Source organism: Anabrus simplex, chromosome 1, assembly GCF_040414725.1.
Source record: "Anabrus simplex isolate iqAnaSimp1 chromosome 1, ASM4041472v1, whole genome shotgun sequence".
Classification (NCBI taxonomy): domain Eukaryota; kingdom Metazoa; phylum Arthropoda; class Insecta; order Orthoptera; family Tettigoniidae; genus Anabrus; species Anabrus simplex.
In genome coordinates this window covers 1,491,503,271-1,491,791,628 of record NC_090265.1, presented here as the reverse complement: position 1 = coordinate 1,491,791,628, position 288,358 = coordinate 1,491,503,271, and the positions used below count along the sequence as shown (strand labels likewise).

Genomic DNA, 288,358 nt, shown 5'->3' with positions numbered 1-288,358 from the left:
GCATTCAGTGTGATTGTTTTTTATTTGTTCCAAATGCCAGCGCTTAGGGTGCTATAAATGATGTCCTCATATGTTCAGATGGCAATTAAAACATACGATTACTTGTTTGCAATTAACTGCTTTATTATATTGGTGCTACTGGCTATTGTCCTCACATGAAGAGCGCGGACGAATAATTTCGCGAGCGGCTGTATATTGCAGGTCAAAGCGTCCAGGTGCAAAGCAGTTCCGGGTACCTTACTCGATTTCACTGTCAGGTATGAGGGATTTCACAAATCACGACAGGCATACATTTTCAGGAATACTTTATGCATTGGGCCGTTTACTTGTTGATAATTATAAATGATATATTTTTTGTAGTCCACCTCTGTCGTGGAATGGTTAGTGTGATTGGCTGCCACCCCCAGATGCCCGGGTTTGATTACCGGCTCTGCCACGAAATTTGAAAAGTGGTACAAGGGCAGGAACGGGGTCCACTCAGCCTCGGGAGGTCAACTGAGTAGATGGGGTTCGATTCCCTCCTCAGCCATCCTCGAAGTGGTTTTCCGTAGATTCCCATTTCTTTCTCCTCCGGGTAAATGCCGGAATGTAGGCCCCTACCCAAGGTAAGGCCACGGCTACTTCCTTCCCTCTTCCTCGCCTATCTCTTCCAATCTTCCCATCTCTCCACAATGCTCCTGTTCAGCATAGCAGGTGAGGTCACCTGGGCGAGGTACTGGTCATCCTACCCAGTTGTATATCCGACCCAAAATCTCGCGCTCCCGGACACCGCCCTTGAGGCGGTAGAGATGAGATTCTTCGCTGAGTCTGAGGGAAAAACCGACCTTGGAGGGTAAAATGATTAAGATTTTTTTGTAATGATAAACATTAGTAAAGAGTCAAATAACATTGGAAATCCAATAAAAGTTCATGCAAATATACCTTTTTTAAGTGTATACCTTTGAATTTAATGTATATGAAAGAATTTGCCCAGCGTTGAAAACCAAAACGACAAGCGGGACTCGAACCAGCGAGCCAGCGATTATGGAGCTTGAACGCTACCCACTCGACCACCACCGTTTCACGCTCATGATCGCAACGCACCGGTACATATTAGACGCGAAAACTTCTCTTGAGATTTTCTCGAGAACGCCTTAGTAGTACACCTTACTACTTGCACATTATCTTGTCCTAACGGTTTACTAAAGGTGTACAAAGTTTCAAGATACTCTGTGTCCCGAACGTCGTGCCCAACCCTTATAAGAGTATTATGCCTGTATTCAGTCTGTGTTTCTTAATTTGCGTCTATATTTCCTCCGCTTGTTATGTTTTGTAGATAATGCAAAGCATAGTAGATAATAATTGTGGCATTAGTTTGATATCTAATCCCATTTTGAGATGGTATTCATGTTTTACCGCCTCTGTGGTGTAGTGGTTAGCGTGATTAGCTGCCACCCCCGGAGGCCCGGGTTCGATTCCCGGCTCTGCCACGAAATTTGAAAAGTGGTATGAGGGCTGGAACGGGGTCCACTCAGCCTCGGGAGGTCAACTGAGTAGAGGTGGGTTCGATTCCCACCTCAGCCATCCTGGAAGTGGTTTTCCGTGGTTTCCCACTTCTCCTCCAGGCGAATGCCGGGATGGTACCTAACATAAGGCCACGGCCGCTTCCTTCCCTCTTCCTTGCCTATCCCTTCCAATCTTCCCATCCCTCCACAAGGCCCCTGTTCAGCATAGCAGGTGAGGCCGCCTGGGCGAGTTACTGGTCATTCTCTCCAGTTGTATCCCCGACCAAGAGTCTGAAGCTCCAGGACACTGCCCTTGAGGCGGTAGAGGTGGGATCCCTCGCTGTGTCCGAGGGAAAAGCCGACCCTGGAGGGTAAACAGATGATGATGATGATGATTCATGTTTTAGAAAATATAAGGAATTACATAAATTTCTACAGAAATTTGTACCACAAATGCCACGAAAACCGTCTGATGCATGGCAGTTCTTTGAAATTACTGGTGATAAAACTAAGCAAAATGCAAATTTTGCGGCCGCATTTACACGACGGGTGGTGGCGTATCAAATTTGTGGGATTTTATCAAGAGGCATCACAAGCAGGTCGGCTTCTCCAGCAGAAAGCAACATTGCTGTATTCAGCAAAATGGTTATGTTGTGAGAAAAGGGCATTGAATTTACTTTGCCATACCAATAACGTATTTAAACGAGCCGCCACATTACATTCGCACGGTAGTTTACTCGGTACTACCGGGTGATGACGTCACAACAACTGCTCCGCTCCACTCCGTCCCCACCACTAAACAACACCAACAACAACAAAGAGAAGCAAGCGTCTACCACTCGAAAGAAAAACAATTTCTCAAAGTATTGTATAAAAGTATAAAGTTTTACTAAGGCAGTACATATGACAAGACGATGCTACATAACCGTCACCCGTAATAAAGAAGGGGAATATGTGAACAATTACAGAAGGCGGAAGTATTCAGTCAACCGTATGCAGAAATTGTTTGTTCCAAGGATAGATAGAGATGATACAAAGGCCGTCCACACAAGGAGCTACTCGTACCAAACTGGGTGGTAACTGGAGCAAATAAACTATACGCCAAAAGAATGCTATAGACTATACTGGACACTTCCTCATTCTCGCATACTAAACTGCGAGGCATGTTAACAGTGGCGCACCTGGCGTCCCGACCTTAAACGTCAGGTAGTATAATTGAAACTACACAAGTAGCATGGTAAAATTGATAGAACATATTATACTAAATAAATATGTTTCGTGTTTTAACTGTCTGGCCATGCTTGCCATGCTACGGTAACCGAGTAGACCGGCGGCGGAAAATAACCTGACTCCCCACAAGAGCCAACGGCATCGGGCGGATGAGCTCTTGTAGGAGGGTAATGGGCCCTCAGCAGAGGAAATGCTGCTGAAATACCATTGAGCTGCAGCGTCTGTGCCCCAGAGGGGCGCCTGCAAAAGGCGTCTGTTCTCCAGGTTAGGGGCGGCCTAATTATATGCTGGCAGCAGCTATAAAATGCCCTCAACGACAGACGAAGCGACCCGTCGGTTGAGGAATCATTTGTCGCATCTATGGCTACGTCTCTTCTAAATTCGGAACATACTAGGGCGTCCCCTCAAAGCGACGCGCGCCACTTACGCCCGAGTGACGTGATAAATGAGCAAGGGTTACCTACTCATGGACGGGGTAGGCTAAAGAAGCTAGTTCAACCCAAACAACTACTGAGATTTGCTACTCTCAATATTGGTAAGTTGACAGGCCGACATCGTGAACTAGCACAAATGCTTAAAAACAGACGTGTCAACATTACCTGCATCCAGGAAACCAAGTGGAAAGGTTCAAAGGCAAAAGAAATCGGAGATGGTTACAAACTCATCTATCATGGTACCAGTACACGAAATGGTGTAGCAATAGTCGTCGACCAGAACTACCGCAACAATGTCACCAGTGTCAACAGGGTGTCAGATAGGCTTATGTCTATCAAGATTGACTCAACTTCCATCACTGCTCACAATGTATCTTGCTATGCACCTCAAACTGGATGCACTGAGGATGAGAAGGATGAATTTTGGAACAGTCTGGATGCCCTCCTTCGAGCAATTCCCCAGGATGAGTCCATTATTCTTGGAGGAGATTTAAATGGACATGTCGGGTCTCACAAAGAAGGATATATGCGATGCCATGGAGGACATGGGTTTGGTGTGCGAAACGATGGCGGATGTCGGATACTCGATTGCGCAGAGGCTCATGATCTGATCTGATCATATTTTAAAAAGAGGTGTCCGCCTCTGTGTTCTAGTGGTTAGCGTGATTAGCTGCCACCCCCGGAGGTCCGGGTTCGATTCCCGGCTCTGCCACGACATTTGAAAAGTGGTACGAGGGCTGGAACGGGGTCCACTCAGCCTCGGAAGGTCAACTGAGTAGAGGTGGGTTCGATTCCACCTCAGCCATCCTGGAATTGGTTTTCTGTGGTTTTCCACTTCTCCTCCAGGCAAATGCCGGGATGGTACCTAACTTAAGGCCACGGCCGCTTCCTTCCCTATTCCTTGCCTATCCCTTCCAATCTTCCCATCCTCCTACAAGGACCCTGTTCACCATAACAGGTGAGGCCGCCTGGGCGAGGTACTGGTCATACTCCCCAGTTGTATCCCCCTACCAAGAGTCTGAAGCTCCAGGACACTGCCCTTGAGGCGGTAGAGGTGGGATCCCTCGCTGAGTCCGAGGGAAAAGCCGAACCTGGAGGGTAAACAGATGATGATGATGATGATGCTGACAAAGACTTTTAACCTGATTTTCTGTGACACTGTGAAATGTGAATGGTGGATTGGCTGGAGCGGAGGGCGGTGAGTCGGTGCAGTTAATTGGGGTAGGTTGAATATTTATTCTACTAAAATAATCGTTCAGTTCGTCAAGTGGATTGTCAGGAGTTGTCTGTCTCTGTTGATGTTTTCCTATCCCCAGAGTTCTATGTTGGTCCCATGCGCGATTAGAGTTTAAGTTGTTAGCTAAATTCCAGAATTATATGTATTTTTTATTTCTGATTAACTGCTTTGTGCGATTTCTTAAGATGCGGTAAGATTCGAAGTCCGTGTCATCTAGGGTTTGTTTATAATGTCGAAATAACGAGTCACGGTGGACTATCATTCTCTTGGCTTCATCATCTAGCCATGGACAAAAAGGGCGAGAAACCTGTATTCGACGCGTGTGTGTGTATTTCGTTTCCGCATTATTTGTATAAAATGCCACTTCTTTTTTAATTATCACAGACCATTATTGTAATCACATTACTGTATTTATTCTAAACCGGAATATTGCACTTTTACTCAAACTGTTTACTCTTGCATTAATTTCACTTGTACTCGGAATATATGAAATGCTGCAGTTATGTTGGGATGGGAGTGCAGGGGAAGTCGGGTGGGGGGGGGTGGGGGGGAGGGAATCGTTCGAGGAGCCCAGACACTCCAGGAGTTTTAACGAATGTACTTTTATTAAGCAATTTATATATAATGTATATTCATATTAGCTCCCGGAGTCCGACTCATTGGCTGAATGATCAGTGTCGAGGCCTTCGGGTCAGAGGGGCCCGTGTTCGATTCCCGGCCGGGTCGGGTATTTTAATCGCTTCTGATTAATTCTTCTGGCTCTGAGACTGGGTGTTTGTCCCTCCATATAGGGTTGGCGTCGGGAAGGACATCCGGCCGTAAAACAGGGCCAAATCCACATGCGCGACACAGTTTGCACCCGCGACCATACAGATGTGGGAAAATTGGGGAAAGAAGAAGATTACTATTAGCTTCCTGAATCCGCACGAATCCGCCACTCTGACTTGAATCCATGAACACTCACTTCCTGTTTAGGTATTCTACACCACGTAAATTCTGGAAGTTTGGACACCTATCAAAATAAAATTCTGAATGAATGCTCCCTCGCCCCCAAACTGGAATCCTAGGTACGCTACTGGATAGATAAATGGGTATGAAACTTATTAAATATAAATGTACAGAGGAGACTAAAGTAAGACTTGTTAAGTAATTACAAAATAAGTTCGAAAGTATTAATGTAGGGTGCGAAGTAGCATTGAGATGTAGTAATGTGGATAGGGCCTTAGAGCTATTAGAATACCCCATAAAGAGGGTAGCAGAGGTTACACGTCACAGAGGGAAAAGGATTGAAGAGACTGAAGGGTGATACAATAGTGAGTGTAAGGGATTGAGGAGAGTAGTTTTAAGGGCGCTGAAAGACTTTAGGAAGCACGGAGGGGGAGAAGAGAGGGAAAGGTTTTGTAGACTGAGGAGGGAATACAAGGCAAAGATAATAGAAACGAAAAAGTTATGGAAGAAGAAACAAGTGGAGGCGATAAAAAGGGAATGCGCAAGCAAGGAAGGTGAAAAGGTATGGGAGAGAATAAAAAAAAGTAATAGGAGAGAGAAGAGGTGCATTAAACCTGAAATTGATCATGAAACATGGATGGAATATTTCCGTAAGCTGTTCGGAGGGAATGATAATTTGAAGGGAACAGAGGGGCGGAGGTGATTGGGAGGGATTTGACAGTAGTAGGGCTATGTGCGTCCTACAGCGGCCTAATCAGAGAACGCTGTGGCGGGTCACGTGATGCTGACGTCATAGCGCAGGAAATATAAATGTTGGTGGAAAATTTGAATGTTGGCGGGATATTTGTATTTTGGCGCAAAATTTGAATTTTGTAACAAATGCACGTGCTATTTTGCCAGCCACGTACTTTTTTGACAGCTGTCATCCGCCATCTTCAAACAACAGCCATCGAGAACCTCAGTGCTGTCATCTTGACGGCTCTAAACCTCATGGCTGCGACCTTAACTACGTAGTGGCGGGTAATTTGAAATTCCACGTGCTTTTTGACAGCTGTAAACGGCCATCTTTAAACCAAACCACGTGATCTTGTTTGTAAACAAGGGCATGCGCTTTTTTGACAGTAAACAAGAACACATCGCTAACTTCAGTGCTGCCATCTTAGCGGCAATAAACCAGATAGTTGCCACGTTATGCACGTGGGGGCGGGCAATTTAAAAAATTTTACCTTCTTTTTGACAGGACAGCTGTCAAGCTGACACCTGCCATCTTTAAACAACAAAGCATCGCGCTGCCATCTTTAAGGCACTAAACCTTATATGCACTTAGTAGCAGGTAATTTGAAATTTCACGTGCTTTTCTGACAGCTATCAGCGACAATCTTTAAACAACAGACGATCGCCAACGTTAGTGCTACCATCTTTTCGGCACTAAACTTTACGGCTACTCCGTTTGGCATGTGGTGGCGGGCAATTTTAAATTCCACGTGCTCTTGTTTGTAAGCAAAGCCATGTGCTTTTTGACAGATAACAACCTCACAGCTGCCATCTTTAATCAACAGAGCACAGTGCTGCCATCTTTACGGCACTAAAATTTATAGCTACTACCATAGGCACGTGGTCGCTATCATCGGCTAGCTGCCCTTCCCGACGCCTAGGAGAGTGTGCCTAACCTCACATCCACCATCTCGAAGCGGACTATCGTTAATTTTACGGGAAGATGCTCTTCTCGACGGCAATTGCATAAGATGGCGGCTATACACAGGATCTTATAAGACTAACTCCTAGAACCTAGGTCAGAGGTTACTATGCAAGATAGTAGCTGCTCTTATAAGACGGCTTAGGGGCTCTTGTGCAAGATGGTGGCTATACACAGGCTTACATGGAGAAAGCTAGCCTAGAGGATAAAATTTTTTGACTTAACTGCTAACGTGATTATAGAGTAAGTTTAACCTTTTAGGTACCGATTCGACTTCAGGTTTAACTTAACGGACCCCGGGTTCGACCCTAGTCCTAAGGGTCTAAGTCCTAAATTCGACAACAAAAATTCTTGACTCAACTGCTAACGTGATTATAGTGTAATCTTATCCTATCAGGTACAGATTCGATTCCAGGCTTAACCTGACAGACTCCGGGTTCAACCCCAGGCTTAAGGGCCTAAGTCTTAAATTCGATACTAAACAATCTTTACTCAACTGCTAACGTGATTATAGTGTAAGCATAACCTATGAGGTACGGATTTGGCTCCAAGCATAACCTCACAGGTCCTGGATTCGAGCCTTGACTTAAGGGTGTCAGCATTACATGCCTAAGAATGCTAGCTTAACACAACTACCAACGTGATTATCGTTAAGAGTGCTAGGTTAACCCACGCATTTGTCGCCAAAGGGCGTTACAGTCTCAACTTTGAGCTTCATCCTAACTAGACACAAACCAGGGACTTTTGTGTCGAGATTGGTAGAAGCTAACGGATAGATTGAGTCTGAACTACTGAGGGGCTAAATTCTGACTCTAGAAACGTATTCAGTATGACGTATACAGAGATTAGATCGGGTTTCGGTAGTGAAAACCACTTTTTAGCTGCTAAAGTCAAGTTGTAACAGATAAAGTACTTGTTAGGAATTTTTTTGTGGAGACATGAAATAGCGAGTTCATTTTATTTTACTTTTTAGCCTAGCATGCACATATCAGCAAGACTGCACACGCCAGTTGGAAGTATTTGCTGTCACAGGGAATACAAAGTATATTGTGTACAAGTTCGCGACTTGGGTCATACATGCGGGAAATTATCTTCATACTTAATACTGTACCGCGAAATAGTTGTTGGGCAAGAGCATGGGTTGGATCTGAGGTTGGGTACGTTTGATATGGGAGCAGGTACAGAGAAGGATGATTTCGCAGGGCCAATAATAAATAATAAAATTTTGATAAGATTTTACTAATAATTTCTAGATAATAGCCCTGCTTCTCACTCATCAACAATTAAATCTTCCATTGATCTCTTCAAAATGAAATTAAATGACTGAATTGTATACGTTGTTACGATTGAACAAAATAGAGTCTTTGTCCTACACATCCACTTGATGTTCTTATGATGTTCGGAATGAATACCAGCCTTCAATAATTTCAGCACATCCTACAGTTCTTCTAAGATTTCGCACATAGATTCAAATTCAAAAATAAAATCTGTGATCATAAACCTTCATTCAATCACTTTGCCAATTGACCAAGATTTTTAGAATTCAAAGAAAATTAAATCAATCACTTTTGGTGCAAGCCTAAAGTCTGTTTAAAATCATTAAATATCAAATTGCACATGCTTTCTGAATCCTACAGTCCAGTCAATGATCTTCAATCACTTGTTTCAGACATCCTACAGTCCATATAAATGAATTAAACATAATCTTTAAATTGTGCACTTGACGTAGATCAAGCCCTACAGTTCAATTAGGTTGTTATGACATGACTTCAGATAACATTGACTTCAAAGGGACATTCTAAAGTTCATTTTAAAATTCATATTCAGTTATACTTGTTTTGGAGAGAAACGTAACGTTCATTTAAATATGACCAAAAGTTTTGTTAAATGACCTCCTACAATTTCTACAAGTAGTAGGAGTGGAATTCACACGATCAAAAATTGTTTAGTTAGACCAGGTACTTTTAACTTAATATGCGTAGCATTGTTGAATATTGAGTATGACTGAGTGCCTAATTAATAAATCAGTGAACGTTTAAGTGTAATTACTCACTCAAGAAAATGTAAAATACACATATATCACCTGAGTTCTGCTTATAAGAGTAGTTAAAGTACGGCTCTGCAGCTTGATGACTGGAACTTCTGCAGCGAACAGCCTGGAGTCGAATTTAGCACCAGCAGTGAACCATGTTCTATCCCACGAAGTTATCACGTCTTAATCCCACGAAGTTATCACGAATAACCCCTCGAAGATACCACCAATAATCCCTCGTAGTCGCTTGTCCTACGCTGGATACGACGTTCAAAGTAGTGTGAGATTACGATACTTCACCAAGATTTCTGGTGTTTTAAAACGAAATGTAGAAAACGCGAACGTTCAATTGGCACTATACTGCACGACGTAGCATTTTCAGTTCTTAATAATGAGTTGCATTCCACACAGAGATAAGTTTAAATGCACAATTTGTACTTGCACTTTTATAATTTGGCAGTGAATATGTGACTAGAAATAGCACAGTCTATGTCACAGTTCTAACTACACGTCAAGTTTCTGTGGTAATGAAATGAGATCACTTCGGAAGTCGAAGCCACAGTCCTTCACTACACGGCTGGTTTGATATGAAATTAGACATCAACACAGTTCATAATATCCACAAATTATATCGTAAAATCAGCATTAGAACGAGTGCCGTCCATAAAAGTCACTAGTAAATGCAATTAACACAACTTCTACTGTACAACAGTCTCTAGAATTTTGGCATTCACTGCTTAAGTGGATTTTATTTGTGAGTTTTCATGATAAGGGTTCGTATTACCCAATATCACCATAAAATATCCTTAATACTCAGTCCTTTTCTCACGACACTGGTCGAGTGTTCATGAAAATACGTGAAAATTGACTACACTCAGTCCTATCAATCACTGAATATTCGATTGGAATAATACTTAAAATAGTTCATAATCATAATAATAGTCGAGAATCATGTCTCAGAACTCATGAAATTGTCACTAGTTGAAAGTTTAATTTATCACGCACATTTTCGTAATATGCTTATTACTGTACGTGATCGCAACAGAGTTCAAATATACGTTGAACTAACAAAGTCCATAAGGCTGTCAACATTGCAAATTTAACACTTGTATTCTAAGTTCTACTTAAATACACAGTTAATATCACGAGATCACTATTTATTTAAGAAATTCGTAAGTCTTATACGACGAAACTCAATTTTATAACACTTTGTAATATTCCACACGTTCACGACGCGGTTGAATTTTTCCACTGATTACGATCTCGCACAATGCAATTAAAAGTCTTGCAATACGACTTACTCGTATCTCGAGCAACGCGACGAAACAGTATGACCTTCAGTCATGATTGAGTTGGACGTTTCAACTGAGTATCCCTCTCAAGTCGTTGACCTATATATACCCCCTGGAGGTGAGTTCACTGTGTCAAATGACAGATGAGTGGTTACGTGGGTTAAACTTCTACTTCTCATATCTTCTAAACGAATGGATGGATTGATCTCAAATTTTTGCTATTGTGCATTTGTAATATGGGCTTCACGTTGGTGTATGTCTCATTTTTTATGTGTTAAGCCGTTTAGAAGTTACAAAATAATATCTGGATTTTTCCACAGGGGAGGTGAAAAACATGTGGCGCTGACACCACTTGACCTTGTTCCCCTCTATCGCTGTCTCCCTCACACTTGCACGGAGCAGTAGAGACTAGAACATTCCTTCGTATAGCTGTTTCCGACGTTACAACCCAGCCGTTCTTTAATGATTGAAGATATATAACAATAATGTGCCAGGGCTTATGCGTTATTGGTACAATACCTAATGTGATCCCGGAATTTAGCCCTGCATGATTTTCGCGTATTCTCTACTTACACTTCACGTTCGATACCCCTGCAAGAATAACGTTGCGCTGAGCACGCATTAATCCCCCAGGACTTGACATGGCACTAGGAAGATGGTGTTAAAGATGAGCTTAGTTCTTAGGGGTTAAGTGATCGCGCAAGTTATTAGCTAAAAAAGACAAGGGCTACGGAAGGCGTAAATTAATTAAAAACTTCTTAGCCCCTGGTAAACCTTTAAATTCTCACAGTCTTCCTTTCGTTTAGTCGAGTACCACTTCGTCGACGCCGCGGCGCGCTTATTAACTGCAAGATCACATTCAGTATTCCACTATCTATATCGTCGCAGGCCCCATGGTGCTGGAGTAGGCTATGTGCCGGCACCGGGTTTTACTCTCTCCGAGATGCGTATTACGCTGTTGATCCGTCGGATGGAGACGTTAACCAGAACTTTTAGTGCTATTCGACAGGCGTAGGCTATGTGCCGGCACCGAGTTTTTACCCTCACCGAGATGCGTGAGTCTCGGCCAAGAGATACTGTGGGTGTTATTCTACACCTCCTACTTACAGGGGATTTGTTTGTAATCTCTTACCTAGTTCTACAAAAACGTTGTTGTTCGATTCGATGGGGGACGACGTTTGTAAATAATATTTTAGAGTGTGTTTCAAGCAAACACAAGCTGCTGGAGTTGAGCGTGTATACTATAGCGAGGCTACACCCGCTTATCAATTGGAATATCGCCATCAGCAACTATCGCCGCCGGAAGAGAACGAAGTGCATTTGCAAACTGTATCATAAGAAATTACTCAACAGTAGCTCAGTCAGTTGTAACAAGTTCAGTCTAGTAATTCGTCAGTCGCTAACTAACACAGAGGCCTAGAGATTAAAACTAAGCGCCTAACTCAGAGCCCGAGCGTCGCACCCCAAGTTAACATGCAGGAGATACCGTCGGCCGCCTCTAAGCGTCCAGCTCAGAGCCCGAGAGTCGCTCCCCAAGTTAACATGCAGGAGATACCGTCGGCCGCCTCTAAGCGTCCAGCTCAGAGCCCGAGAGTCGCACCCCGAGTTAACAGGCAGGAGATACCGTCGGCCGCCTCTAAGCGTCCAGCTCAGAGCCCGAGAGTCGCACCCCGAGTTAACAGGCAGGAGATACCGTCGGCCGCCTCTAAGCGTCCAGCTCAGAGCCCGAGAGTCGCACCCCGAGTTAACAGGCAGGAGATACCGTCAGCCGCCTCTAAGCGTCCAGCTCAGAGCCCGAGAGTCGCACCCCGAGTTAACAGGCAGGAGATACCGTCGGCCGCCTCTAAGCGTCCAGCTCAGAGCCCGAGAGTCGCACCCCAAGTTAACATGCAGGAGATACCGTCGGCCGCCTCTAAGCGTCCAGCTCAGAGCCCGAGAGTCGCACCCCAAGTTAACATGCAGGAGATACCGTCGGCCGCCTCTAAGCGTCCAGCTCAGAGCCCGAGAGTCGCTCCCCAAGTTAACATGCAGGAGATACCGTCGGCCGCCTCTAAGCGTCCAGCTCAGAGCCCGAGAGTCGCTCCCCAAGTTAACATGCAGGAGATACCGTCGGCCGCCTCTAAGCGTCCAGCTCAGAGCCCGAGAGTCGCTCCCCAAGTTAACAGGCAGGGGATACAGTCAGACACCCGCAGCTCAGGGTCCGTGGATCACTCCCCAACTTACACACTACAGCTCGACACAAGCAATGCTTAGACTCAGCTCACGGATCCGTACACTCTCAGTCGCTCTCATGTTAACAGTCAGGTGTAGGCGTTGTTGAGAGCCCTTCTCTTAGACCAGTCAGGGGATACCGACACGGGAAGGAAGAGCTATTAAAAGGGCCTTAGTCTACTGCTTACGCTGAAAGCCTGTGCTTTTGTAACTTTTAACTATACCGACCGCTTCTTTGAGGAAGGAAGTCAGTGCGTAAATTTTGTTACAACTGTTCTGCAGACGTACGTACTTTTTGTTTTGCTGCCTAGTAGTAAGTCGCAGTCCACCGAATGTAGTCTGTGTATAAGACGCATAACAGTTGCAGTGCCCGTGTGTGTAAAGTGCTGATAATATCAAATCGTTTGTGCATATAAACGAATAGGCAATTTACTGTATTCTCTCATTTCAACGAAGCTGAACATCGTGATTGATATCTGATAAATAATTCTTTGATTATTATTATTATTGTTACGGAGCTTTCCGTGGTAGGTAGAGGTGAAAGAAGGTGCGGGTGTGAACGGGTCTCAAGCTACGAAAGTAAAATTAATTTAAAATTTAACAAGGTTATATTTTCTTTTCAAAATAAGGAAATAACAAGCATGGCAGGTACAAAGTAGCAAGTCAAAAGGGTAGTTACAATATTTACAGGATTTGGGCTTCGCGCCCTGACTTCACAATGCTTGGGCAATCAGCTCAGTTTTACCCCAAACACAAGTTTCAACAGAGGGGCAGAAAACCCCATTCATGCCTAGGAGCCCTTGCTCCAAATTACACTGAAAAGCCTCCACGAGGCATACAACACTCAATTTTCAAAAAGAGCCACTCGCTCTCAACTTTAAGCCTCTCAAAGGCCACACCAAACTCCACCTTCGAGTTGTCCTCACTGGACATAGACACAGGGGTAAAATACCCAACCTACTGAGGTCTATTAAATGAAAAGAAGGTTGATTACATGACCTCCAAAATAACAATTTGAGAGGAGGCGATCGGCACTCCTAATACACTTTGTTTTTAAAACCTAATTTGGCTCTTAGGCCACTGATGCAAGGGCTAATCCCATACTACGGAGGTGACTTTAGAAAAGAAACAAATTTACATAATGTTAAGGAAGAATAGGTTGAGAAAAAAGTTCACCTCAAAACAATATGAGTGGGAGATCGAGAGGGTTAAGCACTCTCTATCCCAATACGTAGTTTAAAAGGTAAAATAGATACCAGATTCTTTACATTTTTTTAAAGGAAGGTTACATAACGGAAAAACTTCGGACCCGCCCCGAGAGTTAAACTGCTGAGCTAGTAAAGAAAGAAGTTATTAATTGGCCATTACCTTGTTGTTGACCGCTGCCGAAGAAAGAGGCGCTTCCCGCCCCCTGCTATGTACTTTACACACTGAAAGATGGAACAGAAGTGGCGCAGAGACCCTAAAATCAGCAGTTTATATACTCTCGCGGAAGGTTCTAGACGTTTAGGGGAATGAGAACACCCGCCCACAATCACTTTATTGGAGAATAAAGAGAAACCCCTACACAAGATGAAGAAGAAACACATTATTGGTGGAAAATTAAGTTAAGAAATTCGGGATTGGTTGAATACAAAACAAGGAGAAAGAGAGGGGTATACAGCCAACTTAAACCATAACAGAAGGAAATTTAACAAGAAACAAACTTTTGAAATAAAAATTTCTCCAAGGAACAGTTCTTTTTCTTCGCACTAGGGTGCACTATTGTAGTTCTTCAGTAGTGTCCTCTAGAAGAGAAAATTCACACTTCTTACTTCAAGCAAAACAAAAACACATCAAAAATGACACAGTTCTAAAACTCCGAAATTTACAGGTAGTGACATCTTCTGAGAAAGTAGAAAATTAATACCGTCAATAAAGTTCAGGTTTCCTCCAGCAGAGGAGTTTCAACTGGCGCACCTTTTGAATTAGCGGCGTGGAGGTGTACCGCCCGGTACAATTATTATTATTATTATTATTATTATTATTATTATTATTATTATTATTATTATTATTATTATTATTATTATTATTACAGGTTTTTCCTAATTTTCGATTCATTTTTCTTTGTTTTTCAGAAAATCGCCGTCTGCTTTCAACATTATTCCAGTGAGATCTGCTAAAGCATTCTTCAGTTTTGCAAACTTTCACGTGCACATCTTAATGTAAGCCTAGTGTAAAATTGTTCGTTAGTGCTTGCATTTTTTTAGTAAGCAACTTCACTTCTACGCCAGCTGATGAAGATCTGACTAACCTTCGAGCTGCATGTAGTTTAACTCAGTAAAGAAGGCTAGGCTAGCTGTTCCCCTACTCGTAGCCCTTTCCTATCCTATCATCACAATGTGCGACACAAGTGGTTCTACGCTAGCTGTTGAAGGTTTGACTAACCTTCGGGCTGCATGTATTTTAGCTCAGTAAAGAAGGCGAGGCTAGGTGTTGACGATCCGATTAACTTTCGAACCCTAATCGTAGCCCTTTCCTATCCCATGATCACAGTGTCCGACAAAAGTGCTCCTACGCTAGCTGTTGATGATTTGACTAACCTTCGAGTTGCATGTATTTTAGCACAGTGAAGAAAGCTAGGCTAGCTGTTAACAAACCGACTAACCTTCGAGCCCCACTCGTAGCCCTTTTCTATCCTATCGTCACAATGTCACAATGTGTGACACTAATGCTTCTACGCTAGCTGATGAAGATCCGACTAACCTTCGAGTTCCATGTATTTTAGCTCAGTAAAGAAGGCTAGGCTAGCTGTTGACGATCCGACTAACTTTCGAACCCAACTCGTAGTCCTTTTCTATCCTATCATCACAATGTGCGACACAAGTGCTCCGACGCTAACTGTTGATGATTTGACTAACCTTCGAGCTGCATGTATTTTAGCTCAGTAAAGAAGGCTAGTCTAGCTGTTGCCCCACTCGTAGCCTTTTCCTATCCTATCATCACAATGTGCGACACAAGTGTTTCTAGGCTAGCTGTTGAAGATCTGACTAACCTTTGGGCTGCATGTATTTTAGCTCAGTAAAGAAGGCTAGGCTAGCTGTAGAAGACCGGACTAACTTTCGAGCCTCATTCGTAGCCCTTTCCTATCATATCATCACAATGTGTGACATAAGTGCTTCTACGCTAGCTGATGAAGATCTGACTGACCTTCGAGCTGCATGTTTTTTAGCTAAGTAAAGAAGGCTAGTCTAGCTGTTGCCCCACTCGTAGCCTTTTCCTATCCTATCATCATAATGTGCGACACAAGTGTATCTACGCTAGCTGCTGAAGATCTGACTAACCTTCGAGCTAAATGTATTTTAGCTCAGTAAAGAAGGCTAGGCTAGCTGTTGACGATCCGACTAACTTTCGAACCCAACTCGTAGCCCTTTCCTATCCTATCATCACAATGTGCGACACAAGTGCTCCTACGCTAGCTGTTGATGATTTGACCAACCTTCGAGTTGCATGTATTTTAGCTCAGTGAAGAAAGCTAGGCTAGCTGTTAACAAACCAACTATCCTTCGAGCCCCACTCGTAGCCCTTGCCTATTCCATCATCAATATGTGCGACGCAAACGCTTCAAAAAGCAACTTGTACCTGGCTGCTTCACCTTTCTTTGTGTGCCTAGGCTATCCTTCAAGCTACAGACAAACATTAATTTTTTTCTAGGTACATCAAGAATTATTATCGTCGTCATCGTCATTCATCCGAGTCGCAGATTGCAGTCTTCATCAACATTGAACCTGCACATCTTAAAGTATGTTACGACCTTTTTATCTATCTCATATATTAAATATTTATTCAAAAATCCAAAAAATGGTATTTCGATTTTTTGTCGAAAAATCGAAAGGATTAACCAGACGGATCAGCAATCTTCTACTAAATCAGCGATTTAAAGATTGAAAATTTGGTGAATGAATTATGCGTGTCTGTGACGACTTCCAAGTATTTCTACCCAGTGTGCTAACCGAGTTGGTGTATAATTACGATAAGCGGCATTATAAGAAATTCATCAAATGTGTTAGAACCAAATTCTTTCTTCCTCTCTTGCTATAATGTTTTCGAAGAAAAAGTCACCTCTTTGATGTCTAAACATACGGCGCATAAACTAAATGCTAGTCTTGCTTGTTCTTTTATTGTTTTCAAAGATAATCTGGAAATTCATTAAACGTTTTACATTTCTTCTAAAATGACGAGATTCTTATGTTCAGATAATATTTCGGTATGGTTTCGCAAACACATCGTCGACACATTGCTGGCTAAATTTCAAAAGTTTGAAGAAGGAGCAAGTAATAAGGCACTTGAAAGTATTTTGCATCTTCAAATTAATGTGTGCAAATTCGACCTCTTCAATTCAGGTAGGCGACACATTTAACTTCCTCAAGCAATTATAAATAAGAAAGCAGTGATTAATATTGAGAATAACGATGACTATTGCTTTCTATGGTGCATCGCAATGGCGTAGAAACCAGCAACAAGTAATAGACCATCAAGAACATTTCAGCATAAGGATATTATTTTTCAGTTGCAACAGTCAGTAAATTTTGAACTTGTTTCTTTTCCTATGGACTTAGCAAACATTTCTATGTTTGAAAAAACAACCCGAATTTTTCCTTTTCTGTATACGACGTTGTCGGAAACCGGAAACTTCTTCTCCTCCAAAACAACACCATCTTCATCTTTTATATGTTTGCAATGAAGACAGGAGCCACTACTGCTTAATATCTAATCTTTCGCGTTTGTTAAACTCACAACTTTCAATACACAATGGGAAAAATATATATACGACCGACTCTTGCAGTATTTTTTTTTTTACAGAAAGCATGTTAGCTGCACATGTCAATGATTGTGCAACACATCCTGCCGTAAATCTTGTTCTGCCAACCACGGAAACTGCAGAAAGGAATTTTGAGAGTTATTATCATCAGGAACCTGCTCCCTTCACGGTTTATGCGGATATTGAAATTTTTTACTATACCTTTTGATCGTTGCTAACCTGACTTGAGCGAACCCAACACGGATTACGTGCAATAGCACACTCCGTTTTCAGTAGCTCACAAAGTCCCTTGTTCGTACGATATATCACTATTATTTTTCAGGATGTATCGAGGCGAAAACTGCGCAGCATGGTTGTTGAATGAATTAGAACAGTTGGCACAACGCGTTCATACTCTTATTTCACAACCAATCCCATTCAAATGACATTGGACGAGATGATTTTGCATGATGAAACTGATGAATGACACATCTGTAAACATCCGATTATCTTCCCACAGATTAAGTTTAGAGATCACTCTCATTTTACCGGGAAATATCACGGACCTGCACATGATTCGCGCAATCTTTCATATCGTGTACGTAAATTTATTCCATGCGTTTTCCTTAACTTGTCACTTCATTTTTCGAGAATTTGCACAATTAAATTGTATAAAGTTCACTGTGATTGCGCAAAATCATGAACGCTTTATTTAATTCAGTTATTGTGTAGGCGATAATAACATTCGCTCTTTAGATTCGTATAAATTTATGAACTTTCAATTAATATACACTTGTAAATGGGCTTTCCACCGACGACTTGAAATATATTCGAGAGTATTTTTCAGATCCTGAACAATTTAAACTTTGTATAAGGAAAGGTGTTCTGCCCTATGACTATATTCAGAGCCTTCAAACATTAGAAGAAAGGAAATTACCTCCTCAGTCTGCATTTACAAGTGTATTAAGTGAATGTAGCACACCGTCACTCAGCTTACCGTCATACAATAAGCATACGGTATCCATGTCTGATGACTATTATTGCATGCCTGCCAGGTGTGCTCAACGTTTCATCTACAGACCTTAGGTGAATATGCTGACTTGTATTTGAAGGTAGATACACTTTTACTCTGTGATGTGTTTGAGAAGATTCGTAAAACGTGTTTATCTATTTACGGATTAGACCCTTGCTATTACTACACAACACCTGATCTGTCATGGGACGCAATGCTCAAGTATTCCGGTGTTCAACTTGACCTTCTAACGGATGCCGACATGCTTTTGTGTTTTGAACGCGGCATTCGCGGCGGACTAGTTTCGCTTGTCAACGGGCATGCCATCGCAAATACTCCCTACCTCGACAACTATAATTCAGAGAAATAAAATTCCCATCTGATGTATTTTGATGTCAATAATCTGTATTGTGGGCCATGTCACAGCCATTACCGTGTAAAGATTTTGTATGGCTACCAGAAACTGAAATTCAACATTTTAATGTTTTTGAGGCTCATCGCGGCTGCGTGCTGAAATCTTCTCTTCCATACCCTTCTCATCTGCACGATTCACATTCTGACCTTCCTTTTTGCGTTGAAAGAATGATTCCATCTAATGATACATCGAAACATACTAAACTGCTAGACACCCGTTTTCCGAAAAAGCGCCACGTTATCCACACGCAATGTCTTGTTCAATGTCTCGAATACGGCTTACAGTTAGAGTGTATTCATCGTATCGATGCGTTTAAGTAGGAAGCATGGCTTAAACCGTACATGGATTTAAATACTGAACATCGTCAACGTGCTACAACAACATTTGAGAGTACGTTTTTCAAACTGATGAATAACTCGATCTACAGGAAAAGCATGGAAAATGTACCCAAACACCGTGACATTCATTTAATTAATCATTGGGATGGGCGGGAAGGCGCGTGCAAGGACATCTCGAAACCAAATTTCAAAGCCTATCATGCTATTGATCGTGACCTTATTTCTGTTGAAATGAAAAAGCAGAGATCGTCTATGCGAAGCCAATTTATTTGGGAATGGCCATAGTTGATTTTTCTAAATTAAAAAAGTATGATTTTAATTATTGATTTGCAAAGTAACAGTTTTCTGATCTTACAGATTTATATATAGATATAGATAGTTTAATTTATCATATTCGAAAGACGGACGTCTACGATATGATGCGAAACCATTCGCAATATTTTGACACTTCTTCCTTTTCACCTAGTAATCCATTCAACATTCGACCACAGAACAAGAAAGTCATAGGGCTTATGAAAGTTGAATGCGGCATGAATATCATGACTGAGTTTATTGGTTTAGCACCAAAAATGTATCCCTATGATACTCAAATTTCACAATCTGTTAAAAAAGCAAAAGGCGTACGTTCAAGCGTCGTTAGCCGTTTACACCTTCAATACTGTCGGGATGTACACACCTCTAGAAATGACGCTTTCGGTATGCAAAAACGGATTTAATCACGTAATCATCACGTGTATGCGATCGAACAAAATAAATGTCCATTGCTTCCTTTCGATGACAAACGTGAATTGGATAGTGATTCCCTTACCAATTTTCTATGGGGGTACAGCATCAACTAAAACTTGTACATACAAGAATTGATTTATTAAGAAGGGAAAAGGTACACGAACATTGTAAGATAAAACTTGTACATACAAGAATTGCAGTATCATTTAAGAAGGGGAGAAGTAAATGAACATCAAGCAGAAATCACTACGGCAAACGATTCAAGATAAAACTTATACATACAAGATGCAATAAATAATGTAGTATTGGCTTATTCTTTTATTTTACATTAGGTATGTCTTTGAAATGTATCACCTTCTCCTTCTCCCGCTCTCACTTCTTCTTTGCGAGATAAAGTTTGGTTAAATACTACATAAATCGAGGAGGAAGAGTAAGAATGTCAAGAAAGAAGGTGTTCAAAACAGCAGATTCGTAAGTATGTTATCGTCTCAGCTTGCTTTAAAAACTAAGAGAAGAGCAGCTCAGTAAGTATGTTGTGAAGGGAATTTTTTTAATCCATCTACAAAAGGTATCTCTCTAAACAGTGTTTTGTTGTTCGATTCTAGTTTCGTTTTTCTAAAAAAGTATATCTTGCAATGCAATAAACATGTTCCAAACACCTGTTGTATGTAACGACATGGTCTATAGCATGCGATTCAAGTCTTGATCTGTTATTTAGTGTTATTTAGTGTTATTTAGTGTTATTTAGTGTTCTCAACACTTGTTGTAGGTAACGACATCAAACTATGATATGTGATTCTAGTCTTAATCACTTATTTAGTGTTCTCAACACTTGTTTTAGGTAATGGCATGCGATTCTATTTATGATACGTTCTAAACACAGCAATAGATGTTCTTAACAGCAGCTGAACAAGTCTAAACATGCACAAGTATGTTGATGTCATCGCTGCAGGTTAAAACAGAATAATAGCACGTGCACACTCTTGCCTTCGCGATGCATGTTAAAACTTGTTCGATAGAGATATGCCTTGACAGAGCAGGAGGAGGAGGCGGAGGAGGAGAAGGAGGTGGAGGTCATAACAGCCTATGTATAGCCACCATCTTGTGTAGTAGCCTCTAAGCTAGCTTTCTTCATAACAGCCTATGTATAGCCGCCATCTTGTGCAGTAGCCTCTAAGCTACCAGCTGCCATCTTGTGTAATTAGTGTCGGAAAGGGCATCTTGTCGTAAAACTCAGGATAGCCCCTTCAAGATGGCGTATGTAAGGTTAGGCTCGCTATCTTAAGCGTCGGGAAAGCACTGAAGTTAAAGATGGCCTCTGACAGCTGTCAAAAAAGCACGTGGCTTGACAAAAAATCACATGAAATATTTCAAATTGCCCGCTACCACGTGCCTAAGGTAGTAGCCATGTAGATTTTGCCCCCGCCAGCACTGAAGTTTGCAATCGTCACTTGTTTAAAGATGGCTGCTGTCAAAAAAGCACGTGGCTTTGTTTACAAACAAGAGCACGTGGAATTTCCAATTGCCCGCCACCACATCCCTAGGGTGGCAAAAAGGTATTATATGCACTATTTACAAAAATAAAGGAGCGAGGAGCAACCCTAGCAACTGGAGTGCTTTTAGACGCACCGAGAAAGGTGTACACGGGAATTTTAGCGAATAGGCTGAGCAAATGGGCGAAAGGGTTTTCTATATTATCGATCTATCAGAGCGGATTAGGATGGATAACGTGATGATAGTGAAGACAATAATTGATAAGTATGTGAGGAAGGAAGGAAATAAGGTGTGTATATAGCAGCGGTCGATTTTGAAAAGGCCTTTGATACAGTGAGTAGGAAGGCGCTGCTTGAGAGATTGGGTAGGGTGGGAATTTGCAAAAATATGAGACGTGCGATTGAGACTATATATGAATAAGTGTATTGTAGTATTAGATTAGAGAAAGGGGTGGTATGTGGTCTAATTAATCAAATATATTTTTAAAACAGGGTTGCAAATTATCTTCTATTCTTTTTTTATTTTTATCAATGACATATTAGAAGGGCATGGGTACTAGTGGGCGAGTCCTTTATTAGGTGATCTAGAAATCCCAGGTCTGATATTTGCAGACGATTTATTATTGATGACACTGACGGGAAGAGGATTACAGAAAAGTTGAAATAAGGTTTCGGAGTATGCTAGGAAATGGTCGCTGAGAGTAAATAGTAGGAAGACAAAGGTAATGGTATGTAGGAAAGTAGGAAACGGAAGACAAAGAAGCATTAGGTGATAAATGGGGAGGTAATAGAGGAGACAGATAAGCTAGAGTATTTGGCTGTTTGTATAAGTAGGAATGGTAAATGGTCCGACAAAATTAATCAAGCTAAGTGGAAGGGACTAGCAGCACCTTCAGTTATAACAATACTGGAAAATAAATTCCCAGGAATTGATTTCAAAATACAGAGAATGGTATTAAAACAGTGGTTTTAAGTAGGGTGTTATATGGAGCAGAAATGTTGGGCGTTGAAAAGGATCGTATTATATTAAATCAGATTGTTAGCAGATTTGTCAAAACTGTAATGGACCTCCCAAATTGCACGGCAAATGCAGCGACTAGAGTTATGTGTAATGAATATATAGAGGTTGATATCATGAAAAGAGTGTTGGGGTACTGGAGAAGGTTGTTATCGGGTGGGGGCGGCTTGCTCCTACAAACGGTTTACCAGCACCAAAAGAGATGTTCTTTTTTGGAGATTGTTGAATTGACAAGGTGAAAAATATTATTGAGAGATTGGGTTTGGGAAATTATTGGGGAGGGATTGGTAAAGTAGGAATGTATTTTGTTGGAGGAATACTTTAAAAAGGATCAAAGATATCCAATCACAGGAGCTGGAGGCTGAATATGGGAGAAAGAAGTCCCTAAACACTTTTATCAGAATTAAACAAGTAGTAAGTATAAGAATAGATTATGTGAACAGATTAGAAAAAAGAGGAATAATTTGGTGGATGATGGGTATTTATAGGAATAAATGTTGCACAAGAATGAACGACAACTCGTTATGTTTATTGTGTGGGGAGACAAGGGATGGGTTCCACTTGTTAATAGCATGTAAGGGAACTCGTGTGGGGAGAGATAAATTCATGAGTGAGGGGCACCTGGAAGCCATTGAAAAAGTCGGCCAATGAACAGAAGATCGTTAACTGGATTGCGAGAGAGTGGAAAAAACATGGGAACTTAAACAAGATTTTAGAGGCTGTCAGAAAACGCTATATAAAGCGGTTAAAGAAAGCAGAAGTTAGGAGATAGCAGTGTGGCAGATATATATATATAGTTTTTCCTCGTAGTGATTGTTGTTTGCTGATGATAGAGGAGAGCAGTGAGTGATATGTACAGTAGATAAGCTGCAGAGAATCAGGTCTACTCACACTGCTGTCAGGAGAGTGGGGGGAGGAAACGGGTATGTACGAGCGGTGTCCTAGGACAGGTCTCAGCTGTGTGACCCGGCTGGATGAGTCGATCAGCTGACTGTGTGCACACCTGCTCTGACATACGCCCATTGTAAGTAGACGGTTATAGTTAGGCCATTGCTTTTGTTTGTTTTTTGTGTGCTTTTTTCTTGTTTTGATGTCAGGCTTTATTCAGTAGGATTGTCCATTATTTCTATCTCATAGCGTTTATGTATTTCTGAGTTCGGCTTGCCTTGCTTGTATTTGTTTTGCGTTGTATTTGTTTTTGTTTGTTCTTTCTTTTCTATTTTGTCCTCAGTGATTAATTAGGTTGAAAAACTGTAAAATCTGGAGGAAATAAATCATAGTATTGAACAAAGATTTTGCTAGGTTAGTCAACCTTACTGCTTCACATAACTCCTAGCTACGTGTCCAGGCTTAAAGCCTGGCAAAGTACAACCGTATGCATATTTTTCCACACGAAGACCGACAAGTGACGCGTACGAGCGCCTGGCTAAATGCACTAAAAGCTACATTCGCAAGTTTTTGCTAGGTTAGTAACCCTTGCTGTGTCACATAACAGCTAGTTACGTAGGAGGAGAGACATCCTAATTCGTACACAAGTTCACGTGAATTAAACTCAAGCTTTCAATGCGCAGTCATTTACTTAACACGGTAATCAGCATCTAAAGGTAAGAGTCCTGGCATATGCAACGCGAACATATTTTTTGATTCTGAACACAAAGTGTTAATCTCTAAGCGATGTAAACAATATTATAAGCTACATTAAGTATATAAACTCAAAATGTTAAAAAATTAAGTGTTCCAAACACTAAAAACCAACAGCGGGTTCATTTACTTAACACGGTAATCAGCATCTAAAGGTAAGAGCCCTGGCTTATGCAGCGCGAACGTATTTTTTGATTCTGAACACAAAGTGTTAATCTCTAAGTGATCTAAACAATATTATAAGCTATCTTAAGTATATAAACTCAAAATGTTAAAAAATTAAGTGTTCCAAACACTAAAGACCAACAGCGGGTTACGCATGAGCTCAGGTGATAGCAGTAGCGTAGCCAGGATTTCAGTTTGGGGGGGGGGCATTTATTTTGATAGGTGACCAAACTTCCAGAGTTTAGGTGGTATAGAATACCTAAAAAGGAAATGAGTGTCCTTGGATCCAAGTAAGAGTGGCGGATTCGTGCGGATTCCGGAAGCTAATAGTAATCATCATCATCATCATCATCATCATCATCATCATCATCATCATCATCATCATCATCTTCTTCTTCTTCTTCTTCTTCTTCTTCCGTTTTCCTACATATGTGGGGTCACGGGTGCGAACTGTGTCGCACATGTTAACTTGGCCCTGTTTTACGGCCGGATGCTCTTCCCGACGCCAACCCTATATGGGGATGTAATCACTGTTGTGTGTTTCTTTGAGACTTGGTAGTGTAGTATGTTGTCTGAATATGAAGAGGAAAATGTTGGGACGAAACCAAGTCCCCAAGCCAGAATATAAATACGGTAATTTTATTATAATAATGGTCATGTGATAAGCTATAAAGAAGTGACATTTTATACGATTAATGCGGAAACACACACACACATGTCGAATAAAGGTTTCTCGCCCTTCTCCATGGCTAGATGTTGAAACTAAGAGAATGATGGCCCACCGTGACACGTTATTTCGACATTATAAACAAATCTTAGATGACACGGACTTCGAATCTTACCGCATCTTAAGAAATCGCACAAAGCAGTTAATCAGAAATTAAAAATGTGCATATTTCCGGAATTTAGCTAACAACTTTAATTCCAATCGAGCATGGGACCAATTTAGAGCTCTGGGAATAGGAAAACATCAACAGAGCCAGACAACTCCTGACATTCTACTTGACGAACTGAACGATTACTCTAGTAGAATAAATATTCAACCTACCAAAATTAACTGCACCGAATCACCGCCCTCCCCTCCAGCCAATCCACCATTCACATATCACAGTGTCACAGAAAATCAGGTTAAAAAGGTTTTGTACTGGATTAAATCAAAGGCCACGCGTGTAGATTATATTCCTGTTACTTTTATACATAACATTATTGGTGCTGTCCTGCCTATACTGACGCACATACTGAACTACTGTTTACTAAACGGAATTTTCCCTACTGTCTGGAAAACAGAAAATATTGAATATTATACTGGTACCTAACAGTTTAGACCCACAATCTCTCCTGTGTTCATACTCCCTGCGCTTTCTAAAGCCTTTGAACGTTTAGTATATGAGCAAGTTCTGGAATACCTAAATAAAAATGCTCCTTGGACCCTTTGCAATCTGGATTTAAGAAGGGTCACAGTACCGCGACAGCACTTTTGAAGGTAAGAAGAAACGCTATAGACAAACGACTGCTCACTAAAATCATTCTTGACTTCAGTAGCACCTTTGACAGTAGAGAAATTCCGACTGTGATAAAGTAAATGGAACTGCTAAATTTCGACCTGGCTGCGCTTAAGTTTTTTAGTTATTATTTGAGTAACCATCAACAGCGTGTAACAGTAAACGACAAGACCTCTAGGAAAATGAAACTTAGTGGTGCCCCGCAGGGCAGTATTCTAGGGCCCTTACTTTTCTGTATTTATATCAATGACATATCATCCGTGACAGGAAATAACATATCGACACTGCAAGACAAGATATTAACAATGACCTCTGATGACTCAGTATATATGCACAACGAAATTTTCTTATACTAAACTCCACAAAATCTCAGGCAATCATAATTGGACCACGAAAATTACTGAGCTGCTCAAACAATGTCGCAATCCCGCCTATCCTACTGAATGGGAAAATTATTCCCCACAGTAAAACGGTTAAAAATGTCGGCGTAATAAGAATGAAATACTTGATTGTTCTGGTCACACGAAAGAAATACGTAAAAAGACTTTTGGAGTGCTTCACCCTCTTAAACGGCAGAGGGATATATTTCCATTTGAGCTAAAGGCAAATCTATCACATACACTCATTCTCCCTATTCTTGACTATTGTGACGTTGTTTTAGTTGACATGATGAGAGAAGAAACACTTAAACTTCAACGAGCACTGAATTCCTGCCTGCGATTTATTTGCAACATCGGGTACGATGTTCATACCACCCCATACTATCAGGTTGTCTCATGGCTGAAGCCTGATAAACGTCGGCAGCTACACACTTTAACGATGGTGTTTAGGAGTGTTAGCTGAAAGTCAGCCACTGTATATTTCTTCTCAATTCACCTTTTTATCATTTCACAGCTTAAATACACGTTCTAGATCCTTTCTTTCTAATCCACTGCACCGCACAAATAAAATTAATAGATTATTTGTGGTGATCGGTGCCACATTATGGAATTCCCTGTCAGCTCAGGTCAGAGAAACTAGCTCTTTATTAAGATTTAAGGTCACCTGCCGAGACTACCTGCTGAGGACAGCTGACTGAACGGTTGAAGTGTGAATGTGTGCGTGCCTGAGGATGTCATTTTTAAGAGTTTTTAATGTTGAAATGAAATGGCGTATGGCTTTTAGTGCCGGGAGTGTCCGAGGACATGTTAGGCTCGCCAGGTGCAGGTATTTTTATTTGACTCCTGTAAGCGACCTGCGCGTCGGGATGAGAATGAAATGATGATGATGATGACGACACATACACCCAGCCCCCGTGCCAGCGAAATTAATCAATGATGGTTCAAATTTCCGACCCTGCTGGGAATCGAACCCAAGACCCCTGTGACCAAAGGCCAACTCGCTAACCATTTAGCCATGCAGCCGCACCTTTCAATATTAATTAGTTTTAATATTAATTTAGTTAGTAATGTATTTAAATTTATTTTTAATTCTATTAATTTATGTAGTTTTAACTGTTTTTCGTATCTCAGTATTTTATTTAAGATTTTGATTAGTATGTGGTTAAGTATACGAGAGGGCCTCGAGCCCTAACTTCGCCACTGCAAAAAAGGCACTAATAAATAAATAAATATAGAATGTAAGGGGTATGGGTATAGATATTTTGTTAGTTGGTAAAGAAAAATATATGTCACAGCATATGCTGGGGTGTTTACCTTGTCCTAGTAGTTTCCTTAGCGGCTAGGGCAGCGCAGTTGTGAGATTGCATCCGGGAGCCAGTGGATTCGAATCCTTCTGTCGGCAGCCCTGAAAATAGTTTCCCGTGGTTTACCATTTTCACACCAGGTAAATGCTGGGGCTGTACCTTAATTAAGGCCACGGCCGCTTCATTTCCACTCCTACGCCTTTCCTATCTCACCGTCACCATAAGGCCTATCAGTGTCGTTGCGACGTAAAGCAAATTTTTAATTCGTTTCCCTCGCAAGCCCGGGGTGCAGAATATAGTAGCATAAAATTACAGTTTTATGACGCTAATATTCGTATGTATAATTTTTATTAACGTGCCAGCGAAGTCGGCCGGGGGGTGTAATGGTATAAATAATAAGTTTTGGAAGGAAATTAGTAAAAATGAGATAATGATAGAGGGCATGGTGAAACTATTCAATAGGATATTCGAGGGAGGAAATTACCCTAGGGAATGGGAAACAGGAATTATATGCCCTATATACAAGGGAAAGGGTAGTACGAACGATGTGAACAGTTATAGGGGTATATCTCTGTTGGATTCTCTGAGTAAAATATATACGGGGGTGCTAGCGAACAGAATAAGTGGGTGGGCGGAAGAAAATGGAATTTTGACAGATTACCAAGGGGGATTTAGGAAAAAGAAAAGAACAGTGGATAATATAATGATAGTAAAGACTATTTTAGAAAAGTATAAGAATATGAATAGAAGTACGGTTTATGTAGCAGCAATAGATTTTGAGAAAGCTTTTGATAAGGTAAATAGAGAGGCCCTACGAGAGAAATTAGGTAGGCTAGGGATTTCAGAGAAGATGTTGAGGGCAGTGGAAGGAATATACAGGGACGTCAGGTTTTGTGTAAAATTGGGAGAAGAGAGAATGAGTGGACCATTGGAGTCCAAGGTGGGTTTAAAACAAGGTTGCAAGTTATCGCCCATACTGTTTATTTTATTTATAAACGATATTTTAGAGGGGTTTGGGGCAGGAAATTGGGCTGTACCGGTAATTAATGGTTTGGAAGTGCCAGGACTGATATTTGCGGATGATGTGTTATTGATGACGTTAACTTCAGGGGCGATGAATAGGGCCTTAGAGTCAGTGATGCTATTTGCGAGGAAATGGGGATTGAAAATTAATGGAAATAAGTCTAAAATATTGATAGTACAGGTGAACAAAAGAAGAAAGATGGAAGGGAATTGGGTAATTCAGGGAGAAAGATTGGAACAGGTAAGGAAGCTGGAATATCTAGGAGTTATTTTTAATGATAAAGGAACTTGGAGTGACCAGATCAAAAGAATGAAATATAGAGGCTTGGCAGCCTTAGCCTCAGTCAGAAATTTGCTACTCAAGTTCCCGGGGATCAGTTATAAAGCACTGAGACTCGTGTTCAGGTCGGTAATAGTGGGGAGGGTATTATACGGAGCAGAAGTTTGGGGGCTGGATGAAAAAAGAGAGGAACTAAGAAAGATTGTTAGTAGTTTTGCTAAGTTAGTGATGGGCTTACCGAGGTGTACAGCAAATGTAGGGGCGGAATTAATGTGTGGGGAGGATTTGGAATCAGAGGGTGTGAAAAGAATAGTTAGATATTGGATGAATTTAAAAAGACAGGAAGGTGGGAGAGTTTTACAGGCTGCATATGTACAGCAATTTAAGAGCATGTATAAGGGTGGATGGTTAGAAAAATTAAAAGGATATTTAGAGAGGATAGGATTAGGGCACCTGTGGGGGGAGGTTTGGTCAAAGACAGAAGTGAGAGGGATGAAAATACTAGAAAGGAGAATTAGGGATATCCATAGGCAGAAATTATTGGGGGAAAGCAGACTAAGAAATTCGCTGATTGTTTTGACGAAAATAGAGGAGATAGCAGGGTTGAATATTAGATACGTTGATAGGTCAAATCGATATGGGATGATGTGGTGGCTTTTAGGTCTGCCAAGGAATAAGGGCTGGTTACAGGGCAGGGATAAGACAAGGTGTGTACTTTGTGGAGATGTGAATGATGAGTTTCATTTGCTAAGAGACTGTGAGGGAACGAGGGGGTTAAGACATAGATTATTGAGTGCCGAGAATCGGGAAGTACTGGGGAGAGGGGATGAGAACGCAATACTGAGATGGATTCTTAAACAATGGGAAAAAGGGGGTGAATTGAACAGGTATTTTTGTGCGACAAAAAAGGCCTGCGAGAGTAAAATGAAGGAGAGTGAGTTAGAGGGTGGGCAGGGGAATAGGGGGGTAGAATAGTTATCTGTATAAGGGAAGGAGATAGTAGGTTAAAATTTTAATGGTTTAGTGTATATAGGGACTGAGTATTTAATTAGGGGAGTTGGGTAAGAGGACAGGATGGCATGGTCTGTTTGTTTTATGATATGTCAGTAATTGTTATTCATTGTAATTTTATTAGGCTAGGATGGTAACTATTTGTGAAGACTGAAATATGGTAAATAATTTGTGAAGGCTGAGACGTGGTAAGGGTGAAGTGATATATTTATTGTGATATTTGGAGTTGACGCTGATTGGTAAGTCTTACGATATGTCAGTAATTGTTATTCACTGTAAATTTATTAGGTTATGATGGTAATTATTTGTGAAGGCCGAAATGTGGCAATGGTGAAGTGGTATATTTATTGTTGATGTATATAAGAGAGAGGATAGCATGATAGTGTGGTATGAGATTGAGAGGTGGTATATGAAGCGATGTGTTGGTATTGAAGGGTAGCTGTATTAGCTTTTGGTTGGGTAGGAGGTTTATTTAATGCTAACTAAGTGAGTGTTAAGAGGGACAAGAGTTTTGGATGGTAGAGATTGGAATGTGCTGTTGGTGAAGAGATGGTATATGAGTGTTTGGTATTTTAAGGTGAAGATGGCCTGGTATCTAGATACGATTAAGGTAAGATGTGTCATATTGCTGAAATGAGGTGTTGGAGAAGTGGTGGTATAAAATGGTCGCAGTTATTGAGGACTATGGTTGAAATATGGTGAGAAGCGGTGTTAAGCGGTGTTATTTTGTAAATCTGAGATGTTGTAAATTTAGATTTAGTGGTGTATTGTGGAAGGTATATGAGGTGGATCTGGAATGGAAATTGTGGATAAGAGGTGGTATCTGAATCCGGGAGTTGGTATGTAGATGGTTTATTTATGGCTGAATTAGTTTAGATTTATCAAAAAAAATGTGGTGTGGGAGAAGTGTTGGTATAGGCGAAGATGGTTTGGTAATGAGATGGTTTAATTTATTGCTGAAACTTTTGGAGTTGGAGAGATGATTGTATTAAGTGCGGGTTGGTAAATGTAGTGTATGATGGATTGAAGGGCAATTGCGGAATGTTGGTTGTTATGGTTTGGACAGAGAGTAAGTTAGAGGACAATGAAGATGACGTATGTGCTGAATCCACAAGGACACGGAATGAGTGGTGGTTGCGATAGCAAATGTAATGCTGAGCATGGCTTGGGTTTTAAAATGAGATCAAGCATGGCTAAATAATGGTCAAGTTGCAACATGAGAGGTAGTAATGCATTGAAATAAAAGTGGTATTTAAGGTAAGTGTGGAGGGAGACCAGTGTTGAAATTTGATTGTAAGTTATTATGATTTTCTGCTGGGTTAGGATTGTGTTATTTATTGTTGTGAACGTGGAGGACTTTTGTTTGTGTTATGGCTGGTTAGAATGTAAGTGCTGACTGTCGATGTTTTGGTATTGATCGGGAGTAGGTCAGGGAAAAGGAATGTGACGAAAGTTGCTGTAGACATAAGGACAAGTGATGAGTTTGCTGGATCCTCGAGCCGAGGACTGCTACAGAATTGTTATCATTTTTGTTATTATTTATTCCTATTATCTCTATTATCATTATTTTATTTTTATGTATTATATTATTATTATCATTATTTTATTATTATTTTTATTATTATTATTATTTTTTTTTTTTTAATTATTAATATTGTGTCTTATTGCTTTGTGAACATGTAATGGGGCGGAAAGCCTGTTTGTTCATAAATAAATACTAATACTAAATAAATACTAATACTATTAACGTGCCAGAAACCAACGACATGGAGCTGTTGCCATTTCAACACCGTTTTGAGGGCCACCGACCAAAGTCGGGATTTGAACCTGCGAACTCGGACTCAGAAGGACAGCGACTCAACCAACTGAACCACATGAAAAGGAGGCGTTTGTGATTATTGTTATAAATAGATTCAGTTAGTATGTTTACACAAGTTTTATGAAGAGCATTTATTAAGGCGTACGTTTTCCAACTGTCCTAAATGCACGAGACCGGACGGAAGAACTAGATGGAAGCTAAAGAGCCTTGCAGGGGTGTCGCTTCCTTCTCTGTACACTTTTCCAAACCAAACTCCATGGCGTAACAGCCCCGAAGGGCCATCGCCTACCAAGCGACCGCTGTTCAGCCCGAAGTCCTGCAAATTACGAGGTGTCCTGTTGTTAGCACGACGAATCCTCTCCGCCGTTATTCTAGGTTTTCTGGACCGGGGCCGCCATATCACCGTCAGATAGCTCTCAATTATAAGCTCGTGGGCTGAGTGTACCAGGAACCAGTCCTCAGATCCAGGTAAAAATCCCTGACGTCGCCGGGAATCGAACCCGGGGCCTCCGGTAAGAGGCAGGCAAGCTACCCCTACACCGCTGGTTCGGCTTGTTACTTTAGGTCTCCTTATTTTAGAATTAGACTTAAGGCATCCTGAATTCGATGCCCGCCACTGACAGAGTTAAGAAAGGCATGGGATCGGGAAGATACAGCCTTGTTTGTGGGTGCAATAGAGTTGGCCATGAGTCTCCCGTGATCCCCTTCACGGGGCGTAGTACCAAAGTGGGTTTTTTTAGAAAAAAATTAAATGAAGATTCTACTTCCTCACAAACGAAGAACGATATTATCAATTTTACGAATAGTTTCAATAATGCAGCCGGTTTAGAGTACAGAAGCTATGATTTCGATTGTTGGATATAATTACATGGTAACAATCAAAACCATCAATATCTACAGAAGATCCTTCACCGCACTCGGTAGGACCGGCTTTCTTTTCATATCCACCGGGCGAGTTGGACGTGCGGTTAAGGGCGCGTGCTTGCATCCGCTTCGAACCCCACTGTCGGCAGCCCTAAAGATGGTTTTTCCGTGGTTTCCCATTTTCACACCTTAATGACAGCTGATGGCGGAGCTGTTGAGGATCCAACCAGCCTTAGGGCTGAAGACTGAACATACAACATACAATTAAGCCTACGGCCGCTTCCTTCCCACTCCTAACCCTTTACTTTCCCATCGTTGCCATAAGACCTACGGTGCGACGTAAAGCAAATTCTAAATATAAAATAAAACATCTTTTCACAACCCTTTCCATAGGAAAGTTGTATCCACGCTACTGGCCTAGATTTGGCCATTGAAATTATTTCGTGGCTACGCCACTGCATCCACTCACCATTTAAGGTACAAGGTAAGCCCGAAGAATGGTTGATACTCAAAATACACCATCATAAATGATGCGGTTATTACTCAAAAGTACTAAAGAAAGGTAAGGCACGCGACCTAGTGTTTTAAGTAGAATCTGTATCAATAGGACGTGACTTCCCATTTTAAAAATGTTTCATGCACCGACTGCGACTCAAGCCTCGGCCGTCTTGATGAGAAGATAGAACCATTGGAACTGAATTATCACGTCCGCTAATTACAAGATAGTTGCATGCACTTTTTATGGTGCCATTTGAAGTTCCAATCAGTCCCCGGGCATTTGACAAAATAAATAGACCTACCTATAGAACTAAGGTACGCATCTGCGATCTGTCTTGCTACTGTTAGAATTTTAAAAAAATCATAACTTACCGAGGATGCACATTATTTTGCCCTTAGTGACAAATGAAGTTATTATATGGCACAAAATGAGAAAGTAACGTGCAGCTCACAATCCTGCCACAGTCTTCCGAACGCTGCAACTTAAACACAGCACATCTTTCAACCACGGTACAACCCCAGTTTCCTGGAACTGATCTGCAAAAGCTGACACGATGTTGTTCAACTGTTTCTGGCTGTGTACCCCGTTATCTAGGTGGTCACGTTCCGGCCCCCTACTGAGTAATCCCTAGCTAATTGCCCCTTTCCTCATCTTTTGGCATTTGTCACCATATTCCCAATACTGAGGCCTCTACAATGAAATATCCCCGCGCATCACAATCCTAAGTGTCTTCCTTTCATTCAAGCAGTACAAATATGGAGAATTATGAATGGCCGTATTGAGCCCAGCTGGTAGATTCTTTGTCGCTACGTTAATTCGTCATTTCGGCGTAAGTTTTAAGTTGTTCTTATCGTACGTAAATCAACGGCTGATCCTCGCTCTAGTTTCAGGAAACATTTTTTTTTGGGGGGGGCCCCATTGGGCCCCCCCTTGGCTACGCCAGTGGGTGATAGCGCCTTTGACTCTGCAGCCGCTCAACTTCAAGACCTTGAAGAAGCTTTGCTTTCTAAAGTTATGTCCCTATGAATAAAGCAGATTTATTAAACCTTACACAATCTTCCTAGTCCCGTGTCACCATTTGTTCCAAGTTCAGATCTAAGGCCTAGACCATAGTTCATTACCATTTTCCCTTTTTCCCTTTTACACTTTAGTCCTTTTTCCATTTACCCCGTTCGACCTTTTGTCCTTTAGCTATTTACCCGTCTTTTCCCTTTCGACATTTAGCTCTTTTTGCCCTTTTGTCATTTATGCTGTCGCTCAACACCAATACTTAAGGTCGTCTTTCAGCGTTATGCCCCTATGAATAAAGCATATGTATTAGGTCTTACACTAACTCCCTAGTCCTATTAGTACAACGTGTAGCCGCTAAGCACATGTAGGAATGAGCAATCGTTAGGTTACCGAATGGTCAGCGATCGGTTGAACTTGAAGTCTAAAATCATACGTATTAAGACGTATAGCCACCATTTTGTTCCAAGTTAGGCTCCAAGTCCTGGAAGGTTAAGTAAGGTTAACGCGTGGTCAGTGTAACGTTAGGCCTGAGGTTAGCCCGGGTATCGTACTTAAAGTCTAAAAGCATACGCATTAAGCCTTATAGCCGCCATATTGTTCCAAGTTAAACTCCGAGCCCTGGAAAGTTAAATTAGGTTAACGCGTGGTCAGCGTAACTTTCGCCTGCAGGGTGCGTTGGGGATTTTAGTCTTCATTGGGGAATTCTTATAATACGCGAAATCCTGCGGAGCTAAATTCCGACACCACATTACTTCTTATTGTGCATATATATGTCTTTTCACGAGAGTTTAATCCTGATGTAAACAAATAGGCGGAGCACTTTGCCTTTACACGTGGACATACACGTAGTTGATTGGAGAAACAACCGTGGCACTCACTCGACTTTATGTAAGCTCGAAGGAAAGTAGTACGTGGCATAAATTTTTTAAAATTTAATTTTAGTTTAGTTAATTACATTTACAGTGTTTGGAAGAGCACGTGATCAAATGGTTGTCATATATACCTCTATATATAAGTTTTTTATATACAAAATAGTGATTAAATAATGAGAAATGAAGGCACAAGGCGTGGTGTAATACAGGAAGACTTCTCGTAGTGAGGGAAAGTCCCAAGCTGCACAGCGTGGAGAGAAGGTCTTGCATCTTGCAGCACCAGTCAGTTTCAGTATTCATAGTGAGAGAAATGGAGTAAGAGGTGGGACCATCGCGTGTAGTTAAGCACAAAAGAGGAAAACAGCTCAGAAGTGACCATAGGCAGTGCATTGTGAATGTGTTCAAGAAACTAAGTCAACAGAATCCAGGTTTAGTCGTTTATTCAGAAGTTCAGATCTTCGCACTGTTATCGTATGCGATGCGCAGCCCTGTACGTCCGAACACGAGACGTTGACTGGGTGGAGGTCGGTACTACACGCTCAGATAATTACAACTATTTCTTTGGCAGAGGCGTGGACATACTATGTTTACATCAAGATTAAACTCTCGCGAAAACATTTATATATATTTATTGAGTATTCAGTACAAAGATAGGTTGGATCCTCCTGCGTGATTGTACCTAAGTCGCGAACTTGTGGAAACAATGAACTTTGTATTACCTCTTTCAGCAAATAAATTACTTCCAAGGCTAGTCAACGTGCTCGTGCAGTCAGTTTTACTGATGTGGACATGTTCGGCTAAATGCAAAAAACAATGAACTTTGTATTTCATGTCTCAGCAAATACTTCCAAGTTTAATCAACGTACACGTACAGTAAATGGTTTGCTGATTTGTGCATAATATGCTAACTGCTAAAACAATGAACTTGTTATTTCATGTCTCAGCAAGTACTTCCAAGAATGATTACCTTGCTCATGCAGTCATTTTTTGCTGAAATGCATTTCCTGTTACCATCTCACTCCGTACTAACAGTCCACAATTCGTTTTCTGCGGGAAAGAAAAAGCACAACGAGTGGAAGAGAAAATGTGAGCACTTCAGTTGTTCCCTGTTGGCTAGTATAGGGACTGTGGTGAATCGTCCGCTAGGGGCAGCACCGTTACTATCTGAGGGCTGGTATCTGTAGTTATAATATGTTTAGGTTCGGTACTGTTGTTTTTTGAAGGCAAAAACTGAAGTGTCGTGCATTATTGTTAAGTAAAAGTGAAGAGCGTTTGAGTTGGTAATGGCATTCATTTATTTAGCGTAAACATAGTGCTGGGCTTATAAAACTTACAAACATACCGAAGAGGAAAAAGTGCCTACTTGCTTCGATCCAGGCTGTAAGTCTGGCTATAAAACTACGAAAGGTAAACACTCCTTCAAACCACCTAATAATGAAGCAGAATTTTCAAAATGAGAAAAGATGATTCGCAGAAAAGACAAGAAGCTTTCTGATAAGTGTTATGTATGCGATTCACATTTTTCTTATGAATGCATAGTTAAATCAGATTCATTTCTAATACAAGGCGAACAGGTAGATATTTCTAGAGATAGATGGAAATGGAAACTGAAAACTGGCACTGTCCAACATATATTCCCCAATTTGCTACAATACCTCACGAAACAATATTAAACAAACGAAAATCACCCCATAAAAGACAGCCTCCGACGGGGGAGAGTTCAAGAAACAAATCACACAGGTCTCACCGCGAATTAAATTCTGATGCTTTATCTGAGAGTGCTCAAAGAAATGAAATAGGTTCAGACACTGCTAAAGGACAATAAGTTCACTTGCAAACAAACTAAAGAGACAGGGACGTAATATAATGATCATCCCTAATAAATTGGAAAAAGCTAATACTAATATTTTGTTGCTAGAAAAACAACTAAGAGATTTCAAATTGCAGCCAAATTATTTAAGTGAGCAGACATTAAACAGAAATTAAAAGGTGATTATTGACACCATGCAAAAAAAAAAAAAAAAGTCAGCTGAGAAATAAGAGAGGGATGAGATAATATGGCAATGAATTCCTTTTAGATAGTCTCTTATTTAAAAGTAAATCAACTAAGGACTGTAGATACTGTTAAAGGCAAGAAATGCTTCCCCTTCCTTTGGAGGCCCGTCTGCAAAAATTAGTTCAAGATCTTAAGTGCCCTTACGCGGTGAACACCCATGCATTAATGCTACTGTGATCTATTTCTGCGTTGAGAAGAGTGAAAACTATCGCACGGGAATTCCCATATTTGACGAAGTATAACACTAAGTGAAGAGATTCATTCCAATACCAACTCATTCAAGTTGATGGATTCGTAAATTTAGGAGAACACGCCCAAGAACACGGCGAAAATAAACTCTCAAATAATGCGTTAATGTTCATTTCTGTGTCCCTATTGCGTAATTGGGTTCAACCAAGGCCCCGATTTCAAGTAGTTAGCGCACTGGGCAAAAAATATTTAGCCCACACCCCGCTCGTTTTTCTGTTCCTCTAAAAATATAGTTGTTTACAAATTAAAGATTACATTTTTCAAGATCATGAGATTTAAAACTAGCACATTATGTAAATAAAGCTAATTCTAGTAATTAAATTTATCAATCCAAATACAGGTCACAGCCAAATAAGGATCAGGCTGCTTTTATTTCTATTTAAAAAGCCGTTGATTGAATTTGATATTTTGTGTGTAAGTAAATAATTTTAGAAATAAGACACATATAAATTATCATTATTATTGTAATATATTTCGATCACATTTAAAATACAGGTTTTGTTATAGGCTACTTTACACAAAAGATTTTCCTTGATTTTGTTCTAGCAAACTCTTGAACAGTTTCGTCAAAGTTGGTTTTCAAAGCTATATCTTTTAACTTTTCATTAATAAGTGTTGCCCTCTTAGCATTTTTTACTCTGCATAAAACTGAAAAATCCCTTTCTGCAGTACAGTTGGTTATTGGTAAGGTCAAAAACATCCTAATTGCTATTTCAATGTTGGAAAAAGTACTTGACAAATCGTTTTGCTTAATATAAGAATACGCTTAGTCAAGTTTTGGAATACCTCGAGTTAAACCACATTTGACTGATGTCTTCAGGTCGTGGTGGTGATTATTGTTTTAAGAGGAAGTACAACTGGGCAACCATCAGGGTACAGCGAACTAAGTTTCAAAGCAGTGTTCTTTACTTCTGATGATTCGGATGAGCAAGTCTGTAGTAGAGGTAACACTTGAAATTTGGAACTACGACTTCATATGCTTCATTTCTTCTTGCTAAGTTTCCTATAACAGTGTCCATTATTTTAAGGAACACATTATTTTTGAAATTTGTTCTTTCATCTAGGTCTCCGTCAATCCCACGTGTTTCATCCGCAAATATTTTTCATTTTCTTACTCTTGAGTTGTTTGGAACATCACATCCACACATTTTCAAAGCAGATTGCTCATATATGTCAAACTCATCCCTTTTCGCTTTGATGAATCCTTCCAGGGTTTTTTATTGTTTTACTCCTCCCTCAAGATTAAGCTGTTCATACTGCAAATTTTTAGAAAACTTGTCAACTTTTCTCCAAAATGTCGTTCCACACAACTGACAGCAAAGTGGTCTCGAAATTCTGAATTTTAGTTTCAAGGTTTTGTGCCTCAAGTCTACAAACAGGTTTTACACTGGAGACTATAGCTAGCTGCCTCAACGGTTGTCGTGTTTCTTACCTTTTACCAAAGCTCAGACAGCGTCTGCTTTTGCAGACCATCTGGTTTCTGAAAAAGATTTTTACCACTGGCATACCGTTTCTTGCCAAGAATTGCTTCAAAATAGTCCACCTGTACGTTGACAGAGAAAAGTAAATATACAACTCCTGGACGAAGCCAAAGAAAACTACTGTAGCAGTGCAGCATTCTGCGGCAGGCGAACCAACAAAATTTAATGAATGTGCTGCACACGGTATGTATTCAGCAAAGGGACTTCGCTGCTTTATTCGGGCCTGAAACCTGAGTAAGCTCCTGACCTATTCGAAGCATTATTATAACTTTGGCCCCTAAAATTCTTGATGTTGATTTCGAAACTCTCAAGACAGTCAACTACAGCTTTTTCTAATCCAGCAGATGTATGTGATATTCCAGGCAGAAGCATAATGAGTCATTCTACAGGCTTTGGCTCTGTTTGAGGTACATATCGTAAAACAATAGCCAACTGGTCAGTGTGAGAGCGATCAGGCGTCGAATCTGCAATGAGAAAGTAGTATCTAGCTTCTTTTACTTCATCAACTACAGTTTTAAGCACACAATAACTTCAATAAATTCATTACATATTTGAGAAGACAGATATGAGGTTTGCCCTTGACCTTTGTTACCATATTTCCCGATGTGCTGGGCAAGGAAAAGGTCATATTCAATTATTAACTCAAGACATCCAAGATATAACCATTTGAAGTTGATCCAAAATCCTCATTGTCTCCTTGGAAAGGTAAAACCCTAATTGCAAAAAATCGTACAACGGAAACTATTCTTGAGATACTTCGCAAGTAGTTTACCTCTTCTTCATACTGTGTAACAGAATTTTATCAACCTGCATTAACTGTTTTTGTCTGGTGATGTACGTAAGAACATTACGCCTGTGGTCACGAGAATGTTCATGATGTTTCAGTAGTTCGTAGCTGTGCTTACAGTCAATAAAACCGATAGAAAAATGTGTTTTTGCATTGTCTGGTTGAAATAAACAACATTGAATACAGAATACTTTCCCAGTTGACTGTGAATAAAATAACCAATCTCTTAAAACAACGTTCCCACTAGGAAGAGTACTCTTAAACATGTTTTGAGACAATGTTCTTTTACCATCATTGTAAGTTCGCAGAGATTTCAAAAAATCCACCATTAGTTTTTGTTTTGGATATTCTCAACTACTAAATTTAATCGGCATTCCAAATAGCAGGATCATCCATAGAAAATGAATTAGGTAAGATTACCTCAGGTTGTGATTGTGAAATAGTTCCAAACGGCTGCTTGACAACTTCAGGCTCATCGTTCAATTTAATACTAACACAGGGCTGATCAGGCTGTATATTTAGGCCTTGTAAGTCTTCTTTTGTAAAGTTAAATGGGACCGATGAAGAAGTCGAAGGTTTTGTTAAGTCGTAATAGCAATCCGATTCCGAGGTTGGAGTTGAACGAGTCAAAATAAAGAACTTTCCCATTTTTGACAATTTATTAAGTAGTTCCATTTCGTCACTCTGCTTTTTAGCAGCGCGTTTTTACATTATTATTATTATTATTATTATTATTATTATTATTATTATTATTATTATTATTATTATTAATATTAAGAAATGCACACAAGTTGTGTATATGTGTTACATATGTTACATAAGTTTTGGCGATACATTTTACGCCGCATTTTGGTTTACACATTTTAATTACGCACAATTGTTTACCAGGGGTAATGCTCGTTTTTTACAAGTGGTAATGTGATAACGATCACAAGGTTGATCGCACAACTCACATATACATGTATTTCCGGGAATGTGAAAACGCAAGTTCTTGCATATTTTGTGGTGGTACCCATACTCAGCTCTTGAGGTCACCAGGTGTCGGAGGTCTTGATTCCTGTTGGCACAGGATCTATTTACCATGGCTTCTGTAGTATAAAAGTCCAGCCAAATTTCTCTTCGTTTCTTTTGTCTTTCAAGGAGCAGTTTATTCGAGCTGTCGTTAGATGGGAGTCTTGTGTGTTTCGAAACACCTAGAGCGGCATTGAACAATCTTGATTGAACTGCTTCCAAAGTCATTAGATCTTTTAACTTATTCCAAATAATATATATTCAGTTTGTTGCGATGGGAACTATTTTTGCGTTGAATAAGGCCATAGCGGTTGTTAATGATAATCTGGATAATTCTTTGATGTCACGAATTGCTTTCGTGGCAGTTGCTGCACGGGATTTCACGTGTATTCTGAAAGATCTGGCGGAGGTTTGCAGAGTCACTCCCAGGCATTAGAAGCTGTTGAGTGTCACAAGAGGTTTCGGTCCTAGATATATCCTGTTCTCCGCAGCTTCTCGACCTCCGTTGCGGAATGTCATCTGTAGCCTACAGTTTTTCGGTGTTAATTTCCATTTTGTTTTCCTGTGCCCACTTCTGAAGTTGGTTTATGGCTTTTTGCATTTTGTAGGTGGAATTCGATCCAATGACCATGTCGTCCGCATATATGTAGATTTTTAAATCTTCCTTCTCTTGTCTAATCATATGTACACCATCGTATGTGGCGACATTAAAGACCAGGGGGTTAATGGGTCTCCCTGTAGGAACGACGTTGGTCTGAGTTACTGTTTTCGATGTGGTTACGCCATCTGTGATCTGAATGAAAATGGCTCTCATCGTGTTATAGATCAGTAGAGTGAGCTTATTTTTTCCTGTTATTGTTTCCAGCTTCGAGATTAGCATACGTCTGTTTACTGTATCGAAAGCTTTGGTATAATCTACAAAAACTACCAGGAATTTTCCTTGAGGATGCCTTAATGTATCTTCTATATCATCAATTAAGTTTTTAATGGCGTGGAGAATGCTCTTGCCTTTTCTGAAACCAAATTGTTCTTCCGGAATACTGTGTTCTATCCTTAGAAATTCGCTTTGTGATAATGCTTGTGAGTATTGTCAATGTGCATTTTCCCAGGGCAATTGCCCTGTAGGAGGTCGGATCCAATTGATTGCCTTCCCCTTAAATAGTATCTTAATTGTCGAGATTCTCCATATTTCTGATATGTTGCCCTCTTTTAAGCATAGGTTTAACATATCTGTGACTGCTTGAAGTAATAAGCTAACTGAGCCTTTGATATATTCATTATATATGCCGTCGGGACCTGGAGCCTTTTTGTCTTTTAGAGATGTTATTATCTCCTATACCTCTTCTCTCGTGAAGGGTTCAGTTGCCGTGATCATGTCTTCACATTGATCGGTTCATATGCGGTGTTGGTTTTATCAATGTTGAGAATGTTGTTGGAATGTTCTTCTCAAATTGTTATGTCCATTTAGCTATTGATCTGAGATTTCCGTGGCCTCAATGCCACGTACGGGTCCTTTCTGGCTTCTTCCACTATATTTGTTGCTTCCTTTTCCATGTAATACTTTTTCAATCTTCAGTAGATTTTTATATTCTTTTCTGATTTGACTGTAGGATTTTGTATCCTCTAAACTATGGCTGGATTTGGCTGTATGTAGCGCAAGAAGGGTAATCTGTCCCTTTTCATAACATTCTGTGTCAAACCATTTGCGAACTCTTCTCTTTTGGTGTTATACCATAGCAGACTGAATCGTTTTATCCAGTGTCATGGCAGCCGAATTAATATCATTTCTCTTATGTGATTATCTGGCTTAATAACGCAGTTTTTTAGCTGTCGTGAGACTTTGATTTCTGTAGTTTCAATTCTGTTCATCACATTTGGAGTGGAAAAATTGGTCAGGACCGGGCAATGCTTCTTTAGGGGTGTCTTATCTGCTGAATAACATACTATATAATTATTAATTGTAATATTAGGTCCTTTATAGAATATTAAGTCAATAGTACTACATCCTGAGTGTGTGAAGTAAGTTCGTTCATCCGCCTGGTTGACAAGGATAAATCCTATCTCTATAATCATATCTAACACTTCATTTTCTCTGTGATTTGGAACGTCTAATCTGCAGTACAGGTCTCCAGCTATAATAATGTTTCGTCCTGGTGTCGCCTGTCTTAAGGCAATCATAAGGGTTGTTATTATATCTTCTATTGGCGTTGATGGTTCAAGGTAAATGGCTATTATAGAAGGGTTCTCGAAATTTATCACAAGTGTGTCTTGATCCTGATGTGTGCTTAGCACTTTTCCCATTTTTGGTTTGAAGAAGCACCACTAAACTTTTTACTCATGGTTAAATACTAAAAAACATGTAAGAATTACACGAGACAATGAATTGGCTCGGTGACGTTATCGGGTTGATGGTGAGCGGATATTAACAACAATACGCACACGGACCATCACGAGCTAATGACAGACAGGGCAGTGGCTGTCTATACTAACATGGTTGCCAAGGCACCAACTACAATTGCCAGCACCCGCACGAGTTAAACAATACCTTTATTGTTTGCAATTATTTCATTTTCTTCATAAAATGTAAATATATAGATTAAATTAATATTTTAAAGTTAGAATAGTTTAAAGAGTTTTATATAGGCTAATAAAATAATTGGAATCAAGTAAAAGTAATTTGAGTGTAATAAATTTAAGACGTAATTCACGCCAGCCGCCGCCCCTCAAAAAATGGCGCCCTGGGCAAATGCCCAGTCCGCCCATTTGTAAATCGGGACCTGGGTTCAACCGGTTGCTGTGTATGCAAGCCGAAATTCCACACCTGGTGATATATTGTCACGAATTTTAATCCAATTATTCTTACAACTGGATAGAAATTGGTGCCAGAATTATTTGTTTCACCTCAGATGGACGTTTGTCTAATAAAAATGTGTGGAAAAGTTTAAGAATAAATAGAAAATAAGGGAAGGTTATGTGCTCTCTTCCTAATCTTTTTGATTCTAGTAGACGTTGGGCCTTTTCAGATTCTGTACAAATAATTAAGTGCATCAGAAATAATGTCCACGACAAAAGGCAAATCTATTAACATAATAAAATTGTGGAACATAAATTCTATCGACAGGTTTTTGAAATGGAAAATTGCCAGAAATTTGCAGGTTTGAAAGTTTGCCAGAAGCTAACGTTTGCAAATATAGACCCCGCTTCATTTTAGAGCATGGCGTGAGACTAGCTTTTCAGTTACTTACTAATTGTGTTTCAAATGACATAACATTTTAGGCAGATAAACTCAGAGGGATTTGAAGACAGTGAACCGACAGAAACGTTCACTAGGGACTTGAACATCCTAATAGATGTATTAAATACTTCGACACCAACAGGGGCTCTTTATTAAGATTCAATAAAGCAGCAAACCTTTACAAAATGGAGAGATAACCTCGGTGGGAAGAAAAACACTTTTGCTTCAGAAATAACTCTTGAATGCCTAAGAGTAACATACAGGTATCCGATTATTTATGGAAAAATGGATATGTGTTCACAATGAAATTTAATCAAGATCCACTAGAACGACAATTTGTATACTACGCTCATTAGGTTGTGGCGACCACCCTTCGAAACAATAGATTTTCTGAATTTACACATGTTACAGTCTATTTATATTCCAACAAAATTGCCCCGTCATCGGGCAGTAATTGTGAGTCCAAATTAGAACTGACATTTTCATAAATCATCAATCAAATGAGAACACTGGCCGTAGTAGAAAGAGCACAAAATAAAATAAGGACAGCACTAGACTTCACTGAGAACATGGATGACCTCTTACCGGACACTCCTGCGAATGTGGGTGGTAGAATAACACGCACGATATCCCCTGCCTGTCGTAAGAGGTGACTAAAAGTGGCCCCCAGGGTATCTAAAATTGGGAGCGTGGTTTGGCGACCACGAAGCCCTTAGCTGAGCCATGGCATTACTTCCACTTACTTGTGCCAAGCTCCTCACTATCATCTATACTATCCTAGGGCTGGGAGTTTTTCACTTTCACGCCCTTCGTGACCCTTGCCTTTCTTTGGCCAATACCTTCATTTTTCGAAGTTTCGGATTCTTCCATTTTTCTCTGTGATTAGTGTTATATAGAGAATTGTTGCCTAGTTGTACTTCCTCTTAAAACAATAATCACCACCACCACCTCTTACCGGACTGAGAGAACAATATTTAGGCCTACTTAATAGTAATAGCCACAGTCTTACTAAGGAGTATTCGATTTATTATCTAGGAGGATATATAGCACGTAACGTATCTGTGGCGGCATCGGGAGGAATGAACTCGCCCCACATACAGAACGCACCCTTATGCACGATGCAACATTGCATCAGGGTATAGCTTGCTAAACTAGCGTCATTCGGCGGCGTGGAGTGAGTTTGAACATCAATTCTCTTTGTGTCCCGTTGGTGTAATAAATGTAACCTATCTCACATGCAAAGGTGTACTAAAACAGTATGTGGTGTAAATAAACCTGTTATATATGAGGGCTGATTTATTTATGGACGATGTGGAGCCGCCCACAACCAAGACTCCATAAATAGTGACCCCGAGTATGGAGAACACGCTCATACCATAACCCATCTTGGACCACGTGCTTCACCACAGATCACGGTACGTTACCACACTTTATTTCAAAGAGGCATTAGACTGTTTACTTCATTGGAACTACCGCATCTTCCGAGTATGAAACCAATTCGTCAAACGACAAAAACAGTCGCCAGAATCCTAACGGTCGTCGACGATACTCATCGCTTCAGTCCGCACGCGGCAACTGCATGCCGCATCTGCTACTCTTCGAGAAAGCAACATTTCATCTAAAAACTTGTATGTATATAAGCTACGTTGTACTTGTTCCGGAAAATTGTGCACAACATAAATTTGTTGTGAAGTTGTACAAACATTACAAAGAAATCTATTCAAAGGACAGTACCTAGTTTTCTAATCACAATTACAATCTTGGTGTTAAAGTGATGTACGTAATCCAGCTATCTTTTTGTGCAATTTTCTCTTCTTTATCTTTTTGCTAATTAAGGTCTAAGATACAGACTGCTCCACAATATAGGCCTACCTTATTTGCAGTTCAAACAAGTAAAATTACTTCAGAATAGCCTACTCATGCATTACAACTAATTGAATTGTTGTACTTTTATTATAGGGTATGTAAATCGTAATCGCACCTTTTAGTGATTTCTAAGTTGTTGCATTACAGGTATAACATACAATTGCATTATATGGATATTCCTCAAGACTTAACCCGTTCGGTGGGCGATGCGGCGAGATCCGCGGCTACAAGTCGCTTGCTCGGTGGGGAACGCGGATATATCCGTCGATTCCAATTATACTTTTTTTCAGTTGCCTGCCTGCAAAGGTTTATTTCCTTTTCGTCAGCATATTCCGGATGAGTCTGCCCTCTGATGTGCATTTTTCAACTATGTTCTCCCAATACCAATGTGTCATCCATGAGTTGCAACAGAAAGTACGCAACTGACGTCCGGGCAAGAACGACCTAAGGCATAATAGCTTCGTGCTGAAGCTTTAGCTCATCGCCTAATCGTCCCTTGGATGTAATAATATTGCTGTAGAAGGGATATCTAAGGATTATGACACTGAACAGACCTCTCTGATGACATTTTAGAACTGTGACCTGATTTATTATCCCCAGTCTTGAGTTCTTCCTTCACGACTGGAGTGTGTGTTTATCGCGAGTTATACAACATTTTATTATCGTACGCAACCGTAATACAGTCATATATGATTTCCGTCCAAACTGCTGAGACCAGGGTTCTATTCGATCCTTTTTCTTACATTTCTTCCCGCTAAAATATCTATAACGAATTACCGGCCTCTACTGTTAGAGGAAGATGATTTACAGGTCATGATAAACGAAATGTTGGAATTTAGTGGGGAGAATTGTGATATTAGTGAAGTAAGATCTGTCGGAGGGGAATTCGAAAGTGACGGGAAATTACCTGGAATAATACTGCAGGCTCGAATATACAGGGTTTGGGCGTAGCTGATGCGAATGTTCAGCAGTTGCAAAAGAGACAACACATGTTCGATTCCAGTTCAAGTAGCGATCATGACAGTGACAGTTGTGACGATAATACTGATTACAATTCAACCATTGCAAGTTCTTCATCAACTTATACTGAAAATGGACAAAGAAATTCCCGCTTTGATTAAAATTTCCATCGTGATGTAAAGAGAATGTTTTAGGGAAAACAAAACTGAGCGAAATATTTTAATTACTTTTTTATGACGAGATATGCCAGAACATAGCTGAACAGACAAATATGCCGAGCAGGAAATCGCACATAAAACCCAGTTTAGTAAGACGAACGGAAGTAATCGAGATCAAGACAGTGTCCGAACAAATAAGGACGAAATAAAGCTTCTTATGGCCATACTGTCGCCGCAGGGGATTGTACAGAAACCTAAATTAGGACACTATTTCGTGCAATCGCTTGTTCACTACGCCTATTTTCTATGAGCTGATGATACAGATGAGATTTTTTCCTCGCCAGATTGAGTAGCCTGGCCGGCCTCCTGACTCCAACTTGGCAGTTTCGATTCTAGCTCAGACCGGTGGTATTTGAAGGTGCTCAAATACGCCGGCCTCTTGTAAGTAGATTTACTGGCATGCAAAAGAACTCCTGCGGGACTAAATTCCAGCAACCCAGTGCCTCCGAAAACCGTAAAAGTAGTTATTGAGACGTGAAGCCAATAAGTCTATTATTATTGTTATTATTATTATTATTATTATTATTATTATTATTGTTATTATTATTATATTTTCCTCCACAGCTTTATATATATCTCTGACAATGAGGTGAATAATGCACAACTTCCTCCAAAAATATACGAGAAGAATCCAGTATTTGACCACCCGTTATGAAATTTTCGGAACCTTATACCCCTGATGGCAAAATGTCAATTGATAAGAACCTCTTGCTATGGGAACGGTGGCTAGGGTGGAAAGTTTATATAACAAAAAAAACGATCGCGTTTCGGAATGGAATTATATAAATTATGCGAAGGCGAGACAGGTTATATAACATGACCTGCTTCCGTGTGTATCATAATGAACAGCTGTAAAAGACATAACACTGTGAAGACTGTAAACACTGTAAATATTGCCTGTATTGTAGTGTAATATAGTCCGTTTATGTCACTTAGTGATTGTAGGGAGGCTATATAAACTTGATCCCTCGAAAGCGCTAAACAACTTAACAGAAAATTTCGCGAGTATTATAATTTATTCCATTGTACATCTTTTAAGTATATATAAACTTTGTAAATCTACAATTTACATATACAGAAACATTTATTTCCAAGCAGAAATTGATAGTAAACTGCCTAAAATATTCAGGTGAAAATTTATAAACAAAAACCAGATCTTTGCTGTCAGGAAGAAGCAATCTTGATATCACAGTACGTTTTTGGACAAAGTATTGAAAAAATAAAATAACCGAATTTTTCAAGAATTAAATATATTATATTCAAGTAAATATTACTCTTTTGGCCCTTCAATAGTTCGTTTTAGTCTAAGATTGTTTTTAATCAAGTAATTACATATTTTCTTCAATCAGGGAAATCGCTCCCCACCTGAGAGTGAGCTGGTGTGTACCGAGCTCCCCACTTAAGGGGTTAAAATGGACATTGGAACCCATGGTTTATGCTTAATATTTCCATATATAACCAAAATCAGTGTGTAATATCTGCAAGATTATTTTGTTAACTTATAGTTTATATGTTTGTGAATCTCGTATCATATGCTAGGCCTACCTGCATAATATTTAGTTTCCAGCTAACTTATAAGATTGTTTCAAGCTATTTGTAACTTTGCGCTTGTGTTGCTCATTCTCACACATCTTCACATATTCACTTACACACACAACTACACATCGTACCTCTGACTACTTTTTTGTCATCTTGTCCGATGTTTACAGAATTCTTATTTTCTTTGCCCCTCTGTTGAGTACCCATCTTGATTATGGGTGAGGATAGATTAAAAGCTTTAGAGGAACAAAATAACAACTTAGAGAACCAACTCCAACAACTTACTGCTTTGACGAAGCCTTTGCAAGAATAGAACGAAGCATTACTAGCCCGGCTCCAGGAGCATGAGTCTACTGGTACCGGTGATACATCTAGCAATGTTGGCCAAGTTGCCAAAATCTCTGCAAAGCTACCACCGTTTTGGTATGACAGATCAACTGTTTGGTTCGCCCAGGTTGAGACTCAATTCAGGCTCGGAGCCATCACGGCCGACCAGACTAAATTTGATAATGTAATTTCACAGCTTGACACCAAGGTCATAGACGAGGTAGAAGACATTGTCATTAACCCCTCTGCCACAGGACGTTACAAAAAACTAAAATCTGAACTAGTCCGTCGCCTTTCCGTGTCCGAAGAACAAGGAGTTCGCCAACTTCTTGGTGACGAAGAACTCGGTGATAGGAAACCATCACAGAATTTACGTCACTTAAAGTCATTATCCGGTAGCTCACTTCATGACGAAATATATTAAAACAACTTTTCATGCGTCGACTACCACAGCACTTGCAGGCTATATTAGCTGATATAGCAGAGCTCGCAGACAAGATCTTGGGAATTTTCCCTACTGTCACACCACCATATAGCCACTTGGCCCAGATGGAGGAATTGACACGTAATGTCGATGCCCTGTCCCGTAACCATCCCCGAGGCAGCAGTCACAGTAAGAGGAATTCTAAAAGCCGTGACCGTTCCCTTACGCCGCAGAGCCGGCTTTGTTGGTACCACAAAAAGTTCCAAGATAAAGCTGTAAAATGTACTAGTCCCTGTTCCTGGCAGGCGGAAAATGGAACGAACAGCCAGTGAAGACGGCAACTGTCTGTTCTACATCGGGCCGCCGTCTGTTTATTTTTGATCAGAATACCAAAGCAAAATTTCTGATCGACACCGAATCTGACCTTTGCTGTTTCCCGCGTAAGGTTCTGGGAAGCACTTGCAAACCTTCTCGATATGAGCTGAGCGCTGCAAACGGTACTGCAATCAGGACATGAACCTCAACCTTGGTTTACGTCGGGACTTTCGCTGGCAATTTGTCATTGCTGATGTTAGTACAGCCATTATTGGTTCTGATTTTCTGGCTTACTATAACTTACTCCCTGACTGCCGTAACAGATGCCTCCTCGACGGCACCACCGGCCTACACGTTAAGGCATCTGTAGCCTCTATCGAACAGGCCAGCGTAAAGACTGTTGCAGTATCCACCGACTCGCCTTTTAGCATGTTGCTTGCTGAGTTTCATTCCATTACTCGCCCACCTGGGATCCAACGTGATATTAAGCACAATACTTTACATCACATTAGGACAACCGAAGGCCCACCAGTCTCTTGTCGACCTTGTCTAGGACCTCAAAAATTGCAGATAGCGATGAAAGAATTCTAGGACATGGTAAGGTGCGGTACAGCAAGACCTTCTAATAGCCCCTGGTCCTCACCCTTGCACCTTGCACCTAAGCGGGACAACTCATGGTGTCCATGTAGCGATTACCGTGCATTGCATTCAAGGACAATACCCGACCGCTACCCGGTACGACACATTGGAAATTTTTGCCGTGACGTTGCTGGGTCAACCATTTTCAGTACGTTTGACCTTATCAAGGCCTACCAACAGATGCCAATTCACCCCAGTGATATTTGCAAAACAGCCATAACAACACCTTTTGGGCTGTTTGAATTTCCCTATATGTCGTTTGGGTTACGAAATGATGGACAAACCTTCCAGCGTTTTATGGATGAGGTCACTAGAGATTTAAACTTCTGTTTCCCATATATTGGCGACATCCTGGTGTTCTCACGAGATGCTGAAGAGCATATGCACCATCTCCGCATACTTTTCCAGAGATTAGCTGATTACGGTGTAGTCATAAATCCATCCAAGTGCGTTTTAGGTTCAAGTGAGGTAACCTTCTTGGGCTATCGGCTCTCAGAGAACGGTACAAAACATCCACCAGAGAGAATCCAGTCTCTCCTGGAATACCCTCTACCGAAGACTGTCCAGGGCCTCCGCCGGTTCCTGGGCATGGTCAACTTCTATAGACGTTTCCTACCTCATGCGGCTGAATTGCAGGCGCCGTTGGTGAACGTCCTAGCCAGTTCTAAGCGTAAGGTTTCTAAACCTGTCCCCTGGACTCCAGAATTGCAACGTGCTTTCCACGAATGCAAAGAAAGCCTAGCGCAAACCACTCAACTCGCTCATCTATTGCCAGATCCGCCTCTCGGTCTCTTTACCGATGCATCAAATTCTCAAGTTGGAGCATGTTTGCAACAGAAAGTTGGACACCATTGGCAGCCCCTAGCATTTTTCAGCAAGAACTTTTCAGCGCGTCAGACAACATGGCCGGCCTATACAGGGAACTGTTAGCTGTGTACGAGGCTGTCCAGCATTTCCGCTATATACTGGAAGCACAACACTGCACCATATATACGGAGCACAAGCCTCTGCTTTATGCATTTTCTCAACGCAGAGAAAAAACACCCCCAGCCCAACTTCATCAGCTGTCCTTCATATCCCAGTTCACAACTGATATTCAACATATAAAGGGAGCAGATAACGTTGTCGCCGATACAATGTCTCGTGTTGAAGCCATCTCACTAGGAGATGACTACGCTGCGCTGGCTCGATTCCAAGCGGACGATGACGAACTCAAAGCCTTATTGCATGGTGGTACGTCGCTGACATTAGAAAAATTAACCCTCCCGGGCACCACGACTACCATTATATGCGATACATCAACTGGAAAACCGCGTCCGTTCCTGACACTTCCTTTTCGACGCAAGTTCTTTGACAAGCTCCATAACTTAAGCCACCCAGGCATTCGAGCCACTTCTCGTCCAGTCTCAGATAGATTTGTTTGGCCATCTATTCAGAAAGACACTCGTGCCTGGAGTCGGGCTTGTTTGTTGTGTCAACGCAATAAAGTGACGAGGCATAATATATTCCCTTTGGGGAATTTCGGAGCACCCACATGCCGTTTCAGCCACACTCACTTAGATATTGTTGGCCCACTGCCTGTCTGCGAAGGCTATAATTACCTCCTCACTGCTGCTGACAGATTTACTCGCTGGCCAGAGGCATGGCCCATGCGCAGCATCACTGCCGAAGAAACAGTCGATACCATAATAAGCGGTTGGACCTCCCGATTTGGTCTCCCTACTTGTGTAACTACTGACCAAGGAAGACAATTCGAGTCTACACTGTTTTGCAGACTTATGACACAATTTGGTACAACAAAAATCTGTACAATCAGTTACCACCCATCCGCTAACGGTATGGCGGAGCGTCTTCATAGACAGTTAAAAGATTTGCTCTTGTGTCACAGTGCAACGTGGATTAAAGCCTTACCCCTGGTGTTACTTGGCATGCGTGCGGTTCTAAAGGAAGATCTGAAAGCTTCCCACGCCGAACTAATTTTTGGGGAGCCTCTACGCCTCCCTGGAGAAATGTTTACTTCTTCATCCAGTACTTCTACTCCAGTCGACCCTTCTGATTTTGCAAATCACCTAAGGAAGGTAATGGCTGAACTCAGACCTGTTCCTGCCTCCCGCCATAGTCAAGAGAAAGTATTCGTCTTCAAAGACTTGGCAACTGCCTCCCATGTTTTCCAGAGAGTTAACCATGTGAAGCCTCCTTTGCAACCCCCATACTCTGGTCCTTACCATGTAGTCAGCCGTAAAGAGAAGACTTTGACACTAATGATTCGAAACAAGGAAGTAGTAGTGAGTACAGATCGTGTGAAACCTGCATACATAGAAACAAACCTTGCTGTTCCTACCCGCACCAACACACCTGATACATCTGCTAACCCCATTTCATCCAGTCAACCTAGCACTTCTTTTACACCTGACTTACCTGATGCGTCATCACCACCCAGAAAGTACACAACACGATCAGGACGAAGAGTTCGCTTTGCCCGTCCATTCGATTTGTGAACTTTCCTCCTCCGTTTGTGTGTGTATGGGGGGGGGGGATGATGTGGCGGCATCGGGAAAATTAACTCGCCCCACATACAGAACGCACCCTTATACACGATGCAACATTGCATCAGGGTATAGCTTGCTAAACTAGCGTCATTCGGCGGCGTGGAGTGAGCATGAGCATCACGTCTCTTTGTGTCTCGTTGGTGTAATCAATGTAACCTATCTCACATGCAATAGTGTACTAAAACAGTATGTGGTGTAAATAAACCGGTTATATATGAGGGCTGATTTATTTATGGACGATGTGGAGCAGCCTACGACCAAGACTCCATATATCAACGGTCACAAAAAGTCATAAATCTGCCAGCCTGCTTCACAGAAAGCGTACAGAAGAAAAACTTGCCGCAGCATTGGCAGCACTTTCCTCAAATATCCTTCAAGAGCAGTTTATGATGTGTTCGTGCGAGTTGAAAGAGTAGTGGAACAAAAACTCTCCTGTAAACATAGTATATGGGAAGATATATTTTACGAGTATGTGACAGTTTTTCACAGGATCACTATTAATTCGAAAGAATTAGGATGTTGTGATGGACATGTTGCGGATATTATCTCTAAACTTGTGTTAGTTGCATTATGTGAAGAATCGATTTTCTTTTGTAACAAGACAGATAAGAGAGAAACTGAAATCTTCTAAGACAACAAAGTCTACCCGGAAACTATCTAAACTATCTGATAATTGACCTTTGGAATTGTAAGCAAAAGCATAGTATTTTGCATTCAATAATTGTCTTGTATTCGTATAGTGACTTGTAAACTCAAGGTCACTTACTGCTGGAAGAGCGGCCTAGCGGAGGAACCGATGAACTAGGTGAGATATCACACTTTTACCTTGTACTCTCTATGGAAAAAGCTTGCCATCGATTTTTCTGTTATACACTTAAGGCTTTAGTTCGGAGTCCAAGTAAGCTCTAGGTTCGAATCCTAGTCGGAGGGGGATTTTCCACAGCTCAAAAGTTAGGTGTTCCGAATTACAAAATAGCGCTTGAGCTGTGTGTATATTAGTGCCGTGCATTGTTCGAACTTGAGACAGGTAACCAAGACAGAACATCATGTGCTTTGCTGCATATGCAACCAGCACTACGCATGAGTGTAGCGTGTAAGCTAAAATGCCCGAGTTTGCTCCAATTCGTTCGACAGGGTATGTTCGAAGCGAAGCTTGCTGACTAGGGAGGATGGCCTTGCTTGCTTTATTGACGTTGCAAGCAATGTGGTTTCTACAGATGCAGGGAATCATTTCTTTACATAGGACAAAGCCCGTGAATTCGGAGGTATAAAAGGGCGAAGGAATGGTTGAGTTACCCGTTAGTTTTGTGCTGAAGTTCACCATGACACGTGAATCGACGTACAGCGTTATGGCTAAAATTCAAAGCAGCGAATATAAACTAATCAAAAGAGATGGGCTCAGTTCCGATGTTTGAAAGAAGTTCCTGCTTGTGGTCACTGCAGATAGTCAGCATACGGGGTATGTGTCCTGTGAAATGTGCAATGTACTGTTAACATATAAATCCGGTACAACTCATTAAAGAAACAAGATTGCAAATTTAATGCTGGCTTTTCTCGCCAAGTATTGCCCGGCATTACAAAGCAAACCATAACTAGCACGTGTGTTTTCATGTGCGCCAAAGATTTCCGACCGTTTAACACTGTTGCCGGAGTTGGCTTAAATAATTAGGGCAAGAACTGATTAATATCGGTGCTAATTTTGGAAAAGTAGATATTGTTGATGTGTTACCGCATCCTTCCACCATACACGTTCAAGCAATGGCAGATGAAGTACGAAGTGAAATAATGCCGCCTGATAATCTCTGCTATGCACGACATTTGTTGCTCGGCTTTTGTTGATATGTGGACTGACCAATACAACCAAACCATTTATCTGACGCTGACTACGCAGCGTATAGACAGAGAGTGGAAGCTGACCATTAATGTGCTTTTTACTACAAAATTTCCAAATGCAAAGAAAACAAGTGCAAGTATAATTGAGGAAGTTCACGAAAGAATGTCCGAGTTAAACATTCCTCAGTGTGATTATGAAGACATGTTTTTTAACATATCAGAGCTCAAACATAAAGAAAGCTTTCGAAGATCATAGACGTCTGCCTTGTGTTGCTCACTGCATAAATACAGCACCTGCGCACGTATTCGATGAAACGAGATTTCTTGTGGAAGATGCTCCAGTATCTTCAAACACAGTAAATGCCGCAAATGCGGTAGTGAGGTGTCCGAAAAAAGCAGTCTTGCTGTCCAGCTTCAGACAACTGTACAGCAAGAAGTAATGACGAGGTGAAATAGTCTCTATACGATGTTACAGTCTGTTTTAAGCAATATGATCAAATTGTTGCGCTGTTGTGAAATCATAATGCCTTTCAAAAGTTAGATGGCTTAAGTTATGCGGTTTCAGAAGAGATGGTAGCTTTCCTTAAACCATTCAAAGAAGCAACTGCTGATCTGAAAAATGACACAGCACCAACGATTCACTTAATACTCTTGTGGTTCCATTATTTGCGGCAACACAGCTCAGTCAGTGAATCAGACAGTGAGGTATTTGTTAATGATTGACTTCTTGATTTTCTGTCACTTAAGTAATATGCATATAGTCATTACATTATTATGTTGAACATTTGTTTTACTTTAAGGAAATCCGTAATATAAAAGTCAGAGCTCACGAGCTATTAAGTGAAAAAGTAGAGGACTCAACTGTACACAAAATAGACACATTGCTGTGGCCTCCGCTTCGCCATCTGAAAATGTTAGAAGAAGATGAAAGGAAGAGCGTAATGGAAGAAGTCAGACGTATCTGTATAACATCTGATATATCAGGTTCGTAATATAATTTGCTGTGTGTAGTTACTTAAGTGATTGTATTACAACGTCCACCAAACATCTTGTTAAGTTTCTTTATTTCTAATTTTATATTTTTATCTCTGTAGATCCTTCACGCCGAAATGTGAGTGCGTCGACCAGCCTACAAGAGCCTTCGAAGAAAAACAACAAATTCAGTGAATTGATAAGCGACAGCTCAGCTGCTGGCGACGAAGTAGCGATGTACTGTAATATGAATGCTGGTGAAGATGATGACCACCTACTGCGATGGTGGAAGGAACAAGAAATCAGTCTGCCTACTCTGTCAGTAATTGCCAAACGTACGTTTTGCACCCTAGCAACCAGTGCAACTAGCGAAATAAACTTTTGTAAAGCTGGAATGCTTTTAACGAGTCGTAGGAGTCAACTAGACCCAGACCAAGTCAATCACGAGTTATTAATTCATAACAATCATAACAATAAGTAGTTAGTTTGCAATTAATTCCCATTTCGGAGCTAGAGTTTGTGCACTAGCCATAGAAAAGCTTGAACAAAGAGGAATTATTAAATTACTTTTGAGTTTTATATTTATGTTTATGTGTTATAATGACTTGATAAGGGGATATAAAATATATTTGGTATAGTTAGTAGTGAAATATATAGCTTATGCATTACTAATTTAGTTTCCGTATCAAAGCAATAATGTATGCTTGCCAGGAGGAATACACGTGGCAGCACGTGAAATTCATTAACTATTTCTCCGACAGGAGTGATATTCACTACATTATTTCCAGTATTGCTTACATACGAGGCCGCCCGAGCTCAGTATATTGTTGAATCACAGTCCAAAAGTACGAGTTTAACTACTGACAGTTACATGCCCAGTCATCAGACAACCATTGATGCAATAAGCGAATGTTTCAATAGATAAAGGTGCACGAGAAAAACAGCAGAGTACACTAAACAAGAACAAGGGGAAGCGAGCACTTCTACCTGTGTCTGAGACAGCGCGTGAAGGAGCGAGTATGAAGGGGCAAGGTCGAAAGCGAGGTTCTGTCATAGCCATACTCTCCAAATATGGACTGAGCATAGAGCGTGTTTTGCACGACACTAGTGTATATCCCAGTGAGCTCCAGCTTCGAAACCCAAATCGGTCGGTGATTTTTTGTTAATTTCTTGTGGCGCTAAAGCTGTTAACGTACAGTCACGCTTGTTCGGTGCCTATGTAGAGGACTCACATGTTCGACTCCTAGTCAGGTCGGCGATTTCTTGTAGCTCGAAGGTTGGGTGAGTAGAGGGGCTCGGCGGGTTCTAAAACACCTCGTCAGCATTCTTTGTGCTGAGTCAGCACCCGAGGTCATTGACCCCGGTCAAAGGACATCGGTCCCATGACGTCACGACCACGTTATATTGTTAAAAAAGGCCACGTGCTCTTGACAGCTGTCAAAATGACAGATGACATCTTGACGGGCACTAAACACGTTTTCTTGAACAAGAAAACGTCTCAAACCTCACTACTGCCATCTTGACAGGTCCTAACCTTACTTTTGTGAACAAGTGAACGTGGCTAAACTCACCGCTGCCGTCTTAACCACGTGGGCGCGGAATTCGAATAAGTGACAGCTGTCGACAGCTGGCATCTTCAGAGGTCCTAACCTTACTTTCTGGCGATGTGGGGCGCGAAATTATACAAGTGAACGTGGCTAAACTCACTGCTGCCATCTTTACAGGTCTTGGCCACGTGGCGAGCGTAATTTGAAAAAGTGAACGTGGTTAATCACACTGCTGTTATCTTGACAGATTCTAATCACGTGCACTTGTTTTGCGCGGAATTTGAATAAGTGCACCTGACAGTTGTCATCTTGACAGCTCCTAACCACGTGAATTTACTTGGCACGAAATTTGAACAAGTGCACGTGGCTAACCTCAATGCTGTCGTCTTGTCAGGTCTTAACCACGTGCACTTGTTTGGCGCGGAATATGATTAAGTAGACAACCCTTACCTCTTAACTGTAATCTGATGGGATTTAGACAGTGCTTATTGTGCAGCGCAGAATTTTGAAAAAAAAGAACGATTCCTAAATTCACTGCTGTTATCTTGACAGGACATAGCCACATCCTTTGTTGACAAGCGTAATTTTGAAAAGTGAACGATCCCTAACCTTACAGCTGTTATCCTGACGGGACTTAGCCACTTGCTGTTTGACTTTAAAGCTAGCTGCACTTCTTGACATGCGCTTCCCCGGACACAATCTTAGAGTGGCCTAAGGACCCTAGTTTTAAGACTGGCTACCCTTCTCGACATAGTCCTTCCCCGACACCATCTTAGAGGGGGGTATCCTCAGAGGACCATAGTTTTATGGCTAGCCACCCTTCTCGACACGCTCCTTCCCGTTACTATCTTAGAGGGGCCCAACCTCAGAGGACACTAGTTTTAAATCTAGCTGTCCTTCTTGACATGCCCCTTCCAGTTACCATCTTAGAGGGCGTCAAAACTTAGAGGACCCTAGTTTTAAGGCTAGCTTTCGGATACCCCTTCACCGACAACTTATTGGAGGGGGTTAACCTCAGAGTACCGTAGTTTTAATGCTAGTTGCCATTTACCGACACAATCTTGATAGAAAACCTAATTTTGTTAATAATACAATTAAAGAGCTATCTGATGTCGATCTCCTAGTCAACATTGCAAAGAATAACGGACCAGAGGATTAGACAAATACTTTTATCGTTAATATTACATTCTACCTCGGGTTTTTTGTTTCAAAAGTACTTACATTATATTATTAAACTGGAAAGCATCGTGTAGAGTTGTCCTCTTGTTATTTTCACCTCCTGTTAAGATGTGTCGCATAAGTTTTACTCACCTTTTTCATTTTACACTTTTAGTTTGATAAAAGAAGCGGAGGTTGCGATGGATGAACGAGGAGGGTGGGGTAAGGGGAAGGTATTATTTTTTAATTTTGAAGTTTTACTCATTCATATCAGGTTTTTCTACAAATAATAAATTGATGGACGAAGGAAGAGGAATAGATGTGTGATGGTCATCTATGATAATAAAAATAAAACAGTATAGTATTTTTGTTTTATATTCATCATCATCATCATCATCATCATCATTATCATTACCGTCATCATTAATGGTGAATTTTGAATATTACAAGTTAATCCATTATATAAAAATAAAACAATATTGCATTTTTGTATTATTCATTATCATCAAGATCGTCAACATTATTAGTGAGTTTCGAATATTGCAAACAAGTATTATATCTGATTTTATAAAAAATATAGAAATGTTATAATTTTCTGAAAATGTTTTCCATATTCATTATTTTTCGAAAATAATCATAATGTTACATTTTGAATATGTGAATGATATTCTACATCTGAATATAGAAATAAAAATAGAACTTTAAAATAAATGATGATGTAATAATCTTTGTGTTTACTTTTATTTTCAAAACTTTTGTAGATGATATTTCCCATTTTTACACATAATTATTATATTTACAATAATGAAAGTTTTATGAATATTATTTACATAAAAATCATGTCATAACAAACAGTTATATGTTATTGTACCCCATGGTACACTCGTAAGAGAATCACTATTCCACACACGTTCCGTTTATTATAAAATGCAATAGGCAATGAACATTTATTCTGCTCAATATTAAAAACATGATGTCTGTGTGATTGTAATCTTATCTGTCGAAAAAAGCAGTACATTTCGATGCTAGTACATTAGGATAGTGTTGAATATGTAAATGGCTAACTACACTTGAACGTACGCCTTTTGCCTTTATCACAGATTATATTCTGTCTCATATGAATACATATTTGGGGCTAAACCAATAAATGCTGTCATAATATTCATGCCACATTCATCTTTCATAAGACCTATAACTTTCTTATTAAGAGGATTAATGTCAAATTAATTTCATGGTAAAAAGGAAGTAACGTCGAAGTATTTAAAATGGTTTTGCAATACATTGTAGACGTGTGTATTCCGAATATGATAAATAAAACCCTCTGTATCCATATACAAAAGTGAAAGATCTGAAAACTGCTGCTTTGAAAATCCATAATGAAAATCAATCAATCAATCAATCAATACTGATCTGCATTTAGGGCAGTCGCACAGGTGGCAGATTCCCTATCTGTTGTTTTCCTAGCCTTTCTTAAACGATTGCACAGAATTTGGAAATTTATTGAACATCCCCCTTAGTAAGTTATTCCAATCTCTAACTCTCCTTCCTATAAATGATTATTTGCCCCAAATTTGTCCTCTTGAATTCCAACATCACCTTCATATTGTGATATTTCCTTCTTTTAAAGACGCCACTCAAACTAATTAGTCTACTAATGTCACTCCACGCCATTTCTACGATGACAGCTCGGAAAATACCACCTAGTGGAGCAGCTCGTCTCCTTTCTCCCAGTTCTTCCCAACCTAAACTTTGCAACATTTTTTAACGCTACTCTTTTGTCGGAAATCACCCAGAAATAATCAAGCTGCTTTTCTTTGAATTTTTTCCAGTTCTTGAATCAAGAAATCTTGGTGAGGGTCCCATACACTGGAACCATACTCTAGTTGGCGTCTTACCAGAGACTTATATGCCCTCTCCTTTATATCCTTACTACACCCCCTAAACACCTTCATAACCATGTGCAGAGATCTGTATCGTTTATTTCCAATCCCATTTATGTGATTACGCCAATGGAGATCTTTCCTTATAATTAACACCCAGATACTTACAATGATCCCCAAAAGGAACTTTACTGAGCTCGATAGCTGCAGTCGCTTAAGTGCGGTCAGTATCCGGGAATCGTGAGATAGTGTGTTCGAGCCCTACTGTCGGAAGCCCTGAAGATGGTTTTCCGTGGTTTCGCACTTTCACACCAGGCAAATGCTGGGGCTGTACCTTAATTAAGGCCACGGCCGCTTCCTTCCCATTCCTAGACCTTTCCTATCCCATCGCCGCCATAAGACCTACCTGTGTCGGTGCGACGTAAAACAAATAGCATAAAAAGGATATTTCGCACCCATCAACGCAGTAATTAAACTGAGATGACTTTTCCTATTTGTGAAACACACAACCTGACTTTTAACCCCGTTTATCATCATACCATTGCCTACTATCTATCTCTCAACTTGATCGAAATCATTTTGCATTTGCTCACAATCCTGTAACTTATTTATTACTCTAAACAGAATAACATCATCCACAAAATGCCTTACCTCTGGTTCCACGTTTTTACTCATATCACTTATATATATATATATATATATATATATAAGAAAACGTAGAGGTCCAACATTGCTGCCTTGAGGTATTTCCCTCTTAATTATTACAGGGTCAGATAAAGCTTCACCTACTCGAATTCTCTGAGATCTATTTTCTAGAAATATAGCAACACATTCAGTCACTCTTACGTCTAGTCCAATTGCTCTCATTTTTGCCAGCAGTCAATCAAATCAAAATCAAATTAAAATCTCTCTATTTGCAAATGAGTTGTCTACCACGGTGGCAAATGCTACATTAAAATATATTATTGACAAACACTAAATTTTAAATTAACAAGAGAAGAATTTTTTCTAGAATACAACAATATACAATTTACGCTAACAATTTTTCTATTAAACAAACAGATCAGCTTTAATAAATTTATTGTTTCGAGAATTCTACTTATAATGCCTCATATACTTAAAAACATAGTTAACTCATATATAGTATGTGGAATTACTTCAAATAATACTACGCAACTGGTATAAGATTAAAATTTACATTGCATTTGTTTACTTCTTTGTTCCCATTTTGGAACCTACGGAGCATAACGACCTGTTGCGTCTTAACCAGAGCACCTTTTGCCACCACTTTTCAGAGTTCCTGAAGGGCCTTCACAGCTACCGTAGCTGTCCCAAGGTCCTCGACGTCCCCACTGTTCTTCACCCCTACAGGCAGTCCCCTACTTTGGCTGTCCAAACTCCATGGACCTGGGGATGGAATTAATTTTTTCACATACATTTTTATTTACAATAGCCTACACTGATCTAATGCCCTCTAATATTTCGTTTATTTTCCCTGTTGCTGTTTATTCTATTCTTGAATATCTGTACAGATTTTGGAAAAGGATCAAACACTACCCCCGGTAAACTCTTCCACTGCTTCACGCCCTTCCCAATGAATGAAAATTTACCCCAATCGCTTCTGCTAAAATTCCTTCTAATTTTATACTTGTGGTCAGTTCTTCCGATATAATTATTTTCCAACTGAAGCCTCTCACGGATTTCTCCCCATGCTTATTCCCCTGTATAGGCTCTATATAATCTTATAAGTCTAGTTTTCTCCCTTCTCTTACTTAAAGTTTCCCACCCAAGTTCCTTTAATATTTCTGATACACTACTCTTTCTCCTGAAATCCCCTGTTACAAATCTCGCTGCTTTCCTCTGCACACTATCTATTTCTTTTTAGGTGTTGTTGGTGAGGATCCCAAACACTGTTTACATATTAAAATAATGGACGAACCATACTTAAGTAACTTTTTTCTTTTAATTCTTTGTTGTATCCTTTAAGTACCCTCATTATGACATTTAACGATCTGTATGCTTTTCCAACAATGTCTTCAACATGACCCTTCCAGTGCAAATTACTTTCAAATATCACACCTAAGTATTTGCACTTGCCATCTTTTGGGATAACTACCTTATCCAAAGTATATTCAAATTCAGTTTTAAAGCTCCTGTTTGTAAATGTTGTAACGGTTGATTTGCCTCCATTAACCTTCTTATTATTTTCTTCAACCCATTGTTGGTTACTCTCAAGGTCCCTTTGTAATTCTGAACAATCCTCAATGTTATTTATTTCCCTATAAACAATTATGTCATCTGCATACAATCTTCTTTTTGATGTTATATTGTTCCCTAAATCGTTTGTGTATATTAAGAAAAGTAACGGACCGATTATACTACCCTGTGCATTTCCCTTCTAAACTTTCTCTTCCTGTGATATATTATTTCCTACTTTGACTTTCTGAACCCTTGAATTTAGAAATGGTCTTATCCAAAGTATAACCCTTACGTCCATTCCTATTCCCTCCAATTTCTTTAATAATATTCCATGTTCCACTCTATCAAAGGCTTTGGAATGATCTATGGCTATGCAATCTAACTGGCCTCCTGAATCCAACTGATCTGATATGTCCTGCTGAAATCCCACCAGTTGTGCCTCACAAGAAAATATCTTTCTAAATCCATATTGGCTCCTCATGAACCAACTTTTATCATCACTGATGTACTTTGCTATTAACTCTCCAATACTTCACAAACTATACTGGTCAGGCTGATTGGTCTGTAGTTCTCTGGTTTCCTTTTATCATCCTTTCCTTTATAAATTGGTATTATTATAAATTCCTCCCATTCTTTTGGTATTACACTATTATTTATGGCATAATCAAAGAGACATTTTAAACAAGGCACTATGTACCACCGCATTGTCTTTAATACCTCCTCAGTAATTTGATCACTTCCTGGTGCTTTTCCTTTCTGAAGCAGTTGAATTTCTCTGAAAATATCTTCATTTGTGAATGAGAAGCTTCTTGTTTCCCTATGTGTCTCTCCTTATATACCTTCTGTTACCGTTTCCAACTCCTGACAATTTTCCACTGAATCTCTTTTCTTTTGCTAGCGGCTTTACGTCGCACCGACACAGATAGGTCTTATGGCGACGATGGGATAGGAAAGGCCTAGGAGTTGGAAGGAATCGGCCGTGGCCTTAATTAAGGTACAGCCCCAGCATTTGCCTGGTGTGAAAATGGGAAACCACGGAAAAACATCTTCAGGGCTGCCGATAGTGGGATTAGAACCTACTATCTCCCGGATGCAAGCACTGAATCTCTGAATTCCCTACTAAATAGATTTGCTTTCTCAGTATCTGTTAAATAGTGTTCACCCCCTTCTCCCACCATTGTAGGAATTTGGATTCCTTTTCCTTTTTGATTCCTAATATATGAATACAGCATTTTCCATTTCCCTTTGTGGTCATTACCCTCTTGAAATATGCCATTCATATGTTTCTATTTTGCTTCCTTTTCACTCTATTCAGTTCCCTCATTAGCTGTTTTCTAGTTTCTCTATTCTCTCTACCCTCTTTGATTTTCCTGTTTACTATTCTACATTTTCTTTTTAATTATCTTATTTTCCTTGTATAATAAACAGGGTCTGAGGTCATTTTACCCTTCTTAACAGGTACAAATCTCTTCTCTCCTTCTCAAATGATTCCTTTAAATTTAGCCCAAAGTGAATCCACATTACTCCCTCCACTTATCCAACAACTGAATTGTGATTTATGGTCCACTTATCCAACAACTGAATTGTGATTTATGGTAAGTCCCAAATTCATCAACTTTAGTTTTTCTGTATAATTTCTTGTCTTGTGTAACCCTCTTATTAAATGTAACAAAGGCTTTACTTATTAAACATTTTTGGTACGAGTCCTACATCCATTATTACAGCCTTATGGTCACCTATTTCTTCAATTACCTCAGCTTTATCAACAATTTCCCATGATTTAACCAAGAATACGTCTAGCAAGTTACTGAGACGAGTCGGTTATTGTACTACTTGTGTAAATCCTCCCTCCCAAATTAACTTATTTGCCAGTTTCTGTTCATGGAATTCACATGCTGCTCCATTCCATTCAACTTCAGGCAAGTTTAGACCTCCCCCAATTATTACCATATCATTATTATTGTTTTTATGAGTATAGTCTATTATTTTCTCAAATATTTCCATGCCTCTTTCCTTCCTTCCTGGCCTATATGGTCCTATAATTCCCACCTCCTTCATTTTATCACAAACTAATTTTATCCCTGATATTTCATCCCTTTCATCGGTAAACCATTTATGTGAACAATAAGTTTCCTTCACCAGTCTCCCATCATCCACCCAATCAAATGCCTTAGACAGGACAATCGCGATAAAGTCCAGTTGACCTCCTGAATCCAAGATATCTGCTATAAGACATTTTATGTCTTACTAATAAAAAATCCTCACACAGTTGTTTAACGCTTATATAGTTATTTATTGAATAAACCATGTATAATGTTGCATATTTTTATTTATTACTTATTATTATTATTATTATTATTATTATTATTATTATTATTATTATTATTATTATTATTATTATTATTATTATTTTCTTACTAATATACGTGGTATACGCACTGTATTACTACAAGCACATATACACTCGTTCGAAGCCGTAGGAATATATTCCTGCAGTCACTGACGTATTCCTTCAAGTTCATGGTCGATTTTGCTGGTTAGGCCTTTCTGTATTGTACTAGGAAAAGATGTTTGAACAGGAGCATGAGATGGGCCTTAGGGAGTGAGCGGTTGGTAGTAGCCGGTACAGAGAAAGGTACTTGCAGTGCGAAATAGTAGATGGTTCACTTCTCATACTAGCTTTATTCAATTTATCTGAGGTGCAAAATATCCAATTATTTCGGCGGTAAAACCAAATTAATAGTAACTTCTTTTTCGTAAGAACTGTTATTTGCACATTCAAAATCTCAAAATATTATTGTAGTAAACGAAAATGAATCACTTTCATGAAAATTGATGTTTCTTTCATATTTCATAAAATATTTTTAAAAATATGATATCATTCGTAAATTCAATACAACCCTTAAATTATTCTCTTCTTGAAACCTATAGTCCTTCTATTTAAATGCCTACAGTTATCACTGGGCAATTATATAAAATTATTATGGGAAAGCTTTTTAAAGTTCTGAGTTCTTTGAATATTCACTTGATTATTAAGAAAAAATTATCACTGAAAATTGTGAATTTCAGAGTTCTTTGAATGTTCACTTTAAAATAATGTTATCAGCTCACGAAGGATCATAAGATCGGCATAAACACATTAAAACCTGATTGTCGTGAAAAGCATCCATTGAGACCATTTCTTAGTCAATCTGTTTCAGTTCAGATAATTAAAATAACATACCTAATGCCAGGGCATTCCTTCATGCCTCCCGTTTCAATGCATTGCACAACTGAATCAAACTACCGAAAGAAAACGATATGGGCTCCCAGTCAGTAGTCCACACTTATTCCTAATGCCCGAACACAGCCTGTTCCATATGACGTTAAAGTGCTGACATACAAAGATTTGTATGGCTGGAAAGAATTTGTTGGTGATATTTCCATGATAAGACCAGATGGGACTAAGGTAATGTTGAGAAACGTAAGAAAGTTTTTATTTTCTAAGGAGTCATGTAAGGTATTAGTAAAATGCTCATTGCAGCTTAATGATAGTATAGAGACTGAAATCAAGCAAATATCTAAGAGATCACCCAGAGCTGCCCTAGCAAAACATCCAGTTCTTTGTACTAAGAAACTTCCAGTATATTCAGCCAAATACACGGATTTGTTCAACTTGTGCACATCAGGTGTTATTCCTCCTTGTTACCATGATGAAAACCTTAGTCTAAACCCCATGCCTAATGTACCAGACACATTGTTAGGAACAGATGAAGAGGATATCTGAGTGGATATTCTACTTTATTTAATATGTACGGGAGTATTTTGGTTTTATTTCAAGTAATGTAGTTTACATTTCTAGCTAGATCATCCCGAACTTTTGTTTTTTAGTCCATAGTATTAGAACGCTGCTATCATGTTTGATCATGTGTTATGTGTAGTCTATTTTTCTGGCTGTAAGGTAATTTTAAAATGATTGCATGCTATAAACATTCTGATGTGATTTGATTACCCAATTTCCATTTAATTTGTGTGCAGTTCTACTTCTTTCAATGATAATTACTTGAGATTGAGGTTCAGCATAGCAAAATTGACATCCAAATACTTGCTGTCAAAAGGGCCAATGTCAAATAAAGTTACCAACAAAAGGGCCAAGGTATTAATTCCAATATGGTGGCTTACTGTCAAAAGGGCGAACGTCGCAGTTTTAACAAGTATTTTACAATCTATTTCAGTTATAACCAATAATAACAGGAAAAAAGTATCAACATAAACAGAAAAGTTGCACGCTTTATATCCCTGAAAATAAGCCAACATTTCTTGAAACGTTTTTTGCTTCTGAAAAATTAACAAAATATAACGTTAGCACTTTTGGCTATCAAGGGACGATATATTGCTAAAGTGATTTTTTCTCTTTCTCTATTCTTTTTATACCCTCACTCAGTAGGACCTGGCAACTCCTCGTGTCTAATCAGAACTTTCTAAGGATTGCGATATATAATATGTCTGTCAGACAAGCTAACTTTTCTCACTGCTTTATTTCAGACTCTCTTTGAACTTGCATTCGGGAAATAACAGGTACAGAACCTACTGTCAGCAGGCCTGAAGATTGTTTTCCCATAATCCACACCAGGTAGCCGTAGAGGTATCTTAATTAAGTTCACGGATGCTTCCTTCCCAGACCTAGGCCTGTCCTATTCCATCATCGTTGCCATCTGTGTCGATGCAATGTAAAACATAGCATTTCAAACTCGTGTGCCTTTCAGTACCAAGTTGTTAAAAGCATGCAAATGAAGTAGACACCTCTGTTTATATTATGATTGAGGTTTCATCTTCCTAGCTTGAAATCGGGCAGAGAGGTATCCTACATAACTTCCAGTCATCAGAGGTTACCAAATGACGAAGCATGTAAAAACTATTGCGTGTTTCTGTGGTGGTTGGTAGTGTGTTAATATGAATAGGAAATTGTTGGGACAAACACATATACTCAGTCCCCGAACCAGAAGAATTAATTAGAGAAGATTAAACTCCCTGACCCGGCCGAGAATCTAACCGGGGACCCTCTGAACCGAGGGAATCAACGCTGAGCATTTAGCCAATGAGTCAGACAATAATAATAATAATAATAATAATAATAATAATAATAATAATAATAATAATAATAATAATAATAATAATAGACACTAATGATATAGATGTTGTTAGCGTTACGTCCCACTAACTACTCTTACCGATTTCGGAAACGCTGAGGAGCCGGAAGTTAGTCCTGTAGGAGATCGTTTGTGTGCATGTAAATCTACTGACACGAGGCTGACATATCTGAGCACCTTCAAATACCACCGAACTGAGCCAGAATCGAACCTGCCAAGTTGGAATCAGAAGGACAACCTTCTGAAACACTCAGCCCGGCACGCGTTATTAGAGAAAGCACCACTGTACTTGAAGATATGTGCGAATCATGCTGTAATAGAGTGAATGGAAACAGATTTGACCATAGATCGGTCTATAACAGGCTGGCTATTTAAAAGTATTTGTAAATTGATATTTATGTTCTGTTCAGTATTCCCTTTTCGGGCACTGTTTTACATTAATGCATTGTGATATTGTAGTGACGTAATATGGCGGCGGCCGCACGCTTCCGGCTTCAGAATCGTGCTGCTGATTGCCAGTCAGATCTATATGTCTGTGCTTCTACCAGACAGGAAGCAGAATTCCTATACTCAGCTTGGCTTTACTTCTAAATTGACGTACTGCAAAACAAATGAGCATCGCCTTACCTCTGTTGCTAGTGCACCACCACAGCGAGAACAGCTGATGCAATACGACGGCGGTAAACAGCCCTCGTAAAATGTAATACCGTACTCAGAAAAGCTAATGAATCACGATTGAAAACAAATTCAGAAAACAACACTTTCTAGCAACATCCGACAATAAAAGAAATATATTAAGAATAAAGAAGAATGAGGGTATGGCCTAAAAGGGAACACTCCACTGTTCTCAGAGTCAATTTCTTGCCACTTGTCTTTTCCGAATTACACTGAGACGTGCTAAATACTCACGAAACATACTAACCAATACACGGACGTATATAAAACTGCAGCTATATTCTTATACACTGAACTATTAAACCAGTATTGAACTAACTTATGCTATGCTGTATGTCGTTTCACGAGAGTTTAATCCTGACGAAAACATAGTATGTCCACGCCTCCACCAAAGAAGGAGTTTTGATTCGCTGAGCGTGTAGTACCGACCTCCACCCCGTCAATGTCTTGTGTTCGGGGACATACAGGGTTGCGCGTGACATACAACAGTGCTAAGATCTGAACTTCTGACTAAACGACTAAACCTGGATCCTGTTCACTTAGTTTATTGAACACATTCACAATGCACTTCGCATGGTCACTTCTGAGCGGTTTTCCTCCTTTGTGCTTCACTACACTCGATGGTCCTACCTCTTGCTCCATTTCTCTCACTATGAATACTGACTGCTGCTGCAAGATGCAACACGCTGTACAGCTTGGGACTTTCCCTCACTACGAGAAGACTTCCTGTATTACACCAAGCCTTGTGCCTTAATTTCTCGTTATTTAATCCCTATTATATATATATATCTGCCAACTAGGGGTCAGAAGGCCAGCGACTTAACCGTCTGAGTCAATCATCCCAAGTACATCCGAAATGATTATGTTAACCCATGAACGGCCCTGGTAATATTAACATAATATTGACATTTGGCATAACAGAACTTCACACAATGATAGTAAACTATGAGTAAATGAAATTAAAGACCATGAGTGCAAAAGCTCTATTGACTAAATATTGGTATTTAACCACATCAATCAATCAATACTGATCTGCATTTAGGGCAGTCGCCCAGGTGGCAGATTCCCTATCTGTTGCTTTCCTAGCCTTTTCCTAAATGATTTCAGAGAAATTGGAAATTTATTGAACGTCTCGCTTGGTAAGTTATTCCAATCCCTAACTCCCCTTCCTATAAATGAATATTTGCCCCAGTTTGTCCTCTTGAATTCCAAATTTATCTTCATAATGTGATCTTTCCTACTTTTATAAACGCCACTCAAACTTAATCGTCTACTAATGTCATTCCACGCCATCTCACCGCTGACAGCTCGGAACATACCACTTAGTCGAGCAGCTCTTGGGTTTAAAGAAATTGTTGAGGAATGCGAAAACAGGTTTGTACCTTTAAGGCTGGTAAGGAATGGTAAAGGCCCACCTTATTATAATAGAGAAATAAAGAGACTAAGAAGGAGGTGCAGACTGGAAAGAAATAGAGTTAGAAATGACTGTGGAAGTAAGGAGAAATTGAAGGAACTTACTAGAAAATTGAATCTAGCAAAGAAGGCAGCTAAGGATAACATGATGGCAAGCATAATTGGCAGTCATACAAATTTTAGTGAAAAATGGAAGGGTATGTTTAGGTATTTTAAAGCAGAAACAGGTTCCTAGAAGGACATTCCGGGAATAATTAATGAACAAGGGGAGTGTGTATGTGAGGATTTTCAAAAGGCAGAAGTATTCAGTCAGCAGTATGTAAAGATTGTTGGTTACAAGGATAATGTCGAGATAGAGGAGGAGACTAAGGCCAAAGAAGTAATAAAATTTGCATATGATAACAATGACATTTATAATAAGATACAAAATTTGAAAACTAGAAAAGCGGCAAGAATTGATCAGATTTCTGGGGATATACTAAAGGCGATGGGTTGGGATATAGTATCATATCTGAAGTACTTATTTGATTATTGTTTGGTCGGAGGAGCTATACCAGATGAATGGAGAGTTGCTATTGTAGCCCCTGTGTATAAAGGAAAGAGTGATAGAAATAAAGCTGAAAATTACAGGCCAGTAAGTTTGACATGCATTGTATGTAAGCTTTGGGAAGGCATTCTTTCTGATTATATTAGACATGTTTGTACAACTAATGATTGGTTCGATAGAAGGCAGTTCGGTTTTAGGAAAGGTTATTTCACTGAAGCTCAACTTATAGGATTCCAGCAAGATATAGCAGATATCTTGGATTCTGGAGATGAAATGGACTGTATCGCGATTGACCTGTCTAAAGCATTTGATAGGGTGGATCATGGGAGACTGCTGGAAAATATGAGTGCAATTGGACTAGACAAAAGAGTGACTGAATGGGTTGCTATATTTCTAGAAAATAGATCTCAGAGAATTAGAGTAGGTGAAGCTTTATCTGACCCTGTAATAATTAAGAGGGGAATTCCTCAAGGCAGTATTATCGGACCTTTATGTTTTCTTATATATATATATGATATGAGTAAAGGAGTGGAATCGGAGGTAAGGCTTTTTGCGGATGATGTTATTCTCTATAGAGTGATAAATAAGTTACAAGATTGTGAGCAACTGCAACGTGACCTCGAAAATGTTGTGAGATGGACAGCAGGCAATGGTATGTTGATAAACGGGGTTAAAAGTCAGGTTGCGAGATTCACAAAGGAAAAGTCCTCTCAGTTTTAATTACTGCGTCGATGGGGTGAAGGTTACTTTTGGGGATCATTGTAAGTATCTAGGTGTTAATATAAGGAAAGATCTTCATTGGGGTAATCACATAAATGGGATTGTAAATAAAGGGTACAGATCTCTGCGCATGGTTATGAGGGTGTTTTGGGGTTGTAGTAAGGATACACATGGACGAGGTTGAGTTCGACGCAGTCTGCTTGATAACAGATAACCACAGCATGAATCGGAAGGTGTTGTAAAACCCTACGTTACAAACTCAACTAATCCCTCTAAGTCACTATTTCTTCTGTGTAACAGTATACAGATTGCTCCATCTGTCACACTTATAAGTTTTGTTATATTCTAAGAGTAATCCAAACATTTCTGCAGGCAAAACACAGATTATTGTAAAATACACTTGCATCTAAACCACTCGACACTTTGAAGCACATGGACACTTACGGATAGCACAACATCAATTATATGCTACCTAAATTAATATTTTTCGAGGAGCATGAATAGTTTGCAAGTAGAGAAATGGCTTCTCTAACCTCAGACTTGTTCTCAAAATCATGTATTCACGCTACAGTTTTTTCATGGGCTTCAAAGTAATCACGATGTATGTTCCTAATCCATTTCTATCTTAATGTTCTATTCCGTAGGAAACTTTAGATTAGTTGTATGAGAGGCATTACCATAGTTAGACTAAAACCTGGTCCACCTAGTGCACTCATGTTTTAATGTATAAAAACACGATCAAAACAAGCACATTCTCACATTACTGCGTATAATTACGGATCCTATGTATCCATTGACTCATATAAATACACTCGCACACTTATATTCTACAAAGAAGCAAACATTTATCGTCAACTTTCATAAAAATTACACCGACTACACGTGATAACAACAAACCAAAACAAACCCACATTTCCAACAATTCCGGCTACTCGATTTGCCATATCTGAACGATCGAGAGTAGCATTAGGTTCTGAGGACAGGAGTCGGTCTTGATGACACAAACAATAGTCTACCTGGTCTACCTCCTGAGGGAGCAATAGTTTCGTATTTCGCCGCATAGCGCTGTAAGAAAATATTAATCGGAGCACTTCCGAAAATGTCGGTGAGTTTGCCGCCGCGTAGCGCAGTAGGAAGGTAAATGTAATACTTCGAGCACAAGACGATACATATCCCGGACAATAAGATTAAGACTCAATCATACTTGTAATCCAGAACATTTACAGTATTTAGAATAAAGGTGATCGAATCGAATATCTGTGAATGTGGTAAATTAGTCGGTACAACCAACCATATTCTATTCAATTTGGAGAAATCCAATCATCAACAGAACGAATTTATTCAGAAATTAATCAAAATGTGTTTTTCAACGCCCCTGAATGTTTCTTGCCTGTTATACGTATAATCCTACAGTTCAACTGGCAGAGTCATTGGTTTATTTCCTTCAGGAAAGCAAACTAACAGTACAGCTCTACTAACAACCTCCTTAATATGTGATTCGGTCTTGTATGTTGTTTGATACTTAAATGCCGTGATGAATCACACTGGCGCGAAGATCTGTGCATTTTTATTCCACTTTCTTTTATATATCCCGTCAACAAGAATCGGCATTCATTGATACAGGACGTACTTTAAACAACATAACAAGATAATTCAGTATGGTCCTTCTTAATATAAGAATTATAAACATCAAATGGGTTCAGGGTCTGGACGGAGGCTATATAATGCGGAGTCTGATAACGATCGAGAAGAATTAATTCTTCAAGGGAGCAATGTGGTTAGGGGCACGAAGCTCTGAGCTTGCATTCGGTAGCTCGAACACCACAGTCGGCAGCACTGAAGTTGGTTTTCCGTGGTTTCCCATTTTACACCCGGCAATTAAGGCCACGGCCACTACCTTCCCACTCCTAGCTTTTCCAATCCCATCGTCGCCGTAAGACTAACCTACTGTATGTCGGTGCGACGTAAAGCCAATTATATATATAAATATATACTCTGGAGTGTAGGACGTGAACTTTCCAGTCGCAACGATCTGACTCGTATGAGCTCTTCTTAGCCTATACATTACCATTTATTTAGGAGCAACCTCCTGTATTTACAGGCTACCACTAAAAACAAGGTAAACATAGAAAATTGTATGTATAAATACAGTATAGGTAATTAGTGCGGCATTTCAGTGTTGTAGAAGTCGTGTCTCAGGATCTTGATGGAGTCTTCGAGGACGAGAGTCAAATTTCGGGGAAGAGCTTCATTGTAAGTTGGAAGCAATTCCACGTAGTGACAAATTTATTCTTCTTTATACAACGTCGTAGAAGTATCACTTTTCTACTCAAAACGTAATTTTTTAATCTTTCTAATGTGCATTTATGGAGAGTCCCGAGACCTTGGAAGAAACCAGACTTCGTCTCTGCAGCAGCGTAGGCATACCGAATTGCCTACATCTTCGAAGAATCCAGTGAAATTGTGGTAACGATGATGATGATATAAAGATGATGAGAAAGAATGTGCTTCTGTGTGCAAGTTATTCTCGTAATGCCAATTGGAATCGTGCTGAGGAATGGAGGGATAGCTCGGCATCTAGCGGCACGATTTGAACTGCTGCTACTCTGTCAATTTGGTACTTGAAAGGACCGCGCATACAGACGCCATTACTTACCTCGTAGCAAGCACAGTAGAGTCAATACGCGACACTTCCGAATTTAGCCTTGTTAAAATGGGAGACAATTCGCAAGTGGCGCTCCTAGTGGCGTGACCTGGAAATTCGCGCTAAATGTATATACGGAAATGTATAAATAAATTACGTCTAGAAAGAAAGTGGTATTAAGATATTAACTTCAAAGTTGGTAAAACAATTCTAGATAAACGAATGAAGAATTACTTAACAGGTTATTATTTAAAGAATGAAATTAGACATATAATCAAGATGTGAATTGGACTGTTGTGAAAGGACTTGATCTTTCATTTATGCACTATTTTTTAGCTTTCGCATTCCTGTCTGAACTTTTACGGCTAGATTTGTCTTTTTTCTCATTTAAAAACATTAAGACACTCGTCAATAAAGGTATATACATATATAAAAATATCGGCACATTCCTTACACATATAATTAAATGAATTAACATTTAAGAGCTGGACAATTTTCCTCTTAATACGAAGCCTACTAACAGAAAGAAAATCTAAAATTTAGCCTCAAAAACATACACAATTTCCCTATAACCAATACTTGCCATTACATTAGGGTAAAGCAAATTTGCATCATCATTTTCTTTCAACAAAATATGTACACCCATATTTTCTTCAGTGCATGATAACGCATTACGACATTCCAAACGGGGTAACTTGGAATACAAGCAGCGACACTCATATGCATATATATTTTCCTGAATTAAATCATAACCCACAGATCGCACCTACAACACATCGGCATTGAAGCTTACCTGCTGCACTATACAATAAAATAAGTGTATTATATTTTAAGCCAATTAAATATGGGTCGCGCAGGTCATATCTTTAGGAAGTAGTATAAAAATCTCGTGCCACTTGAAGAATATTGTCACGAGGGAAACGGAAGGAAGACCGCGAATCCTTCTGCACTTCATATTTACTGCAGCCAAAAACAGCAGATATCTTTCCACTCATGTTGAGAGGAGATATAAGGGAATGGCACACGCTACTATTTACTGATGTCAACTTACTGCAAACGCATAAACATCGTCAAAAATTTCACAACTACACGTGCTCTTATGACAGAATCAGTAACTCCAGATCACTCCGCTAGACAGAGCTGTAAACGCTGTCCCTCGATATCTCACAGAGTGTCGCTTATTGTCTCTACGTAATTTGCTCGTAGACAACGTCCAGGTTCACAAGATCCACTGCATCAGCGTGCTCACGACTTTACGTGCCACAGCTGGAAACTAAAGATCCCTCACCGAAGTTTTCCGAAGTGCTCCGATTATTTTCTTACATCGCTATACGGCAAATTACGAAACTATTGCTCCCTCAGGAGCTAGACCGTGACCACGGCTAGACACTTGTGAATTTACCTGGGTGGAGTTCCTACAATGCAGCGAAGCGAATAGATTGTGCCGTGTGTAGGTAGTGTACTTCGTGTGTGTTTTGTGGTGACAGTCAGTGTCTCATCTATCATACACATTCCGCTGTGAGTAATACGTGTGATGGCGACCTCCAGTGGAGCGGAAGTAATATTGGGCAATTTACAGTTGCCTATAGGTAATGAGTTCACAGTGGCCATGGACGATGAGACTTTGGATAACCAGTCTACCAACCAGCTTCCTCAGGAGCAAGTACATAATAATCAAACTGCTCACCGTGGAGAAACGCCACCATCTCCCGCTATACAGGAATGTTATACCCTCGAACACTATGGGACATACATCGTCCTGGTAGAAACTTTCACTGATAAAAATGTAGGCCAACTCCATCCCATGGCTTTAGGCCGACTTTTTTTTATAAAGACATGCCTGTAAAATCTATCACGCCCAAAATGAGAAATCGTTTTGAGGTTGAATTCAGTTATGCTGTTCAGGCAAACGAATTTTTGCGCCATAGTTTACTCGAAACTATCCACGCAAAAGACTATATACCAAGTTCACACATATTCCGTGTTGGAATTATACGTGGAGTCGACACCACCTAGATATAAGGGATGTGCATGGTGTCGAGATTAATAGGAAAATGGCGAACTTTTGAGGCAATGCCTTGTGAAAGTGATCCTTAATTTTGTCTTTTAAAATACAATAATGGTCTACACATGTTGTGTGTCTAATTGTAGGGGGACTACAGTGCTAATAGTAAAGTACAGATTTTTAGATTTCCGAAAGATGAAGACCTAAAAAAGAAATGGATATGTGCAATAAAGCGCGAGAATTTCGTTCCAACGAAGTATTCAGTGGTAAGTAACTAGATACTAGGTTATGCATTTTTTCACAAATGTTTTTTATTTCATATTGTGTTCATATAATCAAGAGATGGCGGGCGGCCTACATGCTGTTAGGGGTAGCGGGGAGCATGGGGCCGACCAATCCAGCACGACGTGAGAGGCCGTTAAGGGAAAGAGACAGAAGCCACTAATACAACGTTGCCAGGAGCGCCCGCGCGCATGTTAAAGTTGTGTTGAAATCCACATAACTTTGAAATACAGAGAGCTTCTTATGTTATAGTTCGAGTATGGCCTGTGGATGTGTTTTATTTGTTTTATTTATTTATTTATTTTTCACATTTTATTATATCTTCGATATAGTACGATACGAGTTAATTAATAATGCATATACAGTAAAAAGTGCATTGACAACAGACCGAAAAATAATTCGTTCAAAAGTACAGAGTTACACAACACTTTGTTCAGTGTCGGGTATTCACCCTTTACGTAATACCGTAACTGAGGAGAGTTTTTTCTTATTACATCTTTATGAATCCGTCGATCGCCTTTGTTATACAGTTCCTTTTGATTCGTTTGCGCGGTGATTGAAATGAGATGGAACCAGATGACTGGGTAGGTAATGTCTTTACCTTATTTTACTATATGCTGAACGGTTCGCGTACTAACTTGACAAGCTTCCGACGCTCTCTACTGCACTTTATTATACGCACTGAATAAAAGGCCTTTTGAAAATATTCATGAACATTGCTGATCACTTTTCTACCCTGGGTCCTTACCTCCTTCCTCTTCGTCATTGTAAGATATATAGTGCAGTTATTACACACAACAACATTGAGCAATGCAAATAGAAACAAACTAACGTCACATCACATGTCACGAGCACGCTAATCGAATAATGCAGTAGAGGACGCGGCAAGAATTACTCATAAAACAAGGATTATCTTAAAACAAACTCGTCAAGCAAGCTCTTTGTAATACCCACACGCTTACTTCAAGGCTACTCAGCAACACAGCAATTCGGAGAGCGAAGTGAGCGCGGCAAACTCCCCAGGAGACTGAGTAGTTCTCAGCGCCACCGCCAGGCGATCTTTTACCTGATTGGGCAGTGACATACTGCCCGTACCCCACTTCCCCTGACAGTATGTAGGTCTCCCGCCATCAGAATAGAAAAGACCTATAGTATAAGGTATCTCAGAAACAGCTGTTAGGTTAGACGGGATCAAACCTCCGACATGCATGGTGAAATGCGTTCAGGCTAGGTTAATTGATTGTCTGTAATTGGAGGTTTGTGAATTACATTGTAATCCGTCGGAAATAAGGAAACATACAGAGTTTCACTGTGAGGGTGGACAGCTTATAACTCTACCACTGAAGGTTCCACGATTTATCCCCAGTGCTGTTCCTTCACTTTTACCAAATTGCCCAGCGTATTTGAGTAGTTCAAAAACGTATCGAGAAGGACCCGAAGAGAAGAAGAAAAGAAAATGAAAATATACAGACAGTAATCGAGGAGAGTGAAGTAGAATATAATTTATACAAGAACATAATAACATTTTCTAATTTTACCAGTGGCGGCTCGTTTGGGAGGCGCTAAGGCGCGCGCCCCCCACGGGGTTCCATTTATTTCGGGAATTTTAATCTTAAATGTTAACAAGGGAAATATTTTACTATAAGATTATTATCAAAGGCGCGAGTTGTACTGTACTGCGGCCCGATGCGCTGCTGGCCCCGCGCAGGAGGGCGCTCTCTCATAGCGGACCAAATACTCCGAGTCTCGCTTGACTGGCCTTGAGGGAGCCAATCTGAGGCGCAGTAGAGATGTGCTGTTCTACGGAGATTCCGGCGCGTTTCTGCCGCGGCCTATCGTTGCAGCCAACCTACCCGAAACATTGGTGATCTGATTTCTATTTAACAGTGGTCAGTTTATGCCATTTCTCTCCTAAAACTAGGAACTATTTTACTGAGGCACTTACGTGAGTTAAATGTGGCAGTATATATTTAAAATAGTCTTGTAATTTTTAGGATTATTAACTAACGAAACGAGTAACGAGTGTAACTACTGTCTCCTCGCACTTGACTCATGTTGGCCATACTCACTGGAGAGAGTGATGTTTAACTGTGTGTTAATGAATGATCTCGTGAGGTGACTGTGACAAGGTGAAATTAGGAGAAAGGTTGTGATTTATATGTAGGCGTAGTGTTATATTTGCACTTCGTGCAGTATGATTACCGTCGAACATATTAAAGAACTAACGTTTTCTTCTCTTTCTATCGAGAAGAAAGTCGAACTGAAGGAGTGTTTTAGGCCGACACCAGACTTCTTGTTGAAAAACCGGAGACCAAGAAAAATGAAAATAGGGCTTTCCAAAGACAAATTAATTCTCCTGACGTATATAACAAGAACTAGCGGATATGTGGAAGTGATATCTCAGACACCTTTTACTGTTTTCCTTGCCTGCTATTCCCCGTTCTAGGAAAGGAGATAAATCGATCACCACAGGGGTGATATCAATAGTACCATGGACTTTGAAATGCTTGGTGAAGTCAATGTCGTGTCTTGTTTAAGTGATCACTACAATGAAACTATTCGTAAACACAACTCGATCGTGGATAAGAACAGGCAAATATTATTATTATTATTATTATTATTATTATTATTATTATTATTATTATTATTATTATTATTATTATTATTATTATATAATTATTATTCAATAATAATAATAATAATAATAATAATAATAATAATAATCCAAACAATTGCATATGTATTGCACCGTATAGTGTTCGGTGTGTGTATCTTGATAACATGGTTTGAAGAACTTGAGATATTTGTGGAATTATGAAACTAAGGTGCGCCCCCCACTGCTGATATCCACGAGCCGCCACTGAATTTTACTCACCTGAAAGACAACTTTGGAGTTAAGTATTTACTATAAGAACATCAAATTAGACAGTATTGGTAACTTTCATTTCCCACAGTCTGTAAAGGACCTGGATGAAACTTCAGTGCTTCTTGAAAAAGTTGACACTAAGTTCTGAGGTTCACAATGCAAACAGCACTAAAGACATTTTAGGTTTAGCAGCATACCTATTGAAACAAGTCAGCATGTTAGAATTGAGACTAAAAGGACCATTTGAATTCATATTGAACAGATTGTACTTTGGTCACACGAGAGGAGGAGTTATAGTCCTTCATGCCTGATTTTATCTTCAATATTGCAGTCCATTTCATCCCATTGCTACGCATACCTCAGACATCTCAATTTATTGTATCTGCCTCATCCGTGTACCATCAGGAGGCTTTCTTCTTCTTTAAAAGTAGATCTTAGTATAGGACAGCATGATAACAATTTCCTGAAGTACATAAAGGACAAATTTTCTGGCAATGATAGTGATAAGTTTATTGTGCTTATGATAGATGAAATTCATGTTATACCATTAAGGGACTATAAATGTGCTAATGTTGTTGGCAAAGTATTCTATGATGAGGAGTAAGCAACAAGTGCTCATTGTTTTATGGTTTCAAGTTTGTTGTCTGATTTTAAGGAAGTAGCTCACATATTACCTGTAACATCGATTACAGGTGAATGTTTGCATGGTGTACTAAGAAAAATCATTGTAGTATTAAAGGAAACAGGGTTTCAAGTTGTTTGTGCTCTTAGTGATAATTGTTCTGTAAAGGGAAAATGCATGCAATTATTTTCACCTGAAAATGAATTGAAATGTATTTATCCGCATCCTGCTTATGAGAGCAGACTAATTTTCTTTGTGTTTGATAGTGTTCACTCGCTCAAATGTATTCACAATAACTGGTTAAATCGAAAGGAAGAGAATTTGCGCATATACTTCCCTGATTTTGAAGATAACAGTGCAGTACAATGCGCTTCTTTTCTTACACTTAAGAAATTATATGATCTTGAGCATGAAAAGTTCATAAAATATCGTTATGGTCTGTCTCTCAAAGCATTAAGTCCTTCATCATTTGAAAGGCAGATTGTAAAATTAGCTCTACAAGTTTTCAATGACAACGTTATAGAAGGGATGAAAGTGTTAGGTGAAAAGTGTAAGCTACCATAGTATAAAGAAACAGCCTCATATATCAGAATAATAATAGATTGGTGGGCTGTTGTCAATGTCAAAACACCAGGTAAAGGGGTAAGTCTCAACAGCAGCTTAATGTCCCCAGTCTCTTCAAATTCAGTGGATGGGCTTCAATATTTGAAGAAATTCCTACAATGGCTAGTTAAGTGGAGAGATCTAGATGTAAAGGGCTCATTATCATCTGAAACAATGGCTGCTTTGATATTGACAACTGAAGGATTGTTGTTGATAGAATATTGTTTGTCAAAACTTAATTTTCATATGTCCTATTAGGAAAATTTCAAACAGACATATTAAAGGACGGGTTTGGGAAATATGGGCAACTTGCAGAAGGGCAGTATAATATATCTGTGAGTCAGTTGTTTGAAGTTGAAAAGAAATTTAGGTTACTGTCATCACTGACTCTAAAGATAAGATCAAATTATTTTGGGGAGATTGAAGTAGATGAGTTCACTGAGCCGCCTTCTGAATCCTCTGCCTTTTTTGATTTTGATAATTCAATGTATAAGAGCAGAGATGTACATGTAAGTGTACAGGATATTGAAAACTGTAACAATGACATGCCAATTTTAGTATAATTAGCAGGATATTGTTGCTATAATGTCTAAAAATATTTGAAATAGGAGTACTGTAAAGGGATTCTTGTTACTGAGGACTTCATTGATGCTGATGTTGAGGCATATAATCTAATTAGAAATAAGAGTAGGGGTAGACTTTTGTTCCCTGAAATGTTTGTTATCAATGTAATAATTCATAATTATCTAGTAGTAACAAAATTATGTACGGATTTTAAAACAGAGTTTCTTTTAGTAAATGTTCATAGGGAGGTTGCATGTGAGACTACAATGAAAGTTATTCATGATAAAGAACTTTTGTGGGAGCCAGATATGTGTAATAACAGACATACGTCAGAATGTGTTTGTAGAAAACTGCTATGGACTTCAACAAGCATTCTTTTGAATAATTATTGTAAAAAAAGCTCCATGTCAAAGAATGTATTGACCAGTGGCGTATACTGGGATCAAGACGTGGGCTATCACTAGACTTAAGTTATCCCTTTTCGATGGTTGGTTTAGTGAAGTCAAGCCTTCAGCGTTTTGAGCTGCAGCCGATAGCCAACGGAGAAGCCTGCTGTGTAGTCAAGGCTGCTTCACAAGCTACTGTCCTGGTCTGTGCTACTGCCCATGCACAGTGGAGAAGGTAGCCTAAGGGTTAGCAAATTAAAATCCGGCTTTGTGGCCAAATGGATAGAATACTTGCCTATGGTCCGATGGCCCCGGTTCAATTTTCAAAATCAACCCCCTCATACTGTTAATTTCCCTGGCTTGGAGACTGGGGTTTATGACGTCTTTGCCATTCATTTTATCCTCATTAGGTCACCACCGTGCCTATACAGATGCCATGGACCATTATTATTATTATTATTATTATTATTATTATTATTATTATTATTATTATTATTATTACCGGTAATACACTGACTGACAGAGCAAATGCAACACCAAGAAGGAGTGGTTCGAGAGGGATGAAAGTTGGGGAAAAACAGAGACGGCACGGACGAATAATTGATGTTTATTTCAAACCGATATGCAGGTTACACAATGCGCACGGCATCGACTCAGTAGGATGTAGGACCACCGCGAGCGGCGATGCACGCAGAAACACGTCGAGGTACAGAGTCAATAAGAGTGCGGATGGTGTCCTGAGGGATGGTTCTCCATTCTCTGTCAACCATTTGCCACAGTTGGTCGTCCGTACGAGGCTGGGGCAGAGTTTGCAAACGGCGTCCAATGAGATCACACGTGTTCGATTGGTGAGAGATCCGGAGAGTACGCTGGCCACGGAAGCATCTGTACACCTCGTAGAGCTTGTTGGGAGATGCGAGCAGTGTGTGGGCGGGCATTATCCTGCTGAAACAGAGCATTGGGCAGCCCCTGAAGGTACGGGAGTGCCACCGGCCGCAGCACATGCTGCACGTAGCGGTGGGCATTTAACGTGCCTTGAATACGCACTAGAGGTGACGTGGAATCATACGCAATAGCGCCCCAAACCGTGATGCCGCGTTGTCTAGCGGTAGGGCGCTCCACAGTTACTGCCGGATTTGACCTTTCTCCACGCCGACCCCACACTCGTCTGCGGTGACTATCACTGACAGAACAGAAGCGTGACTCATCGGAGAACACGACGTTCCGCCATTCCCTCATCCAAGTCGCTCTAGCCCGGCACCATGCCAGGCGTGCACGTCTATGCTGTGGAGTCAATGGTAGTCTTCTGAGCGGACACCGGGAGTGCAGGCCTCCTTCAACCAATCGACGGGAAATTGTTCTGGTCGATATTGGAACAGCCAGGGTGTCTTGCACATGCTGAAGAATGGCGGTTGACGTGACGTGCGGGGCTGCCACCGCTTGGCGGCGGATGCGCCGATCGTCGCGTGCTGACGTCACTCGGGCTGCGCCTGGACCCCTCGCACGTGCCACATGTCCCTGCGCCAACCATCTTCGCCACAGGCGCTGCACCGTGGACACATCCCTATGGGTATCGGCTGCGATTTGACGAAGCGACCAACCTGCCCTTCTCAGCCCGATCACCATACCCCTCGTAAAGTCGTCTGTCTGCTGTAAATGCCTCCGTTGACGGCGGCCTGGCATTCTTAGCTATACACGTGTCCTGTGGCACACGACAACACGTTCTACAATGACTGTCGGCTGAGAAATCACGGTACGAAGTGGGCCATTCGCCAACGCCGTGTCCCATTTCTCGTTCGCTACGTGCGCAGCACAGCGGCGCATTTCACATCATGAGCATACCTCAGTGACGTCAGTCTACCCTGCAATTGGCATAAAGTTCTGACCACTCCTTCTTGGTGTTGCATTTGCTCTGTCAGTCAGTGTATTAAATTAAAGTATTGAATTTTGCAGCGGTCGTACCCATCGTTCACTGGTTAATTAGCTTCCTCTGGAGATCAGTGTTGGTGTCCGACCCATGATCAAGAAGTAAACGGAAGTGAAATACCAGCACTCTGTTATCTATGTAATTAAGTGAGGTGAGGAAGTATATGCGATGACTAACGCATGGTTGATAGTTAGCAGTGGCGAACTGACGAAGAGAAGCCTAGCACACCTCTTACCCCTGTCACCGCTCATATGTGAAATACAGCAGCAAGCCATAAAGGGCGAGTCGAGGGAAGAGGGACGAGAGTCTGGGCTGCAATATCAGTTTCCGATGCTTTGCTCTCAGAAATACGTGCGACGTTTTTTCTAACTGCTTAGAAGTTTTTTTTATATGGAACAATGTGTCAGACGCTTATATTATAATGTGCTTTAGACTCCCATCATTCTCAATTGAGGTTTGGGCACCGATAGCCTTGGTAGACCTCAGTATACGCCACTGGTATTGACGAGGAAGAAACGTGTTATTTGTCAACAGAACTGAATTTCATGCAAATCTGAATTTCTGTAAATAAGGGTGTTGTTGCTTTCAATTCATTTTTGTGGGTGGGGGACGAAATAAAACATTTATTATGAATTTCTGTATTCTGCCATTCCCTTAATTCATGAACATCGCTTGAGTTTCAGCATTACTTAGAAACCTTGTGTATCAACTATCCCTGATTTTTTCAGAAATAGGTTTTTGAAGGTGTAAGTTACTTGTATATGGAAGAATGAGGGTTTGGGGTCATTATTTTGACAGGTAAGTAGCCAGATCAATTAAAACATATGTTAAGATGCCATAGTGACATTATGATGATTGCCTCTATTGTCAGCCAACTTGGTGTTGTGCCCAGACCTTATATCTATGTGATGTTGGTGGAATGGATAAGAACCTGACAGAAGAGGCCATTCTCCAACACCTTAGATCAACTGCAGAGGTAAAATCTGTCCATAGGTTCCATCGTAAGGTTGTTCTCAATGATACCATTGAATACATACCCCCAGTTCCATTTAGGTGGTTTTCGCTCTCAAAACTTTCCACGTCAAGTATCACTTTATAGCGTCTATTTAGATGTAGAACTGTTCATTTTCACTCTAATTACCTACAAGAAATGCCAGCGATATGGCCGTACCGGACGGCAGTGTCGAGCTCAAGCCCTTGTAAGGCAGACCCTCCGATGAGGGTGGGAGGCATCTGCCATGTGTAGGTAACTGCGTGTTATTGTGGTGAAGGATAGTGTTATGTGTGGTGTGTGAGTTGCAGGGATGTTGGGGACAGCACAAGCACACATCCCCCGAGCCATTGGAATTAACCAATGAAGGTTAAAATTCCGACCCGGCCGGGAATTGAACCCGGGACCCTCTGAACCGAAGGCCAGTACACTGACCATTCAGCCAACGAATCGGAGAGCTCAAGCCTATAGATGCGGCAACTGTTCAATGCCGCATGCTATGGACCAGTGCACAGAGGAGATCAGGAAATGCGCACACTCCAAAGGGGATCATCATACAGGACACTTTACATGCCCGGATCACAAGCACCAGCAACTTGTCAAAAAAATTATGAGTACCGAGAACATTTATTTTCCTGAAGCTAAATCAAAAGTTTCTCCCCATGTATATAATCCTGACCAACATCTCCAGCAGTCCCCCCCCCCCCCCACTCTCCAGGGAATCATACTCCCCTTCCAGTGAAAATCCAAGAAAACGTAAGTTTACTCAAGTTCTTACCCACTCGCCTTGACCTGCACCCACTCCTGGATACGATATAGCTGGTCATATGGCTATTCTCAGAGATCCACATATTCCACGTGAGTATAAAAGTTCTCACTCCACCTCCTCCACAGCCCCAACCCTCCACTTCTACTGATAACGTTATTCGCCCTATCGCTCCATTATCACACACTGAGCACCCGGTCCACCGCCGAAATGTGCACCTATAGAAAGACACCCAAAAGATACTTCTACTCCAAGCCTTAGGAGACCATCCCACTATAACTCACGTCGTATATCAATTACGAGACCGTTTATGTGACATTTCTAACTTTTATGATCAACAGAGTTCAATGAATGCCAGGAGAGTCCTTAATAAATAATGCGAACTCCAATTAATCATAAATGAAACCTGTACACATATTCTTGCTTTGCAGGAAACATGGTTCACGGCCCAGACAGATTATTCTATACCAGGTTAACATCATGAGCGTCACGATGCCTCAGGATGTGGTGGGGCTGCCTTTTATATTCATCACCAACCCTTAACCATTCATTAGTATATCCCCATACCTTTATTGTCAGCATTTCATATAACCAGCTACACCTTCTTAATATTTATTGTCCCCCCGAAGTCCGAGCATACAATGGTCTCAATGTTTCCATCAATTCGACCATTTCTCGAATATCATCTTCTTAGGTGTTTTTAACCTACATCATACAGCATGGTGTGGTAACAGTGATACTCCTCGAGGCTCATATCTTCTGTCATCTTCACAGCATTGTGATTTAAACCTTCTCAATAATGGCTCATCCACGAGAATCGCTTTACCTGGATCACCACCTAGTGCTGTTGATCTCACCTTTTGTTTTTCTACTTTAACTTCTATTCTCACGCAGACAACGGTCTCTGGCACATACACCAGTAAGCATTATCCTATCTGGATTACGTATGGTGTTGGCAGGCCCGTGCACTCCCCTCATCCTCCCATGTCCGCAAGTAATTTTCGATCATTGCAGCATTTTGTTGACCAGACATATACATCATATCTACAATGTCACTTTCGACGCTTATCGGAACCCACTTTCACGTACCAGTCCCTTCTAGTACTACTCAACCGATATCTTGATAGTAATCATCCCCGCAAACCCTTTGTTACTTCTGCCCTCCTTCCTTTCCAGTATATTCATTGATGGGGTAAGGAGTGCCACCAACTCATACTGACACGCTAACTTTTATTCCACACGTATCGACAATCCTTAACCCATCAAAATGATCTACGCCTGAAACACCACATTGCTAAAACTAATCTAATTTTCAATCAGAAACGTCGTACCGCGTGGAGATTGTTTATATCTTCCCTCTATTCGCACATTCCCTCATTTCATTTATGGAACGCCATTTGAATGCTGTCGCGTGGCTCCCAACATAAAGCACAACGTGTCATACCACGTGATATCCTCATTTCGGTTTTTTCATTCCTTGACCCCTGATTATTCCTTACCAATATCTGATCTCCCCATCTACATTCCACATTTTCAAGACTCCACCCTTCTACAACCCATACAATTATGTGAAGTACAATCTGTCCTTCATTCAGCATCCAGATCTTCTCCCGGTCCGGATTACATCACATATCACATGCTCCGCTTATCACCTTTGGCGCACTGTTAGTCCTTCTCCATCTATACAACAATATACTATTTATTTACTACTCATATCCCCCCTCCCGCAGTGGAATGGTATTTTCTTAATTCCTATTCTCAAACCTTAAAAACCGTCCACGGATCCGGAGAACTATTGTGGAATCGACCTGGGATCATGTGTTCGCAAAACTTTCTTTAAAATCCTCCTACAACGGTTGTTGTGGACAATGGAATATTATAATTTAATCCCCAAATATGAATACGCATTCCTAAATGGACGCAGTAGACCTACACACGACTCCATCAATATTTTGGCTATCGATCTTCTCCTCGCCAAGCATCGTAAACATAGTGCACTTGCAATATTTCTGGATATAAAAAAAGCATATGACTCTGTCTGTTTACATCTTCTCTGTGAAAAATTCGCTGCGAAAGGCCTACCTCCCGCCTTCTTAGTCATGTTACAAAAAATTATACACATACCGTTTATTAACAATCAAATTTTCATACCATCAATTATCTAGCTCTCTTCTTCAAGCGGTTTGCCCCAAGGTGTTATATTAAGTGGAATTTTATTTGCACTCTACATTAGTGATTTAGAACACCTTATTTCACAATATGCCCGAGTGCTCATTTATGCGGACGACATTGTTTTATATACGTCTCATGATTGCATCGATGAAGCACGAACACTCATGAGAGATGTAATGAGTAAAGTACATACGTGGTTTCATGCTAATGGTCTCCAGCTTTCCATCGCTAAATGTGCTGCAATGCTTTTTACTCATAAACGCTCTTATGACCGCTCTCCAACTACTTTCAATGGCTTTAGTATTTCCTTTACTACTCATCATAAATACACTGACTGACAGAGCAAATGCAACACCAAGAAGGAGTGGTTCGAAAGGGATGAAAGTTGGGGAAAAAACAGAGTCGGCACGGATGAATAATTGATGTTTATTTCAAACCGATATGCAGGTTACACAATGCGCACGGCATCGACTCAGTAGGATGTAGGACCACCGCGAGCGGCGATGCACGCAGAAACACGTCGAGGTACAGAGTCAATAAGAGTGCGGATGGTGTCCTGAGGGATGGTTCTCCATTCTCTGTCAACCATTTGCCACAGTTGGTCGTCCGTACGAGGCTGGGGCAGAGTTTGCAAACGGCGTCCAATGAGATCCCACACGTGTTCGATTGGTGAGAGATCCGGAGAGTACGCTGGCCACGGAAGCATCTGTACACCTCGTAGAGCCTGTTGGGAGATGCGAGCAGTGTGTGGGCGGGCATTATCCTGCTGAAACAGAGCATTGGGCAGCCCCTGAAGGTACGGGAGTGCCGCCGGCCGCAGCACATTCTGCACGTAGCGGTGGGCATTTAACGTGCCTTGAATACGCACTAGAGGTGACGTGGAATCATACGCAATAGCGCCCCAAACCATGATGCCGCGTTGTCTAGCGGTAGGGCGCTCCACAGTTACTTCCGGATTTGACCTTTCTCCACGCCGACGCCACACTCGTCTGCGGTGACTATCACTGACAGAACAGAAGCGTGACTCATCGGAGAACACGACGTTCCGCCATTCCCTCATCCAAGTCGCTCTAGCCCGGCACCATGCCAGGCGTGCACGTCTATGCTGTGGAGTCAATGGTAGTCTTCTGAGCGGACACCGGGAGTGCAGGCCTCCTTCAACCAATCGACGGGAAATTGTTCTGGTCGATATTGGAACAGCCAGAGTGTCTTGCACATGCTGAAGAATGGCGGTTGACGTGGCGTGCGGGGCTGCCACCGCTTGGCGGCGGATGCGCCGATCGTCGCGTGCTGACGTCACTCGGGCTGCGCCTGGAACCCTCGCACGTGCCACATGTCCCTGCGCCAACCATCTTCGCCACAGGCGCTGCACCGTGGACACATCCCTATGGGCATCGGCTGCGATTTGACGAAGCGACCAACCTGCCCTTCTCAGCCCGATCACCATACCCCTCGTAAAGTCGTCTATCTGCTGGAAATGCCTCCGTTGACGGCGGCCTGGCATTCTTAGCTATACACGTGTCCTGTGGCACACGACAACACGTTCTACAATGACTGTCGGCTGAGAAATCACGGTACGAAGTGGGCCATTCGCCAACGCCGTGTCCCATTTCTCGTTCGCTACGTGCGCAGCACAGCAGCGCATTTCACACCATAAGCATACCTCAGTGACGTCAGTCTACCCTGCAATTGGCATAAAGTTCTGACCACTCCTTCTTGGTTGTCATTTGCTCTGTCAGTCAGTGTATCTCGGGATAATTTATGATCAAAAGCTCACTTGGCAACGACATATTACATCGCTATGCCAAAAAGATGATGAATATCTTAAAATTCTTTAATGTGTCATACAACGTCAATGGGGCGGGGATCCCGTCACCGCCCTCTCATTATATAAAGCAACTATCCACACCCATATCGATAATTGCGCTCATATAATAGACACTGCAACGTTCACATCTCTCAAGCCGCTTCATACCTTACAATTTCACGCCTTACGTACCTGCCTTGGATCCCTAAAGACTACTCCTACAAACGCATTTCTGGTAGAAGCAGGTAAATTCCCACTTATAATTAGACGGTATATGCTTGCACAGAAATACTTACTTAACCGTCTTGCCTTCTCGCCTTCCTCCTTATTACCGAAGTTGCAGCTCTTATATGAATATTATCAAAACGCCCTCGTCGTTCCGGACGAGTCCCTGCTGTATACTCTGCTTTAAAATATTATAAAAATTATATACTATTACCCTCAACGGTTTCCAGGCTTCATTTCTCAAGACCCCTACATTCTCAATGTATTTCTTCCCCTTTGCCAGCCAACATTATACTCCTAATATTATAATATCTCCTAAATCCTTATTCTCCGTCCCCATGAGTGGTTCCAGTCTTCCTTTTCCCCCGTCTGAAAAACTGCGCACAACCCCTTCTACCCGTGGTGTTAACATCCATACTGACGGTTCAAAAAATTCCCAAGGAGTTGGTGCTGCTTTCTTTATTTCCCATTCCCGCACGATTGAACGATTCCATCTCCCGGCTACTTTTTCCATCTTCTCTGCTGAATTGTTTGCCATCCACCAAGCTTTAATTTATACACAACAACATTCCTTCACAAAAGTTACCATTTACACAGGTGATAAAAGCGTTTTTCGGGCATTATCGTCATTTTCCTCCTCTTTCAACTGGTATTTATATAGTGTTACTATATCAACTCGAACGTGGCGGAGTATATTTAACGCTTGTATGGACACCTGGACATTCTAACATTGACGGTAATGATCAAGCTGATTTTGCTGCCAAAGAAGCCAGCCACCTTCACACCACTCCCTTTCCAGTAATCATACCACCCCTGGATTTCTATCCCCGTATTAAAGAAACTGTCTACCGGTCTTGGCAAGAAGAGTGGAGCCAATCAGCTTGTTTTAAAGGTCATTACTATTATCAGCTCAACCATACATCCCATCGAAACCTTGGCATACCACGGGTACATATTCACGTCGACATATTACTAACATTATACGATTAAGGTTCAATCATGCTCTTGCCCCTCAATATAAATACCGTTTTCGTTTAGCGAATATGCCTTATTGCGTGTGTGGTGGTTGAGATGGGGATCATAATCATTTATTTTTTCAATGCCCTGTATATTTTCTCTCTCGCCGTAAATTACTCACTAGTTTTACACGCATGAAAATTCCTTTCCCTACTAGTCAACCCTGACTCTGACCTCTCCCCCGCCACCATACATGTTATTAATAAATTCCTGGATGACGCTCAATTGATTTTGTAAACTTCATATTTCGTTTGTCTACCATCAGCCAGTACGCTCCTGCTTCCATTCGAACCATATGCAACATCCTTTTCGTACGTGATTTATGAATAATTTGGCAATATTGTTAGCTTCCAACAGTGCTACAGTGCTATATATTCCATACTAGCTGATGTACCCGTGCTTCGCTACGGAATTCTACATTGTATACATAATAATATAGGTTAGGTAGTGTACACGTTGTGAGCAAGATTGTATTAAACTGCATAGCTCTTAACGTTACTATAGAAACGCGACGGAGAATTCACCAAACGTCTCTTCTCATATGAAGACTGGGTAAGGGAAGTTTCATTGTAACGGTAGGCCCGCTTGCCTACCATCAATCACAATCAAGTTGGGGAGTTTTCATATAATGGCAGACACTCAATCTCCACCTGACTTTTTACAACCTCAGAAAGACTGTCTTAGTAGTTTTCCTAAGTGAAATGAACATGGGTCATTACAATGACGTTAGTAGGAACGGCACGATTAAAAGAAGTGCGCTCATATGAAATACTCGATGAAGTGAAAAACCACGCATTTCCTCACTTTTAACGAACAGTACTACGCTTCCGATCTAACAATCCAAAGTTCCAGAGCTGTAATGACCATACTGCAGAGAGCCGTGATCCGTGAACACTCTTCGTCTTTTTTCGTCGGGAGGAGGTGGGGGACCGAATAGTGGAGAGTCCCGGGGCAAAAACTACGCCATTTTACAAATCTCTTTCCTAGGAGTGAAAATCTCAATTCACTCACTACACTGTCTGCGGAAATAACTATCTGACTTGGAGGCAAATTCTTCCTCCATGCCAGAGGAGAAAACCCCTCTTCACTGCTGATTTGGAATAAAATGAATGTAGAATGAAGAGGAAGAAGCTTTTCTTAAGAAACGGCTCTTTTCAGGGTTGAATTTTGAGTTATGTAGTGAATTGTGGTGCTATAATTTGGAATAGGCCTAAATTGTAATTCTAGACCAGCTACTACTACTACTACTACTACTACTACTACTACTACTACTACTACTACTACTACTACTACTACTACTACTACTACTAAGTGATCCTATTGATCCTATTTCCTTAAATGTGCACACTGCTCATTCACAAACGCGCGTCAGGGTAGGGATAGATAGAATTCTATGATGAACCAGTGTGTTACGCACCAACAGTATCAGGAAATGTATGAACCAGATGAATGGAATGCTAAAGAAGAAATTTTTCTAACTCCACAGCTATTTCCCGCCAATATTCAGTCAGGCTGTTATACTCGGTACGCAGCAGTCATCCCATCTATCGGAGTTGAGCGGCAGCAGAAGAGACGAAGAACATCACAACAAACAATGGTCAATATAATGTTATTTTTGATGAATGTCATGCGCTTTCGATATTGTAGGCCATCATATTTCGTTTTCTTCCGACTCTTAAATACCACTCTTATCATAGTCGGTACGGAAAACTGAATAAAACATAAATAATCGGAAATTGTATTCTCTCTAACTTTTGTTATATTTAGTACTTTTTGATAGGACCAATAACATACCTAGCTATTAAAGGTTATGTTTTAGGTCCTTTTCCCTAAACTACAATTATATCCAGGGTAAATATAATTGTTTATAGCCTAGACTGTAGTTTCTGATTCCCCGACTCTCCTATACCGATTTTCATTGAATTCTGTTGACCTATTTTCTCGTGGCTCGGCGTTGATATGGACTTAGCAACCAAAATACAAATTCACAAATATCTCTGTTATCATAGCCGGTACGTTAAAAATGTATAAGACATAATTGATCGGACGTTTAATTCTATATAACTTTAGTTATGTAATATTAATCGATAGGACCACTAATTAGGGATGGGCCACTCAATCGCCTGCTCGAGCAGGCTCGACTGCTGACGTCACGAACTGGTGTGTCGAGCGTGGTCGAGCCAGATCGAGCAACACGGAATTCCCTCGTGACGTAGGCTTGCATGTGCGCTAAGCAGGAGTGTGTGTTAGGGCTCGAGCACTGATCTCTATACATGGATCGCTGATGGCAGGTCTCCGCTGCAGGAGAAAGTACGCCAAGTTGAGCGCGCGGTTCGCCATGTTGGCGTACCCAACCTAGAGCTCTCCTTATGGGGAAGCAATGATAATATAGTCAATTTTATGTAGCAATTAATGGCGCATTAGAATAATTAAAATATGGAGACATGTTCACTCAAAGCATAAGGACATTGGGATCACTGACACGTCATTCCGAGGTCAGTAAATCTCCGAGATAGCAATAAACATGAGTGTATAATAACGGCCGACAAATATTAACTTAGGTGCTGAATACATGCAATTAGCGATCGGTAACACAATACGAGTGAAAACCAGTTTCTGGAAACATTGCTGTAAATTGTATATATGTATGCCATGAAATTATGCATTCTTAAAATGATGTACCTATAAACATAGCTCACTATACAGGCCTAGATTCGACATATCGTAATCGGTGCTTGATAATGAATTTCGGTTCCTGTTTCCATGAAATAACGCGCATATTATCAAATTAAAATATCATTGAAGCAAATGTTCCGCCTCTGTGGTGTAGTGCTTAGCGTGATTAGCTGCCACCCCCGGAGGTCCGGGTTCGATTCCCGGCTCTGCCACGAAATTTGAAAAGTGGTACGAGGGCTGGAACGGGGTCCACTCAGCCTCGGGAGGTCAACTGAGTAGAGGTGGGTTCGATTCCCACCTCAGCCATCCTCGAAATGGTTTTCCGTGGTTTCCCACTTCACCTCCAGGCGAATGCCGGGATGGTACCTAACTTAAGGCCACGGCCGCTTCCTTCCCTCATCCTTACCTATCCCTTCCAATCTTCCCATCCCCCTACAAGGCCCCTGTTCACCATAGCAGGTGAGGCCACCTGGGCGAGGTAGCCTACTGGTCATATTCGCCAGTTGTATCCCACGACCAAGAGTCTGAAGCTCCAGGACACTGCCCTTGAGGCGGTAGAGGTGGGATCCCTCGCTGAGTCCGAGGGAAAAGCCGAACCTGGAGGGTAAACAGATGATGATGATGATGATAATGATGAAGCAAATGTACACATTTATAAAACCAGCAAATATTCAAAACTTGTCAATATATCACATTACCTGCAGCTTAATTTACTATTACAGACCTCTTTAATTAAATTCAGCTAGCAAAGCGATATTGATAGTCATCATCAGAAATATGTAACACCAGTTGCTTGTTGTGTAAAGGGGCCTAACATTGTAGGTCATCGGCCCGTAACACCAGTTAAAAGTCCAACTCGTTGGCTGAATGGTCAGCGTACTGCCCTTCGGTTCAGAGGGTCCCGGGTTCGATTCCCGGCCGGGTCGGGGATTTTAACCTTCATTGGTTAATTCCAATGGCCCGGGGGCTGGGTGTTTGTGCTGTCCCCTACATCCCTGCAACTCGCACACAACACATAACACTATCCTCCACCACAATAACACGCAGCTACCTACACATGGCAGATGCCGCCCACCCTCATCGGAGGGTCTGCCTTACAAGGGCTGCACTCGGCTAGAAATAGCCACACGAAATTAAATTAAACCAGTTAAAAGAGTCCCAAATACCACGAATAGTATAATGGGATAGCCCCAAACACCCACCACACTTTCCCTTCTCCCACCAATCCAGTGTCTGAAACCCATAATTATTACTGATGTAAATAAGGTCTAGAATTCCTCCAGACTTCATTTTCTTAGATTGTTATAAGGTCACGTCAATTATTTCATCGAAACCGTCAGTTTAATTATGAGAAATAAAAAAAATATATAAGTAAATCTTTACTTGCAGTTAATGTTCAGTAAAATTGAAAACAGTTGGCTGTACATCACTTCTAAGGTGTACAGTTTGTCCATTTCTATCAAAACAGTCTTCCTCTAAGTGATCCGAGCAGAGAACAGCTGTTTTAGAAGGCTTCCAATTCTCCCGCTTGATACTCCTAATCCATGATCTTAGAAGTTCGGGTCTCGAGAAAGGAAACCTTCAAAAATTAATTGCCATTTTGCTCCCGGAATATGCGAAAAAAGATACAATAAACCTAAACCTAAAACTCAAAACACTACCCTAGGAAGATTCTTATGTACAGTATAAAACTCCCCGATGGAATGATTTCTCCTTCTGCTGATCGGTTCTGTTGTACATCCATAAGCTAAACACTGCGGTATGTTAATACCCCGTAGAATGTTTCTTCATTCATATTTCAGATAAACACATACATATTTAAATTTAATCTTGTAATCCACAAGTATACTACAAGGCAACGAACCTAAATCGTAAAATACACTACTATTTACTTTGCAATAACACAGCACAGAACACTCGTGGAACTACAATCAAGGGGCCTGGCGTCACTGAACTAAGCATAAACAAAGCAAGCGCGCTCCTCGTGGTCTATTGCACCATGCGCTCGCTGCCATCTTACTACGCCAGTCATCTTCTATTCGGCTTACTACTACCCAAGCTACCAGCCATCCAGGTATAGAGATCAGTGGGCTCGAGCCACAATTCCGTCTGCACTCATTCACGTTGATATTCACCTTCCGGCACTACGCGTAGAGTAGAAGTAGAGTAATTAGCGATAGCGTCCATTCTACAGAAATACATACGTACCGTAAGTCATAGTGGACGCATCAGTTTATTAAATCCACATATGCCCAGAATTACCCTTTTTTTATCAAATGGAAGTGACTGCTCGACATGGCGATGAGCTCTGCATAGTGATAGTATTTGTGTGGTTTTCCTTTCGTTACTTGGTCGCTACTTCCATTTTTGGTTCTTCTGAACATTGTATGTATCATTTTAATAATATATTCTGTTCAGTTTTATTATAATGCTATATTTACTATTTCTCCTACATAATCAAAGAATGTGAACAGGCCTGAAGTCCTGCGTCCGATATAATATAACTGTTTTTTTTGCTATTGGTTTTACGTCGCACCGACACAGATAGGTGTTATGGCGACGATGGGATAGGAAAGGTGTTAGGAGTGGGAAGGAAGCGGCCGTAGCCTTAATTAAGCTACAGCCCCAGCATTTGCCTGGTGTGAAAATGGGAAACCACGGAAAACCACTTCGAGGATGGCTGAGGTGGGAATCGAACCCACCTCTACTCAGTTGACCTCCCGAGGCTGAGCGGACCCCGTTCCAGCCCTCGTACCACTTTTCAAATTTCGTGGCAGAGCCTGGAATCGAACCCGGACCTCCGGGGGTGGCGGCTAATCACGCTAACCACTACACCACAGAGGCGGACTTACTTACATATTACGCCTTATCATTTCTCAGGCGATAATTTTACTCTAGGATAACAACCATATAATCCATATACTCCTATGTTGTGTAAGGGATTCAATGTATTCCGTTAATAATGTTAAGGCGTTATCATTATAAATATTATTTTCATGGTACGAAATGTAACAAGCTATTTCTGGAATTGCCGGGTGAGGATATAGTTTGTTCAGTTGTGTTCCTGTCGTTGCCTACGCTATAATACAAGGCCTTGAAATGCACTCGTGGAAACGGGTTGCTTCCTAGTTCACCATTCAGCCGCTAGGATCGCGGTCTTGTCCTCTTGTATTCAAGGTCTGTCTAGGGAGGTCTGGTCACGCTACCACAATCCTTTGCGGTGGCAGCCATATTGGGTCTTAAATGTCGTTGTTATGTGGACGTGCCCGATGTAATGATGTGAGTTATTACTTGTATTTTGAAGGAAAATGGGATACTGTGCCGCAACAAATTGTCAAAATAAGACAACTGAGGGAATTAGAGTGTTTCGCTTCCCGAGCGGTAAGCAAAGGGGAGCTCAGTGGGTACAAAACTGTAGGCGTGACAAATGGCAATCTACAGACAATTCCGTCTTGTGCGCGGTTAGTGAAGTTATACACTCGTATTTATATGTTTATATGAACGATGTTTTATATTTATAGGTCTTATTATGTATTTTCTTCTAGCATAATTTTGAAGAATCGCAATTTGAACTAAAGAGGCCAGATGGACGGAAACTACTCAAGTGGAATTCCATCCCAACAATTTTCAAAGTCCTTAATCCACCCAAGTCTTTGACATATGATAGGAAACCTTCCTAAAGAAAGGGGATTGTCTTTCAAAACAAGCAAGAAAAGTAACGGGAAATAGTAGTATTGATGTTTATGAAATTTCCTTTTCATGCGTCCGACTCCATGGCTCAATGGTTAGCGTGCTAGCCTTTGGTCATAGGGGTCCCGGGTTCGATTCCTGGCAAGGTCAGGAATTTTAACCGTAATTAGTTAAATTCGCTGGCCTATCTCTTCAAACCAACAATTTATGTCCAGTTTGCCATCATTACACCAATAATTGTTAATAGCAGTGTTATACGGTTCTGTAGTTATTATTTGCAGCTATATTTCATTCATCTTAAATGCTCTGTAGAATACATTATATGGCTGGACAAATACTTAAAGATCACAACACTCGCACTAACCAACTAATGTAATTTAACGTATCGTACCGTCGCCTAACATAATATCCTAATGTAATCTCTAAAATAGCCTAAATTCGGTTAACTCAACTTAATAGTGACTGAATTTCTATTTCTTAAGGAATCGTGTCTGCCAATGGCTTTTATTTTCTTAACCATTATTATTATTATTATTATTATTATTATTATTATTATTATTATTATTATTATTATTATTATTATTATTATTATTATTTATTATTATTATTATTATTATTATTATTATTATTATTATTATATTCATGAATGTTAGGACTCAGTTAAGAGCCCCGTGGTCGCCAACCCACGCTCCCTAGTTAGGAGCTCCTGACGCCCCTTTCAGTCACCTCTTATGACAGGCATGGGATGCCGTGGGTGTTATTCTCTTGCCCCCACCCACAGGGGAAATCCATTTGGGTTGTGACTACGAGGCCCTTAGCTGAGTCTTTACATTGCTTTCACTACTTGTGTCAGGCTCTCGCCTATTCTAGCCCACCCGACCTCCCCTGGTCAACACCGACCGCGACGGCATTAGCGCATTCGAGGCCTATGAAGTTTTTCATTTCCACGCACTTTGTGGCCTTCATGTTTCTTTTGCCGATACGTTCATTTTTCTAAGTGTTGGACCCCTTCCATTTGTTTTCTTCTGATTAGAGGATGGTTGCCCAGTTGTACTTACCCTTAAAACAATAATCACCACCAACACCTGGTACTATATAGCAGTGGCGTATCCTGGAATCTCCACTGAGGCATGCAACTAGTAACCATGCAGTTAACAAAATGTATTAAGTAAATTTCAATTCTACTCACCCTGATTATATGTAGGTGAACTCGAGCCAAACAGTTTTACTGTAAGTTTCTGGATTGAACGTGCGTACACAATTCTTGTTTTCTGTTTTTAATTTACGAGGGTCCGCCTCTGTGGTGTAGTAGTTAGTGTGATTAGCTGCCACCCCCGGAGGTCCGGGTTCGATTCCCGGCTCTGCCACGAAATTTGAAAAGTGGCACGAAGGCTGGAAAGGGGTCCACTCAGCCTTGGGAGGTCAACTGAGTAGAGGTGGGTTCGATTCCCACCTCAGCCATCCTGGAAGTGGTTTTCCGTGGTTTCCCACTTCTCCAGGAAAATGCCGGGATGGTACCTAACTTCAGGCCACGGCCGCTTCCTTCCCTCTTCCTTGTCTATCCCTTCCAATATTCCCATCCCACGCAAGGCCCCTGTTCAGCTTAGCAGGTGAGGTCGTCTGGGCGAGGTACTGGTCATCCTCCCCAGTTGTATCCCGACGCAGAGTCTGAAGCTGCAGGACACTGCCCTTGAGGCGGGAGAGGTGGGATCCCTCGCTGAGTCCGAGGGAAAAGCCAACCCTGGAGGGTAAACACATTAAGAAGAAGAAGAAGAAGACGAAGAGGAATTTTTTGCTACGGACTTTACGTCGCACCGACACAGATAGGTCTTATGGCGACGATGGTATGGGAAGGCCTAGGAGTTGGAAGGAAGCGGCCGTGGCCTTAATTAAGGTACAGCCCCAGCATTTGCCTGGTGTGAAAATGGGAAACCACGAAAAACCATCTTCAGGGCTGCCGATAGTGGGATTCGAACCTACTATCTCCCGGATGCAAGCTCACAACCGCGCGCCTCTACACTCACGGCCAACTCGCCCGATAAAGAAGAAATTTACGAGGGAAGGTAGAGGTCTCCCGGCTTTAACTATTTGAATCATTTCATCAAACGAACGGCAAGTAAATGGCTTTTCAAACTGATTTACAATTATATCCATTTTAGACTCATCCATCGTTAATACAACATGTGCGAAAAATATAATAAAACACCGAAAACGACGAATAGCACAGGAACAGCACACACAGAATGAACTCACTAATCAGCAAAACACACAATGAATTAACTCACTAGTTAGCCACAACTGAAGCACTGGAGGTAAGTCACCTCAGTGGCATTGGTCAGTTTCGTCACGTTGGGTTCTCGCTGGGGGGTAATCTGTGGGTCCCGTTCGCTGTAAACATGCCGACATTTTCCAAGTTGCTAACAGATGGCAGAGGGTAGCACAGGTATGGGGTGACAAATTCTGACAAAGTTTCAATTGCAGCGACATCGTTCAGAGGGTTTCAGAACTACGTCTGCCACCGAATGCAATTTTAAGATTGAATGCCTTACATCCTTAACTCCTCCATTTGCTGTCTCTTTCTTCCTAGAGAGGAGTAGACGGCGAGACTACACCAACACCGCACGTAGTCAAGCAACGGAACTAGTACAGTTGCGCGGACCTTTTGAACTTCTGAGAGATGTAGTCGTAAATATTTGACTTGAAACAACCTAAAATCGTACATCAGACAGTTCTTTGTGTTATCATAACGCATGCAATGAATGCCTTGCATTCAAGGAGAATACGCCCTTGCTATATAGCTGCATGGGTTATCAATAAACTAGTTAGGAGTAGCTAAGAACATCACTCTTGTTGCACATGTGTAGAGGATTTTTGCCTTTGAACCCAAAGAAATACCACATGAATGGTAACAACAGTTACCATACATAATTTAATGCACTCAACTCAAGAGGCATTCAGTGTTTGTCAACATACTGGGGTAACCTTTTAGAAACGCAGTATCGGTAATTACCTTCTTAATAAAGAAAACGCTGTAGGTAATTTATTACAACTGCCTTTTAGTACTTTAAGTACAGTACTTCAAGTTCAGTATCAGTGGCGGTTTCTGGTATAGCGCAATGGAGCAATGAACCTCCAGTTTATATCAAATTGTACTCAACTATGTAATTTTCATAACTCCCTTGTCAATCTCGAAGCTCTTGCTAAGTCCCTCTATCCGTAATATACTCGTACTGGCTTTCAATTCATGTGAGCTGCGCAAGGTCTGTGGCTGGATACTTGTCTGGAATGAACCCCCTTGCAAAGGCGATCCCTCCGTCCGTACATAGGCGAAGGGAGTGGCGAGGTGCGGGGGGACGAAAGCCAGCACTAAGGCAAGACCAGGATATCGCAGAAACGGATCTCTGTTCTTTACGCATGCGCAATAGGCCACTGTCTCAAGACTAGCTAGCCGTGTTGTTGGGGTTGGGGTATGTGCCTGCCATGTGTTGGCCTTACGGGAATTTGACTAGGCAACAGAGAATAGTGCACCTAACTAGCGCTAGTGTTGAAAAGCATCGTTACTACCAAAAGTCACATTAAAATTTCAAATTCCAATTAATATCTTGTCCCAAATATATCATTACTTACTAAACACCTATTAATTTGCCTTCTTTGGAATAATTTCTTTTGGAGAGAAACTTAACTCAAAAATCATTGAGGCAAAGAATAGCGGCAAGGTAATACCAATGAAAACTTTTAAATATAGTTGTTATTATACTATTCCCATGACATAGGAAGCAGAAAGGTGTTTCTCTACCCTGAAGAGAATAAAGACTTTCTAGCGCAGCACAATGACCGAGGATAGACTTATTGCTCTTGCTATGCTGTCAATTGAAAGGAACTTTGTTCGAGACTCTGCGGACTTCAAAGAAGCAGTTATTTCTTATTTTGCATGTGGTAAAACTCGGCATGTAGGCCTACCGTATTTTCTGCTCCTCTCGTATTTGATCACATTTCTAGAACTTATGTCATCTTAGTTTAGGAGGTTACGGCCTACGATGGAAGAGAAGCTGGCGGAGATGGGGAGAGGAGACGTTGGGGGGGGGAGGCAATTTTTTCTTCTTTTGAACCCCCAGTGATGAAAGTCACGCGCCGCCACTGTTCAGTATTTCATCTACCGGTAATCATAATATGACGCAGGTACTGTACAGATTTCTATGTTTCTGTCAATAAGATTACGTATTTGACAGATGATATTAATAAGAAACACAGTAAGACCAAGTTGTAAGGAAGTAAAAGAGTAGGACATGAGCTTTTCTGTTGATTCTTGTTTCTCAAAAAAAAAACAATCAGGCTCTGTTAATTATTTTCCTATTCAAATAGCTGTGAATATATTAATATCATTTAAGTGTTATACAGTTATATATACATGAACAGTAGATGCCCAATTACATTCTTTATGAAAAATAGTTGGTATTTTGTTTTTATTTCAATGTACGGCACCGAAATCCTCTAAATTTGAATGCACTTACCTTTGGTTACGCTCGCTTAAAGACCCAATATGGCGGCTCCATAAGAAGCATTCGTGACTTGACCTCCCTAGACAGACCTTGCTTGTATTCGAATGGCCGTATATGTCAATAAGTAAAATATATCCTAAATAAAAGAACTGAATGTTTTTGTGAGTATTGACAGTACTTTATTTATAGAGCGGTGCTGCATTGGCATGGAGCTGTCGTTGAAGTTTCAAAACTTTCCTGCTGAGGGGCTTCTTATCAAGTTTCAAAACGTTCTCTCTTCTACTTGAGTGGCTCAAAGCAATGTTGTCTAACAGAGGTCTCAGAAATTTTCATAGTAGAAAAAGAGGTGGTTTGTCGCCTTTACACTTTGCACACTTAATTTCACTGTTGAACATGTCTTTCGAAAAAATAAACGTACACCTTTTAGTAACTCCCTTCGGGACAAGTACTGCGTAGCGGAAGTGACAAATTCCGTCGTTCACTGCAGAAGTGCCACAGACGATTTTCGGTATCTGAGGGCTCCTCGATCTTGAAAACGAATAAGACACAATGTTGGACTTTGAGTAGCTGGAGAACAGATATGTTCTAAACAGCATTTACAGTCTGTTTTTTTTTCTTTTGCCACACGAACCATAATGTCATTGTATTCCGCTTGGCGTCTTAGGTAGCTGAAGAAGAGCTCGATGTCATAGCTCGTTAGGTTCCTCGTCAATGCATAATGCAAATGTATACTTATGAGGTATTTTACGCAGGTCACAGTGGACTGGGTAGTCTATGCCTGACACATTTCTCTCATGATTCTTTTTTACTTTCTCTGAATGCATTTAAAGTTTCTTAATATATGACAGGAAATCATTAATTAACCAACTGAGGAGTTCATCTTCAGTACTAAAAGATGCCTTTTTTTAATAGTGACTTTACATCGCACCGACACAGATAAGTATTATGGCGACGATGGGATAGGAAAGGCCTAGGAGTTGGAAGGAAGCGGCCGTGGCGTTATTTAAGGCACAGCCCCAGCATTTGCCTGGTGTCAAAATAGAAACCACGGAAAACCATCTTCAGGGCTGCCGACAGTGGGATTCGAACCCACTATCTCCCGGATGCAAGCTCACAGCCGCGCGCCCCTAACTGTGCGACCAACTCGCCCGGTTAAAAGATGCTCGTTTGTTCTCGTTCCTGAATATATCCCATGTGAGGTGTTACAGACGTTGTGCGCATTGAACAATTTAATAAAATGCTCCATAAAACAAATGACTTATTTTAAACTGTATTTTATGCTCTCGGGACAACACCACCACCATACTTTACAAACCAGAGATTGTTTCAGGGGAAAATACAATATTTTTAGCTCTTGCTACATTCATTTTCGTGAAATTTGTAGGGCAAATTATTTTCCTCGTTGGTTTCCCAATTTAAGGTTTCTGAGTTTGAAGATGCCTCTCAAATGATTGCCGGTCACGGTAGCATAGTTTAAAAAAAGTCCAGTGACAAATTTTGGGATCGCCCGATTCTTATGACGTAACTCGGATCAAAACTTAGGAACAGAGGCCTACTTCGATCAGCTTGAAGTCGTATCTCATGCATAATACTTCCTCTGTATAATGTTTCGAACATTGAACATTCACTGGAAACTTGTGAAACGAAATTCCACTACCTTTAATTTCTCGTGAATAAACCATGACTGGAACTGCGAATGCTTAACATCAGACAATAATACATTCACAACCAACTCAGTTAATGAACACGTTGTATAGGCGCGAGCCTGGTAGACAGGGGGCAAGATAGCGATCCTAGCGGCCCGGCATTGAACTTCAGTGTAACCACTTCCATAGCGTTTTGCGGGCTCTATTTCCAGGCCTTGTATTATAACGTATGCAACGGTTCCTGTACACACACTGGTTTCATTTCATTAGTATTAAAAGAGCAAAGAAGATTGCCACTCATCTGATTTAGTACAAGGTAATCACTCATAGATGGCAGGCCATACTCCTGCTCGAGTACTGACCTAGATCGAGCAGTGACGTCATCAGCTCGAGCCGCTCGAGCTGCGCTCATGCCCATTCCTACCACTAATAATATATATATTTGAGAACTAAATTTCAGGCCTTTCCCTAAACTACCATTTCACTCAGCGTGAATTAAATAATTTATAGCCTAGATTGTAGTGGTTCATCACCCGTCTTTACATACTGATTTTCATTAAATTATTTGCAGCCGTTTTCTCGGATGCCTGCACATACATACATACATGCATACAGCAGGCAGACAGAGAGACAGACAGAAATTACGGAAAAGTAAAAAGTGCATTTCCTTGTTACTATGGACATGACCGATTCCGAAATACTATTCTTTTCAAATCCTGTTTTTTTCTTTTTTTTTGCGGCGGGCCCCCGTAGCCCACTCCCCCGCCGTGACCATGGACTCAATCTACATGGCCTCCGACATGCTATTAATTTCTAAGTAGAAAAGTGATAGCTGGGTAGAGTGGGAAGTGATCCAAGGAGTATCTGCCTGTTTCCATGTCAGACACGTTACCAGGCGAGATTGTGTTAGGTATATGGTGTTGAAGTATGGTATTGAAGGGCCAGGGAAAAACCACATAGGCAGAAAGAAGAAAGAGCCTACATGTAAAACCTGACTTCTTTTGATAGCACATGCAAGGATGTGGGCTGGAGATAGACCAGAGGTTGTGTTAGTTAGAATTATGTGTCATGCAAACATAACCATTTCATTGCCATTTTCTGTTATTGAGGGGATCAGTCCTTCTTGTCACTGCCTGGTGCGGCTCGGGTCTGGTAGCGTCTGGGCTCTGGGCCACAGGTTCGTCCCATTGCCCAGCAGCCAGCAGTCCCTGGTGCCAAGTCTCCTTTTGGAGAGGGGAGAATTAAAGCCAAGCCTTACGTAATGCAAGGGGCTATCTTCTTCCGCCTGTCGATGTCCCTCTATGCGGTGTTATTGGAACACACTTGTCTCTGCAACAATTTGTACATATATACATTTAAAACTTTAGAGTGCGGGCCGCTGTCGTGTCCTGTAAAACAAGTACATCGTATAATTATATGATATTATCAGGGGTGGGTTATCTGTCCACTCCCTTGTCGCTGGCAGGGGGCGGGGGTGGATTGGTTCGTCCCTTATTAAGGCTGAGTTGCCTTCGTCTTGATGTATTTCTTATCTCAATCCTCCCTCGCTTGATTACCGGTGGTGGCTAGGTCTGTAACATAACATAACAAAAACATAACATAGCATAATAATAGTAGTATAGCTTAATCTAGGATATAGGTGCTCAGGTATGTACATATATACAGGTGCTGCAGTGTGGTGTGTGGGCGTAATGTTAAGTGGAGCGGTGTAGTGGGTTGGTGTCAACTTAAGAGCGAGGGCGGTACCCCCCCCCCCCCGGCCTCCTAACCCTGTGGCTGAACAGAATGTGTTTCGGCGTGGGGTATTTTGTGTATAGGTCGACGTCATAGCGTCCGATTCCACTGACAAGTGGGTTGACCTTACTACCCCATGATTTCTTGTACATTCGGAGTGTTTGTTTTTGTATGTGTTGCCTTAAAGAGCTGACTTTCGCAATAGAGCGTAGTTGGCGTATTGGCGTGTCGTACGGGAGTCTAGCCGCTGCTCGAATGCATTTGTTTTGTATTAGCTCCAGCTAATCCAGGTTTGTCATAGCAGTGTAGCTCCAAGCGGGGGCTGCGTACGTTATTATTGGCCTAATTAGGGCCTTGTACATGTTGATTGCTACTCTCTTGTTAATACTGGATCTTTTGTTCAGTATGGGATAGAGCTGTGACAGTCGTGCGTGTGTTTTCCCCTGGATCGTTCTTGTGTATTACTTTCGATATTCAGTAATTAACAGCAGTTTTTATCCTGTTAGGGGTTGTAGGATAAAAAAAATAGAGCACGACTAAGTAGTATTGTAGTGTAGTCGTATATTAATTACCTTATTCTTGTGTACTATCCCAGACAATAGATCCCTCCGTTTATTTATTTTTTTGCAAATAAGTTACTTTATTTTTTTAATTTATAATTTCCCCCCCCCCCCCCGTAAAGAATGGCTAAGGAGCGCGAGTGTACTTATTGTGGGTGTGGTGAGGCATTGAGGGGTGTGAGGGAGAAGTTGGAAAGTGTGAGGGAGATAATTAGGATTCTCACAGAAGACAGGAAGGAAGATAGGACTCCTTCAAACAATGTACAGGTTACAGTAGGTGTACAAGAGGGAGGGGAAGGAAAGGGAGGAGTTGTAGAAGACAGGTGGTCTAATGTTCTAAGGGGAAGGAGATTGCAGGCCAAGGGCTCTATTCAGGATCAGAATTCAGGACAGGTGTCTGTGCGAAATCGGTACGAGTCACTCCAGGTAGAACAACAGAGGGAAGATGAGGGACAGGGAACTGTTGCTGAGATGCTTGGAAGTAGGAGGAAGGGAAAAGGTAGGAAAGGGAAATGTAGAGTAGAGGATAGGAAAAGACAGGTGGAACAGGGTCATGGGAAGGAGAAAAGGGAGGAGGAAGTAGCTTCTGCAGCTATCAGGAAAGATAGGGCTGACCAGGAGGGGAAGGGATCAAATGAGGTGGGTAGGGTTGAGGCTCTGGTCATGGGGGATTCCATCGTTAGACACGTGGGGAAAGTGTGTGGAGGAAAGGGAACCAGGGTAGAATGTTATCCAGGAATTAGGTTGAGGCAGATGTTGAGGAAAGTAGAAGAGAGGGAGGAGGGGAAGGAGAAGGTGGTAGTGTTTCACGTTGGTACCAACAACGTAAGGCAAGCTGATATAAGTACCAACATAGTTGGAGATGTGTGGGATCTGGTAAATGCAGCACGGGTGAAGTTTAAGAAAGCGGAGATTGTTATTAGTGGAATACTGTGTAGGAGGGATACTGACTGGAGGGTGATTGGGGATTTAAATGAGACTATGGAGTGGGTATGTGGGAAACTGGGAGTGAAATTTCTAGATCCTAATGGGTGGGTAGGAGATAGGGATCTGCGCTCGGATGGCCTTCATTTAAACCGCAGTGGTATATATAAGTTAGGAAATTTGTTTGGAAGGGTAATAGGGAGGTACATTCAGGGAAACGGGCTGGCCTAGCGAGCGGTGATAAGGGAACAGGGAACTGGGAATCAAGTAGGGATGACATAAAATTGTTAGTGCTGAACTGTAGAAGTATTGTAAAGAAAGGAATAGAATTAAGTAATTTAATAGATATATATTTACCAGATATTGTAATAGGAGTTGAATCATGGCTGAGAAATGATATAATGGATGCAGAAATTTTCTCACGGCACTGGAGTGTGTATCGTAGAGATAGGATAGGAAAGGTGGGAGGGGGAGTTTTCATTCTGGTGAAAGAAGAATTTGTAAGCTACGAAAAAGTTAAAGATGAGACACATGAAATTCTAGGTGTAAGGCTCATTTCTGAAGATAATAGGCAACTTGATATATTTGGAGTGTACAGATCGGGAAAGGGTAGCACTGATGCGGATTCGGAATTATTTGATAGGATAGTCAGCTATGTGGGAAACGACATGGAAAGAAATGTGATTGTAGCGGGAGATCTGAATTTGCCAGATGTAAATTGGGAAGGAAATGCGAACGACAGGAAGCATGACCAACAAATGGCAAATAAGTTAATATGGGAAGGACAGCTGATTCAGAAAGTGATGGAACCAACCAGAGGGAAAAATATCCTGGATGTGGTGCTGATAAAACCAGATGAGCTCTATAGGGAAACTGGAGTAATAGATGGTATTAGTGATCATGAAGCTGTTTTTGTGGTAGTTAAAAATAAATGCGATAGAAAGGAAGGTCTTAAAATTAGGACTGTTAGACAGTAGACCATATGGCTGATAAAGCAGGTATGAGGCAGTTTCTAAAAAGTAACTATGATCGGTGGAAAACGGTAAATAAAAATGTAAACAGACTCTGGGATGGGTTTAAAGAAATTGTTGAGGAATGCGAAAACAGGTTTGTACATTTAAGGGTGGTAAGGAATGGTAAAGACCCACCTTATTATAATGGAGAAATAAAGAGACTAAGAAGGAGGTGCAGACTGGAAAGAAATAGTTAGAAATGGCTGTGGAAGTAAGGAGAAATTGAAGGAACTTACTAGAAAATTGAATCTAGCAAAGAAGGCAGCTAAGGATAACATGATGGCAAGCATAATTGGCAGTCATACAAATTTTAGTGAAAAATGGAAGGGTATGTATAGGTATTTTAAGGCAGAAACAGGTTCCAAGAAGGACATTCCAGGAATAATTAATGAACAAGGGGAGTGTGTATGTGAAGATCTTCAAAAGGCAGAAGTATTCAGTCAGCAGTATGTAAAGATTGTTGGTTACGAGGATAATGTCGAGATAGAGGAAGAGACTAAGGCCAAAGAAGTAATAAAATTTACGTATGATAACAATGACATTTACAATAAGATACAAACGTTGAAAACTAGAAAAGCGGCTGGAATTGATCAGATTTCTGGGGATATACTAAAGACAATGGGTTGGAATGTAGTACCATATCTGAAGTACTTATTTGATTATTGTTTGGTCGAAGGAGCTATACCAGATGAATGGAGAGTTGCTTTAGTAGCCCCTGTGTATAAAGGAAAGGGTAATAGACATAAAGCTAAAAATTACAGGCCAGTAAGTTTGACATGCATTGTATGTAAGCTTTGGGAAGGCATTCTTTCTGATTATATTAGACATGTTTGTGAAATGAATAACTGGTTCGATAGAAGGCAATTCGGTTTTAGGAAAGGTTATTCCACTGAAGCTCAACTTGTAGGATTCCAGCAAGATATAGCAGATATCTTGGATTCTGGAGGTCAAATGGACTGTATCGCGATTGACATGTCTAAAGCATTTGATAGGGTGGATCATGGGAGACTACTGGCAAAAATGAGTGCAATTGGACTAGACAAAAGAGTGACTGAATGGGTTGCTATATTTCTAGAAAATAGATCTCAGAGAGTTAGAGTAGGTGAAGCTTTGTCTGACCCTGTAATAGTTGAGAGGGGAGTTCCTCAGGGCAGTGTTATCGGACCTTTATGTTTTCTTATATATATAAATGATATGAGTAAAGGAGTGGAATCGGAGGTAAGGCTTTTTGCGGATGATGTTATTCTCTATAGAGTGATAAATAAGTTACAAGATTGTGAGCAACTGCAACGTGACCTCGAAAATATTGTGAGATGGACAGCAGGCAATGGTATGTTGATAAACGGGGCTAAAAGTCAGGTTGTGAGTTTCACAAATAGGAAAAGTCCTCTCAGTTTTAATTACTGCGTTGATGGGGTGAAAGTTCCTTTTGGGGATCATTGTAAGTATCTAGGTGTTAATATAAGGAAAGATCTTCACTGGGGTAATCACATAAATGGGATTGTAAATAAAGGGTACCGATCTCTACACATGGTTATGAGGGTGTTTAGGGGTTGTAGTAAGGATGTAAAGGAGAGTGCATATAAGTCTCTGGTAAGACCCCAACTAGAGTATGGTTCCAGTGTATGGGACCCTCACCAGGATTACCTGATTCAAGAACTGGAAAAAATTCAAAGAAAAGCAGCTCGATTTGTTCTGGGTGATTTCCGACAAAAGAGTAGCGTTACAAAAATGTTGCAATGTTTGGGTTGGGAAGAATTGAGAGAAAGAAGAAGAGCTGCTCGACTAAGTGGTATGTTCCGAGCTGTCAGCGGAGAGATGGCGTGGAATGACATTAGTAGACGAATAGGTTTGAATGGCGTTTATAAAAGTAGGACAGATCACGATATGAAGATAAAGTTGGAATTCAAGAGGACAAACTGGGGCAAATATTCATTTATAGGAAGGGGAGTTAGGGATTGGAATAACTTACCAAGTGAGATGTTCAATAAATTTCCAATTTCTTTGAAATCATTTCGGAAAAGGCTAGGAAAGCAACAGATAGGGAATCAGCCACCTGGGCGACTGCCCTAAATGCAGATCAGTATTGATTGATTGATTGAGCATGGTTAGTTTTCTATCTAGGACTACTCCTAGATATTTGTCCTTGTCGTGCCATGCTATATCTCGATTGAATAGTTTGAGCGGTTTTATATTGGCTGGCCTGTGTGTGCATCTGTTCTTCCTAGTGAACATTACAGCTTGGCATTTGTCTACATTGTCCTTGATACGCCATTTGGTTAGCCAGGGCTCGAGGGTTCGCATTGCTACTTGTAGTCTCTTTCCTGTGCATGCTAGCTGAAAGTGTTGAACTGTGATAGCAGTATCATCCGCGTAGAGGTGCGTGGTAGTGAGTTCCGCTGTCGGCATGTCATTCGTAAATAGAATGAACAGGATTGGCCCTATTAGTGACCCTTGGGCTACGCCCGCCCTGATCGGTCGCGTGCTTGACAGTGTGTTATGAACGTCTACTTGGAACTCTCGGCCTTCCAGGTATGATCTAATTAATCTTATGTACCCTGGGTGGAATTCGAGGTCTATTAATTTCGCTAATAGGCCTTCGTGCCAGACTATATCGAATGCCTTCTGGATATCAAGGAATACCGTGCCCCTCTCCCTCCGCTTGTTTAGTCCGATGGTTGCTTGTTCTAGGACCCGGGTAAGCAGTTGCGGGGCGGAGTGGCCGTTCCTAAAACCGAGTTGTTCATTTCGAATGATTCCTCTTTCCTTGATATGTGCTATTAGCCTTTTTAGCAGTATTTTCTCGAATACTTTGCTGAGGGCGTCCAGGAGACTGATGGGCCTGTAGTTATTAGAGTTAGATTTGTCCTTGCCTGGTTTGCCAAATACCAGGATTCTCGACTTTTTCCACTGTTTCGGATAATACTGCAATTGGAACTTTGCGTTGTATATTTTAGTGAGTAGTGCGAGGGCTTTCGGAGTTAGCCTTTTTAATATCATGTTCTGTATCTCGTCTGGACCGGGTGCTTTCTTCGGGTTAAGGTGATCTATTATCCACTTAATTTCGTGGATATTAGTCTTCTTAACCTCGGGCTTAGGTGCGTTTGCTAGGAATTCCGCTACCTTGGCCTCTGTTTGCCTAATGAAGGCGGGGTCTGACGGTTCGTCATTGGGCGTAAAAGCCTCTTCCAGCGAGTCGGCTATCACCTCGGCTTTACCTTGGTTTTCATATACTGGTCCGTTAGGTCCTTTAATTGTTGGGATCACGTGTGGTTCTCGCGTGAAATATCTCGCTAAGTTCCAAACCGGTCTGGTGTTAGTGTCAAACGTACTCAGTTTGTTATTCCAGATCTGAGACCTATGCTCCATTATTCCGGTTTCGATTTCGACCCTGAGTTCATTTTTACGTATCCGTTCTTCATCGCGGTGGTATCGGGCCCAGTTGCGCTTGTGTCTGTTGCGCTGGCGTATTAGATCTTTGATGTGGGCCGGAAATTCGATGTTAGTGTTTCGCCTAGGTTTGTGTACCGGGATGCTCGCTGTTGTGGCTGCCTGGATCGCATTTATGAGTGTTTTTAGGGATTCATCCGTTTGGGCTGGGTTTACTGTTTGTATGTACTCAGTCCCCTGAAGGAGTGAATCGAGTTTTCTTTCAAATTTACCTCATTTGGCTGCTTTATAGTTGAGTCGGCGCTTGGGGTTATTCTCATATTCCTCCGGGTTCGCTTCCAGTGTAAATATTACTGATTGATGCCTCTACCCTAGGTCATTAATGACCTTTATGGTGTGTTTTTGAGGAATATTTCGCAGTAGGGCTATGTCCAATATATCGTCGACCTGTCGTTTGGCGCTTGGAACGTGGGTTCACTGGGGGCTGTTACCACATAGTCCTGGAATAGCATGTGGTTGTACAGCCTTGTGCCGTCTGGATTAGGTTTCAGGCATCCCCAGCTGGCGTGTTTCGAATTTAGGTCTCCTCCTAGGATCGTGTTTCGATTTAGCCTTAGTACCGATTCAATGTCTTGTGTGTTGAGGTGTTTAGGTCTGGAGTATGCCGATATGACATTGACGAGTGTTCCTCGCACTGGCATGGCTATTCCGCATGCCTCTAGCTCGACTAGTTCTAGTAAGTCTATTTCCATATGTTTAATGTCCTTCCTTACCAGAACTGCCACTCCTCCGACTCTATTAACCTTGTCGCTTCGGTGTATTTTATAGCCTCTTATGGTGAACTTCTTCCCCGGTGGGAGGAAGGTTTCTGTTAGGAGAGCTATGTGTATGGTATTTGCAGCTAGGAAAGCTTCGAGTTCATATTTCCTAGACCTGACGCCCTGGCAGTTCCATATTAGAACTCGAAGTTCCTGCGTGTTATTGTTATTATTATTATTGTCGTCCTCGTTTGGTTGTTCAGCCATCTAGGGTTAGGAGTTCAGCAATGGCTTTAACCAGGTCCTTCAGCCAGGGGAATGGCAGCATGTTGGCCATCATAACCCCAGTGGTTATGGCTGCCGTGAGGTTCAGGTTCGGAAAGAAGGTTTTCAGAATTTCTTCTATATTTTCCCTGAACGCCTTTACTGCCACGTTCCTTACTGGCTGTTGTGCCTATTCCTGTGTAGGTGGTGTGATTGGTGTGGTTCGAGGGGCGGGCGTTGGGGGCAGTGGTGCGGATGCCTGTTCTCTATCGGCAGGTATCTTGCGGGGGTGGAGCTTGCCGGGGGCGGGCCCTGTGGCTGCTCGGAAGGATTTTGCGTGGGCTTTACCTGCCTGGGGTTTTTCGCTTGATGCTGGGCCTTCTTATTATTGTTGGAAGTCTTGCTCTTACTCTGGACGGTGGTGGGGACTGGTTGGGCTGAGGGCCCGGGGTGGTGTTTACCCTCCGTCCATATAGGTTTAAAATTTAAGAGCTTTCCGCCTGTTGGGCTCTGGCTGCCTGAAGGGCCTTGTTTTCGGCCCTTTGTACCTGAAGGGTCTGCGGGACCTGAGGGGTCCTTTTTGCCATATGGGCCTGGATTTCTTCTGCGTGAAGCGCCTATGCCTGAGGGGCCTGCTTGGGCTTTAGGGTTGCCACGCTTGTTACCCTTTGGCCCTTTGCCTTGATGAGCGGCTTCGAATTCCCTGCGGCTGGGACACTTCGTAAAATTAGCCGCGTGTTTCCCCCCGCAGTTGGCGCATTTGGAGTGTGTGGGGTCGCTGCCGTGGGGGCAATCGCGAGACAAGTGTGAGGCAGCGCATCTGCGACATCTGGGCCCTGATCGGCACGCCGCCCCTGGATGGCCATGCTTCTGGCACACTCCACATTGGGGGCCAGTGGCTGGGGGGCGGTATAGATCGACCGACACCAGCATGTTCGCTAGCATCCGCATTTTCCTCAGGTTGTCTGCTCCTGGGGTGTCCGCCACGGCAACTAGGAATAGGTTGCCCTTGGCTGGCCTATTCCCTGGTCGCATCCGCACCACGGAGAATGCGGAGATCTCCTGTGCTTTCAAAGCAAGTTGGATTTCGTCCGCATTACTTCCGTAGCATTACTACGAACCGCTTCATAGTGCTGTTGGGCAATACTTTTACAAAATTAATATTTAGCCCTTCTAGCACACCGCTAGCAGTTTCGTAGCTCTCAAAGCTAGTCATGTGTAGCCCGATCGCTTCGTGCGCGTCAACTCTCGGTCTAGAGAAGTAGTATTTTCTCTGATCATGTGGTAGCTTTTTGAGGAGCCCCTCTTCAAGTGCCTACGTGTCTTTGGTGTATACCGTGAGGGGTGGGGGTGGGGGTAGACCCCTTACAGGTGATTGGTTTCGTTGTTAGGTGTGGCTGAGGTTGGTTCAGAAGTGTCCGCCTCGTGTGTGTAGTTTGTGTTGTTGGTGGTGGCATAATCGTATTCATGGAAGTGTCAGTTGAGCTTTCGGCTCGGGTACTCGGTTTTCGGCCCCGGCCTTGCTGAGCCTTACGGTTCAGAGGCTTGGTGTCTTTCCCTTTCTCCTCGCCTTTTCTCCTTCTCCCCCTCCTGGCCTCCCTAAAACCGTCATCTTGGTTTCCCGGGTGGGTGGCTGGGTCCAAGGTTTCAGTCACCCCATGCCCGCACGGCTCCTCTCCCTCCGTGCGAAGGCATCCTGGGATGTACTTGATACATCTATCACCAGTCTTGCCTCATCTGAGTCGGAGTCCGATTCACCGGCTTGCCCGGGGGAGTGGGGGTAGGACTTTACTGACGCCTTCCGCCGAATCCGTCTTTTCTTGCCCTCTTTCCTTCCCTTGGGCGCCGCCTCGTCGCTCAGGTTGGCGGGACTGAGTCCCACTTTCCCGGCGTCCAGCTGGCTTGCCACTAGGTTGGGTTTGAGGACAAGGTTTGTGTTGGGGGGAGAAGTAGTCTCCTGTTTGTGTTCAAGTGTCTCCCCAGTCACTGGCTCAGTGGAGTCATGTGACAGTTCCTTCCCAAGTGTGAGTTCCGGCACTTCAGTGTCGAAGCCCGGTTCCCGTTCACTCGCACATAACGTCAGGCCTCCTGGTTCGCTTCCCCGCGCTGCGCGCTCCTTTCTCAGCTCGTGTAGGGCCAGCCGACCGAGTGGGCAGCAGCTGCACAGGTATGTGCTTGCCAGTGGCTACTGACGGGGTGGTTATGGGGGTTGTCCTGGTGGTGGTGGTCGTCGTGTTCATGGTGGTGGCAAGCGCAAAGTACTGCGTGGCGCACCCCGTTACGTGAGGTTCGTGCGTCAGGTTTACTTGCACAGAATCAGGGGTGAAGTCTGTTCTGTGCTCCTCTGGCGCATTTCGCTCACTGCTCACGGGGGCACGCTGTGTTGGGTCACCACCGGTCCCCGCTCGGCCGGGTCCTTGGCCGTAGCGGGGGCCGTTAGCTCTGAGCTGCGCGCTTGCGGTCGGCCATCCATGTACTGACCAAGGCCTATGTTGCTTAACTGCGGTGATGGGATTTTCACCGAAGTAATCAGCATAGCATGGCCGTTGGCAGCTTGGGATGGGCTCATGGTAGACATGTTAGGGGCTAAGCCCATAAAGATGGGACTTGTCAGCCCTAGCCTACTGAAAGTGGTTGGCGGAGGGGTGCCTTGTAACAACTGCGCTGTTCCCTCCGCTGGTGGGCTGACGGCCGTGGAGTGAGTAGCTTGCCGTGATAACGGCTGCCCCTCACTCTCCGTCAGTTCTTGAGGATCGTCGTCGTTGTCTGTAATGGCTCCAGACTTACTGACAATTTGCTCTTTCCTAAGTGCATTTTTGCTCTTTTGAATATGAGTCCGGAGCCGTGTGTTTTTATGTGGGGACATACGAAAGCGAACTAGTGGACGCGGGATTATCCCTTGTTACGGGGGTCCCTGGGCCACAGAATCCCTATCTAACCCTAGGTACCGAGAGGCGGTAACCGGCTGGGGCAGGTAGTGTAGTCTCTCGAAGGTCTCGGTGAAAGGAGAGAGACAGCGGAGCGACAGGCACGCACGACCTCTCACTACGACAGTCAGCTGCTCCTTCAAATCCTGAGGTTATTTTTATTTTTTATTCAAATAGTTGTTCCATTCTCCTCGTGAGAGGAGCGGGCCACCAGTCCAACAAAGGGACTCTTTGGCCGATTACATGTACAAGAATGTGTTGTAAAATGTTTTATATGAGTGTGTGCTGATAACACACGTTTTACGAAAGTTGAAAAAAATCTTCCTTTGTAGAACACATCAGCAAAAATAAAAGTCTGTTTCTTGAAGTACGAATCACTACAAACTTAACATAAGAACAGTAAACATTGTTTTCTTGAAGAGAAAGTATATGGAATGAAATGATAAACAAGATGGGAAAGTATATGTGCAAGCAATGACATAAAATTATTAACCAATTCTTGTCCAAGTGAAAAAGCCAAGTCGTCATAAGTTCTGAGAGGTCACACATACACTGAACACAAATGTAATCGGAGATGGCGGTGGTATCGCCTTTAATTCCACTAAATGTGTAAGGTGGCAATGGAAAAAATAACCGGAATAAGAACCTCGGTCAGAATTGTGCGATCTGTAGTGGTCTATAACTTTATGTGTGTTTAGCTTTAGTTGTGGGCTGAGGTCGATGGTGGAAAGAGGTGTTTGATTAAAGGTGTTGATTGGTTGGTAAGGATGGCGTTGGCGAGAGGAGGAAGGCTAATTGCTTCTAAAGGTTCAGATGAGCTGCGGGAAACAGCATTCTGTAAATAACGAAGACGAATAGAATGGATATGGGAAAGAATTGTTGGGAATGTATAAAGGTTATTTACTACTTCGAGTCTTGTTACTGGTCTGAGTCGATAAGCCAGTCGAATAGCGTGACGGTCTAGTTTTAATATGTCGAGGTATCGGATAAGGGGGGCGGAGATCCAGGATAAGGAGGCGTACGTGATAACAGGCCGAACAAAAGCTTTGTACGTATTAATAATCTGTGTTGCTTTTAATCCCCAGGTTTGACCTAACAACCAGCGGAGGAGGTGAAACCTGCGGGATGCCTTTTTGTAAATCTGGTCCAAATGTATATTCCATTTTAAATTATTTTGAAAAGTGATGCCTAGGTAGGTAAGAGTGGTGGTTTCGGTAAGAGGTTGATCATGTGAGGATAGGTAAATTTGGTTAGTAGGACGGCATCTACGTTTACGATTGCGGAAAATTATAAATTGTGTTTTACTTACATTGATTTTGATGTGCCAACGATTCAGCCATTGTTCGAGCTCATTTAAGTAGGTTTGTAATCGGGATTGCAGGGATCGGTTATTAGTTCCTAGAGCCAGTATTGCTATGTCATCAGCGAATTGATATAATCTGAGTGGAGGAAGAGGTTGGGGAATATCGATACAAAACAAGATACACAAAAGCGGTGACAATGGACTACCTTGTAGGACTCCTGCTTTAATAGGAAAGGGGTAGGATAATGTATTATGAATATTGATTTGGGCTGTGTGGGATTTAAGAAAGTTGGCGAGGAAACGGATGATCGTCATAGGTAGCGGGAGGTGACGAAGTTTAAATATCAGTCCGTCGATCCATACCTTGTCAAAGGCTTTCTCAACGTCTAGACTGATAAGGGCTGCGCGGTTTTTGGGAGGTAAATATTTTGTGAGGGATGCAGAGATATGAAAGAGGTGGTCATGTGTGGAGTGCTGAGGGCGGAAACCGGCTTGCGATTGTGGTATGAGATGTAGGGAATTGAGATAGGAATATATACGGCGTGCGAGGATGGTTTCTAAGATTTTAGAATCCACTGTTAGAAGGCTAATAGGACGATATGAATTTAGGAGGGATGGTAGTTTTTTAGGTTTTAAAAATAACAAAATAGTAGCATGTCCCCAATGGGCAGGAAAGAACCCAGTATGGAGAATGATAGTATATACTGCACTTAGGAGGTGTAGGAAGCGATGTAGAGCTTCTTTGATGTGTCGGTAAGTAATCTGATCTAGACCAGGGGCTGTGTTTTTTTTGGTCCTGAGTACGTCTTTTATATCTTGTACGGTAATAGGAGCATTTAAGGGATGTTGGGAATCAGGGGCGAAAGGAGGTTCAAAAGTAGGTCGAAGAGGAGTTTGAGTGATATCCGCATATTCGGTTATTACAGCGTGGTCAGGATGGTAGAAATGGGCGTCGGAAGACGGCGAGAAAATTACTCTATAATGATCTGCGAAAATGTCGGCCTTTACTTTAGGATCACTGGGTGCGGGTTTGTTATGTATTATTGGATAATGGGGGTAGGATTTCTTTATGTGTGTCAGTTGTTTTAATTTGGTTCAATATTTGCGAGTATCAGTCGTGTTGGATAATTCAGTACAAGTATTTGCCCAGGCTTTTCGTTTCATAGCCTTGATGAATGAACGAGCATGTCTAAGGGTAGTTCTATGTTCGCGGAGTGTATTTGGGTCACGGGTGTGGAGGTATGCCTTGTAAAGGTCGTGGGAATATTTTAATAGCTGGAGTGCTTTAGGTGGGAGGGGAGGTTTGGAGGGATGGGAGGTGTGGCGAGGAATATGCAGTCTGTCGGCAGTAATTAGTGCGAATTCTAATGTCTTAATTACGTCATGTAATTCATGCTGTGATGTAGGTGGGTCGGTATTGCGTATTTTGTCTGTTATGGTTTGCCTGTATGCTACCCAGTCGGTTCGATTATACTGTCTGACTGGTGGAGGACGTTGGGTATGTCGATATGGACTGGTTAGTACATTGGTTACGGTTAATAGGGCAGGGACATGGTCACTGCCGATTGAAGGTAGCATAGTGATGTCACAGTTCGTTGCAAGGTTAGGGGTGAGGATTACAATGTCAGGGGTCGTTTGCGATATAGGGCGTGTGGGGGAGGGGAAGGGTAAGTCAACACCCCGGATATCATGTAATAGTTGGTCGTAGATGGTTTGTTGTTGTTGTTGCGTATATGACGTAATGTTAAAATCTGCGATGATAATGTACGTACTGTATTTACGATCGATGTATTCTACAAATTTGGTTGGTGGGGAAGAACCTGGAGGTATATAAATTGTTGCCAGAGCTATTATTTGATTTCCAATCGTGATTTCTATCATTAAGTTTTCAGATGAATATTCATTTAGATAATGATGATGTTGTTGGGAGGGAATGGATTGATGAATACTAATAGCTACCCCTCCGCGGCCTCTAGTGGGGCGATCGGAGCGGTAGAAAGTATGGTTTTTAAATTTTGGACTTTGTTTCCTTGTTAAAAATGTTTCATTAAAAATTATGATATACGATTTGTGTTGATCTATCTGCAGACCCAGCAGCGGGCGCTTAGCTCTCAGAGAACATACATTATCGTAATAAATTTTCATTTACTACAATAGTGGACTAGGATCAAGGGGAAAGAATGCACAGTGCATTCTTGTCCCAGAGAACGTTGCGTCCAAGTGAGTCTGAAAGATCAATCGTGCCGCTAACTGGACCTGATACAGAATATTAGGACGTTGGAAGGGGAGAACATTCTGGAGCACCATAGTGATGAATCGCAGAATGTTCTCAGTGGTGGGAGGGGGAAGAGTGGAGTATAACTGCGATCGACCCCGTATGCCACCACTGACAAGGTGGGGGCTGGACGCGAAGGTGGCTGGTTTCGCCGTGGTTGTTGAGCCAGGTTCAGTGCTGCAGCGTGCGTTCCAAAGTGCGCCAGTCCTATTGAGTTGACTAGGACTGGGTAGAATGGTCTAGAAGTTTTGATATTGTAGCCGTCTTTGCTCCATCGAATTTATAGATTATATTCATGTACCGGTATGGCGTTGGGCAGAAACTTGGTGATAATATGGTAGATTGCTTTCGGATGGTTGATGTCCGGGTTCAGATGCCTCAACTTCACAATTTAGAATGGGGCAGGTAGACCGGTGTTTTTTGCTGTGCCACTGCGCTGTCGTACTTGGTAGGGCAGTGCAGGATTTTTTGCTGCCTCTGCATAGCTTCTAATATTTGATGGCATAAATTCCGGAGACTGGTTCCCAGGTGGTAAATGGAACGGTGCTATAATATCACTCTCTTTGATGTTGAGAAGTGATATGCCGCTTGGAGACGCTTCGGGATTGGCTGACAGTGTTGTATAAGTACTGCCAGTCGATGCTCGGGACCTGTCATCCTCAGGAGCAATGGCGATCTTCTTACGATGAGTGGGACTAGGAGAATCGTTGGATTCAAGACTCCTTGCTTGTTTTATTGTTTCTTCGTCCATCATGGTTTGTTGTCCTCGTGGTGGTGGTGAAATACTTCCGGACGCCATGAATGTTGCTTTACCCGCAGGTGGTAAATTTTCGACGAATGATGCTCTCTGTTGATCTACTGCTGATATACAGGTGTTGCCGTTCGTAGTTGTTGCCATACAGTACACAAGTAGCTGGAAAGATGATCCTGAGGGAAAACTCTTATTTTATATAGATAGGTGAGTAAGATTTCTCCTATGTGCGTTTACGGATCCTATTTTTCGTGTGATCTCTTCTATTAACAAGTTGTGACTGGGTAACAGTAAAAGAGCCTAAAAGTATCAAGAAAGATGAAGAAAGAATAAGAATTTACCTGGCCTGTCTGACCGTTGCCTACGAGATATACAAGGCCGGGACATAGCTACTAATTTGTCGCTGAAAAGGCGGCACGACCGAGTTCACGGTTTGGCCGCTAGATGTCAGGTTTTTGTTCTGTTCTTGGCGGACTTTAACATTGTGATATGCGGAGTAATTGTGATGCTGCGTTTGTTTTGTGCAATTTATTGTGAATATGGTTTCTGTCGGTGAGTGTCTGTGAGCTTGAGAAGAATGTGCACTGATGTGTACCTCTATGTATTTCGGATGACACTAAAAAAGCATGAAAACCGACGTTCCATAGTTTCCCTTCCGAGTGCGGTTTAAGGGAGAAATGGAAGCAAACTATTTCTAGGCAACGTGATATAGTAGGATCTCTTTAGGTACCTAGCAATTCTTCTCATAAGACAGATTTCAGTATAAGCACATCAATCAAACTTCCTTCTGTTTTCATTGTGTATCCTGTTTACAAACGGGAAAATGTCAAACGCAGGAAGCGTCCAACTCCTAAACATGATGTATTGCCATCAAAATTTAGTAAAAGTTCAGATTCAGATAACGATGAATATAGCCTATCTCCATACGCCAGCCACAAATGAAAAAAGAGTACTAGTCTCGTTTATATATCAAGGAAAGTCTACGAGTATCTCTGTTAAATCTAAAAAATATACGGATGAGAAAATTAAATACCAGATTACAGAAAACAATCTCTAAATTGAGAAGTAGGATACGGGTAATGAAATCAGAAAAAAAGTTTTACGGTATCTGAACTTGACCAGAAAGCAAACCAAATTGAAAAGCATGCTAAAATTGGTCATTTAGGAACTTTATTCCTGTTAGAACGTATTTAATTTTCTTCTTTCTTCATCAGTTTACCCTCCAGGGTCTGTTTTTCCCTCGGACTCAGCGAGGGATCCCATCTTTACCGCCTTAATGGTAGTGTCTTGGAGCGCCAGTCTTTAGGTCGGAGGATACAGCTGGGGAGGATAACCAGTACGTCACCCAGGCAGCCTCACCTGCTATGCTGAACAGAGGCCTTGAGGAGGGAGAGGGATGGGAAGATTGGAAAGGACAGGCAGGGAAGAGGGAAGGATGCGGCCGTGGCCTTAAGTTAGGTACTATCCCGGCATTTGCCTGGAGGAGAAGTGGGAAATCACAGAAAACCACTTCGAGGATGACTGAGGTGGGAATCGAACCCACATCTACTCACTTGACCTCCCGAGGCTGAGTGGACACCGTTCCAACTCTCGTGCCACTTTTTAAATTTCGTGGCAGGGTCGGGAATCGAACCCGGACCTCCGGGGGTGACAGCTAATCACACTAATCACTACACCACAGAGGCGAACACAAATTTAATTTTACGGGAAGAAAAAAGAGAAATACGGTGAAACGACGCTAAATATTTGCGTCCTCTGGCCTAGGAAAGCACTTACCAGTTACAGATTTCTGCGATCGTTGCTCTGCCTAACTCTACTGTATCAGAAGACGCTAAAAATTACATAGAATTTTCTAATGGCGAAACGGGCATAACATCGCTCACCAAACAGCGGCTTCGATACGAATGTCAAAACATCAGATGTGCGGAGGAAAAGATTGGATCGCTGATAATTGGTGAAAGCGCGATTAAACCCAAAGTTGTTTATGACCGCAATCTCGATCCGCTTATCGGATACTCTGAGGCACAATTAAAGGAATCGGTAAGATGTAACATCTCGCTATCAGATTTCTCCGCTTCTTTCGTGAATTACTTATTTCGTTTAAGCATATTGTAAGAAATACGTTGTAGAAAATAAGTCAAGCAATTGCTCTTGCTCTATCTTTGATCTCATATCTGTTTGCTGCCTTCTGAAATTACTAGTTTTAATGGATTTTTTTTAAAAAATTTTATTCGAACGTGTTGCAATGAGCGGGCGAGACAGATCAGTAAAGAGAACTCCTGCGACACTTGTCGGAAATATCTCGAGGACGAGTCTAGTGTGCTGTATTTCCCGGCCTTGTGTATCTCGTAGGCAACGGTCTGACTACGTTTTCGTTCTTCTTCTTTTTTCTTATCAGCTGGTAATCAAAAACAAATGAAGCTGTTCATTCAAGTCGTCATGTTTATCATCCTGTCCGCGGTCTTGTTTTAAGTTTCCTTAAAACGTACTTGGCTCAGGGCTGTGAGTAGAGCAGGTGTCTTTGACCACTGAGTGACGACAGGGATAGATTGGAGGTATTTTCTTCTGCTTGTAAGAGAAAGTGTGGAAAATAAATGGAAAATAAGTTCAGACGTTATGAGAAAGTGGAGTTTTTGGGAGAAGGGCAGGTATGCTTATAATTATTTGTTGATGTGGTACAGTATATGGTTCGTTTACAAGACTGTAAATCCTTTGATGAAATAAATTTTCTTGTAGCACTTTGATAGAATTAATATAAATGTTTATAACATTTTATCGAAACTATTATGATTGCATCATTAATTTGTTCTTGGAGACTTTTCGATTAGGACCCACATTTCTTTATATAATTCCTCATATTTTAAGCAGACCTTACACGGTCAATAAAACTGTCAGTACCGAAAAATACTGACAGTAATACTGATCGCGTGTGGACTGGAATGATGGAATGAAGGCCAGTACTGAAGCAGATCCGGATTTCCTGATCTGCGAGCGTCAGTACTGTAGAGTGGTGGGGATACTGACAGTTATACTGACCGTGTGAGTGTGCTTGTCATTATTTCTGTCGGTATCAACGGAGCAGCGGTGGAAACAAAAGCGTTTCTGAGCAGGGCCAAGTAGAGGTGCTTGTGGAACCGTTAAGTAGGCCTATTGCAAAAGTTTATCGAGCTACATGAAACGCTGTCAGAATAAACGTAACACAATACTTTACATGTTTCCACAACTGCTGTACTGATGGAAACTGGTGACATTATAGAGGGAAACTTTAAATCTTCAACATTTATACCAGTTGCAAGATACCTCACTGTCACCGCTAATCTCTCTGCCACCGATAAACAGCACCGCATGTTTGTATTTTACCTTATTACAAAACTCTCTACCATTCATAGTAATTTCACAAAAAGTACCCTCACGCATTCGGAGATAGTTCTGATAATCTTCTGCTTCGGTAGGCTATATTGTGTTTCCCTCAACACTTCATATGAGAATACTCTTCTCTTTTCCTAAGCCAATCTTTAACCCATCGTTTACGTTTAAACTGCGTTTCGTGCAGTACTAATATGATAGCTACAAAATGCCCGTCTTTTACGATCCATTTTGATAGAATACCACAATTGCCTGTTATAAATCTCATTCCGTAGTGACGGTTATTGACTTTATTTGTAAAGTGAGAATACCGCAATGGTAAGCTAGTGCACTGGTACTGACCAAAATATTGACAGTAATAATGATCGTGTAAGGTCGCTACAATATTGATGCGTACTGTCAGTATTATTGACTCAGTATTACTGATCAGTATTACTGACCGTGTAGGGTCTGCTTTAGAATAAAACTACATTTCCTTCTCATTTGGTCTTTCTGTGTGAGTTAGGTCAGTAATGCATTTTGTGCTATTTAGTACACTACAAGAGATATATCGTTGACCTTCACCTGGGTACGTTTGTAATGTCAACTATGTAGACAATTATAATTTCTTGGTTATTCTTGTATTTACTGAAATGTTGCTCACACCAGTTTCTTTCAGCCTTAAAGTACACGTGTGCGTTTTTATTTCCAACTGACATAAAACACGATGGAAGTTAATTATGTCTGCATTATGGTTTGGTACTTTCAGCATAGGCGAAGCCCAGCCTGGTTTTTCCAGTTGGCCTTTGCACCTTCTTCTATGTTTTCGTGCATTGTTTCCTAAATGCTTTGGGTTGATGACCTCTATGACATCAGGCAGTGTATCCAACATCCTTTGGGTCAAGGACTTTTATGTTGGCCTTAAACTGACAATCATTATATTGTATTTTAATTGTATAAAGTTCTTTAATGGTAAAACTTCATTAGGAGTGTAACGTGCATTTCAGCACATACCCAACTGCCGTATGCTAGCCAAGATGAAAGTAACTTAGAACTTGTCCATTACAGCAGTGTAGCCTACACCTAACCCCTCATGCTATAAGCAAATCAGTGGTGATCGTTTAACTTCTACCTAACTCTGTGCTGAGTTAGTTTGTTTGTCCAACCCATGTCCCGTTTCTCTACGGAGTCTGGTAGGAGGTGAGATGAATCTGTTGTGGCGGGTTTTTACGACCGGATGCTCTTCCTGACATCAACCTCATCAGAGGAGTCAGTGAGATGAAATGAATGACGTGATATATGATAGTAGTAAGAGAGGGGATGAAACCTGGTGCTGGCACGTAGCCTACTCCTGTATAGTACCAAGGGGTCTGCTCAAGGCTCAACGTGTCCATCCGACGAACAAATTACAATCAACAGCGTTGTATGCCCTCACTCCATATGAGCACTGCGGAGAGGTTTGGAATTTAATCCAGGCTTTTGGCACACAATCTAGTGATTAGAAATTGTATACCACCACCTTCTCTACCCTACCAGCCAACATTCTGATGGTGAAAACTTTTTCGACCAATGGAACTCGAACCGGCTAACCACGGTGTCAGACCATTTAGACTTCAACGCCTCACCGATCATGGCCACCAGGCGGGCTTACCTCTATGCTGAATAATGATGGTAAATTTGTACTCGTGCAATCATCTAAGCAAAATAGCTTCATTCAGCATATATGCTAGATGACCAATGTTAATAAATTAAACTGTGATGCGTTATGGCGCACACCTAAACAAAGCCACCACCTTCTTCTTTCCTAGCCTTTTCCCAGTTATCTGTAATCAGCACTGATGTACCCCGTTATAACTTACTGTAAGTAGTCCAATAGTGATAAATTAATATTTATACAGATGTGCATCAAAACAAAAAATAAGCACCTTATGCTGTCATCACACACCCCTGTGGTGGTGGTGGGGGGGGGGCAGTAGAATAATACCCATGGTATCCCCTGCCTGTTGTAAGAGGCGACTAAAAGGGGACCGCAAGTGCTGTCAACTTGGGAGCGTGGGTTGGCGTCTATTGGGCCCTTAGCCGAGTCCAAGCATTGTTTCCACTTACTTGTGACAGGCTTCTCACTTTCATCTGTCCTTTCCAATCTTCCTTGTTCAGGTCTTGTTCTTTTTGTGCATGACAATATTAGGTTGCGAATCCTAGGGAGTCTTTCATTTTCACACTCTTCATGGCCCTTGTCTCCTTTGGCAAATAGCTTCATTTTTCAAAGTGTGGATCCTTTCCTATATTTTCCTCTCATTAGTGTTAATAGAGGATTGTTGCCTAGTTGTAGTTCCTCTTAAAACAGTCACATGCACACAAAACCTAATGCTATATTGTTAAGCATATGTACTGTAAGCAGACTATTCATTTTGTAATTTTACAGACATATACGAGGAGCTGCTCGACTAAGTGGTATGTTCCACTTCATAACAAAAATTAGTATTTCTTCCATATGTTTTGCAGTAATTGAATACTATCGAATGTCGTGAGCAATCCAGACCAAAAAACGATGTAATTCCTTAAAATTTATACCATACCCAATCATGGCACATTCCATGTGACTTTTAATATACGTTTTATGTGTTATTCTCGCACTTCATGATGGAAATAGTGCTCTATTGGTGGAAAAATATCTAATTCCCTCCATGGGAATTTAGAATTTCTATTTGGAATTGCTAGGCGGGCATTAATTCCATTGTGGAGTTTTATCTCCCGTATGCAGTTGTCAGACTGTGCCTCATAAATAGGCTTCTGACAAATTCACCTGCATACACCCCAGCATCAGTGGGTAGGGTCTGACACATCCCACTCTGACGAGTCTAGTGTCAGACCTAAGACGAAATGCTGGTTAATAGAGCAAATGCCTGAAAAGCCATACATCTAATTTTTGATCTGATTTTTGATATGCTCTGTTGGTGGAAAAATATCTAATTCCCTCCATGGGAATTTAGAATTTCCATTTGGAATTGCTACGCGGGCATTAATTCCATTGTGGAGTTTTATCTCCCGTATGCAGTTGTCAGACTGTGCCTCATAAATAGGCTTCTGACAAATTCACCTGCATACACCCCAGCATCAGTGGGTAGGGTCTGACACATCCCACTCTGACGAGTCTAGTGTCAGACCTAAGGCGAAATGCTGGTTAATAGAGCAAACGCCTGAAAAGCCATACATCTAATTTTTGATCTGACACACCACTTAGTCGAGCAGCTCGTCTCCTTTCTCCCAAGTCTTCCCAGCCCAAACTTTGCAACATTTTTGTAACGCTACTCTTTTGTCGGAAATCGCCCAGAACAAATCGAGCTGCTTTCTGTGGATTTTTTTCCAGTTCTTGAATCAAGTAATCCTGGTAACGGTCCCATACACTGGAACCATACTCTAGTTGGGGTCTCACCAGAGACAAATATGCTCTCTCCTTTACATCCTTACTACAACCCCTAAATACTCTCATAACCATGTGCAGAGATCTGTACCCTTTATTTACAATCATAATTATGTGATTACCCCAATGGAGATCTTTCCTTATATTAATACCTAGGTATTTACAATGATCCCCAAAGGGAACTTTCACCCCATCAACACAGTAATTAAAACTGAGAGGACTTCTCCTATTTGTGAAACTCACAACCTGACTTTTATCTCCGTTTATCATCTAAATGGTTAGCGTGCTGGCCTTTGGCCACAGGGGTCCCGGGTTAGATTCCCGGCAGGGTCGGGAATTTTAACCTTGATTGGTTAATTTCGCCGGCACGGGGGCTGGGTGTATGTGTCGTCTTCATCATCATTTCATCCTCATCATGACACGCAGGTCTCCTACGGGAGTCAAATCAAAAGACCTGCACCTGGCGAGCCGAACATGTCCTTGGACACTCCCGGCACTAAAAGCCATACGCCATTTCATTTCATCATACCATTACCTACTGTCCATCTCACAACATTATCAAGGTCATTTTGCAGTTGCTCACAATCTTGTAACTTATTTATTACCCTGTACAGAATAACATCATCTGCAAAAAGCCTTATCTCTGATTCCACTTCTTTACACATCATTGATATATATAACAAAACATAAAGGTCCAATAATACTGCCTTGAGGAATTCCCCTCTTAATTTTTACAGGGACAGATAAAGCTTCACCTACTCTAATTCTCTGAGTTCTATTTTCTAGAAACAGAGCCACTCATTCAGTCACTCTTTTGTCAAGTCCAATTTCACTCATTTTTAATAATATATTTATTCCAGCCAAATAGCCATACAGAAAGAGAGAAAAATAATACATTTATATACACTGTACTCGCCCGCTTGCGTCTTGGATTGCATATTCTTTAATAGTTTTTGTTCTTTTGATGCAGAGTTCTACGTGGTAACGTTCACACATATATCCACATAGTTTGCACTTACATGTCTCTGTCGGTTCATGGTATGAGGTGTTGGTACAAATTAGATGGTGGAAACCATGTACTGCCAGTCTTGTGAATACGTGCCTCATCTCGAAGTTGGATGTTGTCCATGTCCGGTCTATCATGGCCCCAGTTCCAAAGAAATCTGAAGGAATATCTTCTATTTTTTTGCTGAGCGTTGCTAGGAGGTTTTCTGATGCTCTGGTGTTGGGTAGAGTCAGATGTGTTCTGAAGTCTTCAATGAGGAAGGATTCTCGCGCTAGGAGGTAACGAGTCTTGATCTTGTAGTCTTGGATACACCGATCGCTCTTTTTATGTATAGAGCTTTTACTCTTTCTAGAGAGGATAGGTTGTTTTCTGTGAGGTACGGCCAATAGGCATGATTTTTGATTTAAATAGTGCCATCGCCGTCTCTAGGCTGAGTGATCTTATGTAGTTGATTTCTTGCATCGCCCGTACCGCCTGTATTGCTTTCTCTGTTACATGTTTTGTAAAACATTTGGCACTTGTTTGCAGAGTAATGCCAAGGTACTTGAAGTCGTTTACTATGGCTACTTTCTGCCTCTTTATGAAGATTTCTGCCATTGCTGGGATCTTTCCTCCTTGCCTAAATACCATCATTTTTGTTTTTGATGTATTAATTTCAAACTTATGTTCGTAGCACCATTCCTCCATATCTTTTATCACTTTTTGTAGTTTCGTGATGTCTCTTGATCCGATCACTATATCATCAGTGTAAGCGTACGATACTACGTCTTCCTTATGGGTCGTTCTCATTATTTCTTCTGCTGCCAGGATGAAAAGTAACGGGCTAATTGGATCACCCTGTAATACCCCGTTCGTTTGAAGTATTAGTTCTGAGAGAGATATATTGTCAGAGATTCTTATTTTGCTCCATTGTAGTATCGTTTTTATGGTTTTAGTCCACACATTGTTTCTGTTGAGGGCTTCTTCCAGCTTCTGGGTCACAAGTTCTCGATTTATGAGGTCGAATGCTTTTGTGAAGTCTATAAACACTACGTAAAACTTTTCTCTTTTTTCAAGGACTTCCCATATGTTATTGAGTAGTAATTGTATGGCGTTAATAGCTGATCTTCCTTTCCTGCATCCAAATTGATTTTCCGGTAGATACTCATCTATTTCTTCTCTGACTCTCGCCATAATTGCTTTTGTGAATATCTTGAACGGTATGTTCTCCAGAGCGATGCCTCTGTATGTGTTTGTGTCATATGGGTCACCATTTCCTTTATAGAGTACTTTAATAGTTGAATGTCTCCATCTCTCTGGTATTGAGGCCGTCTCAATGCATTTATTGTATAAGTTTGTCCATGTAGGCAGTAGGAGATGAGCAGTGTCTTTTATGTACTCACTGTATATGTTGTCTGGTCCTGCAGCTTTGTTTTTTCTTTGTGCTTGAGATGATGTTTTGGACTTAATTTGTTGTCAGTGGAGTCCATGCTGTTGACGCTAGTGTATTGGTACTTTGATAATTTTCTGGGATGTTTGTTATTCCTTCCTTGTTGAGTATATTGCTAAAGTGTGTCATCCATTCTTCCATGTTTATATAGTGTGTCTGTGTTTGCTTCCTGGGGTGTAGAGCGAGAAATGGGTCTTTCTTTGCCTCTTTTACTATTCTTTTACATTATTCCTCCCATTATATCCTTTTCTTTTCCCGCGTGAGCGTTTTATAGAGACTTCTTTTTCTGTTGTATACCTGATAGAGTGTAAGGTTCTTCTTGTTTGTTTTTAGTTCATGCAGGGCCTTCACTACTTCTTTTCTTAGCAGGTAGCATTCCTAGTCGAACCATTGTTTCGCCTTTCGGTCCTTTCTTGGGGTTGCGGCTTGTTTTAGCAATTCCTCTAGTGTTTGTGCCGCTTCTTCTAGTCTTAATTCCTCAGTGAGCTCTTCTATTTTTCTTATCTGGTCGACTTATCCTTCTACTTTTTCGACGTCAATTTTTCTTGATAATAGGCATTTTACTTGTTTGTTTGGTGATTGCCAATCTCAAATTTTTATTTTCATAGGGATATGCTTTCTTATTGGTGTGTGATTTGCTGACCATATAGGGGTTATTTATCCTTTTATTTGCCCTTGTTCCATTGTGAGATATGTAGGTTGGAATGTTTCTGTTATTTAATAGGAGAAGGCCATCTTCTTGTAATTTTTCCATTACTAGTTTTGTTTTGTAATTGTGTACATCCAACCTACAGTTTAAGTCTCCTGCTATGAAATGAAATGTCGTATAGCTTTTAGTGCCGGGAAATCCCAGGACAGGTTCGGCTCGCCAGGTGCAGGTCTTTCTATTTGACACCCGTAGGTGACCTGCGCATCGTGATGAGGATGAAATGATGATGAAGACAACACATACACCCAGCCCCCGTGCCATTGGAATTAACCAACTAAGGTTAAAATCCCCGACCCGGCCGGGAATCGAACCCGGGACCCTCTGAACCGAAGGCCAGTGCGCTACCCGTTCAGCCAACGAGTCGGACTACTCGGCTGTGATTCCCTGTAGCATAACCATAGCACCATTATACTGTACAGTTAGACAGCTACTAATCTATCTGTTAAAATAAATCTGAGGAAACTGACTAAAATTACTGTTAAGTGAAAATAATTTATATTTGAGTTAAAACATTAGTTTAGTTAAGCTGTTCTTTTACTAGGAAATGTTAATCATATCCACTGTGAAGAGTGGAAGAGAGCAGAATACATGCCCGCCAGAAATTTTGAAGTATTATATATATTTTAAATTCACCTCTTGCTTAATAAAGTCATATACGATACTAACAGTTTCACTTCTGTCTAAAATACATGCTACGTCTGTTTAGCAATTCAAACAGCAGTGGACCAATATACTCAATATTTTAACACATGATACACCCCCAATCCACTGCTTGAAGCTGCAAAAGTATAGTAATTGATTAAACTAGTAAAATTATAATAAAAGGTTGGAATAAGAATTAGTCTCCTGCTATGATTAGGGGGGTTGTCTTGTTTGCTCTGAGTTATTAGTTGCCCTAATTTGTCTATTATTTCCAAGGCCGTCGTATGTGGTTGAAAGTAAGTGGCAATAATTGTGATGTGTTTTGTTTCTATTAGTAGAGAGTCTTCCAGTTGCGTTATCATTTTTATTGGGGTCAGCCAAGGCTTTAAGAGAACGGATATTCCTCCTATGGGTCTTCCTCTTTCTCCTTGTTTCGCTTGTATATGTATGCAATAATATTCTGCATGTTGCCAATGGTCTGTGAGGAATGTTTCTGTCAATATTATTATGTCATATCCTTTTAGGCAATCCGTTGGCGACAAGCTTAATGCGTTTTTTAATCCTTCGATATTCTATAACATTATTTGTATGCTTCCTTTCTTCTCATTTCCTCTGTATTTTGTATTACTCCAAAGTCCATTGTGTGTTTTATTGGAGTTGCATCCCTGTATTCCTCCGAAAAAACTTAAAACGACTGACGGTGATGTTTGTTGGCCAGAAGTCTGATTTATTTATTCTTTCAAGGTATTTAAATGGGATTCCCACTTTGAAACATTTTGTGTTATACTTCGTTGATAATTCTTTGCAGATTACGTTTCCTATAATTTCCTTCTTGGTAAGGAATTTCTTTATGTCCTCTGCTGTTGTTTCCTGTTGTAGTCTTCCTATGAAGATCCAGGCCATCTTTTCTGCTGCTTGTAGGTTTTCGTCTTCTGATCCTGTTCCAGTTATGGACGCTTATGTTCGCGTTGGTTGTCTCTTCCTTTCGCCGATTACACTGTATCTGTCCACTTCTCCCCGGCTGTTTCGCCTGTCAGTGTTTCATGTTTTTGGCCTTGAGGTGAGTCATTTTTTAGTGCTGGGAAGTTATCTTCCTGTATGTTGTAATCCTCATTTCTTCCTATAGGCGTTGGGGTAGGGTGTGCTTCTCTTCGCATGTTGGACTTCTGCACATTCCTTCCGAAGCGGTATGGTATTTCGAGGTTTGTTTTTGAATTATCTAGCTGAGGTGTCAGATTCTGTTGATTTGGACATCTGATCTCCTCTCTTATCATCTTTTTGATATTTTGCGTGATATTTTCCATTACTGATTGTATTTGCTGGGTCATTCTTTTTGTGATTTTATCTTCAAGTGTTCTGTATGTTTCTTCACTTGGATTGTTATGCGGTAGCTGGCTACTGTTTGTCTTCTGCTCAGTGCGGGTAAGTGACACTGCTTGCTGGCTCCTGTCTGCCTCCTGTATGGTGTTGGTAGGTGTCTCTTCTTGCTGATTCTGGCCGTTGCCGGTAGATGGAATTCTGGGTTTGTTCTGTTCGTCGTGTGTCGATGGCGCTACTCGGACCGTAGTGTCGTTGTTTGCGTTCTTTCTTTGCTGGTTCTGTTCGTAGTTGTTAGATGGCGCTAGCGTCCCGCAGGAGTGCTCTATGCTCTCTCAGTTGTGGCATTTCCTTGGTTATCCGTAACCTCTTTTTAGTTCTGTTTGTTGTCACTAGATGGCGCTAGTTGTCCCGTAGCGGAGCTGCATGCTCCCTCAGTTGTAACATTTCCTTGGTTACACATAACCTCTTTTTGGTGCATCGTTTTTTCCTCTTTTGTTATAGTTAGTTCTATTTTTAATGCATTAAAACAGGTCTTCAGAACACTCACCGTTTCTAGAATGTTCTCCTTCAGTTCTTTTTTCAGGTATCCTCCTCTTTCTGCGATTTTTTGCAAACTTCGTAGAGCTTCTTCTACACGTTCTTCCATTTCACCCGCCATGTTGCGCTCATTTTTGCCAGTAGTCTCCCATGATCTGCCCTATCAAATGCCTTAGATAAGTCGATCGCAGTACAGTCCAATTGACCTCCTGAATCCAGGATATCTTGCTGGAATCCTACAAGTTGGGCTTCAGTGGAATAACCTTTCCTAAACCCAAACTGCTTTCTATCAAACCAGTTATTAATTTTGCAAACATGTCTTATATAATCAGAAAGAATGCTTTCCCAAAGCTTACATACAATGCATGTCAAACTGACTGGCCTGTAATTTTCAGCTTTATGTCTATCACCCTTTCCTTTATATACAGGAGCTACTATAGCAACTCTCCATTCATTTGGTAAAGTTCCTTCATGCAAACAATAATCAAACAAGTACTTCAGATATGGTACTATATCCCAACCCATTGTCTTTAGTATATCCCCTAAAACCTTATCAATTCAAGCTGCTTTTCTAGTTTTCAGCTTTTGTATCTTACTGTAAATGTCATTGCTGTCATAGGTAAATTTTAATACTTCTTCAGTCTTAGTCACCTCCTCTATCTGGACATTATCCTTACAGTAGTGTGATAATAAAGTAAAGTTAAAACATAATTACCCAACAACAACTACTACTACAACAACAACAAGAGTACAACAAGCAATTCCAAGTAATAAACTTCATGGTTAGTTTCCATATTGAGTTAAGACTATACTTAAAATAAATACAAAATTTTAATGTTCCACCTTCTCAATACTTAAAAATCATTTGATGTTTATAAAAACATTACAATATGATATTAACAGGTACTAGTTTGTTTCCCCTTCCCCTTGCTCGTTCTCAATTTGATTCTTCGCGTTAATTCTAACTTCGTTTCTCCAGGTTCATTGGGTTCCGATTGAATTGAGACTACTTCTGTGTAACAGCAAGTTTTCATTCCACCATGGAACATGCCCAACTCTGTCAACTTTTAATTTTATGCTGGTCTCATTGGACAATTTTTTCCTCTACGCTAATGTGGAACCCACATCTAGAACTTTCCAGAAACATAGGACTTCGTATATACCAGTTATAACTTGAATTTAATTGTGCAACACAGGACTAACCACAACGAAAGACTTTCTTATTTGGAGATTTTATGTGACATCACAAAGTTTTTATTTGTCAGTGTTAACGCATCTTGCTACATTTATCATAATTCATGTATACGGTTTTTACTTTTGTATGTCATTCCACTACCATCCCATCCTTTTTAGATCCTGTCTCATTTCTCCACATTATTTTGTTTAATGATTATGTCTTTTGCTTTTGTACTTTGGCTAGGCTGATGGTGGTCCTCAAATGGACCGAAACTAGTACCTGTTAATATCATATTGCAATGTTTTTATAAACATCAAATGATTTTTAAGTATTGAGAAGGTGGAACATTAAAATTTTGTATTTATTTTAAGTAAAGCAATTCCAAGGAAAGAAAATATTACAAGAAATATTACTAGTTTAACGTTCTAAATCCAGGATCATCATATACAAATTCACACACAACTGCCCATGTCTTGTCGTAGGCAGTGTGCTTAGTTCTCCTAAAGCAAATCTGATGGACACCAGTATGTTTTTTCTCAGAGCTGAAACTACCTCTCGACTGTATATTGTTAATAGTCCAACTTTCATGAAAACTAGATCAATGGTGCTTTTTCCATTATGGGCTATGTAAGTAGTTTCTTCCTCCTTGTTGAGTAATGTGTAACCTTCATCATCTAGGAGATAAAGGATGAATCCAGTCTTGTAATCTGTTTGTCGATACAACAGTTATGGTTGCCCCCAAGAATCACATTTCAGTCATATTTTGCTGCAGATTGCATTATCTACTTTTTTACTATTTGTTTTACGTCGCACCGACACAGATATGTCTTATGGCGACCATGGGATAGGAAAGGTCTAGGAAGTGGAAGGAAGCAGCCGTGGCCTTAATTAATTAAGGTATAGCCCCGGCATTTGCCTGGTGTGAAAATGGGAAACCACGGAAAACCATATTCAGGGCTGCCGACAGTGGGGTTCGAACCCACTATCTCCCGAATTACTGGATACTGGCCGCACTTAAACGACTTCAGCTATCGAGCTCGGTATCTACTTATTTAGCGGGGTTAATGTGGAGACCTATAACAGTTGCTTTGTCTGGTAAATAAAGGAAATAAATGTCAATTAATGCCGATATGTGAGTTCAAAAATAACTGCAGGGTGTTGTATCGGTGAGGAGGGCCCTTTGACAGTATGGGGATGACATAGAATGCAACCCAAGTTAGAAAATAATTGTATATGTACAGTAATGCTTCAGTAGTAATGAGGAAGAAATGGTTAGGTTTCACTGTTAGGGACCAAAGTTATGTGGCACATCCCGTATTTTAATGTCTAGTGAGGAACAAACCTAGGTGATTTGTGGACCTGGTTCTACAGGGTAAGTGAACCTGTAGCAAACTATAGTTAAGTTCAGTGTATAATGAAGTCAAGAAGGGTGGACTTTCAATGATTTTCAGGATGAAGCTTAAAAGTATAAGACTTAAATGCAAATGTACATTGTATAAGCAGATCTGAAAAAGAGAATTAAGATTTATTTTACAATGATCCTTACCATTTTGAACAATGTACAAAATTGCTTTAAGGGTCCACTGTGTGGCATGGCTTTGATTCCCTAAGTAATGAATTTCTGGATATTCAGTTTTTCTGAAGAAAATTTCCAAAATCTGAGTACTACATATTTGCTCACAGAATAGTGTGGTTTTTTTTTTTTTTTTTTTTTTTTTAGGCTCAACAAATTCTACTGATGTTTGTAAAAGTTAACCTGATATCCTTCATTTGAAAATGGTTTAGAGTTGTCAAGCAAAACTTAATTTCTTTATGCTACTTCTCCATCAATTGTTCTAAAAAACACTTTAATTTTATCTCTTCTGTTTTTCTGTGTGTTTCAGTTTGCTACAGTTTACAAAGCGAGAGACTCTGAAAATGGTACCATTGTTGCTGTTAAGAAGGTAAGTAAGTAGTTCAGTCTAAAGTTAAGATATCCCCCTCCCCAGGGGCTCACAACTTACTAGTGTGGGTTGTGACCACAAAATCTGTGAGTACAGCTGTAAAAATAAGTCACAGCTCAGCAGTTTATTGGTGCAATGATTATTGTATGTGAGCTACACTCTCTTTAGAGATTTAGATCACTTGAAATACCTGTTTTAATCGATGTGACTATTTCTATCTTACAAGTCCTCTTCACCCCATGGACCTGTTATATGTCTTTTTGTGACAATCAAAAATAAACTGTAGGTGTACTCATTGAGCCAGGAATCTTCTGTCAGCTGATAGTTCTCATTCACCAGCTGATTATGATAAATTAACAAATACCATGTGCAATCAGTCACCACTGATCTGCACTGATGGCTGTCGCCCAGGTGGCAGATTCCCTGTCAGTTGTTTACCTAGTCTTTTCTTAATTTCAGAGTTAAAAATTTATAGATTACCTCCCTTTGTAAATTATTCCAATCCCTAACTCCTCTTCCCATAAACTAATATTTGCCCCAATTTGTCTTCTTGAATTCCAACTTTATCTTCATATTAGGATCGTTCCTATAAAAACACCACTCAGCATTATTAGTCTATTAATGTCATTCCATGCCATCTCTCCACTGACAGCTCGAAACATCCCGCTTACAAGTAACTATTTTCATCTTAGAACCCGTATTGAAGATCAATTATGATGTAAAAATACAATGGTTTATTACAGTCCACCTATTCAATGCATAGTTAGCTTCGTTAGGATTATATCCTTACTAAATTGTTATACATGGTACATGTTTCATTCTTTTTCTGAGCATCATCAGCTACTATAGTTTCTCTAGGTTGATTAAGATCTTGACCTTGGACTTTTGAATTACTTTATGCTGCTTTACAAACATATTCTATTTTACCAAATTCTTTGACAGTCTTAATTACAATGTTCACGTATGTATCTTAGCTACGGATCTAAAAAACTTACTGTTATGTACATATTCAATTTATTCTATTATAGTCTTAAAAAGTTTGTTCTTTAAGCTAAAAACATTAATTGTCTAAAATCTTGAAGATAATTTGTCTCTTAAATATAGAAAATGAACGAGACTCTGTTAATGAACTTATTAAAACTTACTTGAGGACTGGCTAAAATATTTTGTTTGTGTTCTTAGAACATTTAGGCATCTTTAAATCTTCATGCTTCTTCATCCTATGAATTAAAGCTAATTTAGTTTAGCATGTCTATCATAAATGATATTGTAGTTTCTCACTATCGTTGACTTAATACTGGAATGACTTGTTATATGTCAGAAGTCTGTTTGTTGTTTTATTCCTGAAGCGTTGTGTGCTTGTCTAAAGGGACGCTCGAACTTAAAGTTAAAATTTGATGTGAACACTCCAGATTTAGACTTGACCTTGTTAATATATCCCTCCAACTGCTGCCTATACGTCTAGTAGTGTTTACAACTTCGTCACAAAGCAAACAGACTTCTGACATATAACAAGTCGGATCCACTGATTGTTTTAAATTCATATTCATTCCTTCATTCTTCATCATGATGTTTTGAATTCTGGTCAGTGGATGAATTTTGTACTTTTAAATTGTCATTGCATTTCATCTCATTTTGTACCATTAGGGGCCGATGACCTCGATGTTAGGCCCCTCTAAACAACAAGCATCATCATCAATAAGTTCATTAACAGAGTCTCGTTCATTTTCTATATTTAGGAGACAATGTTACTTTCAAGATTTTAGACAATTAATGGTTTTAGCTTAAAGAACAAACTTTTAAAGACTATAATAGATTAAATTGAGTATGTACATAACAGTAAAGTTTTTTAGATCCATAGCTAAGATACATACTTGAACATTGTAATTAATTAAGTTTGTCAAAGAATTTGGTAAAATAGAATATGTTTGTAAAGTAGCATAAATTAATTCAAAAGTTCAAGGTCAAGATCTTAATCAACCTAGAGAAACTATAGTGGATGATAATGCTCAGAAAAAGAGCGAAACATGTACCATGTATAACAATTTAGTAAGGATGTAATCCTAACTAAGCTAACTATGTATTGAATAAGGTGGATTGTAATAAACCATTGTATTTTTTACATCACATCCTGCTTGGTTTAGCAGCTCATCTCCTTACTCCCAGGTCTTCCCAGCAAAAGTTTGCAACATCTTTGTAACACTATTCTGTTGTCAGAAATCGCCCAGAACAAATAGTGCTGCTTTTCTTTGGATCTTTTCCAGTTCTCGAATCAAGTAATGCTGGTTAGGATCCCATACGCTGGAACTATACTCTAATTGTCATGTTGCCAGTAACTTACTGTACATGCCCTCCTTTTTACATCCTTACTGCAACCCCTAAATACCCTCAAAACCATATGATGGGATAACAACCCCATTTATGTGATAATCCCAGTGAAGTTCTTCCCTTATATTAGCACCTACATACTGGTGTGATCCCCATGAGAGACTCGTTAAAAAGGGATTTTTCAAAATTTGATGCCTAACTAGGTCATAAAGGGGTAATGTCAACATTCTACACACACAAACCAAGCAAACAGAAGACTTGGCAGTCACCAGGTAACTTGAATTAGAGAAATAGATTGACCACGTTGTAATCTCCAGACGAACAGTGATGGAGATTATGAACGTTAAAGTACAGAGAGGTGCTATTTTTGTACTTATACAATCTACTGATCCAATATTTAAGATATTCCCCATTTGAGATACAGCCTAGTTATCTATAATTTAATCATATACACCCAAGTGGGTAAACACTTAATGTCATACAAATTCACATAACCTTTCATCTGGATAATTTTATACTCAATTTTAAACCACAAGCCAAGACAGTGTGATGAAATTTTTATTCATTTTATGTTTACCAGTTTACCATAATGCCATGACTGTGTAATAATCTTTTATTTGCATGTTTTAAACAACCTTATGAACTGTTGTTTTTAATATTTATTAATGTACAATTTGTTGTCGATGGCTAAGTCAAATATTGGTTATAATGCTAAATGTGTCTTGAATAGGTGGACCTTTGTTTAAATTGATATTATACTCTATGCATGCATCGGAAAGGACAAGTTAACCAGTTACTTGAAAGAGAATGCAGGCTGCTATGAAAGATCTTGGGCAACAGATGTGTTGATGGGCATGTTCGATTAAGATCTATCAAAGGAGTACACAGCAAGATAGAACCAATAACAACAGTGATTAAAAAGAGAAGACTGCTGTTCTGCAGGCACATCTTCTGTATGAATAACAACTGGCTACAAAGAAAATCTGGAATTTTGTGAATCTGAAGGCCTTGAATTTAAAATGGTTCCAACATTATGAGAAAGATCTGCAAGAGATAGACATTGCGGAGGATAATATCAATGCCCGGGATAGTTTCAGGAGGATTGTGAAAAGTCACCACGGCTTTATGGTGGAGTCACAACCCAGAAGACGGAGAGGGCCTTTGCCAGACAAGGGAAAGAAAGCACTAGTTGGTGGGCTCAAGAGATACTGGCAGGACATCAAAGCCGGCAAACGAACAGGATCCACTAGACACTGAAAATGTGATTGACTGTTAACATGCAGACCACTGAAAATCATCTCCGAGCCAAAACCACTGAAGCCATAAATATGAAATTTGGTCAGTAGTTTCATTTTATGTTGTAGACTCACTAGAAGGGATTTTTCAAAATTCAACCCCTAAAGGGGTCATGAAGGGGTTGAAATTTTTAAGGAGTAACATTATTTAATGTACCTATTGACTTAAATCTTGATATAAATGTTTGTATTGGAAAAAAAATTTTGTTCGGATTTTCTTGAAACTTAGCATAAAAACTCTACAACACAAATAACGAAATGTGAAATTCAACATTTTCCAAATGTCAACCCCCCTGGGGTTTATAAAGAAAAAGTCCTTGGAATATGAACAAGAATTCCATGAAATGGTTGTGTGAGCATGCCTACTATTAATGATCTTCCATAATGGGATAGACGTATTTACTTCAGATTTAATCATTTCAGTCTAACCATTGGTTGGGGGGGGGGGAAATTCCACGTAAACATGAAATGCTATAAATGTGAAATTTACTCCCATTTTAACCAAACAACGGTTAATTTAACACCCACATGGTTAAAATGTGTTTTATATTAGTTTCCGTTAGTGGCGTAGAGACCGCAGCATTGGGTCGTTCGATGGGGGCGATGGCCTGGAGAACCCAATATCACAAGCATTACAACTCCAACAAGTACAAACACCCTTGTTTCAAGCCATCAACAGCTGCAAACAATGGTAAAGAATAATCACTCTTTTATGAACTCAAGGACATCATCAAGTGACTGTTCTAACACTGTTTTACTTCAGTGGTGCTTTTGACTCAATAGACTTAGCAACAGTTAGTTAGGAAATTGGAACCTTACTGTTTAGGCGTATTTGAATGATCGTCGACAGCGGGTAACAACTTAAGACGGTATTTCAGAATGGCGACCTAGGAAAGTAGGCACCCTGCTGGGTAGTATTTTGGGACCACTACTTTTTTTGCTGTATATCAGTGACGTTTAGTCTACACTAAAATCACGTAGGACCGGGTGAGTTACCGTACGGTTAGGGGCGCGCAGCTGTGAGCTTGCGTCTGGGAGATAGTGGTTTTGAACTCCACTGTCGGTAGCCCTGAAGATGGTTTTCCGTAGTTTCTCATTTTTACACCAGGCAAATGCTGGGGCTGTACCTTAATTAAGTCCACGGCCACTTTATTTCTACTCCTAGCCCTTTCCTATCCCATTGTCACCATAAGACATATGTGTGGGTGAGACGTAAAGCAAATTAAAAAAATAAAATCGTGTATGCTGACTTGAAACAACTAAGCAAATACGATCAAACAGGCTTCTCATAAACCCATCAAAAACACAAGCAATCCTTGTCTGTTCTCGAAAGCTACTACATGTGATCAACAGAGCACATACTCTCCCTCTCCTAATAAAAGATAAAAATATTCCTTACAGTACAACAGTGAGAATCCTTGGCATGACTATGACTGAAATGCTAAATTGGATGGAACATACCACAAATGTATGTCAGAAGGTTTTTGCTTTGTTTCATCCATTAGTAAGAAACAAAGACGTCTTACCACCGGACATGGAACAAAAACTAGTCCAGTCTTCCTATCCTCAACTACTATGATGTACCCATATGGGATGGTGACTCCTGTACCCTATTATGAGGAGACTTGTTCTGGATGGCATAGCTGCTCACACTACATTGTTGTCCAGCATTGAAATCACCAGTGATCTGTTGCACTCTTGGCCCATTTATCACTCTTACATTCCGAGCTAGCCGATGGTGACCTTCGTCATCAACACGTTGTACTCCACAGTAGTTGACCCTGGTAGTGGTGGCATTCCTCAAATACACTTACTCGTGGAACACTCTTGATGTGGTGGTCTGTGGGAAGCCGAGGGCCTGCATGACTTTCGAGATGGACTGACCCATATGCCTGTTGCTGGTAATGTGGCAGCAATCAATGGAGCAGAAATCTCATGTCTTGCCCATCCTGTGGTCAACTGTTAACTCTCACGTCCAGTACGAGGTCTGATGACATTAGTCACTTGCTGTGCCATATTATTACATTTACTAGGCCGATCATTGTGCCAAAACAGGAGTTTTCTGTAATTCAATTGCTCATTGGAATATATGCTAATGCTTTGTTTTTAATTTTCCAATTTTTCTTTCTTGTATAGATAAAACTTGGAAGTCGGGCAGAAGCAAAGGATGGCATCAACAGAACAGCTTTAAGAGAAATTAAACTTCTTCAAGAATTAAAGCATCCAAATATTATAAATTTAATGGGTAAGAAATGATCATTTATATTATAGGTTTTTTTAAAACGTTTTGTATTCCTATGTCGAGTGGGGCTCAACATTAAAATCTTAGACCTGCGCTCCAATGAATCCCACTTGACATGGCAGAGCTTGTACTTGCAGTGTTCATATGATGACTGTGTTCTGTTCCAGTACTTTAGAGCTATCTTACAGTCTGCAAGAGAACATTTTCCCCATTTACTATAGTTTGCGGGAATCATTATGACTTTGTAACCTCTGTTATTCTTGAATATTTATGAAAGTTCACTCATAAAAATTGAATGTAAACATGGCTTCTGCTTCATCTTTGCTCACGGAAGTTTATATTTTAGAACAGTTAGTGGACAATTTTGACAGTGACGTTGATGAATCAACAGCTGACTTGGATGATTTAATAGTGAATAATATAACTGAACGTGAACAGAGTGACAATAGGAATGAAACTGGAGGTGGTGATGCTCCTCCAAATCCATGGTGCGATTGGAGAGCTGGCGATCCTGATTTACCTGCGTATATTCAACGAAACCGTTTGTGGGTATAAGGCATCACGTAGGAATAATCCTTCAACACTGCAGCTGTAAATACAAAGAAGGTTTCTTAAGTAAGTACCGTTTTTAAATTTGGTCGCTACAGAACTTCGGTCGTCGTTCAGATCATCCGCGCTCAGTATGACAACACAAAACAAAAGAGAGTATAAATGATCCACCTTATATCAATACAAATTATGTTGTTAATGTAAAATCACAACATTTTTATTATTATTATTATTATTATTATTATTATTATTATTATTATTATTATTATTATTATTTATTATAAAATGTTATGATTTTATATTAAAAACATAATTTGTATTGATATAAGGTGGTTCATTTATACTCTCTTTTGTTTTGTGTTAATCTACTTTCAATACAGACCAAATATGAAGTTTTTAACATTAGATCAGTATGACAATACGGAAGCATTTGCCCGTATTTACACTTCTGAGTATTGAAAATGCCTCTGACAATTAATGGTCCTACCAAGTGAGAAGTACGCGCTGTGATTCGTTTTTCTAAATGCAAAAGGCGTGAAAGCTGTTGAAATTCATCGGCAGATTAAAGTGTATGGAGAACACACTATGAGCGAAGGAATGGTAAGAAAATGGGTTAGAGCATGTAAAGAAGGCGTACTAATGTCCACAAGTCTAGTGGGCGACCGCCTGTCATTACGGAAGACTTGGTGACTACCACTTGTTCCTGCACTTGAAAAATCATTTAGATCAGCGCCACGACGATGATGGTGACCTAAAAATGACCGTGCTGCATTGGCTGGGACATCAGGCAGCAGATTTCTATGAGGATGGAATTCAGAAGCTGGTTTCACGATATGACAAGTGCCTTAATATGCTTGGAACTTATGTTGAAAAGTAGTTTAACCCCAATGGCTGCCAAGATCCGATGTAAGTCGATGCTCTGTGAATTGTAAAACTTCTGCGATCTGATGAGATTCGATGCTGTAAAGTTCGGTTTTCAAATACCGTTTGTTCAGGTTTAACGCAACAGATGACTCCCATATGCATGTTGGCTGATCCATGGTATCTCTAACTACAAGTAAATTCCATTTTCTCTCTGACAAAGAGAATATAACATTCTTAATTTTTATTTCTTTGAGAGGTTGGCACGCACTGGCCATGTCATGTGCACCACCCAACTTTGCGTGGCAAGTTTGGTTGTTTTTATCCTGTTTTTGCGTATTATACTGCAAATTTATGTAGGGAAGATGGTAAAATGTTATTCAGAACACGTGTGTTAAAAATACATTCAGGCTGTGTTGTTAGGAAGTGATTGTGATATATCTCCTAGTGATGAAAAGAGTGAGAGAGACAGTAACAGTTCATGTGACAGATATTAGCTCTAATGGTGTTATCCCTCCTCAGATTACTACTACCACAACTACTAATACTGTCGAAAATGTTAAGGTTAACTAGCGAAATGCAAGTCACCATGATGACGAACCTAACCTCAATTTTCAATTTCAAAAACTAAAGTCATTTGGACATTTTTAAACGTAGAGATTTAAAACTTTTAACATTAAAAGACAGCAAAGTTTACTGATTCTAACAGTGACATTAACATGTATGTGAAATAATTATTACTATGCCAAATACTAATTCAAATTTGAAAAATTAATTACAGAAAATGTAAATTAATAATTCATTATGTTTTTTACATGAAGACATAAGCGCCAACAAAGTAAATCACAGGGCATATACATGGATATATCATGAATCGTCAAAAAAATTCATCTAGATAGTTTCAAAACTGGGGCGAGTACAAAATTTTCAGTAAGACCTTGTTTTCCTTAATTTAGGTTGGCAGTTTTAGCAGTACTACAGCAGTTTAGCTTGGCAGGGAAAGGATTAAGGTGCAGACTTACATGTAAAAATAGAATTATTTAAAAAGTTGCATTACTTTTTTCTGTATTAAAATGGTACTTACTTAAAAAAAACGTGCCTCATATATTTCACGTAATTTATGTTAGACTGATTTGCATTGCTCACTTCCTACAGCTGTACATGGTGCAGAAATGAATTACGAGTGGAGTAGGAAGCATACGCTAAGGGTAATGGAGTTCAGAAGTTTATAGTTTTAGGACATGGGGTTAATTTTATTTTAAAATTCCTTTCTCCTTCTCACTCTTTTACTTACACCAAGATGGGCCTATAACTCTTAATATAATTTACTTAAAACAACAATCACCACTGGTCTCCTTACTTTCTGTGTGTTTCATAGAAAATGATATTCTAATTCCATAGAGCTAAAATGATCTTACTGTATATCATGGCTTTCACTAGGTTATTTACATCCTTATCTTTTTTCTTGATGTTGTTGTTTGAGTCATCAGTCCATAGACGGGTTTGATGCAGCTATCCTGTGCTAACCTTTTCATTTCCACGTAACTATTGCATCCTACATCTGCTCTAATCTGCTTGTCATATTCATATCTTGGTCTACCCCTACCGTTCTTACCCCCTACACTTCCTTCAAAAACCAACTGAACAAGTCCTGGGTGTCTTAAGATGTGTCCTATCATTCTATCTCTTCTTCTCGTCAAATTTAGCCAAATCGATCTCCTCTCACCAATTCGATTCAGTATCTCTTCATTCGTGATTCGATCTATCCATCTCACCTTCAGCATTCTTCTGTAACACCACATTTCAAAAGCTTCTATTCTCTTTCTTTCTGAGCCAGTTATCGTCCATGTTTCACTTCCATACAATGCCACGCTCCACACGAAAGTCTTCAAAAACATCTTTCTAATTCCGATATCAGCGTTTGAAGTGCGCAAATTTCTTTTCTTAAGAAAGCTCTTCCTTGATTGTGCTAGTCTGCATTTTATGTCCTCCTTACTTCTGCCATCGTTAGTTATTTTACTACCCAAGTAACAATATTCATCTACTTCCTTTAAGACTTCATTTCCTAATCTAATATTTCCTGCATCACCTGCCTTCGTTCGACTGCACTCCATTACTTTTGTTTTGGACTTATTTATTTTCATCTTGTACTCCTTACCCAAGACTTCATCCATACCATTCAGCAACTTCTCGAGATCTTCTGCAGTCTCAGATAAAATAACAATATCATCGGCAAATCTCAAGGTTTTGATTTCCTCTCCTTGGACTGTGATTCCCTTTCCAAATTTCTCTTTGATTTCCTTTACTGCCTGTTCTATGTAAACATTGAAAAGGAGAGGGGACAAACTGCAGCCTTGCCTCACTCCTTTCTGGATTGCTGCTTCTTTTTCAAAGCCCTCGATTCTTATCACTGCAGACTGATTTTTATACAGATTGTAGATAATTCTTCGTTCTCGGTGTCTGATCCCTATCATCTTCAGAATCATAAATAGCTTGGTCCAATCAACATTATCGAATGCCTTTTCTAGATCTACGAATGCCATGTACGTGGGCTTGTCCTTCTTGATTCGATCCTCTAAGATCAGACGTAAAGTCAGGATAGCTTCACGTGTTCCTACATTTCTTCTGAAGCCAAATTGATCTTCTCCCAACTCAGCTTCAACTTGTTTTTCCATTCTTTTGTAAAATAATACGTGTTAAAATTTTGCAGGCATGAGATACTAAACTAATGGTGCGGTAGTTTTCACACCTGTCAGCACCGGCTTTCTTGGGAATAGGTATAACAACATTCTGCTGAAAATCGGATGGGACTTCTCCTGTCTCATACATCTTGCAGACTAACTGAAATAACCTTGCCATGCTGGTTTCTCCTAAGGCAGTCAGTAATTCAGAGGGAATATCATCAATTCCAGGTGCCTTGTTCCTATTGAGGTCACTCACAGCTCTGTCAAACTCTGACCTCAAAATTGGGTCTCCCTTTTCTTGATAATTGTTGATATGCATTCTGTTTTGCCTATCCTCCAGGACCTGTTTCTCTTTCCATACACTCCTGAGCAGTCTGTATGTTCATTGCGAACCCAAAGATTCGGTTTTATTATTTCTACTACAACTTTCACTCTTTAACAGCTTTCTCCACTTTCATCTTGACTGACGTTATCTGATTTTAAGTCACTTTGATTGTAGATTGAGTGAGACAACAGGGTCTAGGATTTTATGCCACTGGAGGTAGTTAAAATGCCACAGCCTATGGCATGAAGTTGTCTCTAGTAGCTGAGTTTCAACACACTCCTTCTGGAGCACAAACAAAGTTTATACTATTGTGAATGTTCATGCACCAATCAATCAAGTGAATAAGAGGGACCCAGAAGGAACAGATAAATTCTGGCAAGATCTTGAATACGTTCTCTGTAAGATCCCAGATAAACACACGATTATACTTCTTGGGGATTTCAGTGCACAGCTGGGTAAAGAGAGAAAGTTCCAAAACATTATGGTAAACTATCCGGCACACCAGAGAACAAAACGCAACGGAGAGAGGCTCATGGAGCTATGTAAGGCCTTCAAATTGGTTATGATATCTACAGTTTTCAAACACTGCCCAGGAGGAAGAAGACGACTTGGACATCTCTGAATCCCAAACTCGGGGAGTTTCAAATTGACCATGTTGCAGTCTCCCGTAAAGCTCAGAGAGAGATACAGAATGTGAAGGTTCTAAGGAATGTCAATCTGGATTTGGGTCATTATCTATCCAAAATCAAAGTTAAACTGATTCCGAGAGATGCCAGGAAGGTCTGCTTGAAGAAGATCAATCGATTTGATACTGAAAAACTACGCTCATGTCTTGAATTTACGAAGAAACTAGAATCCCTGAATCCCCAGAACTGGGAGGAGATAAAACAGACCTTGGTTACAACAGCAAAGGAAACAGTCCCACTGATAAAGTCAAAGAAACATGCTTGGTGGAATGATGAGTATGACTCAGTGGTAAACTTGCCTGGCAAAAATGGAATTTGGAAAAGAACCAAGATAACTGGGAAAACTTTGCGAACGAGAGGCAATGCATTGCAAAAACTATTCGCAATATAAAACGTGCCTACAACAAGAATCAACTAACTCAGATTGAACAAGACTTCCAGAGGAACAGCACACGGGACTTTTACAGAACCTTCAAATGCAATCTAAACAAGTATAATCCAACAAGCTTACAGTTCAAAAACTCGGATGGAACACTAGCTTACAATGACAAAGATAATTGCCAGATTCTAGTTAAGTATTTTGAATCTCTTCTCAGTTGTGAAATTCCAATATCCACTTTCTCATTTGAAGATAAAATACACGTCCACCCAGATTCATCCCCTCCAACGAAAGAAGAAATTAAACAGATTATCCAGTCCCTTAAAAATAACAAGGCACCAGGTGAGGACTCGATGCCTGCTGAATTGTGGAAGTATGCTGGTGACAAAATGATTGATAAATTGACTGACATCATCAACATGATTTGGGAAACCGAGGAACTTCCACATGACTGGACTTCTGCCTGATGTTACCATGGCATTTCCCTCCGATTGGTTTCGTACAACATTCTCTCAAAAGTTCTGCAGATTAGGGCAGAACAACAACTTGATGCACAACTGGGAGAGTATCAAGGAGGGTTCAGGATAGAGCGCTCATGTGCCGAGCAAATTCTGATTCTGAAATCTATCCTCTCATATCTAAAACTAAGGAATAAGAAATTTGTGGTAACCTTCATTGACTTCAACAAGGCCTATGACTTGATTGATATAATCACTCTTATTCAAGTCCTAAAGGAATTTGTCTTGGATAACAAAACCAGGGCAATCATCGAACGGACACTAGCTAACACAACCTCCAGAGTTAAGTTAAGAGGAGAAATTTCAGACGCATTCAAGACAAAGGCAGGTGTTAGGCAGGAAGATGGGCTCTTGCCTCTGCTCTTGAATTGCGTCCTTGAAAAGTCATCTGTGAGTGGTGCAAAGAAATTAACAACGATGGGCTCCAAAATGGTGTGAGATTGGGTTACAAGAACATAAAGCTACGAAAGAGTTAAAGATGAGACACATGAAATTCTAGGTGTAAGGCTCATTTCTAAAGATAATAGGCAACTTGATATATTTGGAGTGTACAGATCGGGAAAGGGTAGCACTGATGCGGATTCGGAATTATTTGATAGGATAGTAAGCTATGTGGGAAACGACATGGAAAGAAATGTGATTGTAGCGGGAGATCTGAATTTGCCAGATGTAAATTGGGAAGGAAATGCGAACGACAGGAAGCATGACCAACAAATGGCAAATAAGTTAATATGGGAAGGACAGCTGATTCAGAAAGTGATGGAACCAACCAGAGGGAAAAATATCCTGGATGTGGTGCTGATAAAACCAGATGAGCTCTATAGGGAAACTGAAGTAATAGATGGTATTAGTGATCATGAAGCTGTTTTGGTGGTAGTTAAAAATAAATGCGATAGAAAGGAAGGTCTTAAAAGTAGGACTGTTAGGCAGTACCATATGGCTGATAAAGCAGGTATGAGGCAGTTTCTAAAAAGTAACTATGATCGGTGGAAAACGGTAAATAAAAATGTAAACAGACTCTGGGATGGGTTTAAAGAAATTGTTGAGGAATGCGAAAACAGGTTTGTACCTTTAAGGGTGGTAAGGAATGGTAAAGACCCACCTTATTATAATAGAGAAATAAAGAGACTAAGAAGGAGGTGCAGACTGGAAAGAAATAGAGTTAGAAATGGCTGTGGAAGTAAGGAGAAATTGAAGGAACTTACTAGAAAATTGAATCTAGCAAAGAAGGCAGCTAAGGATAACATGATGGCAAGCATAATTGGCAGTCATACAAATTTTAGTGAAAAATGGAAGGGTATGTATAGGTATTTTAAGGCAGAAACAGGTTCCAAGAAGGACATTCCAGGAATAATTAATGAACAAGGGGAGTGTGTATGTGAGGATCTTCAAAAGGCAGAAGTATTCAGTCAGCAGTATGTAAAGATTGTTGGTTACAAGGATAATGTCGAGATAGAGGAAGAGACTAAGGCCAAAGAAGTAATAAAATTTACATATGATAACAATGACATTTACAATAAGATACAAAAGTTGAAAACTAGAAAAGCGGCTGGAATTGATCAGATTTCTGGGGATATACTAAAGACAATGGGTTGGGATATAGTATCATATCTGAAGTACTTATTTGATTATTGTTTGGTCGAAGGAGCTATACCAGATGAATGGAGAGTTGCTATAGTAGCCCCTGTGTATAAAGGAAAGGGTGATAGACATAAAGCTGAAAATTACAGGCCAGTAAGTTTGACATGCATTGTATGTAAGCTTTGGGAAGGCATTCTTTCTGATTATATTAGACATGTTTGTGAAATTAATAACTGGTTCGATAGAAGGCAATTCGGTTTTAGGAAAGGTTATTCCACTGAAGCTCAACTTGTAGGATTCCAGCAAGATATAGCAGATATCTTGGATTCTGGAGGTCAAATGGACTGTATCGCGATTGACATGTCTAAAGCATTTGATAGGGTGGATCATGGGAGACTACTGGCAAAAATGAGTGCAATTGGACTAGACAAAAGAGTGACTGAATGGGTTGCTATATTTCTAGAAAATAGGTCTCAGAGAGTTAGAGTAGGTGAAGCTTTGTCTAACCCTGTAATAGTTGAGAGGGGAGTTCCTCAGGGCAGTGTTATCGGACCTTTATGTTTTCTTATATATATAAATGATATGAGTAAAGGAGTGGAATCGGAGGTAAGGCTTTTTGCAGATGATGTTATTCTCTATAGAGTGATAAATAAGTTACAAGATTGTGAGCAACTGCAACGTGACCTCGAAAATGTTGTGAGATGGACAGCAGGCAATGGTATGTTGATAAACGGGGCTAAAAGTCAGGTTGTGAGTTTCACAAATAGGAAAAGTCCTCTGAGTTTTAATTACTGTGTTGATGGGGTGAAAGTTCCTTTTGGGGATCATTGTAAGTATCTAGGTGTTAATATAAGGAAAGATCTTCACTGGGGTAATCACATAAATGGGATTGTAAATAAAGGGTACCGATCTCTACACATGGTTATGAGGGTGTTTAGGGGTTGTAGTAAGGATGTAAAGGAGAGTGCATATAAGTCTCTGGTAAGACCCCAACTAGAGTATGGTTCCAGTGTATGGGACCCTCACCAGGATTACCTGATTCAAGAACTGGAAAAAATCCAAAGAAAAGCAGCTCGATTTGTTCTGGATGATTTCCGACAAAAGAGTAGCGTTACAAAAATGTTGCAATGTTTGGGTTGGGAAGAATTGAGAGAAAGAAGAAGAGCTGCTAGACTAAGTGGTATGTTCCGAGCTGTCAGCGGAGAGATGGCGTGGAATGACATTAGTAGACGAATAGGTTTGAATGGCGTTTATAAAAGTAGGAAAGATCACGATATGAAGATAAAGTTGGAATTCAAGAGGACAAACTGGGGCAAATATTCATTTATAGGAAGGGGAGTTAGGGATTGGAATAACTTACCAAGGGAGATGTTCAATAAATTTCCAATTTCTTTGAAATCATTTAGGAAAAGGCTAGGAAAGCAACAGATAGGGAATCTGCCACCTGGGCGACTGCCCTAAATGCAGATCAGTATTGATTGATTGATTGATTGATTGATTGATAAACCTTTCAATTGATTGCTTAGCTTTTGCAGATGATCTAACAATTTTCTCTGATTCTTTAGACATGGCTGGAAAGCAAATTAATCATTTCAAGACACGGGCGGAAAAAGCACGCCTCCAGATCTCTTTGGAGAAAACTCAGTTCATAACTAACATCAAGCCAGCACCAAGAGAGTTAAAAGTAAACCAGGGGCAATCAAATGTACAGATAAGTTTAAATATCTTGGCGAGTGGATAGAACCAATCATCTCTGAAAAAGAAGCTTTTGCATCGCGCATGAATAAAATGGAAATGGGTTATCAACTGACCAAAGACATTTACAACAAAAAGTCCATATCCTTGAATGCAAAACTCAGACATTACTGCACTGTCATAAGACCAGAGGCTTTGTATGCAGTGGAATGCCTTGCTACGAAAAAGAAAGACTTGATAGGAAAATTTGTAATTAAAGAAAGAAAGATCTTAAGAATTCTTGGCCCAATTAAAAACAAAGATGAATATAGACGTCGGCATAACCATGAACTGTGTGCTCATGTCCAGAAGATCTCTGATGTCATGTGGAGAAGGAGTGTTACATTTTATGGCCACTTGCTAAGAATTAAATCCACACTATTATTGAACCAGATCTTTCCCTATTTTAAAGATAATAAGACCCAGCCAACTTGGTTCAAGGAGGTGGAAAGGGACTTGCAGGAGATCAGGATTACTATTGAAGCACATCACTAATGAATGAAACTGAACTCGCGGCTGCTGTGGACGTCGAGAACGACAAGTAGTATACTGTCATGCCACCTATTGAAGAAATAAGGTAATTACGAGAAGAAATACGAACATGTCGAATATTTGACAGTTGCCAGTTCTAGGGTTAATAAAGACATTCTTTTGTTCTAGAGAAAGAACATGCATCTTTCTCTTTGACACGATGACTTACTCTCACTTTGAAGACAGAACAATCACTGGTGCATTTCTTAAGATTTTAACACAAAGTATAATAGCTTATTACCTGCTTTCACATCCTTACAAGAGAATAGGAGGTTAGTCATAGTTCAGTGGTCAATGACCTACAGCAAAGGGTTTAACACAAAACAGTTGCAGGTCAAGCTCTTACAATAGAGATGTTTTCTAGCGACCTTGAGTCTGTGTATGGGGGAGGGGGGGGGATGAAAGTACTGTACTATTAGGATGAATGAAATTGCAGGGTGGCCGGCCTGCCATGTGCAGCTACAAGCAATAACTTACAGTACTTACCAGCCCATGTACAGACTGATGCTGCCTCATTGTTACTGTCATTGTTATCTATTCCTCCAAAGCTGTTGTGACTACGGATACTTTACCATTGTCACTATCATGTACTATACATACAGTTTCCCATATTTCTGAGAAAATAGAATTGCTGCTCTACAAGTGGTTTGCAACTTGGAATTGTAAGTGAAAGATGATCATCATCAAGGGGATAAACAAGATACTTTAAGTCTAAAATTAGTGGTTATTGGTTGAGAAAAGGGTTGGTTAAATTTTATAAGGATAAAAGTACACTAGCGTAATTAAATAATAATTCTGTTCTAGAAGAAAATAGTCATGGAAAGAGGGGGTCTGGTTGAAGGGGTGGTCATATGTTTTTCTCTCTCTCTAAATTCAAACTTTATCTCTATCTTTCCCTCTTGCTCCCCTTTCTCGTAACAATTTAATTAGTTCTCATGTTGGTACAAAAGTATTTCTATTCTATTGGATTTTCATCTTTTTTAAATTCTTATTTGATTTCTTTCAGATGTCTTTGGCCACAAGTCCAACGTGTCATTGGTGTTTGATTTTATGGATACTGATTTAGAGGTTATCATTAAAGATAACAGTATTGTTTTGACTCCTGCAAATGTTAAGGCCTACATGATGATGACTCTACAAGGACTGGAATATCTTCACGTTAATTGGATTTTGCACAGGGTAATTTGTACTTAACGTATGCAAGCTCCATAGCTATTGTAAATAGGTTAATTTAAATATATTATTTATTCTAATGCCATGCATACATGTGACTTATAGGAGGAATTGGTTCTTGTTAAAGGATTTGTTGAATTTATTGTATTGTTATCGATTATTGCCACCCTTCATATTCAAATATTGCATTGTTACCTCGGTCAAAAATAAAGGGTATAGTGTAGTTAAAAGAACAAAAATCATAATCAGCTGATTCCTGTATTCCGATAAAGCATTTGTAGTTCTGAGTAGGTACCGGTAGTTAGTCTCTGGTTTAATTTATACTTATATCGTCGATCTTCATTTAAGAGCAGTTTTCATTTCTATTAGTTTGTAGGGATAAAACAAAAAATACTTTCTGATAAGGATTTAGTTTTAACTACATTTCTGTTGTTATTATTAACCAATAGTAATTAGGATACATCTAAATGCACTTTATAATTATTGTAGTGTTGTTAGAAATTATCATGCCTACTGTATCATTGCTTAATATTTGTCTAGTAGGGTAAAGCTTTCTCTTCTATTAGCGCATAGTTAGAAAAAAGATTAATGCGACTGAGTATGGAAGTACTTAGTTTTAACTCCAATTCTGTTGTTTCAGTTAATCTGTTTGTACGCCTAAGTGCAGTTGAGAATTGAAGTGTGCGGCGGAATAAGGGTCTATATTACACCTGGCGTGTTTCGAGTTATGAGCTTGAAAAGGTCCGAGAGCTTCAGTATGTCTGGCGGTAGGCAAGTGCGCACATATATCCTTATTCCACACAAGCTAATTCTCTAACATAATTTGTGGAAATCGTGTCCATAGACTTTACTCCACCAAATAATCAGCGTGGATAAAAATGTAGCATAAATCTTTAATCGGCCACACACTTCAATTGTAGTGTGGTTATTTTATTAGATAGTATCTTGCCTGCTATATTCGTGTTAACATTTACCCCTTTGATATTTCAGCATTTAAGAAAGTGGCAGTATTAATTTCTATTGGATCATAGAAGGATAAAATAGTAATAATTATAATAATCCATCACCCCCTTGTGGGTGGGGGATGCAGATGAAGAATGCACCCACGGTGTCCCCTGCCTGTCGTAAGAGACGACTAAAAGGGGCCCAAGGGGCCCTCAAATGGGAGTGTGGGTTGGCGACCACGGGGCCCCTAGCTGAGTCCTGGCATTGCTTCCACTTATTTGTGCCAGGCTCCTCACTTTCGTCCATCCTGTCCGACCTCCCTTGGTCAACTCGTGTTTTTTTCTGACCCCGATGGTATGAGAGCATTTGAGGCCTAGGGAGTCTTTCATTTTCGCGCCCTTTGTGGCCCTTGGCTTTCTTCGTCCGTTACTTAATTTTTCGAAGTGACGGACCCCTTCTCTTTTCTTCTTTTTTCTCTCTGTCTACACCCACTGTATCTCCTGCCTGTCATGAGAGGCGACTAAAAGGGGCGACCAAGGGATGATTGCATTAGAACCATGAAACTACTTTTGATTAGTACCATCTCACGGGGAACACCATGGGTCGCCTTTACTTGCTAGCAGTACCACTATATTAGATACACCAGAGATTTGTGATTAGTAGCAACAGAGAGGGGTTCACTATGGGTTTCCAGTCCCCGTGATTAGTATCATTGTGAGAAACACCACGGGTCTGGGCGTTGCCTGTGATTAGTACAACTATATGAGCGACACAGTAGGTCTGCGTTGCCTTTGATTAGCACCCACCATATGAGGAACACCACGGGAATACTGGCGTCCGTGATTATTACACGTAGGTGAGGTTTTCGTTGCCTATGAGTGGCGCCATTATGTGAGAAACACCATAGGTCTGCGTTACTTGTACGACTTACAATACTTGTGAGTAGTACAATAATGGGTGGAACACTTTTCATTAGTACCCTAACATGACAAATACCATGGTTCTACTTTACTAGCGATAAGTACCATTATGAGGGGCCGTTGACCTGGATTTTGGACACCTTTGGACAAGCATCCTCGATTCAGGACTGTGCTTTAGAAGTGGTCCCTTGGTCAGTAATACTATTTTATGATAGTGTTTTTGGTCGGATCCACTGATTGTTTTAAATTCATATCCATCCATTCATTCTTCATGACATTTTTTAATTTGGTCAGTGGATGATTTTTAATTTTTAATTTGTAATTACATTTCGTACCATTAGGGGCTGATGACCTAGATGTTAGGCCCCTTTAAACAACAAGTATCATCATCATCATCATAATAATCCATCTACATATTTAACCTTGTTGTGTAATCCTTGTCTAGTTCTTTTGAATTTCAACTCTTAACGTAGTAATAACCCGTTGTAATTATGATACGTCTGAACTCGGTTTAGAATGATTGTAGTGTAATTATTTTATTAGAAATTAATGTGCTTATTTTATAATTGTGAATCATATTTATGTAGTAGGGGAAATATCTCTAGAAAATTAGCTCATACTAGAATTCTATTGTTGTAATTAGCAAAGGTGTAACTGCAGTTTAGAATTAATAACTGAAGTGTTATTTTATCAGTTGATTTCTTGCTTGCATTATTATTGTGAAATCTTTGTGTAGTATACATAATTTCCTTCATCTGACATATATGCCTGCATCTATTCATAGAATACACTATTTTATTTCTGTTGGTATTTCCATATTATTTCACATTTCTGTGAAGTGGTAAAAGAATGGCTGATGGATGAAGGTGTAAGGACTGTAGATGTGAGTAAAAACTAAGGAAGATGAGGGAAGAGGTAATTTGTTTTAGGGAGATAAATTAGACTTGTAATGGAGGACAGGAAAAAAGATAGATCTCCCTCACTCAGTGTACTGGTTATGGTAGCTAGGCAGGAGAGAGGGGTAAGAAGGGGAGAAATTGTGAAAGACAGGTGGGCTAATGTTTTAAAGCCAAGGAAAACTAGGGTTAAGGGTTTCCCTCAGGGAGTGGGCCCAAGAGAGGTATCGGTGAGGAACTGGTATGTGTCACTTAAGTTAGATCAGCAGAGGAAAGATGGAGATCAGGGAAGTGTTGCAGAGGAGGAGCAGGGAAAGAGGAAAGGGACTGGTAAGAAAGGGAAACCTAGAGCAGGGGATAGGAAGAGGGAGGTGGAACAGGTAGTGAGAGGGAGAGAAGGGAGGGGGAAGTGGGTTCTGTAGACATCAGGAAAGTTGCGGAAGACCAGGAGAGGAGGAGATAAAATGAGCAGGGTGAGGTTGAGGCTCTGATCATGGGTAACTCAACTGTTTAGGCATGTCATGAAAGTGAGTAGAAGAAGTGGAATCACGGTAGAGTGTTATCTAGGAATTACATTAAGGCAGATGTTGAGTAAAATAGAAGGGAGGAGGAGGGTAAGGAGAAGAATTTTCCATGTCGGTACCAATAACGTAAGGCAAGCAGCATTACGTACTAACATAGTTGGAGAGATGTGACTTCTGATTATGGCAACCCAGAAGTAGTTTAAGGAAGCAGAGATTGTTACCAGTGGGATACTATGTAGGAAGGATACTGATTGGAGGGTGATTGGGTATTTGAAGGAGACTATGCAATGGGTATGTTGGAAATTGGGAGTGAGATTTGTAGACCCTAATGGGTGGGTAGGAGATAGGGATCTGCACTCAGGTGGGCCTCACTTGAACCGCAGTGGTACATGTAAGTTAGCGGGTTTGTTTAGAAGAGTTATAAGCAGGTACATTCAGGGGAAAAAGGTGGACTAGGGTGTGGTGGTGACAGTATAGGAAGCATATAAGAATAAATTGACAATCATTTACTTGATATATTGTATTGTATTCTTATAAATACACTTCAGTACGGAACAAAAATGAAATTTATAGCTTACAAGTATAGGAAGCATGCCAATAAGGCTGATATAAAATTGTTGGTGTTGAACTGTAGAAGTATTGTAAAGAAAGGAATAGAATTAAGTATTTGTGAGATTTTGTAATAGGAATTTAATTGTGGCTGAGAAGTGATTATGGATGTGGAACGTTTGTCACAGAACTGGAGTGTTTATCATAGAGACGGGGGAGTATTCATACTGGTGAAAGAAGAATTTGTAAGTTACAAAAAGAGTTACGGATGGAAAACATGAAATTGTATGCGTAAGACTTCTATGTGTAAGACTAATCTCTAGATACTGGGGTTGGGGCAAAAGTCATTGCAACCATTTTCTTTCTTGCATATACCAGCCCAGTTGGAAAATGTGACACATACAGATGAAAACGAGGAGGGAACTACATGTGTGGTCATTGAAAAGTACGCTGACACTGTGCCAAGTACACCTACATTACAGCACAGCACATATATCGTTGACATGACAAAACTGGTTCTAAAGACCCTCAGAGTAGTCCTCTGCAATGTTCAACACACACTGCCAACAATGTGGGAGGCACTGAATACCATCTGCGTCACTTTTTTTTTTTTTTTTTTGCTTGGGGCTTTACGTCGCACCGACACAGATAGGTCTTATGGCGACGATGGGATAGGAAAGGTCTAGGAGTTGGAAGGAAGCGGCCGTGGCCTTAATTAAGGTACAGCCCCAGCATTTGCCTGGTGTGAAAATGGGAAACCACGGAAAACCATCTTCAGGGCTGCCGATAGTGGGATTCGAACCTACTATCTCCCGGTTGCAAGCTCACAGCCGCGCGCCTCTACGCGCACGGCCAACTCACCCGGTGCGTCACCATTTGCTGCACCTTGTGTGAATCGGGTCATCTGTTGTTGCAGAGCACAGGGCAAAAGGTCAAGAGAGTATGGCGGGTGCTCCAATTCTTCCCATCCCCAGCGTCGCTGTTGCCACCGTACACACTCGGCTTTATGTGGTTTTGCATCGTTGTGAAGTATGGTTGCACTGTCTATAAGATCCAGAAGTATCTCCCGAACACTACGCCGTACCTGCTGTAATAGGAAGTCCCTGTAGTACTCGGCACTCACTGTTCAGCCATATAGAACGAAGTGGCACACAATGACACCCGTGACGTCATATGCGATGATCACCATCAAGTTCACGGGGGAAGGATTCTGACGGAACTTCTGCTGCCTTGGTGATTCGGCATGTCACCGCTCTGTGGACCGACGCTCGAGTTCTGGTTCGTATGCCCGGGTCCTAAATTCATCGTGGCGATTATTTGTGACAGGAAGTGGTTGCCGTTCTGCTGCCAGCGTGCTGTTGCATATCGCATCCATCGTTGAATTTCCATCAGTGCATGTGGTACCTACTGCAATGAAATTGTGCGCAATTGCAGGTCTGTCTGCAATATCCTGTGGATGGTGCCTTTCTCAACCCCCCTTGCCCTTTCTAACTCCAGCAGCGACCATCGTCTGTCTTCCTCTGAGAGCTGCTCGACAACTGGACGGCGCTACGTCGGTCCGCACACTGACAGGTCATCCCGAGCATTGCTGATCACCGGTTGCCACATGTCCTTGCTGAAAATTTCCTACCCACCATGCTACAGTATGATATGGGAGGGCATTATTCCCAAGGGCTTCCACCTGTTCACTGTGACATTCTCTTGCATTTCTCCCCCAGAGAACGGCTATTTTGATGTATGCGCGCAGCTCAACATGGGTTACTTCCATCTCACACGACGCTTGCCACACAACTGATTTCACAGTGCTCTCTGTGCTACTACGAGCAATCACAGAGCCATCTGTTGTTGTGAAAACACACTGTGCCTGCATAGCTTCCACGCGACAAGTAGCACTTTGTGATCTGCTCGCATATCTTAAAAGGAAAAAAAAAATAGTTGCAATGACTTTTATCCCAACCCTTCTATAATAGGCAACTTCATGTTTTTCGGGTGTACAGACCTGGCAAGACTGGTGTTAACGCTGATTATATGATAAGATAATCTGCTGTGTGGGAAACGACACAGAAAGGAACGTTATTGTAGTGGGTGATCTGAACTTACCAAATGTTAACCATGAAGAGAATGCGAATGACAGAAAGCATGACCGACAATGGTGAATAAGTTAATACATTCATTCCCAGCTCCTTCTGTGGGTATTTAATCATGCAGCCCAGCTTTTTTTAGAATCCACCTTGACTCATTAGGTAACATGTAACATATGGCTTTTAACTTAGTATCACTTTTATACTAAAAATCTAAAAATTTGTACATGCCTTCACAAGATGATACATACATACATACATACATACATACATACATACATACATACATACATAATTATAGACAGTTATTCCTTTCGGCGTTCATTCTGCAAGCCTCTGTGAATTTACTAAACGCTGTCACAATCCTCTATTTGCAACTAGTGCTGTGGCCTCATTTAGTTCTATACCTCTTATAGTCGCCTTGCTCTCCCTCTACTTCTCTTACCCTTCATAACAGAGTCCACTATTCTCCTAGGTAACCTATCCTCCTCCATTCGCCTCATATAACCCCACCACCAAAGCCGGTCTATGTGTACAGCTTCATCCATCGAGTTCATTCCTAACTTAGCCATTATCTCCTCATTCCCAATACCCTCCTGCCATTGTTTCCACCTGTTTGTACCAGCAATCATTCTCGCTACTTTCATGTCTGTTACTTCTAACTTATGAATAAGATATCCTCAGTCCACCCAGCTTTCGCTCCCGTAAAGCAAAGTTGGTCTGAAAACAGACCGATGTAAAGATAGTTTTTTCTGGGAGCTGACTTCCTTCTTACAGAATACTGCTGATCGCAACTGTGAGCTGACTGCATTAGCTTTACTGCACCTTGATCCAATCTCACTTACTATATTACCATCCTGGGAGAACGCACATCCTAAGTACTTGAAATCACCTACCTGTTCCAGCTTTGTATCACCAATCTGACATTCAATTCTGTTGAATTTCGTACCTACTGACATCAATTTAGTCTTTGAAAGGCTAATTTTCATACCATAATCATCATCATCATCATCATCATCATCATCTCATCATTTCCCAACTCCAGTTTCCCGGGTGTGGTATACAAGTGCTCGCCATCTCCTGTCTTCATACATCTTCTGATACAGTACATCCTCCCATTTGTATCCTCTCTCCTCCACATCTGATCTTACAGTCTCTATCCAACGTTTTCTTGATCTTCCCTGTGGTCTTCTTCCTACGAGATTAAGGTCGAAATATTTTCTGCCAGGTCTTTCCCTGTTCATTCTCATTATGTGCCCATATCACTGAAGTCTGCATTTCTTTATGACACTGATAATAGCAACCTCAATACCAGCTACTTTCCTATTCACTTCATTTCTGATCTTGTCCTTTCTGGTTGTTTGGTTCATGGTTCTAATGAATCTCATTCCTGTTGTTTGGATTAAGTTTTTGTTTAGTAGGGTACATGTCTCTAAACTGTACGTGAGGATTGGTACGAAGTAAGTGTGGTATATGACTGTTTTTGCTTTCTGTGGTATATTGCAGTCCCAGAGAAGATTTCTCACTTGACTGTAGAAGTTTGATGCTTTCTGTGTCCTGCTGAGTATTTCCTGCCTAACAGTGTTGTCTTTCGAGATTGTGCTTCCAAGGTACTTGAAGTGGGAAGCTGATTCGATTTTTGCTCCTTCCAGAAATATATTTGAGCTTGTTCTTTCCCTGTTGATGGTCATTTCCACTGTCTTTGTTTTGCTTATCTTCAGTCCAAAATTTATGAATGTGTTTTTCCATTCATTAAGTTTCTTCTGAACTTCAGCTTCTGTCTCCCCCCATAAAAGCACATCATCAGCAAATACCAGGGTGTTTGGTTCACTGTCTTTTTCTTGATAGATATCATGACCTTGTCCATTACTATTATGAACAGGAGTGGTGACAGAGCACTTCCTTGTTGGACACCTCTCTTTGTTTCAAACCATTTTGATCATCCGTTGCCTATCTGGACACAGCTATTTTGCACATATTTTCAAGTTCCAAGATGTTAGACTGCAGGCTTTTGGCACAATCTGCCATTAAGACCAAGTCGTCAGCATAGGCCAGACTGCTTACTACATTTCCAGCTAACTGAATTCCTCCCTGCCACTTTATATCTTTGAGCAGATGATCCATGTAAACTACGAACAACAAAGGTGAAAGATTACAGCCTTGTCTAACCCCTTTTTGTAAGTACCCTGAACCAAGAGCTCATTCTACCATCAATTCTCACTGCAGCCCAATTGTCACCATAAATGCCTTTTATTGATTTTAATAATCTGACCTTGATCCCATAGTTTCCCGGTATGGTGAACATCTTTTCCCTCGGTACCCTGTCATATGCTTTCTCCAGATCTTTGTAACATAAATACAACTGTCTATTCCTCTCGTAGCATTTTTCAGTTACCTGGTCCACACTGAAAATCTGATCCGACATCCCCTCTGTGGTCTGAAACCACGCTGGTTTCCATTCAATTTCCCCTCAACCGCTGATCGCACCCTCCCTTCTAAGATGCCAGTGAGTACTTTGCCTGGTATACTAATGAATGAGATACCTCGTTAGTTTTTGCAATCCTTCCTGTTCCCTTGCTTATAGATAGGTGCAATTACTGGTTTTGTCCAATCTGAAGGTACCTTACCAACACTCCATACTAAATTTATTACTCTATGAAGACGTTTTATCCCTGTCTTCCCATTATACTTCACCATTTCATCTATTCCTGCTGCTTTAAGACAATGGAGTTTATTTATCACCTTTTCCACTTCCTCAAGCGTAATTTCACCAACATAATTTTCCTCCTCCTTATGAGCTTGGCTGTTCGTGACACCACCATGATGACTTCCTTTTGTGTTGAGAAGATTTTCAAAATATTCCCTCCACCTCTCCAGTGATTCCCTGGGGTCTATTATGAGTTCACCTGAATTACTCAAAACACTGTTCATTTCCTTTTTCCCACCCTTCCTAAGATTTTTTATTACTGTCCAGAAAGGTTTCCCTGCTGCCTGACCTAGCCTTTCCAGGTTATTACCAAAATCTTCCCATGACTTCTTTTTGGATTCAACAACTATTTGTTTCGCTCTGTTTCTTTGATCTACGTACAAATCCCTGTCTGCCTCGGCCCTTGTTTGGAGCCATTTCTGATAAGCCTTCTTTTTACGTTTGCAAGCTGCTCTCACTTCATCATTCCACCAAGATGTTCGCTTTTTCCCATCTTTACACACAGTTGTTTCCAGGCATTCCCTTGCTGTTTCTACTACAGCATCCCTGTATGCCACCAATTGTCTTTCTATATCCTGAAGCTGCGTACTGTCCACTGTTCGGAATTTCTTGCTAATCCTATCCATGTATTTCTGTCAAATCTCCTCGTCCTGGAGGTTTTCTAGCCTTATTCGTTTGTAGACAGATTTCACTTTCTCTATCCTAGGCCTAGAAATACTTAGTTCACTACAGATCAGATAGTGGTCTGCATCATCAAAAAATCCCCGGAAATCCTGTACATTCCTAAGAGATAATTTGAATTCGGTTAAGATATAGTCTGTTATGTATCTGGTACCCCTAGCCTCCCATGTGTAGCAGTGAATAGCCTTATGCTTGAAGAATGTATTCGTAATTGCTAAACCCATACTAGCACAGAAGTCCAGCAAACGTTTCCCATTCCCATTAGCTTCCATATCTTCCCCACATTTACCAGTCATCCTTTCGTATCTTTCAGTTCTATATCCAACTCTCGCATTGACTTCCTTATCCTTGCTGTTGACCCTGACTATGATGTGCTTCATAAAACTTGTCACATTCATCCTCATCTGCACCCTCACTTCATGAATACACTGAGACAATTCTCGTCCTAATTCATCCAACTGCCAAGTCTACCCACATCATTCGCTCATTTACGTGCATAACAGAAACTACGTTGCGTGCAGTAGTGTTCCTGATGAACAGCCCCACTCCACACTCTGCCCTTCTCTTTTTATCACCGGCAAGTACACTTTATATTCACCTATCTCTTCGTCGCCATAAGATCTATCTGTGTCGGCGCGACGTAAAGCCCCTAGCAAAAAAAAATAAAAATCTCCTATCTCTTCCTCATTATCTCCCCTTACCCAAATAGCATTTACTCCTAGCACATCCAGATGCATCCTCTTTGCTGGTTCAGCCAGTTCTTTCTTTCTTTCTTTCTTTCTTTCTTTCTTTCTTCCATAAGCCCCATTAATATTGATAGCTCCCCATCAAATTCAATTTCGTTCGCCAAATTGTTTCCAAGGAGTCCTTCTTAAAATGTTCTGAGCTCGGTAAATTCATCAAGCAGGATGCTACCCTACTTACGCATAGTCGAAATGAGGATCTCTCCTGTAACTGGTTAGGGACCACCGGTGGATTGTATAGTCCTAGCCGCCTGAGCACAAGGAGGGCCATGACTCTGAATATGTCCGCGATTGCCACTTCCATTCCGTAGCAACTGGTACCCTGACTCTCAGGACCGCATAGTAGGACACTCAGCTGTTGCCCATGGTACACGAAGTTGGTCCGTGACTACAGTAGCCCACACCATGAACCTCAAGATCATGATTGTTTATATTATTCAGCGCCACTTGAATTCCATCCATGCACTTCGGAGATGTCTGGACTGGCACGTGGTTATTCAGATTACACATTCCATAATGCGAGAAATTATCCCAAGCTGTAATAATATGTTAATCTGCCTGCTATCTACTGGCAAACTGATATACTGAGTCATCTAACGTACGTTTGGATATGAGAATTCAAATCCAACTAAGGTCAGATACAGTATTTTACATATGTGGAACCTAATCCGATCATGGTTGGATATGGGAAGGAAGGCCAGCTAAATCAGGAAGTGATGGAACCAACTGGAGGGAAATATTTTGTAGATGAGGTGCTTATAAAACCAGATGAGCTCTGTAGAGAAACCTTTGTGATAATTGGTAGAAGTGATCATGAAACTGTCTTGTAGTTAAAAATAAATGTGATATAAAGGAATGTTGTAAAAGTGGGACTAATAGGCAGAACCATATGGTTGGTATGATAGGCATGGAGACATTTTTTAAAAGCAGTTATGATCAATGGAAAATTGTAAATAAAAATGTAAGCAGTTTATGGGATGGGTTAACAGCTATTGCTGAGGAGTGTGAAACCATGTAAATAAATTTAAAAGTGGTAAGAAATGGTAGGCACCCACTATAAACAGGGAAATAAAGAGATTAGGAAGGAGGTGCAGATTAGAAAGAAATGGTTAAGAATGGCTGTGGGAGTAAGGAGAGATTGAAGGAGGTTACTAGGGAATTGAATTTTGTGCTAATGTCAGCTGAGGATAACATGATGGCAAACATAATTGGCAGCCAGATTAATTTTAGGGAGCATTTGAGGGTTATGTATTCAACCCTCTACCCTTCCTGCCTTTGAAATGTGGCGCCGGCTCGAGACATCCCAGGGTCGCTGACTGGGTACTACCCTCAGAGATATATTCAGATATTATAAACTAACCTTAAATTAATCAAGCGGGAAGGATAAAAGAGAAGAAATAAAATAATTAAATAAAATCCGAATGAGAACATTTACGAATGCAAAATTTATTGAAAAAGGCTAAACTTTGGCAAAGCAAATATACTTCTATACAAACAATAAACTCTTCGGACCAAATATTGTTCACAACCTCTATCACCCTCGACTATAAAATATCAACCTCATGACTCATAGATTTCCAATCCTTCTAAACACATTACTTCATCTTTATTACAATTCCCTTTCATCTTATTCATCAACTCTACTTCAGTACTTCAAAAATTTTAATCCAATTTCATTCCACTCATATTTTGGTAACACCATATTTCAAAATTTTCAATAATAAAATATTATAATAATCTATCATCATGACCTTTGTTAATTTGTCAACGTACCCTTTTAAAATGTTAATACAATCAAAACTTCTTCCGTTCATTCTTTGAATAACAAATTCATTTTTTGCTCTCCATACCTTTAAATTATTTCCTCACCATATGATAAACCTTGTAGTTACCATTTACTAGATACCAAATTATTTATTTAAATACACCCTTCAAAATGAAATGTATGAGGCTGTGTAAATTCATTAAGCAACATCCGCCGTGTAATTCACAACTCATTTTTTAATTAATTAAATCCATTAAATTCATTATGATTTACAAATTCGCAGTTATTAATGTCGGTATAATTGTTACCTTGAAAATCATAAGTTTATCCAATTAAGTTTGTTAGATTTGGTAATTCAATCCAAAATTTTATATATCATAGAATTATTCATCACAAATTTTATATAAAAAAATAGTCCCTATTATGATTTGAGTCCGAAACTATTTAGCTTATTCTTTCTCAATACCATCCTCCCTCATATAATGCTGATAATATGGAACGCACGCACGAAATCGAAAAGTAACCCTGACATAAACAAATTAAATTAATTTACCGATTCATTAAAATGATAAATATCTCACATATGCTTAATTAGCTGTTTTATCATATACAAAACATATGCCTACCCTGTAGCAAGAAACCCTATACTATAATATTAAATACATCTTAACCTACACTGATTCTACAGACAATGGGATGAACCTCATTGCCGCAAGTATAAACAACCACATGAACTGAATTCAACATCAAAAAAAATATTGCAACTGCAAAATCAAAATTTGCATTGCCCACATATTGAAGAACATATAACATAAACAAACACAACATAATTTCAATCATATAGTCACAGGGGAAATCATTATACACTGGCTCGGCCGGGCATCGAACTCCGACCCTCAACATGGCATCATTACAGTGACCTATCATTATGCTTGCCGCAATGATCTGTCACGAAGTCTAGCTATCATTATTTAATCTAATTGTGCTGTCCTGAGTTCCACAAACAGAAATTTTCTTACGGATGAATGCGATATTTTGTTACTTATAAGACCTTACTACAGCTGCCATAGCCTCTCTAATACACAACGCGCCGTCCTGGTCTGTAGCCTTATCGCACGCCCGACTCATTTCATTGACACGGCATTCTAACATGTTCGCACCCACTTAAATTCTCTCTCTCTCTACTCTAAATGAAGCCATATGTTCCTCCACAATATCATGCGCCTGTGCGAACAGTTACTAATTATATAATACTCTCAATATATTTTATTCATTTCATATTTCACGTATTATTCTACATTTCTCACTCCATTATCAGGAACACGTATATCATTATGCCGGTATTTACATATATATATGGCGCTACACAATCATTGGTTCGACTCTTGCGGTCGGCATTTTGTGTCTTAGAGGTCCCTATTTCAACACTAGCTAACTACTTCTCGGACATTTTTAGGATGACAATTATTCCCTTCAGCACAAAATTTCTCATTGATTAACGGTGCACGTTACTTACTGATGACATATATTTTCCAAAATCCCACTGTAATGTGCCAGACAGTCCGGGTTCGAAACTTGGGTCAGTGAAAATTTTCTTGACGAACTTTTCATGCGACATGCCAGGTTAATCTATCTATTCCCTCTAACTAATCCTTACTGATGCCTCCTACGTCATTAAATATTCACACACGCACACGCTAATATCTGCTAGAAGATCACGCACTGAGGAAAAAAAAAAAAAACATGTTTCACACCCGTAATGGAAAATCATTATTTACACACATTATTTCCACACTCGCGAAGACCATATTTTAACACACGCTAATATCACAATATGTACACCCCCCTAGGCATCAGCATAAAATAAAACCTAAAAAAAAAACCTAACTATCCTTGCTACAGTACTTAAAAAGGAAAATAAACGAATAATCATGCATTAACTTATTTACAGTTAACAGCTAATCATGCACATGCTAGATAATGAATCAGGGTACTTATCGACTCGGCGACGCTCCATACTCAGCTCCACGGCCTCATGGTTTCAGGTCGGCCCCATGATGTACTTAAGCCATCATGCTAACGGCCTCAAAACCTGAACCCATACCATTCTCCACACCCATGGTCTTCACTCTTGTTGCTTTCATGAAATCACACGCTCATCGCTTCCTACTACACTAAAATACATATAAAAAACACAGATAAAGTTAAATTATTCTAGCACATACACTTCTTCACAATTGTAATATACACTTTGTCTCTGCTTTCCGCGAGTTTACACGTGGCACTGCGATGCGTCCTTGTTTGATCTCGCTCCGATCCTAATTTTTCAGTTAATGTTGTAAAAATTCACCTTCTTGAATTTACAAAAATTTCGGTCATTATTGAGTTAAATGCAAAGTCTATCGGACCCGTAGTATCTTCGACAGCTAGTTATTTGATAGGAAATGCTCTAGATTAGGGTTCTCGTGAACCACATACACGTACGTCCGACACGTTCAAATTTCCGTAGCAGAGTGCCTCTTCTCAGCGGCACGTGTCTCCTTCATGCACGCCGGATCTTGGATAGTAAGCTCGGGGAACCCCATCAACAATGATGTAACATCCCGTCACATATGCCTGCGATTATTTATTCCAATAAATTGTTGCAAATACGCCGTCTTTAATTATTGTTCTCAAAATGGTTTAATCTTGTTTTCACCTTATCCCCTGGTGGATTTAAATATTTTTAGAAGTCATTTATGCGGCACCCATCTTTAATTTACCCCCATCATTCCAAAACCTGCTCTGCTGCGATTCGCTGCCTGAAAATGTTGCCAACTTAAATCTGGTGACTTTTGTCATCACACCTCATGGAATATTCCAATGCTTTCCATTTCATCACAAGATGACCTTGACACGTGGAACTATCTTTAAACCTGGGCAAGCGTAATGGCGCCACACATCCGGCCTATAATGTAACTGCGGCTATTCCCTCATATGCCATTTTTTAATTTCTAATATTCTTAAAGACAATGATATGAGCCAATTGGGCTCATCTTTCCCCCACTTTCTTTTTGGAAAAATTACTGACAAGGGATTTTTCCAACCACGCATCTTCCAAATATATCATTGTCTTTCCATTATTTACTTAACAAATCCAGATTTTAGACTCAAATTTTCTTCCTTAAGACGAGTATTATTCATTGTTAACTTAGTAACCACCTTCTCCATCATTCCTCTTAATTCAATTAATTCTTCACAGGCACATTCTCCGCCAGAACTTTCGTTTTCATCCATTTCTCCTCTGGGCATCTCGTATGTAGTATCGTAGGTTAACATAACATCTTCTTCTTCTTCATCTTCCATCTCATCGTCTTCTCCACCATCTTCTTCTCCTCCTTCATCTTCTTCAGGATGTCCTTCAAGATCGTCTTCGTCAACCATTGTTTCCTGGTCAATATTTCTCCTTGTGGGATAATATAATTTCAAATTTCCAGCATTATAAGTGCTTTCAACTCCTGTCTCTAAGTTTTTGACTTTATAAGAATTATTCTCATAGTCCTGTATGACTTCATATGGCCCAATATAAAGTTCAGCAAATTTATGATAAAATTTTGAACTAGGATTTGAGACTGCAGGTTTCTTCACGAGCACCAATTCTCCCACACGTAAACTTCGGTGGAACCTCTTATTACGCATTCTTCGTAAACGTCGTTCAGCTTGTTCCTTGAGATGCTGAGATGTATTCTGGACGCAAAGCTCGTGTGAAGGTCTTGGATCACTTGGTAACGGGATTATACCTTCCCATGGTCTTTTTGGATACTCATTATGGTGTACGACAGCGGGTATCTGGCCAGTAGATTCATGTATCGTTGAATTAATACTCTCAGTTATGATTGGCAATACTCTGATCCATTTCCAATGTTCATTCCGACAATAAATTCTACAAAACTTCCCAATCTCTCTCATAATTCTCTCAGCAGGATTTGACTGGGGATTTCTAATTGAACTGAGCACATGTCCTATTCCCAAATTCTGAGTATCCCTTTTAAAAATTTCGGACGTAAACTGAGTCCCATGATCCGTTAGTACAAATTCCGGCTTTCCCATCTGAGGTATAATTTTGTTCTTTATTTGATTAATAACGGCTTTCGTAGTTGCTCTTTGGATAGGGCATAATGTCACAAATTTTGTGAACACATCAACGCATACCAGAATGTATTTTAATCCTCTACTTGCACGTGGCAAAGGGCCGTAGAAATCCATTGCAAACAACTCTTTAGGCTTAGAGGGTAGCACTGGCCTAGGAATTTGTCTCATTAAAAATGGACAAGGTTTAATTCGCTGACATATATCACATGTCATTATGACTTTCCGCACCATGTCTTTCAAATTTGGCCAAATAAAGTTCTCCTTAATGGTCGCCGTCACCTTATCAATCCCAGCATGTCCTATCGAATGATGTGTAAGCCAGATCAATTCACATCTCAACTGTGGTGGTACAACAATTCTCAATTTCGTGTGCTCTTCATCAATGAATTTGTGAAGTATGCCATTAAAGAAACTGTAATTTATAGCTTGTTTTTCTGCTTCTCTATATTCAACTGTTCCCGACTGCAATTTCTTCTGAAAATAATCCCTCAATTTCTTGGTCTCATCCCACAACTCTTGTGCTTCCGAAATGTTCCTAAGTTTTTCCAAAAACTGATTATCCTCTTGTGTAATTTCAATCAAATTTACTTCTGCTTTTCCAGATTCAGGATTTCTACTCAACGCATCTGCAATCACATTTAACTTGCCGGCACAATGTTCAAGGGTAACATCATACTGCTGAACAAATAAGCCCCATCGGCTAACCCTCTCGCTTGACATAGTTGTCTTGAAAAGGAAGGTTAAGGCTTTATGATCCGTCCGAATGATAATAGGATAGCCATAAATATACTTCCTCCAATGTCCCAATGCTGTAACAATGGCAAGCATCTCCAACTCCGTCGTAGTGTACTTAATTTCGTGAGACCGCAATTTCCGACTCATAAAGGCCAAATAATTTACTTGGTGATCTTTGCTTTCCGACTCTTGATATAAGACTGCTCCAATTCCCACAGCTGAAGCATCTGTCTGAACTATAAATGGTTTTCCGAAATCTGGGTACCCCAACTTCACACTATTAGCTAATAATTCCTTCGTCTTCAAAAATGCATTTTCACAATTTTCATCCCATTTCCATTTCTTATCCTTCTTTAACAAATCCTGAAGAGGTGCAACAACTTCCGTATACAAAGGACAATGGTCTGAGAAAAAGTTACACATTCCCAAGAACTGACGAACATGTTTGATTCTCATGGGTCTGGGGAAATTTTGTATTGATCTGATCTTTACAGGACTAGGTTTGACGCCATTACCGTCCACAATATGACCTAAAAACATAATACTTCTTTGACAAAAGTGGGACTTTTCAAGATTTACTTTAAAATTTGCACGATTTAAATTTTCCAAAAGTTTGTGCAATACATCAAAATGCTCTTCCAAAGTCTCCGTTGCAATCATGATATCATCTACGTATCTGACCGTAGAATCTTTGACTTCCTGCGTTAAATTCTTATCTAGGGCTCGGATCAAAGCAGAACCAGCTGTCTTCAAACCAAAAGGTAATCGGTTAAAGATATACGTCTGTTGGTCGAACAGGAATCCTGTCAAAACCTTAGTAGCTTCATCCAACTCAATATGGTGATACGATGACGTTAAGTCGATAGTCGTAAAGTAATGTTTGCCTCGGAAACATTCTCGGAGAATCGTATTCAGGCACAAGTCGTTGATTTATGGCCCTTGCGTCCAAGCAAACACGGATGCTTCCATTAGGTTTTTCAACAATCACCAAAGGATTCAAAAATGGTGTAGGTTTTTTAGATATTAAACCGTTATCCTCCATTTCCTTGATTACTTCTTTAACTTTAGGGTAAAACTTCTCTGCTACTGGATAAGGTCTTTGTTTAAACGGTTCCCAACTATTTACTTTCAGCTCATATTTATAATTTGGAATCTTCCCCGGTTTGGATCCGAATACTGTTTTATGGTGGCCTAAAATCCCCTTTAATTTTGACTTATCTTCTTCTCCTATCATGGCTTCTGATACTTTATTTTTGACTTTGTCCCCGAAATCTGGTAACTCAGTCTCCCTTTCCAATGCGAAAATCATTTCCTCAAATTCTTCTAGAATAGCATCCTGATTTTGATGTATGTTTCTAACTATATCTTCCACCGATTGTTCTGCCAACCAAATTCTTTCTTCTCCCTCAACGTTTGGTAGTTGGTTTAACTGAATTTCTGACTGATCATCACTGAGATTGAAGCTTATTACATCCTTTTCCATATCAATAACTGCCTTAAATTCTCGGAGAAAGTCAGCCCCTATAATCGTGTTGAATTCCATTCGGTTCATTATAATGAATGGGTGAGACATGATATTACTTCCAACTTCTACATCTACATAAGCTTGACTTTTACATGTTGTAACTTTGTCTGGTATTATGCCTCGAATTTTAACTGACGCTACTGGTATAATTGGTATTTGACATTTCCTCTGTAATTCATCGATTAAAACTTGTGATACCACACTGACACTGGCCCCAGTATCCACCAAACACCTGACCCTCAGACTCCCAACTCTGACATAAATGACAGGTAACTTCTTTATTTCATTATTCACAAATCTATCTTTATCCTCTACAAGATCTTCTGGTCTAGCTATCCAAGAATCAATGGTTGCAATTGCCCATCCATGATTATCCTGATGGCGACGTCCTGCGGTTGCACTATCTTGGAATACTACATTTCGGCTTTTTTTTTAGCTCCACTTCCCTCCATTGAAAACCTCGGGGCATTTATATTTAATCCACCAGATTCCTCTCTACGTCTATGAGCCTGATATTCCCTACTCTCAGCTCCATGACTTCTGTCCTGATTCCCTTGTTGAATCGCACTCTTCCACTGGTCTGACGATACTCCTTTCGTGGCCAACTCCTCAACATATCTTCTAGACTCATTCCTGCGTTCTTGAAGATCCATTCTGTCATTTTCTTCTCTTCTTGGTCGACCTCTTGCATCACCTGATCTATTATATGGTGGATATGGTCTTCTCATCTCTCCAAACCTTCCATATCTATATCGGTACCCTTGTCTTCTGTTTCCTCCATAATTCTGATTATAATTTGACTCATAACTTCTATCGTTGACTCGTCCTCTTCCAAAGGATTGAGCTTTCCAATTTCTTCCCTGGTATCCTCCTCGATACTCTCTGTTCTGATTATCATCGTTCTTATTGTTGTACGTGTTGGTTCCTTGGGTCTTCTTCTCTGATGAATTCTCTTCCTTGGTCAAATCAATAGTATGGACTGCTTCAATATTCCGATTCCTAGGATGATACAAGTTCGATGTTTGATCTAATTGCCTCAACAATACTTCGGCCTCTACAGCTGTTTTCACGTTCGCAGCTATCAATGTCCTTTGCACTTCCACAGGTAACTGTCTTTCGATTGATGCGATTAACTCTTCTTCTGGAGGCGGACAGTCTAACTCCCTAAGCTTCAAAAGTTGCCCACTGAAAAAGTCTGCGTATCTCGTGGGTACTGTGCTCTGGTATTTTCGTGAATACAGTTCAAGTCTGAGTCCTTGTTGAACCTCCTGACCCCAGTATTTTTGTAAAAAGGCACGCTTGAAACCTTCGTAGTCATCAAAACAATATTTGAATGCTTTAAACCAGATCAATGGTTGTCCATCTAGAAATCGCTCTACAATCCTCAACTGTCTATCCGGATGAATTCTATTGTCCTGAATATATTCTGTCATCTCTCTAAGGAAACTTTTCGGTGTTATCTCGGGCCCGCCAGTAAATTTCCTTGGCTTTCCCTCTGATAATCTCATCAATTCAAAATATGGAATTGGTCCCATAATCTGTGGCGTTGAAGTTCGTTCTTCAAATGGTTGGTTGGTAGTTTCAGGTAAACGGGTCTGATCTACTCCATTTCCCAATCCTACACTACTAGAATGGCTTCCTGCTTGCTCTAAGACATTTTGTTTATTTATCATCGATCGCATGAGCAGCTCTCCCTTAGTCTCCTGTAATTTCAATATCTCGACATCTTCCTTAAGTCCCTTGATTTGTCCGATCTCCTCTTTCATTTCTTTCATTAATTCTTCATGTATGTCCACCTTCACTTCCGTCTTATGGCATTTATGAGCCCATTCACTAATTTGCTTCGTTACTTCACAACCTTCAGCTCGAAGATCCGCTTGCACTCCATTTATTTCCTCCAAGAGTTCCTTCCTATTTTCAGCCATCTCTTCTTTCAGTTGGTCTTCTACCTTCTTAACTTCTCCATGGACATTATCTCTCAATTGCAACAACCGGTCATTGAATCCCTCGGCAGTCTTGACAAACGATTCATGTGTTTCTATTTGTAGCTTGGTGACTTTGGCATCTGTCAATACGATCGCTTCTTCAATATCAACCATCTTATCCTTGATCGAATTTACAGCTTTCTGTTGACCCTCGACGTTTATTTCGACTTGACTCAGTTTCTCCGACAACCTGGCATCTACTTGCGATACTGTTAAAGCGACCTGATCTATCTTTTCTTCCACCTTGTCACTGCGGGTAACTGCTTCCATTCGGACCTCTTCTATCTGCTTCTCTAATCTTTGAGCATTCCTATCGCAGCCCTCTTTAACTATAGTTATCTCTGTCGATAGCTGATCTTTGATACTGACCATCTGGTCCCTGACTTCTTTAAATTGTTCATTTGCACTCTCCTTAACTTCTTTAAATTGTTCATTAACACCTTGAAATTGTTCATTTGCACTCTCCTTAACTTCCCTAAATTGTTCATTAACACCTTGAAATTGTTCATTTGCACTCTCCTTAACTTCCCTAAATTGTTCATTGGTGCTCTCCTTCGCTTCCCTAAATTGTTCATTCATGTCCTCCCTCAATTCATTCATGAGTTCGGTCATAAGACCCTTCATCACCTCCACATCTACCATATTATCTTTCTGAGAAAACGGGCCTTCCCTCTAACCATGTGCCGTGGATATGAGAAAGAATAAGTTCAAATTTCCATAATTACTATTATATAATTTACTTCCAGCCTCTTTACTTTACGTTACGTGGATAATATCAATCAAAAATTTGGCCAAACTTTGCCATCTAAAAGCTGTCCCTATTTCATCTACATTTTGCCAAAGTTTTATACAAAGAAAACAAAACCCGAAATAAATTCGCTAACAAATAATTAACACAGCCCCAAAGAAATTTAACATTGAACCACCGAATATCGCGATACTACCATTGGGCTTTCGAATTATTAAGTACTTCACATACAGTACATGCCAGTATACAAACACATGCCCTCAGCATTACGGCGGATATGACCGAAACAATGGCCCATATCGTCGTAAACTGACACCATAACATTTGTTACTGCCATTTTCCACAACTTGAGACCGAGGTCATCTCATCCTTCCACGAAAATCTACAATTTCTTAACTATTGCCCCTGGCTGAATTTATTTGAAGAATAAACCAGACATTTTTAACCTCGTTTGGATTTAACACAATCCCTCTATTCTTTTGGGCATTTCTATTAAGTGACTGCCATGAGCCTATGTCCATAACAATGGTACTCACGATCTGTTCTCATTCAGTTTCGCAAAATAATCTACATTTACATGTCACTCATAAAATATCTAACAAAAATCGTGAAACCCGAAATTTAGGATTTTCCAAAAAAATTTTCCAAAATTTCTATCATCACCATGATCAACTTGGTTCCACTTAATGGGTAAACACACAATCGTGCCCCACGTCACGGGCGACAACTCAACCCTCTACCCTTCCTGCCTTTGAAATGTGGCGCCGGCTCGAGACATCCCAGGGTCGCTGACTGGGTACTACCCTCAGAGATATATTCAGATATTATAAACTAACCTTAAATTAATCAAGCGGGAAGGATAAAAGAGAAGAAATAAAATAATTAAATAAAATCCGAATGAGAACATTTACGAATGCAAAATTTATTGAAAAAGGCTAAACTTTGGCAAAGCAAATATACTTCTATACAAACAATAAACTCTTCGGACCAAATATTGTTCACAACCTCTATCACCCTCGACTATAAAATATCAACCTCATGACTCATAGATTTCCAATCCTTCTAAACACATTACTTCATCTTTATTACAATTCCCTTTCATCTTATTCATCAACTCTACTTCAGTACTTCAAAAATTTTAATCCAATTTCATTCCACTCATATTTTGGTAACACCATATTTCAAAATTTTCAATAATAAAATATTATAATAATCTATCATCATGACCTTTGTTAATTTGTCAACGTACCTTTTTAAAATGTTAATACAATCAAAACTTCTTCCGTTCATTCTTTGAATAACAAATTCATTTTTTGCTCTCCATACCTTTAAATTATTTCCTCACCATATGATAAACCTTGTAGTTACCATTTACTAGATACCAAATTATTTATTTAAATACACCCTTCAAAATGAAATGTATGAGGCTGTGTAAATTCATTAAGCAACATCCGCCGTGTAATTCACAACTCATTTTTTAATTAATTAAATCCATTAAATTCATTATGATTTACAAATTCGCAGTTATTAATGTCGGTATAATTGTTACCTTGAAAATCATAAGTTTATCCAATTAAGTTTGTTAGATTTGGTAATTCAATCCAAAATTTTATATATCATAGAATTATTCATCACAAATTTTATATAAAAAAATAGTCCCTATTATGATTTGAGTCCGAAACTATTTAGCTTATTCTTTCTCAATACCATCCTCCCTCATATAATGCTGATAATATGGAACGCACGCACGAAATCGAAAAGTAACCCTGACATAAACAAATTAAATTAATTTACCGATTCATTAAAATGATAAATATCTCACATATGCTTAATTAGCTGTTTTATCATATACAAAACATATGCCTACCCTGTAGCAAGAAACCCTATACTATAATATTAAATACATCTTAACCTACACTGATTCTACAGACAATGGGATGAACCTCATTGCCGCAAGTATAAACAACCACATGAACTGAATTCAACATCAAAAAAAATATTGCAACTGCAAAATCAAAATTTGCATTGCCCACATATTGAAGAACATATAACATAAACAAACACAACATAATTTCAATCATATAGTCACAGGGGAAATCATTATACACTGGCTCGGCCGGGCATCGAACTCCGACCCTCAACATGGCATCATTACAGTGACCTATCATTATGCTTGCCGCAATGATCTGTCACGAAGTCTAGCTATCATTATTTAATCTAATTGTGCTGTCCTGAGTTCCACAAACAGAAATTTTCTTACGGATGAATGCGATATTTTGTTACTTATAAGACCTTACTACAGCTGCCATAGCCTCTCTAATACACAACGCGCCGTCCTGGTCTGTAGCCTTATCGCACGCCCGACTCATTTCATTGACACGGCATTCTAACATGTTCGCACCCACTTAAATTCTCTCTCTCTCTACTCTAAATGAAGCCATATGTTCCTCCACAATATCATGCGCCTGTGCGAACAGTTACTAATTATATAATACTCTCAATATATTTTATTCATTTCATATTTCACGTATTATTCTACATTTCTCACTCCATTATCAGGAACACGTATATCATTATGCCGGTATTTACATATATATATGGCGCTACACAATCATTGGTTCGACTCTTGCGGTCGGCATTTTGTGTCTTAGAGGTCCCTATTTCAACACTAGCTAACTACTTCTCGGACATTTTTAGGATGACAATTATTCCCTTCAGCACAAAATTTCTCATTGATTAACGGTGCACGTTACTTACTGATGACATATATTTTCCAAAATCCCACTGTAATGTGCCAGACAGTCCGGGTTCGAAACTTGGGTCAGTGAAAATTTTCTTGACGAACTTTTCATGCGACATGCCAGGTTAATCTATCTATTCCCTCTAACTAATCCTTACTGATGCCTCCTACGTCATTAAATATTCACACACGCACACGCTAATATCTGCTAGAAGATCACGCACTGAGGAAAAAAAAAAAAACATGTTTCACACCCGTAATGGAAAATCATTATTTACACACATTATTTCCACACTCGCGAAGACCATATTTTAACACACGCTAATATCACAATATGTACACCCCCCTAGGCATCAGCATAAAATAAAACCTAAAAAAAAAACCTAACTATCCTTGCTACAGTACTTAAAAAGGAAAATAAACGAATAATCATGCATTAACTTATTTACAGTTAACAGCTAATCATGCACATGCTAGATAATGAATCAGGGTACTTATCGACTCGGCGACGCTCCATACTCAGCTCCACGGCCTCATGGTTTCAGGTCGGCCCCATGATGTACTTAAGCCATCATGCTAACGGCCTCAAAACCTGAACCCATACCATTCTCCACACCCATGGTCTTCACTCTTGTTGCTTTCATGAAATCACACGCTCATCGCTTCCTACTACACTAAAATACATATAAAAAACACAGATAAAGTTAAATTATTCTAGCACATACACTTCTTCACAATTGTAATATACACTTTGTCTCTGCTTTCCGCGAGTTTACACGTGGCACTGCGATGCGTCCTTGTTTGATCTCGCTCCGATCCTAATTTTTCAGTTAATGTTGTAAAAATTCACCTTCTTGAATTTACAAAAATTTCGGTCATTATTGAGTTAAATGCAAAGTCTATCGGACCCGTAGTATCTTCGACAGCTAGTTATTTGATAGGAAATGCTCTAGATTAGGGTTCTCGTGAACCACATACACGTACGTCCGACACGTTCAAATTTCCGTAGCAGAGTGCCTCTTCTCAGCGGCACGTGTCTCCTTCATGCACGCCGGATCTTGGATAGTAAGCTCGGGGAACCCCATCAACAATGATGTAACATCCCGTCACATATGCCTGCGATTATTTATTCCAATAAATTGTTGCAAATACGCCGTCTTTAATTATTGTTCTCAAAATGGTTTAATCTTGTTTTCACCTTATCCCCTGGTGGATTTAAATATTTTTAGAAGTCATTTATGCGGCACCCATCTTTAATTTACCCCCATCATTCCAAAACCTGCTCTGCTGCGATTCGCTGCCTGAAAATGTTGCCAACTTAAATCTGGTGACTTTTGTCATCACACCTCATGGAATATTCCAATGCTTTCCATTTCATCACAAGATGACCTTGACACGTGGAACTATCTTTAAACCTGGGCAAGCGTAATGGCGCCACACATCCGGCCTATAATGTAACTGCGGCTATTCCCTCATATGCCATTTTTTAATTTCTAATATTCTTAAAGACAATGATATGAGCCAATTGGGCTCAGTATAGATACTTTAAAGCAGAAGCAGGTTCAGGTAAGGGCATTCCAGGGATCATTAATGAACAAAGGGAGTGTATATGTGAGGACTTACAGAAGGCAGAAGTATTCAGTCAGCAGTATTTAAAGGTAGTTGGATATAAGGATAATGTACAGATATAGGAGGCAACAAATACTGGTAAATTACTGAAATTTACCTATGATAATAAAGAGTTATAAAAGGGTACAAAAGTTGAAAGCTAGAGAGCCAGCTGGGATTGATAAGATTTCTGGGGATATACAGTATTACACTATGAGCCTGGACGAGTCAAGATAGCATTCCTACCCTGTGCCAGCATGTTTTAAACTCTCATAAAAAAATCACAGTTCTGTCAGTTATTCAATATAAATAAATGATTTTATATACATATTCTAGAAAAAGTGGACTACCACATGAAATCAATTCAAAAATGCTTACATTCGACATGGGAAAGATACTCAGGCTACAGTATTGGTACATTCTTTATCATTGTTCACGCACTTGAATTTCTAATTCACTCAGAAAAGTTTGATAGTTTTCAGTCATTGAACAACAAAATTACACATTGTTATTCCCAATACCTAGCTTTTGTATGGTAACACTCGAAACGTTCTTTTATGAAAAGACCTACATTACATTTACGGCAATATACTGCGGGTGTTCTGTTTGGACTTGTCATAGCAAACATTGCATGTACGCTGTGCGTATCCTTCCTTCTTCACGCCCACTGCAGGTATTCTGTGTTGATCTCTACCTATTAGCCTTACTGCAGATGATGCTCGTGATTGTTCAGTGATTTCAGCTCTAACACTACTCACCAAATCATCTGCCAAACGTTTACAAAATTTCGATAGGGGAAGTTTTTGTGAAAGCAGTACAGTATATAAGCATTCACGTTGGCAAGATCAGATAGATGGAAGAATATTTTTTTGCACCACTTGATCACCTTCCTTGTGAATGCATAACATGCCAGCAATATATCGGACTTATCAACACCAATTTTGAATTTTTTATAGGACACTACTGCTGATAGTTAGGATTTCTTGTGGCTCCCTCTTGCTGCAGGTACTTCAATCATGTCATCATCATGTGCAGTGCTCAGCATATACGCGCATATCCATACCTCATTATACAGTATAAATCGACTACTTGAGAGATGATTGCACACTGTTGACTCACTACACTTTCATTGTAAATCTGTGAAGTCGTATAATCCATCATTAGAACACGCGCATAAATTTGAGCTTATCTAACCAGAGCACACGAGAAGTATGTGTGTCAGCAATTAGGATGTAGGTAAGATCTAGCTGAGCGCACATGGCTACGAAACATTGTCCCTAGGTTGCACCACCAATCATTATCACCACCTATCGATAGTAAAGGAAATCAACAACACGGTAAAACAAAACTTAATTTGATAATGTGAATAGCTTTTGAGTGTCTAAATTTCAAATTTCGTGGTAGTAGTATTACTAACAGCGGCATTCAGGCACATGTTGTGTGGTAGTAATCTTACTACCACCGGGCACATAGTGTTAAATGTTATGGGTTGGCATATAGTGACATATCTGGAAATACTTATTTGATTATGGTTTGCATGAAGGAGCGATACAAAATGAATGGAGAGTTGCAACAGTAGCCCCAGAGTACAAAGGAAAGAGTGACACACATAAAGTGGATAATTAAAGACCAGTCAGCTTGACATGTGTTGTTTGTGAGTTCTGGGAAAGCATTCTTTCTGATTATATTAGGCATGTTTGCAAAATTACTAACTGATCTGATAGAAGGCAGTTTGAGTTCAGGAAAGATTATTCCAGTGAAGCTCAACATTTAGGATTTCAGCAAGATATAGCAGATATTTTAGCTTCAGGAGGTCAGGTGGACTCTATCATTATAGACATATCCAAGGCTTTTGATAGGATAGATCATTGGAGATAACTTACGAAAAAAAAGGACTATTGGAATAGACAGAAGAGTGTTTGAAAGGGTGGTTAAACTACTAGAAAATAGAAATCAGTGAATTAGAGTAGGTGAAGTGTTATCTGAACCTGTAATGATTAAGTAGAGTGTACTGCAGGGCAGTATTATTGCACCTTTGTGTTTTTATATTTATAAATGATAGGAGTAAAGGGACTGGAATCACAGATAAGGCTATTTGCGGATGATGTTATCCTGTATAGAATAGTAAATGAGTTGCAGGATTGTGAGCGACTGCAGGAGGACCTAGACAGTGTTGAGAGATGGCCAGCAGACAATGGTATGATGCTAAACTGGATGAAATGTCAGGTTGTAAGTTTCACCAAGGGGAAAAGTCCTCAGTTTTAATTAATGTATTGATGGAGTGATGGTGCCCCATGGGGAGCGCTGTACGTACCTAGGTCTTTGTTGGGGTAATCATATTAACGAGGTTGCTAAGAAAGGTTACAGGTCTCTTTACATGGTTATGAGAGTATTTAGAGGTTTTAGTAGGAATGTAAAGGAGACTGTGTATAAGTCTCTGGTAAGACAAAATTTGCAAACTTTGGGCTGGGAAGACTTGGGAGTAACGAGAAGAGATGCTCGGCTATGTGGTATGTTTCAAGCTGTCAGTGGAGAGATGGCGTGAAATGACATTAGTAGATGAATAATAAGCTTGAGCAAAGCTTTTAATAGTAATAATGATCATAATATGAAGATAAAGCTTGAATTCAAGAGGACAAATTGGGTCAAATATTCATTTATAGGATGTGGACTAAGGGATTAAAATAAATTATAAACGGAAATGTTCGATAAAGTTCCAAGTTCTTTGAAATCACGTAAATTCTTTCTACTTTGACGCCGGTATTCTGAACTTGTTTTCCTCCTTTAATGTATGCTTTACGTCACCATCCTTCTACTCTGTTCTTGAATGTTCTTCCTCCTACTGATACATCACAGTTTACCCTCTTGCATCTCGTATAAATTCTTGGATGTTATTCGGTCTGGTGTCTGTGATACCGTCCTAGTCCAAGAGAGATCTACCCCTTAGCCCACGTCTGTGGCAATTGGCTTTCATCATTTTCTCGCCATGACATCTGGTGTTAACTGGACTTAATTCATGTAGGGGGTGAAGACCTCTTTTAATCGACCTTCTGAAGTGGGTTCTTCAGTCAGTTGTTATTTTATTAAGTGGCTTCACTACCTTATGTTTGCCAATGTTTTCAAATGGAGTAGCATATTCTCCGGTGGCCTAATCTTTGAAATTGATTTTTCTTCCCCTGTTTTCCTTGGGATTTCATTGTGAACTCTTTTAAATATGCATTTTTTTGTGTATTTTTTTAAACTGTGTACCTATCATGTTCAGTGCAGTGTGCAATCAGTGATTCAGTGAATAAGTAATTCTCTTATATTCCCTTCTTTGTTTCGTGAACTTGGAACTTTGTTTGTTATTTATCATTTGGCTGCATTGGACTACATAGTGTTGTGGCTGCAATGGCAATAGTGACTTTTCATTAGGGGTGTAATTTTCTCTTTATCGGCTTTGTGGTAATGTATTTATTCATTCCTATCGATGATCATAAATCTATGAGTTATCCCTTGTTTCTTAAATCTAGGAAGGAAAATCCATTAGTCTTGCTGGAGGCATAGTGTAATGTGTTCCATTGTGTGGCAATAATGTGGATATAACACCTTGCGATGTTCAAAGATATAAACTTCATTATTTTTCCGTATTGAACTGAGATTACAGAGATTTTTATTAAGGTTCAACCTTTTCAATACAAATTACAAGTTGTATAAGATGTTATCTACAACATTTATTCAATAGTGTTACCAGTTTCGACATATACAAATGTCATCGTCAACCTAAATCATACAAATCACACAAATTGAGCAAGTACATATTAATTAAAATTGCCGTGGTGGCATATAGGGATACACATCTTCATACACTATTTTTCACCAAATAAATACATTAATTAACACGTTCACTGCGTATTAGCAGAGCGTGACATTCCCGCAAACCTCAGCAAAATATTTGTGTGGGACTCTTTAAAAGTTGTAATTATCGAAGTTTTGTACGTTGGTAGGACGAGTTCTGTCGAACTCGTGGACTTATCCCACTCATGCACCTGGTGGTTGAAATAGAGAAGTAATACTGGTCACCAGACGGATCACGCCCCACGCTCGTTGGTTTACTGTGCATTATTTACCGCGGATAGCAAACAAATGCATAAAGAATGTTAGACATAAATATATTCATATTTACACTTCTCTATTACAGAATTTGACAAACGAAAATGAAATACTTTGGCTAATTTGGTAGGTCTCGTGATGTTGAAGGAACCACATTATCGGGCATCAGAAAAAAATATAAATAAAATGGTAACATGAGCATCATGACAATGTCAAAAATGATTACTGCACGTTCTTTCAAGTTACTTATAAATGTGATGAGGAATAAATAACAATTAGAAGTTCTTTCGTGTTATACACATATATGATGCAAGAATGAACGACAATTACAAGTTTATTTCTTTTACTGATCATATTGCAGTAGTGGAATTTATTTATTTCAAAAGCGGAACCAGTCGTAATTCTCCTGAAGAATTAATAAACAGAAAATGTAGTGTCTTAGCTCGCATTGAAGTGGTATTTCTGCTCAAAGATCCCATAATTGAATGACGTATGACGACAACTCTGGAGAGGAAATACGTGGGAAACGGAATACGCATGCGCAAATATGGCTACGGATGGATCTGCTAGTAGACTGGACTTACACGATGTGCGGGATGACAATTAGAGCCTTTCTTACCATGGGGGAAACCTGTGATTTATATTTCCTAGCAACCGTCCCATGACACGCTAGGCGCGTGCTCAGCACCTGCTTATAAAGTAGCGTCACGGCCCAGCGCGTGATCCGCATTGAACGTACCTTCAACCTTTTTTTTCTTTTTTTAGGCTTTGAGCATGTGAAAGTTTTTAGAAGTTTCTTTTTACTGTGTGTTAAGATTAAAGTGATATACTCCTAGCAAATACATAATAATCTGATCTTGCTGGTCTGTTTACATACAAATACCCAAATCAATATATGTCATTTTTCAATTGCTGTTAAAATCTTTAGTGATTATTTGTCAATTAATAAAAACCACTTGTTATTCAAATGTCATCCAAGTAAGAACAGAAATTTAGTCGATAACACATTGCTCACATAATGGACCTTGTGGAACTATGCGTTTGTATATCTCATAAAGCACGTTGTCTTTGAAAGGCTTGTTACACTTGTTAAAATTTACGCTGAGAGATATATAAAATTGTATAGTATAAAACGGTGTAGTTTAAATACGGTAATTGTTTGCCCTTCTCTTTGGGAGTAATACACGTGATCCAAGATTCAAAACATAGCTTCAACAACAAAAAGCAGGACTTACAGGTTCTCAAGAAGGTTCTTGATGTTACTGAAAGTTGCTTCATTCACTTGGATTAGTTCTTTAACTCCAATTCAAACTTGAACTAAATCTCAGAAAAAAACCAACATCCTCTTTGATTTTTTTAAATTAAAATCTTTAGGTGTGTTGATCTTTTGAATAGACATTCAATATTATGTACGATACACAATACTCTATCACGTTACAAAACCCCCACCACTCTGTTCACAAGACACGCCTTAAACTCTGCCCCTCCTCCCACCCATTCCTTCCCCACCCCACTCCCACTCTCACCCCCTCCCCTCTCCTCTCCAGCCCAAATCTGTCTCGCTACACGTCACATGCTAGCACGTTAGTCCGCGCCTCCGTTTCACAGGTCAAACATCTCAGCACGCTGTCCAAGGTGAACCACATATATCGTATTTACAAACACCATTAGCTTGTCCTGGCCCATTAAACTTTAAAACTTATTCCTCTTTTGCTTCGGTTTCTCTTCAGGCTTCTTTAAATCTTTCCGATTGGACTGAGAAATTTTAGATCACTTGTATTATGCCCAAAGAGAAGGACGGAAGGGTAAACAATTACCATATTTAAACGACACCATTTTATACTATACAATTTTATATACCGTATAATCTCGAATACCACCCACCACTGAATAAGACCCGCACCCTTATTTTGAAAGAATAAAATTAAAAAAAAAAAGTGAAGTCAATATTATTTACAATCTTTACTAACACACATCAAACGGTTAGAAAATACAAATAAAAGTAAACAGTCATTTCCAGAATGATATCCAGCCAGTTCACCAACATCAGTACCAACTTCGGAACTTTCATCATCATCACCTTCCCACAAAATGTCACCGCTGCCATCCATAGCATCAGAAATGTTTCATCCATATGAGGTCTCCAGGGATACGATTCCATGACGTCAAAATCCACTTCCGGGCGCTGAATGCGACCAGTTGGCGTCAGTGTGTGATTATCAGCTGCCATCCATTCTGTATAGAGCTGTTTCAAGGCAGCTTTAAATGGACGGTTCACGCAGGCATCCAGCGGCTGTAGCATAGATGTCATCCCTCCCAGAATGACTGCTAGGTTGGTTTTCCCATCATTGATATATTTCTGGAAATTGTACACTCAGTCCACGAAAAGCTCTACGATCACCACTACATGTTAATAGCACATTTTTCTCCAATCACGAATACACGACTCGTCAATATCGTATTTCCTACCGGTGGCACGATTTCCAATAATTTTGGCTTCCCAAACTACTTTCAGTTTCTCACTCGCAGTAAAAGATCGCAAACGCTTTGTGGAATTCATGTTGATACTCCGAGAACATGCCTGAGACTGATGCCAAGCACGGAAGTAGCGTATACTGAGAGCGGAGAGAGCATTGTTGCCAAGCCGCACCGGCGGTGAGAGAATGTAGAACAGTTTACATATCTGGGTAGCATTATTAATGGATGTAATGAACTCAACCCTGAAATTAATAACAGACTAAGTAAAGGTACATTTTATCACCAAGTCAGAGAGCTTTTATGGGAGGACAAAGTACCCAAGAGAACGAAATTAACATTATATAAACATTATTTCATACCAATTGTAACATACGGACTAGAAACGCTGATAACTAATAAAAGACAAGATAGTAAGATCCAAGCAGCAGAAATGAAATTTTTAAGAACATCTGTTAAAAAGGCAAGAAGAGATAGAATTCAGAATATCAAAATCAGAGAAGAGCTAAATATGGAACCATTAGTACAGAAGATACAGAAAGCCAGACTGAGATGGTTTGGACATGTAAAAAGAACGGGAAAGGAACAGGCAGCAAGAAGGGAATTGGAAAGTGAAATTAAGGGAAAGAGACCAGTTGGAAGACCGAAAAGAAGGTGGATGGATCAGATTTGGAAGGACTTTAGAGAAGCTGGATTGGATGTGGCGGAAGTAATGGAGCAGAAAAAGTGGAAGGACAGAAAGGAGTGGAGGAGGCTTATTAACCACACCCAGGTGGCTGGAGTAGGACATTGATGATGATGATGATGATGATGATGATGACTGTATTGACCTTTATATTCTAAGGATATCCAAGTTATTCATAGTCCTCTTTTTTATCGGCTCTGTTCGAGCTTACTGGTCCTTGTAATGCCCGTAATTTACATCTTTTGAAAATACTATTTTCTAGTCAATATTGTTATCTAACCAAAGAATTCATCATTTTTTTAAGGAATATTACCTTAAAATAAACTTTTCTGCTAGATCAGTTTGCTGATTAATATTATTCTTTTTTTTTTACCATCCTTGGATCCCTCAGGGGAAAGCTCAGTGTGCTTGGTAAATATTGGCAATAGTATAGCTTCAACTGCCTAGGCTGCTATCTAGTTTACTGCTGTAATTTAATGTGTCTTAACTTAGTGGCATTTCTACCATTGATTACTGCTTGGCAGATTATATGATATTTCTCTCACATGTATCCATCTCCTTACTTCAGATTAACGTAACTTGTACCATTTTCTTACTGTGTAACCTTACAACTTTTTTATTAAATTTATAAAAATATTAAGGGGCTGACGGCCTTAGATGTTGGGCCCCTTGAAACAAGCATCATCATCATCATCATAAAAATATCAAGAACAAGGTCAGTCTCCAGAGCTAAATATTTCCAGCTTTGTAGTTGCCTCTCCTCCCCTGCGAACCATGTGACCTTGCCGCGGTGGGGAGGCTGCCTGCGTGAACCGTCCATTTAAAGCTGCCTTGAAACAGCTCTATACAGAATGGATGGCAGCTGATAATCACACACTGACGCCAACTGGTCGCATTCAGCGCCCGGAAGTGGATTTTGACGTCATGGAATCGTATCCCTGGAGACCTCATATGGATGAAACATTTCTAATGCTATGGGTGGCAGCGGTGACATTTTGTGGGAAGGTGATGGTGATGAAAGTTCCGAAGTTGGTACTGATGTTGATGAACTGGCTGGATATCATTCTGGAAATGATTGTTTACTTTTATTTGTATTTTCTAACCGTTTGATGTGTGTTAGTAAAGATTGTAAATAATATTGACTTCACTTTTTTTGTGCTGTTTTCCCACTTTCTGTCTTTGATGTTTATTCATATGCTTGTGTGATTGCTTCCATTATATATAAAACTCTTAAAATAGCAAATTAAAACAAGCCCTATTTTAACACTTCGAAGTGTCAGGAGAAAGAGCGCGTGAGTTTTAAAGGTTTCATTTAGCCAAACAAATATCTTTACTTCATGGTTGTATGTTGTTACGTTCAAAACAGTATAAATATACAGTACTGTTACAAAGTCTGTCATGTAAATTTTTATTTATTTACTGATGTTTGTATTTATGGCTCTTAGTTTCAAGTATCGTACAACTATAAAGAATATCATCTTAGTGAGGTATTGTCTTGCTGTTGGTTGTCCCTGTGATTAATGTTCTCCATTTGGCTCGGTCTTCAGCAGCACATTGGTCTGCTTTGCAGTCCTGGGTTCTCAAGAGCGTCTTCTCGCATATCTTTTGTGGTCTTTGTTGGTATTTTTCCTTCAATCACTAGAGTCACAAAGCCTGTGAATGCTGTTCACATGAGCTATTTCGTCCTAATCCACACTTATAGATTGTTTGTATCTCCAATGCATATCTTTGTTTGATCTCCAATTTGATCTCTTCAAAGTCCCGATTCCCACCGTATTAATTCTGTTTATCACACAACAATTTTTTGCTATTACTTCTTAGTATGATCACACTTTTCCCAGCTGTAAAAATATTCTTTGTTGCCCCTTGTGTGTGAAATGTGATTTCCAACACAGATATGTGCCTTCATTGTCGGAGGCAATTCAGGGAAAGTTGCATAACACGAAAAAGCCTTGAATTCCTGAACTTAGCAGAGAAGCAAGCTATTAGCTTCAGGAAAGTTAAGTTTTGCTTGCTAGTTTTTATTGAGTGTACTAAATAACCCAGTAAGCCTGTTTGTGCTTGTAGTTCGTATTCCATTCAGAAGTTAGAATTTTTTTCGGTGCTGATGAAGGATAGTAAATATTTTTTTGGTGCAATTCCCTAATTATGGATTAGGAACATAATTATGAGAAATTCCATTGCATGGAATTTATTTGTCTTGTGATGGCCTAATTATGGAGAAGAAAAAGTTGTGGAATCTCTTGCTAATGAGGACAAAATTAAAATCCTTCAGGAAGTGGATAGGCATCAACAACTTAAGCTCTTGGATGTGGTGCACATGATTAAAAAAATGGCTTTTCTGCTACCAACCTCCACTAGACTATTTCAACCTCTCGATGAGAGTGTTATTCACTGCGTAAAAATGAAGTACTAGAAAATACTTCTAACGGAGAAGGTTGGCCAACATCAGCAGTGCTGGAACAATGAAACTAACGGTCCTAGGTGCTCTGCACTTTTTAAAATGTTCTTAGGACTCTGTTGGTCAAACCATATATATTTTTCTATTGGTTTAACATCACACTAACACAGTGAAGATTTTTGGCGATACAAGGATGGGAAAAGGTTAGGATTGGGAAGGAAGCGGTCATGGCCCTAATTAAGGTACAGCCATAGCATTTGCTTGATGTGAAAATGGGAAACCATGTTTAGGGCTGTTGATGGTTGAATTCCAACCCAACACCTCCCGAATGCAGGCTCACAGCTATGCGACCCTAACTGCACAACCACGAATAGCAGCTGCGTCCTCAAGGCAGGATTTTGAATGGGGGAAATGGGACTGCTGATTGTGTGGAGAGTACTCCACCCACTACCCCGAGGATTTTATTATATGGACAGGTTGAAACTGGCTAAATGACAACCATGAGCTGGACCTGGGCCTCTTATATAAATGATTTACACATAAAAGGCAAGAACCCAAGACAGAAATAGTTTTAACATAGATTGGGATTTATTTTCATAATATTGGCTGATGCAGAAATACAATGAGTAAAACACAAATCAAAAGTTACATGAAGAATATAAATGTTACTTATGTACATATTCATGGAGGATAGCATTTTCATTAACATGTATAGAAGCCTTTTTACTTCCACAGAAACCATCATAGACTTCTTCACTTATTTCCCTTTTATATGGGTACATAAGGAGAGATGATATTCATATATTCAGATATTACCAGCAAAAGGTGTGTTGTATTTATTTCTAAACATTTCTCTCGTGAAGGTGGAAAATAATATCTCTGAGAGTCAAATACGACTGTCCCTGGACAAAACAAGGTAACAACTCTCTTCCTTTTAAAAGCATCACCACCAACAACAATCCCCACAGAGTAAATTACTCATGGAAGTTTTAAAGATGGAAAAGGAAGCACATCAGCCAAAAAATATTATGACAACCCCCCAAAGAGGTAACATGGAGAAAGGGCAAGGGGCGTTGCCATAGCTACACAGAAAATAAGCCTTGTCAAAGACTACATGAAAAACATTAATATCAGATCCTGAAATATAAACATAAAATGGCTAAACCAGTCAGGAATAGAGATAAAGCAATCAAATAGACAAACATATCAGAAAAACAGAAAGTAACATACCTAAGGTATCCAAAAAAATAACACAAACCAGACATTCATACAACGCACTCATACAAGCACACGTAGAGACCAGATGCATAAGGCAATATAAATACAGATTCAAGACACACCGTGACAAAACCGCAGTAGCACGAGATAAGTGACTCAGAGGTCCATGAGCTCGATCTGAGAATCCAGATCCAAATATCAGGGCGGCCGCAATACAAGGCAAGGCACTCCTAATCGTAGCAATAGTCTAACCACGAATACGCAATGGGACGTATTCATATCGCTCCACGGTAGCAAACATGAATTGTTCCTAAATAGTGTATTAGATACAGTCGTCATGAGTCCAACCAAAACGTCGCAGGAGAGAAAAAGACATGGTCTCAAATGCAAATACATTTTAATCAAACAGCACCACACACACATAAATTAAAACAGGTCAGTGCTACCTTTTTGTCCCTACGTAGGAACAGATACGTAAATATATATATCTGGTAAAATATGAAAAGGGAACGGCGAATATAAGTTCTCCACAATCAAAACAAGGAACAAAGAACAAAACTGGGATCACAGTGAACACTAGCTTAGCATAGCTGTGGCAACCCAAAGGAAGTAGAGAAATAAATACCTGGAGAAAGGTCCATATGTATTAATCATGTACATTAGCTCAAAAGAGAGAGCCGTGTATGTTAAATTGTGAATCTTTCTTAATATACCATTTATATGAAACGAAACACGTTTCATAATGTCCATCTTGTTTACTAAAGCTTCCAATTTTATTTTTTTTTTTCCTGAGAGCAATGGTTCATGTTTGTGGGTTACTGTAGTCACGTCCTAGTTCGTGAACAATGGGCAACGGCTGAGTGGCCTAGTAAGTGGTCCTGAGAGTCGGGATACCAGTTGCTATGGAATGGGAGTGGGCATCTCGGACATATTCTGAGTCGTGGCCCTCCTTGTGCTCAGGCGGCTAGGACTATACAATCCACCGGTGGTCCATAACCCGTTAGAGGAGACATCCTCACTTGGACTATGTGCAAGTAGGGCAGCATCCTGCTTCATGAATTTACCGAGCTCAGAACACTTTAAGCAAGCCTCGGACCTATGGGAGTAATGGAGTCCCACTCCCATTTGACAGGCGAGGGACTCCTTGGAAACAACTTGGCGAACGAAATGGAATTCGATGGGGAGCTATCAATATTAATGGGGCTTATGGAAGAAAGAAAGTAGAACTGGCTGAGTCAGCAAAGAGGATGCATCTGGATGTGCTAGGAGTAAGTGATATTCGGGTAAGGGGAGATAATGAGGAAGAGATAGGAGATTATAAGGTGTACTTGACGGGTGTTAGAAAGGGAAGGGCAGAGTCTGGGATAGGGCTCTTTATCAGGAATACCATTGCACGCAACATAGTTTCTGTTAGGCATGTAAATGAGCGAATGATGTGGGTAGATTTGTCAGTGGGAGGAATTAAGACAAGAATTGTGTCCGTGTTTTCACCATGTGAGGGTGCAGATGAGGATGAAGTTGACAAGTTTTATGAAGCATTGAGTGACATCGTGGTCAGGGTCAACAGCAAGGATAGAATAGTGCTAATGGGCGCTTTCAATGCGAGAGTTGGGAATAGAACTGAAGGATACGAAAGGGTGATTGGTAAATGTGGGGAAGATATGGAAGCTAATGGGAATGGGAAGCGTTTGCTGGACTTCTGTGCTAGTATGGGTTTAGCTGTTACGAATACATTCTTCAAGCATAAGGCTATTCACCGCTACACATGGGAGGCTAGGGGTACCAGATCCATAATAGACTATATCTTAACAGACTTCGAATTCAGGAAATCTGTTAGGAATGTAAGAGTTTTTCGGGGATTTTTCGATGATACAGACCACTATCTGATCTGTAGTGAACTAAGTATCTCTAGGCCTAGGGTAGAGAAAGTGAAATCTGTCTGCAAACGAATAAGGGTAGAAAATCTCCAGGACGAGGAAATTAGACAGAAGTACATGGATATGATTAGTGAGAAGTTTCGAACAGTAGACAGTAAGCAGGTTCAGGATATAGAAAGTGAATGGGTGGCATACAGGGATGCTGTAGTAGAAACAACAAGGGAATGCCTAACAACAACTGTGTGTAGAGATGGGAAAAGGTGAACATCTTGGTGGAATGATGAAGTTAGAGCAGCTTGTAAACATAAAAAGAAGGCTTATCAGAAATGGCTCCAAACAAGGGCCAAGGCAGACAGGGATTTGTACGTAGATCAAAGAAACAGAGCGAAACAAATAGTTGTTGAATCCAAAAAGAAGTCATGGGAAGATTTTGGTAATAACCTGGAAAGGCTAGGTCAGGCAGCAGGGAAACCTTTCTGGACAGTAATAAAAAATCTTAGGAAGGGTGGGAAAAAGGAAATGAACAGTGTTTTGAGTAATTCAGGTGAACTCATAATAGACCCCAGGGAATCACTGGAGAGGTGGAGGGAATATTTTGAACATCTTCTCAATGTAAAAGGAAATCATCCTGGTGGTGTTGCAAACAGCCAAGCTCATAGGGAGGAGGAAAATGATGTTGGTGAAATTATGCTTGAGGAAGTGGAAAGGATAGTAAATAAACTCCATTGTCATAAGGCAGCAGGAATAGATGAAATTAGACCTGAAATGGTGAAGTATAGTGGGAAGGCAGGGATGAAATGGCTTCATAGAGTAGTAAAATTAGCGTGGAGTGTTGGTAAGGTACCTTCAGATTGGACAAAAGCAGTAATTGCACCTATCTACAAGCAAGGAAACAGGAAGGATTGCAACAACTATCGGGGTATCTCATTGATTAGTATACCTGGCAAAGTATTCACTGGCATCTTGGAAGGGAGGGTGCGATCAGTCGTTCAGAGGAAGTTGGATGAAAACCAGTGTGGTTTCAGACCACAGAGAGGCTGTCAGGATCAGATTTACAGTATGCGCCACGTAATTGAAAATTGCTACGAAAGGAATAGGCAGTTGTGTTTATGTTTCGTAGATCTAGAGAAAGCATATGACAGGGTACGGAGGGAAAAGATGTTCACCATACTGGGGGACTATGGAATTAAAGGTAGATTATTAAAAGCAATCAAAGGCATTTATGTTGACAATTGGGCTTCAGTGAGAATTGATGGTAGAATGAGTTCTTGGTTCAGGGTACTTACAGGAGTTAGACAAGGCTGTAATCTTTCACCTTTGCTGTTCATAGTTTACATGGATCATCTGCTGAAAGGTATAAAATGGCAGGGAGGGATTCAGTTAGGTGGAAATGTAGTAAGCAGTTTGGCCTATGCTGACGACTTAGTCTTAATGGCAGACTGTGCCGAAAGCCTGCAGTCTAATATCTTGGAACTTGAAAATAGGTGCAATGAGTATGGTATGAAAATGAGCCTCTCGAAGACTAAATTGATGTCAGTAGGTAAGAAATTCAACAGAATCGAATGTCAGATTGGTGATACAAAGCTAGAACAGGTCGATAATTTCAAGTATTTAGGTTGTGTGTTCTCCCAGGATGGTAATATAGTCAGTGAGATTGAATCAAGGTGATTTTTTAAAGCTAATGCAGTGAGCTCACAGTTGCGATCAGCAGTATTCTGTAAGAAGGAAGTCAGCTCCCAGATGAAACTATCGTTACATCGGTCTGTTTTCAGACCAACTTTGCTTTACGGGAGCGAAAGCTGGGTGGACTCAAGATATCTTATTCATAAGTTAGAAGTAACAGACATGAAAGTAGCAAGAATGATTGCTGGTACAAACAGGTGGGAACAATGGCAGGAGGCTACTCGAAATGAGGAGATAAAGGCTAATTTAGGAATGAACTCGATAGATGAAGCTGTACGCATAAACCGGCTTCGGTGGTGGGGTCATGTGAGATGAATGGAGGAGGATAGGTTACCTAGGAGAATAATGGACTCTGTTATGGAGGGTAAGGGAAGTAGAGGGAGACCAAGACGACGATGGTTAGACTCGGTTTCTAACGATTTAAAGATAAGAGGTATAGAACTAAATGAGGCCTCAACACTAGTTGCAAATCGAGGATTGTGGCGACGTTTAGTAAATTCTCAGAGGCTTGCAGACTGAACGCTGAAAGGCATAACAGTCTATAATGATAATGTATGTATGTATGTATGTATGTATGTATGTATGTATCCTGAGAGCAAAGCAAACAAATTAAAATCGAAAGAAATGCTTTAGAAAATCATAGCGGCTTGAGGCGCCATCTGTCAAACTGTCAAACCGTGAAAAGAAGTAGATGTCTAGTCGGAAAAAGTTATCATCAAATAACAGATATGTGGACATAATATTGTATAGGCTTTTGGGCTTATGCCGTGTCAAGAAAATACGGTGAAATTCTTAACGTTTTGCAGAAAACTGTGCTCTGTGAAACGTTAAGGATTTCACCTTATTTTCTTGACACGGCATAAGTCCAAAAGCCTATACAGTATTATGTTTGTAAGTATGGGCTGTGAAAGCATTAATGGGAACAGATATGTGAATTCCATATCAGGGAATAGACTAACAAACCCATTCTGGGAAATAAGTATTAAAAAACACTAGGTGCGGCACAATACGTAACATTTTTTAAGAACATTATGAAGAAGGGCAGAGAACAAGAGAAAGAAGTAGCAAAAGCTACCACACTGACTCAGCAAAGACATTGGCATTAATGAATATAGTAAGAAGTTTTGTGTATAGTTTTGTGGTTGTGACAAAAATGCCATAAACCATCGTGTCAAAACTAGACTCGACCCTGTATACTCTGGTACAGAAAAGCAGAAATCACACCACTGTGGACATGTTCTTTAAATGCCAGTAAGAACGAACTTGGTGACCTGCTCATTGGTTTTTATGTTTTTGAAACATCAGTATGATGTTGACTGTGTCAAATGTTTTTTGTATATAGCCTAGTTATTATTTTGTATGCTATGTTTATTATGTTTATGTTCACTGTGTTATTGCCAATAAATGTTTGTGTGATCAAGTGATTTAAATGTGTTTTCTAACTGAAGTGAAAATAAACCTGTAATGTAGCAGTAATAACATCTTCAACAATTCATTTGTTTCATTACTACAGAGCACTAATCCTAATTATTGCAAGTAAGTGATGGTCCGGCTCCATGACTAAATGGTTAGTGTGCTGGCCTTTGGTCCAAGGGGTTCCGCATTCGATTCTTGGCCGGGTTGGGGATTTTGACCTTCATTGGTTAATTCCAGTGGTTTGGGGGCTGGCTGTGTGTGCTGTATTCAGCACTAGAATTCATCATAGATGTACCCGATCATAGATGGGCCCCATTCTGAAAGACGTGCAGATTGCCTATTAGGCGTCAACTCGTAGGACCTGCACCACACCTTTCCAGAGACTCATTGTATTATAATAATAATAATAACAATAGGGGGTGTGAGCTGTTGGCCTTGCTCGAGATTCACCGCGGTTACGTCGACAGGGCAGCTAGTTTGGCCTCCAGAAGACGCCCAGCCAGTGAAAAGTGTGAACTTTACCCAGCAAGTCAAAAAGAAGAAAGAGCTTCCGCTATGTGCAGCTGGAAAGTAACCCAGTTATGAACAGTGCAGATATCTCTGTCTGTGTTCTGTGGCATGGTGGCGACTTGACCGAAAAGCTAAGATCCATTGTCCAGGTTGTTGCAACCATACCGTGCCGATTCTAAGTTTCTAGCGAGTTCCTCCAGCATTTACAACCTGTAGAGCTCTCTGCGCTTGTGCATGTTGTCCTTTCTGCCTGTTACCTGGCATAACCTTTTATCAGGAAGTGGTTCACCTCTACTGCCCGCGCTGTGGTCATTATCTCGGAACATAACAACTTGAAGAAAAGTGTTATGGTCCGCATGGCGCCAACCAAGAGCTACCAGCATTATAGTCAAATCAGTGTGTGTCATTTCTCCTTGTGTCTGCGGCTATTGTCCTTGTGTGTATCCTGTTCGTCTGTCCGTAAATAAAATAGTGTGGTTTTGTTCATTGATATAATTTCAACAGATGCAGCAAAGTTTATATTATTATTATTATTATTATTATTATTATTATTATTATTATTATTATTATTATTATTATTATTATTTAATAATAATAATAATAACTGGGTAGATGGACGTGTGTAGTTTTGGTTCAGCAAATCTCCATCTGTTAGAAGGAACTGTGCTTTTTTCATGATCTCCTGGCAGTGTTTGTGACACTTTAACGTGTATTGAGTGTGTATTAGTGTTGTCTAGTGAGTCTGAGATCGTTTAATTTTTTTGGGGGGACAAATATTATGTATTTTTTGTGCCCTAAGTATCAGCCACTTTGTTTTGCATACAATTCATTCCATAATACTACATAGAGAGGCACTCGGTGTATTTGTTTACCATCTTTACCCTACATGTCAGCCATCTTGTTGATTTACCATTATGAAGAAGACGGACACTCTACATGCTTTCAATGGCGTTGCCTAGGACAAGGAATTTATACTTCTGGGTGCCATTACAATAGATGTAATGGTTTTGTATTGCTTTCATCTGCATTCATCTGTGTCCTATTATCCAGTACCTCCTTTCCATTTACTACCACAATATTATTTGTACATACCTCAACGACAGTGAAGGCGGAGATGATCATCAGTACGGCGGAACTGGTGGAAGAGGCAGCCCTTATCAACTAAGGCTGATGAATCAGACCACTGTCTTGTGGTGTCTGGCTTCATGGCTAAATGGTTAGCATGCTGGCCTTTGGTCACAGGCGTCTCAGGTTCGATTCACAGCAGGGTCGGGAATTTTAACCATAATTGGTCAATTTCCCTGACACGGGGACTGGGTGTATGTGTCGTCTTCATCATCATTTCATCCTCATCATGACGTGCAGGTCGCAAAGACCTGCACCTGGCGAGCCGAAGTCCTCGGACACCTCCCGGCACTGAAAGCCATACTCCATTTCATTTACTGCCTTGTGGTTAGAGAAGGGATTCTCAAAGGCTTGGGGACATACCCTGGGGGAAAAGGGCCCTGGGGCTTACATCCTCAGTTCTATATTCAAAAATAGGATCTCCTGTTCTCTCAATGACTTCAACAATTAACATGATGGAAACGTCATCGGTGACAACTAATCCAGGGAGCAGCTGGATGCAACTGGGCTTTTGGATTCTGGAGAGCCCAGAACGTCATGTCAGGAAGAGTTGGAGCTTCCTGGAACCTCATCACAACAAATAAGACTTAAACGAAAACATCTGCTTGGAACATTAAACATCAATACACTCCATCAAATAGGAAAACTGAAACAATTATGTGAACATTTTGGAGGAAAGAAACACATTTATTCTGGCATTACAAGAAGCAAGATATCTGGACGAGGAGACATTGAATTCTGATGGCTTTAGAATATATAAGGAAAAACCCGGGTATACAATCTCTAAAGGAAGATGTCCAATTTTAGGGACAGCTTTCGTGGTCAAGAAAACTATAATGATTCAATCACAAACTTTAGCTCACCATCTGAGGGAAACAAAACCTACACGATTATCAATGCTCATGCTCCCATAAACCAAGACAAGAAATGGAACAAAGAGAAAGTAGGAGATTTCTGGGAAACACTTGAAAACGAGACATCTAAAATTCCCCGTAGAAATGTTAATATTCTGGTTGACGATTTCAATGCCCAGAAAGGAAGTACAAAAGGATTGTTTGGAGAATACCCTGCACATAACAGAACAAATAGCACTTTAATCTAAAACTCATGTCTACGCATTTCAAAGCCATCCCAAAGAAGACAACTTGGATATCCCTCAATTCAATGGTAGGCAAATTTCAAATTGACCACGTTGCAATTACAACCAGAAACTGACAGGAGATTATGATGTCAAGGTATGTAAAAGTCTGAATATTGAAACAGACCTTTTCAACCAAATAGACATCAAATCAGAGATAAGAAGCCAAGGATCAGCACAGAAATTCTTGAACAAAAAATTTTATATGAAGGAAGTATGAAGATGAACAATTGGGAAGAAATCAGAGAATCATTAACATAAGCTGCCAAAATCTTGGGCCAAAGAAAAAGGAAAAGAAAACACAGATGGTGGAACAAAATATGTGATGGCGCACTTAAAGAGAGGCTGAAGACATGGAAGAGACGGTACTCCAACCAAATGAGAGAACATTGGGATGTCTTCAGCAACAAAGGAAAACCACTGCCAAGATCATCAGAAGAGAAAAGCAACAATATGATTAAAACCAATTAGAAAATATAGAAGACAACTTAAAGAAAAATAACACTAGAGAATTCTACAAAACTTTCAAGGAAGAACTACAACAATACCAGCCTCCCAAGTTTCTGTTTTAAAAGAGAGGACAGTACATTAGCATTGAGTAACAAGGAAAATTGCTACCTTTTGGCCAATTATTTCAAAACACTATTAAACTGCGAGGAACCACTGGAAAGGCTGAATTTAGAGAAGGCAATGCAGATGAATCCACATTCAAAACCACAGAGTCTCATGGACATAAAAAAATCATCAATGAACTCCAAACAATAAAGCGCCAGGAGAAGATGGAATAGTAGCTGAAATGTGGGAAATTGGAGGAGATATGGCAACGGAAAACTTAAACTGTTTAATCTGTGATATTGGGGAAAGTGAAAAAAATCCCTAGTGATTGGAAATGCGCCCTTATACACCCACTCCATAAGAAAGGAGACCGCACCGACCCAAACAATTATCGAGGAATTTATTGTTACCTATTTCTTACAAAATATTGTCCAAGGCAGTAAACATAGTAGAAGAACAAGTAGATCATCAAATAGGTGAATATCAAGGGAGCTTCTGTAGAAAGGGAAGATCTTGTGTGGAACGGATATTTAGTCTGGAAAATATCCTGAGAATTATAGCTATATGAGGGAAAAATATTGTGGTTGTCTTTGTAGACTTCAAAACAGCGTATGACTCCATCGACTGGCAGACACTAATGTTTTGGAGGAATTTGGAATTGATGATAAAACAAGGGCAATTATAACTTAGACATTTACAGAAACCATCTCCAAAAGTTAAATTTCATGAGAAAATCTCAGATCCCTTTGAGATTAAGACAGAATTCAGGCAAGGTGACGGATTATCACTGATTTTGTTTAACATTGTCTTGGAAAAAGTAATGAGAACTTGGAGGAAAACCATAAAAGAAGAAGGGATAGAAGGAATCTATTTAGGTACAAAAAAGCAGAATGTGAAGATGGATTGCTTAGCATTTGCTGATGACATGGTATTGTTAGCAAGAGATAAAGAAGCTTGGAAAATTACATGAAATCTCAGAGAAAGCAGGACTCAGGATCTCATATGAAAAGACAGAGTGCATAGAATACAAACGTAATAAAGAAAAGCATCTGGAAAAAAAGTATGGGAAACTCAAGAGGTCACATAAATTTAAATATCTTGATGAATGGATGCAGCTGAATGGGCTTGATAAAGAAGCAAGTAAGGGAAGGGCCAGAAAAATGGAGTTAGCCTATAGATTAGTACAGAATAAATACAATAAAAGAACAATATCTTACAGAGCAAAGATCAGACACCATACCATGGTTATAAAGCCAGAGGAACTTTACAGTTCAGAATGTCTGATACTGAATAAGAAAGGGAAAATGGATGAGCTAGAGAAGAAAGAAAGAAAGAAAGAAAGAAAAATCTTGAGAAAGATCTTAGGACCCGAAAAAAGAAAAGATGTTATATGGAGGAATAGGAGAAATGAAGATGTATACAGACAGCAGAGAAGATCAGACACCATACGTAAGAGGGAAGTTTTATGGGCACCTCACAAGAATGAACGAGAGTCGACTAACAAAGAAATTCTTTAACTACATCATCACATTAAAAGCAACTACTAAATGGGTAGAAACAACAAAAGACATGGAGGAAGTTGGCATCAATCCAAAAGAAATCTTTAATAGAGATATGTTTTGAGCTAAAATTGATAAATTCAAGGGGTTCCAGGAAAAAACAAAATGAACAGTCCAAGAACATGTGGTCAGAGGAGGGGAGGAGGAACCACAGTGAAGTGATGAAGTTCTGGGAGAAGGAAAAAGGACTAGCCAGCCAGTAAATTGTTTACCGTGGTCCAAAGTAGGCCAAAATCGAAGAAATAATAATAATAATAATAGTCTCAAAGGCAGAAGAGGATATTTCTCAACGGCTGAGAAGGCGGAAGAACTGGCTCTGCGGCTAACAACCGTACTTCTAACTACTGTCCCACCAAGCAGTACCATGAGGTAACACTATGCATGATGGAAACATTTTCAAGGAAAACTACCCCAGGTGGTACCCAGCAATGGAAATCCACGGTCGCATCAGCCGGCGCAAACAAGCCTTTGGTTTCTGGGGAGCTTGTACTAACATGCAAGATGGAGTCGGTGCTATCTGGTAGCCAGACTGATGACGTACTAACGACAAACACGACTAACCTAAAACGAAATCTACGGACAAAGAAACATCACTATTTTGGAACTATCAACATACAGACTCTACTTCAGATGGGAAAATTAATACAGAGTTTGGATGAAATGGAAAATCGGAATATCCTAATACTAGCAGTGCAAGAGACACGTTTTACCGATATTAATACGTTTGATTCAGAAAATTACAGAATCTTTAAGGGTAAACCTCGATGGAAAATTGGAAGAAATCTGCAGCAACTTGGCACACCATTTTCTGTAAACAAACGAGTTATTGACTCTGTAACAAACTTCTCTTCTCCTTCTGATAGACTCTCCACTCTAACAATGAAATGTGCAAAAAAAGTGATACACATAATTCAATGCACACACCCTCCCATTAACAAAGACAACAAAAAATCCTGATATGGTGAAAATATTCTGGGATCTATTGGAGAATGAATTTCTAAAGACGCCAAACAATCGTGTCAAAATTTTGATGGGTGATTTCAACGCGCAGGTTGGAAAAGAACGTCAGTTTCGAAAAATAGTAGGGGGTTATCCAGCTCACACCAGAATAAATACGAATGGGAAGAGACTGATTTACTTATGTGAGACTTTTGATCTTAAATTAATGTCCACGTACTTCAAAAGACTGCCAAGGAAAAAGAAAACGTGGTGTGCTCCACAGAAAGACCTAGGTGAATATCAGCTGGACCATGTTGCAATTTCGAGTAGAAACACTAAAGAAATTATGAATGTGGTAGTACGGAAAGGAGCCAATCTTGACTCTGATCACTTCTTGACCAGCATAAAATTCAAGCCATTACCGTTAAACAAGAAGAGGCTCTCTCTGAATGTGTCAATAAAAGTAAACCACCAAAAACTTCAAGAAAACAGAAACGACTTTCAAAGACATATGCGGGAGAAGAAAATGGAGACTTGTGAGGATATTCGAGAGAATATGGCAGATATATCTAAGGATGTTGCACCATTGCGAAGAACTCGCAGACACCGATGGTGGACCACAGACTGTGATGTAGCAATTGATACGAGAGATGCAGCCTATAAAGCATGGCACGCAGATAAAACAGAAGATAAATTTGAGACATACAAAGGGGTACGCAAACAGACAGCAAAGACCCTCCGACAAGCCAAAAGGAATCAAATACCTGAAGAAATCTGAAGTATTGACACTGAATTTAAGAAGAACAATACTAGAACCATTTACAGGATCTTTAAAGAGCACATAAATGCATATCAACGATCTACTATGGTATTTCGAAGGGAAGATGGAAAATTGGCTGTGAATAAGAATGAAAATTGTTAGATATTAGCTACATATTTGGAGAAATTGTTGAACTGTGAAAAACCAAAAAGTAAATGGCCAAGAGAGGATCCAAAGCAATGGAATGAGAACTCAATACCTTCTGATGAAAAAGAACACTGTGAAATAATTACTGACGTAAAGAACAACAAAGCTGCAGGGGAAGGCTCTGTAACAGCAGAGATGCTGAAAAGTGGTGGAGAAATAGCAATCACAATTTTAAGGCAAGAAATGGAAAAGATCAGGGAAATGGAGGTTATCCCTGAAGACTGAAAAAATGCTGTAATTCATCCTCTACACAAAAATGGTGATAGAGCCGATCCTAACAACTACCACGGCATTTTCATCACACCTGTAACATATAAGACACTGTCTAAGCACTACAGAAGAGACTTTTGGAACAAGTGGATCACCAACTAGGCGAGTATCAAGCGGGATTTAATAAGGGAAGATCATGCTTTGATCAGATCTGGAGTCTGAAACGTGTACTAGAGAATCATCTCTCAAAGGATCTGTTGGTGGTTTTTGTAGACTTCAAGAAGGCGTATGATTCAGTCGACGGGGAAGTGCTATCCATTATATTGGTGGAATTTGGAATCAACGCCAAAACAACGGCAATTAGTAAGCAGACTTTACATGGGACACATTTGAAAGTTATCAGAGAGATCTCCAAGCAGTTCGAAATTAAAACAGGAGTGAGACAGGGTGATGGACTGTCACCAGTTCTTTTCAACTGTGTGTTGGAGAAGATTATCTGGGAATGCAAAAAAGAACTGAACAGAAAAGGACTCCTTAACCAAGTATATATTGGAGGATCAAAAAGTGGTGTCATGATTAATTGCCTTGCCTTTGCTGATGACCTTGCGCTGCTATCTAGGAATACTGACACAGCAATAGAACAGCTGAATGTACTAAAACTACAAGCATAAAAAGCAGGACTATAGATTTCCTTTAAAAAAAAAACTAAATATATATGAAACATCAAAATAGCCCCTCGGTACCTGAAGACAGAACATGGCAAAATAAAAAGAGTTGATAGCTTTAAGTACCTGGGTGAAATAGTGCAATTGAAAACTAATGGAAGAGAAGCAAACAACACCAGACGGGAGAAGATGGCTGCAGCTTTTCGTAGGACATACGCTGTATTCATCTCCAGGTGAGCTAAACTGAGGCACTACAATACAGTGATTAAAACAGAATGTCCGTACGCTAGTGAATGCCTCCAAATGACAGGGAAAGCGGGACCGAGAGAAGCTGAGAAATTTGAAAAAAAGATCCTTCGCAAAATAATGGGTCCAAAGATTGTGGACGGATAATATAAGTTGCGAGTAAGGAAAGAACTTTACCGAGACATTGAAAGGCTGAGTCCATGAGAAAACAGAATTTAGAATGGATAAGAAGAGACTAACGAAAAGGGTTTTCACAATACTATACAGCAGACCTAAAGTGTCGGACAAATGGTTCAGGAGGTGAGAGATCTCAAACAGGTGGGACTAAATTCAGAAGACATCTCAAACCAAACAAAGTTTAGGTCAGTGATCGACAAATTCCAGGAATTCCATGACGAACCAGAACTTAACCGTGGGTGGACGGAAGAAAGAACACAGGCTGCCAGAGAAAGGATGCTGAAGTTTTGGGCTGGGAAGAAGGCTTCCAGAAACATGTAACTGTTACCTAACGTGGTCTCTAATGGCCGTAAACGAAAATATATATACAGTAATAATAATAAATATTGTTGTTGTTATTATTAATAAATGATGAAGCATCCACGTCTTCTAATAAAAAGTTATGCAAAGTGATGTACCAGTCTTGTAAAAATAGAAACTGCATATTTGACAGTTTGCACAGAATTATTGATATCACAAGGGGCGAGTCAGTCTTAAAAAATGCTGGGTAGTGGGTTTCAAGATGGTGACCAAATTCTTTCGCACATGGGTGAGCAACATCCGAGTAATTCATGGTCGGAGAATGTGACCAGAAAACAAGGTTTAATAACCCACTGGGCCAGAACATAAAACTTCAACTAACATTTCAACATCAAACATCTGTTTTAGAAAGAAAGTGACTTGCAGTACTATGTTGTTACTTTTTATGAACCCCAGTGCACAAAGTTTTCTTGTGTTTTTCATGCATTTTAATACTCTGTTATTTCATAGGTCAAGCAAAAATGGTTTTCATATATGTACCAAGCAAGTGGCCGCGTGGTTTGGGTCTTATAGCTATCGGCTTTCATTCGGAAGATAGTGGGTTTGAACTCCACTGTTGGTAGCCCTGGTTTTCTGTGGTTTCCCATTTTCACACCAGGCAAATCCTGGGGCTGTACCTTACTTAAGGCCATAGTTGCTTTGTTCCCACAGGGGCCCCAGGGGCTCACAACTTGGGACCATGGGTTTGCGACAACGGTGCCCTTAGCTGAGTCCTGGCATTGGTTCCACTTGTTCCAGGCTCCTCACCTTCATCTATGCTATTCGACCTCCCTAGGTCAACTCTTGTTCTTTTCTAACCTTGACGGTATTAGAGCACTCGAGGCATAGGGAGTCTTTCATTTTCGTGGCCTTCGTGGCCCTTGGCTTTCTTTTGCCAATACCTTCATTTTTCAAAGTGTCAGAACCCTTCCATTTTTTTCTCTCCGATTAGTGTTATATAGAGGATGGTTGCCTAGTTGTACTTCCTCTTAAAACAGTAATCATTACCATCACCACCTCCCAGCCCATTTTTTACCCCATCGTCTCCATAAGACCTATATGTACTGAATGAGTTGGCCGTGTGGTTAGGGTCGTGTAGCTGTGAGCTTGCATTCAGGAGATGGTGGTTTCAAATCCCACTGTCAGCAGCCCTGAATGTGGTTTTCCATTTTTACCCCAGGCAAATGCTGGATCTACAAGGTGCGTTCCATAAATAATGCGACCAAATTCATAAAAAAATCATTTATTGAAGATATTCGTACAAATAATCAAAAATCTTCAAAATAGCACCCTCTTGCGTCGATACACTTCTGGAGGCGGTGTTTCCATGCCTGGAAGGCCTTTTCCGGAATGTCCTTTAGAGCCGATGTAACATGTGGCTGGATTCTTTCAATCGTGTCCCAGTGTTTTCCTTTCATGACTCCTTTTAACCAAGGAAACAAAAAAAAGTCAGCGGGAGGCAGGTCAGGACTGTAGGGAGGCTGGGGAACCACTGGGGTGTTGGTCCTGGCCAGGAAGTCGTTGACAATGACAATGTGACTCGGCGCGTTGTCGTGATGAACTTTCCACGTGTCCTTGATGTCGCTTCGGCAGCGCGAGACCCTCCTTTTCAGTCTTTTGAGCACTTCCAAGTAGAAAGCTGAGTTCACTGTAGTCCCGGTAGGTATGAATTCATGGTGGACAATGCCTCTGACGTCAAAGACAATGAGCATGATTTTGATCCTGGACTTGCTCGTGCATGCCTTCTTGGGACGGGGCCACGATGGGGTGTGCCACTCTGAACTCTGCCCTGTCTCAGGGTCATACTCAAAAATCGATGTCTCATCACCAGTGATAACTGAGTTAAAAAAATTAGGATCATTTTCACACATTTCCAACATTTCTCGGCACCGAAGCACTCGCATGTTCTTTTGTTCGTCGGTCAACACTTTTGGGACCAGTTTGGCACATACCTTTCTCATGTTCAAATCTTCGGTCACAATGCGGAAAACGGTTGTTTTTGCCATGTTTAGAGTTTGTGCTATCAATTGAAGGCTCAGCCGTCTGTCAGAGTTCAAACAATCGCGCACACACGTCACAATTTCGTCGACTCGTGAGGTTGATGGCCGTCCACTGCAAGATTCGTCAGTGATCTCTTCTGGGCCCTCCATAAACGACTTGTGCCATCGGAAAACTTGTGATATGGACAAGCAATCAGTCCCAAAGGCCTGCTGAAGTAATGGAAACGTTTCGGTGGCGGACTTCCCGAGTTTAACGCAAAACGCAAAATTTGATAGCGTACCATTGCTCTACAGAACGATCCATTGTGCCGTGTTACATGAACTCAAAACGGGCTTGATGGAAACGCACGTCCTGACTCTTCGGCAGCTCGCTGCCGAATGAGACAAGGAGCGTTTGAAGCTAACACCCTCCTCCACCTAGCCCAGCAGGTTAGAACACACTGCGGTATACAGTTGCGTCAGAAAAAAATTGGTCGCATTAGTTATGGAACGCACGTTGTGTGCCTTAATTAAGGCCACGGCTGCTGCCTTCCCAATCCTAGCCTCCTCTCATCCTTCCGTTGCCAAAAATCTTTGATGTGTTGGTGCAGCGTTAAACCATTAGCAAAGACCTATCTTTGTCTGTGCAACATAAGGAAATTGTTAAAAACATAATCTATTTGTTTTCTCATATATTCCACGCCTGTTAATACTCTTCTCATCTTCAGATACAGTAGATACAGCTTCCACTGCACATACAAAACATATGGGGTAGGAGGTATATTTGTGATATGCAAGTTCGTGATATATCTTCTAATAAATATCATGAACTTCCCTATTGCAGACTAAGCATTTCAACTTTACTAGTAGTTCTGTGAGTTCTCAACAGATGTGTCTAGCTATTTGCATTGGTCCATTGCTCTCTAGCGGACACAGGATACTTATTCAAAGATGTACCACGAACTTACCTGTTTCATGAACATACCTCCCTTTACCCTAATGCATGCATGTCAGGAAAAAGTGTAACTTGATCCCTTTTGGCTAGATATTATTAGAAATTCAGTGGATCCCCCACCCCCATTTTTAGCACGTCTCTTTCCTTGTACCCTGCAGCAATGTCTGAATAAGTTATACTGTATATTTTTACATTGCTCTTTCTGGACTCCTTTTCTGTTTATAAGTGATAAAAGATTAAATTCATTTTCTTTCTGTTACAGGACTTAAAACCTAACAATTTATTAGTGAACAGCAGTGGTATTCTGAAGATAGGTGATTTTGGTCTAGCAAAATTCTTTGGTTCCCCAAATCGAATTTACACTCATCAAGTTGTAACTCGATGGTACAGGTAAGCTGCTATTCTTATCTCCTACTGTTAATAGTTTCTAGTTTTGTTATGTGAGGCATATAATTAAACTTACAGGTCACCTGAATTGCTGTTTGGTGCTCGTATTTATGGAACTGGTGTGGACATGTGGGCTGTTGGTTGTATTCTTGCTGAACTATTACTGCGTGTTCCATTTCTGCCTGGGGAGTCAGATCTAGACCAGCTTACCAGAATCTTTCAAGTTCTTGGCACTCCAACAGAAGAGACCTGGCCTGTAAGTTCATGTATGTAATATATTCAATAGATCTGAGAATTGTGTGCAAACTGGGCGAGTTGGCCGTGCGGTTAGGAGTGCGCAGCTGTGAGCTCGCATCCGGGAGATAGTGGGTTCGAACCTCACTGTCGGCAACCCTGGAAATAGTTTTCCGTGGTTTCCCATTTTCACACCAGGCAAATGCTGGGGCTGTACCTTAATTAAGGCCACAGCCGCTTTCTTTCCATTCCTAGGCCTTTCCTGTCCCATCGTCGCCATAAGACCTATCTGTAAAACGTAAAACAAATAGCAAAAATTTGTCTGCAATGCATGTCCTTACTGAGATATCCCAACCAAATGTTGGGGTTTGACAAATCTCTTGCATATTTATGTATATTCTGTCCTATCTCCATTCTTTTTGTTCCTGACGCATGTTAAGCGCAACTTCAGCCAACCATTCAAGTTTGCGGGCTGGAGGTATTTGTGGAGGCAAGACATAGCATAAGTCCTTCCTCGAAAGAACCCCTACCCCATCCTCACCCTTTCATTGTCCAACTGAGACAAGACTTGTGACTCTATATGTCATTACCATAGTGTATGAACTTCAGTTATTGTGAATTGCTTCGTTATCACAACCTGTAATGTCTCCTTTTCACTAAAGATGATATACCTAACAACCCAATGTGGACAGGTGGCGCTGATACCCCATCTGTCTCCAAAGACTTTTCTCCGCCCTAACTTTCTCATTGTGATTCTATGATTTGACGCACTCTATACTGACCTAATAAAAAGAAAATGGAGTCCACGAGTGTTGAGATGGCCTTGAGATAATATTTTAATGGATTTAAAATGAATTTTACAGAGTTCTCACTTTACTACAAAGTTTAGAACCTTTATCTCTTATGATGTCTTGAGGTCACGTTACTCTCTCAATCCTAATTCTAGTGATTTTTTTTTCCCCTGATTGTTTTGGGAAGGTTGTCATAGATACCTAACAATAATATTATTAGATTCTTTCTGGCTCATGCCTGATTTTATCTGAGTTTGTGTTCTTTCAATTTACCATTTTAGTTTTCATGGGTATTTTATCCCCTCTTTTGGGTTACAAGCACGACGGTTGACATACAGCCTGTTATATGTATGTGAGTGGTGAAGTAATTGTCACATGCGATTTAGCATGCGTTATTTTTTCTGTAATCGATACTGTTGCACTCCAGCGATTATACTGAATGCGATCGATTGTCTTCGGTATAGTTTTCGTGCTATGTGCACCAATGAACTCTGTCGTCAACATTCAAACTTGAAGGGATGTAATACTCGTCGTCTGGAAGGAATTCTGTAAACACAGTTCGAATTTGAAAGAGAACACGTTTCCGTATTTTTAATGCGTGGATAATGTAGCCGTTAACAGTAGTTAACTCTTTAGAAATAAAGGCTGCAGTAAACAATCGCTTAATTTAAATGCTATGTACTGAAATTAAGTACGAATATGATACACCCCGAAATACGGTGCAGAGTGGATGACTGGTTTCAGAGGTTAGATTATTCAGTTAATTCTCGTTAGGACGTTTCTGCAGCGGACTAGAAAAGAGAACGTGTTAAGCAAAAAATGTACTATTGAATACACGAATCAGAGTTATCAAACAGGGATATGTAAACACTTGATATGTTTTTGTCTTTTGCCAACAAGCGTGCGTTTTACATAGTATATGTATGGGTACAATGAAGGATATAGGCTATCCGCCTTTTCTAAAGATGAGAGAATTAAAAGGTATGAAAAATACGAGAGAACAAATACGAAAACCTTTCCCACTGGGGCTTGTTAATTAAGTGTGTAAAACACCAGACAACAAATATAAAGACATTTACACTGGGGCCCATAAAAGTATCAGAGGATTATTTGCAGATCACACACTTTTAGAAACAAATGTCAGCTGAAGCCTCATATTTTGGACCAGTGGGTTATTAAACATTGTTTTCACCCCCTGTGTGTGGGGGACGCAGTTGAAGAATACACCCACGGTGATTAGTACCATCACGTGGGGAACACCATGGGTCTCCTTTACTTGCGAGTAGTACCACTATATCAGGTACACAATAGGTTTGTGATTAGTAGCAGCAGGTTAGAGTAGAGTAGTAGCAGCAGAGAGCGGTTCACTGGGGGTTTCCAGTACCTGTGATTAGTACCACTATATGCGGAACATCACGGGCTTACGTTAACTTTGATTTGTACCATTATGTGGGAAACATCACGGGTCTGGGCGTTGCCTGTGATTGGTACTACTATATGAGCGACACCGTTGGTCTGTGTTGCTTATGATTAGTACTCACTGTGTGAGGAATACCACGGGATAGTAAGAGTCCCTATGATTAGTACACGTATGTGAGGAACACCATGGGTTTGCGTTGCCTACGAATTGTGCCATTATATGAGTAACACCATAGGTCTGCGTTACCTGTACGACGTACAATACGTATGAGTAGTACCATAATGTTTGGAACACTGTGAGTCTACGCTACTTTTGATTCGTACCGCAACTTGAGACATACAATGGTTCTACTTTACCAGCGATAAGTACCATTATGAGGGGCCGTTGACCTGGATTTTGGACCCCTTTAGACATCAAGAATAATCATTTCAAGATTGTGCTTTGGAAGCAGTCACTTGGTCAGTAATACTATTGTTTTAATATAAGGTGAGGCATTGTAGGTCAGATCCACTGATTGTTTTAAGTTCATAATCATTGTTCGTCTTCTTTTTTAATTCTAGTCAGTGGATCGATTTTGGAATTATTTTTAACTTTCAGTATTGTGAGAGTGCTCCGCTGATTATTTTAAATTCATATTTATCCTTTCATTCTTCATCATCATGTTTTGAATTCTAGTCAGCAGATGAATTTTGGATTTTTAAATTGTCGGATTTTTGAAGGGCGGAAAAAAGTCCATTCGACACTCCATGTCGTACGATGTCGGCATGTAAAAGAACTCTGGTGATACATTTGGTATTTACCCGACAAAATTAATTAAATCTCAGCCATAGACGCCCAAGAGAGATCCGGTTTACTCTAGGTCCGCTAGATGGCAGACAGAGTAAACCGGAACGTCGAAATTGACGAGCAGACAGCCAGATGGCGTCAAATCGAAATGTCTGCAAACGGTAGCTGAGGCCATACGATTATTATTATTATTTATCTAATTTCATACCATTAGGGGCCGATGACCTAGATGTTAGGCCCCTTGAAACAACAAGCATCATCATCATCAAACATTGTTTCCTGGTCACAGGGGTCACACTCTTCGACCATGAATTATTTGGAGATTGAACTTGGCCATGCCAGGCTGAGTGGCTCAGACGGTTAAGGCGCCGGCCTTCTAACCCCAACTTGGCAGGTTCGATCCTGGCTCAGTCCGGTGGTATTTGCAGGTGCTCAAATGCGACAGCCCCATGTCGGTAGATTTACTGGCACGTAAAAGAACTCCTGCGGGACTAAATTCCAGCACCTCGGCGTCTCCGAAGACCTTAGAAAGTAGTTAGTGGGACGTAAAGCAAATAACATTATTATTATTATTATTATTATTATTATTATTATTATTATTATTATTATTATTATTGAACTTGGCCATGTGCGAGAGGATTACTATGATCGTCATCTCGAATGCGACAAAACTTCAATCGACTCCAGTCAAAACTCGAAGGTGCGAATTTGGACATATGCGACTCCAGACTCTGTTTAAAGACGCTTGTCCACTTCCTAGATTTTAATTTTGTCCTCATTACTGACATCACAATTTTTCCAGTATCCATAACTGTGCTACACAAATATGCACCACACTAGTCAACTTCACATGATTATGTTCCTAATCCGTAAGAAGGCTATCACGTGAAAAATATTCGTTATCCTTCACTGTATCACTCAACACAGAATAAATTTCTAACTTCTGAATGGAATGTGAAATATAAGCACAAATAGGTGTTCTAGGTTATTCAGCTATATCAAAGAAAACTGTAGGGCAAAATTGAACTTTCCAGAGGCTAACGACTTGCTTCTTGAACGTGTAATTTACCCTGTAAAGTTCAGGAATTCAAGGCCATTTCTCGTTTTCACACAACCTTCTCCGATCAGCCTCCTGTTGCTAGGGCTGTAATCTGTGTTGGAAATCACGTTCCTTTCACAACGAATGGCAAAGAACATTTTCAGGGCTAGGAAAAACATGATCGTACTAAGCGATAATAGTGAAAACTTTTGATGCGGTAAGTGAAGTATTTTTATATAGATTGAATAAGTCATGAATCGTGACTACGAATTTCAGAATGAAATTGAACATACACGTTCATGCTGTCTCAGAAATAGAAAAAACACTAACGAGTAAGCCATAGTATGGAAATCTGTGAAAACACAAGTTTTGAACAAAATTATTGCTTTTCATACCGATTTTAATGTGTGTGCCCCCCCTCCCGCCGACTTTCATGAAAATTGTATGTAATGACAGTCCACTATAGCGAGTAAATTTTTCGTCATTATGAATTCTCACTATAGTGGACTTCTACTCTATTTGAGTGATGGAGTAATTTTCTTTATTCTGACCTTTTAAAACCAAATGTCGTTTTCCTGTGTTGGGAATACGATTCTGCTCATGCCCAAAGCTTCTTTCCCATGATTATTTATTTCTACGGTACACTTGTCATGTCCCCGTCTATCCTTTGGCTTAGAAGCATAGATTAGTATTTTCTAACGATTGTGATTTACTAGGGACTGGTTTTGGAAATATGCTGTTGTGACTGGTTATGTATGTTGGCTGTTTTGGGCTTGGCAGTGAGAGCTGTTTTGTTCCTGGAATGTGTAATGATAACAATTGCACCCATGTGCAATCTAGTTCAATTATGTCTACAATGTTTTGATTTACTGTTAAGGTCTCTGGTTGTGTAGCTGTGTTAATGAGTGGTCAATTGGCTGTACTTTACTACCTACTGCTCGAGAGTTATATTAATCCTATTTTCCTTTTCATTATATTTCCTTGGTTTACTTTATCCTTGGAGCATTTTCTCCATTTCATTTACTTCATGATTTCTTTTGGGGTAGCTATGACAACTTCATATTTATTTGGTGAGAACCTCCTTTTACTCCAATTACCTGAAGTGTGTTCCATTTGAGGTGACGTAAGAAGCTGTGTGTTATATGTACTCAATTGAAATCACTGATTGTTTGGCTATTAATACCTCTGCAATACGTTGGTGTTTTTTGATTGCTCTAAAGCTGTACATATGAGTGTGAGTACCCAGTTTATCCTTAATCCTCCCTTTATTTCAGAGACCTATACATATATTCCTAATTTATGTTTTCTTGCATAAATATCATTCCTTTTGACCTTTTTTTATTGGTACAGTAGCTCTCCATTTATGACTATAGTTTACGATAAGAGACACGGGTTCAGTTCCAGACTGTTTTCTGACTGCTGACACAAGTGCGATAACAGGTATAACTTGTAAGCAGTATTCTCTCACCCATAGGTAACTAATGCAGATATTGAGCTTGATTAATAATAATTATTATTTTACAAATTATTATTATTATTATTATTATTATTATTATTATTATTATTATTATTATTATTATTATTATATTTGTTACTTTCATTGACCTGTCTCAGTCTCATCCTTCGCTTTGACAATATGAAAGTGACCGAGGTATGAGCGATTCTAGTAACACCGTTCCTTATACAGCCAGTCCCTGTTATGAATGGTGTGAAAATATCGCTCATAGGGTCGGTTGATGCATACATTTCAGTGGGCATGGCAGACTGATATGTAATAACAACTTCTGACCCAGTGAGAAAAGCAACGGGAAACTACCTCACTCCTCATTTCTCTAGAACGCCTCTTCAGTGACACCTAGGCTATCTATAACAGCTGTTAGTGGAGTTGTAGAGGATCAAACCAGCCTTTGGGCTGAATACCCAACAACAGCGAGAAATTTCCGGATCAGTATGTTATGGAATTCACACCATCCATTATGTCAGATTGATAAATAGAGACCGTGGTAATAATGGTAATTTCCTAGTATTAAGATTAATTGCATTCACCTTCAACTAACTAACTAACTAACTAACTGACTAACTAACTAACTAACTAACTAACTAACAAAATAGCACAGTGGGAAGTGTGCATATGAGCATTAGAAAAACAGGGAGTGTGAAAACAAGTTAGGAACATGATAGGGCAAGAACGGAAAATAAGAGGAAAGCATAAGAAATTTTGAAGACGTATATTGAAATAGACCAAACTTATACAAATATTTACAAAGAGCAAGAAACATACAACTATGGTACTATCCCAACCATAAACCATAAGATTCGGAACTTTGTACAAGATAAAAGCTGCGAGAAAGAAAGAAACCAAATTAGGAAGAGTGAAGCAGGAATGAAAAGGAAAAGGCAGGAAAAAGGAAAAATACGCTTACCTATTGAAAAGTCAAGAGTAACAAGAAATATGAATTAAGAAAAAAAATTATTTTACACAACACGAAAGTGCTTTGAAGTGAAGTCCAAATATAAACTAGAACTGCATCAGTTACCAGTCAGTCACAGCATGAATTCACACTAAGTAAGATTATCAAGGAGGCCAAAATCACAATTATCTGATAAAGCTGTTCCAAGACAGTCACATTGAAAGATGAAGAACTGTAAACATGAATGTGAGGCACTGTTTACGTATAAGCTTGTGTAGGACTCGCGGAGTGCCAGAAACCAAACACGCACGCTCGAAAGAGAATTGAAAGTAAGTTCATGAATGGAGATATTAAATAGTTTGAAAATAGATGGAATCCTGGTCTGGAAATGCTATGCTCCCTATTCAATTTTCAGAGGAGAATTGTTCCATTTGAAGCTGCTAATATTTACAGAAAATGAATGATTTGTTTGTCATACCTCATCTTGATGTTTGTAGTACTGGCACAGAAAGAGCACTCATGTGCACAAGGTCCGCAAATTACGGAGACGATATTTAGTGTTCCACCCTCCACACAGGCTAAAGTCCATCTCAGATAATCCGGAGAAAGGGCAGGTTTTTATATGCTAGAGTAGAGGGGAAATAATTGAGGAGAAATACGTCTGGAAGATTCCAGATGTTACGGGAGCATGCGCAACAAACCAAACATTATCGTATGACGTCAGCAGGCAAGAGGTAGTCAGTTGATCGCAGATAGTGAAGATGGACAGAACTGAAGTCCGTGCAGAGTATGTGATGTCCAAATAAATATGTTCACTGAGGTATTTGAGTCCCAGTTGCAGAATAAATTACGGCATGTTATCAAATAAAGGTGAGTCCATATTAGATGTGCATGGCGAATTTCGTTGCAGTAGATGCCGGTGAAGTGACGAGTCCGTTAGAATTGTTTTACACTTATTTGTAACTAGCTGATGTACCCGTGCTTCGCTACGGAATTCTACATTGTATACAGTATTCTAGGTTAGGTAGTGTACACGTTGTGAGCAAGATTGTATTAAATTGTGTAGCACTTAACGTTACCCTAGAAACACGACGGGGAAGTCACCAAACGTTTTTTTCTCATATGAAGACTGGGTTAGGGAATTTTCATTGTAAGGGTAGCCCACCTTGCCTACCATCAGTCACAATCAGGTTGGGGAGTTTTAATTTTAATGACAGACATTCTCCACCTGCCTTTTTACATCCTCAGAAAGACTGTCTTAGTAGTTTCCCCAATTGAAATGAACATAGGTCATTACAATGACGTCAGCATGAATGGCGCGATTAAAAGCAATGCTCATAAGTCATAAATGACTTATGGTGACTATCAATACGGAATAAAAAATGAAATTTATCAATCAAGCAATGCTTATATATGAAATACTCGATCAAATGAAAAACCACACATTTTCTCTGGCGATCTAACAGCCCAAAGTACCAGAGCTGGAATGACCAAGCCGCAGAGAGCCGTGATCCGTGAGCACACGTCTTATCTTCGGCCAGGTGGGGGTGTCGAATAGTGGAGACTCCCAGGGCAAAACCTATGCCCTCGTACTAATCTGTTTAATAGGAGTACCCGTTGAGTCGGAAAATCTCAGTTCACTACGCAGGCGGCGGAAAAATCTATCTGACATGGAGAAAATTTTTTCCTCCAAGCCAGAGGAGAAACTCCACCTCACTGCTAATTTGGAATAAAATGCATGTAGAATTTAATAAAAGTGAAGAGGAAGAAGCTTTCCTTAAGAAACGGCTCTTTTCAGGGTTTTGAGTTTTGACTTATTTCGTGAATTGTGGTGCTATAATTTGGATTAGTTCTAAATTGTAATCCTAGAGCAGGTCATACTAATACTACTAAGTGAGCGTTTGCCTTAAGTGTGGACACTGCTCATTCAAAACAGTGCGTCAGAGTAGGTATCGAATAGCTGGAATACTCTGATGAACCAGTCTGTAACGTACCGGCAGTAGAAAATATATGAACCAGAGAAATGGCATGCTAGAGAAGAAAGTTTTCTAACTCCCTAGCTATTTTCCCCCAATATTCAGTCAGGCTGTTATACTCGTTACGCAGCAGTAATCCCATCTATTTGAGTTGAGGAGCAGCATAAGAGACAAAGAACATCACAACAAACAATGGTCAATGTAATGTTATTGTTGATCATTGTTATGCACTTTCAATAATATAGGCCTCTACATTTAGTTTTCCTCCGACTCTGAAATACCACTCTTATCATAGTCGGTACAGTAAAACTGAATAAAACATAAATGATCGGGAATTGTATTCTCTATAACTTATGTTATGTAGTACTTTTCGGTAGGACCAATAACATGGGTATTTAAAAATTAAATTTTAAGCACCTTGCCCTAAACTACAATTTCATCCAGGGTGAATAAAATTGTTTATAACTTCGACTGTAGTTTCTTATTCCCCGACTCCATATACCGATTTTCATTAAATTCTTTTAACCCATTTTCTCATGGCTCGGCGTTTATGTGGACTTGGCAACAAAAATACAAATTGATGAATATCTGTATTATCGAAGCCGGTACAGTAACAATGTATGGCATAAATGATTGGAAATTTAATTCTATATAACTTTCGTTATGTAGTATTTATCGATAGGACCACTAATAAAATAAATATTTGAGAATTAAATTTTAGGCCTTCCCCTAAACTACCATTTCACTCAGCGTGAGTAAAATTATTTATAGCCTAGATTGTAGCGGCTCATCCCCCGACTTTACATACCAATTTTCATTAAATTCTCTTCAGCCGTTTTCTAGTGATGCATGTACATACATACATACATACAGACAGACAGACAGACAGACAGACAGACAGACAGACAGACAGACAGAAATTACGGAAAAGTAAAAAATGCATTTCCTTGTTACTATGGACATGACCAATACAGAAATACCATTCTTTTCAAATTCTGAGCAATGTACAGACAAAACTCTTATTTTATATATATATATATAGATTGGCTGATGATGACCATTAATACTGGTCAAAACCAGTACCAATTTTAATTAAATAGGAATGTAAACAACATTTATTATTTTAATAGTATTGAAAGGTGGAACCATTATATACCTTCCTTTAACTTAATATTAGTACCATCTCGCGAGGAACACCATGAGTAGACTTTTCTTGCGATTTGTATCACTAAAACTAAGAAACAATGTTAGGTTTTGGTCCACTCAATCAACACACATCACTTTACAAGTGAACTATTTAAATAAAACATACATACATACATACATACATACATACATACATACATACATACATACATACATACATACATTATCATTATAGACTGTTATGCCTTTCAGCGTTCAGTCTGCAAGCCTCAGTGAATTTACTAAACATCGCCACAATCCTCGATTTGCAAGTAGTGTTGTGGCCTCATTTAGTTCTATACCTCTTATCTTTAAATCATTAGAAACCGAGTCTAACCACCGTAGTCTTGGTCTACCTCTACTTCTCTTACCCTTCATACCAGAGTCCAGTATTCTCCTAGGTAACCTATCCTCCTCCATTCGCCTCACGTGACCCCACCACTGAAGCCGGTTTATTCTTACAGCTTCATCCATCGAGTTCATTCCTAAATTAGCCTTTATCTCCTCATTCCGAGTACCATCCTGCCATTGTTCCCACCTGTTTGTACCAGCAATCATTCTTGGTACTTTCATGTCTGTTACTTCTAACTTATGAATAAGATATCCTGAATCCACCCAGCTTTCGCTCCCGTAAAGCAAAGTTGGTCTGAAAGCAGACCGATGTAAAGATAGTTTTGTTTGGGAGCTGACTTCCTTCCTACAGAGTACTGTTGATCGCAACTGCGAGCTCACTGCATTAGCTTTATGACACCTTGATTCAATCTCACTTACTATATTACCATCCTGGGAGAACACACAACCTAAATACTTGAAATTATCGACCTGTTCTAGCTTTGTATCACCAATCTGACATTCAATTCTGTTGAATTTCTTACCTACTGACATCAGTTTAGTCTTCGAGAGGCTAATTTTCATACCATACTCATTGCACCTATTTTCAAGTTCCAAGATATTACACTGCAGGCTTTTGGCACAATCTGCCATTAATACCAAGTCGTCAGCATAGGCCAGACTGCTTATTACATTTCCACCTAACTGAATCCCTCCCTGCCATTTTATACCTTTCAGCAGATGATCCATGTAAACTACGAACAGCAAAGGTGAAAGATTACAGCCTTGTCTAACCCCTGTAAGTACCCTGAACCAAGAACTCATTCTACCATAAATTCTCACTGAAGCCCAATTGTCAACATAAATACCTTTGATTTTAATAATCTACCACACTGGGTTTCATCCAACTTCCTCTCAACGACTGATCGCACCCTCCAAGATGCCAGTGAATACTTTGGCTGGTATACTAATCAATGAGATACCTTGATAGTTGTTGCAATCCTTCCTGTTACCTTGCTTATAGATAGGTGCAATTACTGCTTTTGTCCAATCTGAAGGTACCTTACCAACACTCCACACTAATTTTACTACTCTATGAAGCCATTTCATCCCTGCCTTCCCACTGTACTTCACCATTTCAGGTCTAATTTCATCTATTCCTGCTGCTTTATGCCAATGGAGTTTATTTACCATCCTTTCCACTTCCTCAAGCATAATTTCACCAACATCATTTTCCTCCTCCCCATGAGCTTGGCTGTTCGCAACACCACCAGGATGATTTCCTTTTACATTGAGAAGATGTTCAAAATATTCCCTCCACCTCTCCAGTGATTCCCTGGGATCTATTATGAGTTCAGCTGAATTACTCAAAACACTGTTCATTTCCTTTTTCCCTCCCTTCCTAAGATTCTTTATTACTGTCCAGAAAGGTTTTCCTGCTGCTTGACCTAGCCTTTTCAGGTTGTTACCAAAATCTTCCCATGACTTCTTTTTGGATTCAACAACTATTTGTTTCGCTCTGTTTCTTTGATCTACGTACAAATCCCTGTCTGCCTCGGCCCTTGTTTGGAGCCATTTCTGATAAGCCTTCTTTTTATGTTTACAAGCTGCTCTAACTTCATCATTCCACCAAGATGTTCACCTTTTCCCATCTCTACACACAGTTGTTGTTAGGCATTCCCTTGTTGTTTCTACTACAGCATCCCTGTATGCCACCCATTCACTTTCTATATCCTGAACCTGCTTGCTGTCTACTGTTTGAAACTTCTCACTAATCATATCCATGTACTTCTGTCTAATTTCCTCGTCCTGGAGATTTTCTACCCTTATTCGTTTGCAAACAGATTTCACTTTCTCTACCCTAGGCCTAGAGATACTTAGTTCACTACAGATCAGATAGTGGTCTGTATTATCGAAAAATCTGCGGAAAACTCGTACATTCCTAACAGATTTCTTGAATTCGAAGTCTGTTAAGATATAGTCTATTATGGATCTGGTGCCCCTAGCCTCCCATTTGTTGCGGTGAATAGCCTTATGCTTGAAGAATGTATTCGTAACAGCTAAACCCATACTAGCACAGAAGTCCAGCAAACGCTTCCCATTCCCATTAGCTTCCATATCTTCCCCACATTTACCAATCACCCTTTCGTATCATTCAGTTCTGTTCCCAACTCTCGCATTGAAATCGCCCATTAGCACAATTCTTTCCTTGCTGTTGACCCTGACCACGATGTCACTCAATGCTTCATAAAACTCTTCAACTTCATCCTCATCTGCACCCTCACATGGTGGATACATGGACACAGTTCTAGTCCTAATTCCTCCAACTGACAGATCTACCCACATCATTCGCTCATTTACGTGCCTAACAGAAACTATGTTGCGTGCAATGGTATTCCTGATAAAGAGCCCTACCCCAGACTCTGCCCTGTTCTGAGCTCGGTAAATTCATGAAGCAGGATGCTACGCTACTTGCACATAGTCCAAGTGAGGATCTCTCATCTAACGGGTTATGGACCACCGGTGAATTGTATAGTCCTAGCCGCCTGAGCACAAGGAGGGCCATGACTCAGAATATGTCCGAGATGCCCACTCCCATTCCATAGCAACTGGCATCCCGACTCTCAGGACCACTTACTAGGCCACTCAGACGTTGCCCATGGTTCACGAACTGGGACATATTAAAAATACTTAGGGACATGTTTCGTCTCTGTTTGGGACTTCATCAACCATAAAATCACGTGGTAGATTACAAAACTCAAAAATCAGAAACTGAAAAATGGAAGAACCCAAAGCCTTTTTTAAGGACTATTTGAGAAAAGCAAAATATATACATTATTTACACAAATTGACCTCACTTCTTGCAAAAACTTTTGTCTTCAGTGTTAAAAAATGAAATATGACTTGTAATTGACAAGTCTGCCATAACATCTCGTACGGAATCAATGTCCATTGTTGCTGTCCGTATTTAAAACGGAAGTTCCTGTTGAACTGTTGAAAAAACATAGGAGAACAAATATAAGCATATTTAATGAGGTAGTTTAACACTTCTTGCAAATAATCTTTCAGCGAAGTTAAATATGGACGACCTTACTTGAGGAATACCATGATCTGTGGATGGATCACTATGGGTTTACAGTACCCATGTATAGTATCTGCCACTATGATGGAGGCTTCCCTCTGTCTAGGTTCAGGTGGAACACCCCCGGGAGATAAAACGTGGCTAACCTTGCTGGGGTGTTTCAGCAACTCGTTGTGGACATCATGGGTCTGCGTTCCAAGGAACACCACGGGGATGGGCGTTGCCTGTGATTAGTACCACTATATGAGTGACACCGTGGGTCTGTATTGCCTATGATTAGGCCCCACTGTGTGAGGAACACCACGCGATAGTACGGGTCCCTGTGATTAGTATCACTATTTGAGGAACACCATGGGTTTGTGTTGCATATGAGTGGCGCCATTATGTGAGGAAAAACTATAGGTCTGCAATACCTGTGCGTAGTACACGTACGCTCACTCACCTGCGAGTAGTGAGTGCCACATTGTGAGGAACACCATGAGTCTACATTACTTATGATTAGTACCGCTACATGCGAAATACCATGGTTCTACTCTACTAGCAAAATAAGTACCATTGAGGGGCCATTGACGTGGATTTTGGATCATCGATTCAGGTTTGTGCTTTGGAAGCAGCTCCTTGGTCAGTATATACAATTGCTTTAAGTTAGTTTTTGGGAAAGTGGGGCATGGCGGGTTGGATCCACTGATTGTTTTAAGTTCATAATAATTGTTCATCGTTGTCTAGTCAATGGATTGATTTTGGAATTATTATTCATTTTTAACTTTTAATATTGAGTTGGATCCGCTGATTATTTTACATTCTTATTCATCCATTCATTCTTCATCATCAAGTTTTGAATTCTGGTCACTGGATGAATTTTGGAATTTTAAATTGCCATTACATTTCATCTCATTTTGTACCACTAGGGGACAGTGACCTAAGATGGTTGGGCCCCTTAAACAAGCATCATCATCACTTTCATATATCCTTTCCAACCTCCCTTGGTCAGCTCGTTCTTTTCCGACCCCGACACTATTAGGTTACGAGGGATAGGGAGTCTTTTATTTTCATACCCTTCACGGCCCTTGTCTTTGGCCGATACCTTCTTTTATGAAGTGTCGGATCCCTTCAGTTTTTTCTCTCTGATTAGTGTTGTATAGAAGATGGTTACCTGGTTTTACTTCCTCTTAAAACAATAATCCTTTATGGGGCGAATTGGTAGTGCAGTTAGGAGCATGCAGCTGTGAGCTTGCATCTGGGAGATAGTGAATTCAAACCCCACAGTGAGCAGCCCTGAAGATGATTTTCCGTGGTTTCCCATTCCCACACCTTCTCCTTGGGAACACTCATGTGCCTTTCTTAGGTTCTGTGAATGTCATAACCAGATCCTCTCCATATTCTCAATTCTTTTCCATTAATTGCCTCATGCTGAAGATTGGGTCCACTTTAGATCTTCCACTTCTAAAGCCATACTGTTCCTCTTGCAACTCCCCTTCTACATTTCTTCTTATTCTCCTCTGTAATATTCTTTCCCGTATTTTTGCCATTTGTGATAAGAATGTGATTTCTCATAGTTATCACATGCATTTTTGTCCCCCTTCCTAAAGACCGGTATTGTTATTCTCTTTCCCCATTTTTCTGGCAACCGGGCGAGTTGGCCGTGCGGCTGTGAGCTTGCATCTGGGAGATGGTGGGTTCGAATCCCACTGCCAGCAGTCCGAGAGATGGTTTTCTGTTGTTTCCCATTTTCACACCAGGCAAATGCTGGGTCTGTACCTTAATTAAGGCCATGGCTGCTTCCTTCCAGCTTCTAGGTCTTTCCCATCCCATCGTCGCCATAAGACCTACCTGTGTCTGTGCAACGTAAACTCACTAGCCGTTTTCTGGCACACGTTTCTGTTTCCATATCCACTTTAACAATCTGTACACTCATTGTAGTCCAGCAGCTTTTATCATTTCCCCACTGATTTAATCCATTCCTGGTGCCTTCCCCATTTTCATTTTATGGACTGCTAATTCCACCTCTAACATGGTTACATCATCTACTGTTAAGTCGTCATACCATATTACTACCGTCTCCTCTGCACAATTACTCACATTCAGCAGTTTATCAAAACCCTCCTTCCATCTTTATTTATTCTGGATGTGTTATTAACTGTCCACCTTCCTCTTTCATCAGCTTTGTATAAATTCTTTCCTATTCATACAGCGTGATTCAGCCACCCCTTCCAATGTAGTTTTATGCCACCCACAATATTAATTCCGTCCTGAAAACATCTGCCCTGTCGGTATGCTCAGACAACACAACTGGATATCTTGGTATTTACTGCCTCACAATGATAGGATGCCTTAATGTTATACTCATATTAAACACTGGAAGACATGCTTGTGCCTTCTAGGTCATATGAACCTGACACGTCGGCGAAAACTAGATTGATATTGTGACCGCAGTAAACCTAATACTTGCTATAAACTGCCCAGCGTGCCTTATGGAACCATAGTGTGGTTGGTAAAGGCGTGGCGGAGCAGGCTTGCTTGTCAGGTGGGAGGTTCGAGTCCAGGGCGAAGATGACAAATTTTTGAAATGTAAGTTCAGTACCTGCTTTCATGCAAATTGCGTGTGAATGAATGTGTTTGCGGCCCTAAGAAGGGCCGATTAGTTAGCAGGCCGGACACATACAGACCGGAAATAATAGAAACACAACTGCCCTGACAATGTGTTATCGCAGCAAATGCTTGATGTTATGACTGTTTTGGTTTTGCACATTCAGGCGTGGTGTCCAATAGATCGGCTTGCACGCTGAAGCATTCCAGGTGTAATTGCTCGGCAGGCGTCCGTGATGAGTTGCCGGAGCTGATCGGGGTTTTCTGGTGCTTGAGTGTAAATGACGTTCTTCAAATGACCCCACAAAAGTCTAACGGCGCTAAATACGGTGATCTGATGGGCCAAGAATAAGGACCTCCTCATACTATCCATTTCCCTGTCAGTTCCTTGTTCAGATGGTTACAAACGGGCAAAGTCGAATGTAATGGAGCTCCATCCTGTTGCAACCACATCGTCAAACGTTCGTGCAAGGGCACATCCTCCAGCAGCAGTGGGAGTTCCTGGCACAGAAAGTGCAGATAGCATGGCTTGTCCAGTGGCCCTCAAAGAAATAACGTCCAATCAGTCGATCCCCCAAGATTCCACACCAAACATTCACTCCCCATCGTACTTCATGAGCCGCTTGTCGTACCCAGTGAAGATTGTCCGGGCTTTAATAGTGCATGTGTTGGCGATTGACGTTCCCATTATTGTGGAAGCGCGATTCGTCCGAGAATAAGATATGTGATACGAATGCTGCATCATTGTCCAGCTTGCCTAATAGCCACCAACAGAACTCTATTCAAGCTTCAAAATTCTGCCCATGGAGCTTTTGGTGTAGCTTAAGATGGTATGGATGAAATTTATGTTCATGCAGTATTCACCAGACGGATGGGTGTCATGTGTTCACCTGCCATGCAATCGCCCTTATACTGATGTATGGATTATTATGAGTTGCCTTCAGAACAGCCTCTTCTGTTTCACCCGATGTAACGGGCTATCGCGGACTGGTGGCTGGTTGGAAATCACGCCTGTTGTCCTTAGGAGTATTTCAACATGGCGGAATGTCTTATCAGCCGGGTGTCGCCTGTTGGGATACCATTCCTGGTACAGACGTAGTGCCTCGCATGCGTTTTGTCTTGCTTCCCCATAAATGAGGAGCATGTCAACGTATTCCTCTGTGGAAAACATGCCGAATGACAGCAGAGAGGACAGTACATTCAGGCCCTGACCAGTGAAGTATGCACAGGGCACAAGATGAATAACAGCGTCATTCTATTGTTTGAATGTGGTGAACGTGGGCCTATGTTTACGTATTCAAACATCACATTGATGCAAAAATATTTTAATGATGCAGGATTCAAACCACCGCTGGCCCATTCCGTCGATTACTAGGTGAACGCCTAACCCCATCCGCTACGCTACACTGCTGGAAACTTCCTGGTAGTACGACGAGAGCAGAGTACGTACGCCATCTGGTGCGGTGTTTAAGACATTAATTACTGCACTGTTACCTATTTTTATGCATTGATTACCCTCTTCGTTACACCCGGTCACGAAGCACGATACATTAACATTACATGGTAAAAGGACGTTGTTACATTATTTCAAGGCGCAATGTTTTGCGAGTGGATGATACATCATTTCATGAGGGTTCAGAATCGTGTGCATAATGTGCTCACTGAACATTAGTACCATACAGTACGCCTGCAGGGGAATAGCACCCCTATAACCATGTGAACGTTAGGTGGGCTGCAGCAAACAATATTGGAAGGGGCTCCTGAATCACACTATATAATTCCATACAGCATTCTTTTACTGCCAGTTCCATCTGCTTCCATCTTTTGTGTAAATTCTTCCAAGCTTTTCTTTTTTTTCTCTTACCAATTTCTTACATTCCCTTTTACTATCAAGATAAAAATGAAAATCTACAGCCTGTTTCCAGTCATTCGACCGGGTCAGGAATGGAATGAATGAAGCCCCCATCTAGCGGCGAGGATAGGAATTGTGCCAGCTTTCGAAGCCTGTCGCACTCCTCTGGGGCAATGATTAATGAATGACAGATGAAATGAAATGATATTGGAGAGTGTTACTAGAATGAAACATGACAGGGAAAACTGGAGTACCCGGAGAAAAACCTGTCCCGTCTCCGCTTATTACAGCACAAATCTCACGTTGAGTGACCGGGATATGAACCATAGAACCCAGAGATGAGAGGCCGGTGCGCTCCCGCCTGAGTCACGGAGGCTCTGCTGATTCCATTCTTGCCGTGCTTTCTTCTTCTTTTCTTTCACTGCTTCTCTCATCTTCTCATTCCACCACGGTGTCTCCTTTTCTCTCACTCTCGTCATTGTTCTACCACAGGCACGCTCTGCTCAACATACAAATGCCCTTTTGAAGTTGGACCATTCATCTCCCACATTTCTTACTTCAGTAACTGGAATTTGTTGTTTCAGTCTCTCCACAAATTCTTCCTGTACATTCTTATCTTGTAATTTCCACGCTTTTATTTTACTGTCTCTTATCTCCTTAAATTTTTCCATTTTTCCCACTCTGTTTTGCTATCATAACTCTATGATCCCCATCTTTGTCTTTAGTTTCCTATTTGTGCATTTAAGTCTCCTATTATAATCACTTCCACATTGGTTATCACCTTTTCTAGTTTCTCCAGGAATTCCTCAATATCCTCCTCTTTGTTCCCTGTCTGTGGTGCATACACTTGTATGAAGTCCTTCACTTCGTTCCTCATTCTCAGTCTAATTTTCATTATCTGTTGCTGGTGTTCTCTACCATATCCACGTACTCCTCCAGCTGTTTTGAACTTATAAGGCCCACTTCATTTTTCACCTCTCGGCCAGAGGAAGTTCTTCTGTTTTATCTGCCGTTGGGACTGAGATCGTCTTCCGCCATCTAAACTGTTGCCCATGTTCTCCTCGTGTGAATTTGTGTGTCATTTCCTACACAAAGGTTTCACCTGGCCTCCAAAGGGAGGGCTCCTCCACCCATAGCCATTGTCCCCCACCATCCTTTGAGTGTCAAGTTTCGTAATGGCCGCTTGACCCTCGGTCAGACAGTCGGAAGTAGTACCGCCTACTGTCGCATACGGTAGCAGGATGATCCTGATCTGCCTATCAACAACAACAACAACAACAACAAAAATGAATTACCGGTACAGTGTTGTAAAAAAGAAGTCCATCGGCGGTGCGGTGATGCTGTTGTCCATCCACACTTCCAGTTTGTCGATGGATTTGAATCCTCGTAACATGTAGCAGAAGATTCTCTTCCTGTTCAGTGCATGATGGCTATTCAAATGAAATCAGAACAAGCGCAATTGTTATAGATATCTTTAATGAATGCAGTTATACATAGCACATTTAAATAGCCAGCATGTATATAGACACACCTAGGGAATAATATTTGAATTTAGTATAGACTGCTCCAATCCTCTTCAATGCACTCAGCATTGGAGTACCATAGATTTACCGAAGCCGGGCTGAGTGGCTCAGACGGTTAAGGCGCTGGCCTTCTAACCCCAACTTGGCAGGTTCGATCCTGGCTCAGTCTGGTGGTATTTGAAGGTACTCAAATACTACAGCCTCGTGTCGGTAGATTTACTGGCACCTAAAAGAACTCCTGCAGGACTAAATTCCGGCACCTCAGCGTCTCCGAAGACCGTAAAAGTAGTTAGTGGGACGTAAAGCAAATAACATTATTATTATTATTATTATTATTATTAGATTTACTGAAAACCATGTACAAAGACGACTTTTGAAAATGTTCTGTGGGAGCTGACTGAATTCTTGACTTAATTTATTCCATAAGGTTATATAGGGTTAGGAGGTCAAAAATGCTCTATAACCAGAACATACCAAGGAGGATTTCGTCCATACAGAAGCAGCCCAGACCAAATTCTCAGCCTGAAACTAATGATGGAGTATTATAAGTGCAGAAATAAACAGCTCTCTATCTCATTCATAGTTTTCAAAAAAGCATATAATCATATGGTCTTCATCCCAAATTAATAAAAATCATCAAAACTAACTTTAACAGACGCAAATTCCAAGGTGAAGTTCAGGGGAGAAGTGTGAAAATGTTTTACTGCAAAAACGCTCCTCAGACAGTGTGACTGATCATCTCCACTGCTTTTCAGTATGGCTCTCGATTACAGTACATCATGAAATTTTAGCAAAAGGAAAACCCATCTAAAATTTAAAAAAATTATTAGTTTCATCAAACATATGTAACTTTTTGAAGGTTACAATAAATAGTATTGAATAGATGGAAACCTTTAGCTTTTGTTTTACATTATCTGGAGAATCCTTCGATCTGGTACTTTTTATTTATGCAACTTCTGATGATTCTTCTTTCAGTTTTGAGAAGTTGTTCTTCCATTTTTAATTTGGAACAGGGTTTTACAAGCGTAATTGGCTTCTGGGAGAATTAACAGTTTTATAGTGTTGGATCGCAGTGTCTATTGACAGGTATTTCTTATTATACTATGACCAGTTTAGAAATTGGACTTTTTTCATTTTGTTAGTTCTATTCATCCATGTTTCTCATTTAAACTGTGTGTGATGATTTCTCCAAGAGTCCGGCTCCATGGCTAAATGGTTAGAGTACCAAGCTCGATAGCTGCAGTCGCTTAAGTGCGGCCAGTATCCAGTATTCGGGAGATAGTAGGTTCGAACCCCACTGTCAGCAGCCCTGAAAATGGTTTTCCGTGGTTTCCCATTTTCACACCAGGCAAATGCTGGGGCTGTACCTTAATTAAGGCCACGGCCGCTTCCTTCCCACTCCTAGCCCTTCTCCGTCCCATCGTCGCCATAAGACCTATCTGTGTCAGTGCGACGTAAAGCAACTAGCAAAAAAAAAAAAAAAAAAATTGTTAGAGTGCTGGCCTTTGGTCACAGGGATCCCGGGTTCAATTCCCGGCAGGGTCAGGAATTTTGACCATAATTGGTTAGTTCCCCTGGCATAGGGACTGGGTGTATGTGTCGTCTTCATCATCATTTGATCATCAGTCAAAATCAATAAAAGTTAAGGCAAGATATGAATTATAAATAAAATTTATGAAGCAAGCGTATGTTGTTGAAATTCAGTGCAAGACAAGTGAAGATTTGGATGTTCAACACTTATCACAATCCCATGTCTTGTGTAAGTTCTCAGTTTTCTTCCAAATTTGAAGAATGCACTTCACAGAAGACCAGGTGAAACACTTAAAATACTAGCACTTGAATTTTCTAGAATTCAGTTCAGATTCTTGGAAAGAAGACAGCAGGGCAATGGATCCACAAAATTCAGCAAGATCTCAAAGCAATTGGATTTGAGATAGCAGATGCAGAGAATAAAAATAAAATTAACACCTTTCTTAAGACTCACAAGTGTTCAGCAAAAATGACACATAAAAGGGCTATACCAATTTCAGACAAATTGAGAAAATTGCGATCGGAACAAATGGAAAAGTACTGGAAAGCTGACAGGAATCAAATAGTGCAACCTTCAAAGAGGAAGTAAATGTGGAATGACTCAAGTGGCCCAATGTGGCCAATAAAATTAATAATAGTAATAATAACAGAATATGACAGTTTTGAGTTTTCTTTAACCTACATCATGACATATCAAGATAGTAGGATGACATATCGGTAGGTACGTGTAGTTTACGTATGGTGTTCCGACCTTATGGCAAATAATTCCTGGGCTTACTCTTTACATATACAGAAAATTAAATACGTATAAATTGTTTACTCTTGGGATAGACAGTTCAGTGAGTAGTGATTTACAGTGAGAGTAAGGGGGAACACTGGCAGTAGTGCGAACAGCTTTCTTTTGCAACTCTAAAATATCACGTACGAGCAAACTTGTAATCCCTCTATAAAAAAGAAATACATACATGGCAAAATATAATGTACGAAACAAATAACAAAGTTGAACAAAGAAATCAGGCACTACCTGAAAAAAAAAAAAAAAAATCAGGAACGAACAATTCACTTGAGCATGAACAAACTCCATTCCGTAGGTGATGATCATATAGCTGACAAGGTCCCTAATTACCTATATATTTCCAAATTACCACACACTACACATTTCTGAACAAAAAAAAAAAAACACCCCACCATGCACACACCAAAATTTTACAATATGAACCCTTTGTCCACCAAAGTCTCATATACTAACTTGTACTTCTATCAAGCACTATGAAGAAATAAATCGGTAAATTCTCCTTTCCTTTAATCTGGTGATGAGTCACAGTCAGTCGCTTTCGAACACCTCCTCACTAACACCTCTATCACTGAACCAGCAGATGATCACCATCAGCTGAATAACATTAAAACCTGTTCATTATTCAGACAAACCAGGTGGCAGACCCAAATTCTTCTTCTAATTCATACTCTTCTGTTCTAAACTTGCTTATTTTCCTCATTCTTCTTAAATTTATGATAGTACTTAATGTAAGTGTAGACTGCTTCCTAGCATTTGAGATTATAATTTATTTCTAATTATAATATATATGTTTATATATTTTTTATATTGCTACTTAAATAACATGGTCTCTCATATTGGTTTCGTCTAGGTTTCTCTTCCCAGCTTTACTACTTAATTCCTCTCCTGCACTACTAATTTCTCAATCTCCTCATTATGCTTTATATCTTTCTTGTTGGCTTATTTTAGGGTATTGTCTAATTTCTGAAGTTTATCACTCCAGTATGCATTTATGGCATCCTTACAAATGTCATTAAAATTATAATTTAGTTGTACTATTTAAATATATCCTTTTAATTCGTCTTTACTTCATACGACATACAGTATATCTCTAATCAATCAATAGCCTCCTTTTTTTTAGTATGTCTATAATAGTGCCATGGCAACACATTTTCTTTTTGTTCTATTGTCATTGATAAGAATTATTATATAACATACACTTTCAAAACATCTACAAATAAACTATCAACTTCTCAAACTTATAAGTTGGAATTTGTTATATATAATAATCCTACCACAGACCAAGATGAAATTCATTACTTCTAATTAAACAATTCACCATTTATAATACAATGTACAAATTAATGTTACAGGATTATCACATTTCCGTGCGTATTAGACCCACTATTTTTCCACTTTATAGCCACAAAATGTAGGGGAGGTTCCAATATGCAGTAGCCTTCCATTTTGTCCCGTGAATTCTTGGTATAAAGAACCATACATTGTACGTGTATGTATTCTGCACTATTTTTTAACAAATTTGTGATTGTATTCTGAGTCCTACTGCCCACCTTCGTTGGAAGGCAGCATTTCCAAATTTAAAAAACAAAGAAGACAATAAATGGTGAACACATGACTTTTAGGCCTTTCTATAAACTAAATATAGTCAGTTTTAGTTACTCTTATATCATGTTATTCGATTCAACTCATTAACTCCTCTGATGAGGTTGACATCAGGAAGAGCATCCTGTTGTAAAAACTCATCCTGTTGTAAAAACTCTCTACGAAGATTCGTCTCACTTCATACTCGACCCCGTAGAAAATAGGGATAAGAGTATCATATTATCATATGATGCAATATTAATACAAAAGAATTTAATGGCCAGTCATTTGTCTCTGTCAGTTGAGCAGTAAGCCTACTACACAGTATACCTGATCACTGCTTTCATTTGAATTATCGTCGTCTTGTGCCGCCAACTTCCCTGCTACCGGCATGTAGTCATCCCAAATGGTGTCATCTTCACAGCCATCTCTTCAGCCATGCACTGCCATCGAGAGCATTTGAGATCCCTTCTTTTTGAAACTTTAAAAAATAGTTTAATTCTCCACTATAGAGTCCAAACAGTTAGAATCTATTCACAAATGGTTTCTGGAGATGGTCTGTGTTAATCCCAGTTGGGGTATGTGCAGCAGACGCCACCCCTTCCGAATGAAACCTTGCTGTAGAAAGCATGCCAACCTACCGGAATTGTATTGATTAGGTGGTCAATAAAACTTTCATTGTTTAGGTTAGGTATGCTATCATGTGCCCGGAAAGTACCAGAAGTTCCACAATGGAAAGTATAATAATAAATAACAGGAAAGCTTGCTGCATTTATGGATATCTACAGGTGTGGCGGCAATGCGTTTTATTATACTAATGTTTAATTTTGTGCATTCGTTTTCTCCATTTTTTATTAACGCATAGTATGTTTTATTTCGCATCTCTGAAAATCGTAAAAGTAGTAAGTGGGATCTAAAATCAAGAACATTATTATTATTATTATTATTATTATTATTATTATTATTATTATTATTATTATTATTATTATGTGTTAGGTACGTTGGCGAGTAAAACATGATGCAAGTGTAATAGACTAGTATAACTTGGAAACAGTATTCTCTAACCCATGGATGTTGTTATTGTTTGAGTCATCAGTCCACAGACTGGTTTGATGCAGCTCTCCATGCCACCCTATCCTGTGCTAACCTTTTCACTTCTACGTAACTATTGCATCCTACATCTGCTCTAATCTGTTTGTCATATTCATACCTTGGTCTACCCCTACCGTTCTTGCCACCTACACTTCCTTCAAAAACCAACTGAACAAGTCCTGGGTGTCTTAAGATGTGTCCTATCATTCTATCTCTTCTTCTCGTCAAATTTAGCCAAATCGATCTCCTCTCACCAATTCGATTCAGTATCTCTTCATTCGTGATTCGATCTATCCATCTCACCTTCAGCATTCTTCTGTAATACCACATTTTAAAAGCTTCTATTCTCTTTCTTTCTGAGCTAGTTATCGTCCATGTTTCACTTCCATACAATGCCACGCTCCACACAAAAGTCTTCAAAAACATCTTTCTAATTCCGATATCAATGTTTGAAGTGAGCAAATTTCTTTTCTTAAGAAAGCTCTTCCTTGCTTGTGCTAGTCTGCATTTTATGTCCTCCTTACTTCTGCCATCGTTGGTTATTTTACTACCCAAGTAACAATATTCATCTACTTCCTTTAAGACTTCGTTTCCTAATCTAATATTTCCTACATCACCTGCCTTCGTTCGACTGCACTCCATTACTTTTGTTTTGGACTTATTTATTTTCATCTTGTACACCTTACCTAAGACTTCATCCATACCATTCAGCAACTTCTCGAGATCTTCTGCAGTCTCAGATAAAATAACAATATCATCGGCAAATCTCAAGGTTTTGATTTCCTCTCCTTGGACTGTGATTCCCTTTCCAAATTTCTCTTTGATTTCCTTTACTGCCTGTTCTATGTAAACATTGAAAAGGAGAGGGGACAAACTGCAGCCTTGCCTCACTCCTTTCTGGATTGCTGCTTCTTTTTCAAAGCCCTCGATTCTTATCACTACAGACTGATTTTTATACAGGTTGTAGATAATTCATCGTTCTCGGTATCTGATCCCTATCATCTTCAGAATCAAAAATAGCCTGGTCCAATCAACATTATCGAATGACTTTTGTAGATCTACGAATGCCATGTACGTGGGCTTGTCCTTCTTGATTCGATCCTCTAAGATCAGACGTAAAGTCAGGATTGCTTCACGTGTTCCTACATTTCTTCTGAAGCCAAATTGATCTTCCCCCAACTCAGCTTCAACTTGTTTTTCCATTCTTCTGTAAATAATACGTGTTAAAATTTTGCAGGCATGAGATACTAAACTAATAGTGCGGTAGTTTTCACACCTGTCAGCACCGGCTTTCTTGGGAATAGGTATAACAACATTCTGCTGAAAATCGGATGGGACTTCTCCTGTCTCATACATCTTGCACACTAAATGAAATAACCTTACCATGCTGGTTTCTCCTAAGGCAGTCAGTAATTCAGAGGGAATATCATCAATTCCAGGTGCCTTGTTCCTATTTAGGTCACTTACAGCTCTGTCAAACTCTGACCTCAAAATTGGGTCTCCCATTTCATCAGCATCAACAGCCTCTTCATGTTCCAGAACCAAATTATCTACATCGTTACCTTGATACAACTGTTGGATATGCTCCTGCCATCTTTCTGCTTTGTCTTCCTTCCTTAAAAGTGGCTTTCCATCTGAGCTCTTAATATTCATGCACCTAAATTTCCTTTCTCCAAAGGTTTCCTTGATTTTCCTGTATGCAGCATCTACCTTTCCCAGGACCATACAGCCTTCGACATCCTTGCACTTCTCCTTCAGCCATTCTTCCTTAGCTACCTTGCACTTTCTATCCACTTCATTCTTTAATCGCCTGTATTCTTTTCTGCCCTCTTCATTTCTAGCATTCTTGTATTTTCGTCGTTCATCAATCAGGTCTAGTATCTCCTGAGTTATCCACTGATTCTTAGTTGATCTTTTCTTCCTTCCTAACATTTCTTCAGCAGCCCTACTGACTTCATTTTTCATGACTCTCCACTCTTCCTCTACTGTGTTTCCTTCGGCCTTTTCATTTAGTCCTTGTGCAACATGTTCCTTGAAACAATCCATCACACTCTTTTCTTTCAACTTGTCTAGATCCCATCTTTTTGCATTCTTTCCTTTCTTCAATTTCTTCAACTTCAGATGGCATTTCATGACCAACAAGTTGTGGTCAGAGTCCACGTCTGCTCCTGGGAAAGTTTTGCAATCCAACACCTGGTTTCTGAATCTCTGCCTAATCATAATGAAGTCTATTTGATACCTTCCAGTGTCTCCAGGTCTCGTCCACGTATACAGCCGTCGTTTGTGGTGTTTGAACCAAGTATTGGCGAGGACTAAATTATGGTCAGTGCAGAATTCAACCAGCCGACTTCCTCTTTCGTTCCTTTGTCCCAATCCAATCCTACTGTGCTACCTTCTCTTCCTTGGCCTACCACTGCGTTCCAGTCTCCCATCACAATTAGATTCTCGTCACCTTTGACATATTGTATTAAATCTTCTATCTCGTCATATATTCTTTCAATATCTTCATCATCCGCTGAACTTGTAGGCATATAGACTTGCACTATTGTGGTGGGCATTGGTTTGGTGTCTATCTTGGCGACAATAATTCTTTCACTATGCTGGTCGTAGTAGCTTATCCGCTGCCCTATTTTCTTATTCATTATTAAACCAACTCCTGCATTACCCCTGTTTGATTTCGTGTTGATAATTCGGTAGTCGCCTGACCAAAAATCGTGATCTTCCTGCCAACGTACTTCACTTATACCAACTACATCTAACTTTAACCTATCCATCTCCCTTTTCAGATTCTCTAACCTACCACAACGATTCAAACTTCTAACATTCCACGCTCCGACTCGCAGAATGTCAGTATCCATCTTCCTGATGATCGCCCCCTCTTGTGTAGTCCCCACCCGGAGATCCGAATGGGGGACTAGTTTACCTCCGGAATATTTTACCCGGGAGGAAGCCATCATCAGCACATCATTCATACAGAGAGAGCTGCATGTCCTTGGGAGGTGGTTACGGCTGTAGTTTCCCATTGCTTTCAGCCGTGTAGCAGTATCAACACAGCTAAACCATGTTGAGTATTATTACAAGGCCGTATCAGTCAATCATCTAGACTGCCGCCCTTGCAACTACCGAAAGGCTGCTACCCCCCTTTCGATGAACCATTCGTTAGTCTGGTCTCTCAACAGATACCCATCCGATATGGTTGCACCTGCGGCTCGGCTATCTGCATCATTGGGACACGCAAGCCTCCCCACCGCGGCAAGGTCACATGGTTCGCAGAGGGTAAATAATGGAAATAATGGAAATACTGAGCTCCATGACTATGATTTTATTATTATTATTATTATTATTATTATTATTATTATTATTATTATTATTATTATTATTATTATTATTATTATTATTATTATTACTTGTGAGGTGTGGCTATGAAGTTGTTTACATCTATTAGTATTAGTGTTATTATTATTTACATAGTTATGTACGGACTTTATTTTGTATAAATCATGATCGTATTATTTGTGAGGTTATGTCATGAGACATCTGCTGTGTGTATATTAATATGAGTTTATTTAATGTAAGAACACGTAATTAATAGTATATAATTTATTATTACCTGTATATATGATGTATAAATCCAAATCAGTGTTGTGCAACACACAGTAATAGTCCAAAACACGCATCTTGTCACTACATTTGTATAGAAAATTCTTTTCATTGTAAATAGGTTATTGGAGACTCTCAAAATTACGAGAAAACATGTTGCGTCATATTCCTCTAGAAGCCTGGCCAGGCAATGTATATAAAGAGGCAGTCTTGAGGGTTGAGTTCAGTTGTTTTAATGAGACTTGTATGGAAGTCGTGAACTCATGTTGTGATTCTGTTGACATGCTACTGTAGCAGTCAAATGTTACTCAAGATGGCGGTTCATTAGTGCATGCGTGTAGAATATGTATATATAATTTGTAAATAACATAGTGTACACAATTGACAGCATTTTGTGTATGCGTCTTTGTGGCTACATCAAACAGTCGTTATGATCGGATTGTTTTATCATGTTTTAAACCCGCTTCTCTCCAAACATTACCTATATTGGCCCGACTTACGAGATATTAAACGATCACTTTGTTAATGATCTCGTCTGCTATATTAATAGCAACAACTGTGAATATTTTTTTAACTAAAGTAAACTCTTAATGTCTTTAGGCTTTTTGAATTGTGAAATTACGAGCATTTTGCCCCAGTGTAGCAGTGGGCTCATCAGATGCTGGCACTAGTGCGCTGTTGAGACACCACTGCAAGCCTCCTGTGTAGGACAGTTCAGTGACGGTGCATTAGGGGAAGCATGTGCCTCCACTTGTATAAATGCCTGCCTGTGGCCTATATAAAAAATTAAGGTTCCTAGAAGGAAACCCTAATTTAATTTCATCGATTGCAAATGTTAAAAACATTTAAGCTCTTTATCTTTAGGCTTTCTCAGTTGTGAAATTACCAGCGCTTTGCCCTAGTGTAGCAGTGGGCTCATCAGTTTTTTTGTTTTGTTTTTGTTTTTAGTAAACTTGTTTCCTCATCCTGAGGTGGTGCAGCTCATTGTTAGGCTTGCCCTCCAGAAGTGAGCTACATATACAATTTTTACCACATATCAGCCTGCCTGCCATTCTTAAATCTCTAGACTCAGGCCTCCGAGAATGGCAGCTAATTGTGCAAACCATTATGCTAGCGGACATTTTTAACTACAAAACATAGACATATAGCATGCGTGCAATGCGCAGGTCGGACACAAAACTATTCACGTATTTGTGCAATGTCATCAGGGCTGCAGTAGGCCTATGCTATGGAGGCGGACATTTAAAAGCTGTGACACACAGATGTACCGCATGACTTTGACATGTGTTTTCATTGTGTGGGCCATACGGGCGAAACTATTGACAAATGTGTGTGGATCATCGAAGCTACAGTAAGTCTTATACCCGCTTCGAAGCGGAATCGTTGTTCTTCTCTGATGAATTACATTGGGGGGCCTTGTATGTGAGATTTATTTTTTAATTTTCTTTGTCCCGAAAAGCCAGGCAGTTCTAGTGCATGAGAAAATAGTGTTACAATTCATAAACAAATATATATTTTTAACACACCCATGCATATTATAACCAGAAACCATATCACAACCCAATAAAGCCTTCCATAAATCAAATTACAGCTTGTATCCTTGTACATTTACAAACTGTTGCCAAATTTTTTTTTTGCTTTACTTTGCATTGACACAGATAGGTCTTATGGCAACGATGGGATAGGGAAGGCCTAGGAGTGGGAAGAAAGCGGCTGTGGCCTTAATTAAGGTACAGTAAGTCTGATGTGAAAATGGGAAACCACAGAAGACCATCTTCAGGGCTGCCGACAGTGGGATTCAAACCCACTATCTCCCGGATGCAAGCTCACAGCTTAATCCTGACCCAAAAATACTCTGAAAAATTAAAAATATGCTGAACGCACATATGCTTCAGGTTGCGAAGTAGGTATACTACTTGGAATAATCAGGACACAAATATGGTTAATGAAGTATTTGCATATCAGCTTTGGTTCAAAGATATAAACCAAAAAAAAAAAAAAATAGTGTAACATACTTCAATTCATTCCCTTGATTTTTGAGGTTGAAAGTGTTTTTAAGTTTTCTCTTAATTGAGAGGAAAATCATTTATTTTAAACTATAATTTAGCTTCTTTTAATGTGCGTTCAGACAACAACTATAATTCATGTAGATTTTTACATGAGGTCAGAAGAGTTAAGAGTTGCATGTGTACATTCTCATCAAAAGCAATTATCATGATAAAATGAAATGCTTTTAGTGCCGGGAGTGTCAGAGGACAAGTTCGGCTCGCCAAATGCAAGTCTTTTGATTTGACTCCCGTAGGCGACCTGCGCATCGTGATGAGGATGAAATGATAATGAAGACGACACATACACCCAGCCCTCATGCCAGCGGAATTAACCTATTGTGGTTAAAATTCCCAACCTTGCCGGGAATCAAACTCGAGACCCCTGTGACCACAGGCCAGCACGCTAACCATTTAGCAATGGAGCCAGACATTATCATGATGAGAAAGATAAAGGAAACAATATGGACCTCTGAGGCACCCCATATTTCACCTCAGATTCTTTTGAGGGCATCCCATTTACCTCCCCATACTGGGTTTGACCAGATATGTATGAACTAAAAGTTTAAAGTTCATTTCCAGAAATTCCATAATATGCTGATGTGTGGCCAGTGCAATGCCAGTTATATCGGAAAGACTGGGAGGAACTTTCAAATCCGGTACAAAGAACATTTTAATTCAGCTAAATACAAAAGATTTTCCGCTATGAGTGAACACATGAAAGATTACAATCACTCATTCTCCACCATAGATAAAGATCTAGATATGCTACATATAACCAAAAAGGGAACTTTATTAAACATTGTAGAAAATATTTATGTAAACATCAATCAAAAATCCAACCCTATCCATAATCTTCATAAAATCCAAGGAAAAACTAACATCCTGGTTGATACAATAATCGAGAAAGATCTTAAGCAAACCTCAATTAAGTCTGTCGCAACACACATTACTGGTCCGTCCTCTCATCCTTCCTCTGACTCTCCTTCCCCTCATCCGCTGTTTTCCCCACCCAATACACCATCAGAACAGTCACCAGTCAGTGTGGAGGTCAACACCGACCCAACATGGTCTATACAAGCACAGAGCTGGAGGAAAGAGGAAGTAAGTAATATTTTGCTACTCTTCATATTATCTTTTACTTCTACTTCATTTTTCATTCTCATACTCGGCTTTTTGATTTGTCACTTTCAGATCCTGGCTATACTTGTATTCTCTATGAGGAAATGTAACGGATTTTTCAAAACTTCACTCCACTTCCAGAAGCATGACAAATAGAACATTTAACTGTCTTCACAATTTTTAAGTATTTCCTCCAGCCAACCAATAGTTGTATGCAATACAGTTGGACCCACGCTTACAACTAAATTCATCCAAGATTGAAGCTATGTACATTTTAAACACAGATTTCCATTGAATTTTTTGATTGTATTTTCAGTTTGAAGCTGTGTACATTTTAAACATAGATTTCCATTGCATTTGTTGATTGTATTTTATCTCAAGTTTTTTATGTATCACTGTTTTCTGTATATGCTTTTCTTCTCTATGTTATTTTAGCTGATGATGACCTCTAGGCTAGTTCGAAACATGTCCTATGTAGCTTTTTAGACAGGCCATTTATAAATGGCAGATGTGTATTGAACAGGTGGCCTTTATACAATTTAATTCTTTTAGAATTTTATCCCAGATATTTAAAGTCAGTACAGAACCGAAATGAAGCACATTACTTGTAAGCAGAAAGAAGCTCATCACAGGGTTGAGAAGGATATAGAAGAACTGGGATTGATGAGAGAGCCCAACTATGTGAACAGGGCAGTATATAAAGGTGTTGATATTGTCCTTGTCCTTTCATATTTTTCTGTTTCTGTTTGTCCTTGTCTTCTTTCTGTTGCTCCCTTTCCCACAGTTAACTGTAATTCTGTTTATCCCATTTTGTATTCCTTTTTGTGTTTCTCTCTCTCTCTTCACCCAATAATAGGTATATTGTTAATTATATAATTCATAGTACCAGAGCAAATGCTGCGTAAACATATGGTATTTGATGCCGAGGAATATAACAAACATGGAAGTAGTGAAACTGGTTGCTAATATGAGCTGGGATGGGCCAGTGGTAGGAAGGTTTCGCCAACGATGAAGAGAGAAAGGCAGTAGCACAAGTTCCCTTGAGCACAGCCATTGTAGCTTCAGTTTCTGTAGAATCTCCACTAAAGGATATGAATTCATGTCTAAAATCCCAAATACATAGACTAGGATATGAGCTGCAGTCACTATGGTGAGGCACCTATCATTCCCACCCATATGACTGTAAAGTACATGGTAGATGTCCTGTAATACAAAGATAATACTCGGTATTAAACAGTTTGATGGTATATAGCATAGTATGGAACAAGCTGTAAAATTATAACATTTCTTATATTTTATTTTTATTGTACAGAATGAATACAGTTATTGTTCATACCTTTGTAGTTATTATATCGTAATTCTCTTTAAAATACACTTGCATTCCATTATTAACATTGTTGATTAAATTTTTTAGGGAATGAACAGCCTTCCAGATTTCATCCAGTTTAAATCATTTCCTGGTACTCCGTTGAAGCACATATTCACTGCAGCTGGTGATGATTTATTGGAATTAATAGAAAAACTGCTATCGATTTATCCTCTTGCTAGATGTACCTGTGAAGAGGCACTACAGATGCCATACTTCAGGTAAAGTATGCTTTTGTAGCATTTTTTTATGATGCCCAAGTCAGCTGAATATTGTAATTACTGTAATAAGATGTGTAATTGTTGTAGTCAGGGTTGTAGGATCAAATTCCTGCTTTGTCAGACAGCATATAGTGGTTATATGTGAACAGTGTCGATCTTACTCCCATGTCAAAAACCTCTTTTACATACATACATACATACATACATACATACATACATACATACATACATACATACATACATACATATTCTACGCGCACTTTTTAGTGATAGATTTTTGTACTCAGTTGAGGGATAAGAAGGGAGCACTGCCAGTTCTGGTAGTACTGCCAACTGAATGGAAATAAAATCTGAACTGAATCAATAATATGATTGATCGATATGAATTTTCTAAACCTTTATTGTCTTACGCCAACAACTGTGTCACACACACAATATATAATACTATATAACATTTCCCAATGCGAAATGTGTTCCTAGCATGAATTCTATAGTTTGGCTTTGCTGTGTAAACAACAACATTACGAGTACTTAAAGTGTACACCAGATGTCGCACAGCGATGATAAGCGATTCTTCGTTTGTGTTTCAAAGGTTGCCAATACGAATCTCGAAGATAACCGAAGTCGACCGATTCAACACTAGGGTATAAATCTATTGCTAAAAAGTGCGCAGATAATACATACATACATGAGGCCTTGAAAATAGCATTCGACCGCTTGCCATTTTACTGGGGAAAAAAGAAAAAAAAGAAACATTTGAAAACAGAAAAATAGGCTGAATGTGCAATATTATTAAACGGAAGTTAGAATAAACACAAAGTACAGGAACAAGTAGGGTATGTTTCCTTATAGCAGTTTGAATGGTTACTTGTATCGCGTTAGTCGTGACAGCTAGTGTAAGTTCTAATAATATAATTGTGTGCCTTGAATACGATCTTACACGCCTGCCAAACTACCTGACCACCGGGCTCGATAGCTGCAGTCAATTAAGTGCGGCCAGTATCCAGTATTCGGGAGATAGTAGGTTCGAACCCCACTGTCGGCGGCCCTGAAAATGGTTTTCCGTGGTTTCCCATTTTCACACCAGGCAAATGCTGGGGCTGTACCTTAATTAAGGCCACGGCCGCTTCCTTCCCACTCCTAGCACCTTCCTGTCCCATCGTCGCCATAAGATCTATCTGTGTCGGTGCAACGTAAAGCGACTAGCAAAAAAAAAAAAAAAAAACTACCTGACCTTTTGGCTTTGCCCTACCCATCCCTCGCATTAACACCTGTTTTGTCCAACCCAAAACCTCCCATCAAAGTAACAGTCGACCAATAATTGTTTAGCTGCCCTAATGTGTTAAACGTATGATTTATTGTTTCATTTTCATGCCACATGACTATTCTCAGTTTATTATTGTGTTCATTTTATTTCTCATTAGTTTTCTTTGGAACATCAGTCCATAGTCTTGTTTGATACAGCTTTCCATGCTAGCATATCCAAGGTAGCATTTCATCTCTTTTGATTAGGATTGATTGGTTTGATTGTGTGTTAATTCATAATGAAACAATGTAAACTTGCGTACTTTTCCCGCTTTTTGTAGGGATTTTTAACCTCAGAAAATGGGGAGAGGGGAAATTGCGCAAATGTAATTTTGAATCTAATATACCAATGGAATTCCACTAATTTATCGGAATGATCCTCAGTCGCTGACATTCAGATGTTCTCCTTTGAAGAACAAAGTTGTTCCTCTTCATGAATCTGCACAGCTACCATCTGCTTGATTTGAACTGTGAGATTCTTATATTGCTTCCCCCTGTGAGTGGTAGAATAACATCAACTGCATCCCCTGCCTGTCATAAGAGACAATTAAAAGGCCACACGGGCTCTTAACTTGGGAGCATGGGTTGGCGACGACAGGGCCCTTAGCTTTTTTGTTGCTTTATGTCGCACCGACACAGATAGGTCTTATGGCGACGATGGGTGGTGTGAAAATGGGAAACCACGGAAAACCATCTTCAGGGCTGCCGACATTGGGACTCGACCCCACTATTTCCTGATTACTGGATACTGGCCGCACTTAAGCGACTGCAGCTGTCGAGCTCGGTGGGCCCTTAGCTGAGTCCTGGCATTGCTTCCACTTACTTTTGTCAGGCTCCTCACTTTCATTTATTCCTATGCTGGATTTAGAATATTAAATTAGTAGTATGTCTTGTAAAAAAAAAAAAATTCCCGTGGAATTGCTTGTTGTACTCCAGTTGTTGTTGTTGGGTAGTTATGTTTTTTTTTTAAGTTTACTTTATTATCACTTGAGTGTTAAGATAGTAGTAAGTTCAACCTATAGTATTGTAAGCCATAGTGTTAAATACTGGATATACTTAAGTTTTGTATGAATTTGTATATGATAATGCTGGATTTAGAAAGTTAAACTAGTAATATTTCTTGTAACATTTTTTCCCGCATAATTATGTTTTAACCTTACTTTATTATAACTTGTAATGTTAAGCTAGTAGTAAGCTCAACCTATAGTTTTGTAAGCCATAGTGTTATGTACTGGAAATAAATAAGTTGTGTGTGAAACTGTAGATGATGATGTTGAATTTAGAATGTTAAACTAGTTGTATTTATTGTAATAATTTTTTTTCCATTGAATTGCTTTTTGTACTAGTGTTGTTGTAGTTTTTGGGTAGTTATGTTTTTATATTATCACGTGCATTGTTAAGCTAGTAGTAAGTTCATCCTATAGTATTGTAAGCCATAGTGTTAAGCACTGGAATTACTTTAATTTGTGTGTGAATTTGAATATAATGACGCTGGGTTTAGAATGTTAAACTAGTAGTATTTCTTGTAATATTTTCTTTCCATGGAATTGCTTGTTGTACTCCTGTTGTTTTGTTTCGTTTGTTTGTTTGTTTGTTTGTTTGTTTGTTTGTTTGTTTGTTTGTTTGTTGTTGTTGTTGGCTAATTATGTTAACTTTACTTTATTATTACACTACTGTAAGTGACCATTGCCACCAGGATATTTCCCATTTGCGATGTATTTGTTAATAATAATAATAATAATAATAATAATAATAATAATAATATCCGACCTCCCTTGGTCAACTCTTGCTCTTTTCCGACCCCAATAGTATTAGTGCATTCGAGGCCCAGGGAGTCTTTCATTTTCACACCCTTCGTAGCCCTTGTCTTTCTTCAGATGATAATTTTTCAAAGTGTCGGATCTCTTCCTTTTTTTCTTTCTGACTAGTTTTATATAGAGGATGGTTGCATAGTTGTACTTTCTCTTAAAACAATGATCACTGAGCTTGACAGCTGCAGTCACTTAAGTGCGGCCAGTGGGAGATAGTGGGTTCGAACCCCACTGTTGGCAGGCCTGAAGATGGTTTTCGTTGGTTTCCCATTTTCATACTAGGCAAATGCTGGGGCTGTACCTTAATTGAGGCCGCAGCTGCTTCTCACTCCTAGCCCTTTCCTGTCCCATCATCGCCATAAGACCTGTGAACGGTATATGTTTATAGAGCCAGAGTGGTCTCGTTATATATTCTTGCTACTTCCCCCTCTCATTCGCGTCATACAAACTGATGACTAGTCGTTGAAACAAGTGTTGTTAACCATAAGTTTTTATGGAAATGAACTTCACATTTTATTATATTCTCCCCGCCTAAACCATACGTTAAATAACATAGTTATCTGTGCATTAAATGATATAGGGATCCCCTGTGGGTCGGGGACACAGACAAAGATTACATCCACGGTATCCCCTGCTTGTCGTGAGAGGCGACCAAAAAGGACAACCAAGGCATGACTACACTATAACCATGGGACTACTTGTGATTAATACCATTACGTGCGGAAAACCATGGGTCGCCATTGAGTAATACCATTATGCAAGGAACACTACAGATCTGAGTGTTGTTTGTGAAAAGTATCATCGTGTGTATTCCACCGGGGGGGGGGGGCACTCGGTTGCATAGACATGTATCTAGTGAGAGTAAGTGCTGAGTGCTGCGCTCAAATCTCAAATATGTTGGTTCCTCTGTGTTCAGAATGAGTCTAGGAGTAATACCAATATATGAGGAACACCATAGACCTACATTGCTTGTGATTAGTACTCCTATGTGAGAAACACCACGGGTGTGGCTGGCGCCCGTGATTAGTACCGCTATGTGATGATAACCATTGGTCTGCATTGCCCGAGAGTAGTTCCATTATATGAGGAACACCATGGGTTTCTGTTGCCTGTTGGTCTACATTGTCTGATACACCGTGGGTCTACATTGCCTATGATTAGTACCACTATGTGAGCTCCACCATGAGTATACGTGGTTTGTGATTAGTTCTACCAAGTGAGGAGCACCCTGGGATTACCTGCATCAGTGATCAGTACCACTATGTGAGAGGAGCACCACAGGTCTGCGTTGCTTGTGAGTAGTGCCCTTATGTGCAAAACACCATGGATTTGTGTCTTGCGAGTGGTGCCATTTTGTGTGACGTACTATGGGTCTGCATTGCCTGGGATTAGTACCAGCCTGAAGGAAACACAATGAGTCTACGTTACAGTACTTGTGATTAATACCACTATTAGAAGAACACCATTGTTCTGCTTTACCAGTGGTTAGTACCACTATGAGGGGCCGGTGACCTGGATTTTGGACCTCTTTAGATGACATGTATCATCCCAGTAATTAAGACGTTGTGAATTGGATCCACTGATTGTTTTTGTTTCACAATCATTTTTTGATCACCATTTGTTTTAAATTCTAGTCAGTGGATGCATTTTGAAGTTTTAATTTTCATTTAATTGCACCTTGTATCATTATGAGCCAATGACCTAGCTATTAGGCCCCTTGAAACAACAAACATAATCATCATCATCAAATGACATGGATTTCAGAATGCATCAGTTGCCTTTGTTGTAGGGTCTTGTAGACTCGTGCATTTTCGAAGAAATTAGGTGTTTTGAAAAGTCATGAAGGAAGCATAACCTCAAAAATGATAAATTTCATTATTGATTGTCTGATGATGTTGGAACAGAAGACAGAGAAAGTGGTGGATACATTGAATAATTGGTGATCAACATGATTTGTCATATACTAAATTACTTAAAGTATGTGTAGCTGCTAAAATTTGCATGATTTGTAGGAAGATTATGGGCGATGCAAATTCATCTGCATTTTGACCTTGCGTGATAACTTCCATTGTACAACTTATAAATATCATTGTTTTGATTCCATATTGGCATTAACTCAACTAAGGTTGAAAGAAGAATCCCACCTTCCAGTACTTAATGTTATTATAGCTAGTTCATGAAAATACAAACGTAATCTAGCTTAAAGTCTAACTTCTTAACTAAAAGATTAGTACATGTTTCATTCCTAAAATATGGAACATCTTCAGATAGAAAAAAAGTAAATGCAGAAAGTGACACACACACACACACACACAGTTAAAACACTTACGGTGAGAATGAGGTTGAAATTTTTTTTATATTATGCTTGTCGATGTTCAGTTTCATAATGTGTATGTTGTCTTCATTTGGTTTAATGGGGGTATTTCTGTTGGGGACTTCATCTTGTTTACATTGAATTTGTGAATTTCTAAGTGCGTTTAACTTTTTGTCTAATGTGTTCTGTTTATGATCTGCTAAATTTGTTAATATCTCTCTCTCTCTCAAAGCCAACTGCCGTAGCCGTGTTGAAACACCGGATCCCGTGAAATCTCCAAAGTTAAGCAACATTGGGTGTGGTCAGGATTTGGATGAGTTGCCACGCGCTGTTGGCGGGGGGGGGGGGGGGGTAAGGGAATGGAGGAGCAGAAAGGAACTGGCCACCCTACCGTACGTAAACTCCGGCTCAGGTACACTTCTGCGGAGGTTCGGACCTTCCTTCGGGTGGAATACACCCTTTTCTCTCTCAAAGTTCACATACCTTACTAACGACTTTCACTCTATCTCTCAAAGTTCACATACTTTACTAACGACTTTCACTATCTTTCTCTCAAAGTTCACATACTTTATTAATGACTCGTTAAACAACTCGACGCAACTCAACTCTAGAGACTGCCCCCTTTATATACATTGCCTGGCCAGGCTTCTAGAAGAATATGACACAATATGTTTTCTCATAATTGCCAGTCTCCAATAGCCTATTTACAATGAAAGGCATTTTCTGCACAATTCCAGTGGCAAGATGTGTTGTTCTGGACTATTACCATATGTTACACAACATTACGCTGGATTTATACACATCATATTTACAGGTAATATTAAATTATATGTTATTAATTATGTGTTCTTCCATTATATAAACTCACATTAATATACATAGAGCAGATGTTTCATGACATGACCTCACAAATAATACAATCACGATTTACACCAAATAAAGTCCGTACATAACTACGTAAATAATACTAATAGATGTAAACAACTTCATAGCCACACCTCACAAGTCATAATACTGTAATAATAATAATAATAATAATAATAATAATAATAATAATAATAATAGAGCTCGGTATTTCCATTATTTACCCATGGGTTAGAGAATTGTTTCCATGTTATACTAGTCCATTACACTTGTTGACTTTGCCTTGGTTGTAGATTATATCTTCTCTCTTCCTCAACGTCGGTGGATGTGCTCTCCTCCTCTTGACCGGATCGTGTCGTGTTGGGGGTCGGTGTGGACTCGCTGCCAGCCTCTTCTTCGGTGGTAGTTGATGCGTTCTCCTCCTCATGACCAGATTGTGCGGTGTCATTAGTAGCCTCTCCTCCAGGTGAACCCGTGGCAGTACCAGGCTTACTCTGTATACGCAGCGGTTGGGTGACTTGCTGCAACTCTGATGCGTGGACCTTGACAGGAGGGTTGGTCTTTAGTAAGTAGTACCCATGGCCCAGCTGCTTATGCACCTCGACGGGATCACCCCACTTAGGTGCGAGACCTGCGTGAAACCCTCCAATCTGGGTAGTTACGTCGCAGTACTTGTTGGCCTGGTATGAAGATTTGGGTCTCCTCAACATCTTGAGCCTTGGCCTGTGTAAGGCATCTCTTCTCGACCAAAGCTTGATTTTCCTTGATGTCCTGCTGCTGCTTATGCTGCCACTCTGTTAGGGAAACCGCTGCATCATCTTGACCAGGTGTTTGTATAAACACCTAAACACCTACATTGATATCCTCTTTTTACGACTTGTAAGATTAATCAGGATCCTGATTTTTCACCATACAAGTTTGAGTTTGAGGCTGATGATGCCCTTAATATGGGCGAAACATGTCCCTTAACATTTTATAATAATATTTAATTCTTAAAAAAGATTTCTTTGTATCGAATAGGTGGATATTAAAAAAATAACACTTGTAACATACTTTGTATTTACGTACATTTCAATACGGACCTAACATGAGAATTATAACGTGTAATGTCGTATAGTTGTCGACCAAGGAACAGCTCCGCTGGGGAATATCCACTGACACAGTTGATGCGTCGTCGTAGGGCAAAGAGTGACTGTGGTGTCTGATGGTCCCACAGTCAATGTTCCTTGTCTATTAGGTTGACCCGTAGCATCCTTTTTAGGTCCTGGTTCCGTTGTTCCGTTGGATTGGCCCTTGGGTTGTAGATAGGCGTGGTCCAGTGCTCCACACGCCATTCAGTCATTTGCTGCTACTTCCTTGACGTGAACTAACTCCTGTTGTCTGATAGAATGCACCATGGATAACCATAGCGGCTGAATACCTCATACTGTAGAAGACTGATGATGCGACCCCTCATGGCTTCTGATATCTGAAAGGCCTCAGTCCATCTTGTGAAGAGGTCGGTGATTACTAGCAGTCCTGTTTTACCCCTTGGTATTCTAGGGTAAGGACCCATCAAGTCCAGGGCTATGACCTCCCAACAGCGTTGCGACTGTCTTCCTTGCTGACTGGAATCTGCCTTCCTGTTGCTTGCCTTGGTACAGGGGCAGATGTAACATCCTTTCACATAGTCAAGAATCTCTTTCCGCATGTTGACACAGAAGAATTTTCGTTGAATAGTTTGGTATGTCTCTTCACCTCCTGGTTGTCCAGCTTCTGTGCTGTCATGGAACTTGTCGAGGATGACACCACTACTGCAGGCGCGTCGGAGAGGTGCGATCTGTACGTTAAGAGTCCTCCGTGAACGCAGAAGTTCTTGTTGCACATCTTGAATTCCCTCGGGACGAGTCGACTATCGGTGTGCTGTCTCGTAATCCTCTGCGCCATGGTCGTACAAGGCTTGTGTTGTTCTTGCCATTGCTTGATTACTCTGGGATCAAGTTCCTGCTTGATGATCATAAGGACAGGTTCATTGGGTTCACTTTGGTAATTTTGTGGGAACTCCCTCTCAATAATGGTGCTCCTAACTTCAGGTTCCATCGCCAGGTGCCTAGATAAACTGTCTGTTCCTATGTTTTTTGGTCCTGGGACGTGACATACATCGAAATCAAATTCTGCGATTAAAAGAGCCCATTGCGTCAAATTAGATTTTGAGCCAGAGACAGAGTTCAACCATTTGAGAGCTGCGTTACCGGTATACAGCTGGAACTTCCTTCCCTCCAAATAGCCTCTGAATTTGTCCATGGCCCACACCACAGTAAGACTTCCTTCTCGGCAGGGGCAGTAGCGTTGTTCGGTGGAAGATAGCTTCCTGCTGGCATACTCAATGATGTCCCTTTCACCGTCACTCCTCTCCTCGAATAATACTGATCCGGATTCGCTGGCGTCCGTCTGCAGGCACATCTTCCGATGAAGGTCGGGATGGGCTAGACCAGGAGTATTGCATATCGCAGCCTTAATGTCTTGGAATGCTTTCTCTTCCTTGCTGGTCTTTTGGAACGGGCAGTTGTTATGGAGTAGATCAGTGAGTGGTATTGCCTTCTCTACTGCACTGCCGAGAAGGAAGCCTTACCGTGGTGTGGGCCATGGACATGGCATGAAGCTGCTATACAATCCACACAAGCCAAAGAACTGACGTACTTGTCGCTTGGTCCGCGGGCTTTCAGCTTCCTCAATAGCTCGATTCTTCTCCGGTTGTCTTTCTAAACCTTCAGATGTTAGGACATGGCCAAGATATTCTGTGCGGAACAGGGCGAAGTGGCACTTTTTCAATTGGCAGGTCAGTCCATGATTTTTCAGTCATTCGAGCAATTTTTTCAGGTGTACAGTGTGTTCTTGCAAATTCTTGCTGTGGATTAAGATCTTGTCAAGATACACTTGGGAGATATCTCCAACATATCCTGACAATACCTTCTCTATCAGTCGCATGAAGGTTGCAGGAGTATTCTTCAGTCTAAGAAGCATTACTGTAAACTGGTACAACCCTGTCGGTGTCTTGAAGGCGGTCATGGGCCTAGAACTTTCCTCGACCTCTGCTTGCCAGTATCTGGAGTGGAGATCTATTGTGCTGAAAATCCTCGATCCACTTACTTGTTTCAGTGAGTCTTTCAGGTCAGGCATGGGGTAGGTGTCACTAACGGTCTTCTCGTTCAACTTGCGGAAGTCCACACACAGTCGATACTCCCCATTCTTCTTTTTCGGTAGGACGATAGACGAAGCCCAACAGGATGTAGAGGGTTCGATGAGACCTTGCCCTCCAATCTCTTGTATCTTCTGAATGACAAAGTTGCACTTATCCGGGTTGATTGGTTATGGGCGTTGCTTGATGGGTTAGGAAGAGCTGCATTCAGTTGTGTGCGTTACAGTGGTAGCCCGGCCTACTTTATTGGTGATGACTTGTGGAAAGTCCTTTAAGGCGTGTCTCAGCTCCTGTTCTTCACTTGGTTGAAGATGCGCTAACCTGATATCTCCCAGGTCTACGTCGACTTCCGCATCCTTTAGAGTCCGGAGATTTCCATCGTTCCCAGCGACCCTCAGACGTCTGTCTTTTCTCAAAAAGAATTCATGAGCTGTATAGTCTAGGATCATCTTGTATTCTACCAGAAAGTCATGACCTAATATGATGTCAGGTATTAGGTTGTGAATCATTGCAACATTAATTACAATAGGCAGGTCCATGCATTTAGCGGTTAGGGTAGTCTGTTCTTGATTGGAATAGGTTACCCCGTCTGCTGCTCCCACTACCCTTCCGAGATTGTGAGACTTTATAGGTGGTAGTAATCTGGCAAGTTCACATACTTGACTAACGACTTCCACTGCAAGTCTCGTTAAGCACCTCAACTCCCAAGACTGCCTCTATATATACATTGCCTGGCCAGGCTTCTAGAAGAATATGACAAAACATGTTTTCTCGTAATTTCAAGAATCTCCAATAGCCTATTTACAGTGAAACGCATTTTCTACACAATTCCAGCAGCAAGATGCGTTGTTCTGGACTATTACCATGTGTTGCACAACACTACGCTGGGTTTGTTCACATCATATTTACAGGTAATAATAAATTATATGCTGTTAATTACGTGTTCTTCCATTAAATAAACTCATATTAATGTACATACAGCAGATGTTTCATTACATAACCTCACAAATAATATGATCACGAGTTATACCAAATAAAGTCCATACATAACTATGTAAATAATAATAATAATAATAATAATAATAATAATAATAATTCTAATACTTTTTTTGTTTGCTATGTATTTTACATCGCACCGACACAGATAGGCCTTATGGCAACTAAGGGATGGGAAAGGTCTAGGAGTGAGAAGGAAGCGGCCATGGCCGTAATTTAGGTTCAGCCTCAGCATTTGCCTGGTGTGAAAATGGGAAGCCACGGGAAACCATTTTCAGGGCTGCCGACAGTGGAGTTCGAACCCACTATCTCCTGGATGAAAACTCACAGCCGTGCGCCCCTGACCACACGACCAACTTGCCCGGTAATACTAATACTAATAGATGTAAACAACTTCATAGCCACACCTCACAAGTCATAATAATAATCATAGCAACTTCTGGCTCGGTGAGGAAAGCAACGGGAAACTACCTCCTTATTTCCCTAGTATGCCTCTTCAGTGATGCCTAGGCCATCTATGACAGCTGATGGCGGAGCTGTTGAGGATCCAACCAGCCTTTGGGCTGAAGACTAAACATACACAATAGTAATAATAATAATAAGAAGAAGAATTTTCAATATTTACCCTGGGTTATAGAATTGTTTCCTAGTTATACTAGTCCATTACATTTGCATCAAAGATTCACACTGCCCCGAAGCACATAAAAGAAGTTCTTTGCTAAGCATCCTAAATAGAGCCTGTAATATCCCCCTATCTAAGAAGAACTTTTAGAAAGAAATTAACCTCATCTACAGAATAGCAATAAGTAATGGGTACAAAAAAACCTACATTGATAGATTAATAAATAAAATAAAAATAAACCTCAAACACAGCTTAAAAGACAACAAAATAACAAGAAAAATCTTTTCCACCTTTATCTATAACAACGGAAATATGTACCAAATTACAAACATTTTCAAAAGACTCAGTTTTAACATAGCTTTTCTCACAAATAATAACCAACAACTAGTATTCAATCAACATAGTGTTGCAAGCAATAACAGATTGTTAAATGCAGGGATATGTAGGCTCAAATGCGTAGATTGTAATCCTTCTTATATCGAGCAAACGAGAAGGAATTTTTCAGTAAGATATCAAGAACACATCAATGTGGAGAAGTACAATAGATATTCAGCCATGAACTTACATATGACCGAGCGTAATCATAGTTTTAGTACAATAGAAAGAAACTTGATCATCCTACGCACCCTAAAAAAAGTCAAATTAACATCGTGGAAATCATTTATATTGAGATTGATCAAAATCCTTATCTGAATATAAACGAGATTACTGAAAACATAAATATGTTATTGGAAGAGGTTTCTATTCTGGATTTACGAAGAAATGTTTTTAAAAAGGGTCCAGATAAACATCCCGTCGGTTTTAATCCCTGTGACATCACCCCTACTTTCCCCTCTCACAGGTCAAACTCGTGATACACACACTTGGTCATCTGACGGCACAAGGAAAGTAAACACAGCGGGACCGGCCAGTTCGAATGTTTTTGGATACCCATCGTGCATCCACAAGGTTTTCTCTTTTAATTTTCTTTCCTCTCCATTTACAGATTCTGTTACAATGCCTTACCAACACATTTATTCAAGACCTAAATTCAACTTTGGTTTCTCAAGGAGTTTCGTTGGTCCTCGTATGTATATTTTTTTAAAAAATATATAAAAAATTAAGTCCACTAATGTCAGGTTTAAGTTATAAAAAGTTTATATAAACGACAACATTAACAGTCCCAGCATTTTTTAAGAAAGGAACGTGTTTGAACAAACACATCTCACTCGTAGACGTAGATTTTATTATGAACTTGAACATGACATATTATGTGCTAAAAACATTTTCAACCTCATTCTCTCCATAAGTGTTTTAATCAATTGAGCCCTGCTTGAAACTGAATTGAGACTGGGATTATTTCTAAGAAAATACAGTGACACTTCACGTGAAGAGAAATTTTGTATTTATGAGAGCATTAAGGGGATAATTATACATGAATAATGGTCATCAGCTTAGGTGGATGGTAGACACGAGACTTCCATGTCAGATTCTGTTTGGTGAACTCTCTCTGGCAGCAGACCTCGTGGAGGTCCTAAGAGGCGCTATAAGGACCAGTTTAAGCATACTACGAAGCTGACATCTGAATCCACAAACCTGGGAATCGCTTGCTGAAGATGAACAATCTTGAAGGGAAACATTGCAGTTATGAAGAGGCCAAGCGACGAGCACGAAAAATCAGGGCAGCTCAACCACGCCCTCCAACAGTTCTCTGTGATCTGTGTGGTCGTTTGTTCCACACTAAAATTGGACTGTTTAGTCACCGTAAACACATTTACAGACAGCCTTGAGTTCAGAGTGGAGTGACACGGAAGAAGATTATGCTCGGAAACAAGTTAAAGCCAACGACGACGATACATTAATACAACGTATTATTATGCATTAATAAATTCTACATCGCTCCTAACATTCTCCTCAGTAGTCCAAAAGAGTGCAGTAAGCCTGAAAACACTCTTCAAAATATAGTGGAATCTGGCATTTTTGGCACAACCACCTAACTTCAGCTTCAGGAACAGGAGTAGAGAAATGAGCCCAGTTCTTGCATAGCAACCTAATGTGGTTATCAGCCAGTGAAGGTCTGGCTAAAATTCTCTGCTGTGGAAGGCTGACACTGCTGATAATTCCTTCAGCTACATCTGCTCTGAAATCAGTGTAGTGCATCTTGTTCATAACAATATTCTGGTACACAACATACGAATTGAATAAGATGATGTCCAGTATATAGAAGAACAGTTTCCAGTAACCCTTTACTGTACGGCACATTACAGGAAAGCTAACAAGTACTTGATATTGCCTGTCCACTCCAGACATTCCATTGTTGTAGTCTATGATTGGAAGAGGCTTCTCAATCACCTGCTCACCACCATCCCTAAATTTCTTCCTCTTCCTGGTCTGTTACATAGAAATGTCGGTATGCATTGTAGACAACACACATACATTTCTACGGTCTTTCTACTTCACTGCCAGTATGTTCCTACTACTCCTAGCCACTGCCTCCCTGGTTTGTAGTTAAAATGTCTTGAAATCTGGTAGCATGTTCTTTCTGTTTATCCTAACAGTGCCATTAACATGCAAACCTACTTCCAGTAGCTTATGAAACAGTTGTGGTGATTAGTACTAGTTATCCAAGTACACCATATGACCTCCGTTCATAATGGGATGTATTAAGTCCAATTCTACAGTTTCACTAACTGGAAGTTCAGGGCTCAGGGCCTTGTCATTCCCTGTATAAATTCTAAATGCATAGCAGTAGCCTGTGCCACTCTCACAAAGTTTGTACATTTTGATTCCAAACTTAGCTCGTTTGGAAGGGCTGAACTGAACATAACTCAGACGACTGCAGAACTTAATGAGGCTCTTATCCACAGCTACATTATGTTCCATATTGTAAAACATTCATTTCATTTCCAAATACTGTATTTTCTCGCATAATTAATGCCCTTGCATAACATTTCTGGGTCCAAAGTGGAGAAAAAGAAATGTTTGTATATTTGATGCACCCACTTCTTTGAACATCCATGACGCAGCTCCAGATGTGTTTCAAACTGGGAGTGAAATTTCTAGATGTGATGTGAATCGGATTAGGGGCATTTATCTCTGTAGTCCTAAGAAATCAACTACAAGATGTTGCAGGGAACTTCGTAACCACAGTATGGCGTGTGTTACGAAGGCGCCTAAAGGTAAAGCCATATCGCCTACAATCCACATCCGCTTCTGACACAGCGGGATGCCCACTGCTTTTCCCTTTGCACAAACAACCTGTATCCACAAATTGTGCGTACCATCTGCGAATAAAGTTTGTCGGAAGGAGGTTCCTTCCGTATTTTGTCCGAAAATGGCGCTGGACTCTGGTAACGGATCGGTGTTGATGAAATTCAAGAGTACAAAAAGCTTTCTCCTTACTAACAGTCATTTTGTTAAACACTGCTATTACTGCCATCTGGTGGTAACTTATGTACTACAGTTGATGCAAAACAAAACTTTGAGAGTTTGTCTAACCGTTACTGCAACAATAAAAATGGTACATTTTCCACATTTTCAAAAAAATTCACGAAATCCCGACAATCATTTAGAAAAACCCTGTATGTCGCCTGACCAGGCTTCTAGAAGGATATGTCACAGCATATCTTCTAGTAAATTCTAGAGTGCTTAATGCACAGTTACAGTTGGAAAGAAGGTTCTCTATAGTTCTTGTCTTACCTAGTGTTATTCTGGATATTACAATGTGTTGCACAATACTGTAGTGGATTACACACCATATGTATAGGTAATAATAAATGATATATTATTAATTACAGGTTCATAAATTTATATACAGCACATGCTTTATGGCATAACCTCACAAATAATACGAACATATCATCTGTATATATGACGTAAATGATAATGATGATGATTATTATTATTATTATTATTATTATTATTATTATTATTATTATTATTATTATTATTATTATTATTATTATTATTATTATTATTATTTGAACTCGATACTTGCATTATTTACCCATGGGTTAAGGAATATTGTTTTCAAGTTATATCAGTCTATTACACTTGTGTCAACATCCAGGGGCAAAAATAGTATGAGTATCAGTTAAATAGCGTTTGTTTGCCACACAGCAGAAACATGATTGATATATACCATACCCCTTCAAATACAGGAGTTAAGTTGACTATATGTTATGGGTCATTTACCTATAAGCTTGCATTCCAGAGATGGTGGGTTCAAATCCTAACGTCATCAATTTGAAGAATGGGTTTGCTTGGTTTACCATTATTATACAAGCTATATGCCAAGGCTGCTACCATTTCAGTTCCATTACTGCCAAAATGCCGATGACAGTTAGCCTGACATTAAAATTACAGAGAAAAAAAACCCTCAATTTTTTTTCATAAACTGAATACTTAAGTCTTCTTTTTGTGTTAATTTTTACTTATTCATTGGAATGAAAATATGTAAGTACTCCCTTCTTACAATGGATGATCAGAATATCTATCTTCAAATCCAAGCGACATGGAATGTTCTGATCAGGTTTTTTAAATTGGACAGATTTCAGGTAATTTTGTGGGGATTTTGCATAGTATTACTATATTAGAGCACCAATATGTTGCTTGAACAAACATGTAATTGATTCATGTGTCTGTGGTAAATGTGGTGATTTTCTTTCTCTTCCCATGTTTGTTGTATGTAGCTTACCTCCTCATATAATCACAATTCTGTATCCACTGACTTAGCAAATGTCATGGGATAGTCACCTAACAGCGTCTGGGGCCTCCTCTGGCCTACTGCAGTGAGACGCCATGGAAGTGAGTCGACAAGTCCCTGGTAGTCCTCTGGATGCAGCTGACACCAAATCGTTTGCAGAGCGGCCGCCAATGCTGGTCTGTTTGTGGGTGCAGGATCCATGGCACATAGCCTGCGTTCCAGGACATCCCAGATATGCTTGATAGGGTTCATATCAGGGCTCCTGGGTGGCCATGGCAGTCGTTGGACCTCCGCTGCATGTTCCTGGAACCATTCTCGGGCGACGTGGGAGCGATGTGGCGGCGCGTTATCATCTTGAAACACCGCAGAACCGTCTGGGCGCTGGAAGGCTAAAAATGGGTGGAGATGGTTTCTGAGCAGCTCAACATACCGCGTACCATTCAAAGTCTCTTCCAGAACAACTAGGGGACCCATTCCATGCCAGGAAAATGCACCCCAGACCATAACAGAGACACCAGCGACCTGGACCACACCTTCGAGGCAGGCGGGATCTATCGCTTCATGTGGTCTGTGCCATACACGGTGCCTCCCATCGGCATGGTGCAGTTGAAATCATGATTTGTCCGACCATATCATGTTACGCCATTGTTCAAGTGTCCATCCCTGGTGACTGGCGACAAATGCGCGCCGTTGTGCCCGATGACGTTGGATGAACAGTGGCACCCGTGTGCGGCGCCGGCTCCCATACCCCATAGAACCCATGTTCCTACGGATTGTCAATTGGAAGACATGTCTAGCGCGGCCTGTGTTGAATTGAGCCATGATTGTTGCACGGTTGCCCGTCTGTCACTATTGACAATCTGTCGCAGATGTCGTCGGTCACGGTCACCGAGGATGGCTAGACGGCCAGTCGTTCGTCTGTTGTGGATGGTGACACCTGCATTCAACCATTCACGATACACCCTGGACACGATTGATCGTGTGAAGCCAAATTCCCACACCACCTCCGAAATCGCACTTCCCATCCGTCGGGCACCGACCACCATATCCCGTTCGAACAGTGTCAGCTCACGATAACGTTCCATTTTACACCTGTCACATGCACAGCCACTGCTCACAAGGTCTCCTATACAACTGCCGCTGGCACAGGGGGCGTGTGGTACGCAGACAACACACCTGCGCATCAGTGCTCTGCTATCCCATGACATTTGCTCTGTCAGTGTGTTTCATGCCATTTTAATTAAACTGAATAATTGCATAAATCATATTATCTTTTGTTTTTCAGTAACAAGCCTTATCCTTCTCCAGGCAATCAATTGCCTCTTCCATCATCTATTCGTGGACTTTTGGGAGATAGTAAAGCAACTCTAAAGAGGAAGTTATTAGACAATGAAGAAGGAGGTAAATAGTTTTCTAATTTCCTTTGCCATAATTCCAGGATTACAGATTGAATTTTTATTGCATGTACAGTATTTCAAGCAGAAACTGATAATCTGTTTTTGACAGCTCATTAATATATCTTTATCTAATTGTGACAAATGATTACAGCACTACTAACTACTGTAGAATAAATGCCCAGCTAGTAATTAGTAGATAGTAAGTCGCATTTTCAGCTCAGTGTTTTGAAACTTGAAGTTGAGAGATCTGACTACTCCTTGCGGAAATCTTACTGATAAAGGATGCCCTATCACACCAGAGTGAGACAAGCAGTACCAGTTAACATCATTTACCTTATTCACACAAATAATCTCAACATATTCTTTCAAAAGTTGGAGGGAGGGAGTAAAAATTAGGGTGTGGGTTTTATTTGCTATATAATGGAACTTTTTAGTTTTTCAGTCTGTCAAAACATACACTGAGTAGCCAAAAGTCACGGGAAGGGGTGTCCCATCAGAAAATGTGCTGTGTATGACCTCTGAGCGTTGCAGCTAGCTGCGCAGTCTCTCAGACACCAGTGTCATGAAGATGGCAACCTGCAAGTTGACCGACTTTGAACATGCGATGATCATTGGCGCACGGTGCATGGGTCATAGCATTGCGGATATTACACGCAAATTTGGGTTTCCGAGGTCAACAGTGTCGAGGGTGGATCTTGTTTTAGATTGGCTGTGGTGTGGAGGGGGTGTGAGAGAGTAGGGGAGTGATTGGTTGATGTGCTGTTCTCCCTGGATACATCCTGAGAATAAGGTGTTGGATGACCTCATAAATATGTTTGTTTTCCCAATAGATTCATTCAGATTGTGATTAAAATTGACTCCTTGATCCAAAGATACATAAAACATTTCTGTGATATTGAGGAGAGGTCTCTTTTTTTTTTTTTTTTTCAATATTTTGTAAGTCCTTGTGGTTAGATTTGTGGATGTGTATTACCATAGCAGAATGCCTGTTATGTTTGACTGCATTAATATGTTTGATATACGTAGTGTTAAAGCTTCTCCTGGTCTGTCTGATGTAAGTTACTAAACAAGACTGGCACTGTAGTCTGTAAATACCTGATTTACCAAACTTGAAGCCGTGTTTTTAAACAAGTTTGTTACTTGGTACAATTTACAAACTTCATCATATAGATCCGTATTGATACAGTTTAAATTAAGAATGCTTCTGAGAAAGCCTGTCGTATGGCAAAGATCTGCGCTGCATGACCACCACATTGACAGCTTAGTTCTTATGAATATTCCTTTCAAAAGGCAAGGTCATCAAAGTTGGTGGAACTGCCTCTAGCTGGTTCACATCTGAGCCTCACTCTGACTTGCTTCTCACCACGCCACGCATGTAGCGTGTAGCTTTGGTGACCTTTGGTGACCTTGCCTTTTGAAAGGAATATTCATAAGAACTAAGCTATCAATATGGTGGTCATGCAGCGCAGATCTTTGCCAGAAGCATTAGATTCCTTCTAGCAGAAATGGCTTATTTTTTTGAAAGGAATTTTCATAAGAATTAAAGCTTTTAAGTATGCTGAAGTCCGTCTCTGTGATGTAGTTGTTAGCGTGATTAGCTGCCACCTCCGGAAGCCTGACTTCAATTCCTGGCTCTGCCACGAAATTTGAAAAGTGGTACGAGGGCTGGAACCGGGTCCACTCAGCCTCGGGAGGTCAACTGAGTAGAGGTGGGTTCGATTCCCACCTCAGCCATCCTCGAAGTGGTTTTCCGTGGTTTCCCGCTTCTCCTCCAGGCAAATGCCGGGATGGTACCTAACTTAAGGTCACAGCTGCTTCCTTCCCTCTTCCTTGTCTATCCCTTCCAATCTTCCCATCCCCCCCCACAAGGCCATTGTTTCAGCATTGCAGGTGAGGCCGCTTGGGCGAGGTACTGGTCCTCCTCCCCGGTTGTATCTCCGACCCGATGTCTGACGCTCCAGGACACTGCCCTTGACGTGGTAGAGGTGGGATCCCTCGCTGAGTCCAAGAGAAAAACCAATCATGGAGGGTAAACAGATTAAGAAAGAAAGAAGTATTCTGAAGTGGATATGGTCCCATTTTCCTATTCTGAGACCAGAATTCAAATTTCTCAGTCAGTACACTGAAGCTACCAGCACTGCATGTCATATTTTCAAGAAAATCATTCAAATTTTAACATTGAAGAAAATGTTTTACAAGAAGTGATGGACAGTTTTATGTAAATATTTATTGTGTTTAGTGTATTCTTAAACAGTTGATAAAGGACATGGATTCTTCCATTTTAACAGCAAGAATGAGCATCGTAATCTGTTACGAGACGTTATGGCTGAAGAAGTCTCAAATGAGATGAAACATGTTCCAAAGTATTAAATGGTTTTCACTTGTAAAGTGAAGTGTATTGCTTGGGTGCGCCATTAAACGTAACACTAGTTCTTGTTACTTGGTATACAGAATTGTTGTTGAAGGTGAAAACTAAATAACTGTCCTTCTGCTTCTTTCTTTAATAAGAGTAGATTTTGGCTTATTTTAAATTTTGGATATTATTTGATCGATGAGCCTTTTATTATATTCATAGCTTGTTGGTACATTGAATGCCCTGTAGAGCAAGCTATAAAATGAGGCTTCCTTTTTTTTTTTAATGGGAATTATGGTATTGTTGGTTTGTGTAGGCTTCCTGTATATATCATATGAAAGGTAGTGTTGGCTTCTTGTGACTGTTAAGTCTAGAAAATTTAGAGAACGGTTAGATTCTGCTTCCAGTGTGAACTGTATATGGGGATTCAACTTGTTTAACTCATGTAGTATGGTTTGGCTGTTGGTATGTCTTTCGTCTAAGATTGTGAAGGTGTCATTGACAAATCTTGTCCAGAAGAAAATGTGCTCCATAATGCCTGACGCCGCAGATCCCATTGGAAGGCCGTTTTGTTGATGTATTATCCCTTTAAAAACAAAATAATAATTATTGAGCATAAATGTAACCAAACTAATAAATTCCTCAGTTTCGAGTCTACTTAATTTACTATGCTGTTGCAAGTTACTCCGTGTATAGAAATGATCTCGTCTGAAGGAATGCTCAAATACATATTCTTGGTGTCGAAGGATGCTAATAAATGGTAAGATTGAATTTTGTGGTTTTTAGTGTTGTTACAAAATTCGAATGTATTTTGAACGCAAGTTCTTGCCTGAAGGACACTGTGTTTTTTGAGAAATTTTTGGATGATTTGTGTTAATTTGTAGGTAGGGCTGGGTCTAAAATTAATTATTGGTCTTACAAGGGTGTTTTCTTAATGGATTTTAAGAGTGCCCTTGCTGTTGGAAGCTTGGGATTCATTAGGTAATTTGCTGGAATATTGTTCGCTGAGTATAAATGAAGTGTTCTTCAGTAAAAGTTTCAAATTTTTCTGTATTCTAGGGGTGGGGGTCTTTTTTTGATTGGTCTGTAATTCCCTTCTTGAAAAAATTTGTCGTTTTGCTGACATAGTCCTCCTTATGGAAAATTCTAAATTCCCATGGAGTGAATTAGATATTTTTCACCAATAGAGCATGTCAAAATGTCTAAAATAACGGTAGTATTTCCTTTGTCCACTTGTGTAACTGTCAGTGTGTCAGTTTTTGTTTTCAGTTTTAGTTGGTTGATTTATTGGCGTTAGGTAGAGTTATTGTGTGGTATACTTTTCTGGTTGTTCATTAGTTTGGTAAATCTTTCCTTGGCCTCATATCTAATTTCTTCTTGCTGTTGTGTGGGGCGTGTTCCGTTTCGGTAACTAGGATATTTAATTCTTCATATCTGGAGTGCGGACCCCAATTAAATTTGGGACCTCTGCTCAATATTTCTATTTCAGTTTTATTGAAAGTTGTCTTAGAAATATTTTTAATGGAGCGGGGGTGTTGAAAATATGTTCAGGTGATTCATTGAGAGCTTCATTGTTTGTAACCGAAACAGACTTTCAACGTATTAGGTCGTGTTACGTACGTGTAGTACGTGTTGAAGAGATGTTAAGTACAGAACAAAAATGGCCAGCCGGACACCAGTGGGATCCGAACCCACAACCTTCCGATTTCGCGTCGGTTGTTTGTGTTGGAGTGTAGGATCTCTCTCATTTAACTTAGACAAAGTGGTGTGATTACGACTGGCATGCACTTTTTTGAGATTATCTATTTTCTTGTTGAGATTGTCCAGTTTCTTGGTAGAAATATTTTCTATTTTGTGAAGTGTGTGCCTGAGAAAATCGTCCCAATAAGTTGATGAAAGACTATGCGCTGCTTCTAAGTGTGCCTCACAGAGCTGGGTATTTAAAAAGGTCTTTATCCTATATAGAAACTTTATTTCTTCCTTCAGCCATATCGTATTGGTTTTATTATGGATGTTTCATGTTTGGACTGTAGACCTATGATTTTTGTTATAGGCGTTATAGGAGTTAGATTATTGAAAAGGCATTCGTTCAAAACGGGAATATCCGTGTTAATGAGTGTTATCTTCTTCCTTACATTTGAACATTTGTAAGCCTTTTTATGTGCGTGGTTGGCCGTACTATCATAATTGATTACTTTCCATGTTGACGGTTAACTTATATAATGGGAATCAATCGAGGGATGATCCACCATTCAACACTTTATATATCATGTGACATTTATTAAATGAAGACCAGGTTGATTTCTTTGGAAATCATCATCAGTTCCAAGCAAATAAATAAATCCCTACCGGGAATCGAACTCGGGACCATTGTGACCACGGCTAGCACACTAACCATTTAGCCATGGTGCTGGACACCATTCTCTAAATTTTCTAGACTTAACAGTCACAAGAAGTCAGCACTACCTTTCATACAATATATGCAAGAAGCCTACACAAACCAACAATACTATCAAACAATTTTCAGTGCTCCCCAATTCCCATTCAAAAAAAGCCTCATTTTATAGCTGGGTCCACAGGGCATTCAATGTACGATTATTCCATTCCAACCTAAAAAAAATCTTGATACCATCAGGGCATTATCTCATTCATTGGGTATAACAGAAGGTTCATCGACCAAATAATATCTAAAATTTCTAACCAAAATCTACTCTTATTAAAGAAAAGAAGCAGGACAGTTTTTCAGTTTTCACCTTCGACGATTCCATATACCAAGTAACAATGTTTCTCATTTCCACAATCCAAGGTCCATGAATAAATCCACAAAGTTCGGCAAATCAGGTATTTACAGACTACAGTGCCAGTATTGTTTAGCAAGTTACATCGGACAGACTGGGAGAAGCTTTAACACCAGGTACATCGAACGTATTAATGAAATCAAACATAACAGGCATTCTGCATGGGAATACACATGCACGAATCTAACCACAATTTTTCCAATATAGACAAGGACTTACAAATAATTGAAATTATGAAAACGGGACCTTTGCTTAATATCACAAAAATCTATCTATGTATATAAAAATGAATGTTTGTTTGGATGTATATCTCGAATGGACTCAAAAACTGCTGGACCTATTCCACTGAAAATTTCACAGTTTGTTCTTATTAGCCCTGGGAGGGTTGAGGAAGTGATTTGAACGAAATCTGATGGGTAGTTCGGCATGGGGGTGAGAACAGTTTAAAAAAAAAAATAGGGGAAGGTAAGTAAACCGCATGACAAGCGAGATCAGCGGGTTGCCTAACCAACAGTATGTAAAGATTATGATGTGTTTCTTAAAACTTCTTATTCTTCTATAAACGGTATATAAAAATTAATAGCCCAAGTTCAGTCCCGATGGCATAGGGGGAGAGAAGTTGTGAAGAAAGAAAATGTTGAAAATGTCAGAGATTACGGGTGAATGTGTGTGTTTCAGCATAGATCTCGATCAAACTAGATACACATATAACTTAATATCTGGAAAAATTACTGTAGGGGCAAGAAACCCCTAGCACCCCTAAAGTAAGGGGTGAAATGTGAAAATCCAAAAAATGACCAATATTAGTGGCAAGTTCATAGTCTTTGGGGTAGCTGAAATGAACCGTGACACTCTGGATGCCATTTGACCCAAAGTTCATTCCCAATCATGATGAAGATTAGAAGGAGTGAAACGGATGTCCAACAAGACCGAGATCATGGATGTACGTGTGCATATTCCAGCATAGCTCTCAACCAAACATGATACTCATATGACTTACTGTTTGGGAAAGTCCGGTTCCATGGCTAAGTGGTTAGCGTACTGACCTTTGGTCACAGGGGTCCCGGGTTCGATTCCTGGCAGGGTCAGGAGTTTTAACCATGATTTGTTAATTCCCCTGGCACGGGGACTGGGTGTTTGTGCCATCTTCATCATCATTTCATTCTCATCACGAGACACAGGTCGCCTACGGGCGTCAGATCTAAAAAGACCTGCACCAGGCCTCTCCGGAGGCCACACACCATTTTCACTGTTTGAGAAAGAAAACTGTAGGATAAGACACCCCTACGGGCGGGGGTTGGAAGGGGATGAAATATTAAAATAATAGAAAACTACCGATATTAAAAGTGAAAGCAATGTATGTTAGTAAATATAATTTTTCTTTTGCATTTAATTAAATGGTTTAGAAAAATCTAACTCAGTTGAATTAATAAACGCGGGCGAAGCCACTGGCACCTGCTAGTGTTTTATATATCTTTGGATCAACAAGTCAATTTTAATCACAATTTGAATTAATCTATCGAGAAAACAAACATACTTTACGAGGTCATCCACTCCCTTATTCTCAAGATGTATCTAGGGAGAACAGCACACCAATGGATCACTCCCCCACTCTCTCGCATCCCCTCCACACCACAGCCAATCCAAAACAAGTCACCGCCCCCTCTTAAAGTCAGCAGTAAGCTCCATGCTGACACGGGCGAGCATTGCACATCCAGCTTTCCTAGCGGTAGGGTAACGAGAGCGAGGAGTAAGGGAGTAAGTACTATCAAACCACTCTGCAATAATTAAAGTCCGAATACACACATTAGCTCTCATTTCTTCTTTTTCTTCTTTTTCAACAGGCATCCACCTTTTGCAACTACTTTGCCATACAGCCAAGGCCGTACTGTCATTTAACCTTTTACCTTCAACAACAACATCAACAGCAACATTTTCAAAATACAGCACCTCTTACAAAACAACGAAGGATGTTCCCCCAACACCTCAGCAAGCTGCCTTAACTGCAAATTGCCTTAACATCGGCACTTTCATGAAATCGTTAATTTTGACATACATTTTTTCTATTTTTCATCGATGATTCGACTACAAATACATGAAATTTTTTTAACATATGTCTTTATATCCACAGAAACAACATAAGAACTTTGTAACATTCCTCAACTTCAAGTTTATATATATTTTTTTTAAACTCTGCTCAACATTGTACAAATGCACTCCAATTATTTGTGACCTGGGCCCTAGGACATTTCTTTAAATTTTAACATGTTTTTATGACATATAACCCATGTCAACCATTTTAAGTGTGTTTTAAGGCAGATTTCATGTTGAATGTGTGTTAATACCCTTTTGATTTATTTATTTGCTTTGAACTAATGATGTTTTAAGGGAATTGAAACCGGTCTTAATAAATGTTACATAATATATATGAAGTGTTGAATGGTTGAACATCCTTCGATTGATTCCTAGTATCGCCTTGCGAGAAAAACCATGGGTCACCGAGCTCGATAGCTGCAGTCGCTTAAGTTCGGCCAGTATCCAGTATTCGGGAGATAGTGGGTTCGAACCCCACTGTCGGCAGCCCTGAAGATGGTTTTCCGTGGTTTCCCATTTTCACACCAGGTAAATGCTGGGGCTGTACCTTAACTAAGGCCACTGACGCTTCCTTGCCATTCCTAGGCCCTTCCTGTCCCATCGTCGCCATAAAGCATATCTGTGTCGGTGCGACGTAAAACAAATAGAAAAAAAAAAAACAGGGTTCTACGTTACATAGGAGCAGTACCATTGTGCGAGAAACACAACGGGTCTGGGCGTTGTTTGTGATAATGATCCTCATATGTATTCCAATGGTCGGTTCCACTGTGTTCAGAATGGGTCTACATTGCCTGTGATTAGTGCCACTAAGTAAGAAGCACCACGTGTTTGACTGGCACCCATGATTAGTACCACTATATGAGTAAAACAATGGGTCTGTGTTGCCTGTGAGTAGTAGTACCATTATATGAGGAACACCATGGGTTTGTGTTGCCTGTTGGCATTGCCATAATCTGTGATACATCGTGGGCCTATATTGCCTATGATTATGTGAGCAACACCATTGAGTATACGTGGCCTGTGATTAGTTTCACAAAGTGAAGAACACCACAAGAATACTGGCACCCTTGATTAGTCCCACCATGTGAGGATCACCATGGGTCTGCATAGCTTGTGAGTAGTACCGTTATGTGCGTAACACCATTGGTTTGTGTTACCTGTGAGTGGTGCCATTGTGTGACAAACCATGTATCTACATGAACTGATTAGTACCACCATGCATGAGTCTACTTTACCTGCGATTAGTACAACTGGGAGGAACACCATGGTTCTGCTTTACCAGTGATTAGTACCATTATGAGGGGCCGGTAACCTGGATTTTGGACCCCTTTAAATAATGAATATCATCCCAGTAATTAAGGCATTGTGAATTGGATCCACTGATTGTTTTTTTTATTTATTTTTTCATCATCATTCATTTTAGATTCTGGTCAGTGGATACATTTTAAAGTTTTAATTTTTGTTTCGTTCACCTTGTACCATTAGGGGCCGATGACCTAGCCGTTTAGGCCCATTTAAACAACAATAATCATCATCATCATCATCATCATAAGAAGAAGAAGAAGAAAGTTGGATATTGTAACCGTTCATAAAGCAAAATCACTACAATGGGGTTTGAAGAACTTTTGTGTTATGCCCTAACATTACTCAACTGAGATACAATGAGAATCAACTCGTAGGTGTAAAGGTTCTATTTAGGCACCGGTTACTGTCCATAATAATCATCACCATGCTGACATTATCATTATGAAATCTTATGACAACTAAATGAGGTTGAGAAAAAGATCATATTTCATAAATAATAACACTTAGGATGTTTCAGTTGGAAAGATGTTCCAATTTAATGATACAAAGTCGTCATTAAAAAAATTAATTAACAATAAAATCATATCACAACATGGGTGGACAGTTAGCAAGATGTTGAATATGACAAATGGCAGAGTTTATACATTTAAATTCTCTTGTTGCTTATTGTTTTCCCGCTCATGTGGCATTTACGATCCTGCCGTTAATAATGATGGCTGGCTGATCTACTATCAGAAGGTGAAATGAAATGAAATGGTGTATGGCTTTTAGTGCCAGGAGTGTCTGAGTACAAGTTTGGCTCGCCAGATGCAGGTCTTTTGATTCAACGCCCGTAGGCGATCTGCGCATCGTGATGGGGATGAAATGATGATGAAGACGACACGTACACCCAATCTCTGTGTCAGCAAAATTAACCAATTATGGTTAAAATTCCCAATCCCGCCGGGAATCGAACCCGGGACTCCTGTGACCAAAGGCCAGCACGCTAACCATTTAGCCATGAAGCCGGACTATCAGAAGGTAAACCCATACAAGTCCATGCATGAAGATAGGTCAATGAAGTACAATTAGTAAACATAAAAAATTGCTGAAGGCTTAAATATGAAGTTAGCAGTGCATTTATTTCATCCGCTACAATATAAAAACTCGTGTTCATGTCTATTCTGGGCAAAACCTTGTCCTTTAGTATTCCCATCAAAATAACGTTTACAATAGTCACGTAAAACAAGCGGCTTTTAATTAACAACTTGAGCAATCACTAAATAAAAATACATGCTACGCTGTGGGGTCTAAAACGAAACAAGGATCACAACATACGTAAGACTAGACTCTGCAGCTAACCACAGATCATAAATCGAATGGAAAATTCTAAATTCCCATGGAGGGAATCAGATATTTTCAGCAATAGAGCATGTCAAAAATGTCAAAAACATATCAGATGTAAGGCTTTTCAGGCGTTTGCTCTATTAACCAGCGTTTCGTCTTAGGTCTGACACTAGACTCATCAGCTGATATGTTTTTGACATCATAAATCAAATGAAATTTTTAAGCAGAAGAACTGAAAATATTATGGTATCCTCCAGCTGCTGCACCCTAGAAAAGAATGGTTATTCAAAACCACACAATGCTATTATGAACAATCATGAATTGAGATCATCAAGTCACCATAACAACATCTAAATTCGTCCACGGTCTCTCCTCCGGGTAGCTTAAATTTCCTGCCAAAATCTACAAAATGCCTGCACAAATACTGTGGCTACTCTAAGGAAAACAAAATAAATTGTACATTGGGTAACATGCCCCTAACCTTACCCTTATTTAGAGCCCCATTTAAATCTTATTGGAATAGCATTATGTTTAAAGAACTTTGCATTGTTTATATCTGTTATCATTCATAGAAGACCTGTCCCATTCTTATGTATCACATAAATATCAAGGATAATTATTCACATGTTATTTCAAAGACTTTATTCAGTGTTCAGTACCCTCACTGTACAATCTTAACACTATATTGGCCTGTCTATTTTGCAATATCAAGCTTGGGGTTCGCATGACGAGCATCTCTTCCACCCTATTCAAGTATCAACATTTTGGGATTTATCAAAATCGTATTACATTATATGTAATACATATTCCCCAAGAAACAACCTAACACTACAGTCATGCATGACATCATCATAAATCATATCGACATTCCTAACATTCAACAAACTCTGCATAATCTCATATGCGCATCATATAGATTTAAACCTTTCAAGTAAATATATACAGGCTCTCATTTATAAATATACGTGAACTATATTATCCGAATCCATACTGCCTAGTGAAATCTTTCTCTGATGAAGAATCGGCCAAGCCATAGGAGATATCTGGCTTGTAAAGGAAAACTTAACCTCCACAATATTATAAATGCTTCCTGAAATATTACCGATAAGATTTGACTCATGAAGGAATTGGCAAGTTAAATTCACCGGAAAAAAGTATCACTGATGCGATGGACTAGATCACATTGAAATTCCCATAGATTACACGTATAAAATTTACATTTGAAATTTAGATGAAACCGGCACAACATTCATTTAAATCCCAATCATACTATCATTCAAAAGATACAGTGTGCTTGGCAACATTATAAAACATACATATGTATATGACACTGTGGCGTTGCTCAAGTTGTATCTGCGTATAAAATATTATAATCATAAATATAAAGAGAGAAAATCTGTCTACACAATGTACAGTGTATTAAAATAGATAAAGGACAAAGTTTTGTACTCATCTTGCCTGGTAAATTCCTGAAGATGTGACCTGTATACCATGGTCCTCAGGACATTATGACATTCCCTCATTCAGGTGTTACTTGGATATCACCGCATTTTCCAGGCCCGGCGGGACTCCATCCCAGCTTAGGCCTGCATATTGATATTGGTTAACACTTCAATAAGACTATCCTTTCTCCGTTCCTTCGTGGATTAACCTGCAGCTTGTACATTCAAATATTAATACAATGTTATACCTAAATAAATGCAACAATATTCTGCTACAACACACGACTTTCTTGTTTAGAGAACTAAAATTTCACACGTAATGTTTTCCTTGCTTATACAATCAAATAACAAATTCACCCAGCACGGCAACTAGATATTTCCATTTCTTGAAAATATGCTCATTCTCTTTTTTAATATTTTTTTAGTACCATATCGCATTTCATTGATAACAATGGTGTGGATGTGGGCGTTTGACTGAGAGTAATTCCTCCCTACTTGACCTTTTTTCATGGCACATTAGAGAGTCGAGTAACATTTATCTTTGAAATAAGACGATTTCATGAGCAGGAATGCTCGATTGACAATAGAATACACCCAATAATTTGTATCCCATTGTGTTTTCAATTCCATTTTAATAAGTTTTCCCTAAAAGAGCTCTCAGTCAATTGTAGATGTCCATAAGTGAACGGATATATAAATAAAATGCAAGTGGATGCCGGTAATCCTGACATGTATAGTTCTCACTATTCAAATGAGTCCATAGACTACACTATAGAAACAGTCATTAAGAAGGAACATTTTGCAATAGTACTCAAATTAATTTTCTTGTCAAATGTGGTCATCTTTACTCAACAGTAGTTGATGTCACTTCAAAATATCAACATTCAGGAGTACATTGAGTACCATGGGGCTCTGGGCTTGTAAATTTTCACATATCAAATATTTACTTAAATTTAATACTCAACTGAGCGAAGTGCTCCGAATTATCGAGATATCTAAAAACATAAATTGACTGGTTATATGCCTTTTATGATTTCAACTGACTTCCATGTTATCATGAACTTCAGTAATACCCTCCGCCTTTTATGATTTCAACTGACTTCCATGTTATCATGAACTTCAGTAATACCCTCCGCCTTTTATGATTTCAACTGACTCCCATGTTATCATGAACTTCAGTAATTCCCTCCTGTTTGGCTCAGAATATGCACATAGAGGAGGTTACCTACAAATACTAGTACTAGTGAAGTACTGAAATTTACCTATGATGATTAAGTTATTTACAAAAAGATACCAAAGTTGAAAGCTGGAAAAGCAGCTGGGATTGATAAGATTTCTGAGGATATACTAAAGTCAATGGACTGTGATATAATGCAGTATCTGAAATATTTATTTCACTGCTCTTTGAACGAAGGATCTATACCAGATGAATGGAGAGCTGCTGTTGTAACCTCATTGTGCAAGAGAAAGAGTAATAAACATAAAGCAGATAATTACAGTTCAGTCTGCTTGACTTGTATGCATGTAAGCTCTGGGAAACACTATGGGTCTGGGCGTTGTTTGTGAATATGATCCCCGTGTGTAGTCCATCGGTCAGATCCACTGTGTTCAGAATGGGTACCCACAGTGTATCACACATTATGACAATGCCTACAGGCAACATAAAGCAGTGGTGTTCCTCACATAATGGTACTACTACTCTCAAGCACCGCAGACCCATGGTTTTACTCACATAGTGGTATTAATCACGGGCGCCACTCAAACACGTGGTGTTTCTCACTTAGTGGCACTAATCACAGGCAACGTATACTAGATGCATTTGCAAAATTATAGTTTGGTAAAAGGCAGTTTGGGCTTCGGAAGGGTTATTCCAGCGAGACCCAATTTGTTGGATTTCGGCAAGGTACACCAGATATTTTGGATTCAGGAGATCAGCTGAACTGTATTGCTATTGACCTCTCCAAGGCTTGTGACTGTTGAAGAAAATGAGATCTATTGGACCAGAGTGGTTGAATTGGTGGCTAAATTTCTAGGAAATAGAACTCAGATAAGTAGTGTAGGTAAAACATTACAGTATCTGAGCATATAAAGAATAAGAGGGGGGTCCTGAAGGGCAGTAGTATTGCATCTTTGTTTTCTTATTTATATATAAATTGTATGTATAAAGAAATGGAATAACATATAAGACTTTTTGCAGATGATGTTATACTGTATAGATTAATAAATTAGTTACAGGATTGTGGGCGACTGCAAAAAGACCTCCACAGTGTTGTGAGATGATGGTAAATGGAATGAAAATTTAGGTTGTAAATTTCACCAAGAGGAAAAGTCCTCTCAGTTTTGACTACTTTGTTGATGGGGTGAAAGTACCTCACGTGGATCACTGAAAGTACCTCGGTATTAATAATTACATATAAGGAAAGATCTTCATTGGGGTAATCACATTAAAAAGTTTGTGAATAAAGGTTACAGATCTCTTCATAGAGTTAGTTATGAGAGTATTTAGGGGTTGTAGTAAGGATGCAAAGTCAGAAGTCACTTATAAGACCACAATTAGAGTATGGTTCCAGTGTATGGAACCCTCACCAAGATTACTTGATTTGAGAACTATGAAATCCAAAGAAAAGCAGCACAAGTTGTTCTGGGTAATTTCTGACAAAAAAAAAAAATAATTAAAAAGTTATAGGAAAATGTTGCTAATTTTGGGCCTGATTAGACTTGGGATTAAGGAGACAAGCTGCTCGACTAAGCAGGATGTTCTAAGCTATCAGTTTAAAAATGTCATTGTGGAATGGCATCATTAAATGAATAAGCATGAGTGGAGGGTTTAAAGGTAGGAAAGATCATAATATGAAGATAAAGTTAGAATTCAAGTGGACAAACTGGGGCAAATATTTATTTATTGGAAGAGGATTTATGGACTGGAATAATTTGTCAAGGAAAATATTTGATAAATTTCCAAGTTCTTTGACATCCTTTAAGGGGGGATGATGGTGATTTTATGCAAAAATATTGTTTTTTAATTCATATGACTATATTAATTTACCACATATTGGCAATATGTTACCAAGTTTTTATGACTCTGTGACCATTATTTTCGTCGCACTAAAATAATACATCAGCGCCTGCACAGTTGAATGACACCTCAACTTGCTTATCGTTCACAACTTGCTTATCGTTCAACTTCCTTTCAATCCAGAGCTTGCGTACTTCAGTATTGTTGTATCTCTGATGTGTGTATGCTCCAGTATTCCAGTGTCTTTGTTGAAGTTATAGGAGTCATCCACAGATGGCATTACTGGCACTTATTTTATGAACAAACAATGTAAACATGTCTTGGAGGTTAGTTTGTCCTTTCTGGAAGAAGTACTTCATGTGAATACATTATTGCTGTTAATTGAGGGTGAATGCAACAGTTTTCAGTGAATTGTGCCTATATTATCCACAATTATGCCCTGTTTACAAAGGAAGAAACGTAAGTTTGCCGGGAATCTGTTTACTAAAGGAAAAACCACCCACAATACATCTGGACGTTTTCTTGATGAGAGTGCTTCTAGGAAGAAGATATATTTTCAAACTTGCTGTCCCAATCTGATAACTCTTGTGAACAAGATACTTCTGGGTATAGACTGATAGATGTTAGCATTTTATGCTCCAAAATTAACTCTCTATTACAATGTAGTGTGTGTTTAGGCAGTATATTTAGGGAAATGATAAAAAGAAGGAAGTGGCAAAAACTAGAGGATGGAAAATTGTTGGGTGGAAAAGCTAGGCTTTCAGGCAAGGGAATAGACACTCTGCAAGTTTATAACAGAAAAGCAATCAGAGAAAACTCAACAAGTGTAGATTCTATGAAAAGAGCAGTTTGGGCCTCGTATTTCCATAAGCTATCCACCAATGAGCATCTAGAACATATGTTGTGCCCCAGAGGCAGTGACATATGGTGTGGATATTGGAAAGCTAAGGAGCCTGGTGAGACATATGACCACAGGCATTGCTTACCTTCTGTAGTTTGAAATTAAATAAAGCCTGTGTACAGAGATCCTGCACATCCAACACTTTTAGAAAAATGCTTGCATGGAGGTACACAGAACGCAATGAAAATTTCAAAAAAAAATTGGCTGCAATGCCCAAAAACTACATTTTGTGGTGCTAAAACTGTTCAGATATCAATATATGATGTTCTATATTATAATGATGGCAGTGAAGGAAAAGTGAAGGTGTTAGAGCTTTTAGGGACCAATACAGGGATGAACACATTAAAAACATTGAGAGTGTTGGACAAGGAGCAGGTTGATCAGGCTGATGCAGCATTGACAAAAGCATCCAAAGATCACAGGCAGTTGACAAGATCAAAAAAGAGAGGAAAAGAAGATGAGGAAGACCCTGATTACGGCACAGGAAGGTTTTAAACATCCATAAAATTTGTATTTTTCAATGAAAAGTTGCAAAGTCTATCAAAATAAACTTTAAACCTGTTTTTCTAGAAATGTATTTTTTTTTTAGATTTTAGGAACATATAACTCCTTGATGATTTAAGATAGAACTTTCAAATTTTCTCAGCTTGTGTGTATAGGTAACCTGCTTAAAATGGGCTAAAATAAAGTAAATCAGGGGTGTATTACAAGTGGTATGTGGTAAAATAGATGGAAAAATTTACTTAAAAAACAATCCGTACCAAAAGATCATAAAACTTTAATCAGTGGAATAATAATATTAATTTTAGTCCAATTTGTAAATTGAACCCTTAAGACTGTTTTAGCTAAGCTTCGTAACAGTGTGCCTATTGGTTCAGAAATTGTGTGTTCCTAAATTGTTTAATGTTACTATATTGTTATTAACAATTGATATTGTTAACATTTATTGCATAACTTATTTTTCTATCAAAAACTGTAGATTGACTTTCTTCAAATAGCTGTGCCAGGTCACATTTAAATGTGTTAATATTAAGCATTCGTTTTCAATTAAATTACATACTGCTGCATTTTCACCATCATGCCACCTGGGCGACAGTCCTAAAAGCAGATCAATGGTGGTAGCTGGCTGTCGATATGAAACTGCTACTATTAATTAAGAAATATTAATACAATGTTATACCTAAATAAATGCAACAATATTCTGCTACAACATTCACCTTTCTTGTTTAGAGAACTAGAATTTCACACGTAATGTTTTCCTCGCTTATACAATCAAATAACAAATTCACCCAGCGCGGCAACTAGATATTTCCATTTCTTGAAAACGATGCTCATTCTTTTTTTAAATTTTTTTTTAGTACCATATCCCATTTCATTGATAACAATGGTGTGGATGTGGGTGTTTGACTGAGAGTAATTCCTCCCTACTTGACCTTTTTTCATGGCACATCAGAGAGTCGAGTAACATTTATCTTTGAAATAAGACGATTTCACAAGTAGGAATGCTCGATTGACAATGGAATACACACAATAATTCATATCCCGTTGTGTTTTCAATTCCATTTTAATCAGTTTTCCCTAAAAGAGCTCTCGGTCAATTGTAGATGTCCATAAGTGAACAGATATATAAATAAAATTATTAAAATTTCTTCATATCTTCATTTTTTCACAAAATAAATGTACGTTGATTTTATACTTTGTATTATGTGTTAATGGTTTCAGGGTACATTATTTTGAACCTCTTCTTCAAAGCAAATAGAAATTATTTACAAATTTATCTTTCTGTTTCAGCATCTCAACCAAAGAGGCTAGTATTTTAATTGAATTTCTTAGGCCTCTGAATTGAATTTGATGAACGTCACTTCGGTCATTTATATTTTTTGAGTGGTAATGTATATTCTTCGATGAGAGGAAGATTTGTGCGGGCACTAATAACTGAATGGAAACCATAATATCCTTCTACCATATTTGTTTGCTATTACTGGTTTGTGTGACATATTATTGCTTTTATAAAGCAGGATCGTTACCAAACATTTTCAGGAAGACAAACATATTTTAATTTGCCATGATGTTTCATTGTTACATTTGTATAATGAAGAAATAAATTTATTTTCAAATTTATCTGCAAGCTTTGTAAATAATTATTTCTGGAATGTGTGGACTGAAGCAGTGTTTTTATTCTCCCAACTTAGAATACAGGCATCCAGAATATGTAACTTACTGAGATAAGGAGCATAAGATAAATCTGAAAGTCTTCACATATCTCATAGGACTGTCGGTTACGGTGTCAGGGATGAAGGGGGATTGAAGAGCAGGATACATATGTCTGTAGATAGCTATCCAATGTAAAGATGATGGACTGCTTTAAGCTTCTGTGTAAATTGAACACTTTTGGGCAGTTGAAATTGGTTTGGTATGGGTCATGAGGCAGTCAAACTATTCATAGAGATCCTTAAAGCCAGCCTATGTGGTTTTACACTCCTGCTACCCGTATACTCCATGTCCAAACCATCCCAGCATCCATAGAACCAACTACTTCCTCTGCCAGTTGTTCATTGATTTCTAATCTTGCTCATCGTTTAAGAACTACAGGGTGATACTAAACGATGTTACCAATTTCAATACTTAATTATGGTAGTTTAATGAAACACAGGCAAAAAAAAGTGTACATATACAAAGAGCAACTGAACAAGTTTTTGTCTATGTCACTACCCACTACAAATGTTCAATGTGCGACCCACGCATAACACGGCACACGGCATGCCGATATTTCATTTCCTGCCACACTCTTCCTAGCATATCGGGATCAGTCTCTGTGAATACCGCTGTAATGTGTGTGCGCAGGTCAGCCTTTTTTTTTTTCCAATGATGGTACAAAAACATGGTCCTATATGAAACCCCACATTAAGATATCACTTGGGATGATATCCAGTGACCAAGGCAGCCAATAATTTCCTTTTCTGGATCCACCTTGTCAGTACGCACAAGTGTAATCTCAAATTTATTATATAAATAATTTAATGAGTACATGTTTTGCGAACATTACCATTCTCTTCATCAGCCCACAACTACAAAAACTCTCTTTGCATGTGTAGACCTATTACATTATAAAATTATTGCACCTACTTAAAATAATGTAAAAGCAATGGTTTAAATTCTTGTGCTTCATGTTTCACTTGACCTTGAAAGGTTGTTGTTATAGTATTTCTCTTTCTTTAATAACTAAAATTATGACAATTATTTTTTAAAAAACACAGGTAAGTCCGTTTATATATAAAATGACATGTTGAAATTTCAAGATCCTATGCTTTTCTTTTGTTTGCAACTAAAAATCTGTAGGTTTCTTGATGTGATCTAAAACATCCCTTTGGTGATCAAAGTCCTTGTTGATTGAAGTAAACCAATAACTGAATAGCTTTGACCTTGTTTACATTGTAGTGACAAGGTGTGTTCATAAAAATTTTAATTATAAAAGATTTAGCCTGCCAGGTTGTGTGTATTTCATCAGTACCCATAAAGAAGGAACAACATAAGACGAGGCTTACCATACTGAAACTAAAGATAAAAATTTCGTAATGTTCCGTATTGAAATGTATCACAATTAAATTGAAATAATAAATAAGGTAGTTCAACCTATTCAATTTCTTTCTTTCATATGCATTGTTTTTTGTGTTTTATTCAGCTGATGATGACCCGGATTGGGGTCGAAACCGGTACCACTTCCGCTTATAATTAAATAGGAATGTAACACTACATTTCGTATTTATTTGTATTGAATAGGTTGAACTACCTTATTTATTATTTCAATTTAATTGTGATACTGAAACTGTTCGTAATAAAAACATACACATACAGTGAGTGAAAGCTTACGTGCAAGCGAGGCAGCTGTTATGTGTCATGTAGCGGACTTAATGCATCGGTTGAAGGCGACAGACTGTTGAATGAGGTCAGGTATAACCAGAAGAGGGAAGGAAGGAAGGAAGGAAGGAAGTAAAGGGAGGGGAAACCTGAACTGTGTAGAGGGAGAATGTCAATCTGTGCTGTGACTTCCTTCATTTCTTCTTTTTTCTTTTGCTTGTATATTGAACTGCCAGCTTAAACAGGGGGTTTTCTTCTACAGTATATTCGTTTAAATTATTGTCCTTATTTTTTTGCTGTGACACATAAATTCCTAATTTTTCTAATATACAGTATTCATGTGTCTCCCTTTATGCATCGAATGTAATAATTTTACATCTTGTTCTATATTTGTGAATTGAATGAGTGAGATTAAAAAGGAAAAGATTTCACTCGCAGTAGTTTTTGGTTTAAAAAAAAAACTGTTTTATTAAAAAACTATTGTTCAGATTGAAAAACGTACAATTACATAAAGTACTATATTTGTTTATATGTATATTAGTCACCATACTGATATATATGCTACCAAATAGCATTAATATTCTGGCTCCTGGCTCAATTTGAAGTTAATGGAATATCTTCCTTCTTTATCTCACTGGGTTTGGAAATGCAAAGAGTCTACAAAAATGTAATCCAATTTAGAAATTTACTTTTTTCCATCAATATTTTCATTACTTTTTACACACATCAATATTTTGTAAATTTTTCGTAGCATAAAACTATTTGTTTTAAAATAGGCTTTACTGTTTATTTTATACGAGGGCTGATCGACAAAGACTGAGACTGATTTTTTTTTCATAGATGTTTATTACTCCATTTCAATGTTTACATGATCTTCTTCAAGGTAGTCCCCTCCTACTTCAGTACATTTTTTATGGTGTGTATGCCAGTCCTTGAACACATGCTGCAGACCATTCTTTGTCAGGTCCTTGAGAATTGCCTCACTTTTCTTGAGCACTGCTTCGGAGTTCTCAAATCGAATGCCCCTAAGCTTTGCCTTTAGTGATGGGAATTTAAAAAAATCACAGGGTGAAAGGTCAGGGCTTTAAGGTGGATGCGGTACACAGGTAATGTTGAATCGAGCCAGAAACTGCATGTCTTGATTTGCGATGTGAGGCCGTGCATTGTCATGATGAAGTCGCTACCCAGGCCGTGAAAGCTCTGGTAATTTCTTTGCAATGTGCTTCCTCAGTGTAGCCAATACTGATGTGTAGTATGCTGCTGTAACAGTAGTGTGCGGTGGAACTACATGCTGATAAATCATTGTCTAGTATATGAAATGCACGTAGAGTCTACACAATAGAGCATTACTACCAACCCTTCCATACGAGAGTGCTGCCGCCTACTTGCATTATACATAAAAATCCGCTCTTTTCAAATATTTATGTTACAGATAGGAAACTATCATGGAAGTTACAGGAATAAATCAATCTCAGTCTTTGTTGATCAGCCTAAGTACAAGGAATGGATAATTTTGTCATATTCTCCTAGCGTTACAAAAGCAAATTGCTTACAACATTCCAGGAATGTTTTCCTTCTTAAACTCATTCTGAACTTCAACCTCTAGTAGTGCCATAGAAATTTGTTGATTTTCTTTCCACTTTCTGGTGTGACTGTGTATAAGCTACACAATGGCTATCTCGGTTTAAATTGACCAAAAAGTGGAATCTTTTCCTTTTTAATCACATTCAAATGATGATTACTACTATGCATGTGCTTGCACATATCTGAGTATCGGGCATGGCCCCCCCCAATTAACATTCTCCTTATAATGCATTGAAATGTTCCTACTACATTGCCCCAGGTATTATTTATTGCATTCCTGGCATGTCAACATGTATACACTCAATTTGTTATACGGACTAGTTTTATTCACACTGTGCGAGTTAAATAAAATTTTAGTGTTGTTGTAGTTATTAGTTTGAAATGACACTCCGTTGTTACGTTTGGTGAATATTTTAGCTAAACCGTGTGAATGTCTGTTAAAGTATTTAAAAGTGGCATATTTCTCTGTTCTTTTTTGTTCTCAAGGAGGGTTTTGGGTCTGTTAGTGATCTTGTTTTTTATCAGGTTTACATAACTTCTACAGTATCCATTGTTATTAGCAATTTCATGAAGAATTCTCCTTTCCACATTAAACTTCCTCTTAGTTAATGGTGTATTGACTGCCCTGTCAACACTTTCTACACTGCCCGTACGGGATACGAGCACACTGCTTTCCAAATATGTCACGCTGTCAGCTGTGTTATTATACGAACATGTCCCCACGCCACCTTAATGATAGTGACATCTTGGATATTTCATCAGGAGAAGCGGGTTCAGAAATAGATGACAGTGATGAACACACTGCTTACAAACTGCAATAGTTTCATAACACAATTTCTAACTACTTCCTGGTAAGGCTGGAATTCTGACCCATCATTACAGCCTGCATTTAGTTTAAAGGTTGTGATCGTGTACCTACACTTCGCTCATTAGTAACTTGTCCTCTGACTTGTTGGGCATTTCCCGTTCTATTTCCAGGTGCTCCACCACTACCGTTATTCCTCGGCTGAAACTGATTACGATTCTCGTAGTTTTGCTGTCTCCTAATGTCCCTTGGTTCACTATGAGGAACAAAATTATGTGAGTTTCCTGTTCTATGTCCAATGTTTCCTAGTGCATCAAAACTCCCTAATAACTGTTCCATTTCCTGAATAGTTTTAATACTTTGCATTTATGCTGCTTCGCGTACCCTGTCCGGAAAATGTCGTAACAGTAATCTGACTACATCTGAATCAGCCGTGATTCCGTCTAAATTCTGGCAAATCATAACATGTGATAGGAAATACTCGATCAGAGAGACGCCTTCATTATGTTTGAACTTCCCAAATACTACCCTTTCTCTTTCACGGCTTTGAACGTTTTCGTTCCAATATTTGTCTGTGAACTTCGTCTTAAATTCCTTCAGACTTTTCATGTTACTTTTATAGACTGAAAACCAGGAACGGGTCTCTCCCACAAAAACATGATCAATAATGTCGATCGCCTCTTCCCAGTCCATAAAACCTTCCTCAATCCGTTTCCCAAACCGTTTTTCTATTATTTTAAGAAATTCTAGTGGGATAGTTTGTTTCCCATTGAACTTTGGTAATTCGATTTCCTTACTGTAAATCCCTCCATGACTTTGCCTCTCAGTGTTATTTTGTCTTTCCCTTACTTCTTGTCGTTTGCGTGCTTCTGCCATCGCTATGTGGTTATCTACATCTTAATCTCTTCTTTAAATTTCATTCTATACAGTGTTCTGTTTTTCTTTCAACATCTTAATCTCCACTGTATTGCCTTCTACTGTCGCAAACTTTTCTCTTTGCTCTCTAGTGTTTTCTTCTACCATATTATCGGCACACTTTATCTGGATGCATTTACACCCTAGTGCTGAATCGGTCGACCTCGGCAATCTTCGAGATTCGTACTGGCAACCTTTGAAACAAAAACTATGAATCGCTTAAGCATCGTTGTGCGACATCTGGCGTACACTATACGTATTAGGACTGTTGTTGTTTACACAGCAAAGCCAAACTATAGAATTCATGCTAGGAACAAGATTCGCATCGAGAAATGTTATATAATGTGTATGTGACACAGTTGTTGGCTTAAGATGATAACGGTTTAGAAACTTCATATCGATCGATCATATTCTCGATTCAATTCAGATTTCCTTTTCATTCAGTTAGCAGCACTTCCGGAACCGGGCCAGCTCCCTCCTTACCCCCGTACACAAAAGCACCAAGATAAAGTGTGCCGATAATACACTTAACCGTATCGATATCGTTTTGTACCTGTTCCTTAAATTCTCTTATTTCTTCCTTTTGGGTCTCAACTTTATTGTTAATACGTGTCACCTGTGTCTCTAATTCCTTTCTGGTGTTGTTGCTTTCTTTTTCCATTAATCCCAACAACTCACTCCTCTGCTCTACAAATTTCTTTTCTACGTCTTCTTTGTTTTGCTTAGTTGTCTCTTTCTGTTCCTCTATCTGCTTGTTAAATCTTTCATTTTGTTTAAATAATTCTTGCAACTGTTTGCTGTGTTCGTCCATCCTTTCATTAGCTTCGACCTTGTGTTCATTCAATGCCTTACTTAATTCTCGTTTAGTTCGTTCTACTTCTTTTTTAATTTCTGATTTAGTTTGTTCTACTTCATTTTTAATTTCTGATTTATTTTGTTCCACATCTGTTTTAATTTGTTCCACAACTGTTTTAATTTGTTCCAGTTCATTTTTTATTTCAGAATTACTATCCTCTATCTTACTTCACATTAACTGCATCATTTCAAGTAACTGATCATTATTACTTTCATTGTTAGGGCTAATCTCCGCCTCGCCCCCCCCCCCCCCCCAATCGTACTATCGTCTGAATCTAACCTAACTTTTTCATTCCTACTCTTATTCCCTTCGCTATCTTCGCTCCGATTATCAGTTTCCTCCTGTACACATTTATCCACCTCTTCCTTTGAATTACTAGCACTACCCTTCAGCACGTGCCCACTACGCAGCGTCATGTCTTTCTCCTCTTGCTCAGTCATGCTACCCTCAAAAACAAACACACAAGAAAAATATACTGTGTATACACAACAGTTACCCCCAAACTAATGATTTTATCCGTTATATACAAGTACTTAATGATTTACGAGCCCCACACTTGCGGCGACAATGTGTGACGTACCCACTCTGCCCACAAATGTGTGACAAAATTGTGACGTGTCGGGTCACCTTAATGTTAATATAAATAAGTAATATATCATTGTTTCTCCGTAAACAATATCCCATGGGCGCCAGCCTTCAAGCTTATGGCTTGAAAACGAAAGATGATAATAATACGTAATGAGACTCAAAAAAACTCCCAGGGGTGGGGTGACGGAACGCAAATCATTAAGTACACTAACTTGGAATTTAAGGATCATTAATAATAATTTCAGAAAATACAAATTAAAACAGCTATTTATTCGCATGAAAAACGCGACGTAGCGGCGTATTAACGAAATCTCAACTTACGAAAAAAAAATTGAGTGAAATAAACTGTAAGAAAATCAACTGTTGCGCGAATACTTGCAGTAATTTGTGTCATTTAACTCACCATTCGTAGACTCTGTTATCTAGAAGCTGATGATTGATGGATCTCTCGTACAGGCGGCGTCATCTCTTGTGGATTCCAGTCCTACTTGTGCATAGTACACTAGCCGTCTTACTAATAAACGGTGTATAACTTTTATACAAGGTTTATACACCGTTTACGCGAAATTCGTTACTAATAAACCGTGTATAAGCCTCCTGTGTATACATTTGTTATAGTTATTCACTGAATTGCTTATACAGTCCAGGACCCTTGTATAAGCGTTGTATAGCAGCGTGTAGCGGAAAAAAAGAAACGAGTGAGCAGTTTATTTTCGTGGTATTTATTGTCGACAGTAATATAATCGTTGTAAAATATTCGACTTATCCATTTAACATTGAACACACGTTGAAAGAATGACGATAAAGTTTATGATCTTCACGATATTTTAAACATAGAAGACATACGGTACACCACTCAGAAGTTATGGAAGCTAGACATCTTCGTAAAGTAAAACACTTTAAAGAGACGGAATGACCATAAATAACTATAAAAGAAATGATGGTTGGGCGTATTTTTGTGTAAAAATGTGTTACCGGTACAGCTTAATAGACCTTTGATATTGCGAGTTTATTATACACTATCTGCCCCTACAAAGATCTTTCTTAATTGAGTACCTACCGTATACAAGGGGACATATTCCTCGAGATAAAAAGTGGCATAACTTGAAAACCATACGTAATATGATTTCCATACTTTGTAGTTGAATGCGTAGAAATGTGATGTATAAATGCCTAATAGAAACTTTTTTGATCTAACCTTTCGTTTAGCTACAAAACAGGTTTTCCTTTCTCCTGAAAAGTAAGGATTTTGGAATGTGTACCCTTTTCAACTCGCCGATTCAATTACAATTGCTTACGTTTTCCGTACTACCGCAGTTAGGAGCTTTTGATATTTTTTAAGCTTTTCCATTTCTTTTTTAGCGTCCATTACACAAGCAAGCTGAAGAAATGTTGATATCAATATAAGTCAATTTCCAGCTGTCTCACGGAATGACAATGAATAACTATAAAAGAAATTATGGTTGGGCGTATGTTTGTGTAATAAGGTGTTACTGCTTAATAGACTTTAAATTGTGAGTTTATTATACATTATATGCCTCTACAAAGATCTTAGATCTTTCTCAAATTTGAGTATAAAAAGGGACATACTCCTTGACATAAAAAATTGTATAACTTGAAAACCGCACGTAATATGATTTCCATACTTTGTAGTTGAATACGTAGAAATATGATGTATAAATGCCTAATAGAAACTTTTTTGATCAAACCTTTCGTTTAGCTACAAAACAGGTTTTCCTTTCTCCTGAAAAGTAAGGATTTTGGAATGTGTACCCTTTTCAACTCGCCCATTCAATTACAATTGCTTACGTTTTCCGTACTATCCCAGTTAGGAGCTATTGATCTTTTCTTAAGCCATTCCATTTCTTTTTTTGGCGTTCATTACACAAGCAAGCTGAAGAAATGTTGATATCAATATAAGCTAATTTCCAGCTGTCTCACTTAGTGTTGCCACTGCCTTTTCGATATGCCGTGCTACTGTGCGACTTTCCGGAAAGTTTTGCTCGTAGATAACCAGCAGAAGCGATCATAAAGGCGGTGAACGTGCGAAATACGTCAGTGAACTGCAGGAAGAGATTCCTACTCCTTGGAACGAGTGTATACGTGCTGTGTAGTAATACAATGCGTATACCTCGTTTATTAGTAAGAAAAATGTAAAACGCTTATACAGGGTTTATTCACTGTATAACTAAACAAGAGTTAAACAACGGTATAACGACTTTTTATTAGTAAGACCCTAGCTGTATTATGACTTTCCTGCCTTTAACACTTCCTACTGTACTCCTTACATAAAGTCGTAATGAGTCCTAATTTTAAAAGCAAAACCACCATGGGTTATGTTCATGGAGAGAATACACTTGTATTCTTCCGTATTACGAAACAGTAGCGTAACTAAATTCATAACAAAAGCTCTCCTGCCCTATACTAGTCAAAACCGGTCTCCCGTTGACTTTACCTCTCGGCATTGAGATAACAGGTCCCAATGAGAGTAACTTTTGAGTAGTATACTACTCAGATGCGAAGTGAACTAAGTTAACATCTCGGATGTGCAGGCGTAGAATCGTCGTAATGGTGTCTTCCAAGACTACGTGTGTGAATCTGAATCTGAACCTGAATGTCCTCTCCAACTCTTGTCGTCGAGTATATAGCCTTCAAAATCTCCCTCCATCAACCATATCACATGGTCCAGTAAGATACGAGGTCTCATCCCTTCTCCTATCCATTGCTATGAATCCGTCACGTTGTTTCATTACGTCCATTCACATAGGCTGAACTTTCCTGGGGAAAATAAAGCGTCAGGTAGCAAACTTCGAAAAGTAGGCGTTAAACATGACTTCAACTGTCTCCTCAGTAGGTGAAGAGGGTAAGGTCTCCCGTAACCTTGATGACGTACATTTCCTGGTAATGGGCTTAAATTAGCCTGCTGACTCTGGTCACATCACTACGGCTATTGGAAAATTTACTGCAAGCTATTAATACGAATGATGTTGAAATACTTTACACAATAAGTTGTTCGTTCAGAATACGTTATAGCCGCGATACAAAGAAATGAAATGACGATATGAAATGGATGATTAAAACCCTACATATACATATTAATTTTAAAAGGACCTACCAGTGATTAAATATATACATCTTATCAAGTAATTATATAGTTCAATAATTTAATACATGCAGTGGTCCCAAACATCACCGCTTTTTCTTAAATATTTTCAACGAGATTGGAAATGTATCAAACATTTCGCTTGATAATTTATTCCAATCCCTTACTCCTCATCCTACAAATTAATATTTGCCCCAATCTGTCCTCTTGAATTCCCACTTTATCTGGAAATTATCCCCTATAATCCCTGTAATTTAGACATGCCTGTGTCAAGTAATAGCATTGCAGAAAATAGAGGCCTAAATGAAATTTCAGTAATTTCACAAACAGGATTTAATTTGTAATCTAGATCTTTCAGTGTTAAGTGATGTTGAAGAGATTGAGATTGGAGAAAACACACAAACTGGTATGGATGAAGGTGAGTATCATTTTTATCAGTAAATAATTTATCAGTGCTCAGTTACAGAATGCTAACAAATGTTGAGGATAAGGTTATGGCATTTTCAATTTATAAACATGGGCCTCGCTTATATCGACATTTGGCTACTCAATAATCTTCCCTGTCGGGCCTTTAAAGTCTTTATTATCACAAATACCTTTTGACACTGGTCTTAATCCATCCTTAGTTGAAGTGCCGAAATTAGAGGTTCTAAAATCTGTGATATTGACAAATACTATGCCCTCCTATTTGATGAAATGTCAGTAGGAAAGGGGTTATATTATTAGACTAATATGTGGGTATGAAGATCTTGGTCCTTAGGAAGGTCACCTGCTTTAGCAAACCATGCCTTATTTTTCATGTTAAGAGGTATTCACAGAACTTGGAAACAAATACTATAATTGACTATTATTTCACCACAAAGTCAGTACCAGCAAGTAATGTAGCCTTACAACAGCTGATTGTATTTGTTACAAGTAAGGGTTGAAAGTTGTTTGCACAATTTGTGACCATGGCTAGAGAAATCTGAAAGTATTGTCAAGATAATTTAGACAGACCCAGTCCATTCTATTTTCTTGTGAATAGTGAACCAATTGTCATATATGATGTTCCACGTCTTCTGAAAAATACCAGGAGTACTTTAATTGAAAATAAGATTCAGTTTAATGATCACAGGGTGGTAAAATTTAAATACATTGAGAGGGCATTTAATATAGACCAAGAGAAAAGATTTAAAACTTTACCCAAACTGAAACATTTCAACATTTGCACAGTTAAGCCATACTGTGGCAGCTGTAATTGAAACATATGTAGCTACTCAAAGCGTTGCACTCAGAAGCTATATACACAGCAGAATTTGTAGAAACAAGTGACAACCTTCTATACTCTTTGAACAGTTGTAACCAGAATGCACATGAAAGTAAGACGTCTAGATGTGCCCTTTCAGGTAATTCTCCACACATTGAGTTTTGGAACACTATTCTGAAAGAGATAGGTACCTGGAAAATAAGAGACCTTAAAACTGGTAGAGGTAAGACATTCACATTCAGTTTCATTGATTGGTGGCTGATTACTATAAGATCTGTTACGTTTTTGTAGAATAGGTAGAAGAAAGTGGGATTCAGGTACCTTAATATGAAAGCGTAGAGAATGCATTATATTGCATATGACAACACGGCATTTCCTACACAAATCTACATGTTTTCAGTTTGTAACACGTCTAAAGACCTGTATTGGAAATGATATAGCTTTGCCCTTCAAGACTATAGGTAAGTGTCAGCGATAATTGTTTTCCCCTTTGCAATTTATTTCAGTTTTTGAAAGTGCTGATGATGGCAATCCAGGAGTACTAAGTGGCACTGGTTCTGTTGATCGTGAAGGTATAAATTACTGTTTAAGTCAGACCAGTGAACCCCTTTCAGAACTTTTGGAGGACAATCAAGCTGCGACATATGTAGCAGGATATATTTTGAAAGTTGTAGGTATAAATAATGAGTGTGATGTGTGCAAGGAAAATATTTATTCACCTAACTTGACTGAACGCCATTTATTTACATCTTTCAAAGAAAACAGTTCATCAACTAACTTACAGTATGCCAGTGAACAACTGAATTATTTTCTGCTTCATATGACCAATTGTGTATATTTTTGGACAAATATGGTCATACAGAAGCATTAGAAGATAGCTTTAAAGGTGTATTCTCCAGGCCAACCTACTCCTTATGCAGGAAACATAGTCTTGAAAATGTAATTTTGCAGAGAGCTATTCCATTTCTCATTTTAAAGATTGTAAAAATTTGGTCAAGAGAAAGTGTTCAGCTGGACATGACAAAAAGATAAAAAAATTCATATCCCAGTAACAATTATGTTTGTAAACCATGTTCTTTTAGCTAGAATTTATTATCTAGTTAGCTGTATGCAGGCCTAGGTAGTTAAGTTTGTAGACCTGTGCAGTTGTATAGACTGTATGATTGTTTGTCCTTTTTGCTGGCACCAATACAAGTATATTTTCTTCGTTGGTTGATAGGGTTTGCTATGCCGTATGTTGGCCTAGGTAATTCAGTTTTAAGACTTCTTGTGTGGTTATAAGCAATATATATGTATAGCCTATTGTGTACTGCTTGCCTTTCGTTGATTAGGTTACACACTGTCATATGTAGGCTGAGGAATTTAAAGACTTGTGTGGTTGTAAATATTATCTGTATATACTGTATGGGCTCATTGTGTGGGTTCTTGTAGTCGCATCCTAGTTCGTGAACCATGGGCAATGTTTGAGTGGCCTAGCAAGTGATCCAGTTGCTATGGAAGAGGAGAGGGCATCTCTGACACATTCTGTGTAGTGGCCCTCCTTGTGCTCAGGCGGCTTGGACTATAAAATCCACCGGAGGTCCCATAACCTGTTAGAGGGAAGCCTTTTCATTCACTGGGACTATAAGTTATTGGAATTAATAATTTTTCTTCTGTATTTAGTGTCATTAAAAATTTGACATGATGAGAAAAATAGTTCATAGTGTGTGTAGTATTTTTCATATCTATGGTAGGCTTTTTTGATTATTCAATTGTTTATTAAGAGATTGTATCGCCAACCTTTTCACACTGAAACCGCGCTAAATTTATATTTACTCCATGACTAAAACTGTGATTCTTTAGTTTTTCTTGTGCTGAGTAATAGGGCAATGTGTTGTTGAGTGCAGAGTTGCGTTGAGACAGAAAGTTTTAATAAATTTTTCTAATCAATTATATTATTGAGATTTGTGCCCGAATTTATTTCTGATAGGTTATGGGCCCAGTGCGCCAGTAAGTCAAGTCGTGAGTAAAAATGGCATCAGTTGCGGATACGCCGAAGATTGAGAGACTTGGGCCGAAAAACTATGTGGTGTGGTGCAAGCGAGTGAAGGCATTCCTAATAAGAAAGAAATGCTGGGCTGCCATCGATCCCGGTTATGATAATGATGAAGATTTAACTACAGGCGAAGAGGACTTAAACGCCACTGCACTAAGTTACTTGACGGAGTTGGTAGAGGACTGTTACTTAAATGATGTACTTGAATGATTTAAACAAATCAAAGTGAAACAAGATGTACTGTATGTACCAGGTGGAAATCCACACTTACAATGCTTGAAGGATTGAAGGAAATCAACCAGCCCATTCCAGCCACTCTTGTGTCTTTACCTAAAAGTCCCGAGCGCTTAACTGCCGACCAGTGGCAGGTTGTTGAAGACTGTATTCCACATGTTAAAACTAATGGTAGTAATGGCACAGGAACTTCCTGGAGAGAAGTACCCAACAGTGTCAAAAGCCATTCCATTGGATAGAGGAATTCAAATTAGCCTTCAGGGTAAGAGGACTAACACAACTGTTGAAGGTTCATTAAAAGAGGAGCTAGTTCAAGGTATCCAAAACAGATTTAGATCTGTTGAAAAGAATTTAATCATTGCCAGTGCTACTTTACTGGATCCTAGATCCAAGAAGGCGGCATTTTAAGTAGTTAGGTACAAATATTGAGGTGGCCCATCAGTCCATAACGAGAGAACTGTCCGTGCTTTGCAAACCGGATGAAGAAGAATCAAGTGAAAACTGCGTGACTGAAACAAATACTGGCAATGTATCTCAAGACGATCACGATTATGAAATTTGGGGTTTCCTCGACAATAGAGTTTGTAGTCTGAAACAAAATCAAACCCTGTAAGTTTCGCCACTCTCATACTCCGCCAGTACATCGAGAAACCCTATAAAGATAGAAGAAACTGCCCTGGACCGTTTTGGACGAAAAATAATGCATCAATGCCACAACTCTATAAACTTGCTCTGAAGTATTTATGTTTACCTGGAACGTCGGTTCCGTCTAAGAGAAATTTCTATAAGGCTGGAATGATTCTATCTGAAAAAAAAGAAACCGCCTAAAAGGAAAGCACATTGATAAACATATTTTCCTCAATGCGAACTTAAAGTGAATCGTAAGATACCTATCTTTGCCTCTGTGAACCAAACAAGGTTGCATGTGTGATGTTTACATTTGGTTTTAATTCATCTGGGCTATTATATGTTAACTTAATAGGTATCTACTTGATCAGGCGATTTCCTCTTGTTGTTTATGGGCTCTTTGTTTCGTTGTATATTTGTTAATATTAATTACGTTATTTATAAATAAGGCCTAATTGCAGTAATGATCCAGAAAATACCGTAGTAGTGTCTTTGGCTATTCTCATATTATATCCTGATTGTGTACTACAGCAACAAGGTTTACATATTGTACCGGGAACACCGCTACGACAGAAGTCCGAAGTATGTTTGTTGAACTTCGCGCGATGTGGAAGGTAGGCAGCCCGCCGAACGCAGTGACGTACCCAGCGAGTGACGTGGCCGCCGTAAGCCAGCTATCCGCTACCATATATAGTAATGATCCAGCTCGTCCTCAAAAGTACATTTTTGAGCTAATTCATCGCTATTTTGACACTGCCAACTTGAAAGCCTTTACAATGGACATCATATCTTAAGATTTCAAGAAAATCCGCCGAGTATTATAGAAGTTATAAGGGTAGATAGTACCCGAGTTCTAGACACTTCCATGCGAACGTGTATAAAAGGAGGCCCACCCGACCTACGAATTCAGTGTCTGTCACTCCGCCGTCTCTGTGACACGGGTGACAAGAGAAGTGTTGTGCGTGTCGAATTTCTAGTCGACAGTCTGCGAAATCCAAGTTCGGTATTTTCTCTAAGTGTTGTATCAAGACTTTGTCATATTCTTGAAGTGCCTGAATGGGACTTTACTTTTGAGAGCATCGTATTGGAACTTTGTCATATTGCCATATTGGAACTTTGTTTTTTTTCGTGTGTCGTGATTGGACTTTGATATTTTCTTACAGTGCCATATAAGAACTTTGTTTTTTTCTGAAGCGTCTCATTGGAACTTAGTTATTTTCGCCAAGTGTCGCGATAAGACTTTATTATTTTCTTAAGGTGACGTACTGGAACATTGTCATCGGAACTTTATTTTCTTCGAGTGTCGTGTTGGGACTTTAACATTTCGACACCACGGAACTTTATTTTCTTCGAGTGTCGTGTTGGGACTTTAACATTTTGGCACATTGGAACTTTGTTATTTCTACACATTGGAACTTTTTTTTTTTGAAGTGCCACATAAGGACTTACTTATTCGACGACGATTGAATTTTCACGTGTGTTGTGTATCGCATTGAACTCACGTTTCGAACTTATTCGAACTTATATTTTTTTTGCTAGGGGCTTTACGTCGCACCGACACAGATAGGTCTTATGGCGACGATGGGATAGGAAAGGCCTAGGAGTTGGAAGGAAGCGGCCGTGGCCTTAATTAAGGTACAGCCCCAGCATTTGCCTGGTGTGAAAATGGGAAACCACGGAAAACCATTTTCAGGGCTGCCGATAGTGGGATTCGAACCTACTATCTCCCGGATGCAAGCTCACAGCCGCGCGCCTCTACACGCACGGCAACTTATATTTTTGAATCAATTTCTGGAACATTGAACTTAGGGGACATTCAACATTACGTTTAATTGCGAAATATGCAGTGCTTTCCAAGTGCTGCACAGGGACTTATGTTTTGATTCTTAAAGACTGTGACAATTCGGAATACGCATATCGCGTTCCCAGAAAGCCTAGAACTTTCCAGTATTTTGAGTGATCCATAATTTATGAAGTCAGACCTTTTTCTTTCAAATATTATTTTCTTTAATGGCTATTCACTTCGCCTATTAATGCATCAGAACACTTTCCGAGTGCTACTTATTCAGTTCATTGCCAATATGTTTTAAATCTTCAGAACTATGCATTTAGGACTGCAGTGACAGTAATCCTCTAGAACATTCTGACTTACAGTGAGCTTGCATTCATTTCTACCAGTACTTGTTCTTCGAGTGATTATTCCAGAATGTTTCGATTTAATATCTAGAGTGCAATAACCATAATTAAAGGGTCATATCTGTTCAGACAGTGCCCTGAATGTGTGGAGTGCCGTGCAGGAAATTCAGGTGTGAATTACGTCTCGAATCGAACCCAGGAACGTGTGCCAATCTTCGGGACATTGCAGAACGTCGAGATTTCCAGAACGTCGAGACACTTCCAGAACCTCCAGACATTCCAGAACTCCTCATCCGAGCAGGTGTGGTCCCTGCCCAGTCGATGTCCAGCACCATCCCAGGACTTGGAGGTACCAACCAGCCACGACACTTCCACGCTGCTGTACGAAGGTGATATGAACTTGCTTTTGATGATCAATAAACTCAATTTATCAAAATAATCTCTCAAATTGATAACTATACCTCTCTCTGTACCAGCTCCAATGATAAAGCCAATATTATTGTTAGCATTGTTCGAGAATAGAGCCTCGTTGTAGTATTTCTACGTTTCAATGTCCAGTTAGCATCAAGAAATTCAATTGGTATGACGTTGGTTCATATTAAGTGTATCTCTCTATTTATTAGCCCGTGAGTGCGTAAATCGGATTTTAACCCGTGTGAGTTCCTTGACAGTGTGGTTATATAAGCCTGGGATTGGGCTATGCGCCGAAAGGTACAGTACCATTGTGTCATTTGCCAGGAATGAATATAGAAAAGTGGAAAACTATTAAACTAAGGATACAGTATTCGCTGTCAGTGAATGGGATATGAACCTGGGATCGCCGGATGGTGCAGCTTCTCATTCCTAATGTGGAGTGGAGTAGAATTCTCGGTTGCAAACGTGGGTCCCTTTGAATAAATTTGTAAGTCAATGTTGTAATGGGTGTATATACAATTGATTTCTAATTATTGGTAACTTTTTAAAAAAGAAGTCTAATAGGAAAAAGTACGGCTCTCCACTTTTGATACGGAAAGTTTCGACTGGAAACATTCGAATGTTTTTCATGGAACGACTAACGACTTGAGTTATATGAAAACCGGTACTTCCGACTGAAATCATCCGACTATCAGCCACCTCGACAGGAGGTAATGCATACTATTGTTCGACTGAAAACATTCGACTATTCATTTCTCTCGACTACGAACTTCCACTAAGAAAAAATGTCCTTCCGTCGTCGCAGGCATAAACAAACATTTCATATCACTCGGCAAGGTCTTCGTGCTCCTTACAGAAATGAGAAGATATATGAAAATTGAAATGAGAAGATATATGAAAATTGAAATACATTATCTTTGTTATAAAATATATTTTGCCACGAAATAACAAGTAGGCCTACTTAGGCCTATGTGACACGTATTCCATTAATCCAAATGCAAGAGAATCGATTTCCTGTAGATATGAATATACGCTGTTATTGCATCACTAGAATCTTCTCCTAAATAAAAGGTGAATTTGTCACACTCTACGTCCAATCCACTAATCATATGCGGTCTGGTAACATGACCGGTGGTGAATAATTTTCGCGCATATTAAATGCTTGAACCAGACATATCGCCAAACTTGGATGTTAATACATTTATTAAAGTAGGCCTAGTATTCCGCCCAACTTTCTGAGGTTTCGCTATCTTTTGTTTTACATCAGCTGGAACCTCTCTGTGCGTAGATCTGAATCAAGGTCGTGCGTGAACTCGCAGCTGCTGCAGGGGATTTCTGCGAGCATATGTTTATAAGATATTGATCAGAAGCTTAGAAAAATATGGTTTTCAATCAGCGAAACGCTTTCGCTTTAAACTTTCAGAAACGTTTTTAAATTTAGAATATCTACTGGGTGGACGGGCGAAGAAGGAAGTGTTAAGTTGCTCTAAAACGCCTGACTATTTGTAATATGCAAAGAATACTTTCGACTGAGAACATTCGAATATTGAGTCGATAGTTCGAAGGGACTATCGCCCGATACCAAATACAGTAGAGACAATACGCGACACTGAGCGAGATATCGAGGGACAGCTATTGGAGCTCTCTCTAGCGAGTAGACTTGAAAACAACTGATACTGTCATAAGAGCACGAGTATTTTTGTGTGAAGTTTTTGGTGTTATTTATGCGTTTTCAGTGAGTTGACATAATTAAAGAGTAGCGTGTGTCATTCCTTGTTATCTCCTCTCAACATGAGGGGAAACGTATATGCTCTGTTTGGCTGCAGTAACTATGAAGTAGAGAAGAATGCGCGGTCGTACTTCAGGTTCCCTCGTGACAAGAAAATATAAGTAATATTGTGTTTGCATATACATTCTTCCAGTGACAGAGATCTTTATAGTACTTCATAAT

General features: G+C 39.8%; 1 protein-coding gene across 1 annotated transcript; it reads left to right on the top strand.

Moving 5' to 3' along the window:
- Positions 1-120,172: 120,172 nt before the first annotated feature.
- Cdk7 (Cyclin-dependent kinase 7) lies at positions 120,173-270,127 on the top strand. The gene is made up of 9 exons (XM_067153252.2): positions 120,173-120,381; positions 133,206-133,265; positions 139,025-139,133; positions 149,985-150,157; positions 202,908-203,035; positions 203,111-203,288; positions 235,428-235,600; positions 252,660-252,775; positions 269,798-270,127. The coding sequence occupies exons 1-9, from the start codon at positions 120,328-120,330 to the stop codon at positions 269,824-269,826; spliced, it is 1,020 nt and encodes a 339-aa protein (XP_067009353.1). The 5' UTR covers positions 120,173-120,327; the 3' UTR covers positions 269,827-270,127.
- Positions 270,128-288,358: the final 18,231 nt, after the last annotated feature.

Excerpts from the sequence above, each read along its gene's own strand:
- Cdk7 (XM_067153252.2), top strand. The coding sequence starts at position 120,328 with ATGGAAAATAAGTTCAGACGTTATGAGAAAGTGGAGTTTTTGGGAGAA. Across the intron at positions 139,134-149,984 it reads AAATATTATAAATTTAATGG|ATGTCTTTGGCCACAAGTCC; the intron begins GTAAGAAATGAT and ends GATTTCTTTCAG. Across the intron at positions 252,776-269,797 it reads ATTAGACAATGAAGAAGGAG|CATCTCAACCAAAGAGGCTA; the intron begins GTAAATAGTTTT and ends TTTCTGTTTCAG.